The sequence below is a fragment of the Lithobates pipiens genome, unplaced genomic scaffold (assembly GCF_037356315.1).
Source record: "Lithobates pipiens isolate NorthernLeopardFrog02 unplaced genomic scaffold, aLitPip1_a1.2 Scaffold_16, whole genome shotgun sequence".
In the NCBI taxonomy this organism is placed as follows: Eukaryota; Metazoa; Chordata; class Amphibia; order Anura; family Ranidae; genus Lithobates; species Lithobates pipiens.
In genome coordinates this window covers 595,239,016-595,527,373 of record NW_027507748.1, presented here as the reverse complement: position 1 = coordinate 595,527,373, position 288,358 = coordinate 595,239,016, and the positions used below count along the sequence as shown (strand labels likewise).

General features: G+C 46.1%; 1 protein-coding gene across 1 annotated transcript; it reads left to right on the top strand.

The window, feature by feature from the left end:
• Window positions 1–61,577: 61,577 nt before the first annotated feature.
• LOC143983850 (hydroperoxide isomerase ALOXE3-like) lies at window positions 61,578–232,009 on the top strand. Its single transcript, XM_077483950.1, has 14 exons — window positions 61,578–61,766; window positions 89,157–89,355; window positions 93,795–93,876; window positions 105,659–105,787; window positions 148,179–148,282; window positions 158,043–158,215; window positions 167,699–167,842; window positions 173,006–173,209; window positions 179,886–179,972; window positions 182,740–182,909; window positions 192,528–192,649; window positions 195,055–195,155; window positions 231,308–231,478; window positions 231,671–232,009. Exons 1-14 carry the CDS (start codon window positions 61,626–61,628, stop codon window positions 231,848–231,850), a joined length of 2,007 nt encoding a protein of 668 aa, XP_077340076.1. The 5' UTR covers window positions 61,578–61,625; the 3' UTR covers window positions 231,851–232,009.
• The last annotated feature ends 56,349 nt before the right edge of the window (window positions 232,010–288,358 follow it).

Below are 288,358 nucleotides of genomic sequence, written 5' to 3'. Positions count from 1 at the left end.
CTGGCAATTAGCTGACAGCAGAGCGGCCAGCCCAGAGGAGGAGGGACTAAGCCAGCCCTGACAAAGTCAAAACCAACAGTCTCCTTTCCAACCCCTTTCAGATAACAAATGGGACCAGGTAAGGCTGTCCATTATCGCCCCTTTTACTTGCCTTGTCTCTCAAGCCATTTCTATGTAGAATTAGACTGAACCTAGACATACAGGGCTTTAAGATAGAAGATACCCACAACAAAGTCTCGGCATATGTGGACAACTTGTTATTTTCTCTAACAAACCCCTCTCCCTTCCGAGCTTCCTCTGGGAATTTGACAATTATGCGACCTAAAGATTAATTACAGCAAATCGAAGGCTATGGAGATCGCAGTGCTGACCACTCTAATGTCAACACTGCAATCCGGCTTTAACTTCAAATGGACATCTCACGCATTGAAATACTTAGGAACCTCCATTCCTGCTGATTTATCCCGCACATTTGACTTACACTTTCCTCCCCTACTAATTAAAACTCTGACCTTATTAAACACATGGCAGAACGGGCTCCACTCCTGGTTTGGTAGATGTAGCCTAATTAAAATGTGTGTACTACCTAAATATTTATATTTGCTGCAGACACTCCCGATCTCCATTCTTCAAACAGGTACATACTGAATTTACTAAATTTATCGGGGCGAATAAAAAACTGTGCTTACCCTGCAAACTTCTGTCACTCCCTAAACTTAATGGGGGACTGGCGGTCCCTGATGTGAGGAAGTACTATCAAGAAGCCCACTTAGGGAGAATTATTGATTGGTGTAGACATCAAGATCTTAAGTTATGGATACAGTTAGAACAAGGCGAAGCAAGGATTCTGTTGTCGAGCGTGCTTTGGTGCTACGACCGCCTACCAAAACACCTAACAAAACACCCATTTATAGGCACAACACTCTGCACAGGACTGCGAGCTTGCTTTGCACACTCATTATCCATGACCGATTCCCCACTGTTCCCAATTATTGGTAATCCACAGGTCCCCCCGATCTAGAGCTTCAAAGCGGGGATCTACTTTGCACGGCCAAATGCACGAGGGCACAACACTTTGTAACAAATGGCTCATGGCCCTCACTGGAGACGCTAAGATCTGATACAGGTCCCTTTAAACTGCCATTTTGGTCTGCCCTTCATCTATGACACTACCTCATGTCAATACCAAATCGGCAACGTTTTGATAAAACATTAACGACGTTTGAGGAATACTGCGCCTGAAGATAGTCTCCCACGGGTTCTCTCGTTAAAGAGGAAGAGGAGAGGGAGCGGATGCTAAGGAGTAGGGAGCTGTGATCTGAGAACCCACTGGGTAAGTATGAGGCTTCCAAAACATCTGCCAGCATAGTCAGGTTTGCAAAGGCCAGGTCAATGCGGGAGGAAGTCTTGTATGTGGTGGAGAAACAGGAGTAGGCCCAGGTCATGGGATGTTTCCATCTCCAAACCTCAGTCGCCTCCATTGCCTGGGCCCAGAAGAGCAGATATGTGGAGAAATGTTTGGAGGGGACAAGCCTGTCTAAGTCAGGGGCCAGAATGGCATGAAAGTCACCCATAATTAGCAGCCTTGCAGGACATTACGGGGTGAACCTCTCTAGGATGGTATACAGAGTAGATGGTGTAAAGGGAGGAGGGATATATACTCCGAAGACATGCAGGTAGGTTAATTGGCTTCTGTCCAAAATTGGCCCTAGTATATGAATGGGGACCTTGGATTGTGGGCTTGAGGTAGGGACCACTGTGAGTGTGCAATGTATAGGGATCTCGACAATTGTAGACACTCAGGTTGAACTGGATGGACTGGTGTCTTTATTCAACCTTACTAACTATGTAACTGTAACTATATATATACATTTACCACTATACATCGGGTGCCCCACACAGTGAACACTATTATCACATATTTGCCTTGGGGGTCAGTATGAATCTGTTCCATCACGCATGGGAGAGATTTACTGGTTAGTAATGTGACCCCTTTGGCATATGTAGAGTAGGAGGCATGGAAGGCTCTCTGGACCCACGGCTTTTTCAATGCTAGGAGTTTGTTGCCCATGAGATGTGTTTCCTGCAACAGTACCACAGGCGGGGAGTGTAGTTTGAGATATTTAAAGAGCACCGTTCTTTTAAGTTTGGAATTGAGCCCCCAAACATTCCAGGGCATTATGTTAAACTTGGTTATATCCCGTACCTCCATGGTGGGTTTGTAAGGGGAATCAAGGAAGGAGGATCAGAACCTGCTTAGGAGTACAGCTCAGGAGCAGCATGAACCCAGGTGGCCTATACCAGGTAGAGTCATTACCAGTGTGAATAACCAAACTATAAAAAAGACATGCACATAAACACATAAAACAGATAATACCCATGGTGGCAGCAAGGTGTCAATCCTGCCCTTGTCTGATGGCATCCCTAAAACTGTGATCAGATCGGGCCTATACCCAAAAAAATAATAATTTTAACCCTTTAAACTTTAACTAGCAACAGTTCAATGATATGTGTTAATACTTGCGGAAGATCTCAGGGAGGGCAAGCAGGTACAAGTCAGTAACAGCACTCTGTGTTGTACTAGTTCCCTGGAGTTTTGGGGGGGGGGGGCTGCCTGCCAGCAGCAGCTGGCACTTGTGAAATCCAGGGGGAGGTGGGCGAGCAGGAGCGGTAAGGATGCACAGGGAGATAGTGGAGCCATGGAGCCAGGAGGGAAAGACAGGAGGTGTGGGTATGGGAAATTGTTAGAAGGGTCCAGCAGGCCTCAGGAGAGTCATCTCATTTGGCCTGAGGAGTGAGGCATAGCATGGAGGGGGATAATTCAAATGTCCACAAAATTGGAACAGGCAGAAAGATGTGTGAAGTACTTAGCTGGTAGCAGTTTCTATGGCCCTCTCTTGCGATGCATGTACCTGCAGCTGTAGGGCCTGGAGGTCCCTGGAATCCGACCGGACCGCATCCTGCACGCTAGAGGCCCGGTCCTCCACCTTCAACACCCGGGCCCAGAATTTATCAAGATACTGATGGATGAGGCCGACATCTGTTGCTACATAGACAAACTTTGCTGTTAGGGAGGCTTTGCACTCAGCAATCACCGCTAGGATGGCTGCACCAGAAGGGTGAGCCGCGTCTTCTTTTACCTCCTGAGGCTGTTTGCTGGCAGACATGGTGCCGGCCGGCGCACATGGGGTTAAGATTGCTGTCGGCCTGGGAGAAGGCAGAGCGCTGGAATGTAGTTTCATGGAGTGAGTCCTAGGTAGTCCCGTCTGAGCGGAGAGGAAGCTGTGGATGTGTTCCCGGGGTGATCAGGGAGTGGCTGGCCATATTTAGGGTGAAAAATGAGGGTCGGGACTGCTGGAATAGGCTGGTATCTGGGTAGTAGGATCAGAGCTCCTGAAAGGCACGTCTGCCCTGGTTCACATGCTTACCATGCCCCGAATGCAACATTTCTATAAATTTTTTTGTAATAGAGAGGGATTAGAACCCATGTTAGATTTTTATTGCTGTCTGTACACCAATTAAGGAGATTTAAGCCTCGTACACAGGATCAGATTTTCGGATTACGTTTCGTCCATTTTTTGTTGCTTGCTAGTCTCATGTCGAAAGTGAAGAGGTTACTCATCATATGAAAATTCTTGTGTGACAGAATACAATGTTAGAAGTGACGTAATGTGTTGACTAGTTTTGTATCTATTCTTTAGTTTCTGAGCATGGTGTAGTCTTGCTCTTCTGATTTTTTTGTACGAAAACCGTACAGCAGCGAAAATTGGACGTTGAGTTCATGTACGACAAAAATTTTATAGTCTGCACATCCAGCTTTTGTCCAATGAAAAAATGCAATCGTCTGTCAAAAGCACCATAATAATGATCCGAAAATCAGAAGATCGTTCGTCAGACAAAATTTTTCTTCAAATTTATGTATCGTGTGTATAGGCCTTGACCATCTCTGCTTGTCCTGATTATTGTTATAAAAAAAAGAGTAAAAGTGAAAAAAAAAAGAGTGAAAGTGAAAGGAAATCCCACATTTTATCTTGTCTCCAGAAATAGATTAGCGGGAAAATCTTTCAAAGAAGAAACTTTCTGCAGACCTTGGTGACAGCAAGGCACGTCCTCACTTTAGAGGGAATTCCTCTCAATTTCTGTTTTGACTATGGGACAGAAAGTTAAGAGAAACCTTCCCAAAGGGGACACAGATGACAAAAAAAAAATAGTTATAACTAGGGTTGTCCCGATACCGATACTAGTATGTGTGCCGATACCGAGCATTTGCTTGAGTACTTGTGCTCACACAAATGCTCCCAATGCCTAGTCCGATACCTGGCAATGAAGAGGTAGCATTGCCTGCAATCGGAAGTTAGTGGGCAGAGAGTGTGGAGTGGAGAGCAAGTCCTCAACAGGCTTGCAGCAGTAGAAGGAAAGCTGGCCAGGGCAGGGGTGCAGGGCACAGCCACATGTTCCGTCAGAATCGGCGACCGGGGCTGTCATATTCCAAAATGGAAGTGACATTCCGTGTCTCCGTCAGAGGTTGAACATCCCGACGCTCATCTTCACATCCCAGAACATCACAACAAAGAATAAGGGGTCCCCTGGGGGTAGACTTTTAAGGCACGTACAAATTATAATAGTATACAAATTATTTTATTACATAAAACCAACAAAAGGTAATTGAATATACAGTATACATTAAAAAGTACACCAACAGGTATATATACAACCAGTATTGATGCTATGTCGTATCATTCATTTGAACAGAAACACCCTATAAAAGAAAGTAAGACATATACTGTAAACAAAGCGATAATATACGCTAAAAATCTTATTACAAAGTATTCAGTATAGTACGTGGATCTTTCAAACCCAAAAAGCGGGGAACGGTATTTGCTACCAATATGTATAAACAAGAGAGAGGGTATGACAGGGTCACGTAATATATACCTGTTGGTGTACTTTTTAATGTATACTGTATATTCAATTACCTTTGATGTTCTAGGATGTGGCAAAACAAATTTACGTGACCCTGTCATACCCTCTCTCTTGTTTATACATATTGATAGCAAATACAGTTCCCCGCTTTTTGGGTTTGACAGATCCACGTACTATACTGAATACTTTGTTATAAGATTTTTAGCGTATATTATCGCTTTGTTTATAGTATATGTCTTACTTTCTTTTATAGGGTGTTTCTGTTCAAATGAATGATACGACATAGCATCAATACTGGTTGTATATATACCTGTTGGTGTACTTTTTAATGTATACTGTATATTCAATTACCTTTTGTTGGTTTTATGTAATAAAATAATTTATATACTATTATAATTTGTACGTGCCTTAAAAGTCTACCCCCAGGAGACCCCTTCTTCTTTGTTGTGATGTTCTAGGATGTGGCACAACAAATTTACGTGACCCTGAGTGTCAGTGAGTGAGGGTCAGTTTAATCAGTAGCTGTTACTATATTAGGTCCACAAAGGTTCTTTTCAGGACTTGTATCAGTGGTATGGTAATAGGCTTGTACACGTATAATCTTCTTTCTTCCAAATATAGAAAGAATATTATACTTGACTGCTGCCCTTCTGCTGCAGTCTGCTAATCATTCACAACCTACTTGTTCCACAAAGCTCCTTATAAGGACTGGTAATAACCTGGTGTAGGGTGCTATAGTACATAGGGTTGAGTGAGGTACAGTCTGCCATTCTATAAGGACTGGTATAGGTCCACAATACATAGGGTTGAGGTGCACTACTGCTGGCCGCTGCCCTATACTGCAGCAGTCCTTCATCGGTATAGGGACTGACATACAGTCTGCTAATCACTCACACACAACCTACTTGTTCCACATCCTCTCGATCACCCTCTTCTTCACTCTCTGCTATGTGCACCCCCAAAGACACTACCACCAACAACACCACCACCACATACCTTCCGCTTGAGTCACAGGAATTATTTTCCGATCCATATCAAGACATTTCTGATGCGCAGCCACTCTTGGTATTGGATCAGGAAGAGGAGGTAGCAACAAACACTACTCAGCAGTCTGACGACAGTACCCAGATCAGCCCAAATAGGAGGTTGGTCCCCGGTGTTGCTGCCTACTCCGAGATCTCTACTTATAGCGGTGGGGAAGGTGACGTCGACGATGACGTGTCTAGTGATGTCACGTGGGTGCCCACAAGAGAGGAAGAGGAGGGGAGTTCAGAGGGAAATATGGACCAGCAGATAGGGAGGAGAAGCAGGAATAACTTTCATTGCACAGGAGGGACAAAGCAGACTGCAAATGTATCAGGAGCGAGTCATCGACCATGTACGGTCACATCTGGTGCTCCCAGGACACCGGTACATGGCTCCGCAGTGTGGGCTTTTTTTAACGTGTCCGCTGCTGACAATAGCATTGCCATCTGCAATCTTTGCAGTCAACGCATTAGTCGCGGTAAGTCCAACACTCACCTAGGGACGACCGCCTTAAGAAGGCACATGAGCAGCCATCACCGAGCCGAGTGGGAGCAACGGAACACACAAAGCCACACTCCAGGCTCTCACCGTCCAGCCTCGTCTTCTACTTCTCCTTCTCCTCTCTCCTCACAATTGTCCTCCACTCCACCTTCCATCACGCCAAGCTCACGTTTTTCTGCAAAAAGGCAGGCTTCCGTGGGCCTAATGTTCGAGCATAAAAAAATGATGACGCCGGATAACCCTCTTGCCCAACGGTTGACGGCTGGCTTGTCAGAACTCATAGCCCGCCAACTACTGCCATATAAACTGGTGGACTCTGAGGCCTTTCGCAAATTTGTGGCCATTGGAACACCACAATGGAAGGTCCCAGGAAGGAAGTATTTCTCAGAGAAGGGCATCCCAGAGCTATATGGCCATGTTCAGCGGCAAGTGAATGTATCTCTGGCACACAGTGTCGGTGCCAAGATACATCTGACCACAGACACGTGGTCTAGCAAACACGGGCAGGGAAGGTATATCACTTTTACTGCCCACTGGGTGAACCTTCTGACGACCGTCAAGCATGTAACCCGTGGCACCCGTGTAGATTTGGTTTTACCGCCACGGATTGCATGCAGGCCTGACTCTTCTTCTCCTCCTCCTCCTACTCCATCCTCCTCCCTCTCCTCCTCGTCTGACTCCTCCTTTTCCGCTGCTAGCGTCTCTTCCGCTGTGCCGCCCAAGCTCCCCAGAACCTATTCGACATGCCAGGTGAGACGTTGCCATGCCGTGCTGTGTCTGTTGTGCCTGGAAGCCAAGAGCCACACTGGCCCGGCACTCCTTTCAGATTTGCGTTCACAGGCAGATCAGTGGCTAACATCGCTCAATTTGACAGTTGGTAAAGTGGTGTGTGACAACGGTGCCAATATGCTTAGTGCATTGAAACAGGGCAAAATCACGCACGTGCCATGCATGGCATACATCTTAAATTTGGTCGTGCAGCGATTCCTTGTCAAATACCCTGGGGTCCAGGACATCTTGCGGCAGGCAAGGAAAATCTCAGCCCATTTAAGAAGATCTTACACGGCCATGGCTCGCCCTGCTGACATTCAGCGGCGACACAATCTGCCGGTCAGACGTCTTATTTGTGATTGCCCGATGCAATGGAACTCAACCTTCTATATGCTTGATAGGCTGCTCCAGCAGAAACGTGCAGTTAATGTCTACCTGTATGAACTCTGCGGCAGAACTGGTTCTGGGGAGCTGGGTTTTTTTTCACCACGCCAGTGGCTGCTCATGAGCGACGCATGCAGACTTCTGCGCCCATTTGAGGAGATCACCAAACTGGTCAGTCGCAGCCATGGTGCCATCAGTGACATGGTACCTTATGCCTTCTTTATGGAGCGTGCATTGCGTTGTGTCATTGATCAAGCTGTGGAGGAGCAGGAGCGGGAAGATGAGGAAGTCGCAATGCTGGATGAATTCCCAGGGGAGGGCTACTCTATCTGAGACAAGTGAACAACAGGAGTCTGAAGAGGAGTCAGAGGAGGATGGTGCCGGGGCAGATGAGGAGGAGCAAGAAGAGCATGCTTTAAACCTTTTTGGGATCCCTGTTGTGTGTGGATGGGGAGAGGAGAATGAAGAGGACGACATTATCCTGGATGATGAGCAGGAGCCAGGCCACCACACCGCTTCCACTTTAGTGCAAATGGAGGCCTTCATGCTCCAGTGTTTTAATAGGGACCCCCGTATAAAAAGCATAAGGGTCAAGGACCAGTACTGGGTGGCAACGTACTTAGACCCCCGGTACAAACACAAAATGGCGGAAATGTTACCGCCGTCACAGAGGGCTGGCAGAATGGAGCACTTCCAGGCCTTGCTTCGAGAAATGCTGCATTCTGCCTTTGCGTGCGCTGGCAGAGGAGCAATTCCCACTCCCAGAGAAGGAGTTGCGGGTACCAATCCAACAGCGCCTGCAAGAAGAGGTCGGTTTGAAGATGTGTTGGTGACTTTGGATATGAGGTCATTCTTTCAGCCGACCCATCGACAGGTGTCATCCGGATCCAGCATCAGGGAACGCCTAGACTGTCAGGTGTCCGACTACATCGGGTTAACGGCCGATGTGGACGCTCTGAGGAGTGATGAACCCCTGGACTACTGGGTGGGCAGGCTTGACCTCTGGCCAGAGCTTGCCCAATTTGCAATCGAACTGTTGGCTTGCCCCTTATCCAGTGTCCTGTCCGAAAGGACGTTCAGCGCAGCAGGGGGGATTTCGACCGATAAGCGTACTCGCCTAGCTCACGACAGTGTTAACTACCTCACATTTCTAAAAATGAATGAGGCATGGATCTCAGGAGAATTCAACACATGTGACCAGTAGACCATGTATATGTCTATAAACATTTTTTTTTATCGAGCACAGAGACCTTCTTTCTTCATTTGGCTCACTTCCTTGTCCAAAAAAAGCACACTGTACTATATGCCCGTACCCTCCTCTTTGAAGAGGTTGAGCGATGTCATATTTCTACTGGGGCTGCTTATTATGAGGGGCTCCCACCATCCCTGTGCTGTGCTGACATCCTCCTGGGGCTGTACCTCTGCTGTGCATATTATGAGGGGCTCCCACCATCCCTGTGCTGTGCTGACTTCCTCCTGGGGCTGTACCTCTGCTGCGCATATTTTGAGGTGCTCCCACCATCCCTGTGCTATGCTCATTATGAGGGGCTCCCACCATCCCTGTGCTGTGCTGACTTCCTCCTGGGGCTGATTATTATGAGGGGCTCCCACCATCCCTGTGCTATGCTTACATCCTCCTGGGGCTGCTTATTATGAGGGGCTCCCACCATCCCTGTGCTATGCTGACATCCTCCTGGGGCTGCTTATTATGAGGGGCTCCCACCATCCCTGTGCTATGCTGACATCCTCCTGGGGCTGCTTATTATGAGGGGCTCCCACAATCCCTGTGCTATGCTGACATCCTCCTGGGGCTGCTTATTATGAGGGGCTCCCACCATCCCTGTGCTATGCTGACATCCTCCTGGGGCTTCTTATTATGAGGGGCTCCCACCATCCCTGTGCTATACTCATTATGAGGGGCTCCCACCATCCCTGTGCTATGCTCATTATGAGGGGCTCCCACCATCCCTGTGCTATGCTCATTATGAGGGGCTCCCACCATCCCTGTGCTATGCTGACTTCCTCCTGGGGCTGCTTACGGTGCAGGTGTCAGTGCTGTATATCACGGTGCTGATGTCAGTACTCTCTATCACAGTGCTGCTGTCAGTGCTGTATATCACGGTGCTGGTGTTAGTGCTTTATGTCACGCTGCCTATGTCAGTGCTCTCTATCACGGTGCTGTTGTCAGATCAATCTATCACGGTGCAGGTGTCATTGCTGTATGTCACGCTGCTGATGTCAGTGCTCTCTATCACGATGCTGCTGTCAGTGCTGTATATCACGGTGCTGGTGTTAGTGCTTTATGTCACGCTGCTGATGTCAGTGCTCTCTATCACGGTGCTGTTTTCAGATGATTCTATCACGGTGCAGGTGTCATTGCTGTATGTCACGCTGCTGGTGATCATCTCCTGCACCCTCTTTGCCTACCCTGACCTTCCCTCTCCTCCATTGCCTTCATGCGCTCCACAGTCCTGAATTGTCACAACAATTTCCCATATAAAAAAAGAATGCTTGTAGTTGTCGATCCCAGATTCACCTCATAGATGTGTTATGTCATTGGCCATGTGGTGGGACTATGTTTGCACAGCTATTAATTATTTTGTGGCTGCAAATTTGACCTGTAGGTTTGTGAAGTTCGCCTCCCATTGAAGTCAATGGGGCCCTGCCACGAACGTTCTGGTTCGCGAACTATCGGCTGCGTTCGCGGTCCGCGTTCGCGAAACGTCCCGTCGGAAGTTGGACCATCACTGGTAGCAAATACCGTTCCCCGCTTTTTGGGTTTGACAGATCCACGTACTATACTGAATACTTTGTTATAAGATTTTTAGCGTATATTATCGCTTTGTTTATAGTATATGTCTTACTTTCTTTTATAGGGTGTTTCTGTTCAAATGAATGATACGACATAGCATCAATACTGGTTGTATATATACCTGTTGGTGTACTTTTTAATGTATACTGTATATTCAATTACCTTTTGTTGGTTTTATGTAATAAAATAATTTGTATACTATTATAATTTGTACGTGCCTTAAAAGTCTACCCCCAGGAGACCCCTTCTTCTTTGTTGTGATGTTCTAGGATGTGGCACAACAAATTTACGTGACCCTGTCACACCCTCTCTCTTGTTTATTCTTTTATAATGTCTTGAGTTAGGCCTCTTTCACACGGGGGGGATCAGTAATGATCCGCCCCGTGATGATCCGCTCGCTCAGCGGGGATCGCTCCGTTGTCCCCGCTGAGCCGGCTGCGGACAGGGCGGTCTCCGCACACTGTGCGGGGACCGCCCTGTCAGCTCTCCGCTCTCCTCTATGTGGATCGGACGAGCACGGACCGTGTGTCCGTGTTCATCCGATCCGCTCTGCAGACGGACAGAAAAATAGGATTTTCCTCCGTCTGCAGAATCGGACATTTGCGGAGGCGGACAATAGCGGGTGTCTGCGGATGCTCATCCGCAGACACCCGCTATCCCATAGGGATGAATGGATGTCCGTATTTCATCCGCAAACGGATGGATGAAATACGGACATACCATCAGCATGTGTGAAAGGGGCCTTACAGTTCATAATTCTAGAGAAGAAATCATTAGTCTGTATTGTCCTTTCAAAACTGTTGCATGACATTAAAAGAAAGTATTGGTAATCAGTATCGGCAAGTACTTGAAAAAAGTATTGGTATTTGTTTGCGGTATTAAAAAAGTGGTATGGGGACATCTCTAGTTAGAAGCATAATTTTACTCTATCCAAAATAAAAATAAAGTTTTGCCTTTAGTTCTTCTTTAAAGTGGACCCATTACTTCAAGCAGGGTCTACTTATTTATTCTATTTATTCTAAGTTCTTCTCTAGGGCACACTGTAGTAATGAAGACCCTCTGTTTATCCCACCAGAATCTTTTTAGACAATGCAAAAAATCTAGTCATTGCATAAAAAAACACATATGGTAGTGTATAGGTTTTTATTTGTATTTAAAGGCTTACACCCAGATTGAACCTGTTGACAAGATACATCATGTCTGGTAATTAGCAATGACATACATGGTCAAGGAGAGACATACATAAGTCACACTAGAATACTAGAACCGTAAGTTGTTAATTATACATATAGTAGTTACATAGTAGGTGAGGTTGAAAAAAAGACACAAGTCCATCAAGTCCAACCTATGTGTGTGATTATATGTCAGTATTACATTGTATATCTCTGTATGTTGTGATCGTTCAGGTTTTTATATAATAGTTTTTTGAAACTATAGCTGCCCCCTGCTGAAACCACCATCTCATGGGAAGAATATTCCAGCAGTCTTGTGTCCAGTGGGGAAGGGAGGGGAAAACAAATTTATACAATGAAGGGGAAGGGAGACAAGGGGAGAGGTGAAGGTGAGGGGACGACTGATTGGCACGTCCCACCCGTGCAGTAGAGTAATTTACAGTACTGTGCAAAAGATTTAGGCAAGCAAGAAATGCTGTAAAGTAAGAATGACTTCAAAAATATATATTTATTTTTATCAATTTACAAAATGCAAAATGAAAAATCTAAATCAAATCGATATTTAGTGTTACCCTCCTGTGGCTTCAAACCAGCATCTATTCTTCTAGCAGAGATAGGCGAACAGTTTGAGCCGAGCATAAGTTCGGCCTGACTTTGCCTGTTTGCCGGTTCAGCGAACATCTAAATTTGCGGGAAGCATCATAATGCATTCTAGGGCCTTAATTGGATGAAGCCTTGCATCTGTCTGCAGTGCTGTTCAGGTACAAGCCTTTGCCAATTAGCACTGTCAGAGCCCTGATTGGGCAAAGTGATGATTACTTTCCCCAATCATGTCTCAGTACTCATAGTCCCACCCAGTGGCGGTGCATCCATAAGGGTGCACGGGCGCGGCTCACTCTCTCCAGCCACCCCTCTAAGCCCTTGTACACACGGTCGGAGAATCTGTCGGAATGAGTCTTATCAGACCGTGTCGTCAGATAATCCGACTGTGTGTAATATGCATCGGACTAATTCCGTCCGAATCTCCGTCCGACCCAATTTTCCAACATGTTGGAAAGATTTCCCGACCAACTGGGCCGGACGGACCTAATCCGATCATGTGTAGAGCATTTTCATCGGACCAAGTGCCACGCATGCTCAGATCAAATTCCTACATCAAAGCTATTGGCTACTAGCCTGAATGTAGTCCCATCGTAACGAAATTACGTCATCACGTTCTGAAAGATCTGATTTTTCGCCAACTTGGCCCGACCGTGTGTATGCAACAGTTTCGGACACAATCCGTCGGACTAAATCCGACGGGCAAAATCCGACGGATTTGGTTGGCAAAATCTCCGACCGTGTGTACGTGGGCTAACACCAATAGATAGATTCATGAATTGCATGAATCTATCTATGGCCTCCGCTGCCACCCCCTATTCAGGCGCCTGGCCCCTTTCAAGCACTGGGTGCCTGAATTACAGCAGAAAGTTTTCTTTTGGAAGCACCTGATTAGAGCCATAGGCCCTAATAGGCATCAAAAAAGGTGACCTGCGAGCACCATCAGCTGTTTTAGAAAAGTGAATGAATAATTGCTTTCCTAACACTAAACCGCCACTCCGCCAATCAGGTGCTCGGATCTGTTACTCGTCACCTGATTGGCTGAAACGACTAGCGCTGTAATTTTACGCCTATCAGGCGTCCAATCATAGCAGAGGATGGGAAGAGAGGACGGGAGAAGACATCAAGGAGCTGTTCCACTGTCACCGAGACAGGGTAAGCGCAGATCACTGGCGGGGGGCACACTGACAGCATTTGATATGGCACAGTGGCTGCGTTTGATGGGGCACAGTGGGAGCATATGATAGGGGCACTGTGAGGCTGCATTTGATGGGGCACACTGAGGCTGCATTTGATGGGGCATAGTGAGGCTGCATTTGATGGGCACAGTGAGGTTGCATTTGATGGGCACAGTGAGGCTGCATTTGATGGGCAGAGTGGTTGCATTTGATGGGCACAGTGGCTGCATTTGATAGGCACAGTGGCTGCATATGATGGCCACAGTGGCTGCATTAGATGCTGCACAGTGGCAGCATTTGATGCTGCACAGTGGATGCATTGTAACACAAGTTGAAGAGCAGAATCCTGATTTTAATATAGTTAATCTTTCCTCTCACAAACTTTCTAATGACGAAATAAGAGTGCTTAAAAAAAGGTCTGAATTTTTGTCCAAATCAAGACACAGATACATTCGAAGTCTATAAAGACCTTCAATTATTTGTTCGCAAGATACTGTTGAAAAAATTGTTTCATAAACAAGGTCCCTCTACAGAGTTTACTCCCCAAGAAACCCAAGCATTAGATCAATTGGTTTCTCTTTTGGAAGAGAGCGACCCGGCTGATCTTATTGACCGGGTCGATCTCTCTCAAATTTTGGAACAAATTGAAAGTTCTAATGACACCCCTACTATGAAGAAGTTAGCACTAATGAAAAAATCCGACTTCTGTCTAGCACCTAGTACCTGTCCCAACGCAGCAGTATTCCGCAAATTGGTCTGCAGTGAGCTTGACAAATGAAAAAAAACAACAAAACTCCAGCAAATTTAAGTGAAAAAGAAAATGCAGCTCTAAAACAACTCTCCAAGAACAATAAAATTATGATTAAGCTGGCAGACAAGGGTGGGAATATTGTTGCCTTGGATAATGATCTTTATGTCAATATGTGCAACAAAATACTTAGAAATTCTGAATGGTATCGCCATATCCCGGATGATATTATAAAAAAATACAATAGAGAATTTTATATGCTCATTGACACTGCCTATATGGGGAATAAAATTACAAAACAGCTCTGGGAGTTCATTAAAAATGAGTTTCCACGCATACCAGTGTTTTATGCACTTCCAAAGATCTACAATGATGCCAATATCCCACCTGGAAAATCGATCATTTCAGGTGTGGGAGCCATTAGCGAAAATGCAAGCAAGTTAGTGGATGAATTCCTAAAACCCTTTGTTACATCTCTGCCCTCCTTTGTAAAAGACACACTCTATTTTCTACAAATCATTGACCATCTATACATTCCCGGAGAATGCTCTATTGGTTACAATAAATGTCGAATCTCTATACAGCTCAATCCCTCACGAAAAGGGCAGAGCAGCAATAACATATATCATACAAAGAAATAGAAATGTAGATCCCGTGTATGGAGAATTCGTTCTCTCACTTTTTTTTCGAACATAATGTCTTTTTCTTTTAATGGCTCCCACTACCTCCAGGTGCAGGGGGGGGGGGGGGTGGGGACTTGCTGTGCCCCATCTTATGCCAACCTGTACCTGGGGGAGTGGGAGTCTTCGTTCCTGGACAATGATGCCTTATCAATGTACACGGACCACATAGTATGTTGGTGCCGGTACATTGATGACGTGTTCATCGTCTGGGACAGACCTTCTGGCTTATTGCAAGAATGCCTCTTAAGAATGAACAAAAATGACTTTAACTTAGGATTTACTGTGTCCTTTGACAAGCATTGGGTTACCTTTCTAGATGTGGAGATTTACAGAGGAGAGGGAGGGTCTATTATGAGCAAACTTTATAGGAAGCCTACTGCTGGCAATGCGATTCTGCATGCCACCAGTTTCCATCCAAAGCCACTGATGGACTCAATCACTTACAGCCAATACCTTAGGGTAAGGCGTAATTGTACAAATGAGAACACCTATAAGGCAGAAGCAGACAAGCTTCGTGACAGGTTATTGCTACGGGGATACTCTCATACCTCTCTGAAACGGTCATTCAGAAAGGCCTCTTTACAAATGAGAGAGAATCTCCTTTATTCTAATAAATCCAAAAAAGGTGCAAATACTGTCAGAATCATTACCAGATACAGCAATCAGCAAAAGAAAATTCAAACTATTATAGAAAAATATTGGCATCTGCTTTCACTGGATCCAATACTGGGACAGTTTGTCCCTACCAAACCTCTTTTCCCCTTTAAACGCGCTACATCCATCAGAGATAGAGTGGTTAGTAGTGAATAAGGATGAGCCGAACAACCCCTGGTTCGGTTCGCACCAGAACCTGCGAACAGACCTAAACTTTGTGTGAACTTTAGAACCCTATTAAAGTCTATGGTACTCGAACGTTCAAAATCTAAAGTGCTAATTTTAAAGGCTAATATGCAAGTTATTGTCCTAAAAAGTGTTTGGGGACCTGGGTCCTGCCCCAGGAGACATGTATCAATGTAAAAATAAGTTTTAAAAATGGCAGTTTTTTCTGGAGCAATGATTTTAATAATGATTAAAGTGAAACAATAAAAGTGTAATATTCCTTTAAATTCCGTACCTGGGGGGTGTGTATAGTATGTCTGTGAAGGGCACATGTTTCCCGTGCTTAGAACTGTCCCTGCACAAAGTGTAATTTCCGCAGAAAAAAAAGTCATTTAAAATCACTTGCGACTATAATGAATTGTTGGCTCCCGTAATACAGAGAACACTCATTGAAAGTCATTGATTAAAAAACAAAAAGCGTGGGGTTCCCCCAAATTTAATTACCAGGCCCTTCAGGTCTGGTATGGATATTAAGGGGAAACCCGCGTCAATTTTTTTTAAAAAAAAATTGCCGTGGGGGTCCCCCTAAAAATCCATACGATATAGACCCTTTATCACAGCACGCAACCTGGCAGGCTGCAGGTCCCCCCAAAGCACCATGTCCCCATGTTGATTGGGACAAGGGCCTCATCCCCACAACCCTGGCCGGTGGTTGAGGGGGTCTGCGGGCTGGGGGCTTATCAGAATCTGGAAGCCCCCTTTAACAATATATGAGTTGGCCCCGCCCTCCTCATATAAGAAATGTCAGGCCACCAGGATCCCGCAGTGTCTCCAACGGTGGAGACGGAGAATGCATGGATGGGCTGCTCTGTTCTGGACTGAGAGATCATCCATCGCTGGATAAGATCAGCCATCGCTGGACCCCGGAGAGATGATCATCCGTCGCTGAATAGCAAGAGTGGATTACCACCGCTGGAATCTTTTTTTTATTTTTTTATTTTTAATAAAGGAATTTTTCAAAAGTGTGTTTGTCTTATTTAACTATTTTTTACACATTCTTTGTGAAATGGTACCCCCTTACCATTTCAAACACGGGGGGCCGGGATCTGGGGGTCCCCTTGTTAAAGGGGGCTTCCAGATTCTGATAAGCCCTCAGCCCGCAGACCCCCACAACCACCGGCCAGGGTTGTGGGAATGAGGCCCTTGTTCCCATCAACATGGGGACATGGTGCTTTGGGGGGGACCCCAAAGCATCCTCCCAATGTTGGGGGCATGTGGCGTTCTCCTGTCCCCCCCTCTTTTCCCCCTCTTTTCCTGCGGCCTGCCAGGTTGCGTGCTCGGGTTTAAAGGGTCTGGTATGGATATTTAGGGGGAGCCCCATGTCAAATTTGACGCTGAGTTCCCCTTAATATCCATACCAGACCTGAAGGGCCTGGTAATTGAATTTGGGGGAACCCCACACTTTTTTTTTTGATCAATTACTTTCAATGAGTGTTCTCTGTATTACGGGAGTTGACAATTCACAATTCATTATAGCCGCGAGTGATTTTAAATGACTTTTTTTTCTGCAGAAATGACACTTCGTGCAGGGACAGTTCTAAGCACGGGAAACATGTGCCCCTTCACAGGCATACTATAGACACCCCCCCCCCATTATTAAAATCACTGCTCCCGAAAAAACTGCCATTTTTAAAACTTTTTTTGCATTGATACATGTCCCTTGGGGCAGGACCCAGGTCCCCAAACACTTTTTAGGACAGTAACTTGCATATTAGCCTTTAAAATTAGCACTTTAGATTTCTCCCATAGACTTGTACAGGGTGTTGCGGCTTTTTGAATTTCCTGCGAACACCCCAAATTGTTCATTGTTCTCTGAACAGGCAAACAGGCAATGTTCGAGTCGAACATGAGTTTGACTCGAACTCGAAGCTCATCCCTAATAGTGAATTTCGAGGTGATACTGTAAATATAAAGGGACGTTCATCTGCGGTAAATGTCATTATTGCAAGTATATGTTGGTTCAAAAGAACCCCAGGCTACTCAATGGCCAGATTTTCCACCCCAGGCATTTTGCCAACTGCAAGACGTTTGGAGTGGTCTACTTATTACTATGTGATTGCACATGCTTTTATATTGGCAAAACGAAAGTGGAATTCTGGCGTAGAGCATATAGACATATTTTAAGTATGCAAACCTGTGACCCTGAACTTCCCTTAGGAAGACATACCAGTATACTACACAATGGGAAATTTGCCAAAATAAAATTTCTTATCCTGGACCGTGTACATCCTGACCTCGGGGGGGGGGGGGGGACTGGCTGGAATAAGACCCTTCTACAACTGGAATCCTGATGGATTCATAGACTTAAGGCCACACAACCCCCAGAATTAAATGAAACCATCTGGTTTAAACCCTTTCTTGAGGGGTTCTCCTCAGGGGGAATGGAGAAATAATCATTTCAATGGTGACCCCCTACTTATAGACCATTTAACAACATATACTAGATACATCTTCAAGACATACGTCCCCTTTGTCACTTACTAAAGGACAATTGACATTGAACAATATAAACTACTGGAAATCATGAATTGATGCATACATCTTGGCTGTTGTTTTTTTTTTGTCCTTTACATATGGGTATTGCAGTGTCTGTATATAATATGATTTTTTTTGGGGCTTTTTTTTGTATAATTACCTGTACACTATATGAATGCATATAGATATTTACCGTGTTGCTAAATACAATGTTGTATATATGTTAATATGATATGCCCACCATGTCATTAGATATAATGTTATATGTTTATGGGTATGATATGCTACTACGCTAAACGTCTCTGCATAATATAGTGAATGTACCAGAGTGTGTTTTGGATCCGAACCAGAACCGCTCGGTACCTTTGTTTCTGTTCCCCTGGCCAAATTAATCTTCAATATGAAAGTGTGCACACTTGAAGTCAAACACTGACGCAGACACGGTTCAGTATTCAGATACTTCTCTATTTTATTTCCTGAACTCCGGCTGATATACAATGAGCCGGATATCTTACTATCAAATCAAAAATTAGATGAAAGACAGCGTGTACAAGCCACAAATTATACATATTCATTATTGTGATGAAGTAAGTATAAGCTTTCTAGCTGGGTTATGTCTTAAAAAGGGAAAAGCAGACTATCGTAGCTATATAGAGTCTTGTTTTCAGCCCCTTCTTCCTCTTGGGTACAGTCTCATGGTTCCGAAAACAGGCGCAATCTTCTTCTTAACTTTGTTCTTTTTAACCCTTGCAGTTTCGTTCCACATGAAGGGAGAAGCTGGCAGACATCTTAACTGAGTATGATTAAGGTTGATAGCTGATAATGAAAGATAAGCACTTATATCTATAAGAGTACCAGAAATAGGCATTTCACTTATAACACTCATGATCACATCCATTACAAGTGCTTCTTTATTTACACGCTCCTCAGTAAAACAAAAATATGATTTCTGGCGGTTTTATGTTTTATGTCTTATGATGTATTACAGCGCTTATTTCAATTAGTATACCACAAAAGAATCTGCTTATGCTAGGTATATGATGTCCATATGTGCTAATAACATGGCTGATAGCTCTTATCTTTTTATGGTACTCCTATTCTTTTTTTCTAACCCCTATGCAGTGTTCCACTCTGGCTGGTGTCATTACTGCCTTGACCACTCCCCCCTTTTTTCTACAGGTGGGTGGCCCGGGGGAACACCCGGCACACCAAGCCGCCCAGGCTATCTAACCTGTGGCAGCATTGTGGGAGAGCACAGTCACATACATCATCTGTGACTGCTCTCCCTTGGCTACTCCCACCGGACATGCGCAGTCCGTTGGGAGAAGCCTACGGTGTCAGCGGGCGGAGTGGGCGTGGCCTCGTTCTGACATGCGTGCGCATGCGTGCCGTGGTCGGGGTGGCGTGCACATCACTCGGGGGGCAGACAGGCATTCGCTCTCCCCTCCCCATCCATCAGCTGCTGCAATTTGTTGCGCCAACTGATTGGAGAGGGGCTAATATAAAGAGACACATCCACTGTCCGTCCGACATCCACCACTAGGGATTAGCTTGATGTTCGAGTCGAACATACGTTCGACTCGAACATCGGCTGTTCGCACGTTCGGCGAATACCGAACATTATGGGCCGTTCGCGCCATATTCGTGTGGAGCTCACAGCCCGCAATGCAATGTGCCATCACAGTGCATTGTTGGCTCATGATTGGCCAAGCATGCACTGTGACCCCGCCTGCTTAGCCAATCACAGCGCCGGCAGCGTGGAGAGCCATGATTGGCCACAGGCAGGATGCCTGTGGCCAATCATAGCTCAGGCTGTGTAGTACACGCCCCACACTATATAAGACCGCCAGCGTGGCGGCCTTGTGTAGTGTGTTGGCGTCTGTAGGAGTTAGTGGGTGTTCTCTGTGTAGCTTCAACACAGTATACACTGTTTCGTTATCGGCTGATTTAGCATTCTTGCTCTTCTGTAATTGAGCTTTTAGAAATCTGCAGGAGTTTGTGGGTGTTGTCTGCGTGCCCTGACCACACTATACACCATTATATCTACCTATATAGCTAGTTATATTGCTCTTCTGTAATAGAGCTTTCAGTCAGTTGTAGGAGATTGTGCGTGTTGTCTGCGTGCCCTGACCGCAGTATACACCATTATATCCACCTATATAGCTAGCTATATTGCTCTTCTGTAATAGAGCTTTCAGTCAGTTGTAGGAGATTGTGCATGTTGTCTGTGTACCCTGAGCGCAGTATACACCATTATATCCACCTATATAGCTAGCTATGTTGCTCTTCTGTAATAGAGCTTTCAGTCAGTTGTAGGAGATTGTGCGTGTTGTCTGCGTGCCCTGACCGCACTATACACCATTATATCCACCTATATAGCTAGCTATATTGCTCTTCTGTAATAGAGCTTTCAATCAGTTGTAGGAGATTGTGTGTGTTGTCTGCGTGCCCTGACCGCACTATACACCATTATATCCACCTATATAGCTAGCTATATTGCTCTTCTGTAATAGAGCTTTCAGTCAGTTGTAGGAGATTGTGCGTGTTGTCTGCGTGCCCTGACCGCACTATACACCATTATATCCACCTATATAGCTCTTCTCTAATTGAGCCATCTGCCATCTGCAGGAGTTAGTTGGTGTTGTGTGCCTCCAGCACAGCACAGTATAAACCAGTATCTACCCTTTAATTCCTGTTCTATAATAAAGGCATCTGCCGGAGTTAGTGGGTGTTGTGTGCCTCCAGCACAATATACACTACCCAATTGCTGTTTTCCCATCTCCCTTCAGGCCATTACCATGTCTGGAAGGCCAAAAAGGAGAGGCAGACAGGCATGAGCCAATAAAATAGGGCAAGCAGGCTCTGTGTCTAGAGACAACAGTGCTGGTCGTGGACGTGGTGCATTGTCATCATCAGCACGTGGCCATGTGACACGCTTGTCCTTCTTTTCGGCAGCTGGATGTGTTGAGCCGCATCATGCCGAAGACTTGGTAGAGTGGATGACCAAGCCCTCTTCATCCTCCTCATCCTCTCTCACCCAGGCTCAGGGTACTAGCAAAGCAGCTGTCAATGCATCGTCTTCCCTCGTCTCAATGTCGTCATCAGTGACTCCTTCTCTCGACCCACCACGTCCTCCTGAGGAGTCCCCTGAACGCTTTGAGCACAGTGTTGGGTACATGCTTCAGGAGTTTGCCCAGTGTTTTGTAGGCTCTGTTGATGATACTCAGCTAGAGCAAGGCAGTAGCGTGAGCACAGAGAGAGGGGATGCTCAAGAAGGACAGCAATCTGGCAGTCATGTTCCACAAGCTGCAGCATACTGCCAGGTTTGCTCCAGCGATGAAGAGGGAGTGGATGATGAGGGCACTGACTCCACGTGGGTGCCTGGTAGGAGAGAGGAGGAGGGGGAGGAGGAGGAGGAGGAGGCACATGTCCAACGAGTCAGGATGCCCTCCGGGGGCCAGCTTAGGGGCAGCACACTGACTGAATCACACCACAGAGCTCCGCCTGTACAGGGCGCTGCCTCTGCGTGTTATTCTAAAAGTTCTTTGGTGTGGGCCTTTTTTGAGACCAGTGCATCAGATCGCACCGCTGCTATTTTCAACATATGTCTCAAGCGTATCTCACGTGGCCAAAACATCAGCCGCTTGGGCACCACATGCTTGACCAGACATATGTTGACCTGCCATGCAGCTCGTTGGCAATAGGGATGAGCTTCGTGTTCGAGTCGAACATTGGCTGTTCGTCCGTTCGGCGAAATCCGAACTCTTGGTCCGTTCGCGTCAAAATTCGTGTGGCGCGCACGGCCCACAATGCACTGCGATGGCGCAGTGCATTTCTGGCTCGTGATTGGCCAAGCATGCACTGTGACCCCGCATGCTTGGCCAATCGCAGCGCCAGCAGCGAGGAGAGCCATGATTGGCCACAGGCAGGATGCCTGTGGCCAATCATAGCTCAGGCTGTGTAGTGTACGCCCCACACTATATAAGGCCACCTTTGAGGCGGCCTCGTGTAGTGTGTTGGCATCTGAAGCAGTGGGTGTTCTGTGTACCTTCAACACAGTTACACACCAATCGTTTTTGGCTGATTTCCTATCTTGCTCTTGTGTAGTGGTTATTGTCTGTGCCCTGACCGCAGTATACACCACTATATTCACCTCACCTATATAGCTAGTGATCTAGCTTTAATAATAGAGCTTGCAGTCAGTAGTGTTAGGAGATAGTGCGTGCTGTCTGCGTGCTCTGTACCCAGTACATACCGCTATAATCCACCTACATAGCTGTTCTCTATTTGAGCCCAATTGCCATCTGCAGGAGTTATTGGAAGTTGTGTGTGCTTCCAGCACAGCACAGTATACATCTGTATATACCCCTTTATCTCTGCTGTTTTCTGGTTATTGTCTGCGTGCCCTGACCGCAGTATACACCGTGATATTCACCTCACCTATATAGCTAGTGGTCCATCTTTAATAATAGAGCTTGCAGTCAGTAGTGTCAGGAGATAGTGCGTGCTGTCTGCGTGCTCTGTACCCAGTACATACCGCTATAATCCACCTACATAGCTGTTCTCTATTTGAGCCCAATTGTCATCTGCAGGAGTTATTGGAAGTTGTGTGTGCTTCCAGCACAGCACAGTATACATCTGTATATACCCCTTTATCTCTGCTGTTCTATAAAAAAGGCATCTGCAGGAGTTAGTGGGTGTTGTGTGCCTCCAGCACAATATAAACTACCCAACTACTGTTTTACCCAACTCCCTTCAGGCCATTACCATGTCTGGAAGGCCAGCAAGGAGAGGCAGACAGGCGCGAGCCGATAAAAGAGGGCAAGCAGGCTCTGTGTCTAGAGACAACAGTGCTGGTCATGGACGCGGTGCATTGTCATCAGCACGTGGCCATGGGACATGCTTGTCCTTCTTTTCTGCAGCTGGACATGTTGAACCGCAACATGCTAACGACTTGGTAGAGTGGATGACCAAGCCCTCTTCATCCTCCTCATCCTCTCTCACCCAGTCTCAGGGTAGTAGCAAAGCAGCTGCCAACGCATCGTCTTCCCTCCTCTCAATGTCATCATCAGTGACTCCTTCCCTAGACCCACCACGTCCTCCTGAGGAGTCTCCTGAACTCTTTGAGCACAGTGTTGGGTACATGCTCCAGGAGGATGCCCAGTGTTTGGTGGGCTCTGATGATGACACTCAGCTAGAGGAAGGCAGTAGCGTGAGCGCAGAGAGAGGGGATGCTCAAGAAGGAGAGCAATCTGGCAGTCATGTTCCACAAGCTGCAGCATACTGCCAGGTTTGCTACAGCGATGAAGAGGGAGGGGATGATGAGGGCACTGACTCCACGTGGGTGCCTGGAAGGAGGGAGGAGGAGGAGGAGGAGGAGGAGGAGGAGGAGGCACATGTCCAACGAGTCAGGATGCCCTCCGGGGGCCAGCTTAGGGGCAGCACACCGACTGAATCACACCGCAGAGCTCCGCCTGCGCAGAGCGCTTCCTCTGCGCGTTATTCTAAAAGTTCTTTGGTGTGGGCCTTTTTTGAGACGAGTGCATCAGATCGCACCGCTGCTATTTGCAACATATGTCTCAAGCGTATCTCACGTGGCCAAAACATCAGCCGCTTGGGCACCACATGCTTGACCAGACATATGTTGACCTGCCATGCAGCTCGTTGGCAAGCGTACCTCAAAGACCCACACCAAAGAACAAAGCGGACCTCTCCTTGCTCCTCATCAGCTGGCATCTCCAACCCCACTAGACCTTCAGTCCTCTCTGAAACCTGCTCTGAGAGGAATGAAGGTGTAGAATTAGGTGTGTCACAGCCAAGTGCTTCCGGGAACTCTGCTAGTGGTACATCCACGTCCGATTATAGCAGGCAAATGTCCCTGCTCCAGCTGCTGGACCGGCGGAAGAAGTTTACTCCCAGCCATCCACATGCCCAGCGGTTGAATGCTAGCTTTGCTAAATTGCTAGCACTTCAACTGCTGCCTTTTCAGTTGGTAGACTCGGCCCCCTTCCGTGAGTTTGTACAATGTGCGGTTCCTCAGTGGCAGGTCCCCAAACGCCACTTTTTCTCACGGAAGGCGATTCCGGCTCTCTACCGGCATGTGGAAGGCAATGTCCTTGCCTCGCTGGACAGGGCGGTCAGCGGTAAGGTGCATATTACCGCTGACTCATGGTCCAGCAGGCATGGACAGGGACGTTACCTGTCTTTCATGGCCCATTGGGTCACTCTTCTGGCTGCTGGGAAGGATGCAGGACAAGGTGCAGTAGTGTTGGAGGTTGTTCCGCCACCACGCCTCCAAAATGCTACTATTGGTTGTGACACACCTCTCTCCTCCACCCCCTCCTCTTCTTCTTCCTCCATGGCCTCTTCCAGTGCTCTGTCCTCAGAACCAGCGGTGCTCCGTAGGCGTTCCAGGGGCTACGCAAGTACGCAGGCAAAACGATGCCATGCCGTGCTTGCGCTGGTTTGTTTGGGGGACAGGAGCCACACTGGGGCGGATGTTTTGTCAGCTCTGCAGGGGCAGGCTGAGAGGTGGTTGACGCCACGCCAGCTTAAGCCAGGAATGGTGGTTTGCGACAATGGCACCAACCTCCTCTCCGCCCTCCGACAGGGACAACTGACCCATGTGCCCTGTGTAGCTCACGTCCTTAACCTGGTGGTGCAGCGGTTCTTGGGCAGGTACCCCGGCTTACATGATGTCCTGAAGCAGGCCGGGAAAGTCTGTGTGCATTTCCGCCGATCATTTAATGCCTGTGCTCGTCTGGCTGAGCTCCAAAAGGAGTTGAACCTGCCCAAGAACCGCCTTATATGTGACATGTCCACCAGATGGAACTCAACATTGGCCATGCTGCAGCGGCTGCACACGCAGCAGAGGGCCATCAATGAGTACCTGTGCGACTACGGCACCAGGACAGGGTCAGGGGAGCTTGGTTTTTTCTCACCACGCCAGTGGGGCATGATCAGGGATGCATGCACTGTCCTGTCACCATTTGAGGAGGCCACAAGGATGGTGAGCAGTGACAGTGCATGCATCAGTGACACTGTACCTCTTGTCCACCTCTTGGAGCATACGCTGCGTGGAATAATGGACAGGGCACTTGAGGCAGAACAGAGGCAGGAAGAGGAGGACTTCCTTGCCTCTCAAGGCCCCCTTTATCCAGACAGTGTTCCTGCTGTGCCACCCATCACACAGGAAGAGGGTGAGGAGGAGGAAGAGGAGGAGGAGGATGATTGTGTCAGCATGGAGGTGGAGGCTGGCACTCAGCATCAGCAGCAGCAGCAGCAGTCTTATAGGGATGATTTACAGTCCCAAGAAACACGTGGACTTGTACGTGGCTGGGAGGAGGTAGCTGCGGATCATGTTGTCCTTAGTGACCCAGAGGACTCCGGACCGAATGCCTCAGCTAACCTACGCTGCATGGCCTCCCTGATCCTGCAAAGCCTGCGGAAGGATCCTCGTATTCTTCGGATCAAGGAGAGGGACCATTACTGGCTGGCCACTCTCCTTGATCCACGGTACAAGGGTAAGGTTGCCGACCTTATCTTGCCATCGCAGAGGGAGCAGAGGATGAGACATCTCCGGGAGGCCTTGCAGAAAGCTCTGTGCAACGCGTTCCCAGAGACTGGGAGGTTACAAATTCCTGGTCCTGGACAACGTGTTGCTGAGGCATCGGTCAGAAGGAGCGGTGGAGAAGGTGGCCGTCTGACTGATGCTTTCAGACAATTTTTTAGTCCGCAGCCCCAAGGTATGATTGGTTCCAGCACCCATCGCCAGCGTCTAATTTACATGGTGCAGGAATACCTAGGGGCAAGGTCAGACTTGGACACCTTTCCCACCGAAAATCCTCTGGCTTACTGGGTCTTGAGGATGGATCACTGGCCAGAGCTTGCACAGTATGCAATTGAGCTACTGGCCTGTCCTGCATCCAGCGTTCTTTCGGAACGCACCTTCAGTGCTGCTGGTGGCTTTGTTACCGATCACAGGGTGCGCCTGTCCACCGAATCAGTTGATCGACTGACCTTCATCAAGATGAATCAGTCTTGGATCACCCACAGCTACCAAGCACCTGAAGCTGATGTAACCGAATAATTTTTTTTGAAATACCACATCCCTTCAAGACTGCCTATGCTGATGCTGAGTGACTGTCCTGTTATGTTGATTATCTATCCTCTTCCTCCTCCGCTGATATGTTGGAAGAATATTTTTGGTTCTGGGTGATGCCAGCAGCCCAATTTTTATGCCCCTGTTTAACAGGGGCGTTTAAGTACAATTTTTGATGCAATGCTTTGCAGCAGGGCTAATTCCTGCAATAAAACTAGAGTATATGGCAGAGGTTGGAGTGTGGTGGCACCAGAACCAGTGCCTAAGGCCCAATTTTTCTGCCCCTGTTTAACAGGGGCGTTTAAGTACAATTTTTGATGCAATGCTTTGCAGCAGGGCTAATTCCTGCAATAAAACTAGAGTATATGGCAGAGGTTGCAGTGTGATGGCACCAGCACCAGTGCCTAAGGCCCAATTTTTCTGCCCCTGTTTAACAGGGGCGTTTAAGTACAATTTTTGATGCAATGCTTTGCAGCAGGGCTAATTCCTGCAATAAAACTAGAGTATATGGCAGAGGTTGGAATGTGGTGGCACCAGCACCAGTGCCTAAGGCCCAATTTTTCTGCCCCTGTTTAACAGGGGCGTTTAAGTACAATTTTTGATGCAATGCTTTGCAGCAGGGCTAATTCCTGCAATAAAACTAGAGTATATGGCAGAGGTTGCAGTGTGATGGCACCAGCACCAGTGCCTAAGGCCCAATTTTTCTGCCCCTGTTTAACAGGGGCGTTTAAGTACAATTTTTGATGCAATGCTTTGCAGCAGGGCTAATTCCTGCTATAAAACTAGAGTATATGGCAGAGGTTGGAGTGTGGTGGCACCTGCACCAGTGCCTAAGGCCCAATTTTTCTGCCCCTGTTTAACAGGGGCGTTTAAGTACAATTTTTGATGCAATGCTTTGCAGCAGGGCTAATTCCTGCAATAAAACTAGAGTATATGGCAGAGGTTGCAGTGTGATGGCACCAGCACCAGTGCCTAAGGCCCAATTTTTCTGCCCCTGTTTAACAGGGGCGTTTAAGTACAATTTTTGATGCAATGCTTTGCAGCAGGGCTAATTCCTGCTATAAAACTAGAGTATATGGCAGAGGTTGGAGTGTGGTGGCACCTGCACCAGTGCCTAAGGCCCAATTTTTCTGCCCCTGTTTAACAGGGGCGTTTAAGTACAATTTTTGATGCAATGCTTTGCAGCAGGGCTAATTCCTGCAATAAAACTAGAGTATATGGCAGAGGTTGCAGTGTGATGGCACCAGCACCAGTGCCTAAGGCCCAATTTTTCTGCCCCTGTTTAACAGGGGCGTTTAAGTACAATTTTTGATGCAATGCTTTGCAGCAGGGCTAATTCCTGCAATAAAACTAGAGTATATGGCAGAGGTTGCAGTGTGATGGCACCAGTGCCTAAGGCCCAATTTTTCTGCCCCTGTTTAACAGGGACATGTAATTACAATTCTTGATATAATATTTCACAGGAGGGCCCCTTCCTGTGCCCACCCAGAGTAACGGTGAGGACTTATAGTGTTGTGGCACCAGCACCACAACCACCAAAGGTCAATTTTTCTACCACTGTTCAACAATGGCATGTAATTACAATTCTTGATATAATCGTTCACAGCAGGGCGCTCCAGCGCCCACCAAGAGTCACTTTGAGGGCTTACAATGTTGTGGCAAAACCAACACCTTGTTCCGCCATTTCTGCAGAGCATATAGGGCAGGCCCCTACTTTCAAACATCCAACTTACAAACATCAGACAGCAGCAAGTGAGATGAAAAAAGATGGACGACAAAACAAATTATACAGGGGTGATAACCCTTCCCTATGTTTTCCAAAAAGCTTAAAAATAGTTTTTTGGACTGGAGCTACACTTTAAAAATGTACCAGTTGAAAATTACAAACAGATTCAACTTAACACAACAAACCTACACAGTCCCTGTCTTGTTTGCACCGCCTGTATACTGCTGTTCTGAGTATATAGGGCCTGGGGGCCACACGCATTTCCTTTTTTTAATATGGGTACAGGGTTCCCCTTAATATGCGTACAAGACCCAAATAGGCTGGTAATGGGCAGGGAGGGCTACCCATGCCATTTTTCTGAATGATTTTCAACCATATTGCAGGAACCAGATATAACATTAAAACCGCAAGCAGTTTTAAATGGTGTTATTTCCGTTTAATGTCATTTTGTGCAGGGACTGTTCTAAACACGGGAAACACGTGGCACTTCACAGGCATACTACAGACACCCCCCAGGCACCATATTTAAAGGAATATTTCACTTTTTTTTTTCACTTTAATCGTCATTAAAATCAGTGCTCCCGCCAAAACGGCCGTTTTTAAAACTTTTTTTTGCATTGACCCATGTCCCCTGAGGCAGGATTCAGGTCTCCAAACCCTTTTTAGGACAATATCTTGCATATTAGCCGTTAAAATTAGCACTTTCCATTTCGAACGTTCGAGTCCCATAGACTTCAATGGGGTTCTAACGTTCGTAACGAACGTGGGGTCCTTTCGAAAGTTCTGGTGCGAACCGAACCGGGGGGTGTTCGGCTCATCCCTAGTTGGCAAGCGTACCTCAAAGACCCACACCAAAGAACAAAGCGGACCTCTCCTTGCTCCTCATCAGCTGGGATCTCCAACCCCACAAGACCTTCAGTCCTCTCTGAAACCTGCTCTGAGAGGAATGAAGGTGTAGAATTAGGTGTGTCACAGCCAAGTGCTTCCGGGCACTCTGCTAGCAGTACACCCACGTCCGATTATAGCAGGCAAATTTCCCTGCCCCAGCTGCTGGAATGTCGAAAGAAGTTCACTCCCAGCCATCCACATGCCCAGTGGTTGAATGCTAGCTTGGCTAAATTGCTAGCACTTCAACTGCTGCCTTTTCAGTTGGTAGACTTGGCCCCCTTCCGTGAGTTTGTACAATGTGCGGTCCCTCAGTGGCAGGTCCCCAAACGCCACTTTTTCTCACGGAAGGCGATTCCAGCTCTCTACCGCCATGTGGAAGGCAATGTCCTTGCCTCGCTGGACAGGGCGGTCAGCGGTAAGGTGCATATTACCGCTGACTCATGGTCCAGCAGGCATGGACAGGGACGTTACCTGTCTTTCACGGCCCATTGGGTCACACCTCTCTCCTCCACCCCCTCCTCTTCTTCTTCTTCCATGGCCTCTTCCAGTGCTCTGTCCTCAGAACCAGCGGTGCTCCTTAGGCGTTCAAGGGGCTATGCAAGTATGCAGGCAAAACGATGCCATGCCGTGCTTGTGCTGGTTTGTTTGGGTGACAGGAGCCACACTGGGCCAGATATTTTGTCAGCTCTGCAGGGGCAGGCCAAGAGGTGGTTGACGCCACGCCAGCTTAAGGCAGGAATGGTAGTTTGCGACAATGGGACCAACCTCCTCTCCGCCCTCCGACAGGGACAACTGACCCATGTGCCCACTGTGGCTCACGTCCTTTACCTGGTGGTGCAGCGGTTCTTGGGCAGGTACCCGGGCTTACAGGATGTCCTGAAGCAGGCCAGGAAAGTCTGTGTGCATTCAATATTTTATATTAACATTTAATACCTGTGCTCGGCTGGCTGAACTCCAATAGGAGTTGAACCTGCCCAAGAACCGCCTTATATGTGACATGCCCACCAGGTGGAACTCAACGTTGGCCATGCTGCAGCGGCTGCACATGCAGCAGAGGGCCATCAATGAGTACCTGTGTGACTACAGCACCAGGACAGGGTCAGGGGAGCTCGGTTTTTTCTCACCACGCCAGTGGGGCATGATCAGGGATGCATGCACTGTTCTGTCACCGTTTGGGATGGCCACAAGGATGGTGAGCAGTGACAGTGCATGCATCAATGACACTGTACCTCTTTTCCACCTGTTGGAGCATAAGCTGTGTGGAATAATGGACAGGGCACTTGAGGCAGAACAGAGGCAGGAAGAGGAGGACTTCCTTGCCTCTCAAGGCCCCCTTTATCCAGACAGTTTTCCTGCTGTCTCACCCATCACACAGGAATAGGAGGAGGATGAGGAGGAGGATGATTGTGTCAGCATGAAGGTGGAGGCTGGCACTCAGCATCAACAGCAGCAGCAGTCTTGTAGGGATGATTTACAGTCCCAAGAAACCCGTGGACTTGTACGTGGCAGGGAGGAGGTAGCTGTGGATCATGTTGTCCTTAGTGACCCAGAGGACTCCAGACCGAATGCCTCAGCTAACCTACGCTGCATGGCCTCCCTGATCCTGCAAAGCCTGCAGAAGGATCCTCGTATTCTTCGGATCAAGGAGAGGGACCATTACTGGCTGGCCACTCTCCTTGATCCACGGTACAAGGGTAAGGTTGCTGACCTTATCTTGCCATCGCAGAGGGAGCAGAGGATGAGACATCTCCGGGAGGCCTTGCAGAAAGGTCTGTGCAACGCGTTCCCAGAGACTGGGAGGTTACAAACTCCTGGTCCTGGACAACGTGTTGCTGAGGCATCGGTCAGAAGGAGCGGTGGAGAAGGTGGCCGTCTGACCGATGCTTTCAGACAATTCCGCAGCCCCAAGGTATGATCGGTTCCAGCAACCATCGCCAACGTCTGATTTACATGGTGCAGGAATACCCAGGGGCAAGGTCAGACTTGGACACCTTTCCCACCGAAAATCCTCTGGCTTACTGGGTCTTGAGGATGGATCACTGGCCAGAGCTTGCACAGTATGGAATTGAGCTACTGGCCTGTCCTGCATCCAGTGTTTTTTCGGAACGCACCTTCAGAGCTACTGGTGGCTTTGTTACTGATCACAGGGTGCGCCTGTCCAGCGACTCGGTTGATCGACTGACCTTCATAAAGATGAATCAGTCTTGGATCACCCACAGCTACCAAGCACCTGAAGCTGATGTAACCGAATAATCTTTTTTTTTAAATATCACATCCTTTCAAAACTGCATATGCTGATGCTAAGTGACTGTCCTGTTATGTTGATTGTCTATCCTCTTCCTCCTCCGCTGATATGTTGGAAGAACATTTTTGGTTCTGGGTGATGCCACCAGCCCAATTTTTCAGCCCCTGTTTAACAGGGGCGTTTAATTACAATTTTTGACGCACATTCCTGCACCACAACTAGAGTATATGGGAGAGGTTGCAGTGTCGTGGCACCAGCACCAGTGCCACCAGCCCAATTTTTCAGCCCCTGTTTAACAGGGGCGTTTAATTACAATTTTTGATGCAATGCTTTGCAACAGGGCTCATTCCTGCACTACAACTAGAGTATATGGGAGAGGTTGCAGTGTCGTAGCACCAGTGCCACCAGCCCAATTTTTCAGCCCCTGTTTAACAGGGGCATTTAATTACAATTTTTGATGCAATGCTTTACAGCCGGGCTCATTCCTGCACTACAACTAGAGTATATGGGAGAGGTTGCAGTGTCGTGGCACCAGCACCAATGCCTAAGGCCCAATTTTTTCAGCCCCTGTTTAACAGGGGCATGTAATTACAATTCTTGGTATAATATTTAACAGCAGGACCCGTTCCTGTGCCCACCGAGAGTAACTGTGAGGGCTTATAGTGTTGTGGCACCAGCACCAGCACCACAACCACCAAAGGCCCAATTTTTCTACCACTGTTCAACAATGGCATGTAATTACAATTCTTGATATAATCGTTCACAGCAGGGCGCTCCAGCGCCCACCAAGAGTCACTTTGAGGGCTTACAATGTTGTGGCAACACCAACACGTTGTTCCGCCATTTCTGCAGAGCATATAGGGCAGGCCCCTACTTTCAAACATCCAACTTACAAACGTCTCCTACTTGCAAACGGAAGGAGACAACAGGAAGTGAGATGAAAAAAGACGGACGGCAAAACAAATTATACAGGGGTGATAACCCTTCTCTATGTTTTCCAAAAGCTTAAAAATAGATTTTTTGACTGGAGCTACACTTTAAAAATGTACCAGTTCAAAATTACAAACAGATTCTACTTAACACAACAAACCTACACAGTCCCTGTCTTGTTTGCACCGCCTGTATACTGCTGTTCTGAGTATATAGAGCCTGGGGGCCCCACGTCTTTCCTTTTTTTAATATGGGTACGGGGTTCCCCTTAATATCCGTACAAGACCCAAAGGGGCTGGTAATGGGCAGGAGGGGCTACCCATGCCATTTTTCTCAATGATTTTCATCCATATTGCCGGAACCAGATATTACATTAAAAACGCAAGCAGTTTTAAATGACTTTTTTTCCGTTAAATGTCATTTTGTTTCGGGACTGTTCTAAACACGGGAAACACATGGAACTTCACAGGCATACTATAGACACCCCCCAGGCATGATATTTAAAGGAATATTTCACTTTTTTTTCACTTTAATCATCATTAAAATCAGTGCTCCCGCCAAAACGACCATTTTTAAAAACATTTTAGGCATTGACCCATGTCCCCTGGGGCAGGAGCCAGGTCCTCAAACCGTTTTTTAGGACAGTATCTTGCATATTAGCCATTAAAATTAGCTCTTTTTATTTCAAACGTTTGAGTTCCATAGACTTCAATGGGGTTCTAAAGTTCGTACGAATTTGCGGTCCGTTCAAATGTTCTGATGCGAACCGAACCGGGGGGGTGTTTGGCTCATCCCTATCCACCATATTTGGATGCTGGATGCCATGACGGACGGTTGGATGGACATAGTCTAAAGGTATCTCCTCTTGGCTAATTTAAAGCAACAATCAATTTTTTTTTTCCATCTAATGAATTTACATTATTTTTATCAATGGGGTTTTCTACTGGAAATTTATGGATTAAACATTACATTATACCTAATTGATTATATTAATGAATCATATTAACTATATCAATTGATTATATTAATTACATAATCAATATAATATAATTATATATTATATTAATTACAATAAAATATCAATCAATCAAGTTTTTTTTTATTAAAAAGCTCATGGATTTGACATTATATTATATTGATCAATTATATAAAAAATATCAATTTGGTTCTTTATTAAAATATTCATGGATTTAATGTCACATAGACTTGATTTAATCCTGATATCAGGTATATTTGTTATATAGTTCGGACCTTGATGGCAAGTTTATATATATATCAGATAAAATACAAAAATACCCCAATAATAATGATATAAATATAATTTTTTAGGAGCTGCCTTTATTCGCCAGTATTACTACCGTAATAGCTACTATTTTTCAGGTATGAGATTTTCTAATTAACCACTTAACAACCGCCCATTGCCGATTAACGGCTTCAGGGCGGTTGTTTAACTCTGAGAGTTAATTAACGGCCTCCCAGAATTCTGCTCTCGCGCGCCCCCTGGGGCGCGCACACGAGATCATCCGTGACCGCCGGGTCCAGTGGACCCGTCGCATCACGGATCACGGTAAACGGCCGCTCGTCGCGGCCCTTTACCACGTGATCGCTCCGTCAAATGACGGAGTGATCACTTGTAAACAAACCGGCGTCATGTTATGACGCCGGTTCCTCCCTCCCCCTCTCTGTACCAATCGGTACAGCGGAGGGGAAAGAGATCGGTGTTAGCAGCGCTGTGGGCTGCATCTGCAGTGCCCACATCGCGGCTCACCAAATTTAGCCCCTCAATTCCCTGCCAATACTCTGCAATACCCTGCAATACTCTGCAGTACCCTGCCATTACTCTGCAGTACCCCCTATTACTCTGCAGTACCCCCTATTACTCTGCAATACCCTGCCATTACTCTGCAGTACCCCCCATTACTCTGCAGTACCCTGCCATTACTCTGTAGTACCCCCCAATACTCTGCAGTACCCCCCAATACTCTGCAGTACCCCCCCCCCATTACTCTGCAGTACCCCCCCATTACTCTTCAGTACCCCCATTACTCTGCAGTACCCCACCATTACTCTGCAGTACCCCACCATTACTCTGCAGTACCCTGCCATTACTCTGCAGTACCCCTCAATACTCTGCAGTACCCCCCAATACTCTGCAGTACCCTGCCATTACTCTGCAGTACCCCCCAATACTCTGCAGTACCCTGCCAATACCCTGCAATACCCCCCAATACTCTGCAATACCCCTAATACTCTGCAATACCCCCCAATACTCTGCAATACCCCCCAATACTCTGCAATACCCGCCAATACCCCGCCAATACCCCACCAATACTCTGAAATACCCTGCCATAAATTGCCATACCCAGCCATACTCGGAGATACCCAGCCATACTCGGTGATACCCTGCAATACCCAGCCATAGACACCCCCCCACCCCTCACCGCCCTCCGGTGCTTCTACCAACTCGCCAGTATGATCAAAGCCAGAATCTTTTTTTATTTTTTTTATTTCAGGCTTCCCAGCCTAGAGGTGAGATGTGGGGTCATATTGACCCCCAGATTTCACTGTAAAGAGGACCTGTCACCCCATATTCCTATTACAAGGGATGTTTACATTCCTTGTAATAGGAATAAAAGTGATCAAAAAATTATTTTTGGGGAAAAAAATGTCAAACTAAAATAAATAAAGTAAAATGAACAATAAAAAAAAAAAAAAAAATGTAAAGCGCCCCTGTCCCCATGTGCTCGCATGCAGAAGCGAACGCATACGTAGGCCCCGCCCACATTTGACAACGGTGTTCAAACCACACATGTGAGGTATCGCCACGAACGTTAGAGCGAGAGCAATAATTCTAGCCCTAGACCTCCTCTGCAACTCAAAACATGTAACCAGTAAAAAAAATTTAAAGTGTCGCCTATGGGGATTTTTTAAGTAGCGACGTTTGGCGCCATTCCACGGGCATGTGCAATTTTGAAGAGTGACATGTTCAATATCTATTTACTCAGCATAACTTCATCTTTCACTTTATGCAAAAATTGGGCTAACTGTTTTTTTTTGTTTTTTAAAGCACAAAACTGTTTTTTCCCCCAAAAAAACGCATTCGAAAAATTGCTGCGCAAATACCGTGTGAGATAAAAATTTGCAACGACCACCATTGTATTCTCCAGGGTCTTTTCTAAAAAAATATATATATATAATGTTTTGGGGTTCTCTCTAATTTTCTAGCAAATAAATGATGATTTTTACATGTAGGAGAGAAATGTCAGAATTGTCCTGGGTGCTCCAGAACGCCTGATGGCGCTCCCTGCATGTTGGGCCTCTGTATGTGGCCACACTGTGTAAAAGTCTCACACATGTGGTATTGCCGTACTCGGGAGTAATAGCAGAATGTGTTTTGGGGTGTAATTTGTGGTATGCATATGCTGTGTGTGAGAAATAACCTGATAATATGACAATTTTGTGGAAAAAAAAAAAGGAAAAAAATCTTGATTTTGCAAAGAATTGTGGGAAAAAATGACAACTTCAAAAAACTCATCATGCCTCTTACTAAATACATTGGAATGTCTTCTTTCCAAAAAGGGGTCATTTGGGGGGTATTTGTACTTTTATGGCATGTTAGGGTCTGAAGAATTGAAATAGGCCGTCAGTCCTTCAGGTGTGATCAATATTCAGATATTGGCACCATAGCTTGTGGACTCTATAACTTTCACAAAGACCAAATAATATCCACCAATTTGTACTTATTTTTACCAAAGATATGTAGTAGTATAAATTTTGGCCAAAATTTATGAAGAAAAAATAACTAATCTGCTAAATTTTATAACAGAAACAAAGAAAAATTCATTTTTTTGCAGAATGTTCGGCCTTTTTTCTTTTATAGCACAAAAAATAAAAAACTGAGAGGTGATTAAATACCACCAAAAGAAAGCTCTATTTGTGTGAAAAAAAGGACAAAAATTTCATATAGGTCCAGTGTTGCATGACTGAGTAATTGTCATTCAAAATGTGAGAGCACCAAAAGCTGAAGCCAACCAAAGCTTGCCCAATGGTCAAGTGGTTAATCCTATACACCTTTGTTGATAATTAAAAAAAAACATTTCTACGAAAAAATATATTTTTCATGTTCAAAATCGCATGGGGAAAGAAAAATTTCCTTTTTTTCTCAATGAGAATAAAACACGCCCTTTTCTCATCCTCTACAGGACCGGCTGCTTTGCCCTAGTGTTTTCCCGGGGTTCTTTCCTTGTCAAAAAGATCTTATTGAAGATACAATAGAGTATTTCACAATAGGTTAAAGCGGGATTCCACCCTAAAGTGGAACCTCCGCTGATCGGATCCCTCCCCCCCTCCGGTGTCACAATTGACACCTTTCAGGGGGGAGGGGGGTGGAGATACCTGTCAAAGACAGGTATTTACACCCACTTCCGGGCATAGACTCCCGTGGGAGTCTACGCCATTTCCTGCCCTGCCGCGCTGTCTGCTGGGACACACACGGGTCCCAGTGACAGCGCGGAGATTTCCTATTGCGCGACGCGACTCGCGCATGCGCAGTAGGGAACCGGGAAGTGAAGCCGATTCGCTTCACTTCCTGATTCCCTCACCTAGAATGGTGGCGGCAGCAGCCGAGAGCCGAGCGATCGATCGGCCTCGGCTGCCGGCATCGCTGGAACCCGGGACAGGTGAGTGTCCATTTATTAAAAGTCAGCAGCTGTAGTATTTATAGCTGCTGGCTTTTAATATTTTTTTTTTTGGTGGAATCCCTCTTTAAGTACATAATATACAACAGAAGTAATGAAGCTCAGAGTTATATATTCAATACAATGTAAATGATATATTCAACTATAATTACTACTATAACAATAACGCATATTAATGGTATGGTGTAAGCCCCATACACACTATCAGATTGTCTGCTGATTTTTTCCTTCAGATTTACCAAAACCATGTAGTACAAGGGCCTGCCTGATTGCATACACATTGAAACCCCTAAGGTTTGACCTCATATTATATGGTTTTGGTAAATCTGATGGAAAAAATCAGCAGAAAATCTGATAGTGTGTATGGGGCTTTATAAGAGGAATTAACTTCCAAAGTAGAAAAGAGCTTCAAAATCATAATAGCAATAGATAGAGAAGAAAGGAAAGATAGGAAGAGAAGAAACTAGGAAAAGAAGAAGAGAGGTCCACAGGGTCGAATCGAGGGCCGCTGTATCACTCAGAATCCAAATACTGTAATCACTTACTCATCGGGTCAGCTACCATGGTAATAGAACTTCTTTGTTAAAATTTGATGGTAAATAATTTTTTATCCATGGATGCCATACTTTTTCAAATTTGATAAGCGTGTCAGCTTCAAGAGCTGCGAAGCTGTGTTGTTCATCCTATTCACTAACTCATCCACAATCAATGAAGGGAATTTCCAGGCTCTTGCAAGTGTTTGTTTTGCTGCGGTGAATAAATGAACAATTAATTTAAATTGGGTGTGTGTTAGAAAGTCTGGCTTTCGATTGATGAGTGCCATTGAGGGATCTGGGGTAATGGATATTCCTAACATTTTAGATGCTATAGTAAAGATCTCATTCCAATAAATTTGAGCTTTGCGATATGACCACCAAATGTGGAAATGTGTTCCTAATTTAGCGCATCCACAGTAACATTCTGATGAGTAGTTATGCACATATTTCACTATTCTAGCTGGTACAAGGTACCATCTTATTAGTACTTTATAATTTGCCTCTACCGCTAATATATTGGGAGAGGCTGTTTTGGTTGTTAACCAGACTTGATTCCATTCTGTGGTTTCCAGTGTTTGTTCTAAGTCCACCTCCCATTTCTGGACATAAGCTGGTTTCACTGTTTCAGGTTTAGCTAACAATTGAACATATAAGGTTGAGATTATGCCCCTAGCATGAGGGTCGTTTTTACAATATTTTTCAAAGTTAGTTAAATTAGTTAGTGAACTGTATGTGGTTAAAAGAGGTATAAAGACATTTTTGATCTGGAGGTGCCTAAATAGTTCTGATTGCGGTATTCCATAATTATCACAGAGGGTTGGGAAAGGGATAAAGGACGAGGAATTCACACATTTTTGCATCTGCAGCATATCACTTCTAGCCCATGCTCTGAAAGATCTAGGAGATACCCATGCTGGGTAAAATGCAGGGTTTTTGTAAAAAGATAGTAGAGGATTATGTAATGATTGCAACTGATTTCTGAATTTGTATCTGTCCCATAGGGAAACAAAATGCTTTGTAATTGGATTACGCAACCCTCTATGATCTCTCGGTGAGAGCCAAATCAGATTTGCCATTGACAAGGGATCACATTCAGCAGCTTTGATCGATACCCATAGAGGGGATTCTTGTAGTGCATGATATTTAGTTAATGATAATATATGTGCTGCTCTATATTAAGATGCGAAATTAGGAAAACCTAGACCTCCATTTAATTTAGGGAGGTAAAGTGTGTGTTGCTGTGTACGTGGTCTAAAAGAACCACATATAAATGCATTTGCCTTTTTCTGTATAATTTTCAGGTAATAGGCAGGAATTGGAATTGGTAAGACTCTGAAAAGGTACAATAATTTGGGTAAGACTGTTATTGTGTTGATTCTTCCGAACCATGATAAAGGAAGGTGGCTCCAAGATTTCAACATATTTGTTATATTTTTTAACATTGGAGGGTAATTAGCTGAACAAAGATCCAAGAGTGATGCAGTGAGGTGTATTCCTAGTTATGGAATGGATTTATCTCCCCAGGTAAAGGGGAGACCTATCTTAGCTGAACTTAATTCTAAATTTGAAAGAGATACATTTAGTGCTACACATTTCTTGGGATTAATGAAAAGGCCAGAGAAGGTAGCAAAGTCATCAAGTATTGGCTTTAGGTTAGGGCCTGATACTTGTGGCGATGAAAGAAATAGGAGGATATCATCTGTGAATAGACAAATTTTGTGTTGAAATCCCCCTACTTCAATACCCGTTATGGTGGGATCTGATCTGATCTGGTGGGCAAGTGGTTCTATAAGAAGTGCAAATAACAGGGGGGAAAGCGGACACCCCTGCCTAGTGCCCCTTTCAATAACTAAGGTATCAGATTTATAACCTGCATATTTAACATATGCTTTAGGTTTATAATATAGTGCCCTGATCCAGTTAGTAAAATTTGGGCCAAAACCCCACTTCTGTAATGTGTAATGCAGGTAGGACCAGGATATAGAATCAAAAGCCTTTTGAATATCAAGTGCGAGAAAGCAGGAGGGAATGTGGCGTGTTTTGGTAATTTGTGCTAAAAACTGCTCGGCGTACATTATCGCCTGCTTGTCGTGTTGGCATAAAGCCAACTTGATCACGATTTATAAGTGCGCCAATGAATCTACTTAGATGGGATGCTAAGATCTTTGCAAGAATTTTGATATCAAGATTTAGCTTTGATATAGTTCTGTAGTTAGTACAAGAAGTATCATCGGAATGGGGTTTGGGGATCATACATCTGATTGCGAATAAGGATTCTTCTCTAAATGATTTATTTTCAAGTAAATCATGCCAATATAGGGGAAATAGAGTCTGAAAAGGTGGCGTTAGTATTATGCTGAATAACCATCTGGTCCTGGTCTTTTATTAATTTTCAACTCTTTGACCTTTTCTCTACCGTATTAGGTATCTCATGTTGTGTTTTTTGTGAAACAGTTAGTTCGGGTAGGTTAATTTGTGAGAAGAAGTAATCTGCTTAGTTTGAATTGAATGTATTTGATTCCGTGTATAGTGTATTTAAGTGAGAACGAAACTTGTGAACGATTTTAAGGGTTTTCTTGTATATATGTTTTTAGATAGTTTTAATCGAATTGGTTTAAATTAGTTATTTGTGATCTGAGTGCCCTCGCCAGGTATGTGCCTGGTTTGTTAGATTTCATGAAGAAAGCATGTCTGGAATGACGCAGTAATTTATCAGATGATTCTGTAAGAAAAAGATCATATTCCAGGCGTGCCTTCTCTAAATTATTTTTAGTAGTTGGATTAGGATTGCTTTGGAAAGATAAGAAAAGGGAGTTAAATTGTGTTTTTAATTTACGTGCAAGATTTCTGCGTTTTCTATTGAGTATTCCATACTGCTGCTGAAGTGTTCCTCTCAAGACCGGTTTATTTACTTCCCACAATGTTATTGGGGAAATTTCTGGGCTTTTGTTGAATGTTAAATATTCTTTCAGAGCATGTTCAATTTTGTGACACTATAAAGGGTTTTTAAGTAATATCTCTGGTAAATACCATGTTTTATCTTGTGCTTTAGGTATGGTTGATGCAATAGTTGTTAGGATTACATTATGGTCAGACCATGGGATGGGGATTATATTTGATGCGAGAATCTCAGGTATCATTCCTGTGGTTAGGAAAATGTGGTCAATACGACTGAATGTTTGGTGAGGGTGTGAAAAGTAGGTGTAATTTATTTTTCTTGGATTATTCTCTCTCCATGAATCAATTAAATTGTGTGCATTAACTACTTGTAATAGATGTGTTAGAATGAAATTGTCTGTTAGGTGCATAATAAGAAATCACAGTTACTTCTGTGTCCAAAATGTGTCCCGTAAGGATTAGATATCTTCCTTCCGGATCCTTAATTTCCGAATGAATTGTGAATGGAGTGAACCGGTGGAAAGCCAAAAGAGTTCCACATTGTTTGGTATTGGCCGAGGCAGTCAATATTTGTGGATAGGATGAACTAAAAAATGTAGGTGTTCATTTTACTGTAAAACGAGTCTCTTGCAATGTGTGCATTTTTTGCCTAGAATGACCTAAACGCTTTAGTGTGTTCCTGTGGTACATTGAGTCCCTGTATGTTCAGGGATAAAATGTTTAAGGGGGCCATGGTAGCTGAGTCAATAGGCAGCACTCACCCGTTGTTCCAACCTGAAGATTTCTCGACTCAACCCTTATGGACTTGAAAAGGGAAAAAAGAAAGAAAAGTCCAATATTATCTAGATTAGGAAAGAAGAAAAAGACAGATAAGTTTACATTACCTAAGCTTAATAATATAATATGAAGGTATTCAAAATGTACCCGTGGTGAAGGGTAAAACCCCCCAACAGGGGACAAGAGGCCCTCGTCGAGTTCCCCCTGAGGAAGCTACACCACACCCTGAGTATCGACACGCGTAGGGGAGGGGCCAGGACGGAGCGAGAGACAGTACACCTGCCTTGAGGAGATACAAACCATACCTATACTGTTTACAGTATTTTATTGAGCCTTATGAAGTACGGTGCATTGACGCACCTTACATATAATGTGTATATTGGGTACTAATGAAAATGCGGAGCGTCATAAGAATCCTCAATACATGGATCGTTTGTTCCTGATTGGCAAAGTGTTCGGTGGAGGCGAGGAGCTGTCAGTAGCTTGAGATCATAAACGCTCCTTATGCTTTACCGTCTGGTAAGCGCATTTATTTGTCAGTGGCTGGGCACAGTAGTGATAAGGAAGTGTGGAATCACTGTGGTGCGATCGCCTTTTTTACCTCAATAACACAAACTCTTCATGGACTTTTGCTTATAGTATTGGATTATTGATTTGTTTTTTATTGGTGTAGTTTTTCGTTTGGCGCAGGTCTATTCTCCTATTTTTTGTCTATTTTTATGTGTGTGTATCCCACAGTGGAGCAGCAGCCTTATATTATTTGAACATTAATTTGTCCATTCTTTCAATTATTTTTTATTTGTATTTGTTTTTTAGATTGATTTTATATTCATTTATTTAGAAAAACATTCTTTCTTATCTGATAAGTAAGGAAAAAATATATATTTTTGGGTCTCAGCGCGGTTTTATTTCTTTTGTTAGCTTATAACTGTATTTCTTAAAGAATAGCCTGTCAGTCCATTGGATCTTCTTGGCCCTGTGGAGGGGAAACATAGCGACCCCTTTCATGTGTGTTATGACCCCCATTTTTCCCGGTTGCATGGGATGAGTTAGGTAGGGAAGAGGTAGATGCTGTTCTTCTACGTGAGGTTGTAGCTGCAGATGTTCCATCGATCAATTTAAGGTCAACTAAGACTTGTTGAAGTTCGTTTGGTGATCTACAGATGTGTTTGGTACCTTTGTAGCTGAAGCGTATGGAGAATGGAAAACCCCATTGGTATGTGATGTTATGACATTGTAATTCCATCAAATGTGGTTTCATGGCACGTCTTTTAGAAATGGTTACTTGAGAGAGATCAGCGAAAATCTGAAAATTGTGACCCTGGAAGGTTAGGTTGTCTTTCTCTCTGGCTGCAATTAAGAGTTGTTCCTTTGTGCGATAAAAATAGAACTTTGCTATGATGTCACGTGGGGGTCCATCTGCTTTTTTAGGCATAAGAGCTCTGTGCACCTTGTCCATTTCCAGCCTTTCAATCGGTATTCCTGGTTGCAATTCTTGGCATAATGCTGTTATTGTGGCAGATAAGTCAGTGATCGATTCAGGTATGCCTCTGAATCGCAAATTGGACCTTCTTGCACGGTTATCATAATCTTCCAGTTTATTTTGTAGTGTAATGTTTTCTTCTTTAAGAGATCTTCCGACGGGTCGTTTTGCGAACGCAGACCGCAAAGGCGGACAAAAGTTTGCGAACCGCAAAGTTCGCGGCGGGCCCCATTGACTTTAATGGCAGGCGAACCTTAAAAACCTCCAGGTCATATTTTCAGCCACAAAATACTTACTAGCTGTGCACACATAGTCCCACAACATGGACACTGACATAACAAAAGTATTAAGTGAATCTGGGATCGACAACGACAAGCATTCTTTTTTTATCTGTGAAATTTTGACAATTCAGGAGCGTATGAAGGCCATGGAGGAGAGGCAAGGTCAGGCCAGGCTATGAAGGGGATGCAGGAGATGATCAGTGTCACAGTCAGGGCAGCGTAGTCCTGTGCCAGTGTCCCAGTGTGCCAACCTGTGCTTGAGCCCTTCCCTCTGCCTGGCCCTTACTCCCACCTATGCAGGGCTCCACTGCGGTGGTCCGGAGGTGCCAGTCCAGTGCTGATCCTCAGCCATGGTGCTGGCACTGCTTGCTGATTGGCTTCTCCGCTGCTATCTCCCTCACTGTCTGAAACCAGCACTGCGATAGAGACTGAGCACTGACACCAGCACCGTGATAGAAACTGAGCACTGACACCAGCACTGAGATAGAGACCACTGACACCAGCACCGTGATAGAGAGCACTGACACCAGCACTGAGATAGAGAGCACTGACACCAGCACCGAGATAGAGAGCACTGACACCACACCAGCACCGTGATAGAGAGCACTGACACCAGGACCAAGATAGAGAGCACTGACACCAGCAGCGAGATACAGAGCACTGACACCAGCACCGTGATATAGAGAACTGACACCAGAACCATGATAGAGAGCACTGAGACCACACCAGCACTAAGATAGAGAGCACTGACACCACACCAGCACTGAGATAGAGAGCATTGACACCACACCAGCACCAAGATAGAGAGCACTGACACCAGCACCGAGATAGAGAGAGAGCACTGACACCAGCAGCGAGATAGAGAGCACTGACAACACACCAGCACCGTGATAGAGAGCACTGACACCAGCACCATGATAGAGAGCACTGAGACCACGCCAGCACCGAGACAGAGAGCACTGAGACCACACCAGCACCGAGATAGAGAGCACTGACACCATTACCGAGATAGAGAGCACTGACAGCAGCATTGATACCAGCAACTCGCTGTGGGACCCAAAAATATGACACCGCTCAACCTCTTCAAATGTGAGGTAGTCAACACTGTCGTGAGCTAGGTGAGTGCGCTTATCGGTCACGATCCCCCCCTGCTGCGCTGAACGTCCTTTCGGACAGGACACTGGATGAGGGGCAAGCCAACAGTTCCATTGCAAATTGGGCAAGCTCTGGCCAGAGGTCAAGCCTGCCCACCCAGTAGTCCAGGGGTTCATCACTCCTCAAAGCGTCCACATAGGCCGTTAACCCGATGTAGTCGGACATGTGTTGGTCTAGGCGTTGCCTAAAGCTGGATTGAAACCTGTCGATGGGTCGGCTGAAAGAATGACCTCATATCAGAAGTCACCAACACTTCTTCAAACCGCCTTCTTCTTGCAGGCACTGTTGGATTGGTACCCGCAACTCTTTCTCTGGGAGTGGAAATTCCTCCTCTGCCAGCCCACGCAAAAGCAGAATGCAGCATTTCTCAAAGCAAAGACTGGAAGTGCTCCATTCTGACAGGCCTCTGTGACGGTGGTAACATTTCCACCATTTTGTGTTTGTACCGGGGGTCTAAGTACGTTGCCACCCAGTACTGGTCCTTGACCTTTATGCTATTTATACGGGGGGGGTCCCTGTTAAAACACTGGAGCATGAAGGCCCCCATTTGCACTAAACTGGAAGCGGTGTGGTGGTCTGGCTCCTCCTCATCATCCAGGATAATGTCATCCTCCTCGTTCTCCTCTCCCCATCCACGCACAAAAACAGGGATCCCAGAAAGGTTTAAAGCATGCTCTTCTTGCTCCTCCTCATCCGCCCCGGCACCATCCTCCTCTGACTCCTCTTCAGACTCCTGTTGTTGACTTGTCTCAGATAGAGTAGCCCCCCCCTGGGAATTCATCCAGCATTGCAACTTCCTCATCTTCCTGCTCCTGCTCCTCCACGGCTTGATCAATGACACGACACAATGCACGCTCCATAAAGAAGGCATAAGGTACAATGTCACTGATGGCACCATGGCTGTGACTGACCAGTTTGGTGATCTCATCAAATGACCGCAGAAGTCTGCATGCATCGCGCATGAGCAGCCACTGGCGCGGTGAAAAAAAACCAAGCTCCTCAGAACCTGTTCTGCCGCAGAGTTTGTACAGGTAGTCGTTAACTGCACATTTCTGCAGGAGCAGCCTATCAAGCATATAGAATGTTGAGTTCCATTGCGTCGGCAATCGCAAATAAGACGTCTGACCAGCAGATTGTGTCGCCACTGAATGTCAGCAAGGCGAGCTATGGCCGTGTAAGATCTTCTGAAATGGGCCGAGATTTTCCTTGCCTGCCGCAAAATGTCCAGGACCTCAGGGTATTGGACAACGAATCGCTGCACGACCAAGTTTAAGACGTATGCCATGTATGGCAAGTGTGTAATTTTGTCCTGTTTCAGTGCGCTAAGCAGATTGGCACCATTGTCACACACCACTTTACCAATTTTCAAATTGAGCGGTGTTAGCCACTGATCTGCCTGTGAACGCAAAGCTGAAAGGAGTGAAGGGCCAGTGTGGCTCTTGGCTTCCAGGCACAACAGATGCAGCACAGCATGGCAACGTCTCACCTGGCATGTCGAATAGGTTCTGGGGATCTTGGGCGGCGCAGCAGAAGAGACGCTAGCAGCGGAAAAGGAGGAGTCAGCCGAGGAGGAGAGGGAGGAGGATGCAGTAGGAGGAGGAGAAGAAGAGCCAGGCCTGCATGCAATCCATGGCGGTAAAACTAAATCTACACTGGTGCCACAGGTTACATGCTTGACGGCCGTCAGAAGGTTCACCCAGTGGGCAGTAAAAGTGATATACCTTCCCTTCCCGTGTTTGCTACACCACGTGTCTGTGGTCAGATGTATCTTGGCACCAACACTGTGTGCCAGAGATACATTCACTTGCCGCTGAACATGGCCATATAGCTCTGGGATGCCCTTCTGTGAGAAATACTTCCTTCCTGGGACCTTCCATTGTGGTGTTCCAATGGCCACAAATTTTCGAAAGGCCTCCGAGTCCACCAGTTTATATGGCAGTAGTTGGCGGGCTATCAGTTCTGACAAGCCAGCCGTCAACCGTTGGGCAAGAGAGTTATCCGGCGTCATCGTTTTTTTACGCTTGAACATTAGGCCCACGGAAGCCTGCCTTTTTCAGAAATACGTGAGGACGGTGTGATGGAAGGTGGAGTGGAGGACAATTGTGATGAGAGAGAAGGAGAAGTAGAAGACGAGGCTGGACGGTGAGAGCCTGGAGTGTGGCTTTGTGTGTTCCGTTGCTCCCACTGGGCTCAGTGATGGCAACTCATGTGCCTTCTTAAGGCGGTCGTCCCTAGGTGAGTGTTGGGCTTACCGCGACTTATGCGTTGACTGGAAAGATTTCAGATGGCAACACTATTGTCAGCAGCGGACACGTTAAAAAAAGCCCACACTGTGGAGCCATGTGCCGGCATCCTGGGAGCACCAGATGTGACCGCACATGGTTGATGCCTCGCTCCTGATACATTAGCAGTCTTCTTTGTCCCTCCTGTGCAATCTAAGTTTCGCCTGCTTCTCCTCCCTATCTGCTGGTCCATATCTCCTTCTGAACTCCCCTCATCTTCCTCTCTTGTGGGCACCCACGTGACATCACTAGACACGTCATTATCGACGTCACTTTCCCCACCGCTATAATTAGAGATCTCGGAGTAGGCAGCAACGGTGGGGACCAACCTCCTCCTTGGGCTGATCTGGGTACTGTCTTCAGACTGCTGAGTGGCGGTTGTTGCTATCTCCTCTTCTTGATCCAATGCCAAGCGTGGCTGCGCATCGGAAATGTCTTGATATGGATCGGAAAATAATTCCTGTGACTCAAGCGGAAGGTATATGGTGGTGGTGGTGGTGGTAGTGTCTTTGGGGGTGCACACAGCAGAGAGTGAAGAAGAGGGTGCAGATCGAGAGGATGAGGAGGGTTCAGAAGAGTAAGGCTGAGTGAGCCACTCAACCAAGTCTGGTGCGTCCTTTGACGTAATCGCACGCACCTTCTGCAATTTTCCACTTTGGCTAAAGCATGTTGCTCCTGCCCTACCCCTACCACTCCTGCGGAAGGGCCTGCCTCTTCCTCTACCTTTACCTACCTTTACCTCTACAAAAGTCTCTAGAGAAGTGCAGTATGTATGTGGAAGAAGGTATATAACACCCCGCTTCAATCTGTCGTTTTTAGGGGCCACTGGTCTATCACACCAGTTATAATACTTTTTTTAATTGCGTTTGTCACTCTTTGTAGTATCGCTGCAGAACCGCACAGCAGTCACAATGCTGCACAGTGGAAATGCACTATACCAGGCATGTCCAAAGTCCGGCCCGCGGTCCGGTTTTGAACGGCCCGCCTGCTCTTTCTCAATTTATTGTGCCATGGGAGCAGGGCTGTCAGATCAGCCGATCCCCGGCACTGTGAGAAGCTCCGTGAGCTTCAAAAGTGAAAGTAAAGTGCAGAGGATTGTGCTGTGCTCTCTGCTTCCCCCTACAGTGCAGTACCCGGCTGAATGAGGAAGCTGCAAAGGTACTGTACTAGGGTGCTAACTGTACTACAAGCTAGATTCGTGTTAAAAAGGCCTTTATTCATGTGTGTGTATGTATGTATGTGTATGCATGTGTCTGTATTTGTGTGCATGTATGTCTGTATGTGTGTGTGTATGTGCACATGTGTCTGTATGTGTGTGTGCACATGTGTCTGTATGTGTGTGAGTGCACATGTGTCTGTGTGTGTGCACATGTGTCTGTATGTGTGTGTGCACATGTGTCTGTATGTGTGTGTGTGTGCACATGTGTCTGTGTGTGTGTGTGCACATGTGTCTGTATGTGTGTGTGTGCACATGTGTCTGTATGTGTGTGTGTGCACATGTGTCTGTATGTGTGTGTGTGTGCACATGTGTCTGTATGTATGTGTGTGCGCACATGTGTCTGTATGTGTGTGCGCACATGTGTCTGTTTGTGTGTGTGTGCACATGTGTCTGTATGTGTGTGTGTGTACATGTGTCTGTGTGTGTGCACATGTGTCTGTGTCTGTGTGTGTGCACATGTGTCTGTATGTGTGTGTGTGCACATGTGTCTGTGTGTGTGCACATGTGTCTGTATGTGTGTGTGCACATGTGTCTGTATGTGTGTATGCACATGTGTCTGTATGTGTGTGTGTGCACATGTGTCTGTATGTGTGTGTGTGTGCGCACATGTGTCTGTATGTGTGTGCGCACATGTGTCTGTATGTGTGTGTGCGCACATGTGTCTGTATGTGTGTGTGCGCACATGTGTCTGTATGTGTGTGTGCGCACATGTGTCTGTATGTGTGTGTGCGCACATGTGTCTGTATGTGTGTGTGCACATGTGTCTGTATGTGTGTGTGTGAGCACATGTGTCTGTATGTGTGTGTGTGCGCACATGTGTCTGTATGTGTGTGTGTGCGCACATGTGTCTGTATGTGTGTGTGTGCACATGTGTCTGTATGTGTGCACATGTGTCTGTATGTGTGTGTGCACATGTGTCTGTATGTGTGTGTGCACATGTGTCTGTATGTGTGTGTGTGCACATGTGTCTGTATGTGTGTGTGTGTGAGCACATGTGTGTGTGTGTGTGCGTGTGTGCACATGTGTTTGTATGTGTGTGTGCGCACATGTGTCTGTGTGTGTTTTTTTTTTTTTTATTGCACTGCACCAAAAGCACCCTACATTTTCCAATGTGTGGGGTACCATTAAGAATTAACGGTGCCCCCTAAAGTGCAGAGCATTCGTCTGTGTGTTGGGAACGAGTGCGACAAAGGCAGGAGAATTCTTGTTGGGCAGTGTATTAGTGCTCGGATGGATACACTTAGACCAAATTTTCAATGGTTCAAAGAATGTCTGGCAAAATGGTCGGCCCTCAGGCATGTTCACTTCATCAAATCCGGCCCACTTTGAAAAAAGTTTGGACACCCCTGCACTATACTATGCTTTCTATATGTGCAAGTATTTTATACGTGTATTACACACCTATATACTGCACACCAAATAGTACACCTATACCAGTTTTTAAAAGGACCTTTGTGGACCTAGTAGCTAGTGATTTGCAGACTGTCCCTCAGTCCCTACACTGATAAAAGACAGCTGCAGAAACGAGCAGTAATCTGCAGCAAAGCAGTGCACCCTAACCCTTTATATTGTATACCTATATCAGTCCTTAAAAGGACCTTTGTGGACCTAGTAGCTAGTGATTTGCAGACTGTCCCTCAGTCCCTACACTGATAACAGACAGCTGCAGAATCGGGCAGCAGTCAGCAGCAGTGCACCAGCACCCTATATACTGTATACCTATACCAGTCCTTAAAATGATCTTTGTGGACCTAGTAGTAATAGCTAGCTAGTGATTAAACTGACTGTCCCTGCTCCACACAGCGTCCTGTCCCTACACTGACAAAAGGCAGCTGCAATCACCAGCACAGCAGTGCACTGACCCCTATATACTGTACTACACCTATACCAGTCATTAAAAGGACTTTTGTGGACCTAATAGCTAGTGATTTGTGTCACTACAGTCTCTCCCTGCTCCACACAGCGTCCTGTCCCTACACTGACATAAGACAGAATGTAAAATGGCCACCAGATCAGGTCTATTTATAAGGTAGGGGGTATGTCCAATTGTCCATGTGCTGAAATGTCTCAATTGGCTGTCCTCCTGTACCCCATGATGGATGTGTCATCATGAGTCAAAGTTCTTTCACACTGTAAACACATATGTCTGCCGGGCGAACAGCGCCAATAGTCCACCGGTTTGGCGAATCGTGACCACGCAAAATTCGCTGCGAACGGACCGCCGGGCGAACCGTGAGGCCATCCCTAGCAGCAATTATAGAATTCGGGCTAAATCAATTGACCTCCTGACAATTAGCCAAGGCAACTATCACTTGGCAAATACATTTAGGAGCAACCCTGTCTAAACATCAGGGTGCTATATCCTTTTAAGATATTTGTAACAAAAATTTCTGCTGAAAGGGGTGTTAGCAAGGGGTCTTATGTACTATTCATCTGTCCCTTCCCATGTATAGGGTAAATATACTCACTGTGCAGTGTTAACAATGGTTAAATAATTCCATTGGTGGTGTTTTGTGAAGGATAATACTCCAGTGGAAGCATCCCAGTTGAGGGAGCACATCTACCATGTTCTCACTGCTTAAACTCCAATTGGGAACATGAGAGGGTTCCTAGCACTGGCACGGTTTTAAGCCCTGAGCACTCTGGAGAAGGAGTTTTCTTATGACATCTTATTTTGTGATCACCCTCCCAGTGTTGTTTCAATACTATGGAGAGCCCCTGCCACTTAAATATTTTTTTTTTTCTTACAGCTACAGTACATTGAATGCTTCTTGCATTCGCCTGGTCACACATTCATTCTATTGTAAACAGGATGACTGCAACTACTGCATGCCAAACAAATGCGATCAAATGACACTTGGGCAAAAAGCAGTAAAGGATTTAGTAGCGGAATTTCACATTACATTCTTCATAAATAGGCACATGCAATCTACTAACATTCTTACCTTATTTGGTAAGTTATTTAGTTGGGGATACGGATAATAAGCACTTAAGCAGTGGCATGTCAGGGAGTAATATTTCCAAGGACATTACATTGAAAGCCACTGTATGCTGCTGAGCAAAGTATGTAGGCACAGCAACATTTCTTGGGGACCTGAGGTACTGAGCTGGGCATAGGGAACTGTATTTTTTTCCTGGGCAAGTGCTGAGCCTTGAATAAAGTTCACATAATTTCCCCAGTATAATGAGCTGCAGGGGTAGGCGTACAGGAATGTTATAATGTTGGGTTAGATATGGAAAGCATTCTGTTTTTGTTGAGATACTGTTGAGCCATGGATGGGGGCAGGGCCGTCTTTAAGGCAGGGCAAAAGGGGCAGCTGCCCTGGGCCCTGTCATTGTTGTGGGGCCCAAAGCAGCTGCCTCTTACTTGCCAACTATCCCAGTTTAAATTCCCTTGTCCTTTGAACTTTTAGTCCTGTGCTGTGTCCCTATATCTCAGTGTGATGGTACTAATGATGCCCAGCTCTGCCCTATTGTTGTGTACAGATGACTCACCTGCAGACCCTGTGTTTATATGTAAATAACCTGCATTCATATGTAAATAGTGGCGACATTCAAAAGTAATTGCTGTGGGTTGATATGTAAATAATTTTAATATGTATTGATATGTAAATAAAGGCAGCATTCATATGTATATCATGCCCCCGTGCAGTGAGGAGCTGATGTACTATATCCTCTAGCAACCAATTGGTGAGCAGTATTCCTGTACAGTAATCTCTAGCAACCAATTAACAAGCAGAAATCATTTGCTGTAACCTCTAGCAACTAATCAGTGAGCCGTAATGTGTGCTGTAACCTCTAGCAACCAGCCACTAAGCAGTAATTATAAGCTGTAACCTCTGGCAACCAATTGCAATTGCTGCCTGATCTGATACAGTATACTGATTTAAGTCTAGCTGCTATTTATTGTATGTATCACAGCAGGTGAGAGTGAAATTGCATGGGGGGAGGGGGCCCAAGAATTTTTTTGCCCAGGGTCCAATCAATATTAAAGATGGCCCTGGATGGGGGCACATCTAGAGATGCTGAGCTGGGTATGACAAGCTGTTTTTTTTTGCAGGATGTAAACATTTTCCAAGTACTGTGTGCTTCATTAATTAGGGTACAGAGATGTTTCCAGGCACAGGCTACATGGGAAAAATGCAAAAGAGAAAACATAGTGTGGAAAACTCGATTGATGATTTTCTTACACACAGGCACACTACAGTTCTCAAGTGCCAAAGCTGCATTGAGAATTGTGATTGATTATCTGTTTACAATAATTTTTTGAGGGGGATTAATACAGCAGCACACTAAGGGATTTTTTTTATATATTAACATTTATTTTGCTTTGTATATATACTGTATATATATATATATATATATATATATATATATATATATATATATATATATATATATATATATATATATATATATATATATATACACATGTACTTTAATGTGATAAATAAATAAATAATATTTAACTAACAGCACTCTTCTTCCAAGTAATCACTGTTATTGCTATAGTTTCCATACATAACACCAGATCACTTGTAGCTTTTTTATTGTGTTATCATGTTTCAATTGCACAACCCAGAACAGGGTAAAATGATGACACAAGGTGTTTTTCTTGTTTTCTGCACGGCAATTTCCTGTAACTGTCATGTTATTCAGGGCCTGGGGAAGAGGGCAAGTACAGTAATAAAAGACAATTTATTGCACAAAGTATTGCACTTATAGAATGGAAGATATTCTGATCATGTCTGTTGTCAAAACCTGGTGTACACTCCAGAGTCCAGATGAACGATCATAAAGTCCAAGGGTAAAGGAGATGTTAAAGTCTTTTGGCGTCCTTAAGAGTTCCCTGCCACTTTGCAGGCTGTGTGGATGGATGGGTAGTTTGGGTAGAGGATAGGCATCTTATTCTGGGGACCTCCCTGCAGTGCTCTTGTCAAGCTGGGAGGTAAATTACTTCATCTGTAGTTGATTGATTGACCGCATGTCTATCCTTGCTGCAATATTCCTCTGCAGCTTCAAAACTGGGGACCTGATGCTTCCTAATTTTCTCCCTGGGTTTTGTGGCTCCTTGACTTCCTTTGCTGTCTAAGAGCAAAACATTACTGTTCACTTTATGCCCTCAAGTGCCCAGTTCACCTTGTTGGGCATGGGCAAGCCTACCTGCATGTCAGTGATTTCTTGAGTGTCCTGAGTGGTCTGTAAGGGCAATTTGGCCCACTTGACCATATTTGCGTTTGTTAGCCTGCACTGACTTTGCTATGATCCCTTGTCTTACTACCAGCACCTCAGCCCACATGCCCTCCTTTGCTGAAAGATGTAAATAGGGGCTATCAAGCTCTTAGAAACAGACAGGTTAAGTTGGAAACTATTTTGACCTTGGCTGTATTGCAGAAAAAAAAGTCACTACATGGAAGGCTGGCCCCTCTAGTGACTTAGGTGAGTTCTTGGAAACCCACCTAGTTGACATGTTATTTATTTTATCATCGAATGTACAGCTGTGGCCAAAAGTTTTGAGAATGAGTTATATATTAATTTTCACAAACCTGCTGCCTCAGTTTTTATGATGGCAATTTGCATATACTCCAGAATGTTATGAAAAGTGATCAGATGAATTGCAATTAATTGCAAAGTCCCTCTTTGCCATGCAAATAAACTTAATCCCATAAACCCTGAAGAAGGCTTCAGGGCACCCAAGAAAGTCCAGCAAGCACCAGGACCGTCTCCTACAGTTGATTTAGCTGCGGGGTCAGGCACTACCAGTGCAGTGCTTGCTCAGGAATGGCAGCAGGCAGGTGTGAGTGCATCTGCATGAACAGTGAGGCAAAAACTTTTGGAGGATGGCCTGGTGTCAAGAAGGGCAGCAAAGAAGAAGCCACTTCTCTCCAGGAAAAATGTCAGGGACAGACTGATATTCTGCAAAAGGTTTAGGGATTGGACTGGTGAGGACTGGAGTAAAGTCCCTTTCTCTGATGAATCCCCTTTCCGATGTTTTGGTGAATCTGTAAAAAAACCTTGTCCAGAGAAGAAAAGATGAGCGCTACCATCAGTCCTGTGTCATGCCAACAGTAAAGCATCCTAAGACCATTCATGTGTGGGGTTGCTTCTTAGCCAAGGTATTCGGCACACTCACAATTTTGTCTAATGCTGCGTACACACGGGCGGACTGTATGGCCTACTTAGTCCGTCGAAACACATTTCAGCGGACAGTCCGCTCGTGTGTGGGCTTCAGCGGACTTTTTCAGCGTGCAGTTCGGCGTACTAAGAATTTCGGATTTTTCGAAATTCTGTCCGTCGTACTCGCATTTCGGCGGAGAATCCGGCCGTGTGTATGCCAGTCCGCCGTACTTTTGAAATGAGCTGACTTTTCCCGCCCGGAGAAAAGTCCGCTCATTTCGAGCGGCTATCCAGGTAGGCGGGGCCCGCGAAGGAGACGTCGCTGGCCCCGCCAGCCTGGTATGGACTTAAAGGGGAACCCCAACGCCGAAAAAAATCGGCGTGGGGGTCCCCCCCAAGTCCACAACAGACCCTTGTCCGAGCAGGCTACCCGGCCGGCCAGGAAAGGGGGGCGAGCGAGCGCCCCCCCCTCCTGAGCCGTACCAGGCCGCGTGCCCTCAACATGGGGGGTGTCTTGGGGAAGGGGGGGCCGCACGGCCCCCCCACCCCAAAGCACCTTGTCCCCATGTTGATGAGGACAAGGGCCTCTTCCCGACAACCCTGGCCGTTGGTTGTCGGGGTCTGCGGGCGGGGGACTTATCGGTATCCGGGAGCCCCCTTTAATAAGGGGGCCCCCCACCCTATGTGAATGAGTATGGGGTACAATGTACCCCTACCCATTCACCTGTAAAATAAAAGTACAAAAAAAACCACAACACACGAGATAAAATACTTTATTGCACAGCTCCGGGGGTCTTCCGTCTTCGGGGGTCTTCTCGCCGGACTCCTCCGCTATCTTCTTGTAGCTCTTTTGCTAGCGGAGGAGTCCGGCTTTCTTCCTCGCCGCCGGCCTCTTCTCCCGACTTCGGGGGTCTTGTCCCCTTCTTCGGTTCTTCTGCCGGGCCACCGCGCCTTCTTATAGCTCTTTTACAGGCGGTGGCCCGGTCTTCTGTCGCCGCCGCCGCCGCCTTCCGTTCTTCTTCTTCTTCTTCTCCTCCTTCTTCTCCAGGAGATGTTGACTCGACGGTCTCTCCGGCCACAATGCCAGGGCCGTGCTGCGCGGCCACTTATATAGGGACAAGGGGCGGTGTCACATGGCTTTATGTCACATGGGTTGGTCACATGGGTTGATGTCACATGGGGACTATGACATCCTAAGGGTGCGGGGTCACCATGTGACACCAACCCATGTGACATAAAGCCATGTGACACCGCCCCTTGTCCCTATATAAGTGGCCGCGCAGCACGGCCCTGGCATTGTGGCCGGAGAGACCGTCGAGTCAACATCTCCTGGAGAAGGAGAAGAAGAAGAAGAAGAAGAAGAAGAAGAAGAAGAAGAAGAAGAAGAAGAAGAAGAAGAAGAACGGAAGGCGGCGGCGGCGGCGACAGAAGACCGGGCCACCGCCTGTAAAAGAGCTATAAGAAGGCGCGGTGGCCCGGCAGAAGAACCGAAGAGGGGGACAAGACCCCCGAAGTCGGGAGAAGAGGCCGGCGGCGAGGAAGAAAGCCGGACTCCTCCGCTAGCAAAAGAGCTACAAGAAGATAGCGGAGGAGTCCGGCGAGAAGACCCCCGAAGACGGAAGACCCCCGGAGCTGTGCAATAAAGTATTTTATCTCGTGTGTTGTGTTTTTTTTTGTATTTTACAGGTGAATGGGTAGGGGTACATTGTACCCCATACTCATTCACATAGGGTGGGGGGCCGGTATCCGGGGGCCCCCTTATTAAAGGGGGCTCCCGGATTCCGATAAGCCCCCCGCCCGCAGACCCCGACAACCAACGGCCAGGGTTGTCGGGAAGAGGCCCTTGTCCTCATCAACATGGGGACAAGGTGCTTTGGGGTGGGGGGGCCGTGCGGCCCCCCCTTCCCCAAGGCACCCCCCATGTTGAGGGCATGCGGCCTGGTACGGCTCAGGAGGGGGGGGGGGGGGCGCTCGCTCGCCCCCCTTTCCTGGCCGGCCGGGTAGCGTGCTCGGACAAGGGTCTGTTGTGGACTTGGGGGGACCCCCACGCCGATTTTTTTCGGCGTTGGGGTTCCCCTTTAAGTCCATACCAGGCAGCAGGGCAAGCGACGTCTCCTTCGCGGGCCCCGCCTACCTGGAGACGCGCTCGAAATGAGCGGACTTTCCTCCGCGTGTGTGGGCGAGTCCGTTCATTTTAAAAGTAGGGCGGATAGTACGGCGGACTTAGTACGCCGTATTAGTCCGCTCAAAAAGTGCCGTGTGTGGGCAAGTAGCCCGTTCGCGGCATAAGAATACAGCCATGAACAAAGAATGGTACAAAGAAGAGCAACTTCACCCCACCATCCAAGAACAGCTTGGTGATAAACCAAACATGATGCATGATTCCAACATGATGGAACACCTTGCCATAAGGCAAAAGTGATACCCAAGTGGCTTGAGGAACAAAACATTGACATTTTGGGTCCATGGCCAGGAAACTCCCCAGACCTTAATCCCATTGAGAACTTGAGGTCAATCCAGGGCGAATTGCAGAGGTCTTGAAAAGGAAGAGTCACCACTGCAATTATTGACTCTTTGCATAAACTTAATGCAATTGTCAATACAAGCATTTGAAATGCTTTTAATTTTGCTTCAGTATACCATAGTAACATCTGACAAAACAATCCAAAAACACTGAAGCATCAGACATTGTGAAAATTAATTTCTTGATCATACATCACGGGACACAGGAGCTCATTACATAGTGGGTTATATAGGCACCTCTGGTGATTGGACACTGGTTAACCCCAATTAAGGAGAATTCCTCCCCTTTATAACCCCTCCCATATGGGAGGCACCTCAGTTTTTTCGCCAGTGTCTATGGTGGTTGGTCACGTAAAACATGTGCCATGAAGAAAGCTCTGTGCAGGTCCCTGCAGGGGCCTAAGGGATACAACAAACCGGATCCATATCTCGGGCCGATATTTGACTCCCAAGATGGTATGGTACCCGGGCCTCGTCATCCGAAGAAACGAGGTTTGGCCTGTAAGTCCTCTCCTATTGGAAGACTGGGCTCTGGGAAAACCAGACTTGGTGTACTATTTACATAGTGGCACGAAAGTTTCTGGCAGAGTCTTTTACAAGGTCCAGGTAGGAGGTTCTTCTGAGAAAGAACCCCAAAAAAACCTGAAGGTTGGCACAACTCTGCCCACAGTGATGGGTGAAGGCTGGAATCTGTCTGTTTTCAGCAATTCCTGCGGTGAGGACAGGTAAGGGAAGTTAATCCTATATATAATTATATTATGGATTTCTTCATTTGAGTTGTAGTATGTCTTACCTGGTTTCCACCACTAGAGGGAGTAAGAGCAGCCTGATGCATACTTACATGCCTTTCAGTACACACGCTCAGTGAAGCCTGATTCTCCAGAGGTCTCACGTCTCCACTGCAATCCCTGCCACAATAAAGGTAATACAGGGGTCCCACGTAGTCTGGGGGTCCCACGCAGCTCTGATGGAGATTCCCTTTCCCCCCTGGATTCTGGCGGTCCTTGTGCACGTGCGCCGAGCGCGCTCCCGGGCTAATAGAGGAGGGGGAGTGTGGTTGTGAGCCGTGCACGTTGGTGTGCACGGCGCTGTACTGCGCAGGTGCCAGGCAGCAGTTTTAAAAAGCCCAGAGCGTCAGGGGGCTGTAAGTGTGAGACACAGGAGCTGTGGGCAGTAAGCATCCCAAGGGATTGGATCCAGGCAAACCTTAGACACCTACTCAGCATCAGGTTGTGCAGTTTAAGCATATATATTTATTGTGAGACTTTAAGCACAACAGTGATTGCACTTTGTACTAGTACCTCTGCTTTGTAGCTTAGGACTATGTCTCCTCGTAAGAGGGTCTCAGGGGGAGGTAACAAGGGCACTGGTAAATCACCGCCTAGGTCCAGGGGTTCTAAAAATGCCTGTAAGTTACCATCCCCCCCTGCAAGACTGGAGCCAGCCTCACAGGATGAGTCAGTGCCCCTGTCAGGTTTTTCAGCCTCTCCTAATGTCTCAGCCCCGATATACGTCACTGAGGACTCCCTTAGGGCTACATTGGAGGGTTTTGAAGGGAGAATCATTAATTTTATTTCTGCTTCCCTGAAAGATAGCAGGAAAAGGGGTAGATCCCCCTCCCTCTGCTGAGATTCCTCTTTCAGATGATTCTTCTGACAATGAGGAGAGATCCCTATCTTGGGACAGGGATCTTGAGCAGTCGGAGGAATCAGAGGAAGAGGAGAGAGTCCCCTCCTCCCAGGTGCTCAGAAAACAGGTGCAGTATTATACTGAATTGGTGCGTACCACATTCAGAATGCCTGCTGCTGAAGTCGCTACGTCCTCTGTTTCTTCCCTGGGAGTCAGGAAAGTCCCACAGACTGCTTTTTCCTTTCCAATTTATCCCTTAATGGATAAATTGATGTATGAGGATTGGGGACATCCCGATAAACTGTTTGCTCCTCCTAAAAGGTTTTCTATGCATTATCCTCTGGAGGAAAGTTTCACCAAGAAATGGGGGGTCCCATCTGTCGATGCGGCTGTTTCTTGCGTGAATAAAAACCTGACCTGTCCGTTGGATAATGCTCAGGTATTTAAAGATCCAACTGATAAGAAGTTGGAAACATTATTAAAAGCCTCCTTTTCCATGACTGGCGCTGTAGTGCAACCTACAGTCGCAGCCGTGGGGTTGTATCAGTTCCTCAAGGAATAGGTTAAGCAGATGCTTGGCCTCCTTCCCAGTGAGGAAGTGGAGAATTATGCAGAAATACCTCAAATTCTGTGTTTCATGATTGATGCGATTTTGGATTCTGTCCAACAAGCATCTCGTTTGTCTCTCCTGTTGGTACACATGCGAAGGGCCCTATGGCTAAAGAATTGGGCAGCTGAGCTATCATGCAAGAAGCATTTGATTGGGTTCCTGTTTAAGGGGAACGTTTGTTTGGAGAAGAATTAGACAAATTCGTCCAGAAAATATCAGGGGGTAAATCTACTCTCCTTCCAGTCAAAAGGAGCAAACGTCCATCATTTAGGCGTTCTCTCTCTCCCGGAGCATCAAGCTCTAACTAAGCAGTGGCGACGGCCTTCTCAACCTTCCTCTACAGGAAAGGCTCAGGGCCGGGCCCAGGGGCAGAAAAAGACTTGGGGGCGAAAGCCTGCCAAGCAGAGCCCAAAAGCTTCCTTGTGAAGGGGCGCCCCTTCGAGACCATTCCATTCGCCCAGTTACACTCAAGGCCTCTGCAAAGAGGCATCCTTGCGGCTTGGAACAGGAAGCCCCAATCCTTGGATCTTCCTATGCGTCTGGTGGTTACAAACCGAGAATTTGCTGAAAGGCAAAACTTTTCTTCCTCTTCCATGGAAGGTTAGTTATTACGACAGATGCCAGCCTGACAGGCTGGGGAGCAGTGTTAGAGGAGACGTGCTCGCAGGAGAAATGGTCTGCGATCAAGAAGCTATTGCCCATAAATGTCTTGGAGATCCGGCCAGTTTATATGGCTCTCATAAACTGGTCTTCCAGAATACGGGGTCTCCCTGTTTGGGTTCAGTCCGACAATGCCACAGCAGTGGCCTATATCAATCACCAGGGTGGTACCAGGAGTCTGGTTGCGCAAAAAGAGGTGAATCGCATACTTGTCTGGGCAGAAAAGCATGTTCCATGCCTTTCTGCAGTCTTCACTCCAGGAGTGGAAAATTGGCAGGCGGATTTTCTGAGCCTCCAGCAGTTGTGCCCAGGAGAATGGGCTCTGCACCCCAACGTGTTTTGGGACATATGTCGCAGGTGGGGTACTCCAGACGTAGATCTGTTTGCGTCCAGGTTCAACAGAAAACTGGACAAATTTGTGTCAAGAACAAGAGATACACTTGCTCAGGGGTCAGATGCTCTGACAGTTCCCTGGGATCAGTACAATCTGATTTATGCCTTCCCCCCATGCCCGCTTCTGTCGCGGTTCCTGGGAAGAGTCAAGAGGGAGACAAAATTGGTTCTTTTGGTAGCCCCGGCTTGGCCCAGGCGACCGTGGTACGCAGAGATCATGAAGTTGGCAGTAGGCAGGCCATGGATCCTCCCTCTCCGGCCAGATCTGCTCTCACAGGGTCCAATTTACCATCCTGCTTTACACAGTCTGAATTTGACGGTTTGACTGCTGAGACCCACATTCTGAGAGACCGTGGGCTTTCGGGGCCAGTCCTTTCTACTCTGGTTAATGCCAGAAAGCCGGCCTCCAGGCTTATTTACTACAAAATCTGGAGGGCATATGTTTCCTGGTGTGAACTCAGGGAATGGCATCCTAGAAAGTATGTCATTAGCAGGATCTTGGCCTTCCTCCAGTCAGGCCTAGAAATGAATTTGGCCGTAAGCACTATCAAGGTGCAGATTTTGGCCTTGTCAGTGTTTTTTCAGAAGCCACTTGCATCGCATTCCCTGGTGCGGGCTTTCATCCAGGGGGCTATGCGGATAAGGCCGCCAGTCAAACCTCCGGTATGCCCATGGGATCTGAATTTGGTTCTCTCGGCTTTGCAGGGGCAACCTTTTGAACCTTTGCATCTGGCTTCATTAGTTCTTTTGACCAAAAAATTGGTTTTCTTGGTAGCCATATCCACGGCTAGAAGAGTGTCAGAACTAGCAGCTCTCTCCAGCAAAGAGATGTATCTAATTGTTCATAAGGACCGGGTGGTCATGCGTCCCAACAGGTCCTTTCTACCTAAGGTGGTTTCGGGATTCCATTTGAATCAAGATGTAATCCTTCCATCCTTTTTTCCGGATCCACAGTCCGCAGAAGAAGAATCTTTGCACACTTTGGATGTGGTTAGGGCAATCAGTATCTATCTTCAAGCAACTGCTCAGATAAGGAAAACCCGATTACTTATTTATTTTGCCGGAAGGCCCTAGGAAGGGCCAGGCGGCATCAAAATCCACTCTCTCAAGGTGTTAAAGGGAAAATCCCTCCTTTTCAAGTGAAAGCGCACTCTACTAGGGCTGTAAGTGCTTCTTGGGCAGTGCATCACCAGGCTTCCCTGGATCAGATCTGTAAGGCTGCAACTTGGTCATCAGTCCACACATTCACCAGATTCTATCAGGTGGATGTCAGAGGGCAAGAGGATATCGCCTTTGGGCGCAGTGTACTGCAGGCTGCAGTTTAGGTCCTCCGGTCCATGGCGGTCTATAATTATGATCTGTGTCTCCCTCCCCTCAATCTGAGCATTGCTTTGGGACATCCCACTATGTAATGAGCTCCTGTGTCCTGTGATGTATGATCAAGAAAATAGGATTTTTATATACAGCTTACCTGTAAAATCCTTTTCTTGAGAGTACATCACGGGACACAAGGCTCCCACCCCTCTTGGGTTTTACGTGGTTTCCTATTGCTTTGCTAAAAAACTGAGGTGCCTCCCATATGGGAGGGGTTATATAGGGGAGGAATTCTCCTTAATTGGGGTTAACCAGTGTCCAATCACCAGAGGTGCCTATATAACCCACTATGTAATGAGCTCCTGTGTCCCGTGATGTACTCTCAAGAAAAGGATTTTACAGGTAAGCTGTATATAAAAATCCTATTATTTGTGTCATTCTCAAAACGTTTGGCCTCGGCTGTATTTCTATCATCTACTTCAGTATTATTTTAGATGTGTTTTGCAGAACCTTAACACTTGTTTAGACAATGATGCAGAGTTGGGGATATACCTTCGGGCCCTTTAAAAAATCAAATTAAAGTGTTTTTTCCCATAATGCCCTCTACAGTGGGGGCTGTAAATGAAAAGAGTGTATCGTGCTGCTGCATGTACATCATGCCCAGAACCCCCAATCAGCTAGGACCTCAACCTACGGAATAGTAAATTAACCCATTCATGACTCCTGTCATGATTCAGGACATATAAAAAAAATCCTGGAAGTATCATACTGACTTCCTTGTCTGAGTATTTCAGTAGTGTATATTTACCAAAACAGATATAAAAAAATGTACTAATTCAATCTAAAAATATAGTCCAAACAAGATTGGTTCATGCTACTGATCTTGTAATTAGTTGTAGGTGTGAACTTGTTGTAAATTGCATAAAAGAGGAAGATATAGCTGACTGTTCAAACTGTACTTGTGTCTTGCAGAACTGCTTCCTTAAGAGTCATCTCCTGAATCCTAAAGATGTATAAGTTGAAGGTAGCGACGGGTACTGACCTGGCTGCTGGCACCTGTAATAATGTCTCTATTGTCCTTGTTGGGGTACATGGAGAAAGTGAAGTACACCAACTGCCCCATCAATGGAACAACTTCATATCTGGAGCTGTGAGTATCACTACATAGTGCTGAAAGTATTTGTAATAGGTTACAATGGCATTACAGCAGCTTTAGCAGCCAACGGAACTGCTATAGGGCCAGGGGGTGGGAGGGGGACCCATTAGGGAGGCTGGTATTGAAAACTAAACATAGAAAATCTGTGTGAATGTGTAGATACAAATCCAGTACTGTATCATTAAGAGTTTGAGAGGTTGCTGCTAACACTGACTCTGTAAACCCTATGCCATTTCCAATCAAGAGAAACAGACTGGAGGGATTTTCAGGATCGTAGTCATAGTTGCTAGTCACAGACTCCCCTTTGTAGATGGGGCAATAAGGAGAATTTGTTTAGCTGTCTAATTAAATCCCAGAAAATCTAATTAGGCAGCTGAGGTTTGTAATTCTGCAACAACCCCCCACAGTTGTAAGAAGGTTGTATTAGGGTTATAGAATTATTGTGTGCAGGAATATTAACAATTACCTAATAATATAAAATATTGCAATGGTCATTATTACTACTATATCTTGTCTATATCTTATCTTATTAACTACTAGACTACCTTTTTCAGCACTTTCTTGCTATGCCAGTGGTAATGGTGGAAGGATATAGAATTTACACTAGTGATGGGCAGAACACTCCCGAGTTTTGTTCTACATCAGAACTCCAGAACAGGGAAAAAGGAAAAAAAAATCAAAAGTCTCCATTTTTAAGGCTTATATGCAAGTTATTGAAAATGGAAAATTCCCCTAACTGGACTTTAAAGGCACTGAAATTCTAAGGTACATACAAAAGTATACATTTTATTAATGACAAAGATTTTTTGCATGAAATACAGAATAAAAAAGCTGTCGGATAAACCCAAGGAGGGGCAGTCATCCAACATGCTGAAGTCGAGAAAAGGCGTGACCCTTATGATGGAATTTATTCACAGGCAGTGATGGTATGCCATGAAACGGGTTGCCACTTGTAGATGTAAAAAGCGTTGTGAGAACACAATCTCGCAACCAGCCTGGAGACATCCACCTCCTGACTGGATGCTGGATTGTGTCCTTACATCACTTTTTACATCTACAAGTGGCAACCAGTTTCATGGCATACCATCACTGCCTGTGAATAAATAGCATCTATCTTTCCCATTTTCTCGTTGTTTTTAATATCTTCAGAATGTTTATACATATGACAGTTTCAGAAATATACACATGGTTCACTCTTTTCAGATTTCAGATTTTGGAAAACTCCATAACGCGTCGGGTGAACTAAAAAGGAATATTGCCAATTATTATATGACTGTCAGTACATACGCACTGTTGCTAATATTCCGCTTTTTTATTCTGTATATCATGCAAAAAATCTTTGTCATTAATAAAATGTATACTTGGAATTTCAGTGCCAAAGCCCAGTTAGGGGAATTTTCCTTTTTTGATTTAGATATTTGGCTGTAGCACCCCTCAGGGACCCCCTCCAATAATCAAATTTATATACAAGTTATTGCCCATAAAAAGGGTATGGGTAACATGTGGCAATTCATAAAACATTTTAAAAAAATATCACTTTGAAACGAGCAGTGATTTTAGTGATACTTAAAGTGAATCAATAAAATCCTTTAACCACTTAAGCCCCGGACCAATTGTCAGCCTAAGGACCGGAGGTCTTTTTACAATTTCGCACTGCACTGCTTTAACTGGTAATTGCGCGGTCATGCAATGTTGAACCCAAATGAAATTTGTGTCCTTTTCTTCCCACAAATAGAGCTTTCTTTTGATGGCATTTGATTGCTTCTGCGATATTTATTTTTTACGATATAAAAGGAAAAAGACCGAAAATGTAAAAAAAAAAAAAGATATTTTCTACTTTTTGTTATAAGAAAAATCGAATAAACTAAATTTTAGTCATACATTTAGGCCAAAATGTATTCAGCCACATGTCTTTCGTAAAAAAAATGTCAATAAGCGTATATTTATTGGTTAGCGCAAAAGTTATAGCGTCTACAAACTAGAGTACATTTTCTGGAATTTACATAGCTTTTAATTTATGACTGCCTATCTTATTTCTTGAGGTGCTAAAATGGCAGGGCAGTACAAAAGCCCCCCCCAAATGACCCCATTTTGGAAAGTAGACACCCCAAGGAAATTTCTGGGAGGCATGTTGAGCCCATTGAATATTTTTTTTACAGTTTACAAAAAGTTGTCACTAAATGATATATTGCTCACACATGCCATAGTTATATGTAGAATTGCACCCCAAAATATATTCTGCTGCTTCTCCTGAGTATGGGGATACCACATATGTGGGACTTTTTGGGAGTCTAGCTGCGTACGGCACCCCGAAAACCAATCACTGCCTTCAGGATTTCTAAGGGTGCAAATTTTTGATTTCACTCCTCATTACCTATCAAAGTTTGGAAGGCCATAAAATGCCAAAATATCACAAAACCCCCCCAAATGACCCCATTTTGGAAAGTAGACACCCCAAGCTATTTACTGAGAGGCATGCTGAGTCCATGAAATATTTTATATTTTGCCACAAGTTGCAGGAATATTACAATTTTTTTTTTTTTTTTTGCACAAAGTTGTCACTAAATGATATATTGCTCACACATGCTATGGGCATAAGTGAAATTACACCCCAAAATAAATTCTGCTGCTTCTCCCGAGTACAGTGATACCACATGTGGGGGACTTTTTGGGAGCCTAGCCACGTACAGGACCCCAAAAACCAAGCACTGCCTTCAGGATTTAAATATAAAACACTACCAAAAAAAACTGTAATGCCGCGTACACACGACCAGACTTATGTCCAACAGACTTTCGACGGAGTTCTGACGGAGTTCTGACAGAGTTCTGACGGACTTTCCGAATGAGCGGACTTGGCCACACACAATCACACCAAACTCAGACGGATTCGACCGTGATGACGTACGACTGGACTAGAATAAGGAAGTTCATAGCCAGTAGCCAATAGCTGCCCTAGCGTCGCTGTTTGTCCATCGGACTAGCATACAGACGAGCGGATTTTTCGATAGGAACTGGATCCGGCGGAGTTCTGGCGGAAAAATTTGAAGCATGTTCCATTTCTAAAGTCTGTCAGACTTTTGTGAATCAAAAGTCCGTTGCAGCCCACACACGATCGAATAGTCTGCCGGAATCATTCCGTCAGACTTTTGATGTTGAAAAGTCCGGTCGTGTGTACGGGACATTAGCGATCGCAGGGATCAGGCCTGACTCTGCAAACGCTGCAGTTATGTGTTTAGTGTTTTGTAAGTGACAGTGATCGATAGATACTGCACTTGGGTGGGCTGGGCGAAGGGGCAAAACGCAGGTGTTAGCAGGTATCTGGGCTGATCCCGCTAACAATGCGTTTTTTTGGAACCCTAAACTGCTGGGGATGCTAGTATAGATCTGATCAGATCAGATATTGATCTGCTCAGATACTATACCACTACGGGAGGTGTATGCTTTGCGCGTGGGTGTTAGCGGTACTGGCACTAACCTAGCGCTGCCTGGGGCGACGCAGACCCTGACCCTAAAACCTAATTGATATCACCTGCCGGGTGATCAGGGGGTTAAACCTTTATGGGTAATAAATGGTGGGTGCCCTGATGCTATAAAAAGCAAACGAACTAACCAGAGTCACCCGTAACACTTATACGGTGATCACTGGTGGGGGGTCCCTGATGCTATATAAAAACCTGACGGGGAACCTAAATAACTAACTGGCTAACCAGCGTCACCAGTGATACTTATACGGTGATCGCTGGTGAAAGGGTTAACTCTAGGGGCAATCAGGGGGTTAAAACCTTTATTGGGTAGTATATGGGGGTACCTAATGCTATAAAAACCTGGCGGTGAACATAAAAAATAACTAGCTACCTAGCGGCACCAGTGACAGTAATGCAGCGATCAGAAAAACGATCGCTTAGTGGCACTGGCAAAAGGGGGTGAAAGGGTTAACTAGGGGCAATCAGGGGGTTAAAACCTTTATTAGGTAGTATATGGGGGTCCCGGACGCTATGTAAAAACCTGACGGGGAACCTAAATAACGAAATAACTAACTGGCTATCCAGCGTCACCAGTGACACTTATACGGTGATCGCTGGTGAAAGGGTTAACTCTAGGGGCAATCAGGGGGTTAAAACCTTTATTAGGTAGTATATGGGGGTACCTAGTGCTATAAAAACCTGGAGGTGAACCTAAAAAAATAACTAGCTACCTAGCGGCACCAGTGACACTAATGCAGCGATCAGAAAAACGATCGCTTAGTGACACTGGCAAAAGGGGGTGAAAGGGTTAACTCTAGGGGAAATCAGGGGGTTAAAACCTTTATTAGGTAGTATATGGGGGTACCTAGTGCTATAAAAACCTGGCGGTGAACCTAAAAAAATAACTAGCTACCTAGCGGCACCAGTGACACTAATGCAGCGATCAGAAAAACGATCGCTTAGTGACACTGGCAAAAGGGGGTGAAAGGGTTAACTCTAGGGGAAATCAGGGGGTTAAACCCTTATTAGGGGGGGTAGGGGGCTACCCTGGACCTAACACTAACTGCCCTGACACTTTTTACTGTCACAACTGACACTAAATGCAGTGATCAGTAAATAAATGATCACTGCAATCAGTGACACTGTGACTGGGAGGGGGGGGGGGGGGGCGATCGGGGGGGTGATCGGGGGTAATTTGTGTGCCTATGTGTACCTACATGTCAGTGTAGTGTTTGGTTCACTTACTATGGGTTCTGCTCGCAGTGCGGTCAAAAAGACCGCCCCAAGGAGAATGACATCACTTCCTCCCTGCCTGTGTTTACACTACACAGGCTGGGGAAGCTTCTCATTCATCAGGAGTGATCGAGAGGGGATGGCCAGAAACCAACGACCATCCCCTCATCCCGGATCGCTCCTGAAGCGAAACGGACCGCCGCAGCCAGCGGGAGGGGGTCCGATCGGACCCCCCACCCGCTGGAAGGCAAGCACGTACATGTACGTGCTTGTGCCTGTCGGTGCCATTGTGCCGACGTACATTGACATGCGGCGGTCCTTAAGTGGTTAAATATAGTGCCTGGGGGTCCCCTTAGTCTGCCTGTAAAGTGGCCCATATGTGCTGTGTATAGAACCTGCTGCACAAAACTGACATATACTGTATAAAGAAAACAAAATGACATTTAAATTGATTTTCCCTGCAAGCTTTCTTTATTTTGTAAACAACTGCTTGGGGACCCAGTCTGTATGATGAGGCCACATTTTAGTGCACACAGACACTGCTGGGCCCCTTATACTGGCATGAAAATGTCTCTCCTTGTTGGCCTCCCAGACCTGATTGGGGTAGGGGGGGGGGGGGGGGGACTTACACAAATTTATTAGATAATAGGAAATGGGTGATTAAATGCATTTTATTTAATTAAATGTGGTGTTTGGTGCACTGTAAACTTTGTACAGTTGAGCACTGCTGCTGACACAAATTGAAAAACCACAAAAATATTAATAAAAAAGGGGGGACACCAGTGTCTCAATAAGACAAACTGACAAACTGACAACTTAAAAAAAGGGGACAGGGGAACAACAACAATAACAAAAATGTGGACACAGGGACACAAAAAAATAAATAAATGAAATGTGGCGCTTGGTGCAGTATAAACTGGGTACAATTGGGGACTGCTGCTAACACAAATTGAATAATGTTAAAAATATATATATTATTAAAAAGGGGTAAACACCAGAGTTGCAGTAAGACAAAACTGCGCTGACAATTTTAAATAAGGGGGCAGGGGAACAAAAAAAAAAGGACGCAGTGACAAAAAAAAAACTGTGGATACAGCACTAAATGTAGTGCTGTTAAACACTACACTTACACTACACTGACACAACACTATCACACCACTGACACTCTACACAGCGGTCAGGAGCATTGCTTCAGCCAATCAGGGCCCTAGAGTGCACCCCCGCAAATTTGGGTGCTTGGCGAACACCCGAATGGGTTCTGTTTGGGGTCGAACCAATGTTTGGGCCTGAACAGCTCACCTATCTCCAATTTACACTTAGGCACTGAGATCTGAGATGCTTCAAAAGTCTGGTGAGCTACTGTGGCCTAAGAGATTACTTGAAGAATTAAAGCTGAGATGTGATTAAAAACTTTATTGGGGCACTAGTTAGGTACCAATAAGGTACCTCTAATGATGTCTTTCCAGACCAATAGTTGCTGTTTCTTTCTTGGAAAATGTTACTTACATGTAGCCTCTGAAGTTCTACTGGTGACAATAACAGTTGGGGTTGAGGAACAGCGATCAGAGCGGGTCACTCGCTGTGCATCTCCTCCTTTCCGAAAAAACTCTTTTATTCTTTTTAAAGAATATAAGGTTTTTTGTGATTGTACAAGGGGACAATATGATGTTCATACGCCCCTTGTATAATCACAGAACGCTTTGTATTATTTGAAAAGAAGACATTTTATGAATGGAGCCACTGCACAGCAAACGACCTATGAGGACCATTGACCTTAAGCCCAGCCCTTCACCTCCGGAACTTCAGTAGGGACATGTCAGAGACTGCATGTCAGTAAAATTCTTCATGAAAGGAGCATCAGCTACTAGTGGGGCACACAGTATTAGACCTTACTGGTACAGGTGGTCCCCTAGTTAAATACATCCGACTTACAAATGACTCCTACTTACAAACATAGGGAGGCAACAGGAAGTGAGAGGAAATCTACCCCTAGGAAGGGAAATTCTCTCCTATAAGAGGTATCATAGGAAAATATGTCTCCACTGGAGCTTTATCACCAGTCCATGTTTGCCTAACACAAAATTTTCTAAATCCAATTGTCACAGAGACATAAAATGAGGTAAAATCTTCTGAACAGGGGCACAAACAGCAAAACAAATGTTGCAGTGGTGATAACCCTTCCTTATAGTATCCAAAAAGCTTAAAAATAGATTATTTGGCTGAAGCTACACCTAAAAAATGTACCTGTTTAGACTAAAGCCGCGTACACACGGGCGGACTGTCTGTCCAACTTAGTCCGCTGAAACACATTTCAGCGGACAGTCCGCTCGTGTGTGGGCTTCAGCGGACTTTTTCAGCGGACAGTCTGGCGGACTAAGTATTTCGGAATGTTGGAAATACTGTCCGCTGGACTCGCATTTCGGAGGACAATCCGCCCGTGTGTGTGCCAGTCCGCCCTACTTTTGAAATGAGCGGACTTTTCCCGCCTGGAGAAAAGTCCGCTCATTTCGAGCGCGTCTCCAGGTAGGCGGGGCCCGCGACGGAGACGTCGCTGGCCCCGCCGCCTGGTATGGACTTAAAGGGGAACCCCAACGCCGAAAAAAATCGGCGTGGGGGTCCCCCCCCAAGTCCACAACAGACCCTTGTCCGAGCACGCTACCCGGCCGGCCAGGAAAGGGGGGCGAGCGAGCGCCCCCCCTCCTGAGCCGTACCAGGCCGCGTGCCCTCAACATGGGGGGTGCCTTGGGGAAGGGGGGGCCGCGCGGCCCCCCCCACCCCAAAGCACCTTGTCCCCATGTTGATGAGGACAAGGGCCTCTTCCCGACAACCCTGGCCGTTGGTTGTCGGGGTCTGCGGGCGGGGGGCTTATCGGAATCCGGGAGCCCCCTTTAATAAGGGGGCCCCCGGATACCGGCCCCCCACCCTATGTGAATGAGTATGGGGTACAAAGTACCCCTACCCATTCACCTGTGAAAAAAAGTACAAAAAAAACACAACACAGGGTTAAAATATTTTATTGCACAGCTCCGGGGGTCTTCCGTCTTCAGGGGTCTTCTCGCCAGACTCCTCCGCTATCTTCTTGTAGCTCTTTTGCTAGCGGAGGAGTCCGGCTTTCTTCCACGCCGCCGGCCTCTTCTCCCAGCTTCGGGGGTCTTGTCCCCCTCTTCGGTACTTCTGCCGGGCCACCGCGCCTTCTTATAGCTCTTTTACAGGCGGTGGCCCGGTCTTCTGTCGCCGCCGTTGCAGCCGCCTTCCATTCTTCTTCTTCTTCTTCTTCTTCTTCTCCAGGAGATGTTGCCTCGACGATCTCTCCGGCCGGAATGCCAGAGCCGCGCTGCGCGGCCACTTATATAGTGACAATGGGGCGGTGTCACATGGTATATGTCACATGGGTTGGTCACATGGGTTGATGTCACATGGGGACTATGACATCGTAAGGGGGCGGGGTCACCATGTGACACCAACCCATGTGACATAAAGCCATGTGACACCGCCCCATTGTCGCTATATAAGTGGCCGCGCAGAGCGGCTCTGGCATTCCGGCCGGAGAGATCGTCGAGGCAACATCTCCTGGAGAAGAAGAAGAAGAAGAAGAAGAAGAATGGAAGGCAGCTGCGACGGCGGCGACAGAAGACCGGGCCACCGCCTGTAAAAGAGCTATAAGAAGGCGCGGTGGCCCGGCAGAAGTACCGAAGAGGGGGACAAGACCCCCGAAGCCGGGAGAAGAGGCCGGCGGCGCGGAAGAAAGCCGGACTCCTCCGCTAGCAAAAGAGCTACAAGAAGATAGCGGAGGAGTCTGGCGAGAAGACCCCTGAAGACGGAAGACCCCCGGAGCTGTGCAATAAAATATTTTAACCCTGTGTTGTGTTTTTTTTGTACTTTTTTTCACAGGTGAATGGGTAGGGGTACTTTGTACCCCATACTCATTCACATAGGGTGGGGGGCCGGTATCCGGGGGCCCCCTTATTAAAGGGGGCTCCCGGATTCCGATAAGCCCCCCGCCCGCAGACCCCGACAACCAACGGCCAGGGTTGTCGGGAAGAGGCCTTTGTCCTCATCAACATGGGGACAAGGTGCTTTGGGGTGGGGGGGGGCCGCGCGGCCCCCCTTCCCCAAGACACCCCCCATGTTGAGGGCACGTGGCCTGGTACGGCTCAGGAGGGGGGGCGCTCGCTCGCCCCCCTTTCCTGGCCGGCCGGGTAGCGTGCTCGGACAAGGGTCTGTTGTGGACTTGGGGGGGGGGGCCCCACGCCGATTTTTTTCGGCGTTGGGGTTCCCCTTTAAGTCCATACCAGGCGGCGGTGCCAGCGACGTCTCCGTCGTGGGCCCCGCCTACCTGGAGACGCGCTCGAAATGAGCGGACATTCCTCCGCGTGTGTGGGCGAGTCCGTTCATTTCAAAAGTAGGGCGGATACTATGGCGGACTTAGTCCGCCGTATTAGTCCGCTCAAAAAGTGCCGTGTGTGGGCAAGTCCGTTCATTCGAAAGTATGACGGACTGTCTGTCGGATTGTCTGACGGACTAAGTTGGCCAGACAGTCCGCCACGTGTGTACGCGGCTTTAGAAACAAATTCAACTTAAGAACAAACCTACAGTCCCTATCTTGTTTGTAACCCGGGGACCACCTGTACCTAGCTAAAGCCCAAATAAAGTTTTTGCCCACACTTCAGGTTTTACGCTAAAAGGTAATTCCTCACACTGTCTTCCAGGACAACTTATTTCTATAGCCCTGTTCCCAAGTAGTGTACTGCCTATGCTGACAGCTGCTATGTGTCCTTAGTTTTGGTATACTTTATGTAAATGATACTGTGAGCTGCCAGTTAGAGACGTAGCCATGGGGCCCCTTTAAATTTTTTCAGGCACCCCAATTCCAATTTTTTGCCTAATTTGAAACATCATCAGATAAAATTGGAGGGTGGGATTTTCAAATATGTGTTTGTAGTTATTGGTGACAGTATGGCCGCGTACACACGCGGGGACTGTTCGCTCAACTTTGTCCGCTGAACAGTGTTTCGGCGGACAGTCCGCTCGTGTGTGGGCTTTCAGCGGACAGTTTCAGCGGACAGTCTGCTGAACAAAGTTTTTCGGAAATTCCGAAAAACTGTCCGCTGAAACTTTGTTTCAGCGAACAGTCCCCTCGTGTGTAGGCTTGTTCGTCAAACTAAGTTCCGCGCATGCTCAGAAAGGATTTACACGCCGAAGTTTGCATTGCAGTGTATAGGACGTCGTTTTCTAGTCCCGTCGTACGTGCCGTTCACGTCATCGCGCACGGTTTCAGCGGACTGTTCGTTCGTCGTGTGTGGCCAAGTCCGTCCATGCTAATTTTGAGCGGACTGTCCGCTGAAACTGTTTGACGGACAAAGTTGAGCGAACAGTCCCCGCGTGTGTACGCGGCCTATGTTGGGTATCAGAGGAAACCAATTAAAATTTTCCTCAATCACATTACATTGCATGTTCTTATTTCTTCAGGATTCTAAAATTTTGACAATTATACAGTACAAAACATGTGTAACTACAGAGATCCTGTGTTTAGGCTGCTAGTATGGTGTTATTATTGAGTGTATAACAGTTATTTGTGAAAAAATGCAATTAAAGTGCTGCGCTCCCCACATATGCATAAGTACTGTGCTCATAACTAATCTTGTGAAAAACCGCTATAAATGATTAACTAATAATTTAGTGTAATAAACATACAGTGAAAGCCATAAAGTTAAAAGTAAGACTCATCAAACGTGTTATTTTCTTTAATTAAAATAAGTCTTTTGATCACTCAGGCCGCGTACACACGCGGGGACTGTTCGCACAACTTTGTCCGCTGAACAGTGTTTCAGCGGACAGTCCGCTCGTGTGTGGGCTTTCAGTGGACAGTTTCAGCGGACAGTTTGACGAACAAAGTTTTTCGGAAATCCCGAAAAACTGTCCGCTGAAACTTGGTTTGAGCGGACAGTCCGCCCGTGTGTGGGCCAGTCCGCTGTACTTTCGAAATGAGCGGACTGTTCCCGCCCGGAGAAAAGTCTGCTCATTTCGAGCGCGTCTTCAGGTAGGCGGGGCCCGCGATGGAGACGTCGCGGGCTCCGCCGCCTGGAATGAACTTAAAGGGGAACCCAACGCCGAAAAAAATCGGCGTGGGGGTCCCCCCAAAGTCCACAACAGACCCTTGTCCGAGCGCGCTACCCGGCCGGCCAGGAAAGGGGGGCGAGCGAGCGCGCCCCCCCCTCCTGAGCCGTACCAGGCCGCGTGCCCTCAACATGGGGGGTGCCTTGGGGAAGGGGGGGCCTCGCGGCCCCCCCACCCCAAAGCACCTTGTCCCCATGTTGATGAGGACAAGGGCCTCTTCCCGACAACCCTGGCCGTTGGTTGTCGGGGTCTGCGGGCGGGGGGCTTATCGGAATCCAGCAGCCCCCTTTAAAAAGGGGGCCCCCGGATACCGGCCCCCCCACCCTATGTGAATGAGTATGGGGTACAATGTACCCCTACCCATTCACCTGTAAAATAAAAGTACCCAAAAAAAAACACAACACACGAGATAAATTATTTTATTGCACAGCTCCGGGGGTCTTCCGTCTTCGGGGGTCTTCTCGCCGGACTCCTCCGCTATCTTCTTGTAGCTCTTTTGCTAGCGGAGGAGTCCGGCTTTCTTCCTCCCCGCCGCCGGCCTCTTCTGCCGAGCCACCGCGCCTTCTTATAGCTCTTTTAGAGGCGGTGGCCCGGTCTTCTGTCGCCGCTGTCGTCGCCGCCGCCTTCCGTTCTTCTTCTTCATCTTCTTCTTCTTCTTCTTCTTCTTCTCCCGGAGATTTTGACACGTCGCTCTCTCCGGCCGGAATGCCAGAGCCGCGCTGCGCGGCCACTTATATAGTGACAATGGGGCGGTGTCACATGGTATATGTCACATGGGTTGGTCACATGGGTTGATGTCACATGGGGACTATGACATCGTAAGGGGGCGGGGTCACCATGTGACCAACCCATGTGACATATACCATGTGACACCGCCCCATTGTCACTATATAAGTGGCCGCGCAGCGCGGCTCTGGCATTCCGGCCGGAGAGAGCGACGTGTCAACATCTCCGGGAGAAGAAGAAGAACGGAAGGCGGCGGCGACGACAGCGGCGACAGAAGACCGGGCCACCGCCTCTAAAAGAGCTATAAGAAGGCGCGGTGGCCCGGCAGAAGAACCGAAGAGGGGGACAAGACCCCCGAAGTCGGGAGAAGAGGCCGGCGGCGGGGAGGAAGAAAGCCGGACTCCTCCGCTAGCAAAAGACTACAAGAAGATAGCGGAGGAGTCCGGGGAGAAGACCCCCGAAGACGGAAGACCCCCGGAGCTGTGCAATAAAATATTTTATCTCGTGTGTTGTGTTTTTTTTTGGGTACTTTTATTTTACAGGTGGATGGGTAGGGGTACATTGTACCCCATACTCATTCACATAGGGTGGGAGGCCGGTATCCGGGGGCCCCCTTATTAAAGGGGGCTCCTGGATTCCGATAAGCCCCTCGCCCGCAGACCCCGACAACCAACGGCCAGGGTTGTCGGGAAGAGGCCCTTGTCCTCATCAACATGGGGACAAGGTGCTTTGGGGTGGGGGGGCCGCGCGGCCCCCCCTTCCCCAAGGCACCCCCCATGTTGAGGGCACGCGGCCTGGTACGGCTCAGGAGGGGGGGGCGCGCTCGCTCGCCCCCTTTCCTGGCCGGCCGGGTAGTGTGCTCGGACAAGGGTCTGTTGTGGACTTTGGGGGGACCCCCACACCGATTTTTTTCGGCGTTGGGGTTCCCCTTTAAGTCCATTCCAGGCGGCGGAGCCCGCGACGTCTCCGTCGCGGGCCCCGCCTACCTTGACACGCGCTCGAAATGAGCGGACTGTTGCCTCGTGTGTGGGCGAGTCCGTTCATTTCAAAAGTTGCGCGGACTTAGTACGACGAACTTAGTTTGCCGTATTTGTCCGCACAAAAAGTACCGTGTGTGGGCGTGTTTGTTCATTCAAAAGTTTGAGCGGACTGTTTGACGAACTTAGTTTCGGCAGACAGTCCCCGCGTGTGTACGCGGCCTCACTGTGTTCATTAAAAAAAAAGGGGCTAGTAAATTACATACTGCCCTTCCCCTGCTCTCCATCCTGAAGCATCCAGCTGTGTGCCCGCAGCAGCAGGCAGCACAGGAGAGGAAAGGAGCGAAGTCAGCATTGTGTGAAGGGGGGGGGGGGGGCAGGCAGAAGGGTGAATCTGCCCCGTTAAAATAAAAAACTGAAAACTTTCTATCAAATACTTAATGAAATTTTACTTTCCTAATGGACTCCATGGCAGTCTACGTGTGGGTTAACCCAGCATCCTCTCCAATGCTATAGGACCCCATTCCCATAAATGTGAGCTCTCGGCAAGAGACTGCATTCCATAACTAGCCAACTCTTGATCCATGGGTGAGAATGCCTTCTGCCATGAAGTCCATCAGGAAATGAAAATTATTGTAAGTATTTGATAGAAAATGTTCAGTTTTCCCTGACAAACTCAATGGCAGTCTACGTGTGGGAAATAAGTAGACGCCTGTCGAATGTGCCATCATCGCCTCCAAGGGGCCAAGCCCTTAGCCCTATAGGTCTGCTCCATAGTCTCAACAATCCAGGATGCAATCATTCTGGAAGAAGCACGTTTCCCCTTATTCTTTCCAGAGAATACAACAAATAAGTAATCCGATCGTCTAAGGGAGACATAGCACAAAGGTAATCTTAGCGTTTCCCCCACGTCTAGTGGATGAGCCTCTGAGGTCCCTGGAGTTTTGAAAGTGGGCAGGACAATCTCTTGATTCTCATGAAAAACCGACGTGACTTTAGGCTTTGAATTGAGCATCGGTATCAGCACCACCTGGTTTGGAAAAAAAAAATGTTGAGAAACAGTTCTTTGTGGCCAAGGGCCCCAATCTCTGAAACTCTCTTGGCCGATGTGATGGCTGCAAGGAAAGTGGCCTTCGCCGAGAGATCCTTAATGGAAGTTGGGTCAGATCCTGTGCTACTAGAAGATCCCATTTGGGGAATCTCGGTTTTCTTTGGGGCCTAAGTTTTGCTGCCCCTCTGAAGAACTGGCGGCCCAGCGGGTGAATGGCCCAAGAAATGCCAGAGAAGGCTGAAAGAGCTAAGACCTGGAGCCTTAGGGAGCTGACCGACAGAGTCAGATCTAGTCCCGACTGTAAAAATTCTAGGAGGTCCCGTATTCCCAGGTCTCTGTATGATCTGCCTAAGGAGGAGGAGAACTCCACAAACTTGGCCCATATTCTTCCATAGACTTTTTTTATGCTTGCGCTCCTGGAAGTCCTGAGGGTAGAAACAACACCTGAGGCATAGCCGAGGGCCTCCAGCCTCTCCCGCTCAAGAATCAGACCATCAGCTCTAATAGCACCGGCCATGGCTGCAGGACTGCCCCCTGGGACAAGAGGTCCAATCTGAGGGGGAGAGATACTTGGTTCCGAACGCAGAGCTGTGTCAGGAAAGGAAACCATGACCTGTTTGGCCAGTAAGGAGCAACTACCACTTTCTTTATCGTAAATCACGGGACACAGAGCCACAGTAATTACTGTATGGGTTATATGGCACCTTCAGGTGATGGACACTGGCACACCCTAGACTGGAAGTTCAATTCCCCATATAACCCCTCCCCTTACCAGGAGTACCTCAGTTTTTTCGCCGGTGTCTTAGGTGTTGGTCACGAGCAAAGATGTACTGTGTTGAGCTCCGACTGAATATTCCTTGCTGGGGCAAGCTATGCAACTGGATCCATTCAAAGTGTCTTCTCCAGGCCGAATTGAATGGTACCGAATTGAATCCGAAAAAGAGAGCTTCTCGTTACTCTCGTCGACCGTGGAAAGTATTTGGGATGCCTCCTCAGTGGAAAAGCATTTTTGGACATGGTTGCTGGTGGTGATGAGACTGCACAGGTGTGTGCTAACCCTGCACTGATGGGCACTGATGAGATGGCACTGAGGACTGATGTGCACTGATTGATGACACAGATGTGCACTGATGAGACGGTACAGATGGGCACTGATTTAACAGATGTGCACTGATGAGGCTGCACAGATGTGCACTGATGAGGCGGCACATATGTGCACTGATGAGGCGGCACATATGTGCACTGATGAGGCGGCACATATGTGCACTGATGAGGCGGCACATATGTGCACTGATGAGGCGGCACATATGTGCACTGATGAGGTGGCACATATGTGCACTGATTGATTGCACAGATGTGCACTGATGAGGCGGCACAGATGTGCAGTGATGAGGTGGCAAAGATATGCACTGATGAGGTGGCCCTGATGAGGAGACACAGATGGGCACTGATGATGCAGCTCAAATGTGCACTGATTGATTGCACAGATGTGCACTGAGACGGCACAGATGGGCACAGATATGCACTGATGAAGTGGCACTGAGTTGGCACAGATGGGCACTGCTGAGTCGGCATAGATGTGCACTGATTGATTGCACAAATGTGCACTGTTGAGGTTTGCACAAATGGGCACTGATGAGGTGGCACAGATGGGCACTGATGAGGCGGCACAGATGTGCACTGATTGATTGCACAGATGTGCACTGATGAGGCGGCACAGTTGGGCACTGATTGGTACAGATGGGCACTGAAGAGGTGGCACTGATGAAGTGGCACAGATGTGCACTGATTGTACAGATGGGCACAGACAGGCACAGATGGGCACAGGTGGGCACAGACTGGCACAGATGGGCACAGATGGGCACAGACTGGCACAGATGACACTAGCTATAGATGTTAATTGTCACTGTGGTACTGATTGGGCACTGATTGGGCACACTGTGTTTTTTTACTGAAATAGAACACACGATCCAGCACAGAAGCGCTCCCTCCTCACACTCTGTCTCTGTGTACTGTGCACTGTAAACGGCTGCTGTGATTGGCCATTTACAGAGATCTGTGATTGGCTGTGTCCAAGGGACACGGCCAACACAGATTTTCCCCGATGCACGCTCACGAGAGCACGCGGGGAGTGAGGAAAGGGGAGAACATCAATAGACGTAGTCCCAGCAATGTAGATCCGCGGTGCAGCCATCATGATCTGAACTGGTTAAGTAAATGTTGTCATGCCTATAGTCAACACCTGGGGCTGTCAAGAGCACGTGCCTGGTTCCATGCTTGTCAGTTTCGCTATGTGTCACAAGCTGCACGCTTCCTCCAGCCCAAGCCCCAGGTAAGTCTTGGGAAGGGTTTTTTTTTCTCTTTGGAATGTCCCCCACCTAGATAGCTTCAATCCAGGAGGAACAAGGAGCATGGCTCAGTTGGTGGTGTGCTGCGCCACTCCCGCCACCATTTCAGTGGTTCTCCATCGGCAGCTCAGATCGGAGCTCGTTCGCACGGGAAAAAGGTCTATTTTGAAAAAGATGAGGGGGGTGCAGTGGGTGGTCGGCGGAAGGGGGCGGGGCTTAGCAGGCCATGTCGTGCTTCAGCATCCACAATACGGCTGTGTGAAATATAAAGCGCACCTTTTTCAGGTCCATACAGCTCAAGGAGGGACACAGAGCAGACGGGTGGCATGTGAGTGTTGTTGACACAGGCATTCCCAGGGCACATTTACTTAAGCATCAGGCTGAGCTTAATAACAGTGGCAGTTGTTGGACTATTGCTCAGCAGTGGGTGCATTTTTTTGGCAGTACCTCTGCATTTGTGCTTAGCACTAATACCAGAAGGGGTGGTACAAATACCACAAAAACCAAGGGCACAAAGGGGTCGCCCTCAGGCCCTAAAGACTCTCCCTCTGCAACACCACCCCCCTGAAAGATCTAGGGAGGCTGGTCAGAGTGAGCCATCGGGGTCATCAGGGGCTGCAAATTCCGACACTTCAGCCCCTGTCTATATAACTGAGGAGGTTTTCTCCTCAACTATGAGTGGATTGGAGGAAAGGTTAGCGGCTTTAATCGTATCTTCACAGAGTGGAAGAAAACGCATTAGGTCCCCTTCTACCACCTAGGATCCTCAAACAGAGGAACAGCAGGAGGGGGAAGATGAATCCCCCTCAAGGGGCCGTGGAGATACAGATGACTCCTTTTCCAAGGGATCAAGTGGGGAAGGGCCTTCTTCAGCTTCACATGCTGAGAAGTTGCTGGCGAATTCTCTTACTGAAATGGTCCCGTCCACATTTAACCGGTTCCCGACCAGCGCACGCCGATGTACGTCGGCAGAATGGCACGGGCAGGCATATTGGCGTACAGGTACATCCAATCTTCAATGCTGCCCTGCCATCGCAAGCGCGCCGCCGGCGCCACGCTCGCGTGGCGGTCGGGACCCCCGTGAGTCCGGTCATGGGTCCCACGGACTCGATCGCCGTGGACATACCCGCGATCGTCTCACGGGACAGCTGAATGGAGGAAATGCTGTGTAAACAGCATTTCTCCATTCTGCCTAGCAACTAGTGACAATGATCTCTGCTCCATGTGATTGGAGCAGAGATCAGTGTTCACTAAATGAAAGCCCAACCCCCCCACAGTTAGTAACACACCCCTACAAACACTTAACCCCTACACTGCCACCCACTGGTTAACCCCTTCACTGCCAGTGTCATTTACACAGGAATCACTGCATTTATATAGCAGTGATTACTGTATAAATGACAATAAATAAATAAATAAATGACAATGGTCCCAAAAATGTGTCAAAAATGTCCGATGTGTCCGCCACAATGTCGCAGTCACAATAAAAATCGCTGATCGCCGCCATTACTAGTAAAAAAATAAAATAATAAAAAATTATTAATAAAAATGCCATAAAACTATCCCTATTTTGTAAACGCTATAACTTTTGCGCAAACCAATCGCTTATTGTGATTTTTTTTTACCAAAAATATGTAGAAGAATACGTATCAGCCTAAACTGAGGGGAAAAAATGTTTTTGATATATTTTTGGGGGATATTTATTATAGCAAAAAGTAAAAAATAATGCGTTTTTTTCAAAACTGTCGCTCTATTTTTGTTTATAGCGCAAAAAATAAAACCTGCAATGGTGATTAAATACCACCAAAAGAAAGCTATATTTGTTGGAAAAAAAGGACGTCAATTTTGTTTGGGAGCCACGTCGCACGACCGCGCAATTGTCAGTTAAAGCGACGCAGTGCCGAATTGCAAAAAGTGGTCTGGTCATTGACCAGCAAAATGGTCCGGTCTGTAAGTGGTTAAGCTACCCTTAACTGAGTCGGTTGAAGAGCCCACTTCTTGTTTGGGTTCACTAAAGCCTCCTCAAGCTTTGCGTGGCTTTCCTGTCCATTCATTGCTGGAAAAGCTTATGTATTCTGAGTGGGTTCACCCATTTTTTCCCTCCTAAAAAGTTTTCAACACTTTATCCTATTCAGGAAAAAAATACTAAGGAGTATACCAGCAATTGACGCTGCTATATCCTCTGTGAATAAAAGTTGGAATAAAAGTCTGGTTGACAATGCGCAAATGCTTAGGGATCCAACTGATAAAAAATTGGAATTCCTGTTAAAAAAACATTTTTTTCCTTGGCAGGTTCAGTGGCTCAACCTGCAGTGGTGGCAACTGAGGTATATCAATCCTTGAGAGACCATTTGAAACAGGTGCTCAAGGTTTTCCCTGAACAGCAGGCCCAAGAGTTAGCCGAGCTGCCATCGGCTTTGTGTTTTGCAATTGACGCAATCAGAGATTCTATTTTTCAAACCTCTCGCCTTAAGCTTGGGTTGGTACATATGCTTAGAATCTTATGGTTGAAAAGTTGGTCAGCCGAAGGGCCATGCAAAAAGCTCCTGGCTGGTTTTCCTTTCCGTGGTGAAAAGCTGTTTGGGGATGATTTGGCCAAATATATAAGTATATATCAAGTATCCTTTTGCCAGTTAAGAAAAAGAATAAATGTCCCTCATTTAAATGGGCTCTTTCTCCAATGCCAGGGGCATCAGACTTCAGGTAGTCATGATGGCCTTCACCGTCAGGTTCAAAAGGTAAACCTCAGGGTCAACCCCAGGGACAAAAGAAATCCTGGGGGAGGAAACTCGCAAGAACGCTAAAGACTTTTTATGAAGGGGCGCCCCTGCTCATTCGAGTGAGGGGAGGACTTTTGCAGGTCTAAACGTTTTGGCAGGAAGAATTTCGAGACAGATGGGTGGTCTCCACAATAGCTCTAGGTTACAAACTAGAGTCCCGAGAATTCCTGTCTCCTCGTTTCCTCAGGTCATATGTCCCCAAAGATCCAGAGAAAAAGAATTCTCTCTGTCTAGCGTTAGACCGACTTTTGTTGCAAGAGCAGGGGCTGGGGTTTTATTGAAACCTTTTCACAATGCCAAACCAAATGGAGATGTCAGACCCATTCTAGATCTCAAAGATCTAAACTGGTTCCTGAAAATTCGCTCTTTTCGTATGGAATCAATCCGATCAGTAGTCTCCATCCTACAAGGAGGAGAACTTCTGGCATCAATCGACATCAAAGATGCATACCTGCATGTACCTATTTTCCCCGCTCACCAGAAATATCTGTGTTTCGAAATAGAAAAACTTAGTTTGTAGCCTTAGCTTTCGGTCTAGCTACTGCATCTCGGGTGTTTACAAAACTTCTGGCCCTTCCTCTGGCCAGATTAAGGACTCAAGGTATAATGATAATAGCATACCTAGACGACCTGCTCTTGATAGACCTGTTGGTAGCCTGCTTGGACCAAAAGCATGGTCACCACAGTCAACTACCTGGAATAAATCTTCTTTAAAGCCAGTAAGAAGATTAGAGTACTTGGGTCTGGTTAAAGATACAGCCCAGAAGAGGGTATTTTTACCCCAGGCAAACATCAGCACCATAAAGGAGCTGGTTCATGTGGTCAGGGCAAAGAAGGGTACTTCCATTTGCCTTTGTATGAGGTTGTTGGGGAAGATGATGGCTATATTTGAAGCAGTTCCCTATGCTTAGTTTCATTCGAGACTGCAGCAAAACAGTATCCTATCGGCCTGGAACAAGAAGGTCCAAGCACTGGTGGAGGATATCCGAGAATCTGCAGAAGGGGAAATCCTTCTTACCAGTTACCTGAAAGGTGGTAACAACAGATGCCAGCCTTTCAGTTTGGGGAGCAGTCCTGGAAGAGGCGTATGTCCAGGGTAAATGGTCCAGAACCGAAAGCACCTTGCCCATCGACATTCTAGAGATTCGGGGAGCATACCTAGCCCTAAGGGCCAGGACATTCAGGTTGCGGAATTCTCCTGTCAGGATTAAATCCGACTATGCCACAGTAGTGGCTTATATCAATCACCAAGGGGGCACCAGAAGTCAGGCAGCCCAGGGAGAGGTAAACTATATCCTAACCTGAGCAGAAAACCATGTGCCGTGCATATTGACAATCTTCATTCCAGAGGTAGAGAACTGGTAGGCGGACTACTTAAGTCACCAGCAGTTGTTCCCGGGAGAATGGTCCCTTCACCCCAACATCTTCCTGGCTATATGCCAAAGATGGGGGATCCCGGACGTAGATCTGTATTCATCCAGGTTCAACAACAAAGTCGACAACTTTGTGTCAATAACAAGGGATCCACTCGCATATGGAACAGATGCGTTGGTGACCCCGTGGGATGAGCTCTCACTGCTTTATTCATTCCCTCCTATTCTCCTGCTATCTTGATTTCTTTGCAGGATCAAGCGGGAAAAGAAGTCAGTAGTTTTTATGGCCCCAGCGTGGCCCAGAAGATCTTGGTATGCAGAAATAGTAAAGATGGTGGTAGGGGCCCCATGGACCCTACCACCAAGTCCAGACCTGCTATGACAGGGACCAGTGTTCGACCCTACTTTACAAATGCTAAATTTATCGGTTTGGCTATTGAAACTCACATTATGAAGAACTGTGGGCTTTCAGGCTCAGTGATATCTACTTTGATTAATACAAGGAAGCCAGCTTCCAGAGTCATTTATTATAGAGTCTGGAAGGCATATGTTTCCTGGTGTGAATCCAGGGGTTAGCATACTAGAAAGTATGTCATAGGTAGAATTCTTGCCTTTCTAAAAATGGGGTTAGAGATGAAACTGGCCTTGAGCACTATCAACGGCCAGGTGTGGGCCTTATCATTATTGTTTCAATGTCCGCTTGCTTCGAATTCTTTGGTCCAAAGGTTTATACAGGGGGTAACGCGGCTTAATCCACCCCTGAACCCTTGGGACATGAGTTCTGTTGGTGTTAAAGAAACAGCCTTTTGAGCCAGTATGACATATTCCTTTGGTCCTTTTGACAAGGAAGCTAGTTTTTCTGGTAGCCATTTATTCTGCAAGAAGGTCAGACTTGGCGGCTCTTTCTTGTAAAGAGCCATATTTAATCATTCACAAGGATAGAGAAGTATTGCGTCCTCATCCTAGCTTTCTGCCAAAGGTGGTGTCAGATTTCCATCTAAACTAGGATATTGTTTAACCTTAATTTTTCCAGAACCCTGTTTTAAGGAAGAAAAGTCACTACACTCTTGGGATGTAGTGACAGCAGTCAAAATCTATTTGAAGGCGACTACTCAGATTCGGAAAAAGGACAGTCAGCGTCGAAAATCCACTATTGCCAAATGGATTCGGCAAGTAATTATTCAAGCTTATGGTCTGAAGAAGAAAATTCCACCTTTTCGAATCAAAGCGCACTCCACCAGGGCTGTTCGTGCTTTGTGGGCAGTGCATCACCAAGCCTCCGTGGCTCAAATCTGCAAGGTCACAACTTGATCTGCAGTCCATACATTCACCAGATTCTATCAGGTGGATGTAAGAAGACATGAGGATATCGCCTTTGGGCGCAGTGTGCTGCAGGCAGCAGTATAGGTCCTCAGGTCTGATTTCACCCTATTTTTTTGGTGTCCCCTCCCCTCAGATAGCATTGCTCTGGGACATCCCATACAGTAATTACTGTGGCTCTGTGTCCCATGATGTACGATAAAGAAAATAGGATTTTTATAACAGCTTACCTGTAAAATCCTTTTCTTGGAGTACATCATGGGACACAGAGGTTACTCCCCTCTTTCTGGTTACACATGTATTGCTTTGCTACAAAACTGAGGTACTCCCAGTAAGGGGAGGGGTTATATGGGGAATTGAACTTCCTGTCTAGGGTGTGCCAGTGTCCATCCCCTGAAGGTGTCATATTACCGATACAGTAATTATTGTGGCTCTGTGTCCCGTGATGCACTCCAAGAAAAGGATTTTACAGGTAAGCTGTTATAAAAATCCTATTTTTTCTATGGTCTCTGCGAGAAATTTTAGAATGACTGGGAATGGGGGAAAGGTCTACGCCCGGTTGAAGCACAACGGGTCTGTTAAGGCAACCACCCCAAAAGTCTGACTGCAGCGGCTCCTAGGATAATACTTATTGACTTTGAACTTGCAGGGGGATGCAAACAGATCGGCTCCCAAGGACAGGATCCATTTGAACGTCTCCGAGTGGAGTGACCACTCGTTGTTGCCTAATTGCACACGAGACAAAAAGTCTGCCTGGCCGTTCTAGGCTCCTGGAAGATAGACTGCCGAAATGTTGACCAAATACTACTGGGCCCACACCATGATTGGCTTAACTTCTTGGAGTAAGGTAGAGCTCCGTGTCCCCCCTTGTCTCTTCATATAGGAGACTGTTGCAGTGTTGTCCATTCTTTGCAATACTGATTCCCCTTTCAGAGGATGACTGAAGCCTACAGGGCGCAAGAAGCAGCTCGTAGTTCTAGGATGTTCGAGCCTGAATTGTGTAGGCAAAGATTCCATCTTCCCTGCGCCAGTTCTGATTTGCATCCAGCAGCGCTGGCATCGGTCATGACCATGGCCCATGCGATGGAGGCAATGGAGTGGCATGTGAGCAGGTTCCTGCGCTGTAGCCTCCAAGCCAAAGGTTATGTGGTGAGCTGGTTGCTGCCGCCTGAGTCCCATTGCTGGAGAAACCCTGTATTGGAAGGGGCATAACCTCCAGAGAAACCATTTGACCATGGAGACCGTAGAGCATTGTGCCAATAACTTTGAGGCATTATGAGGTCCACAGATGTGAGGAGGTTAGGGCCAAGCTCACCCTGTCTTATATGCCTGGGCTCTTCTCTGCCAGGAGAGAGATGGTATTTTCGATTGTGTCAAGCTGAGCTTCTAGGTATAACAGGTGCCCGAGGTGAGGTTGTCAGAACAAAAAGGGAGGCAGGTGAACTGTAGATGTTCTTTCCTGACCGTGAACCGGTGGTATCTGCAAAACCCTTCCGCCACAGGTAAGTGGAAGTAGGCATCTTTTGAGTCGATCCAGCTTATTACCGAATAATGAGGGCCCCTAACAGGGAATCCTACACCAGGCCTGTTTTGACGCCATGGTGTCTGGACCTAGATGAAGAATGCCATTGTTACAGCCTGACAGGGTCTCTGTTATCCCAAGGATTGACTCATTGCCGCTCATGCATGAAACAAAGCCTTGGTTTCACCCGTGGCTTGCGCATGCACGGAGGCCTCCCGCAGCCAGGAAGTACCACGGCGTTATGTAATGCAGAAGCGTTCCAGCTGCCACGAAAATGTGTAGAGGAGACTAGAGCCAGGAAAAAGAGAAACAGAGAAAAAAAACATAAACCACTACCATGGAGGAGAACCAATGTCACAAGCACCATCTTCAGACCCTGCCAGTTCAGCTGCACCACGTTGGTCATCCTGTCATGGGCATTCACAGGCCGGCCCCCCACCACCGGGGCATTATGTCTGGAGCCACTCACCCACCCATGGCTGGGCCCTGGGTTCTTACACAACTTCGTCAGTATGCCCAACTCAGGCCTGCAGGGGCTCATTCATCCAGACTGGACATCAAATAAAACATAAGTACACATGCTGTATTGGTCGAAAGAGGAGGACAAAAAAGGAATGCAGTCTCTGGTTAAGAGCTCACATTTATGAGAATGGGGTCCTATAGCATTGGAGAGGAGGCGGGGTTAACCCACACGTAGACTGCCATGAAATCTGTCAGGAAACATAGATAAAGGCTACCAATGAAATATAAAACCACTAAAAATGTTTTAGCACTTGAGAAATAAATAATGGGAAGACTTATTAAAACTTGACCTATTTCTCTAAAAGTTTTTTTGTGGCTTTTGCTATATGCTAAATTACACTGAATAATTAGTTGATCATTAACCACTTGCCGACCGCCGCACGACGATGTACGTCGACAGAATGGCGCGGGCAGGCATATGGGCGTACATGTACGTCCCTGCCTTCCCGCGGGTGGGGGGCCCGATCGGGCCCCCCCCGGTGCCAGCGGTGGTCGGTATCCGTTCAGGAGCGATCCGGGATGAGGGGGCGGCCATTCATTCATGGCCACCCCCTCGCGATCGCTCCTGACGAATGGAAGTGAAGCATGACATCACTTCCTCTCCTGTAATGTAAACACAGGCAGAGGAAGTGATGTAATCTCTCCTCCGTGTCGGTATTTTTCACAGAGGAGAGAGGATCGGTGAGTTGCACCAACACTACACTACACAGTAGAACATGCCAGGCACACTCTCACCCCCCCTTCACCCCCCGATCACCCCCCTAATCACCCCTGCCCCCCCAGTCACAGTGACACCAATTGCATTTTTTTTTTTGCATTGGTGTCATTTGTGACTGTAATAACTGTTAGGGCAGTTAGGGTTAGCCCCCTTTAGTTCTAAGGTACCCCCCTAACCCCCCCAATAAAGGTTTAACCCCGTGATCACCCCCCGTCGCCAGTGTCACTAAGGCTGGGTTCACATTGCAGCGGTTTATGAGAACGGATGTGATTCGCACCGCACTGCAGTGCAAATCACATCTGATCTCTGTGCGATTCGAGTTCAGCCATACAGATAGTATGGCTGAATTCACGTCGCACCCGCCGCACCCGCCGCAAACTCGCACGGGACCCTTTTTTTGGTCCGCAGCAAAATCGGATCGCATGGGTGTTCACACCATGCGATCCGAGTTTGCAGATCGCACTGCGATATGCGAACTGATCTGGGGGTGTCATTAACATTTCACTGACACTCCCAGCAGTTCGCATAGGGCAGTGTGAACTGCCGCCAGGAGGCATGCGATGCGGGAACCCGCCGCGGATTCGTGGCTTTCCCGCATCGCTCCAGTGTGAACCCAGCCTAATAAGCGATCTTTTTTCTGATTGCTGTATTAGTGTCACAGGTGACGCTAGTTAGGCAGGTAGGTATTTAGGTTCGCCGCAGCTTTTTATAGCGCCAGGGACCCCCATATACTACCGCATAAAGCCCCCTGATTGCCCCCTAGTTAACCCTTTCACCAGTGATCACCATATAACTGTTACAGGTGACGCTGGTTGGTTAGTTATTTTTTTTATAGTTTCAGGGCACCCGCCATTTATTACCTAATAAAGGTTTAACCCCCTGATCACCCGGCGGGTGATATAAGTTTGAGGGTCAGATAAGGTCTGCGTCGCCCCAGGCAGCATCAGGTTAGTGCCAGTACCGCTAACACCCACGCGCAAAGCATACACCTCCCTTAGTAATATCGTATCTGATCAGATCTATATTAGCGTCGCCAGCAGTTTAGGTTTCCCAAAACGATACCTGCTAGCACCTGTGTTTAGCCCCTCCGCCAAGCCCAGACCAGCCCACCCAAGTGCAGTATCGATCGATCACTGTCACTTACAAAACACAACACACATAACTGCAGCGTTCGCAGAGTCAGGCCTGATCCCTGCGATCGCTAACAGTTTTTTTGTAGCGTTTTGATACAGTCGCTGACAGCCTAGGTGCTTTTTACCTGTGAGTCTCACTAGTGTACCCCTAAATTTAGGGGTGTCTACTTTCCAAAATAGGGTCATTTGGGGGGGGGGGGGGGGGGGTTTGTGCCATCTTGGCATTTTATGGCCTTCAAAACTGCGATAGGTAGTGAGGAGTAAAATCAAAAATTTACACCCTTAGAAATCCTGAAGGCAGTGCTTGGTTTTCGGGGCCCCGTACGCGGCTAGGCTCCCAAAAAATCCCACACATGTGGTATCCCCGTACTCAGGAGAAGCAGCAGAATTTATTTTGGGGTGTCATTTCACATATGCCCATGGCATGTGTGAGCAATATATCATTTAGTGACAACTTTGTGAAAAAAAAAAAAAAAAAGTTTGTAATATTCCCGCAACTTGTGGCAAAATATAAAATATTCCATGGACTCAACCTGCCTCTCAGCAAATAGCTTGGGGTGTCTACTTTCTAAAATGGGGTCATTTGTGGGAGTTTTGTGCCATCTTGGCATTTTATGGCCTTCAAAACTGTAATAGGTAGTGAGGAGTGAAGTCAAAAATTTACGCCCTTAGAAAGCCTGAAGGCGGTTCTTGGCTTTCGGGGCCCCGTACACGGCTAGGCTCCCAAAAAATCCCACACATGTGGTATCCCCGTACTCAGGAGAAGCAGCAAAATTTATTTTGTGGTGTCATTTCACATATGCCTATAGCATGTGTGAGCAATATATCATTTAGTGACAACTTTGTGAAAGAAAAAAAAAAAGTTTGTAATTTTCCCGCAACTTGTGGCAAAATATAAAATATTCCATGGACTCAACATGCCTCTCAGCAAATAGCTTGGGGTGTCTACTTTCTAAAATGGGGTCATTTGTGGGTGTTTTGTGCCATCTTGGCATTTTATGGCCTTCAAAACTGTGATAGGTAGTGAGGAGTGAAATTACAAATGTATGCCCTTAGAAATCCTGAAGGCGGTGCTTGGCTTTCGGGGCCCCGTACGCGGCTAGGCTTCCAAAAAGTCGACCACATGTGGTATCCCCGTACTCAGGAGAAGCAGCAGAATGTATTTTGGGGTACAATTCCACATATAACCATGGCATGTGTGAGCAATATATCATTTAGTGACAACTTTGTGTAAAAAAAAAAAAAAAAAAAAAAAAAAATTTTTGGTCATTATTCAATCACTTGAGGCAAAAAAAAAAAATATTCAATGGGCTCAACATGCCTCTTATCAATTTCCTTAGGGTGTCTACTTTCCAAAATGGGGTCATTTGGGGGGGTTTTGTACTGCCCTGCCATTTTAGCACCTCAAGAAATGAGATAGGCAGTCATAAACTAAAAGCTGCGTAAATTCCAGAAAACGTACCTTAGTTTGTAGATGTGACAACTTTTGCGCAAACCAATAAATATACAGTTATTGACTTTTTTTTTACCAAAGACATGTGGCTGAATACATTTTGGCCTAAATGTATGACTAAAATTGAGTTTATTGGATTTTTCTAATAACAAAAAGTAGAAAATATAATGTTTTTCAAAATTTGCGGTCTTTTTACGTTTATATCGCAAAAAATAAAAATCGCAGAGTCAGTCAAATACCTTTAAAAGAAAGCTCTATTTGTGGGAAAAAAAGGACGCAAATTTTGTTTGTGTACAACATTGCATGACCGCGCAATTACCAGTTAAAGCAGAGCAGTGCCAAATTGTAAAAAGACCTCTGGTCATTGACCAGCAAAATGGTCCGGTCTGAAAGTAGTTAATAGCGATTTTTAACAAGATTTGTCATGTTTTTTTTTTTATATGAGCACAGTATTTATGCATATGTTGGGAGCGCAGCACTTTATTTAGTTGCATTTTTCATAGTGCGAAACGTATCACTTGATTTTTATTCTACTTTTTTGAAAAAGTATTTTTACCTCTTCCAGCACGCTCTTTGAATTATCCATGATCAGTGCTTAGATTGGTAGTGTGTGCAGATCTCTTAGATTCTACTTTTGGCTTTTATAGGTGACAGAGTTTAATATCACTGTAAATAAAGACCTTGGAGAGCTTCTGATGGTTAGGCTGTCCATGGAGCGCTACCTAAAGTTCCCTCTGGATCCCTGGTACTGCAGTTATGTCACTGTGACCTGTCCCAAAGGCCAACTCTACAAATTCCCATTGTATCAGTGGATATTAAAATCTGAGGAGATCCCAGAAGGGAAGGGTGAGATATAACTTTATCATTCTTATAATCATATTGGAATTCTATTTAACTATCTCTTCTGTGTATTTCATTTTCTATATGAGGCAGATGTGAAATATTATTACCAAACATTAATGTTATGAGTTTAATTGTGGAGATCCTTAAAGTTTAGACCCCTTTCACACCACACCGCACATTGCGTCGGCGGTAAAACGCCGCTATTTTTAGCGGCGTTTTACCGCCGGATTTGCGGCGCATTTCGGCCGCTAGCAGGGCGCTTTTACCCCCCGCTAGCGGCCGCGAAAGGGTTAAAACCGCCGGCAATACGCCGCAATAGCGGCGTTTTGCCGGCAGCATTACAGCGCTGCCCCATTGATTTCAATGGATAGCAGCGGTGGAGGAGCGGTAAACACACCGCTCCTTCACCGCTCCAAAGAAGCTGCTGGCAGGACTTATTTCTGACGTCCTGCCAGCGCACCGCTGTAGTGTGAAAGCCCTTGGGGCTTTCACACTACATACAATGGTGCAGCTTCTTTAGGGCGGATTGCAGGCGCTATTTCTAACGCTATAGCGCCTGCAAAATGCCCTGGTGTGAAAGGGGTCTAACAGCCCATAGCAGCATGTGCACACTTTTAAACATTCATACTTTATTTCTTACTTTTTGCTTTAAAAAAAAAAAAAATAGAAAGACAACCCTGTGAGCTACCAATTCCTAGATGCTAAAACGTAAATAAAATACCTAAAATAATTATAAATATATATACACTGTGCAAAAAGGTATGTATAATTTGGCTAATACACATTAATATGTTAATACACATATATCTTACTATGGCTATAGTTAAAGTGCCTAGTGCATAACTGTGTAAATACACCATTAAAAAAATAAAAATATGTTATATATATATATATATATATATATATATATATATATATATATATATATATATATATATAAAAAACAGCTCACCTTGGAGCATGCAAATTTGCGATTAAGCTAAGTCAAAACACGCATGTGAACCACCTCTGGGCTCTATGATAGTATTGGGCTGCTGGATTCCTCAGCATACACAAACCGGGATATGAAACAGGAATAACTTGGAGCATGTGACTTTGCGATTAAGCTAAGTCAAAACGCGCCTGTGAACCGCCTCTGTGCTCTATGATGGTTTTGGGCTCACAGATTAGGTGCGTCAGTGCACCGCTCTATAGTAAGCCTATACTGGTGTATATCAATTGTGGTATCGGGATGATGTGGGCATCCTCCTCAGTGCACAAGATGCCTGCCGTGCCATCCTAATCCCTCCCCAAGCGTATCGATGCAGGTATTACACATCTACTTTAAGCCCCTCTCTCTGTTCTCACTATTCTGTGCAATTTGGCCTCCTCCACCCATCGGTGTGGTTTACTATGTGTGCTTCTATTGGCTTTGTCTTCTATGTCGCACTCCCCCCCATTTGGCCCAACAATAAACATCTCTTCTATAGTCATGTTTGGAGATTCTTTTACACATGTGTAGAAAAAGCAGAGCCTGGTTTTGAGGCTTTTGGAAACTAGGATGGATGTAGGTGGAGAGAGTGGAGACTTGGGGATTTGCTGGAGGGAAGGGCGGCATTTATAAGAATGTTTTTTAGAAGAGTAGAATTATAGTTCCACCCATGACATAGTGCTACAGTTTATTAATACAACAACCAGTTCTCTTTATTTTATTAACTGCAAAATACTGGGAATATCTAATACCAAGCTGCTATTGGGTAAAGTCAAATTTAGGTATTTGAGTATCTGATTGTCAGGAAGGGCATGCCAGTAGACAACATGGTCCCTCTGGACAGACTTTACAGGCCAATTCATGCTTCCTCTTGTAGACATAGCAATTTGACTAATACATATGCGCATGCATAGGTGCGCATACATGTGCTCATTGGTCTGTTCACATGCATTTGTGAGAGATGTTGGAGCCAAAGGAGCTATTTGTGTCAGTGCTCAGAATCAGTGCTGCTCTGTCTTCAGCCTGCCTTGTATCTTGTGACCCTGTCATTCTGCATCATCATTCCAGTTGCTAGTCTGACATCTCTTGCCAAACTCTGCTTGCACTGACCCTGGCTTGTCCTTGGCCCCCACTTCTGCCTGCTCCATTTGCTTCTGTTCCACTGATTGGCTCCTGACTTGGCTTGTACCCTGACCATGCTCTTGCATGCTCCTGTGTACCTGATCCGTCCTGCCAGTGCATGACCTGGCCTGCCTGACATGACCTGGCCCGGCATGCCTGCCTGACTCTGCGAATCTTCCTTTTGTTTCCAGTACTTGCCTTACATCCTGCTGTGCCTGCTGTTCTACAGTCTGCTACTGGTGTATTCCTCACCTGTCTACTGTGGCCAGTATTGGCCTGCTTCAGTCTGCCACCCACCATCTATCTACCAGCCCGCCTGCTTCACTAAAGACTATTGATGAATTTTCCTGCCTGGGGTGGATACCTGCTCTGCTACTAGCAAGACTTACAGACACTAGTGCCACTCTGCACTCCTGTGCCTTCTGTCCACACTACTAGGTACCCAGAGTCAAGGTGTAAGAGAGGCCTTCTTCACCATTTCAAGCTCTGCTACCAGGTACTGATGCTGCAAAGCCCAAACATTAACTCAATAGCCCTATAGAGCTCAGTCTTAATTGGGATTGGCTATTTGGTACTTCCATCACAGGGGTGTCAAACTCAATTTATTTGTGGGCAGCATCAGCATTGTGGTTGCCCTCAAAAGGGGCGGTTGGATCTGGAAAACTATAAAAATGTATCCAGGTCTTTTTTTCTCAGAGAATAGGTGCTCAGCCACACCTCCACCGCCAATCTGCATTGAACTGTGGGTGTGTCCAAATTACAGTAACAGTGCGAAGATCCTAACCACTTCACCCCCGGAAGGATTTCCCCCCTTAATGACCAAGCCAATTTTTGCAAAACGGCACGGCGTCGATTTAACTGTCAATTGCGTGGTCGTGCAATGATGTATACAAACAAAATTGACGTTCTTTTTTTCCCACAAATAATAAATAAATAATACATTTTGGTGGCATTTGCTCACCTCTGCTGTTTTTTATTTTCTGCACTATAAACAAAAAAAGAGCGACAATTTTGAAAAAAAAAAATACAAAAAGAAAAAAAAAAAGAAATTTCTTCATCAGTTTAGGCCAATATATATTCTTCTACATATTTTTGGTAAAAGAAAATCGCAATAAACGTATATTGATTAGTTTACGCAAAAGTTATAGCGTCTACAAAATAGTGAATAGATTTATAACATTTTTATTATTTTTTTTACTAGTAATGGTGGCGATCTGCGATTTTTAGCCGGACCGCAACATTGCGGCGGACAGTTTGGACACTATTGACACATTTGTGGGACCATTGACATTTATACAGTGATCAGTGCTATAAAAATGCACTGATTACTGTGTAAATGTCAATGGTAGGGAAGGGGTTAACACTAGGGAGCGATCAAGGGGTTAAATGTGTTCCCTTGTGTGTGTTTCTAACTGTGGAGAGATGTTCCTGCCAGAACGAGGATTTGTGTTTTTACACATACACACATCCCCGTTCTGGCTCTTGTGCCTGTGATCGCACATGGCCGGCGGTCATTGCAACCACCGGCCACGCGCAGTGGGCACGCCTCCTATAGCTATTTAAAGGGCCGACCTACAGCTATGGCAATTTGCGGGAAAGAGCCAACCTGCAACAGGATAATGATGGCGGCTGGTTGGCTAGTGGTTATAGGGGAAATGCATACCAGAAGTGAGTTGTGTGCAGAGTTCAGGGGTGCTCTATGCATATTCAGGGATTTGCCGTTTACAGAGTGCAGGATTGAGGAGTGTGCTACATACAAAGTGCAGGGTTTAGCTCTCTTTCACAGGCTATCCACAACTCACTTTCTCCCCTGTCCTCTGCACCGCTCTTCCCTATCCCCCACCTCTGCACAAATCTCCCTCCATAGCTCTCACCCCCCCCCCCCCCAAAAAAAAGCTTCCTCCTCATCTCACCTACACCGCACAGCACTGGTAACTCGTGGCAGTGCAGGTGGCTCCGCCTCTCTCTCTCACTTGCAGGGAGATCAATGCAGCTTACCACTTGATGTCCCATCCCACACTGCACCTGCATCTGCATCTTCCTTGTCCCCGCTGTGAGTGCAGGGCAGGCAGGGATCTATGATAGTCGCTGAAAGTAAAGTTGTTGTAAACACAGAAGGCTTCTGTGTTTACAAGTGACATTGGTGAGTGAGAAGCTCTAGGTGACGGAACTGACCACTGCCACGTTCCAGGAGAAAAAAGCCCTGGATGCAAGGGTCACATGAAATGGCCTGCAGGGCCAGATTCAGCTCGCAGGTCTTGTATTTGACACATGTGCTCTATCAGATGTATGTGCTAAATGGGGGTATTGCAGTAGCAAATATGTGCATTTATAACCTGTTCTATTTCAGGTGTTGTGATAACTAAGAATACTCACCCTGTTCTCCAGCAACAAAGAAAATTAGAATTGGGGATAAAAAGAGAAACATACAAGTAAGTGATCAGCACATAATTCTATCTCTATATGGTGAGAGGGGGTTGTCCATTAGGGATGAGCCGAACACCCCCCCGGTTTGGTTTGCAGCAGAACATGCAAAAAATTCATTTGAACATGCAAACAGCGTTAAAGTCTATGGGACACGAACATGAATAATCAAAAGTGCTAATTGTAAAGGCTTATATGCAAGTTATTTTCATAAAAAGTGTTTGGGGACCTGGGTCCTGCCCCAGGGGACATGTATCAATGCAAAAAAAAGTTTTAAAAACTAACATTTTTTCAGGAGCAGTGATTTTAATATTGCTTAAAGTGAAACAATAAAAGTCAAATATTCCTTTAAATTTCGTACCTGGGGGGTGTCTATAGTATGCCCGTAGCGCATGTTTCGGGTGTTTACAACAGTCCCTGCACAAAATTACATTTCTAAAGGAAAAAAAGTAATTTAAAAGTACCCGTGGGTATAATGAATTGTCGGTCCTGGCAATACACATAAAAGTCACAAAAAAAAAACGCCATGGGATTCCCCCACAGTCCATTACCAGGCCCTTCAGGTCTGGAATGGATATTAAGGGAAACCCCGTGCCCAAAAAAATGGGGGTCACCCTCAAAATCCATACCAGACCCATTTTTTTTTAAATGGCGTAGGGATCCCCCCAAAAGTCCATACCATAACCATATCCGAGCACGCAACCTGGTAGACCATAGGAAAAGAGGGGGGACAAGAGCACGTCCCTCCTGAACCATACCAGACTACATTCCCTCAACATGGGGAGGATATTTTGGGGTAGCCCCCCAAAGCACCACCCCCATGTTGATGGGAACAAGGGCCTCATCCCCACAACCCTTGCCCGATGGTTGTGGGGGTCTGTGGGTCGGGGGCTTATCGGAATCTGGAAGCCCCCTTTAACAAGGGGACCCAAAGATCATGACCTCCCCCCATGTGGAATGGTAATGGGGTACAAATGTACCCCTACCATTTCACAAAAAGTGTGAAAATGGTAAAATTTACATGACACAGCCTGGGACAAGTCCTTTATTAAAAACAAAAAAACTAAAAATGTCCCACAAAGTCCTCTTCTACTTCTCTTGCTTCGCCGACGAATCGAAAAAGAAAAAAAAATGTGACCGACCTGCCTCCATGGGAGGCTCCTGCTGTATGATGGTCCGGCCCCCCTCTGACGCTACGGGGAGCCCATAGGGAAGTCCCTGTGCATCAGGGGGCGGGGTCACCCGTGAACATCACGTGTGGCCCCGCCCTCCGTTATACAAGAACTGTCAAAGCGAAGAGGCGTCATACAGTGGAGTCGGTCACTTTTTTTTTGGTTCCCCTTAATATTCATCCAAGACCCAAAGGGACTGGCAAAGGACTGTAATCCCATGCCGTTTTTCTCAATGACTTTTATGTGTATTGCCGGGACCAACAATTCATTATAGCCGCAAGTACTTTTAAATGATTTTTTTCCTTTTAGAAATATTATTTTGTGCAGGGACTGAAATTTAAAGGAATATTTCACTTTTATTGTTTCACTTTAAGCATTATTAAAATCACCTCTCCCAAAAAAGTCAGTTTTTAAAACTTCTTTTTGCATTGATATATGTCCCCTGGGGCAGGACCCAGGTCCCCAAACACTTTTTATGAAAATAACTTGCATATAAGCCTTTAAAATTATCACTTTTGATTTCTCCCATAGACTTTTAAAGGGTATTCTGCGGCTTTCGAATTTGCCACGTACACCCCAAATTGTTCACTATTAAGGCGAACACCCGATGTTCGAGCTCATCCCTATAGAGGATATTTTATTTGGATTGTTCTTTTTCACACTCTCATATTGCTTATGATAAAGTCGTCTTCTACTTCAGCCTTCCTGCTGATCGTGTAATCTTTATTTAAAGAAGAATTACAGGTTTGATCAATTTTATGGCTTGATGCACTCTAAACACTGGAGGTGGGCCGCTCCGCATGGGCGCTATTCAGAGAAAGCTTTGCATTTTCTAAATGAATGCAAAGCATTCTCTGATTGGGCAAGGTGCAGAGTATAATATCACTGCCAGGCCTCTCCACCTCGTCAAATCAGACAAAGCTTTGCATTCATTTCAAAGTTCCAAAGCATTTTCCCAAATCACGAGCTGATCTCCTGTGTTTACAAGAGATCAGACTGGCCACTCAGCAAGGTACCTGGAAGCAAGTGGAGATCACTGGAGTGGCAGTGTCAACTTCAGTGATTTCCAGATTCCAGGGGCATTGGCCAGGTATGGTATATACAAGCTGGACCAGTGTAACTATCTAAAAATATACAATACCTGGAATTCATCTTTTATTTAACCTTGTTATCCATTTTATTTATCTTTTTTTTTTTTAACATCAATAGCTATGCAATTGCAGATATAGTCTGGAGAAGTAATAACCAAACAGGGTTTAGTATCAGTTTATCAAATGCTTTATAACATCAGATTTACTGTGTTCTCCCAGTACAGAGACCTAAGTGAATGACATATAGCTTCTGCAGCACACTGCATCATAAACAATTGTCATAAAAAAAAATAGTTTTACGTTTTTAAAACTTTTGCTAACCTCTGTCCCTTCTTTTGTACAAGAGAAAAAATTTGTTTACTTTTTGTTAAGTTAATAATTTTGTTTTGTCATAGTAGTTATGTTAAAATGATTTGTTTTTGGAATTCTTTTTGTAAGTTTTGTGAGATTGGCTATATTCATTTTATTGTTTTAAACCTTTCATGACTAAGCACATTTCTGACATTTGGTGTTTACAAGTTAAAATCTGTATTTTTTTCTAGAAAATTACTTAGAGCCCCCAAACATTATATATATATATATATATATATATATATATATATATATATATTTATTTATTTAGCAGAGAATCTAGAGAATAAAATGGCGATTGTTGGAATATTTTATGTCACACAGTATTTGTGCAGCAGTGTTTTAAAACACAACTTTTTGGGAAAGGGGACACTTTCATGGATTTTAAAAAAACGAAACAGTAAAGTTACCCCATATTTTTTGTATAATGTGAAAGATGATATTATGCCGAGTAAATAGATACCAAACATGTCACACTTTATAATTACACGCACTTGTGGAATGGCGACAAACTACGGTACCTAACAATCTCCATAGGCGACGCTTTAATTTTTTTTTTTACGGTTACCAGGTTAGAGTTCTAGAGAGGTCTAGTACTAGAATTATTGGTCTCGCTCTGACGATCGCGGCGATACCTCACATGTGTGATTTGAACACCGTTTACATATGCGGGCACAACTTCCTTATGCGTTTTCTTTGCTGCACGAGCTCGCGGGGATGGGGGCGCTTTAAAAAAAATGTTTCTTATTTATTTTATTTATTTTTATATTATTAAGTTGTGTTTAAAAAAATTTTTTTATCACTTTTATTGCTGTCACAAGGAATGTAAACATCCCTTATGACAGTAATAGGTGGTGACAGGTACTCTTTATGGAGGGATCGAGGGTCTAAGATCCCTCCTTTGCATTTCAAAGCATTCAGATCACCATTTTCAGCAATTCTGAATACTGTATATTTTTAAAAAACCGGCTCCATTGGCAGCCGAGTAAACAGGAAGTGACGTTGTGACATTTCCAGCTTCGTTCCAGTCTGTCCCTAGCTGCCGGAAGCAGTGGATGTGCGATCGGGATGTGCGATCGGGTCTGCCGTGCTACCGGGAGGCCCGGGAAGAGTGGCGAGAGGCAGCGGGAGGGGGGGGGACGTTCCCTCCTGCTCCTTCAGGATAATAGCCGAGTGGCTTTTAGCCGCATCGGTTGTTATCCCTCGATAGCCGATTGCCCGCTCTAAACAACTGCAGCTGCGGGCATCATCCCGGTATAATCCCCGAAAGCAGAGTACACACATCTGCGTACGCTCGGCGGGAACGGGTTAATATTTTATTTCAGGAGATTATTTCTGTACGCACTTTGAGTATTCCCTGCTAGTCCAACCCACAAAGAGAAATGGAATTAGCCGTTTTTTTTTTTTATAACAATGAAAAATATATGCAAACTAAAAATAAATGGATCCGAAAGAATGAATGGAATGAAATTATTTTCAGATTCATTCATTATGTTATGATTCAGAGATGGATCCACCACACCTTATATCCAAATGAAACAATTTTATTTCATTGTTGGTTATAATTTATTTTGGATTAGTTGAAATTCATTTCTTTTGTGATTTAGAAATTTATATACAGTAAAACCTTGGATTGCGAGCATAATTTGTTCCGGAAACATACTTGTAATCCAAAGAGCTTGTATATCAAAGCGAATTTCCCTATGTAGCGACCATAACCCATTGCAGGGTGGCCTTGACTTATTGGGCTTACCAGTTACCTTCTCTTGGCCTACTCTTCCATGTCTAGGGGTTCCCATGGTTGATACCCAACGACTTGAACACTGACACAGATGAAGTCCTCTTTAAAAGGGTTTATTTTGCAGCAACAGCTTTCAATAACACAGTCTCTTAGGGAACAGAGGGCACGGGTGAAGAACTCAGGCACCTTGAACTGCAGGTCTAGAAAAGTCTCTATTTCTACCCAGAGAGTAGCCACTCGCAGCTGGGTACTTCAAGGCTGAACAGATCTCTAGCCAGAGATCATGGCATTCAGCATGTTGACTCAAAACTTGAACAATCAACTAAGGGTGAACAGAAACCTTTTTCCTCCGTACCTGGAACGTTTCCAGTTTCCTCAATGGTACTGGAAAAGTGTGAATTCGTCAATGTCCTTCCCAACTCAGTAACCAGGCACTTCTCAGGATGCCACTTGCTGGCCCTCCTCCGAAGAGTCCTCCCCCGGTCACTTCCATGAGCTGTGGTGTCTCTCCAAGCCGAGAGCACACCCGGACACTTCGAATCCTCCCTCAGTTACTGTTCCTCGGACCAGCTGGTTCCAAGACTCGGGAACAGACGGATCCCTACCCTAAGCCACGCAGGTCTATCAGGGGCCACTAACAGGAACATGTTGCAGGATGTCGAACACCCCATGACCGGGACCCCTCATGGGGCTACCCCGGTCCTGGAACCAGAACAGACCACACGATTCTCACGAACACCTCCCCTCCTCACGTGACCCACACCACTTAAGTACCTCTTCCCAGACTCCTGAGTGGGCCCCGGCACTCCCACTGATTGGCTCCGAGAAGGCTGATACCTAAACATCCAACCAGACCTGGTTCTGACCTGTCATGTGCACCTCACCGCTCACATGACCAAGCAGAACTTCCAAACACAGCCTGGCCAGACTGGTGTTAAGGCCTACCTACACAATTAACCCTCAGAACCCCTATTGTTCTGAGGCAAAAAAAACTAAATTTACATGCGTGTGACATTTCATCCAAAATGTCATCCGCTACACCTATAAGAAATAATGGAAACTCAAATGATTCGTTCCACAACAATTTATTCATAAAGCCTTCAGTTTATAGTCCATATGAAAAGATTTTAGCAATGTGATTGTGGTTGTGTAACCATAAAATGTCCATCCACAAATGTCATTCTCCACAAGGGGATAAGAAGCAAAATCCATCAGGAGCTACAGAGTATAAAAGGGAAGAGAGACGCCTCCAAGTATAGCAATATGGTTCCATTTAATGAAGGTACAACATTTAGCAACTTGCATGGTTGATGATTAAAACAGGCATATCTAAGTATGCAGGCATCTGGGGTAAAGCTGTCCACATAGAACATCCTCCGCACCGCTGGCTCTCAATGTTGTCAGTCTGCAATCGTGACCAGGAAGATTACCCTGCAGTAGAGCGATTTGAAAGCGATGTGCACAGCATGGAAGGGATGACGTCGATGGTGGTGAGGAGGATGGTCTATGTGGACAGTTTTAAACTGGATGCCTTAAGCCGCGTACACACGGGCGGACTGTCTGGCCAACTTAGTCCGTCAGACAATCCGACGGACAGTCCATCATACTTTCGAATGAACGAAATTGACCACACACACCACTTTTTGAGCGGACTAATACGGCGTACTAAGTCCGCCATACTATCCGCCCTACTTTTGAAATGAACGGACTAGCCCACACACGCGGAGGAAAGTCCGCTCATTTCAAGCGCGTCTCCAGGTAGGTGGGGCACGCGAAGGAGACGTCGCTGACCCCGCCGCCTAGAATGGACTTAAAGGGGAACCCCAACGCCGAAAAAAAATCGGCGTGGGGTCCCCCCCAAGTCCACAACAGACCCTTGTCCGAGCACGCTACCCGGCTGGCCAGGAAAGGGGGGCGAGCGAGCGCCCCCCCTCCTGAGCCGTACCAGGCCGCGTGCCCTCAACATGGGGGGGTGCCTTGGGGAAGGGGGGGCCGCGCGGCCCCCCCCACCCCAAAGCACCTTGTCCCTATGTTGATGAGGACAAGGGCCTCTTCCAGACAACCCTGGCCGTTGGTTGTCGGGGTCTGCGGGCGGGGGGCTTATGGGAATCCGGGAGCCCCCTTTAATAAGGGGGCCCCCGGATACCGGCCCCCCACCCTATGTGAATGAGTATGGGGTACAATGTACCCCTACCCATTCACCTGTAAAATAAAAGTACAAAAAAAAACAACACACGAGATAAAATACTTTATTGCACAGCTCCGTGGGTCTTCCGTCTTCGGGGGTCTTCTCGCCCGACTCCTCCGCTATCTTCTTGTAGCTCTTTTGCTAGCGGAGGAGTCCGGCTTTCTTCCTCGCCGCCGGCCTCTTCTCCCGACTTCGGGGGTCTTGTCCCCCTCTTCGGTTCTTCTGCCAGGCCACCGCGCCTTCTTATAGCTCTTTTACAGGCGGTGGCCCGGTCTTCTGTCGCCGCCGTCGCTGCCGCCTTCCGTTCTTCTTCTTCTTCTTCTTCTCCAGGAGATGTTGCCTCGACGATCTCTCCGGCCGGAATGCCAGGGACGCACTGCGCAGCCACTTATATAGGGACAAGGGGCGGTGTCACATGGCTTTATGTCACATGGGTTGGTCACATGGGTTGATGTCACATGGGGACTATGACATCGTAAGGGGGCGGGGTCACCATGTGACACCAACCCATGTGACATAAAGCCATGTGACACCGCCCCTTGTCCCTATATAAGTGGCCGCGCAGTGCGTCCCTGGCATTCCGGCCGGAGAGATCGTCGAGGCAACATCTCCTGGAGAAGAAGAAGAAGAAGAAGAACGGAAGGCGGCGGCGACGGCGGCAACAGAAGACCGGGCCACCGCCTGTAAAAGAGCTATAAGAAGGCGCGGTGACCCGGCAGAAGAACCAAAGAGGGGGACAAGACCCCCGAAGTCGGGAGAAGAGGCCGGCGGCGAGGAAGAAAGCCGGACTCCTCCGCTAGTAAAAGAGCTACAAGAAGATAGCGGAGGAGTCCGGCGAGAAGACCCCCGAAGACGGAAGACCCCCGGAGCTGTGCAATAAAGTATTTTATCTCGTGTGTTGTGTTTTTTTTGTACTTTTATTTTACAGGTGAATGGGTAGGGGTACATTGTACCCCATACTCATTCACATAGGGTGGGGGGCCGGTATCCGGGGGCCCCCTTATTAAAGGGGGCTCCCGGATTCCGATAAGCCCCCCGCCCGCAGACCCCGACAACCAACGGCCAGGGTTGTCGGGAAGAGGCCCTTGTCCTCATCAACATGGGGACAAGGTGCTTTGGGGTGGGGGGGGGGCGCGCGGCCCCCCTTTCCCAAGGCACCCCCCCATGTTGAGGGCACACGGCCTGGTACGGCTCAGGAGGGGGGGCGCTCGCTCGCCCCCCTTTCCTGGCCGGCCGGGTAGCGTGATCGGACAAGGGTCTGTTGTGGACTTGGGGGGGACCCCCATGCCGATTTTTTTTCGGCGTTGGGGGTCCCCTTTAAGTCCATACCAGGCAGGGGGGCCGGCGACGTCTCCTTCGCGGGCCCCGCCTACCTGGATACCCGCTCGAAATGAGCGGACTTTTCTCCGGGCGGGAAAAGTCCGCTCATTTCAAAAGTACGGCGGACTGGCACACACACGGGCGGATTGTCCGCCGAAATGCGAGTACGACGGACAGTATTACGGAAATTCCGAAATACTTAGTCCGCCAGACTGCACGCTGAAAAAGTCCGCTGAAGCCCACACACGAGCGGACTGTCCGCTGAAATGTGTTTCGGCGGACTAAGTAGGCCAGACAGTCCGCCCGTGTGTACGCGACATTAGATATGCCTCTTTTAATCAGAGAAAAGTTTGATTGCTATGCCCTAGGGTGGCAATCAAAACACCCTAAATACCAAAGTGCCACATCCTAATATATAGATATTGAAGGATAAGGAAGAATCGTCTTTAACGACACATATAGAAATGTATATATGTGCCGTTAAAGTCCATTTTTCCTTATCCTTCAATTTCTTTTAATCATCAACCATGTGAGTTGCTAAATGTTGTACCTTCATTAAATGTAACCATAGTGCTACACTTAGAGGTGCCTCTGTTAGTTTTTATATTCAGTTGTGACATGACGCTACTTGTATATCAAGACATCGCACATGTTTGGTGTATATGCACTCGTTCTAATGATGGCTTTATGGCACTTCTCAGGGTAACTTTCTTGATGGTACAATAGTGGACCATATCTGCATAATGTGTGTAAAAATGGCCACTTTTAGTCTCCATCAGAAGCCCTGGGGGGACAGAGTGATAATACCAGACATCCCAAATCTCCCGCGAGGTGCGGGAGCCTCCCGCATTTCAGGGGCGACTCCCGGCCACCCGCAAGTGCTGCCCAATATTGCGGCTGCGGGGCTGATCCTGGATGGTCCCCTGGTTCACAGCCGGCGATGATCAGTGCAGCAGGAGGGACAGCTGTAAACACCAATCTGCCTGTATAGCTGACAGCCACTTCTCCTTCTCTCCCTCCCGTGGCTGTCGTCTAAAAAGCTATACAGGGAGATCGGTGACTGATCATCGCTAATTGTTCACTGTAGCCTCCTCCAGCCCCCCCGTGTCCTTCACCCCCCCCCTTCTAATCCGGCTCCCTGTCCTCCACCCCCCCCTCGCCCCCTGCAGCTGGCTTCCCTCCTCTTCTCTTCCACCAGCTATGGGTATCTGCCAAGAGGGAGAGTGGAGGAAGGGACTGGTCATTTACCGCCCCCTGCCTTTTCTGAATTGGACACAGTGAGCGAGATCGCTCCTGTGTCCTGTGAAAACTGAGCAGAGTAGCCTGTGCTCAGTTCATGAATGGACAGGAGCTGTCGTCTTCTGTCCATTCATCTTCAATGCTGAGAAAGGGACTGGGGAATCAATGTCCTCAGTCTCTTTCCCTGTCTCAAAGAAGAGATGTCAGGGGTCTGTTTATATCCCTGATATCTCACCAAACCCCAACAGGGTTGATAAAAAAAAGCAAAGATGTGTAAAAAAAATTAAATTATAAAAAAAATATAAATAAAAAAACTACTGACATCACCCCCTGCCCTACCAACTCTGTCCACTGCCCCACCCCCCTCCCCCCAAAAAGCATTGTGAACAACAAAAATAAAAAACTGAATTGTAAAAAAATATATATAAAATAAAAACTACTGACACTATCCACTGCCCTACCAACACCATCACCGCCACATACTCTCCATCCCTGTGAAAAAAAATATAAAAAAAAAAATTATTTAAAGAATATAATAAACAACAAAATTGCAAAAATAGAGAAAATAATAAAAAACAAAAAAATAAAAAACACTGTTCTACTGACAGTCCACTGCCCTCCCCACCTCCAATCATTGTAAAAAAAATAAAAATTAAAAAGTAAATTGTAAAATAATTAAAAAAATACAATTGTAAAAAATAAAGAACTACTGACACTGTCCACTGCCCTACTGACACAATCCTGCACATACTACCCACTGCCATACACTTCACACGGCATATTCCCTATTTAACATTACTACATTCTGCACTATGTAAGTCATCTCAGACTCTATTAAACCACACCCCATTTAAGCCATGCCCAATATGTATCACAGTTTAAGCCACGCCCACCTTCCTGAAATGTGTTTGCCAGCTCCCTGAAATTAGTTTTTTCAGGTTGGGATGTCTGTAATACAGGAGTGCAATTGGAAGACAGGGACAGTGTGACACCATCACACCTGATCGCTGTGATAGCCTCTGATTGGCTATCATACTAATCAGTCACTGTGTAGCCTGCCTCTGTGTTTTTTTTCTCCTCTTGACAAGAGAAAAAGATACATTGTATCTTCTTCACCTTGCTGAAAGAGAAAAATGTAAACAAAGAAAACAAAGAACAGTATGTATAAATAAAAACAAAGCTAAAAAACCTTGAGCTAGATTTTACTAAAGGCACAACGTTTTTTTTAGTTTTGAATAGAGTGGAGAGGGATTAGAACACCTGTCAGTTTTTATTGCTGTCTGCGCATCTTTTAGGGAGATTCACCCTCTCTATTTGTCCTGATTACCATTATCATTGAAAGTGAGAGTAAAGAAAATCCCACAATTTGAGTTTGCCCCAGAAAAGTAATAAAGGGGAAATCTTCCAATGGGGCACTAGTTCTGATATTCTGAAAGAATATAATTAATTTGCAGGGATTTACTCTCACTTCCTGTTTGGATATGGAACAGGAAATTAAGAGAAATTTCTGCAATGGGACACAGGTCGCAGGTTTGCTCTATCCAAAATAAAAAAAAAAAGGTTTTGCCTATAGTTAACGACCAGTTGCTGTCATTATACGTTGGTACTTTGACATGGAATACCATTGTTATGGCAACAAATAGCTGCCATAACCCCGGTATCCTCTTAAACGGTGGGAAGCTGGCTTTCCGATAAAAGTGATCTCTGCAGCAGATTTGCCGCAAGATCACTTTTATTGGTGGCGGGAGTGGTGCCTCCCCTCTAAGCTCCGGTCATCTCCACCGCTTACCAGAGCCGTCGGCAGCGGCGGAGACAATCAGTTCCTCTCCCGTGCTAGACTGGATGCCTAGTGAGTGAAAGATGGTCCCCACTCGGTTCCATAACATTGGATGATGGAAACAATGTCAAACGTCACTTCAGCCCAGTGCTCTTAAAGGGGTGACATAAAGTATTGCAATTACCGCCATTTTATTCTCTAGGGTGTTAGAAAAAAAGATATAATGTTTGGGGGTTCTAAGTCATTTTCTAACAAAAAAAAATTATTTTAACTTGTAAACAACAAATCTCAAAAAGAGGCCCTAAGTGGTTAAGATTTGTTCTAAGTAAGTGTCAGAGTTATGCCTTGTACACATGATAGGATTTTCCGACAACAAATGTTGGATGTGAGCTCGTTGTCGGAAAGTCTGACCATGTGTATGCTCCATAGAACATTTGTTGTCGGAATTTCCGCCAACAAATGTTTGAGAGCAGGTTTTCAAATTTTTCACGTTTTATTGTCGGAAATTCTGATCGTGTGTACATAAGTCGGATGCACAAAAGTCCACGCATGCTCGGAATCAAGCAGAAGAACCACACTGGCTATTGCACTTAATTTTTCTCGGGTAATCGTACGTGTTGTACATCACCGTGTTCTTGATGTTCGGAAATATTGGGAGATACCGATTATCATTTAGCACCAAATTAAAGCCCAATTTGTCCTGAAAAAAACAACAAGGTATAATTCATATTGATGCACTAATAGTTGCGATGATATGTATATTTTTACATGTCAAAGTTGAAAAGTTAGATATTTAGATTTGTTTTAGCTTTGTCATGAAGGGGTTAAATCCGCTACTTTAGAATGATTGTAACTAAATACTGACTTGGTTCTAGTAACTAGACCTTTAATAATAATATTCTATTATGTAGGTGGAAAGTTTATGCAGAAGGTGTCCCTCATTGCATTGATGTAGCCAATGATGATCCACTGAATCTGCCTCCTAATGAACAGTACTCCTTCCAGAAGCAAACCAATTTCGGTTTATTATCATATTCCACGTATGTATCAAGTATTTGTTGATCTGCAAAGAAATGCCAGACAATATAAAGTAAACATTGATATCTCATTGACTTTCCTAATGTGTCAGGAAACCCACTGCCACTCAGTACAATAAAGCAAATATAACAATATAAGCTACAGTCAGTAGAAAACATGGAAATATTTTCTAGTACTTTATTTTCTATAGTATATGTATACTGTGGTCATGTGACTTTTTACGTGCTACGTATCACACTGTGAGATCACCGGTGGAGCAATCAGTAAATCTGATGCATCCAGCAGATGTTCCTTTGCTTCCCTGTGCCTGCGCAGAGCTGGTTGGCACTGTGGTAACAAGGGTTGATAGGGAAGAAAAGCATTCTAATTCAAATAATAAAGACTTAATAAAAAGCAGGTGAGCAGTGTTTTAAAATGTAAAATGACAACAAAAAAAATATGAAAAATAATAATCATACTGTATTTATAATGGGGGAGGTGCAGTTTTTGCTGATTGACAGCCTCTGTCACACTCATAAGCCACTCGCAATCCGAAACTCATTATCATGTGGACAGATACAGGGGAGAGGAAGCAGATGTCACTCAAAATGCTGGTGCCACCCCTCAAGCCCCTAAAAAGTTACTTCCAAATGACAAACCAGACATTGATCTATACAGGGAACTGGTGGAGCATGCACACTTGGAGTGGCAACGCAGAGCACAGTGGATTGGTTGTTACAGTATTGATACTAACAACAGAGAAGTGCATTGAAACAGCAAGATCAATCAGGTAATTACTAATAATGGAAATGTGCATTAATTAAAGGTTAAGCAAACAGCTACAGATCTTAAAAAAAAAAAAAAAAAATTGGGGTTTACTGACACATTCTATAGGCTGCTGCTTTTCCAATCTCCTAAAGCCGGCCATAAATGGTTCAAATCTTGGCCGGTTCAGCAGGGTCCGGCCAAGATTCAAACCATCTATGAGTAGGCTGATTGTACCAAAGTCGATCCATTGATTGATTTGGGTACAACCGCTATAACGGGAGGGATTACCCCATCAAGACTGACTGTGGTAATGTGGGAATTTTGTGATTTTCTTAAGAAAAATTGCATCATCTATGGCCTGCCTAAATCTTTTGATTAATAGAAAAAATATGCTAATTCTTCTCGAGTTCAGCTTTCATGCTCTGCAATAATTTATGTTTCAGAAATTTTTCCAGCTGATTAATATTGTCTAAATCATTGCTTTTTTTCTAACACAGAAAAAGCCTTTATTTCAGTTCCATGAATTTTATGTAAAATATTCAAATACAGTAACTTGACAGTCATTTGTTGTTTATTAATATAGCCAATTTAAAACCTCCTAAATTTAAAGTTGACAGTAATCCTGTTAGTTACTGTACAATACTGTCAAATTATAGTGACAGAAGGTAGCACAAAGAGGACTTTAAGGTCTATCAACATCAACAATCGAGGTACCGACTGCTCAAATACAGCTAAACAACGTTCAGAAAAAAATACATTTGGGATGGGTCGAATATTAGGGCGGCAAGCGGCCAATGAGCAACAGCGAAGGCATGAGATGGGGGAGGAAAGCAAGCCATCCATGGCCCGCCAATTGCCACGCATCCAGTCAAAAAAGGAGACAGAGTGAGCGGTGCTGTGTGGCCACATAGGAGGATAAGGAAGCCTCCATATCCCCACCAGGGTCACAAGGATAGGCAGAACCAACTGGACCAAGACAAAGTGACACACATTCACAAACATAACAAAAATACGGGCTTTTATAGATGAAATAAAATATTGCTTAAAACAAGTAGGTAAATATATTACAAATCCATAACCCTGAAAAACAGTAAAAAAATGTTACACTAACTTGGGTTTAGATATATTATATCACTAGGATTGTGGGATTAAATAACACAATTAATAGACCAATGTAGCAGATCTAAAGTGGAAGTTGGGCCATATCTTAGGATATTGAGCTCCAGTCATGAGTATAAACAAATAACATATTAATTAATCCAATAGGAGGTACCTATATAACTATGGAAAATATTGATATGTGTATATATATATATATATATATATATATATATATATATATATATATATATATATATATATATAGGTAACCCACAATTTCTGCCAGGGCAAGCAAAATTTTGAGCACAACTGTGTGTGTGTATATATATATATAGAAAGGCCAGTATGGTGGCCTGAAATTATGGGAGGAGCCCGGTGGAGTATATAACCAGCCCGTTCGCCTATCTTCCTCGTCGGTTCCGGTGCGCGATACCTGATACGTCAGATATCAAGGGCCGACTATCCAGACCAGACGCAGTGAGCCTGTTCGTCAGTTCCCGCATTTTTCGTCTCCGTCTTGACAACTCATCTTCTCGTTCATCAGCGTCCGTCGGTTTCGCCGTCGGAGTGTCGTCGTACCCATCGAATTTGTCGTTGCACGTCGGGCCGGCTGTCGCAGGTAGGGCTTCGGCACCCCCTTTTCAATTCATGTATTTCGATGTACCGTCAACATTCCCTGTGCTCACGAGCCGCTCGCTGCTTTCAAATCGAATGTTTTCTGTGGCCCTCGTACGCATGTCACTGTTTTCTATTTTCGATGTAGTCGTTATCACCTTTCGACACGTTCGATTACGCCACGTCAGGCGATTCATTCGCAGGTACGGCATTCGAAACCGTTCGACTGCCCGAGCATTTCTATTAGTATCGGTCGAATCGTTCGACTCACAGCCGACTGCTTGTTACGGCAAGGCAAGCAGTCCGCACGTTTCGCTTGGTCTGCTTCAATTCGAATATATCTCTTCATTCATGCAGTTATGTTATGTATTTCATTTCATCTCATTCCAAGTCATTTCAGTCCCAGTCATTTCTTCCGTTTCAAAGCATCTCTGTCACTAGTCGCGCTCCGGCGCGAATCCTGTCGCACCTCTGGTGCACCGATTCGCTTTGAAGTGCCCCAGGGTTTGGCCTCATTTCTGTACATGCTCCAGAGACTGAATCACTCGCAGGTTCACGCACGGTCCCTGATTCTTGTCTTTGTCATGGCATACCATTTCTGTCACTTATTACGCTCCAATTCGAATCCTGTCGCATTCTTCTATGCACCGATTCGTCCTGGTGTGCCCAGCTGCTACGCCTCATTTCGGTACATGCTCCAGAGACGGATTCTTTGTAACCTACAGTCCAGTCGTTGAATCCTGTCTCTGTCATGGGATATCATTTCTGTCACTTATTACACTCCAATTCGAATCCTGTCGCATTCTTTTATGCACCGATTCGTTCTGGTGTGCCCAGCTGCTACGCCTCATTTCAGTACATGCTCCAGAGACGGATTCTTTATTGTTACCATCAGTCCAGTCGTTGAATCTTGTCTCTGTCATGGGATATCATTTCTGTCACTTATTACGCTCCAATTCGAATCCTGTCGCATTCTTTTATGCACCGATTCGTTCTGGTGTGCCCAGCTGCTACGCCTCATTTTAGTACATGCTCCAGAGTCGGATTCTTTGTCGTAACCATCAGTCCAGTCGTTGAATCTTATCTCTGTCATGGCATATCATTTCGGTCACTTATTACGCTCCGATTCGAATCCTGTTGCATTTATTTATGCACCGATTCGTTCCGGTGCGCCCAGCTGTTACGCCTCATTTCAGTACATGCTCCAAGGACAGGTTTCATCTGTTTGGTTCAAGGGCTCGTCCTCTGATTCTTGTCTTTGTCATGGGTTTCATTTCATTTCACCTATCACGTTCCGGTATGAATAGTCACATCTGTGTACCAAATTCATCCCGGCGTACCCCAGGAATGGCCTCATTTCAGTACATGCTCCAAGGACAGGATTCATCTGTTTGGTTCAAGGGCTCGTCCTCTGATTCTTGTCTTTGTCATGGGTTTTCATTTCATTTCACCTATCACGTTCCGGTACGAATAGTCACATCGGTGTACCAAATTCGTCTCGGCGTGCCCCAGGAACGGCCTCATTTCACTACATGCTCCAGAATCCGTTTCGTGCTCAGTCGCAAGTTGTGGCATGGCGATCCGGATCTCTGTCATGGCAGGTTCTCTCATTTCACTGTCACATGCCGCTCCCCGGTTTGGGTCCAGTTGATTTTTTAAGGTTTGGATGCCTACCAGGGGGCCTTGCTCCTCGGCCTCATTTCATTATAAAGTTGCCTCAAAAGGGAAGAACACAGCTTCGTTTAGGCGTGTCTCGTTGTTTTTCTCCACATACAAGCGTAGACTTCGTGCAATCGTCGTGAATACACATCCAAGCGTAGACTTCTTGCAATCGTTGCAAGCACGCATCCAGATATAGACTAATCGCAATCATTGTAGACCTCTCGCACTCATTGCAAGCACGCATTCGAGCGTAGACCTCTTGCAGTCGTTGCAAGCACACATTCGAGCCTAGACCTCTTGCACTCGTTACAAGCACGCATTCGAGCATAGACCTCTTGCACTCATTACAAGCACGCGTTCGAGCATAGACCTCTTGCAGTCGTTGCAAGCACGCATTCGAGCATAAACCTCTTGCAATCATTGCAAGCACGCATTCGAGCATAGACCTCTTTCAATCGTTGCAAGCACGCATTCGAGCATAGACCTCTAGCGATCATTGCAAGCACACATTCGAGCATAGACCTCTTGCAGTCATGGCAAGCACGCATTCAAGCATAGACCTCTTGCAATCATTGCAAACTGATGTCCAGGCACAACTTATGGCAGTCATTGCTGGCATGCACTTCTGGCTGCGCAATAGATTGCTTTGGGGAAAGCCTGGATACCTTCCTAAATGTTTCGTTGTATTACAGGGTACTTATACTATATATAGAATTGGGCGTGTCGGGTGGTGTGATACCTTATTATTTTGATTTGTGGTTGGACCGGATGGACTTCTGTCTTTTCCGGCCTGGCTACCCATGAAGCCTACTGTAATTCCTTGCAATCGTTGCAGGCACGCGTCCTAGCATAACATCTTGCAATCATGGCAAGCACGCATCCTGGGTAACATCTTGCAACCATCGCAAGCACGCGTCCAAACATACATGCAAGCACAACTCCCGCAGTCTTCGCAGTGCACATGCGGTAACACGAATTGCTCACAGTCACCACGTACACATCTCCTGTGACAAACTCCCGGGCAATTGTCGCAAGCACACGTTCAAACACAACCTTTAGTCATGCCAAGGCTCGCGACTTAGCATAACTTCTTGCAATCATTCGTTGCAAGCACGTTCTCAGTGGCACGCTAACTGGCTACACGTCATTTTCAGCAGCACTTAATTGGCCACTCGTCTCCTGTGGCTTACAAACCACTCACTGTTGCCTGTCTGTCCGTCTCTTCCTTGGGACAGTTGAGTTCAACTTCCGTCCGCACCAGGATCATGTTGACACACGCGACTGGCTTCTTCCTGTAGCACGCCCAGGCTATTTCTAGCCAGCGTTCAACATTTCTTATCCTTACAATGCTCGGAGAGCCATCTGTTGTTACGGCCCATACAGCAAGATCCCCACTACGAGGCGTCCAGAGGCATCAGCCCATAGCCATCGGCCAATGCTCGCCCATTACAACTGCCATCTTTACGGGCATATAATATCCTCGCATATTCCCCAGGTTAGTCATCCAAAAGACACCTACAGTCCCTTCACGGCATGTCGAGCGTCGCTATGCACATCATCCCTCAGGGGTCGCGCCTTTGTGTCACGCCTATTGGTCTTACTGTCCCTCTCACAGGATCCAGAGCAAGTCCTCAGCCGGGTTCCCGCGGCAATAGCAGTCCTGGCTATGCGGGAGGAATTCCTATCGTCTGGGAATGACGTCTCCCTGTTCATTCCCTCCGTGTCTTCCCTTTCTCCCCAGGTGATGACCGACGCAGCGGCCTCCACGGGCTTGCGGCTGTTTTTTGGCCACCTCTGGCTCGCAGCTCCCTGGCCTCCCCAGTTACTGGCAATTCCTGGCTGCGCCAAGGCGTCCTCTCTGTTGGTTATGTCCTTCCTACGTCGACTGGTCCAGCTCTTGTTGTTGTTTCAGTTCAACATCCATTCTTCCTTTATCCCCGGTAAATTCAATCAGGCAGCGGACGCCCTCTCCCGCTTTTAACCTTGTCTCGTTTTCGTCCAGGTACCCGGAGCCGGACCAACATCAGCAGCTATCCCGGACTGATCTCAACTGACCCTGGGTTAGCCCCTCACCTCCTAGCGGCTACCCAACTCATTTGATCACTCCCTTTCCCGCAATACCCTCAAGGCCTATCAATCAGCCTGGAGGGCCTTTAACCAACTTCATCACGTATCACGGTACAGAGACGTCCCGTGTCAAGCAAGTCATAGCCTTCATTTCCTGCTGCCACTCGCAGTTGGCGTTATCCTTTAATACGATCCGGCTATACCTGACCGGTGTACAACATTTCACGTCCCTCCAGGACCCTACCGTACCCTTCCTATTTTCTTACCACGCCGTTCGGGCTGTTATGCGCGGTATCCAGAAGCGCCAGCCGATGGCCGGCACCAAAACGACTGCCTATCACAGGAGACGTTTAGAAATATGTCAGATATCCTGGCCACTTCACCTTTTCGGTCTCCACATTAGTGTCATTTACAAGCAGCCATACACCTGGCCTTCTACGGCTTCTTACGGCCAAGCGAGTTTACTTGTCGTAGCCTCACAGCACGCATGCTGTGCAAGCACCACCTGGTCCGATACGAAGACCATTTCGTCTTACACTTAGCAGTCTCCAAGACGCAGCAGCTTGGCTCGGGTTCGGACATTCACTTCTATAAGTCCAACAACCGCTGGTACCCGGTCGCCATTCTCACGCGCCTGTTGACCCTTTTGGCTGATCAACCAGGAATTAGTCCTCTTCTGCCATTTCTCACTAAACCTCTGTACGCTGCCCGGTGGAACGTGTCAGGATACTCCCGGGTATCCTTCACCTCTGTCCTACTCACATTATCAAGAAGTTGGGCAGATGGAGGTCCACCTGTTTCGCCCGCTACATACCCAATCCGCAAGCGGAGATGACCCAGGCCTTTGTCGAGCTCACCCAGTAACAAACTTGGATCAATAAAATGCAACCCCTACCTGAATGTTTTTGCCCCCTTATTTTGGTATACCGTACGTCAGACCAGGGCACACTTTCAGGTCCATTTCAAGTAAGCGAGTTTATGTTAACCTTGTTTGTCATCCTTATCCGTATCGGTCAGAGGGCTCCACACCATAAATAGAAAGGCCAGTATGGTGGCCTGAAATTATGGGAGGAGCCCGGTGGAGTATATAACCAGCCCGTTCGCCTATCTTCCTCGTCGGTTCCGGTGCGCGATACCCACCCACCCACCCCCTTTTTCAGGGCATTTCTCAAGCATCATACTCCTCATGAGAGTACTCATTTCACTCCATTCATATTCATTTCATTTATCACCCACTTCTATCTAAGGTATGCCCCCTTATTTTGGTATACCGTACGTCAGACCAGGGCACACTTTCAGGTCCATTTCAAGTAAGCAAGTTTATGTTAACCTTGTTTGTCATCCTTATCCGTATCGGTCAGAGGGCTCCACACCATAAATATATATATATATATATATATTATATAAAAGACATGTAAAAACGTTTAAATTATGTCATAGGAACCACAAGTGGTAAAGATAAATCCAATGTAGGTGCTTATAAATATCAATAAAAAATATACATTAACTAAGTATACTCCTCTGCATCATCCTGGTTTCAATTTTTAGCACATTGGAGTTAGTGATGGACGAACTTCCGAGCATTCTACAAGCATTCTTTTTTTATATGGGAAATTGTTGTGACAATTCAGGACTGTGGAGCGCATGAAGGCAATGGAGGAGAGGGAAGGTCAGGGACCAGGGTAGGCAAAGAAGAGGGTGCAGGAGATGATCACCAGCAGCGTGACATACAGCAATGACACCTGCACCGTGATAGAATCATCTGACACCAGCACCGTGATAGAGAGCACTGACATCAGCAGCGTGATATACAGCAATGACACCTGCACCGTGATAGAGTCATCTGACAACAGCACCGTGATAGAGAGCACTGACATCAGCACCGTGATATACATCACTGACATCTGCAACGTAAGCAGCCCCAGGAGGAAGTCAGCATAGCACAGGGATGGTGGGAGCCCCTCATAATGAGCATAGCACAGGGATGGTGGGAGCCCCTCATAATAAGCAGCCCCAGGAGGATGTCAGCATAGCACAGGGATGGTGGGAGCCCCTCATAATAAGCAGCCCCAGGAGGAAGTCAGCACAGCACAGGGATGGTGGGAGCCCCTCATAATGAGCATAGCACAGGGATGGTGGGAGCCCCTCATAATATGCACAGCAGAGGTACAGCCCCAGGAGGATGTCAGCACAGCACAGGGATGGTGGCAGCCCCTCATAATAAGCAGCCCCAGTAGAAATATGACACCGCTCAACCTCTTCAAAGAGGAGGGTACGGGCATATAGTACAGTGTGCTTTTTTTGGACAAGGAAGTGAGCCAAATGAAGAAAGAAGGTCTGTGTGCTCGATTAAAAAAATTGTTTATAGACATATACATGGTCTACTGGTCACATGTGTTGAATTCCTCCGAGATCCATGCCTCATTAATTTTTAGAAATGTGAGGTAGTTAACACTGTCGTGAGCTAGGCGAGTACGCTTATCGGTCACGATCCCCCCTGCTGCGCTGAACGTCCTTTCGTACAGGACACTGGATGAGGGGCAAGCCAACAGTTCCATTGCAAATTGGTCAAGCTCTGGCCAGAGGTCAAGCCTGCCCACCCAGTAGTCCAGGGGTTCATCACTCCTCAGAGCGTCCACATCGGCCGTTAACCCGATGTAGTCGGACACCTGACGGTCTAGGCGTTCCCTGATGCTGGATCCGGATGACACCTGTCGATGGGTCGGCTGAAAGAATGACCTCATATCTGAAGTCACCAACACATCTTCAAACCGGCCTTTTCTTGCAGGCGCTGTTGGATTGGTACCCGCAACTCCTTCTCTGGGAGTGGGAATTGCTCCTCTGCCAGCGCACGCAAAGGCAGAATGCAGCATTTCTCGAAGCAAGGCCTGGAAGTGCTCCATTCTGCCAGCCCTCTGACAGCGGTAACATTTCCGCCATTTTGTGTTTGTACTGGGGGTCTTAGTACGTTGCCACCCAGTACTGGTCCTTGACCCTTATGCTTTTTATACGGGGGTCCCTATTAAAACACTGGAGCATGAAGGCCCCCATTTGCACTAAACTGGAAGCGGTGTGACCTGTCTGGTGATCTACTCAAATGGGCGCAGAAGTCTGCATGCGTCGCGCATGAGCAGCCACTGGTGCGGTGAAAAAAAACCCAGCTCCCCAGAACCTGTTCTGACGCAGAGTTCATACAGGTAGACGTTAACTGCACGTTTCTGCTGGAGCAGCCTATCAAGCATATAGAAGGTTGAGTTCCATCGCGTCGGGCAATCGCAAATAAGACGTCTGACCGGCAGATTGTGTCGCCGCTGAATGTCAGCAAGGCGAGCCATGGCCGTGTAAGATCTTCTGAAATGGGCCGAGATTTTCCTTGCCTGCCGCAAGATGTCCTGGACCCCAGGGTATTTGACAAGGAATCGCTGCACGACCAAGTTTAAGACGTGTGCCATGCATGGCACGTGCGTGATTTTGCCCTGTTTCAATGCGCTAAGCAGATTGGCACCGTTGTCACACACCACTTTACCAACTGTCAAATTGAGCGGTGTTAGCCACTGATCTGCCTGTGAACGCAAAGCTGAAAGGAGTGCCGGGCCAGTGTGGCTCTTGGCTTCCAGGCACAACAGACGCAGCACGGCATGGCAACGTCTCACCTGGCATGTCGAATAGGTTCTGGGGAGCTTGGGCGGCGCAGCGGAAGAGACGCTAGCAGCGGAAAAGGAGGAGTCAGCCGAGGAGGAGAGGGAGGAGAATGGAGTAGGAGGAGGAGGAGAAGAAGAGTCAGGCCTGCATGCAATCCGTGGCAGTAAAACCAAATCTACACGGGTGTCACGGGTTACATGCTTGACGGCCGTCAGAAGGTTTACCCAGTGGGCAGTAAAAGTGATATACCTTCCCTGCCCGTGTTTGCTAGACCATGTGTCTGTGGTCAGATGTATCTTGGCACTGACACTGTGTGCCAGAGATACATTCACTTGCCGCTGAACATGGCCATATAGCTCTGGGATGCCCTTCTCTGAGAAATACTTCCTTCCTGGGACCTTCCATTGTGGTGTTCCAATGGCCACAAATTTTCGAAAGGCCTCCGAGTCCACCAGTTTATATAGCAGTAGTTGGCGGGCTATGAGTTCTGACAAGCCAGCCGTCAACCGTTGGGCAAGAGGGTTATCCGGCGTCATCATTTTTTTACGCTCGAACATTAGGCCCACGGAAGCCTGCCTTTTTGCAGAAAAACGTGAGCTTGGCATGATGGAAGGGGGAGTGGAGGACAATTGTGAGGAGAGAGGAGAAGGAGAAGTAGAAGACGAGGCTGGACGGTGAGAGCCTGGAGTGTGGCTTTGTGTGTTCCGTTGCTCCCAATCGGCTCGGTGATGGCTGCTCATGTGCCTTCTTAAGGTGGTCGTCCCTAGGTGAGTATTGGGCTTACCGCGACTAATGCGTTGACTGCAAAGATTACAGATGGCAACGCTATTGTCAGCAGCGGACACGTTAAAAAAAGCCCACACTGCGGAGCCATGTGCCGGTGTCCTGGGAGCGCCAGATGTGACCGTACATGGTCGATGACTCATTCCTGATACATTTGCAGTCTGCTTTGTCCCTCCTGTGCAATGTAAGTTATTCCTGCTTCTCCTCCCTATCTGCTGGTCCATATCTCCCTCTGAACTCCCCTCCTCTTCCTCTCTTGTGGGCACCCACGTGACATCACTAGACACGTCATCATCAACGTCACCTTCCCCACCGCTATAAGTAGAGATCTCGGAGTAGGCAGCAACACCGGGGACCAACCTTCTCCTTGGGCTGATCTGGGTACTGTCGTCAGACTGCTGAGTAGCGGTTGTTGCTACCTCCTCTTCCTGATCCAATACCAAGAGTGGCTGCGCATCAGAAAGGTCTTCTTGATATGGATCGGAAAATAATTCCTGTGACTCAAGTGGAAGGTACGTGGTGGGGGTGGTGGTGGTGATGTTGTTGGTGGTAGTGTCTTTGGGGGTGCACATAGCAGAGAGTGAAGAAGAGGGTGCAGATCAAGAGGATGAGGAGGGTGCAGAAGAGTAAGGCTGAGCGAGCCACTCAACCAAGTCTGGTGCATCCTTTAAAGTAATTGAACGCACCTTCTGCAACTTCCCACTTTGGCTCAAGCCTGTTGCTCCTGCCCTACCCCTACCACCCCTGCGGAAGGGCCTGCCTCTTCCTCTGCCTGTCATTTTTTAAATGACCCTGTGACAAAACTTTCAGTCCCTATACCGATGAAGGACTGCTGCAGTATAGGGCAGCGGTCAGCAGTAGTGCACCTCAACCCTATGTATTGTGGACCTATACCAGTCCTTATAGAATGGCAGACTGTACCTCACTCAACCCTATGTACTGTAGAACCCTAGACAGACCAAGTTACCAGTCCTTATAAGAACCTTTGTGGAACAAGTAGGTTGTGACTGATTAGCAGACTGTACGTCAGTCCCTATACCGATGAAGGACTGCTGCAGTATAGGGCAGCGGTCAGCAGTAGTGCACCTCAACCCTATGTATTGTGGACCTATACCAGTCCTTATAGAATGGCAGACTGTACCTCACTCAACCCTATGTACTGTAGTAACCTATACCTTACCAGTCCTTATAAGGACCTTTGTGGAACAAGTAGGTTGTGACTGATTAGCAGACTGTACGTCAGTCCCTATACCGATGAAGGACTGCTGCAGTATAGAACCCTAGACAGACCAAGTTAACAAGTAGGTTGTGACTGATTAGCAGACTGTACGTCAGTCCCTGTACCGATGAAGGACTGCTGCAGTATAGGGCAGCGGTCAGCAGTAGTGCACCTCAACCCTATGTATTGTGGACCTATACCAGTCCTTATAGAATAGCAGACTGTACCTCACTCAACCCTATGTACTATAGCACCCTACACCAGGTTATTACAAGTCCTTATAAAGGACTTTTGTGGAACAAGTAGGTTGTGAATGATTAGCAGACTGCAACAGAAAGGCAGCAGTCAAGTATAATATTCTTTCTATATTTGGAAGAAAGAATATTATACGTGTACAAGCCTATTACCATACCACTGATACCAGTCCTGAAAAGAACCTTTGTGGACCTAATATAGTAACAGCTACTGATTAAACTGACCCTCACTGCCTCACACACTGCTTCCTGCCTGTCCCTATATAAACTGACAAAACAGAGGCTACTGGAACAATAACTGGAATAGCACTTTTGTGGACCTGATAGTAACAGCTAATGACTAAACTGACTGTCCCTACAGCAGACACACCGTCCTGTCCCTTTCTCTAAACTGACAAAAGACACTCAGGCTGCTGCAACAATCAGTAGCACAGCAAACCTATATACACCTAACACCTATACCAGTCCTGAAAATAACTTTTGTGTACCAAATAGCTAGCGATTTGGGTCACTGCAATCTCTCCCTGCTCCACACAGCAACCTCTCCCTATAGTGACAGAAGAAAGAATGTAAAATGGCTGCCGGATCGGGTGTATTTATAAGTTAGGGGGAATGTCCAAGTGTCCATATGCTGTAATGTCTCAATTGGCTGCCCTGTACCCCCTGACGGATGTGTCATCATAGGTCAAAGTTCTTTTACACAGTAAACACGGAAGTCCGCCAGGCGAACGGCGGCAATAGTCTGCCGATCGGGCAAATCGCGAACAGCCGAAATTCGCTGCGAAACGACCGCCGGGCGAACCGTTCGGCCATCACTAATTGGAGTCATCTAGTGGACAAAACTATATCTTGCATTTCAAATTATTTAGAGCTAAACTCCAGGAAAACTTTAAAAAATACATACGTTACAACTGTTTTACATGACAGCGATTTTGTATATCTGCCAATTCAGTCCAGAGATTTACAATGCTCTGCCACAAAGCACAGCCATGTCAGGTAGCATATGAGACCTGATTTTTATGTGCTGCTGTTCAGTAATGCTTAAAGATTACTCCCAACAGCCGTTGACTGGATAGTACAAGGAGAAGCAGCACAATGGCAAGCTCAAATTCTGCTGTCTGCTCCAATCAGTATGTTCTTTGCACTGCAATACAACTAAATTTCTTCATATGCTGCTTCTCCTTCTCCCCTTCTTAGTACTGTAGTACAATGGACTGCAGCACAATGATATCAAGGCAGATTTAGGTACTTATACTTTTTGCATTAAAAATACATTTAAGGATGTGTTGATAAATTCAGAGCTAATTTCTGCATTTTTTATTTCCATGGAGCTCAGATTTAATTGTTTACACAGAAGCCTAGCAAGAAAGCAGAAACACATAAAAAAAAAAAAAAATTTTTTCTTTTGAATAATATATTTTTAAAATCTATCCCATTTGGACATAATATTGCTGTGATGCCTCCTGTTTGGGCAGTCTTTCCCAATTTTCTTACCGTGTAGCAGAGGCCACAACTAAGAATGATTATACCTATACTATCTTGATTAGTAAAGTAAGGGCGCGTACACACGGGCGGACTGTTCGCCCAACTTTGTTCGTCAAACAATCCGACAAACAGTCCGCTCAAAATTTGCATGAACGGACTTGACCACACACGATGAACGAACAGTCCGCTGAAAGCGTGCGCGATGACGTGAACGGCACGTACGACGGGATGAGAAATTCGACGTCCAATACACTGCAATGCAACCTTCGCCGTGTAAATCCTTTCTGAGCATGCGCGAAACTTAGTTTGTCGAACAAGCCTACACACGAGCGGACTGTCCGCTGAAACCAAGTTTCAGCGGACTGACTTACGGAAATTCCGAAAAACTTTGTTCCACAGACTGTCCGCTGAAACTGTCCGCTGAAGCCCACACACGAGCGGACTGTCCGCTGAAACACTGTTCAGCGGACAAAGTTGGGCGAACAGACCGCCCGTGTGTATGCGGCCTCAGATTTAATAGATAAAAAATGAAGAATATGGTATACTTCGAGTATGTTACACCCAGAGCAGATATATTTTCAACATCCTCCTGCTCTATACAACAAAATATCAATAACAAACATAAAATGATTATGTTGAAGTGGTCAATGTAGTTCTCTTTTACATTGGACTGAAGAAAAGTCTCATATTGGTGGATAGTAGGAGAAAGGCCCCCTTGCATTGGAGAAAGTACTGTGCCTAGCACAAAACATGTAGACTAGAACTCGTTTCTGCTTTCCATTTTAATAAATATGATTATTTTGCATCTTAGTTTGCAACATTTCTGTTGCTGATATAATTGTCCTTACACTGGTAGCTAGTGAAAAAAGAAACTATTACAATGAAGGTTAATGAGAAGAATACCCCTTACAATGGTGGTCAGTGTAGTGCCTCCTTAAACTGATGATTAGTGGGAAGTGTGCCATTGAGGGTCATTTGACTGACCCTCAACCATTGGTGATCAATTAGAAGAATGGCCTCTTTATACACAGCTACAAATACCACTGCTGTCAGTGTTTTGTTTTTCTTTGCCTAAAGGAGAGTAGAAGCCGTTTATTACCGGAACTATGCAGGCACCAGTGGCATATCATCCATGTGTGCAATGTGTGTGATACACATGGGCCTTGAGGAGGTTGGGGCTAACCCACACTCTGACCCACACTGCACCCATGGACAAATAAAGTCTATGTTGCTGCAGCCAAAATGTAAAAGCAGAAAAAATCAGCGCAGTACAACCCCTTTACAGAAAGCTGCTGAACACCAAGGGTCAATCACCAAATCCCAAAATACAATATATGAAACAGATAGTGCAGCGCTCTAACTAAAATAATTTCTAACATATTAAAATTAATATAATTAAAAGTCCAAAATAGCTTATATATCTAAAAATCCATGTGAGAAATCTTCAGTGGTATACAGTCAGATCATGCATAAAGTGACTCAGTGCCAGTGGGGGCCACCACCATTGGTAGAATTGGCTGCTCACCTCATCGTGTGGACCCTTTAAATTACAGAGGGTCACATGCACTTAGTATCAGCGAATGCTTATCAACTCGTCCAATTGCTGTATTCCTCCTCACAGATAATATCTGACCGGTTCACAATCGAAGATACAGCTTTCTCCCACTCAGAGTCAAATCAACTGACAAATTCGTGGAGTATCCACATTGGATAGTTGTATGGCAGTAGCATGGGCGTCAGCAGCAGGGGGCAAGGGGGGTCAAGTGCCCCCCCCTGGAATCCCCAAGGTGTTGCAGCTGCCGTCATGCTGCATTTTTTTTACTGAGTCCGCTGGCGGCTGCATCCTCCGCTCTCTCCTCTGGATCACAGCGCTAGCTGGCTCTGTGTTCGGCGGCCGCTCTGTAACATGGCCCCGCCCCCCCAGACCTGTTCGTGTGATAGTAGAGATAATCAACGTTCCGCCTATCACATGAACCGGTCTGGGGGGGGGGGGGCAGGACTGTGTTACAGAGCGGCCGCCGAACACAGAGCCAGCCAGCGCTGTGATTCAGAGGAGTAGATGCCCATCCATACAGCTCGCCATGCGTGCCACAGTGCCTGGAGAGGAGAATCGAGGGGGGGCTGCAGTGCTCTCCTCCACCACCACACTCTCCTGCCCCCCCAGTGCTCTCCTCCACCACCACACTCTCCTGCCCCCCCCCAGTGCTCTCCTCCACCACCACACTCTCCTGCCCCCCCCCCAGTGCTCTCCTTCACCACCACACTCTCCTGCCCCCCCGCTCTCCTCCACCTCCACACTCTCCGCCCCCCCCCAGTGCTCTCCTCCACCACCACACTCTCCTGCCCCCCCCCAGTGCTCTCTTTCACCACACTCTCCTGCCCCCCCCAGTGCTCTCCTCCACCACCACCCTCTCCTGCCGCCCCCTGCTCTCCTCCACCACCACACTCTCCTCCCCCCCCAGTGCTCTCCTCCACCACCACCCTCTCCTGCCCCCCCCCCAGTGCTCTCCTCCACCACCACCCTCTCCTGCCCCCCCCCAGTGCTCTCCTCCACCACCACCCTCTCCTGCCCCCTGCTCTCCTCCACCACCACACTCTCCTGCCCCTCCCCAGTGCTCTCCTCCACCACCACACTCTCTCCTGCCCCCCCAGTGCTCTCCTCCACCACCACACACTCCTGCCTCCCCCCAGTGCTCTCCTCCACCACCACACTCTCCTGCCCCCCGTGCTCTCCTCCACCAACACACTCTCCTGCCCCCTGTGCTCTCCTCCACCACCACACTCTCCTGCCCCCCCCCAGTGCTCTCCTCCACCACCACACTCTCCTGCCCCCCCGTGCTCTCCTCCACCACCACACTCTCCTGCCCCCCCCAGTGCTCTCCTCCACCACCACACTCTCCTGCCCCCGCGTGCTCTCCTCCACCACCACACTCTCCTGCCCCCCCTGCTCTCCAGCTCTCCCCATCCTTCTCTAGCCACCATTCCAGTGCTCTCCACTCCCCCCGTTCACCCCCCAGTGCTCTCTACTCCCCCCAGTGCTCTCCCCCCTGCTCTCCACCCCCCCAGTGCTCTCCTCTCCCCCCAGTGCTCCCCCCCTTGTCCCCCCCAGTGCTCTCCTCCACCACACTCTCCTCCCTCCCCCCACAGTTTTCTCCTCCCCTGTTCTTGCTGCCCCCCTGCTCTCCAGCTCTCCCCATCCTTCTCTAGCCACCATCCCAGTGCCCCCCCCAGTGCTCTCCCCCCCTGTTCCCCCCAGTGCTCTCCACTCCCCCCAGTCCTCTCCCCTCCGTGCTCTCCTCCCTGTTCTCCCCCCAGTGCTTTCCCCCCTGTTCTTCCCCCCAGTGCTCTCCACTCCCTCCAGTGCTATCCCCCCTGTTCTTCCCCCCAGTGCTCTCCACTCCCTCCAGTGCTATCCCCCCTGTTCTCCCCCCCCCAGTGCCCTCCACTCCCCCAGTGCTCTCCCCCCGTTCTTTCTCCCCCCAGTGCTCTCCCCCTGTTCTCCCCCCCCCAGTGCTCTCCCCTCCCCCCAGTGCTCTCCCCCCTGTTCTTTCTCCCCCCAAGTGCTCTTCAGCTCTCCCCATCACTCTCCAGCCCCTACCCTAGTGCTCTCCAGCCCCCCATTCTCCCCACCCCTGTTCTTTCTGCCCCCTGGTGCTCTCCAGCCCCCCCAGTGCTCTCTACCCTCCGTGCTCTCCACCCCTGTTCTTTTTGGCTCCCCCCCAGGACTGTCCACTCCCCACCCCTGTACTCTCCACTCCCCCTGCATTTTGCCCCCACCCATGTGCTCTCCACCCCCCATAGTGCTCTCCAGTCCCCCGTGCTTTCCACCCCTGTTCTTTCTGGCCCCCACTGGTGCTCTCAAGCTCCCCCCCATTGCTCTCCACTCCCCCCTACTCTTTGTACCCCCCCAGTACTCTCCAGCCCCCGTGCTCTCTTCACCCCTGTTTTTCTGCCCCCCCCAGTGCTCTTCACCACCCCAAACTCTTAGCCCCCCCCAGTGCTCTCAGCCCACCGTGCTCTCTACCCCTGTTCTTATTGGCTCCCCCAGTGCTCTCAAGTTCCCCCCCAGCGCTCTCCACCCCCCCTCGTTATTTGCCCCCACCCATGTGTTCTCCAATCCCGCCAGTACTCTTTGCTCCCCCTTCTCTCCAACTCCCACCCAGTGCTCTCCACTTCCCCAGGACCAGAGGGCAGGCTGACTGGGGCCGGAAAATGAGGACGGCAAAAGGTGCAGGTGGCCAGGGACCACTCCATCTCACAGCAAACAGATCCTCTGGAAGGAGCAGCGTCCCCATCCAAAACGAGAACAAACCCTGCCTGCTGCTGGCCGTCATGGATATCCTGCTGGCATGCAAAGTATCGTACCGAGCATCGACAACACACCTTCCCACAGACAGGGACTGTAGACTGGGACATGGGACACAGGAGGGGCTGCAATGGAGGGCACAGTGAGACTGCATTCACGGCACAGTAAAGCTGCATTTGATGGACACAGTAAGGCTGCATTTGATGGGCACAGTGAGGCTGCATTTGATGGGCACAGTGAGGCTGCATTTGGTGGGCACAGTGAGGCTGCATTTGGTGGGCACATTGAGGCTGCATTTGGTGGGCACAGTGAGGCTGCATTTGGTGGGCACAGTGTGGCTGCATTTGATGGGCACTGTTGAAGCTGAATTTGATGGGCACTGTTGAGGCTGCATTGAGCTCTTGCATCAAGTCTGCAGTCTCTGACCATCTCCTGTAGCATGTCTGCAGTCTGAGGTAGTCTGGAGAGGAGTCAAGAGTGGGAGCACCGCTGGAATGGGGGTCATGGGAGAAGTCAGACTTGTGTGGACTGTGGACAGGAGACTATAGGATAAAACCAGAGCCACCAAGCTGGAGCCTACTGACTGAGCCCTGCACATTGCACCTGAGAGGAGGTCAGTGAAAGCACTGCCAGGCCAGTCGGGAGGGGGGGGTGGTCACTGATGTAAGGGGGGAGGGAATACGATAATGTAAGGGGCACTGATATAAAGGGTTTCCTCCTTATATTAGTAACCCCCCCCCCCTTACCCTAGAGTATTCTTTCTGCAGAAAGTGGTCCCCCCCCCACGTTCTGAGTTTCTGGGGTCCCCCTTGATGATTGATCACTTACCACTATTAACTGTAATTTGAATATATATATATGTATATATACTGTATATGTATATATATATATATATATATATATATATATATATATATATATATATATATGTATATATATATATATATATATATATATATATATATATATATATATATATATATATATATATATATATATATATATATATATATATATATAAAGCCCTATGTGATTTCATATCTTTATCTAATACTCTCTTCATCAAATGTGCTTTAAAATGTATGGTTTTCCCTTTCATGAACAAGAAAATAATGACGTTATGCTGTTGGGCTGGTATAATAATGCTGTGAGGCTGGTATGAAATTTTTTCCAGGGCTGGTTTTTGAAAGCATGGGCGTCCGCAAGGTTACTCAGGTGGCTGCGTACCATGCCCATATAGCCTAGAGAATGTACATCTTTTTACATTGCAATACATATTTTTATCTTGATAAAAACAGCCTATACAGTGACAGTATGAGATCAAAATATGGCCACAACAGATGTATTGCAATGTAAAAAGATGTACATTCTCTAGGCTATATGGGCATGGAACACAGCCGCCAGAGTAACTTCCAATACAAAGTGAAGATGAATTATCTGTTATATAACACATATGTATTACCAGTGGAAAGATTTTCATGAGATTGTCGAAAAGGGGCAGAGCATGAGTGGCCTTAAAACGATGCCCCCCCTTGGAAAAAGTTCTGCGGACGCCCATGGGCAGTAGTCACATTTCCGGTGGCCGGGCAGAGGTAGCAGACAAGGTCACAGAAATGTGAATACTGCCATACAACTATTTAATGTGGGTACTCCACGAATTTGTCAGTTGATTTGACTCTGAGTGGGAGAACGCTGTATCTTCGATTGTGAACCGGTCGGATATTATCTGTGAGGAGCAATACAGCAATTGGACGAGTTTATAAGCATTCGCTGATACTAAGTGCATGTGACCCTCTGTAATTTAAAGGGTCCACACGATGAGGTGAGCAGCCAATTCTACCAATGGTGGCGGTCCCTCCTGGCACTAAGTCACTTTATGCATGATCTGACTGTATGCCACTGAAGATTTCTCACATGGATTTTTAGATATATAAGCTATTTTGGACTTTTAATTATATTAATTTGAATACGTTAGAAATTATTTTAGTTAGAGCGCTGCACTATCTGTTTGATATGATGCTGCAGCCATGCCTGTCACTGACTGCTGCCTGGCCCTTGTCACAGGTTTCTTGTGTTTGACTCATAGTAATACGTTTCTTTAGCTGTCCAGGAGCTGCAGGTAGCTGTCTGGGGACAAGTTTGGCATCACTGGGGGGCAGGGCAATGATGTCATCCTAATCACGGGGAAATATTCCATACCGCTGTGGTCCATCTAAGGTCTCTGAATTTTTTTTTTTTTATTCTTTATTTTGCAAGTTTTCAGTATTGTACTCATTTACAAAAAATACAATAAATATAACATAATTTCTACAATACCTCCCCCCCCCCTTACCCTACCTCCCCCTCCCTATCCCCACTCTCTTAGTCGATCCTTCCAATAATATTTCTTACTAACATTCAAGCAGCTTCATATATCTTTCAGTTTTTCCAAATTGCAACCATTGCCGCCACTTATTATGGTACCTCCCCACTAAACACTCTGATTTGTATATTAACTCTTCGATATACCTTGTCTTCTCTAATCTTTCTACCCACTCCTTCATTAAGGGAGGTTCCTGTTTTTTCCATCTTCGCGGTATCAGTCCCTTAGCTAAGTTCAGTAGGCAAGGAGTGAGAGAATGGCTATACTCTCTCTCTCTCTCCTTTTTCAGAGTTATGGAATAGGCACGTCCATGGGTCTCTCCTGATCCTTTTGCCTGTTATATCATAAATAGCTTCTATTATTTTTCCCCAAAATATCTGTATCTTGGGGCACTCCCACCACATATGTGCAAAGGTTTCCAATACCGAACAACCTCTCCAACACATTGGAGGGGTCGCTATACTCATTTTATTTCCTTGCTGTGGAGTTATATACCACCTCGTTAACAGTTTATATGACATCTCTCTTGTTTGTGAGTCTATAGCAACCAAATAAGTTTGTCTCATAATCCTGTCTCTCTGATGGTCGTTACTTAAGGGCCCGATTTCTCTTTCCCACTTCTCTATATAACCAGGATAATTGAGATCTGCTGCCTCAATTAAGATTTTATATATTTTTGAGGTCCTTTTTTCCAAGCATTGGCGGCTCTCTAATAACTTTTCCAGGGGTCTAAATTGCTCCTTACTCCGCAATGGCTGTGATAAAGACTGGGCGAAACAAAATAATTGTGAATATCTCCATTTATCTAGTGTCTTGTGACCCCACTTCCTTATAATTTCCTCGTATGTGCAAAATCTATTTCCCTCCATAACATCCTGCAATCTAATGTCATCTTTCTTAGCCCACCTACTGAAATATATGTATTCCTCTTGCCCTGGTAAAAAAAAATTGGTATCCAGTAACGGAATTAGTGGTGAATTGTGCTCCCATTTGTGTTTCTTATTTATTATATCCCAAACCCGAAGTGAATTTTTTGTTAATATACTTGTATTAGGGCCTAGTTCTCTACATCGTGCCGGTATCCATATTAGCTCACCTATTTTCTTTTTACTTAACTTGATTTCTAATTCCACCCAATCTTTCCCCCATCCCCGTGGATCCAGTCTGCAATTCGTGACATCACTATCGCCTCATAATACTTTTTAAAGTCTGGTACTGCTAGACCACCTCTATCTTTGCTCCTAGTCAAAGTATTAAAGGCCACCCCCGCCACTTTTTGTTTCCAGATAAATCTTATAATCATGGTTTTCAGTTTGTTTAAATATGCTTGGGGTAATAATATTGGGACCATTTGACATGTATATGTAAATATTGGTAAAATGAACATCTTAACTACATTTATTCTCCCTATCCATGAGAGACCTTTATATTGAATCCTTCCCAAATGCTGTTTAATTTTGTTCAGGAGGGGGATAAAATTGATCTCAAACAGGTCTCCCAACCTTGCTGTCAATTTTATTCCCAAGTATCCTAGTTCCTTCGGGCACCACCTAAAAGGTAATTTGGTTTGGAGTGCAATCTGTTCTTCTACCGACATATTTAAACTTAATATTTTGGATTTGGACATATTCACTTTAAAATTAGCCACTTTCCCAAATTCTAACAATTCCTCCATAATCACTGGGATAGAGGTCCTAGGGTAGCAATATAGAGCAGGAGGTCATCTGCGAAGGCCGCGATATTATACTCCCTCCTATCCACCCATATTCCCTGAATGTCTTGATTTTTCCTGATGGCTGCCAGGAGGGATTCCAACGACAGGATAAACAGTAGTGGGGAAAGCGGGCATCCCTATCTTGTCCCATTGAACAATTCAAGGGGACAAGACAGGGCCCCATTAATTGTTATTTTGGCTTTAGGGTGACAGTACAAAGCTTTTATCCAGCTCCTCATCCTCTCACCTAATCCGTAACCATCTAATGTCTCGAAGAGGAACCCCCAGCTAACCCTATCGAATGCTTTTTCCGCATTTATAGACATGAGTACCGTAGGGGCCCCCCGCCTGATTGCTTCTTGGATTACCATAGTAGTCTTCAAGACATTATCCCACCCCTCCCTCCCTTGGACAAATCCCACCTGATCCTTCTGTATCCAATCTGGCACATAGCGCCCTAATCGCTCCACGATAATTTTGGCGAACAATTTAATATCTGAATTTAATAAAGAAATTGGCCTATAGCTTTCAACTGCCAAAGGATCCTTTGCTTCTTTCAGGATCAGAACCACATGTGCCAGGAGTGTCTCTTCAAGAAATCTCTCGCCCTTCCCCACTGCGTTAAAATAATAGCATAATTTTGGAGCTAGCTGTTTTTTAAATATCTTATAGTAAGAGATCGGGAACCCATCGGGTCCAGGGCATCCTCCCGTAGCTGTGTTTTTAATTGCTCTCTCAACCTCCTCGATTGCAATTGGAGCTTCTAATGCATCTAATGCTTTCTTCTTGTTTAAGCCTGTGTAAATCTAAACCCTTCAGGTATTCCTTTATCTCATCTGACCATCTACTCTCAGCATTATCCAGATGTCCAATATTATAGAGGGACCTATAATATGCATAAAATGTGTTCATTATACCATCCGGCATATTTTGTACTTCCCCCTCCCTATCTCTCACCTTTGAGATAAAAGTTCTGCTCTTCCTTTCCTTCACCCTCTTGGCCAACCATCTACTTGATTTATTTCCCCATTGGTACCTGTCTCTTTCGAGGATGTAATAAGCAGCCCTCCTGTCCTGCTCTAAACAGTCTTCTAACTCCTTCTTTTTCATCATTAAGTCCTGCCTATCTTGGATCCCCCTTGGTCTCGTACTCTGCTCAAGTCTCTGAATTTCCTCGTACAGTAGGGTTTTCCTCCTCTCTATATCCCTCTTTTTCCCCGCTCTGATCCCTATTAATACCCCTCTTATTACTACTTTGTGTGTCTCCCATAGTATTGAACTAGAGATTTCCGGGCTGTCAATCTAAAAAATTGTTCCAACTCCTGCTCGATCCTATTTACTGAGTCCTCATCCTCCAGCAATGATACATTCAACCTCCAGTTTGTCCATCTGTTTATCTCCAGCTGTATCTTTACAGGTGCATGATCCAAAACCGTTCTTGTTTTAATTTCCGCTTTCTTAAGTGCCGACAAGAACTGATGTTCCAAAAAAATTTAGTCTATTCTAGAGAAGGACCCATGGAGTGGGGAGAAACATGTGTAGTCCCTATCTTTTGAGTGCAGTACCCTCCAGGTGTCTTGTAACTGATAAATAGCCAGAGCCTTTGAAAACATTCTCTGTTTCTGTTCCAATGTCCTATTCCCTCCACCTGTAGTATCTATTTTGGGGTCTATACTCCAATTGAAATCGCCTGCTAGTATCAATTTGCCCTGCTTAAACCCTTCTATTTTATTTAATACTTTATTTAGGAATTTGTCCGCATTCTCATTCGGTGCGTAAACATTTACAATTGTGCATTTAATATTGAACAGCATCCCTTTTAAGCACAGGTACCGTCCCTCTGGGTCCACTAGACGCTCCTCCAGACTAAACCTGATTGTTCTACTAAAGCCTATCGCTATTCATCTAGAATAAGAGGAAGGGGAATCCCCCTGAAACCATACCGGGAAATTTACCGAATTCAATCTAATACCTGAGGTATGTGTTAAGTGCGTCTCTTGGAGACAAACTATATTTGCATCCATATAGTACAGTTCATCATTTATCCTATATCTTTTCTTTTTTGTGTTTAAGCCCCTTACCATATAGGTGACTACATTGATTACTACCATACCTTTCTTCTAGTGGTGATTCCCTCTATTTTTTGGTGCGTCCAGTGGACCCAGCTGTACCTGCCCTTCCTAAACCTATGGAAGGATCGAGTGAGAGCCCCAAAAGAAAATTAAAAAACCCAAGAGGGAACCTGAGAATTCCCCCCTAAAACCCTTCCTTTCCCCCCTCCCCCCTCCCCCTTGTCCTATAACGGAACATCTCGCAAGACTGGGTTGGACTTTCTCATTCCCGTTAGAACTATGGGTCCAATTGACCAATATTTGTGGTCGTATCTCCCCCATAGCCTCCCTGGGGCTTACGCCTATGACCGTCTGAGACCGCCCCCCCTCCTTCCCTCCCCCCAACCCCCCCATCCCCCCCACTCCCGACACTGGGTTCAGTTGCCTTCAGGGATTCAGGATCTTCCCTCTCTCCCTCCGAATGCCCCATTCATCCTGCCTCTCGCTCCTTTGGGTTCTGTGTGCTAATCCCCCCACCTTTTCCTCATTTTCCCATTCTATCTGTGGGATGGGTCTTATTCCTTATTATTGCTCACAGAATTCTTGGAGGTCTTCTGGGAAGCGCAGGACCGCAGATCGCCCCTCTTTCTTTCCTATGAGACATGCCGGAAATCCCCATTGATATGGGATATCGGCAACCCTCATCAATTCCGTAAGCGGTTTTAAACGTCTCGTTCTTGAAAGTGTCTCAACTGCTAAATCGGAGTAGATCTGCCATTCTGCACCCCCGTAGACCACCCCGGTGATATTCTGACTTTTCTCATTACCTGCATTTTTTCTTCAACATAATGAAATCTTACTATCACATCTCGTGGGGCTTCTGATCTTAATCCGGAGGATCGTGACACTCTATGTATTCTATCTATTTTCAATGGGGCTGCGGCTTCTTTATCCAGGAGGGGGTTAAATATTTGCTGAGCTATTTCCCTTAGCGCTAAACTGCTATGTGACTCGGGGAGGCCTTTTATTCTCAGGTTCTTTCTTCTACCTCTGTTCTCCTGATCTTCTAACCTATACCTAATTGTTCTATTTCCCTTCCGGAGAGCTGTTACCTGCTCAAATATATCCTCTATTCTTTGCTCCTGGGCCTCTACTCTATTTTCTATTTCCTCCACCCTCCCCAGGACCTGGGCAATATCTGCTCTTAATGTCGCAATATCTGCTTTTAGAGAGGTTTCCATTCTCGAGAACATCTCCGTAAGCATCTCTCTAATTTGTAAACCTTGTTCTGGGTGAGTGTCAGGTCACCTTGAGGCGAGGTGACAGGTGCACACCGTAGGGATCCGGAGTGCACCACAAGGTTGTGGACCCTACGGCTGACTGCTGCAGACGGGGGACAGATCCCACTGGGGATAGAGCGTGAGATTCCCTGGGGCGTGGAGTCTAAGAGCCAGCAGGTGTTCACCAGAGCCTCCAGTGGTGAGGATGGACTTGGCTGCAACTGGCTCCAGGTCGCGACCCCCAGGGTCCCACAGCTCACACCCACAGTAGGCAACAGGAGGATAGGGATGGTGAGGGACAAAGCCAAGGTTGGGGCCACAAGCAGACAAGGATAGTCGGGTACACGCCAAAAGGTCAGGGTCACAGGCAAGCAGGGATAGTCAAGACACGCCAAAGTCGGTAACGGAAACCAGTAGCAGAGCACACGGCAGGAAACAGGAAGCTGATACACAATGGATACACAATGGTTGATCAGCCCTGAGGATTGCAGTGCACAGGTTAATATAGGGCTCCCTGATAGGGCTTGGGATGGAGCCATGCTTAGAGGAGAGGTTATAAAAACCCCCAGGTGGAAGTGGCTGGCTACTTAGTCTGAAGACATGGGGGAAGGTAAGCAAACACAGGAAGATCACTGCATAACCATGACAGTACCCTCCCTCTTACGAGGCCTCCCCCTCCCCCGCCTGGGTCCAGGCTTAAAGGGAAACTCCAGATGGAACCTCCTAAACAGACCGGGAGCAAAGACCTCAGATGCAGTGATCCAAGACTTCTCCTCAGGACCCAACCCTTTCCAAAGTACGAGGTATTGAAGAATGCCTTTACGGAGCCGGGAATCCAAAACTTGACTAACCTCGTATTTTAGATTATCCTCAGAAACCAAAGCAGAGGTAGGGAGAGGACGAGAGGACTTGAGGACTAAAGGCTTTTTAGGAATGGGTAAGGGCATGAGAAGATCAGGAGTCTGAGCAGGGACCCCCACACCCTTAAAGTTGAGTTGGGCATCCATAACAGGACCACCAGACTGGGCAGAGGTCAGTAGATCCCTGAGGTCAGGTTGGTTAGAGGGTGACATGTCGCAAGAGTCAAGCTGGATAGCTAAAACACAAACAGAACCCTGAGAAAAAGATTGAAAACCCCTCCTGGCCGAATGAGGTATTCTATCCAAAGGATGGATTGAGCCTCTTAAATGGGTTTGAACGGACATAGTAGTAGTAGGGTGAGGCTGGGTCACAGAAGGTCCTGAACAAGAAGCAGGAAGCTCATTGGGCATGGGCTGGACTGGCATAAGTGGTGTGGAGGCCGACTGAATAGTATTGTCAGATGTAGCGACCATCTCAATCGCATCACAAGGCATAGCGACTCTGAAACTTGCAGACAAGTTAGCCTGGCTGTGTGTCCAAGGGAGATTAGGGACAGGAAGAGGTAAATGGTTATGCGAACTGGAGCGAATGATCGACTCAGGTTCATAGGTGGGCTCCTCATCCAGAGTACCACATGACCTAGAGAGTGCACCACTCTTGCAGGACGCGTCCCAGAGATCGCCATATACAGCAGGAAAAGCAGAAGATACTGGGATGGTGGTAATGGGAAATCTCTCCTTTGGGGTACCCTTGAGTAGGCAGGAAGAGGAACAGGAGGAACCCCAAGCCAGGATCTGTCCAGCAGACCAGTCAACGTGTGGAGAATGGAGCCGAAACCAAGGAAGACCTAATATGATAGGAGATGAAGCCTTAGGTAAGACAAGGAAGGATATCCACTCCTGGTGGAGTGTCCCTACTGACATCTTAACAGGAATAGTCTGGAAGCGGATAGGACCCCCTGGGAGAACCGTGCCATCAATCGCCAAGACCACCAATGGTGTTGTAAGGGGCAAAAGGGTAAGTCTCATGGAGGATGCAGTTTCCCAATCCATGAAATTGGCAGCGGCTTCGGAATCCAGATGTGCTGAGACCGAACGAGAGGAAGCACCGACATGAAGCAACACAGAAAGGAGAAGACGAGAAGGTGAAGGTGATATTTCAGGGTCTAATACTCCACCTTCCAGATGTATTAGCCCTGAGCGTTTTTCCGGACGAAGAGAACAAGTGTCACGGAAATTACCTTTGGCCCCACAATAGAGGCATAGGCCCAGAGTTCTGCGCCTAGCGCGTTCTTCGGGAGATAATTTAGTCCAGCCCAACTGCATAGGTTCCTCGGTAGGCAGGGGGTGCTCCTCGGATCGAGGAGAAGGGACTAGGGACTCAGGCTGCCTAAAGAACGGGGAGTGCTGGCGTCTTTTTTCCAGGGCCCTCTCCTGAAAGCGAATATCGATCTGGTTACACAAGGTGATGACACTGTCCAGATCAGCAGGAAGGGATCTTCCTGCTAATTCATCCTTCACTCTATCAGAGAGGCCATGTAAAAAGGTTGCAACTAGGGCCTCATTATTCCAGCTCAATTCAGCTGTGAGGATACGGAACTGAAGAGCATACTGTCCCACAGAAGCGGACTCTTGGCGGAGACGTAAAAGAGCGCTAGCCGCTGAGGAGACACGACCCGGTTCCTCGAAGATATTCCGAAAAAGTTTCAAGAAATCAGACAGGCTAGAAACCACTGGATCATTCAGTTCCCACAGAGGGGCGGCCCAAGCTAACGCCTCGCCGGACAGGAGGGATATGATATATGCGACTTTTGCCCGATCGGACAGGAAGTTTTGGGGCTGAAGTTCAAAATGAATTGTGCACTGGCTAAGGAACCCCCTGCAAGCCTTGGAGTCCCCAGAGAAACGGACCGGAGCTGGTAGTTGTAATGAATGTGTGGCTGCGACTGATGCGATAGGTGCAGTGGCAGATAGCGGTTGAGGTTGTTGAACCGGGGGTCCTAATGAGGCCTGAACCTGTTCAAAACGGGACGCCAAATCCTGAAGGAATTGCATCACCTGGGTCTGATGCGATTCTTGGGTCTCAAGTCGCCGAACTAAGCTCTGCAATGGATCATCTGCAGGAAGCGGCACGTCAGCCGGGTCCATGGCTGATCAAACTGTCAGGTCACCTTGAGGCGAGGTGACAGGTGCACACCGTAGGGATCCGGAGTGCACCGCAAGGTTGTGGCCCCTACGGCTGACTGCTGCAGACGGGGGACAGAACCCACTGGGGATAGAGCGTGAGATTCCCTGGGGCGCGGAGTCTAAGAGCCAGTAGGTGTTCACCAGAGCCTCCAGTGGTGAGGATGGACTTGGCTGCAACTGGCTCCAGGTCGCGACCCCCAGGGTCCCCCAGCTCACACCCACAGTAGGCAACAGGAGGATAGGGATGGTGAGGGACAAAGCCAAGGTTGGGGCCACAAGCAGACAAGGATAGTCAGGTACACGCCAAAAGGTCAGGGTCACAGGCAAGCAGGGATAGTCAAGACACGCCAAAGTCGGTAACGGAAACCAGTAGCAGAGCACACGGCAGGAAACAGGAAGCTGATACACAATGGATACACAATAGTTGATCAGCCCTGAGGCTTGCAGTGCACAGGTTAATATAGGGCTCCCTGATAGGGCTTGGGGTGGAGCCATGCTTAGAGGAGAGGTTATAAAAAACCCCAGGTGGAAGTGGCTGGCTACTTAGTCTGAAGACATGGGGGAAGGTAAGCAAACACAGTAAGATCACTGCATAACCATGACAGTGAGGGGTTTCCACCTGCCCTTCCAGAGTAAGTTCTCCTTCCTCCATATTTACTTTTCCCCCCCGTTTCCTTGAGGACCCTTATGTCCCTGACTTGTGAATTGACCCCGTTTTTTTGGACTCAGTTGACTTTGTGGCAGGGTTCTTGTTCCCCCTGCTCTCCTCCCCCCTTTGTCTACTTGGGCCCGACCGGAGTGATTTTTCCCCCCTGGGGCTCCCAGCCTCTTCTTCCCTTATACTTGAGTTTTGCGGCCATATACCTTTGAATTACGACCAGGCTTGCAACTGGGGTAGGTGGTTTATTTGCCTTACCTGCTTTCCCCCTCATCTTTAAAGAGGAAGGGAAAAAAAAAGGGAGACAAACAATACCTCCCTTGCTTTACCAAATTACTCCTAGCTTATATTCTACAGCTTTAACTCTTAACTTATGCCCTTCTAACCCTGCCCCAGTCTGTTATAATACACCTCCTTTCCCTTACCTTTTAAACCGCCCTCCCCTCAGGTGCCCCCACAATATTATGCAATATTATTCAATCTGAATGCAATACCTAGTACACTACCACCAAAATTTCACTGGCAATCATTTTCCATTCGGGGGGGCAAAGGAGGGACAAGAGGGTGGAGAGAAAAAAAAAGGGAGAGGGGGGGGGAGATGGGGGGGTCTAATATGTCCCTTGGGGACAGCCCCTCCTATTTTTCCTTCTCAAGCAGAGTCCAGGCTCATATATCCCCAGTTGCTATTACTTAGCACCGGAGCAAGAGTTTTTATACAAGTCTCGTTAAATCGATCTCTCTGTAATAGTACACACTACTGGCCAAAGAAGCAAATATAGAGATACATAAGCACACGTTTTAAGCAGTGATTGATTCAAAAATTGTCACAGGAAATATCAGGTAGCAACCATCATCCATCCTCCGATAGCAGCTTTTGCGTCCACATCAAAATATCAAGGCCGTCTCCAATGGACATTAAACAGTGTAAGCATCCCTCTCGCTGCCCCTTGTATTAGTGACCCGTACAGACAATGCAGTCTCTAGTCCATCTCAGGGGCCACAGGGCAGACCAGACTTCCGTCACCAGATTTCCCCCTTTCTTCCCTTTTATATTTCTTTGGGGAGGACCTATATATATATAACAGCGGTTGTGGGGATCCTTCACCAGGGGAATGAAGTCTTTTTAAGCTTTCCTGTATTTTTGCGTCGATTCCAGATATTTCTCCAATAACCGCTATACACTATGCACTCCCCTCCCCCTACAATTTTACTTCCGTATGTTACTGTCTCTATTCATTTGAGGGGGTCCCCAGGTGAGTCATAGTGTATCCTCAATGTTACAGCGTCAGGGATTATTTCAGCAGCGATTATAGGCAACACTCACCCAGTCCAATGACAGAGGGTGAGACCCTCCATTTTATGCCCTCACTCGATTCCACTCAATTCCTTTTGCTTGTTCCCGACAGGGGGGGGGGGGGGGGGGGGGGGAGTTGGGGGGACACTACGCCCAAATTGCCTGAGGTCTTTTCCCCCTGTGTGATTTAAAGTTCTTGCATACCTCTTATCTGGGGAAGGCGGTAGCGTAGCAGAGGGAGGGCTCAGACAGCCAGACCGCTAGCTTATGCTGGGGCTGAGGCAGATGCAACAGCGGCGTCTTGCTCACAGAGAGCCGGTCAGCTGGCAAACAGCGCTGCTTTGCCTCAGAGCGGGAGAGAGCGGAGGGGGGGGTCATCGGGAGGTCCGGGATGCGAGGACGCCTCCTACGTCATGGCGCTCCGCCCCCCCCCCCCCCCCCAGAAGGTCTCTGAATTTAAGGAGGGGGGGATTGTACACATTGTGACAGACTGACCTTGGGAAGGTGTAATGATTGTGACAGCCTAACCTTGGAAGATTGTACTAGGTGACTGACTTGGGGGAAAATTGTACTGGGGGACTTATCTGGGGGGGTTTTAATGATTTTGCTGGGGGACAGACTGACCGCAGGGGATAGGGGATTGTATTGGGGACAGAGTCTATCTCACAGTACAATTTCCCCCCTGTTCTACTTCAGGTGCCCAAAAGTGCCCCAGGACCTTTACAATCCTAGTGCAATGAAAACCTTGCCCACTCTTGACCACTTTTTTTTTATCAAGCCCATCCTATCTTACACCATGAGTCTGCCATTGCTTACTGATCAAGGAATATCCAGGAATCTGAGGAGGAGCAGGGTATCATGGAACCCTGGTTGAGAAAAGATGGTCTAAATTATACCTCTGAATGCACATGACAAAAAAAAAAAAAAAACTTAATTTGTAGCAGTGAATCATAAATGTAAGAATATTGTACTGTGCATGAGCAAATCTTTGCACACAGCCACCAGTCAGCACATGGGAGTCCTTACATGGGTATTTAGAATACAGATTACAGGGGGTGCATGGTGCGGAACAGGATGGAAGTCTGATCGCTTAGCTCTGTCTAGCGCAGTTTGCTAAATCGCGCTTGAGGGCCATGCACATCGCTCCAACATGGATTATTTATACCTCTCAAGGCATACAAGCATGGTGTATGTCTTCTGCCAAGAAAACACACCGGAGTTCTCCTAAATAAAGTTGCTGACACACTACCTCCTGAGGACAAGGGAGAAGTACAGCATGGCTCAAGATGGCGCCAGCAACCCCTCTGCCTCCCTTAAGAGAACTCCAAACAACTCCACAACAGATCTCTACTCCTGTAGTCTCTTCTAACAGTAAATACAGTACACCACTCATAAAATCTGATCTGGAAATCAGCCTGAAAGCCATGTACACACAACTGGCTACTAAATTCCAGTCAGAATCACATAAAACAGCAAATACTCTTGCATAGAAGTTGTCTGCCCTGGGCAGCAGAACTGAGAAATTGGAAACTAAACATGATGAGTTAAGCCTGGCTTAACAAGAACTCAGCAGGGAACATGAGGCATTGGGAACTGCTTTCACCCAGCTTCAATCACAAGTTGAGGATCTTGATAACAGAAATAGGCGGAACAATTTATGGCTTAGAGAGATTCCAGAATCTTACACAGATTTAATACCCACAGTAACTCGTCTGTTTAAATCTCTACTACCTGAGTGTGACTAATCAGCATTTATTTGTGACTGTATTCACCAAGCCCTTAGGCCAAAACTGCCTTCTGATAAACCACCTAGAGACATTGTTCTCTGTATGAAAGACTTCCCTATAAAGGAATAATTACTAAGGGCAGCCAGGAATACCCTGAATATCCTACTCATACCTCCCAACATTTTGAGATGGGAATGAAGGGCACCTACTACCAAACGTATGTAGGCATAGGACATGCCCCCTGCCACACCCCCTTAAAGGAGAATTAACCAAAAAAAAGGTTAATTAAAACCACAAGTTTTTTGTTCCTTTATATTGGCTTTTAAATGTACAAATGTAGCAATTTAGAATTTGGATGAAAGGTTTAGCACTGGGAAACACTTTTTGAAAGATAAAAAGTAATTTCTTTTTACAACTATATAGATCAGACCAAAATGAGGGACAAATGAGGAGAAATGAGGGACAGAGGGACATTGCTCCAAATCAAGGACAGTCCCTTGAAATCCGGGGCAGTTGGGAGCTATGATTCTACTTGATGCCCATGGATTGCAGCTTTATCCTGATATATCCCAAGCAACATTGGGGATTCCTCTTCAAACGTATAATTCCACATAATGGATTAACATACGTTGCTACCAACATTCCTTGAAGTGCAAGACATACTAATCAAACTTGGCCTCTTGGACCCTGAAGCAATCCCTCGCCCTCCTTCTACCCCAAGATTGTCACCACTGGCAAACACCTGCCTCAAGAAGAGGCTGATGCAGGATCTATACCAAAGTTGGATAATCTCCCTTATGTTTATTATATAATACAAAAGTTATCCAGTTGTTGAACAATATTCTTCTTTCCTTAGGAAATACGTTGTTTTCCTTTATAGTTCATATTATCCAGATATTGAACAGAGTCTTACTTCCATTTTATCCAATCTTAAACCATTGGATTGGATTCATGTGTTCTCTTCCTTTTTTGTTCAACATGAGAGTTTGGAAGATACTCACTTCAATTTTGTTCTGATGTCCTGGCTCTGTAGTTATAATTTCAGTGGACACCCTTTATTCTAACTTCAAACTGATAATAGACAGATACTGTTAGAACATTAAGATTCTTAATACAACAGCAACATCTTGTATCGGTTTTTGAAAATGCATCTGCTTTTACCATTTAATTTCCTCTTGGACCCTGAAACAATTCCTTATCCTCCTCCCATCCCAAGATTGTCACCACTTTGGCAAATACCTGCCTCTGGAAGGGGCCGACATTGGATCTGTAACAAAGTTGGATAACTTCCTTTATGTTTACCATGTACTACAAAAGTTCTCCAGTTGTTGAACAATATTCTTCTTTACTTAGGAAACAAGTTTGCTCCGTTATAGTTCATTCCATTTTGATACTGGACAGACTCTCAATCTTGTTAAGTCTTAACCTAAATCAGTTGAGCGGAATCATATTTTTTTTCCCTTTTTGTTCAGATATGAAGATCTGGAAGATACTCCCTTCCATTTAGTTCCTGATGACTTGGTCTGTTGTTATCATTTCAGTGGATAATCTTTATTCTACCTACAAGCAGATAATAGTGTCAGACTCTGTTGGAACTTCATACAACAGTGACATCCTGTGTCGAATTTTGGAACTACATCTGCTTCTTGTTACACCATCTGTTTTAAGTTTGGATATAGATCAGCAGACAGCAGTCTATCTCATATATCATACATACCTCCCAACTTTTTGAGATGGGAATAAGGGACACCTATCAGGAAAAGTATGCAGGCATAGGACACACCCCTTGCCATGCCCCCTTAAAGGAGAATTGTACAAAAAAACAAGATTGGTTAAACCCGCAAGTTTTTTTTATCACTAATATTCCTTTATATTGGCTTTTGAAATTTACAAATGCAGCAATTCAGGAATCAGATGAAAGATTTAATACTGGAAAACACATTTTGATAGATAAAAAGTGCATTTTTTATACATATATATAGATCAGACCAAAAGGGACAAATGAGGAATGAGGGACAGAGGGGCATTGCTCCAAATCAGGGACAGCCCCTCAAAATCAGGGACAATTGGGAGCTATGTATCATATATAATAGCTTTAACCACTTCCTTACCAGACCATAGTAAAATGATGGCGGCAGAAACATTGTCTCCCTCCGGGCAGGCGTCATATGACATCCGCCCCTTCTCACTGCTCCTGAGGGCACACAGCATAGCGATCGGGGATGAGACATGTTCCTCAGGATCAGTGTAAAGAGCCAATAAAAAATGTCTGTAAAGAGCCAATGAAACTGGATCTTTACCACTTGACAGGCTATGTCCAATCACAGCCGACCGGTCACAGAATGTAAACAAGCCACAGTAACTAGCTGTTCCCGGGTTCTCCAGCTCATACACCGATCATGTGTGAGCAGGAGAACCTGGTAACAGCTAATTATCGATTACAGTACACACCAATATACACGGATTGCCCCCAGTAATAAAGGGAACCTGTCAGCAGCCCATCAGAGTACCTGTCACCAGCCCACCTGAGTATCCGAGTACCTGTCACAACCCCTCAGACTACCCAAATACCTCTCACCAGCCCATCAGAGTATCCGAGTACCTACCTGTAGCCCACCAGAGTACCTGAGTACCTGTCCCCAGCCCAGATTACCCGAGTACCTATCTCCAGCCCATCAGAGTACTCGAGTACCTGTCTCCAGCTCATCAGAGTACCCAAGTACCTGTCTCCATCCAAGAGTACCCAAGTACCTATGTCCAGCCCAGAGCACCTGAGTACTGGTTCTTTACCACTTGACCGGCTGTGTCCAATCACAGCCAACCGGTCACAGAATGTAAACAAGCCACAGTAACTAGCTGTTACCGGGTTCTCCTCCTCACACACCGATCGTGTGTGAGGAGGAGGTTGTGGTAACAGCTAATTATTGATTAGAGTACACACCAATATACACGGATTGCCCCCAGTAATAAAGGGAACCTGTCAGCAGCCCATCAGAGTACCTGTCACCAGTCCATCTAAGTACCCGAGTACCTGTGACAACCCCTCAGACTATCCAAGTATTTGTCACCAGCCCATCAGAGTACTCGAGTAACTATCTGTAGCCCACCAGAGTACCCAAGTACCTGTCTTCAGCCTATTAGCGTACCCAAGTACCTACCTGTAGCCCACCAGAGTACCTGAGTAACTGTCCCCAGCACAGATTACCCGAGTACCTATCTCCAGCCCATCAGAGTAATCGAGTACCTATCTGCAGCCCATCAGAGTACCCAAGTACCTGTCTCTAGCTCATCAGAGTACACTAATACCTGTCTCCAGCCAAGAGTACCCAAGTACCTATTTCCAGCCCAGAGTACCTGAGTAACTATCTGCAGTGCATCAGAGTACCTGAGTACCTGTCTCCAGTCCATTAGAGTGCCCGAGTACCTATCTGGAGCCCATCAGAGTACCTGAGTACCTATCTGCAGCCCATCAGCGTACCTCAGCACCTATCTGCAGCCCATCAGATTACCCGAGTACCTAGCTGCAGCCCATGCCTCATAGAATATACGTTGGGGTGTTTGCTTTCCAAAATTGGGTAATTTTGTGGGTAATTCCACTGTCCTGGTGCTCCAGGACCTTTAAAAGTATAATAGGTAGGAATGAAATTAGATGTGTAATTTATGCTCCTAGAACACCTGATGTTGTTCCCTGCATGTTGGGCCTCTCTATGTGGCTAGGCTGTGTAAAACTCTCACACATGTTGTATCACCATACTCAGAATGAGCAGCAGAATGTATTTTTGGGTGTAATTTTTGATATGTACATGCTGTGTGCTAGAATTATCTTATGAATTGACAACTTTGTGTAAAAAAATTATAGTTTGTTTTCTTTCCACATTTTCCAAAAATTTGTGGAAACAAATGACATGTTCAAAAAGCTCATAATACCTCATAGAATATACGTTTCCAAAAGGGTCATTTGGGGCGTATTGTACTGTCCTGACATTTCAGGACAGGTGTGATCAATTTTCAATGATTGGCACCATAGCTTATAGACTCTATAACTTTCAAACAGACTAAATAATATCCAGTAATTTGGGTTATTTTTACCAAAAATATGTAGCAGCATACATTTTGGCCCAAATTTATGTTTTTGAACAAAAATTACTTATTTGCAAAATTTTATAATAGAAACTAAAAATAAATAGTTTTTTTCCCATATTTTTGCTCTTTTTTTCACTTATATCGCAAAAAAAAAATTAAAATAGGGGTGATTAAATACCACCAAAAGAAAGCTCTACTTTTAGGAAAAAAAATGATAAAAATGTTGTTTTGGTACAGTGCTGCATGACTGAGTAATTGTAATTCAAATCGTGAGAGAACTGAAAGCTGAAAATTGCTCTGGGCAGGAAGAGCATATAAGTGTTCCTCTCAAGACATTAACATAAATTGAGAGTAGTCAGAGAAGAAGAGAACCATTGAGTGCCTTTCATTCTATGCTCCTCTGCTTACAGTTTACACGTCAATGCTTTAACCACTTGCCGACCGGACGCCGTAGTTATACTGCGGCAGGGCATCTCTATTGTGCAAATTGCCATACCGGTATGGCAATTTGTGTAATAGATTCAGCAAGGCAGAACGGGGATCTGCTAATGTAAACAAAGCAGATCCCCATTCTGTCAGGGGAGTACAGTGTGATTGTCTATTCCTAGTGATTAGGAACAACGATCTCTCTGTACTCCCAGTCAGTCCACTCACCCCCACAGTTAGAAAGCACCTCCCTAGGACACACTTAACCTTTTGATCGCCCCTGGTGTTAACTCCTTCCCTGCCAGTGTCATTTATACAGTAAGTAGTGCCTTTTTATAGCACTGAACGCTGTATAAATGTCAGTTGTCCCAAAAAAGTGTCAAAAGTGTCCGATCTGTCCGCCACAATGTCGCAGTCCCGCTAAAAATCGCTGATCACCGCCATTACTAGTAAAAAAATCTAATAAAAATTCCTAAATGTATCCCCTATTTTATAGACGCTATAAATTTTGCACAAACCAATCAATACACGCTTATTGGGATTTTCTTTTATCAAAAATATGTAGAAGAATACATATTGGTCTAAACTGATGAAGAAATTTGTTTTTTTTTTTACATTTTTTGGGGGATATTTATTATAGCAAAAAGTAAAATATATTGTTTTTTTTTTTCACAATTTTTGTTTATAGCGCAAAAAATAAAAACTGCAGAGATGATCAAATACCACCAAAGAAAGCTCTATTTTTGAAGAAAAAGGGACATAAATTTTATTTGGGTAAAACGTTGCACGACCGTGCAATTGTCAGTTAAAGCGACGCAGTGCTGTATTGCAAAAAATGGCCTGGTGGTTAATAACAATTCAGGTCAACTATTTCTTCTGTGCTAGTGCATAGCATCCCCACTCACCTCACTTGATGATATTTAGATTCTACTCAATAGACAAACCCATGTGGTTAGTTTTTCTATTTTATTTTATTTTTTTTATATGATTTCTGGGCTGTCTACATCAAATGAGCTATTTAAGAGATATTTCTTTTTCGTTGGAAATATTTTAGTTTCAGTTACCTACAGGTATACTGTTCCAGATGTTTCTTTGACAATTTCTTCTGTTCGATGTTTTAAGTTTTTTTTTATATTTTCTTCTTACTGAATGTTATTTTTTTTAATGGGTACGTTTTTAGCTCTCATTACGAAACTTTGCAAATTTTCTATCAGTATCTTACATTATATCATATTCACATCTTCGTTATTGCTAGGCTCCTTATGACTCCCTCTCGGGTTGACAGTTATATAAATGAATAAAAGATGTATCGCACACAATGTTCAGGGCCTTAATTCACCTAACAAAAGGAAGAAGACTTTTCATCACTATAAATGGTTAGGTGATAAAATTATTATAATCCAAGAAACCCACTTTACTGACTCAGGACATCTCAAATACTTCCACAAGGCATAAAACCAATCATATTATACAATTGTCTCCTCCAAATATAGAGGGGTTGCTATCTTCATACACAACTTGTTTACATTTGAGGTCCAAGATGTATATCGTGAAAGTGAGAGCAGATTGTTAATACTTAAAGGCCGAATTCTAGGCCAAGTGCCTACAATAGCACATATTTATGCTCCAAATGAAGCTTCCTCTTTCTTTCATGCATTCCTTGACATTCTGGAAAAATATCATTCCCCTCACATTATACTAGGAGGGGAATTCAAAATGGTTGCTCAGTCACTATTAGACATAAGCAACCCTTCCTCCTTATCTAAGACATTCCCTAATTTTCTTTCTAAAAAAAATACAGGATCTGCAATTAACAGACACTTGGAGAGCCCTGAACATTGGCACTAGAGAATATACCTTTTACTCCAATCCTCATAATACTTCAGCCAGGTTTGGTTATATTTTTTGCTCTCAATTTATTTGGCCAATTCTATATCCTCAGATATCTACAGTTGTGTTTGGTCAGATCCCCATATCATGTCTTATGTTTAAAAAATTCAAAGGTTTATCTCCTACACCGGGGATTTCCTAACTATGGCCCTCCAGCTGTTGAGGAACTACAGATCCCATGAGGCATTGTAAAACTCTGGCATTCATAGACATGACTATGACATAGACATGATGGGAATTGTAGTTCCTGAGCAACTGGAGGACCGTAGTTTGAAGACCCCTGCCCTACACGATATTTAAGGAGATTGAATGAATCTCTACTTTCGGATCCCATTGTAGAGCGAGAAATCTCAAAAACACTTGAACAATACTTTTTCTTAAACCCAATTCAGGATACCTCGATTTCAACAACATGGGTAGCGCACAAAGCTTACAGGAGAGGAAAACTAATAGGTTTAAATCCATCCAGAAACAAAGAGTGCACTAAAAGGATCAAATCTCTCACAAGAGACCTAGATACACTTTACAAAATCCCACAGAATGTTAATAATCATGAAACCAGACTCATTATTGATCAAAAAAGGACAGAATTGAATATTATTCTTTCTGCTAATACAGAAAAAAGCATTATTATACTCTAAGGCAAAATTTCTACTTTATGGTAACACAGCTTCCACAATGTAAAAAAAAATAATATAAACAAATCAGTGTTATACATTTTTTTGACAACTAAACCTTAATACCACTCATATTTTATAGTAATGAGTAAATATACATCCCAACCAATTTATTATATTGTAGCTAATATCTTTCAACTAAAAATTATAAATTATATATCACATACATTTACATATAGCTACTCCATCCGACAGCCCCTATAAGGCGGAGCAAATACATGCAAATATTTTTACTATAAACTAGTCAATCATTTAATAAAAACTGTTGAAAAAGAGACATAGCTTCATATTGAAAAAAGCTACCTAATAATCTTTAACTGTTAATAATATAACAATTAATGTCCCATTCAACGTTAAGTTCTAAAGGACTATAAGATTGGAGGGTAAATATCCATCGGGTTTCCCTCCATGAGATATGTCTCTTAAGATCACTTCCCCTCCAATTTAGAGAGTATTATTCTATGGTAATAACTTTTATTAGGGAAGGATTCCTTCTATGACATTCCCGAAAGTGTCTAGATACACTATGACCAATAAATCCTTTCCGGATTTTAGCCAATTGTTTACCAATTCTGACATTTAGTGCCTGTGTGGTTCTTCCAACATATTGGAGACCACACGGGCAAATCAGAAGATAAATAACCCCCACCGTCCTGGGGGTGATAAAGTCTCAGATTCCCAAACATACCAATCCTAAGAAGAGTGTGATTATTAGCAGTTGGTGCTAAAGAGTATTACACTTATAGATATTGTAGCACCAAGTGAGGGTTTTTTCCCCATGTAAAAAGTGTAAACTATGTAGAACATCTAAAACCATTAGGACTTCTACTTTCTCTTTGAACGCAACGTCGAATGTGTCCGAGATTGAAGACGTTATCACCTGCAGGACAGTGGGGGTTATTTATCTTTTGATTCGGCAATTTGTATGACACCAGGAGAACCTATATAAATTTATACTTCTGGTGTCCCTCCTGCCTAATTTAGCATAAAGTACGTGGTGAGTAACGTCTCAGGACTATCTCCGTTCCCAGTCGATGCTTCTTACAGGGAAACGCGTCAGGTGGAGAGACTGTCAGTGATATCACCACACACCAGCCTGCAGTGTGTATTCCGCGACTGGATTTATATGGATTTCTTTGTTTTTTCATGAATGTGCTATAAATGGGAATAAACAACCACGTTTTACTGCACCATGAAGTTTGTTATTCTTTGAACCTTACAATGTTGGAGAGTCGGTGAGCAGATTTATTGAATGAATGCTTGGAATATCATTATTTGATTCTGCCTTTGGTGGGAGGAAAGTCTAACATTGGAGCTGACAGAGTGGAAATACCGCAGGCGGTGCCTTGATAATCAAGCGTGTTTGATCCCAATAATTTGGGATCCATGGTGTCTGGTAAGAGGCCAATTGGTTTTACTTTTTCCATGTGATTTAAAGAATATGCTGAATATGGTGAATATCCATGCTCTGCACTGGAATTATATATGGACACTCCAATTAAATTCATGCTAATTTTTCATGTGGACTTTGATTGAATTTTATTCACTGGGTATTTTAATTATATTTTTTCACTGACTTGTAGTTTTATATGTAGTCAGGATTGCGCAATTTCTATATTCTTCAAAGTCATACATATGATCTATATTTCTTACAATGGTTGCTTCATATGTTTCATGTAAAACAACAATGCATTTTCAATAAAAAGTTTGTAATGAAAAAATATTACATATTACAGTGCTAACTGCTTGCACATAAGTTTACTTTTTTGATACAACAAGATAGCACACAGTTTTTTTAGTTTTTTTCATATGGCATGCTCATTTTATGGCTTATAGAGCTGGTCAAATTTTTTCAGCCTAATTAAAAAAAAAAATGGCAGTCTTTTTTTTTATTATTTTTTTTATTATGTTTTATACAATACATATTATAACAAGCCACACAATGTGGCTGGTGGGCCACAAACTTGCCAGTACACTACAGAAAAACAATACAACATAAAAGTTATCACAGAAACTTGTGGCACGCCCCCCCCCCCCCCCCTTAACTTTGCCCTTTTGCAGTCTTTTTAAACAATGGGCGTGAAAAGATGCAAGTTTCTTTAAAAACACTTAGAGGTCTGTTTATAAATGTCTTCACCCAAGATTCACACAGTTTTACCTGATGTACATTTGGATGCTAGAGCATAAATTCTTTAGCAAATCACCCTTGATAAATTCTCCACATATTCACTATAGTCTGAGTGAAAATGTGTTAAGAACCCTTGTATATTATATTTGTTGAGAGATTGGCATTCATCATAATGAATTAGATTTGAATAATTGATTAATTTCATCCACTCCTCCAATGCTTATATAGTTAGTAAGGTTGAATAAAGACCCCAGCCCAACCAGTTCAACCTAAGTGAGTGTCTACAATTGTCCGTATCCCTGTACATTGTACATCACACACTCACATTGGTCCCTACCCTCAAGGAGCCCACAATCCAAGGTCCCCATTCATATACTAGGGCTAATTTTGGACAGAAGCCAATTAACCTACCTGCATGTCTTTGGAGTGTGGGAGGAAACCCACACAGGCACAGGACGAACATGCAAACTCCAGACAGGTAGTGTCATGGTTGGGATTTGAACCAGTGACACTTTTTACTGCTAGGTGAGAGTGCTAACCACTAACCACTACACCACTGTGCTGCCCTTATGAATGACTTTATGCAACACTAACACTACTAACACTACTAACACCACACCAACCACCACACCAACCTTACCAGTGATTAAATCCTACCTATCAACAGCAGAAGCTGTGGGAGTACTGCCCGCACCCACCAATGCATGGTTAGGAGGACTAGCAAGAGATAGGCGGATTTCCATTGTGTAATAACTGGTACCATGACTGGTAGTCCCAGGGAATTTTATATATATAATGTCTTCATAGTAATCAACAATAGTTAACATATTTTACAAAATAGTTATTTTGGAGTGCACGTGTGTCAAAAAATATGTTTACTATACCATCTAGTGTTCTTCGCTGAGAAATTTTAGGGTCATAACCAGACAATCTTTTTGCCCAAGACAAGGTTTCATCTGAACTTTCCTGGTGTCTAAGCCTCAGTATGGCTGTTACCTGGCATGTCTGGTTTATTAGCTGTAGTCCATGGTCTAGTAGTTCTGATCCTTCAAATAAAAGATCTGCAGGGAGAGGCTGGGCATTGTGTGGAATTTACTGGGTACATACTTCTGTGTACCAGCATTATCCACCCATAACAGGCATTAATAGTCATTGTTTATGTTCTCTTCTCTTAGTGGCTTAGAAGCAAAGCTGAATGGATTTTCCTTCAACACTGATTCATGGCATATCCTGGAAGACATCAAATTAGTGTCCTCCCTACGAAAATCACAATATTCAGGTGTGTAAAATTTGCTTCTGAATCTCTGGTATACTCTTCGAAAGTGAACTCAGTAATTCAAACGTAGTCTGTAAAAACATATCCCTGAACTAAACTTTAATTTTTCTTGTTGGGGGCAAAGCAACAAGTTCACTCATCCTCCCCTACAAATTTACATTCGCTCCCTCTAACAACCCTTTTTAGCAAACAGGAGCAAAGAGAGTTAGCCCTGCAGAAAGCTTGCTATTGATAGCAGGAGGAATCCTCCCCAACCAGGACATTTTATTCCGACAGGAGGACTCTCTGCTGTCAGAATACACTGATCAGCAACTGCAGCTGCTGATTGACAAAAGTTTTCCAACATTCACATTCAACAGAAGTCAATCCAACAATTAACAGCCTGTCCTTGCTGAACTGACCATTTGGGGCAAGGGGAATGAGTTATATGCTACCGCATTCTCAGGCCGCGTACACACGCACGGACTGTTCGCCCAACCTTGTTCGTCAAACAGTTTCGGCAAACAGTCCGCTCAAAATTAGCATGGACGGACATGGCCACACACGACGAACGAACAGTTTGCTGAAACCGTGCGCGATGACGTGAACGGCACGTACGACGGGACGAAAAATACGACGTCCTATACACTGCATTATAACTTTCGGCGTGAAAATCCTTTCTGAGCATGCGCGCAACTTTGTTTGACGAACAAGCCTACACACGAGCGGACTGTTCGCTGAAACAAGGTTTCAGCGGACAGTTTTTCGGAAATTCCGTAAAACCTTGTTCGTCAAACTGTCCGCTGAAACTGTCCGCTGAAAGCCCACACACGAGCGGACTGTCCGCCCAAACACTGTTCAGCGGACAAAGTTGGGCGAACAGTCCGCCCGTGTGTACGCGGCCTCAGAGTTGACAGATATTTACACCTGGGGCAGATTCACTTAGGGCATATCTAAACCCAAAAACCAAAAAGTAATATATTGCATCGTCTCTGTTTTTAGATATGGTGGTTGAATGCGTTTTCTTTTTTCAAGCTTTTGCCTATTTGCTTGCAAGCTAATCAAAGCAGCCTACAGCCTACAAGAGAACAAAATACAATGTTTTTCTAATGGATCTGTAGGTAGGTGCCTACAGGAGGGTTAACATGAGAGTTTACATGTCTTCCCGTGTCTTCCCGTCTCGTCTTTCCTGTCTGGGCTCATACCCTCATGTTAATTGAATCAGCCAGATACAAAATGTTACAATATCTCGATGTTGCATCATGTTCTCAGGTTGACCTGTTAGCTGGAGGTAGCCAGGATGTAAGGTTTTCCTGACATTTTCAGCTAGGTTTCCCCCCCTACAAGTCAAATAGTGTAAAGGGGGCTGACTCCAAGCCCCTAGGAGAATGTAATATGTTACTCTGCTGGGGTGATCACCCCCTTTGGGAGGGTGATGGGAACCCAATCAAGGTACCTGATGAGGGTCCTGAGTCTGGAGACCCTCATGGACTTTTGCTGTTAATCATGGCCAATCATCACCTCTAAGGGACTTGCACTACCTCTTGTGGATTATTGCCTAAATGGACTCTTCCCTTTAAAGGGATTGCTTTGTGGACACTCTCCTGCCGAAGGCACACACAGTTTATGGAGCTCTAGACGAGCTTTATTTAGGAACTATGTTGAGAATGACTTTTGAGAACTGTACTCTCTCAGTAAAGGATACCATTTGTTTATTTGCTTTGCCTTGTCTGTCTGAAGTCTCTTAAAGCATGCACAGCATATCAGAAGAACAGCAGTTGCTACACACAAGGGGACTGAGTTATAGGAAGATACAGTACATGGGTCTAACATACCCATACATGGCCTCAGCAACATTGGGAGGCGAATATATGCACCGAAACAATGGGGGTGCTCCTGTGCCATCATTAGAGGGTGCAACCCTAAATTCTGTCAAAATGTCCTGCCTTTGAAGTAGGCTTTGTAATAGATCCTGGCCTGAGGCACCGGACACACTGCCAGATAGATGGTCAGGATGCCCTTTGGGCTGTATGTGGTACCTACAACTGTCATTCCACTTTTTGCCATGGGCTTGTTGTCTAGCATGCTATACTTCCTTGTTTCAGATGTCACTATTTGTTGGAGATCCTTGCCATCTGGGTGCCAATTGCTTCCCTATAGTTGCTCTTATGGATTGTAGCTGCCAAATAATGACTATCAAGGATGTCATTGCTGCGTCCCCTAAAGAGGCTGGTGTGGTCTTTGATTCACTGAGGGCGGTTTGGGTAGAGTCAGCTCCATGTGGAGCCTCCCAAAAGCTTCTACCTCCACGATGGATCATTTGGTGCTTTCCCTGGAGCAGCTGAATAGTCCTTTCCCTGCCCTCACCGAGGAGGAAATGGATCCATCCCACGGGTGCTTAACTTCTTCATATTCTGGAAATATCAGATGAGTTGTCCCCTCTTCAGGAAGATAAGTCAGGTGGTGCTGTTACTACTGGTGTGCCTTGTCTTACCACTCGTCTTCCTCTGTGGAGAGTGCTTAAGGCAGAGATCACCTCCATCCATTCTCCGCTTGCCACACATCAGATGCCTGACCTATGGTGTAGCCAGGTTTGTATATGTCTTGTAGGAAACCCAGTATTATGGTGTCTGTATGTGAGCCCTGGATGCCTCTGGAGATCGGTACAGCCTCAGTGGTACTGGTCTCTAAATGCTGCACACCTATGAGTGGTGTCCTTTAATAGAAAGAAGAGTCAAGTGTAAAAGCAACAGAGCAAGAAAGTTACAGTAATTGGGCAAGTGCAACCTGCTTCTAAGTTGGAGTGCTGCCTTAATATTGATTTCACAAGAAAGTGTCTCTGGGCCTGTGCTACAGGCATTAGCGGGTGCAGTTCTGCAGTGTCCCCACTAGGGTGCCTTAAGCCCCGCCAACAGACCTGTTATATAATTCAAGTCAACAGTAGAAGCTGACTGCATTACTACAAGCCATTCTGATTTCTGCTTATGATACCCATAGCTCCAACTGTCCCTAATATCAAGGGACTTGTCCCTCTTTCCTCCTCATTTGTCCCTCACTTTGGGCTGATCTATATAGTTGTATATAAAATGCTGTACTTATCTATCAAAAAGTGTTTCCCAGTGCTAAACCTTTCATCCAATTTCTAAATTGCTGCATTTGTAAATTCCAAAAGCCAATATAAAAGAATAGTAGTGGTAAAAAAAGCACTTGTGGGCTTAACCAATAATTTTTTTGTACAATTCTCCTTTTACCACTTCAGTACAGGGCACTGCCCAGACCAATTTTCAGCTTTTGGTGCTTTCACACTTTGAATGACAATTATTCAGTCATGCTACACTATAGCCAAACACAATTTTTAAATTTTTTCTCACAAATAGAGCTTTCTTTTGGTGGTATTTAATCACCGCTGGGATTTTTTTTTTTTGCGATATAACCAAAAAATGAGCAAACATTTTGAAAAAAAAAACACTTTTTTAACATTTCTATTGCAAATAAGTAATTTTTCTTTAAAAATCTGGGACAAAATGTATGCCGCTATATATCTTTGGCAAAAATAACCCAAATTAGTGGATATTAGTCTGTGCAAAAGTTATATAGTCTACAAGCTATGGTGCCAAAAATTGATTACACCTGATGTACTGACAGCCTCATCTCATTTCTTGAGACACTAACATGCCAGGTCAGTACAAATACCCCCCAAATTACCCCCTTTTTTTTACACAAAATTGTCATATTAACAAATTATTTCTCTCACACAGCACATGCATACTTACAATTACTTCCCAAAATACATTCTACTACTCCTCCTGAGTATAGTGATACCACAGGTGTGAGACTTTTACACAGCCTGGCCACATATAGAGGCCCAACTTCAAAGTAGCACCTCCAGGCGTTCTAGGAGCATAAATTACACATCTAATTTCATGACAACCTATCACACTTTTGAAGGGCCCTGGAGCACCAAGACAATGGAAACGCCCATAAAATGACCCCATTTTGGAAAGCAAACATCCCAACGTATATATTCTATGAGGCATTGTGAGTCTTTTGAACTGGTTATTTTTTTTCCACACGTTTTCGGAAAACATCGAAAGAAAATTAAAACTTTTACACAAAGCTGTTCATTTTTTAAGACATTTCTAACGCACAGCATGTATATACCAAAAATGATACCACAAAATACATTCTGCTACTCCTCCTGAGTATGGTAATACCACATGTATGAGACTTTTACACAGCCTGGCCACATACAGAGGCCCAACATTCAAGTAGCACCTCCCAGGCATTCTAGGAGCATAAATTACACATATAATTTCATTCCTACCTATCACAATTTTGAAGGCCCTGGAGCACCAGGACAGTAGACTTACCCAAAACATTACCCAATTTTGGAAAGCAAACACCTCAAGGTATATTCTATGAGGCATTATGAGGCTTCTGAACATGTAATTTTTTCCACAAGTTTTTGGAAAATGTGTAAAAAAAAATGAAATTGTATTTTTTTTTTTACACAAAAGTTGTCAATTTATAAGATATTTCTAACACATAGCATGTATATAGCAAAAATGACACCCCAAAATACATTCTGCTACCCCTCCTGAGTATGGCAATTCTATATGTGTGGGACTTTTACATAGCCAAGCTACATAGATAGGCTCAACATCCACACACAAAGCTGAGGAACTGATACATTTCTCATCAGTGGCAACTCTAGGAATAATATATAGGGGGCACATACGATACCACAGTCAAAATGGGGGGGGGGGGCACTAATAATTTTTACCACTAAAATCATACAATTGAAAAACACAAAATAAGTATATATAAATAAGATTATAAAATATGAGAGTAATGCAGTATGCAATAGTACCTATTGTAGTAACCTAACACTTAAAAGACAAGTTTTCAAGAGTTTCTCTTTCTTCCTCAGGTATCGCTTCAGCAGTGAGAAAGAGGAAAACTCTCAAAAGCTTTTCTTTATAGTTTAACTACCTCCCAACCGCCGTATAGTAAAATGACGGCGGGCGGGATCTCCTCACGTTCTGGGGCATATGATGTCCCCAAGTGTCACTGCTCTTGCGTGCCCGCTGGGGTGTGCAGCTCGACAAACGCTGTCGTGCTGTGTCCCTAGGACACAAAGTGACCCCAGTCTTGGAAAAGAGCTGATGACGTGGCTCTTTACTCATGTGATTGGCTGTGTCATTTAGTGTCCATATTATTCATTACTCAGTAGCTACTGTGCAATAGATCTCAAAGACACCAATGTGATATATCAACATAAATGTCCAAAAACAAATAAAAAAAAAAGTTTACAAACAGTTTCTCAAAAAAGACAAACAGATGAGTAAAAGTGCACCGTTCCCAGTTTTCCTTAATAATGACATCCAATAAAGTGCTTCTGTGTTCCATCAGTGCTCAAAAATAGAAATAGTGGCCTCTTACTATCTCCAGATTATAAGAGATCATGAACAGCCTGAGTTACAGAGCTTCCTTCAACCTCCCAGGTTCAGCTGTACATTGGGACTGTGTGGAAGTGGATCATATGTTCACGAATAGATGCCTCAATCTCCACACCAGATCTCGTTGTGAGCCTCGAGACAGCTATTCTTAGTATTGAGCCCTATAAAAAGAAGGAAGACTAATCGTGCATTATGTTAAAAAAAATGTATTTAATAAAATATATGCACTTACAGCAATTAGATAAAAAATGAGCAGTAGAAAGAGGGGTCCGACTGCGGCTTACACCGCCAAGTACGGAACACAGTATTGTCTCAGCTTCTATCTCCTTCCGATGCATTTCCCCATATAAAGCTACAACTGGGATTGGTGAGCTTCAGAAAGGAATGCAAAGAGCATTTAATTAAACTTGGAGTTTGCTTCAAATGCTGTGCTTCCACAGAACACCATTGTGTATACCTCAAGGGTCAACCTGAAAAATATGTAAGACTGTATATTATTCTAGATGATAAGAGTAAAAGATCTCTTGCAAGATCAAAGCTGTTTGACCTGGTAAACATAATAGGAGATGCCTTACCACATACCCTGGGTATCTGTGGTATCACAGAAGTTTCAGGCAGGAGAGCCACTGGTCTTTTAGTAGCTCCTCTGAATAACAGTATATAAATACCATTGGCCACTCTCATTGAGTGCCGTCGGATTCCAGCCAAGAGAGAGGAGACCCTATTCCAGCAGCCACCTCTCATCACTCTCACTTAAGAGGCATAGGTGACAACATACCAGCTCTTGACAAAAATGCTGAAATGCTGTCCTCTTTATCATCCTATTGTACATGTTCTACGTCACCGCATTTTGAATGATCGGATTATCCGACAACTTTGTGCGACCGTGTGTATGTAACACAAGTTTTGGCCAAAATCCATCAGAAAAAATCAGACTGTCCGACCGTGTGTTTAGGGCATAAGGGTACACAAGCCTCGGCAACAAATCGGTGGGCCACATGACGTACCATATGACCTATGCCTGGACCAAGGCTGGGTCATCATAGGCAACATCTGTCTGGGTAATGTCAGGATGTCTTCAACTGACTCTATACAGAATTAATTTTCAAAAGATCATTCTAAACCTATACAAACTTATGGGGAAGAAGAAGAATGTTGGTACCTCCCATGGTTTGGTGTGTACCATCCTCGCAGGCCAGATCGGATCATGGTGGTCTTCGAATCTAGGTCTCAATATGAAAGGTTTCCCTCAATGATGTCCTTCTTACCGGATCTAATCTGAAAAACAATCTTATAGGAGTTTTGCTCTGCTTCAGACAAGAACCAATTGCTATTATTACTGACATTCTGCAAATGTTCCACAGTTTCATTATTCGAGAAGACAACAGAAACATCCTCAGATTTTTATGGTATCTCAACAATGAGTTCACACCGATTCTGCATTTGAACTGGTTAATCTTGAGTCAGATAGGAAATCAGAGCTAATATCGTGAAACAACACCTCTGTGAGGTCAAAGATGAGACGAGTTCTCACCATTTTAAATGCTTTTTGAAGTGGTATTTTGTAGTACAAGCTATTCCATGACTTACTGTATCTATGTTGCTGACTTCCCCTCTGAAGAACTTGATTCAAATGGAGGTATGAAGGACTGGTGCATTTTGCTGCCTTCCCCTCTGAAAATACACTCAAACTGTCTTCTGTGCCATCTTTCAGACACCTGTAATGACTTTACAAGTTTTACAGTATGTAAATGTTTGCTTTATTCTTCTATGTTTCCCCTTTTCATCTCTTTTAGGTGTTCCTGGAAAAGAGTTTTCACTTGCAGTGCTTGAATTTTACTCTCAATTGTTTATTATTTGAAACCTTAGATTTTTATGGGCAGTGTCAATTTACATATGCATTGTCTGTTTGCCTTTAATAATTTTGTCCCTACACCACTCTGTATCTGATGCTCATCTTTGAAGATCTGCACAAGTTTTCAATTAAAGCTTTCTATTATTTGCAAGATCAGTTATTATGGATCAGTTATAGAGGTCACACGTTCAGTCCTTAGGTTGTGGAAACAGAACAGATATCTAATACGTCTGGGTGTGTTAGCCAACTTTAAAGTGGATCTAATAGTTAAATATATAATACTGCGAACAGGCAGGCCTTTTATTTTCGGAAGAGACATGCAATATCTCTTCAGTGATAAAATACATTAACTACCTGTTTACAATCCTCTGTAGAATTTACACTAAGCTGCAAATGCGTAGCTCAGTTTGAATTCCTGCACAGTATCTGTGTGCCAGGATAATTGCATTTCTGTGCATGCACAGGAGTGACATCAGCTCGCAACAGCCAATCAAGATGGTTGTAGACTGGCATTTAGCAGAAGCCAGGGAGAAGATGTCTGCGCCAACGAGAGACCTCACAGGTGTAGGACCACTAGTGAGAATTCTACTTTTAGGCCGCGTACACACGCGCGGACTGTTTGCCCAACCTTGTTCGTCAAACAGTTTCGGCAAACAGTCCGCTCAAAATTTGCATGAGCGGACTTGCCCACACACGAGCGGACTGTTTCAACGAACTGTTTGCCAAACAGTCCGCTCAACTTTTGAAATGAACGGACTCGCCCACGTAAGGCGGAGGCAAATCCGCCCATTTCGAGCGCGTGTACAGGTAGGCGGGGCCCGCGAAGGAGACGTCGCGGGCTCCGCCGCCTGGAATGGGCTTAAAGGGGAACCCCAACGCCGAAAAAAATCGGCGTGGGGGTTCCCCCAAAGTCCACACCAGACCCTTGTCCGAGCACGCTACCCGTCCGGCCAGGAAAGGGGGGCGAGCGAGCGCGCCCCCCCTTCTGAGCCGTACCAGGCCGCGTGCCCTCAACATGGGGGGTGCCTTGGGGAAGGGGCGGCCGCGCGGCCCCCCCACCCCAAAGCACCTTGTCCCCATGTTGATGAGGACAAGGGCCTCTTCCCGACAACCCTGGCCGTTGGTTGTCGGGGTCTGCGGGCGGGGGGCTTATCGGAATCCGGGAGCCCCCTTTAAGAAGGGGGCCCCCGGATACCGGCCCCCCACCCTATGTGAATGAGTATGGGGTACAATGTACCCCTACCCATTCACCTGTGAAATAAAGTACAAAAAAAAACACAACACAGGGGAAAAAATATTTTATTGCACAGCTCCGGGGGTCTTCCGTCTTCGGGGGTCTTCTCGCCGGACTCCTCCGCTATGTGTGTGTAGCTCTTTTACTAGCGGAGGAGTCCGGCTTTCTTCCTCCCCGCCGCCGGCCTCTTCTCCCGACTTCGGGGGTCTTGTCCCCCTCTTCGGTTCTTCTGCCGGGCCACCGCGCCTTCTTGTAGCTCTTTTACAGGCGGTGGCCCGGTCTTCTGTCGCCGCTGCCTTCCGTTCTTCTGTCGCCGCCTTCGGTTCTTCTGCCGGGCCACCGCGCCTTCTTGTAGCTCTTTTACAGGCGGTGGCCCGGTCTTCTGTCGCCGCTGTCGTCGCCGCCGCCGCCGCCGCCTTCCGTTCTTGTTCTTCTTCTTGTTCTTCTGCTTCTTCTCCTGGAGATGTTGACTCGACGAGCTCTCCGGCCGGAATGCCAGAGCCGCGCTGTGCGGTCACTTATATAGTGACAATGGGGCGGTGTCACATGGTATATGTCACATGGGTTGGTCAACGGCCAGGGTTGTCGGGAAGAGGCCCTTGTCCTCATCAACATGGGGACAAGGTGCTTTGGGGTGGGGGGGCCGCGCGGCCCCCCCTTCCCCAAGGCACCCCCCCATGTTGAGGGCACGCGGCCTGGTACGGCTCAGGAGGGGGGGCGCGCTCGCTCGCCCCCCTTTCCTGGCCGGCCGGGTAGCGTGCTCGGACAAGGGTCTGGTGTGGACTTTGGGGGAACCCCCACGCCGATTTTTTTCGGCGTTGGGGTTCCCCTTTAAGCCCATTCCAGGCGGCGGAGCCCGCGACGTCTCCTTCGCGGGCCCCGCCTACCTGTACACGCGCTCGAAATGGGCGGACTTTCCGAGCGGGAACAGTCCGCTCATTTCGAAAGTACAGCGGACAGGCCCACACACGGGCGGACTGTTCGCTCAAACACAGTTTCAGCGGACAGTTTTTCGGAATTTCCGAAAGACTTTGTCCGTCCAACTGTCCGCTGAAACTGTCCGCTGAAAGCCCACACACGAGCGGACTGTCCGCCCAAACACTGTTCAGCGGACAAGGTTGGGCGAACAGTCCGCCCGTGTGTACGCGGCCTAAGCCCCTTGTATACTTGATCATCCCCTCTGTAGCTACTTCTTTAATAAAGCATATCTTCATTTTTTAAATTCTTGTATTTCAGATATAGTGAGTAAGATATGGAAGGAGGATACTTTCTTTGGAAGCCAATATCTGAATGGAATTAACCCCACACTGATCAAGAAATGTGTTAAAGTTCCAGGGAACTTCCCAGTTACTGACCACATGGTGGCTCCATCCCTGGGGGCTTACACAAATCTACAGAAAGAACTCCAGGTGAAGTTATTATCTGTTGTGGAGATATGGATCTTTATTGTACAATCCAACTCCAAAAAAGTTGGGAAGCCTTGTAACATCTACATAAAAACAGATTGCAATGATTTTCAAATCTCATAAACCCATATTTTAATCACAATAGAAAATATAAAATGCATCAAAAGTTTAAACTGAGAAAATGTAAAATTTTAAGTAAAAAATAAGGTAATTTTGAAGTTGATGGCAGCAAAACATCTCAAAAAAGTTAGAACAGGGCATCAAAAAGGGATACTAAGAAGGAAGAGCTGGAAGAACATGTTGCAACTAATTACTGTATTTTTCTCTCTCGCTCTGTAAAACGCACTTTTTCCCCCCAAAAAATGGGGGAAAATGTCTCTGCGTCTTATGGAGCGAATACTGACCAGGCCAAATACCCCCCCCCCGCCGCCACTGCCACCATGTCCGAATATCGGGCCAGCCATCTCCCGTGAGTGCCGGTGATCTCCTGGCTGAACTTCTCATTCACAGAAGACAGAGCATTGAGTACGGCCACGTGACAGGCAGATGTGATGACATCCTCGCCAGTCACCAAGCACAGATAAGGCTGCATTACATGGGACAGATCTTGCTGCAGTACATGGGACAGGTCTGGCTGCAGTATATGAGACAGGTCTGGCTGCATTACATGAAACAGGTCTGGCTGCATTACATGGGACAGGTCTGGCTGCAGTACATGGGACAGGTCTGGCTGCAGTACATGGGACAGGTCTGGCTGCAGTACATGGGACAGGTCTGGCTGCAGTACATGGGATAGGTCTGACTGAATTTCATGGAACTGGTAAGGCTTCATTTAATGGCACTGGTAAGGCTGCATTTCATGGGCACTGGTAAATATTTTAGTACACAATTTGGTTCAGAATAGTTGTTTTTCTTGTTTTCCTCCTCTAAAACATAGGTGCATCTTATGGTCAGGTGTGTCTTATGGAGCAAAGAATATGGTAGGTTAATTGGCAATAGGTCAGTAACATGATTGGTTATAAAAAGAGCATCTTAGAGAGTCAGAGTGTCTCAGAAATAAAGATGGGCAGAGGTTCACCAATCTGTGAAAAGCTGCACCTAAAAATTGTCAAACAATTTCAGAATAATGTTCCTCAACTTCATCGTTAGGGCAGATAATGGTGTCAGTCAGTAGAGCAGTAGACAGTGCCAGTAGGGGAGGTGGACTTTGTTAGTTGGGCAGAGGACAGTGTCAGTAGAGCAGAGGTTGGTGTCTGTAGAGCAGTGGACAGTGTCAGTATTGTATAGTGATTTTTTATTTTATTTTTTTATTACAATTGTATTTTAGCTTTTTTACAATTGTATTGTATTATTTTTTACAATTTTATTTTTTTATTATTTTTGTATAATTTTTTTTTTAACAGCCTTGTTGGGCTGATTGAGGACACGGTCCTCAACATCCACCTCTGCAGCCTAAGCTATACAGAATGAATGAACAGGAAGAGCTCTGCACTGCACTCTCCCTGGTCATTCACAAACATACATAGTAAAAACAAATTACTATGCTTCAGTTATGAAAGAACACAGTGAGTGATCGGTACCGATTACCTACGGTGTTCATTCAGTAAAGGAAGGGGCTGAAAGGGGATAACTATGATGTTACCTGCCCTCTTCCTGATGTCAGACATAGGCGATAACTATGGTCTTACCCTCCTCTTCCTGATGGCAAATATAGAGGATAACTATAGTGTCATGCAGAGACAGATCTGAGGCGGGGGTGTGCGTAATGTCACTCATTCTTGCTCCTTTCATTTCCAGGTGGAGGTGAATTACTAGGACAGTCAGAGAATTTTATTGTCTGAGTGCAGCCACCTGATGAATTCAGCAAAATGTATTGGAACTGATCCCCAGTATTTCAGCTGCTGCAGGAGGATTGTATCTAGTAAATGATACTAGATACTCCTCCTGTCTAGGTCCCGGGGGTCAGCAAGGAAGGGACAAGAGCTACATGTCACTTGTCCATGATTGACGATCTGCTGACTCCTGCTTTACAGGCTCCTAAGAAAAAATCAAAATAAAAGCATATTCTTTTACCTGCAAAAAAATGTGCATTTGTTTTTTTGTTTTTTTAAAGTGAACTTATTCTTATTCAATAGATGCAGACAGCTGGGCTCGGGAGCAAGCATGCACGAGTGCCCCCATAGAAAGTATCTTTCTATGGGGCACTTGGCGCAGGGCAGGAGCCAGGAACACTGGTAGAAGACCTGAGAAGAAGAGGTTCAGGGCTGCTCTGAGCAATTCCACTGTACATTGCAATAGTCTGTTGCAAAGTGGAAACTGTTGGGGCGTGGCTTAGCGGCGGATGTAGGAAGACATGCTTACCTTGAGCTCCGCCGGCCATCCGTGATTCCATCCTTCCAGTCTGCCCTGAAACGCCGTTTTCGGGGCCCCTACCTCCTGCCAAGCTAGGTGAAGCAGCCCGGACCACCGCGGTACATCCCGGGACCCTCGCTGTGATGTCCAGACGCCATACCGGAGGGAAGGGGCTGACGGACCCCCCAGGCCAAGATGGCGCCGGCGCGCGGCGCGCAGCCAAAGACCAATACAAGGAAGCAGCACAGAAGCTCCTCTATGGCGGTAAATCATACAAGGATGCCCTGGCGGGCCAGCCCTCTCCTCAAGCTACCCCTGGAGGCTCTCCCGAGGCAGATGACACAGTTCCCTTGGAGGATGAGGATGGATTGTCTGCAGCATGGCAAACAGTGAGTACACCCAGGGACAGTGTTAGGCCTGAAACACAGACCATCCCCTCCCCAGCGCTGGAAAATGAGCCTACACTAAGGGACATATTCACTGCTGTCACCTCCTGTAATCACTCTATTGCAGCCCTCTCTGAGGACATTAAAGGGGTTAAAGCTGAAATAACGTTTGTCCGCCATGACATGCAAAAGCTCAGGGAGAGAACGGCTGCATTGGAAGGCAGACTGAGCACAGTAGAGGATAACCTGGCCCCCATGCAAAGGGATCTAAAATATAATTGCCATCTTACTGAACAGCACGCTATGCGACTTGATGAGATGGAAAATCGCATGAGACGCAATAATATTTGCGCTGTGGGGATTCCGGAACGTGTTGAGGGTAAAAACCCGGTAGACTTTATTGAAAATTGGTTGCTTGCCACCTTTGGTAAAGAAGCCTTGTCACCGCTTTTTGCAGTGGAACGTGCCCACCGGGTGCCGTCTCGCCCCCTACCTCCGGGCAATCGTCCCAGGCTCTTCTTGTTTAAACTCCTCAACTATAAAGACAGAGACACCATTCTTTCTAAAGCGCGGGGGTTGTCGGACAAGATGGAGATTGAGAATTCCAGGATTTCACCATTTCCGGATTTTTCAGCAGAGCTCCAGAAAAAGCGTGCAACATTTCTTGAAGTTAAGAGACGCCTTCGGGACCTTAACGTTCAATATGGAATGCTATATCCAGCCAGGCTCAGAGTTACGGCCCTGGGTTCAACGCACTTTTTTGATCGCCCCGCGGAGGCAGCACAGTGGCTTGACCAGGAGTACAACGCACTCAAAGCCGCCAAACTTCAAAGATCTCCTCCACGCTAACGGCACTTTCAAACAGGCTGACTGGACTTCCACTTTTACAAGACCGGCAGAAGGCTGAGGTTTGTGGTTCCACTGTAACCCTACTAGAACTACAACATGCCTGCATATGTGAAACCCCGCTTGTCATCTGGGAGAGTCCTCTCTGGGTGTTTCCATGGCCTTCCCCCAGCCCCCAAGTTTCGGATGGGGCCTATTATTCTGCTATCTTTCCCGTGTGTGAGCCCCATGGGCTTTAATACAGAAGATGCTACGGTTTTTTGCTGTTTAACTGTTTTTCTTTTCTTTTTCTTTTTGATTCATTTTTTCTCTCTCAGGATCGCAACGGACGAGGACTATTTTCCGGCCTGTCTGCACCCCTCTGGGCGCCTCTTCCTAGCTGCGACAGCTCCTGTCGGACTTTTTTCTCTCCAGTCTTGGGACATCTCAGGTGATGCGACTTCCCAGTCGCTAGCCGCTGATAAATGTGTGTTAATTGCCTTTTTCCTCCCTGGTGGTCTACGACTGTTATTATGGTTACTCCTACTTGCACTAATGTTTTGTATTTCTGATGGCTAAGATTAGATTTCTTTCTTGGAATGTTAGGGGGCTGGGCAGTCCGGTGAAGAGGCTGGCGGTGCTTAGGCACCTTAAAGATATGAAAGCTGACATTGTGTGTCTGCAGGAGACACATTTTGCTCCTGCTGGTACTCCTAGCCTGGGTTCTAGACAGTATATCCACCAATACCATTCCACATACTCTGCCTATGCAAGAGGAGTGAGTATCCTAATTAGACAGCATGCACGTTTCTCTTGCTCCCAACAGCTTATTGACCCGGGGGGAGGTACATTTTTCTGCTGTGTAAGCTTGCTACTATACAATGCATTATTGCCAATGTTTATATCCCGCCGCCGTATTCGGCAGAGATTCTTAGGCGCCTAGCTGGGTTCATGGCACAGTTCCCTGGCATACCCCTGTTGGCGATGGGTGATTTTAACAACTATGTCAACGGCCTGTGGGATAAGATTCCAACTCCTCCGGTGGTCCCCTCACGCCCTAATGGCGATACTCCATTTGCAGCTCTGTTAGCTGAACTTGGGTTGGTGGATGTCTGGCGGAAAGCCCACCCCCACTCCCGTTTATATTCCTGTTGCTCTCCAGCGTTTGGGAGCTTGTCCAGAATAGACCTGGGACTGGGAAACTCCGCCCTCCTCCCCCTAATTAGAGATTCGGGTTATGGGGTTAGACATGTATCCGACCACTCCTCTTTGTGGATTGAGATGTCCCTACCTACTGACCTCGCACCTAGGAGTTGGAAGCTTAACCCCTTTTGGCTTGCATTATTCCCGCAGCCTGACCCCATTACAAGTGCCCTTAAACTTTTCCTGCAGGACAATTTAGGCTCGGCATCTATAGATGTAGTCTGGGATGCAGCTAAGGCCTTCCTTAGGGGACAATTTATCACTACTATAACTGACATAAAACGGAACACTAAAGCTTGGGAAATGGAGGTCGGTAGAGCACTTAGAGAGTCGGAGCAGGCCTATGTTGACAACCCCTCGGAGGACACTAAGAGGGCTTGGTTGGGGGCGCAATCTATGTCTAGACAAGTAACTTTACAACTGGCAGAAAATAAAAGGTTTTTCCTACAACAAACACACTTTGAGGAGGGTGAATCGACAGGCCATATGCTGGCTCTGCTGGCGAGGGCCCAGGGCTCCGCGCCTATGACTCACTCACTGTGCGATTCGCAGGGAGTGACCCATTCGGACACCCCTGGGATCTTGCGGGTATTTCGATCCTTCTATGCAGACCTGTACTCCTCTAAGGTGCAGCCCGGTGATGGGGAGATTGTGGACTTTTTAAATGGTTGTGATATTCCATGCCTGTCTGCGTCGGACGGAGAGCTGTTGAACGCCCCCTTAACGGAGGAGGAATTGGCTTCTGCACTGGAACACTCTCATAATAACAAAGCTCCGGGGGCGGATGGTCTCCCATCCGAGGTATACAAGCGTTATGCCGGGGTTCTTTTGCCAACCCTTTTGAAAGTGTTTAACAACGCCTTAGAGACGGGGGTCCTACCTGCTTCTATGAATGAAGCAATCATAATTGTACTTCTGAAACCGGGTAAGGTAGCAACATCACCGGACGCATATAGGCCCATCTCCTTGCTCACGACAGACGTTAAACTATTAGCTCGGGTCTTGGCAACGAGATTATCTCTGGAAATACACAAACTGATCCATAGGGATCAATCAGGATTTATTCCCTCACGTTCCACTGCCCTAAATATTCGCCGTTTATTCTTAAACCTACAGGTCCCTGTGGATAACCCCGGTAATCAGGCCATCCTCTCGCTGGACGCGGCTAAGGCCTTTGATAGTGTTGAGTGGCCTTATCTGTGGAAAGTGATGGAGCGGATGGGGCTGGGCAGCACATTTATTAGCTGGGTCCGACTGTTATATGCCAAGCCTACGGCTAGAATCAGGGCTAACGCGGAGCTCTCCGATCCATTCGTGCTGTACAGAGGCACGAGACAGGGGTGCCCTCTGTCGCCCCTGCTCTTTGCCATGGCGCTTGAACCACTTGCAGCCAGAATAAGATCGGCTCAGGATATTGTGGGTTTCTGCAGGCCCACTGGAATGGATGTGGTATCGCTCTACGCTGATGACACGCTTATATACCTGGGGGACACCCAGGGCTCCCTTACGGCCACCATGAACCTGATTACCCTATTTGGTACATTGTCAGGTTTTAAGATTAACTGGGACAAATCTGTACTGATGCCCTTGTCCCCTCTAACGGCTCCCTTACCCCCTTGTGCAAACATGATCCAGACGGTTACATCCTTTAAGTATCTGGGGGTGCAGATATCCCCCGAGGTGACGGAATATGCCAAACTGAATCTTATGCCATTGTTACTTAAGTTCAGGGATAAATGTAAGATCTGGTGTAAACTACCGTTATCGGTGGTGGGCAGGGTAAACCTCATTAAAATGGTGTGGGCCCCGCAGTTGCTCTATATTTGTCATAACTCCCCGACCTGGATCCCGAAACGTTGGTTCGATAAAATTGACTCTCAGTTTAGGGAATTAATATGGTGTAGAAAGACGGCCAGACTTAGTTTACTTACCTTGCAATATAATAAGGACGAAGGGGGGTTGGCACTTCCACACGCTAGGATGTATTTTTTTGCTTCGCAGCTCCAGCACCTGGGTGGGTGGGGGTTGGATGACCCATTGGACCCGATCCGAAGGATACTGGCTGACACGGTCGCCTCGGACATAGCATTGTCTAGATTGGAGGCAGGCTTCCCTCATATGGACAGGGGTTCCCCGACTATTATACTGCTGAATACCCTGTGGTCTCATGTTAAAAAACTGCTACGAATACGTGGCTTCCTTGCCCTCACCCCTATTTGGCGGAACGCTAATTATGGTGAACTTTTTAAGCTCAAGGGATTTGGTAACTGGAGTAGGAGTGGTCTTCAGTATCTTTCGCAACTGTATAGTGGACGGGTACTGAAGTCCTTTATGGAAATACAAGCGGAGTTTGACATCCCTCGTAGGGATTTTTTTAAATATTTACAGTTACGTCATGCGCTGCAGACACAGGCACGGAGTGTGCAGCTCTCCCTAACAGACCATCCTGTGGTGCAGGGGATATTTATGCAGATTGACCGTAAAGGCATGATCTCTAGGGGGTATGCTATGCTTCTTGACGCGGTGCAGGACCCGACACGTCTTCCATGTCGGCAGAGATGGGAGGCGGACCTGGGGCCCGTGGACGCGGAGACCTGGAACCTTTGCTTGTCCTCCGCTCCGTTGGTGTCGGTATCGGCCTCCCATAGGCTCTCCCACCTATATTTACTACATAGGACCTATAGAACTCCAGTTAAACTGCACAGTTGGGGTGTTAGAGGGTCTCCCCTTTGCCCTAAATGTATGCGGGACCATGGGGATCTTATGCACATGTTCTGGAGGTGCCCGAAACTAAAACGATATTGGGCGGGAATTTTTGACACTATATCCTCAGTGTTCTCTGTTGGTATTCCGCGGTGTCCGTTGGTCTGCCTGTTGGGTGCCCTCGATGAGGAATCATTGACGCCCTCGGCCCATACAGCCATTATCAGGTTACTATATGTAGCTAGGAAATTGATAGCGAGATTATGGATGACCCACAGGGTTCCCACCAGGCAGCAATGGATAGAACAGGTGAACCAGATGCTGATCAGAGAAAAGATAACATACCAACACAGAAACGCACCGCACAAATTTAATGCCATGTGGGGGGGGTGGCTTGAGGTCCCGGGACTAGCTCCCCACCAACTTATACAGGACAGACTTTTACAGGGTTAACTGAAGGTCCTAGGACCGGTATATGGAGGTACATAAATGGTCATGTTTCCAGGATGGGTCTAACTCTATGTCTCTCCCTTATCCGGTAATTGTACGGGGTGTAGGGAGACACCAGTGGGACTGTGTGATGGGCTGTGGGCCGTAGTATATATGTAAGGTACCTATGCGGCTGTTTCCTGGTGCGGAGTGGTCTATGAGAGAACGTTACTTTTGTTTTTACTTTTGGTTCCTTCTTCTTACCTCCTTTCTTCTTTATTTTTTGGTTTTATTGATATTTTCCATGTCTCAACAGTTTTCAAACCGAACCTATTTGTATTTTTATATTTCCTGTATACTTTTGGATGTAAAAACCAATGCTATTGTAAGACTGTACTTTACTCCTATGTTTGGTTTGTACCATAAGTGTTTTACAATAAAAACTTATTTGATTTAAAAAAAAAAAAGTGGAAACTGTTCTGTGGTCAGATGTATCGAATTTTGACATTTATTTTGGTAACCATGGGTGCTGCGTCTAGCAGACTAAAGAGGAGAGGGACCTTTCAGTTTGTTATCGGCACTATGTTCAAAACCTGCATCCCTGATGGTATGGGGTTTCATTAGTGCGTATGGAATGGACAGCTTGCACATCTGGAAAGGCACCATCAATGCTGAAAGATATATCTAGGTTTTAGAGCAGCATATGCTCCCATCTAGATTATGTCTTTATCAGGGAAGACCTTGCATATTCCAGCAGGACAATGCTAATCTGCATAATGCATCTATGACAGCAGCATTACTTCATAATAGAAGAGTCTTCTCTCAACTCTCTCTTAATTGGCCTGCCTGCAGCCCAGACCTTTCACTAATTGAAAATAGTTGACGCATCTTAAAGGGAAAAATTTGACAAAGAAGACCGAGGACTGTTGGCCAGTTAGAATCCTATATCATATTATCAGGCAAGAATGGGACAATATTCCTCTTGCAAAACTGAGTGTTGTTATAAGAAGAGGGTGTGTTACTCTGTGGTAAGCATGGCCCTGTCACAACTTTTTTAAAACATGTTGCTGCCATCAATTTTAAAATTGCCTTATTTTTTTCTTAAAATGGTACATTTTCTCAGGTTAAACATTTGATATGCTTTCTATTTTCTATTGTGAATAAAATATGGGTTTATGAGATTTGCAAACTATTGCATTCTGTTTTTATGTAGATTTTACACAGCATTAAAAAAACTTTTTTGGAATTGGGGTTGTAAAACGATCTAGTATAGTGTATGTGCGGCCAACACTTACGTTTTGGATACAGTAGAGTTGAAACCCTTGTCTGTTTACTTTTTGCTGCATCCCAATAGGATGATTTCCTCAGACACAAGAAGTGAAAGGAAATCTGAAACTTCATAGAGGTTCTAATCCATGTGTATACTTCTATCCAAAATAACCATAATGTTTTGTCTTTACATAGACTTTAAGTTAGCTCAGTGGTTTGGTCCTATGCAACAAAATAAACATTTGCTTATGTGCACACATAGACTAAATGAATTAATTTATTTCATTGCTGATCAGATTTTGTAATTGTTACCTTTCAGAATGGTCACATTTTCCTGGCAGATTATGAGGTTTTCCAGGGTGTTCCTGCTAATACTATCAATGGAAAGCCTCAATACTGTGCAGCCCCTATGTGTCTACTGTGGAAGAATCCTCAGGATCAGCTTGTCCCAATTGCCATCCAGGTATTTTCACTTATGTATTTATGGTTGTAGCACCCTTCTACGTAGACTGTGAGGTCAATTTAGTATGAGGCTTCTGCTGTAGCCATGGGGGGCAGATTTTAGTTTGGTCCGCTCAATACAATACAGGCTTGAAGTTTGATTACCTCCCCATGTGTCTAGGAGAAGCTTCTGAGGATTAGGGCAGGAGGATGCAAATACCTTGCCTAAATATTTAGTAGGGCCTATCCAAACCCTGGGGAGCTATATCCAGATGGTGGATAGGTTCCTGTTAAGTAGGCTGAAGTCCAGAGGAAAGGGTTCTTTCCCCTGTGAGGAAATAGATCCGTTTGCCCTGGAGCACTCCTGGGCTGGATGCTGGACTTCTCATTTGGGTAGTCATGCCCATGGACTGTGTACGCTTTGGGACCCTGTGAGTAAAACCTCCTCACTAGAGCTAGAGTTTTCTTGGCCTCAGGCACTGGAACTTGGACTACCTCAGTCTTCCACTATTTGTGCTACTTTTTTGGTGTCTGGTTCTCAGCTGTGCACATATAGACTGCCTTATGTGATAATCATTGCCATGAGAATTACTAGTGCTACTATCAAGATAGAAGTCTCCTCCATTAGAAATCTGCTTCGTTTTGGGGTATCTTGCATTACTTCCAGACTGGTGCTGATGGGGGGGGTTCATCAGAAGGACTGAGGAGCTAGATGGTCTCCTGGAGGAAGTCCAAAGGAAGCGGGTCACCAAAAACATGCTACCAAGAACCTTGAGAGCAGTAAGAGACTGCACCTTAACGTGGCCTACAGTGAGCGCAGGTTGGATCTGTTCCCCTTCGTGCACTCGTCCACATGTGTGGCACAAAATGAGGCCCATAACGAATTGAACTCGAGAGCCCCTGATACTTGTGCCTTTGCCCAACTCTCCAGATTTCAGAGAGCCTGCAAAAGAAGTTAGATGGGTTGGAATACCCTTATGTGCCTAAGGCTATCGTGGAGGACATAGAGAGAAAGAGAACAAAGTAGTATCGGGAGGACCTCTAAAATGACCTCTGTGTTCCCAAACCTTTTAGGAACTACAGTTACCCTGCCTATTGGATAAGGTCCCTGAACATTAAGGCTAGCAGGAGTTTAGGCTGTCTTATTCGGAAAAATAGCGAATTCAAAAGTGCACAAGTACCGCATGTAGCAGTACCCTCATGAGGGCTGCTAAGTATAGTAGTCCATCTGTCACCCTGCCCAGCCCGGCACACACTTTTTACACTCCTCAGAGACAATAAAGCAGTTCAGGAAAGTGATCAGAACATTGCAATTTGCATACATCCGGTATATACATCACTCCATTTCTCCTCCTGCACATCGCTTCCTCTTTTCTATCACTCCATACACCTCTTGCACATTGCTTCCTCTCTACCGAGTATCACTCCATACTCCTCCTGCACATTGATTCTTCTCTTCTCCTTTTCAGGACCAGATAGCACTGATTTGGTAGGCCTGACACTGGCTCAGTCAGGCCCAAAGTAGAAGCCCTTTGCAGACAAGGCCTGCAGGCCCCTTTTAGTGTAACAACAAAAATAAGATAGTTCTTTAGTGCTAGTTGGCCACATGGCTACTGAGTCCAGTACCACATCTTCAGGCCCTGCCAGCCCTCCTTGCTGCCGATGCCTCTCTCCACTTCCCATGTTTCCACAGTTTTCTCACCTAGTTCTGCACCCATCTCAGACTGCAATCTCTCAGTCATCTCAGGCGGGCCTCCCCAGTCCACTCTTCTGGTTCTACACTCATCTCAGACTGCTCTCTAGCAGTCCTCTCAGGCATGTCTCCTCAGTCCTCTCAACTGTGATTCACTCACCAGCCCTCTTGGCTGCGACCTGTTGTTCCTCCTTGAAAACTTGCCTGGCAGTGCCTTCTCTCCCTGTCCTCTCCTTGCTCCTCTTGGCCAGGACACCTCTGTGTGTTGTAGGAGGGTCCCGTTCGTACCCATACCCAGGCCCAAGGTCAACCCCCCCCCCCGACTGGGGAGCTCCTTCCAAGGCCACCAGCAGCCTAGCCCTCCATCTCCAACTTTCTCTCGAACAACTCCACCCCAGCTGGGCTGACCCTGGGTATTTAAGGAGGCCTGCCCCCTGCCAATCCAAGTTGGGGATTGGTCAGGGCTCCTTAGAACACCCCCAGGTGGTCTCACCTCCCTTCCAGCCCCGCTTTCTAGAAAACACTGGAACCTTTTAGAAAGAAGTAGGAGGTCCTAGTGATACCATCTGTGAATCACCCAGCACTACCCTGGGGCACTCCCAGTCCAGGTCAACTTGGTGCTGTATGTGGTTTGTTTTCAAATTCTACATTGTTCGAGTAACCCTTTACTATGGTGGAATGCCACATATAAAAATGGTCATACTGTTGTTACCTTCTCTCACCCTTGTTCATCGCTAGATACTTTGCTCTTGTTTAAGAGCTCTTTTTCATGTTACAGCCTATGTAAATTGAGCACAGGGCTTCTGCTGTAGCCAAAGGAGCGAGAATTGTTTAGTTTGGTCTGCTCAAGACTCCACAGGCTGAGAGTTTGATTACCTACCCCTGACTCTAGAAGAAGCTTCTGAACATTAGGACAGGAGGATGCAAATGCAGTGCCTGAATATTTAGGAGGGGCTAGTCAATCCCTGGGGAGGTGTGCCCATATAGTGGAGGGGTTCCTGTTAAATAGGATTACAGCCTTGCGTTAAAACCGTTTTTTCAGTATACTTGACATTGTGTTGCACATTGTGTTGACAAATGTTGCACACTGCATACATTTCTCCTATGCAAATGGTTTTGTGGGAATCTGTTGCATAGCTTTTTTTAAGTAGCTGCCAATAATAATTCATTGACTTTTAATTAGCAGCAGCATTGTCAGCCTGTTGTGTACATTCCTTCAATTGGCAACTGAAATACCTATTTGCTAGACCTGATAGGCAGCCCAATGGCCAACTGCAGGAGTGCACACTGCAGGCTGACAACGCTACTGCTGATTATGAAACAGTGGCTAAGCCTTTACCAGCCTACAATATAAAGTGCTGTTACTAACTTGATCTCAATGTAGGGGTGTCTGCAACAAATTCACAAAAAAAAGAATACTTTGTATAGTGAAACTCGAAGCCAAACATATTAAAATAGATTTTGGGCTTACATAAAATTTAATACATCCTTTTTTCACATGTCTTTTTTAATGAAACTCAGCCTCTCCCAGTCTCTCTACAGCGTAGTTCATTGAAGGGTGGCAGAGCCTGCTCAAGGAGCCAATAAGTTGTGGGGTAGTGAAAGGAGCATGCTGATAGGAGGAAAGAAGTGTGGGACAGAGAGATGAGCTCAAAAGTGTGCTGCTACTCCTTCCACTGTCCAGTCACAAGGTGGGGTAGGGAGGAAACCTGTAAGTGAAAGATCAGATCCTTTTCCCATCCTTTCCAGAAAGGACTTCAACTGCTAAGAGCTTAATCATGTAGCAATTTAGCCCTTTGCAGGTGAAACGCATTAGAGGGGTGTGCCTGATGGGTGGGAGACTGAGCCGAAACATTATGATGGATTCCTATCAGTTTGGCTTACATCGGCTTTGTGCAGTATTTGCTATTCATTTTGGGGTCAAGTCCTTTTCCTATTTTGCTTTACAGGGTTACTGAGTCCAGGCATTTGGGATTGACAGAAGTATGATGGTGTTAAAGAGGAAGTAAACCCAGATGAGTTTACTTCCTCTTTCATTACCTGCAAAGGTAAAGCATAATGGACTACTATGCATCGCATAGTAGCCCATTATGTGTCACTTACCTGACACAGGAGCCAGCGAAGTCACCGCTGTCCCCTGTAGTCCGCCGCATCTATCTTCTCGGTGGGTCTCGCAGCTCCGCCGCTGTCATTCGGCGAAGCCGCGATGACGTCACTCCCGCTCATGCGCACGGGAGCCGAGACGCGCGGCATTGCGTGGCATCTTCGTTATCGAGGATGCCACGCTCAGTGCGCCTGCGCGCCGCTGTCTACGGCGCATGCGCCGTAGACAGCGGTGCCCGTCTTCGGGCAAATATCTCCTAAACCGCATAGGTTTGGGAGATATTTCTTGGACCTACAGGTAAGCCTTAATCTAGGCTTACCTGTAGGTCAAAGTGGTTTGTAAGGGTTTACAACCACTTTAATAATGGTGAGGATTCTTTTTAGGGATCCTGTGCACATTTGTCCACATCTAAATCTGTGTAGGGGTTTCTGACCTGTGTTGTTGGATAGCTCTGTTCTGGAGTCCTCCATTCCCAAGGGTGCTCTATTCCAGGCCCCTGCTTTACAGAGTCTGATGTGTTCCAGGCTCCCCTTTTCCCAGGCTGCTCTCTTCCACTCCCCCCTTAACCAAGGCTGTTCTGTTCTGGGCTGCTCTTTTTCTCAGTCTGCTCTGCTCTAGACTCATGGCTTATCTACCTTTTACCCAAGTTACTCTGTTTCAAGATTCCACTCTCCTCACATTTTTTTGTTCCATACTTCCCTTCTTCCTAGGCCAGACTGCGCATTAAAAGGAAGTAAACCCTGATGAGTTTACTTTCTCTTTGATTCCCTGCAAAGGTAAAGCATAATGGACTACTATGCATTGCATAGTAGTCCATTATGTATCACTTACCTGACACAGGAGCCACTGATGTCACCGCTGTCCCCTGTAGTCCGGAGCGTCCATCTTCTTGGTGAGTCTTGCTGCTCCGCCGCTGTCATTTAGCGAAGCCGTCACTCCCGCGCATTCGCACGGGAGCCGCCACTCGCGGCATATCGCCGTTGACAGCGGCGCGCTCAGTGCGCCTGCGCGCCGCTGTCTACGGCGCATGCACCGTAGACAGCAGTGCCTGTCTTTCGGCAAATATCTCCTAAACCATGTAGGTTTAGGAGATATTTCTTGGGCCTACAGGTAAGCCTTAATCTTGGCTTACCTGTAGGTCAAAGTTGGTTGTAAGGGTTTACAACCACTTTAAATTACACTAGCATGCTTTGCAAGCACTTAAGGAAAAGCAGTATGAATGAACTTTGTTAAATAAAACAAGTTTTCAGTTTGTGATGCTTGGACCATTATATGACATTAAATGCAATATAATGGTAAATAAAACAAGATCAAAACAATAAAATACAATACTTTTGGTTAAATGTCATGGCCAATAAATAAATCCCATGATCTTTTTTGTATTCCAGATATCTCAGATCCCCGGAAAAATGTTTCCAATATTCCTGCCCAGTGACTCGGAATATGATTGGTTATTGGCCAAGATCTGGGTGCGTAGTGCTGACTTTCAGTTACATGAAGTTGACACTCACCTTCTCCGTACACATCTCCTAGCCGAGGTCTTCTCAATTGCAACTACCAGGCAACTTCCAATGGGGCACCCAGTGTATAAGGTGAGTAAAGAGTCTGAAATTATTATATTATATGGAGACTGACTGGATATTTTGCTGTTCCCTAGGAGAATTGCCAGCAAATGAGTAATTTCTATTAAAATTACATGAGGCAGATCATCTCAATGGGTGCAGACATTTTGGTAAAGGTTTATAGGTTCCAATAATTTTTTGAATTGTGCATAGGTAAAACAGATTTGTTTAGGTTTAGGTCAATAGCACTATTTGCAGTGATTACAAATATACAGTATATTCATCACCGTGTTTTGCTAAAGTTTAAGGTCAATGTTAAGGTTTAAAGTAATACTACAGTGATTGTAGTGCTGAACCCCTGAAGGAGCCCCTGGATCCATTTGGTCCCGTTTCTCAGTCCACAACTCTGTGAACAACACCACACACTCTGACACACCTGGGTGGGCAGGGAATGCAGGGCCATCTTTAATATTGAATGAACCCTGGGCAAAAAAAAATGTGGTCCCCCCCATCCCGCTTCGCTCTCCACCTGCTTTGAGACATACAATAAAAAGCAGCTAGACTCAAAATCAGTTTACTGAATCAGATCAGACAGTGATTGTGATTGGTTGGCAGAGGTTACAGTGTATCATTACCACTCATTGACTGGTTGCTAGAGGTTACAGCACATAATTTCTGCTTGTTGATTGGTTGCTAGAGATTACTGTACATCCATACTACATTATTGATTGGTTGCTAGAGGTTACAGCACATTATCTCCTCACTGCCTGCACACCATGGACTGGGGGGGGGGGGGGGTGAGGGGGCCTATTAATAGACAGAACACTCCTAGGGATCCTAGGACTTCTGCACTCTCTGGGCACAACTCAGTGTTGTGGGAGGGAAGGGTGTGATCAATGGCAATGCTGATATTTTTTTTACTGACTACCAATATAAAGAGGAGTTTCAACACTGGCCACCAATGTAATAGGGGTTTACACTGACCACTAATGTAATAGAAGAATTCACAGTAACCACCAATGTAAGGAGGGATTTACACTGACCATCAATGAAGAGGGACATTCACACTGACCACTAGCGTGAATGAAAGGATTCTACACAAGCAACAATGTAATGAGAAGATTTACACTGACCACCAATGTAACTGAGACATTTAGTCTGCATTCACATTTGTGTGTGTCGGGAATGCTTTGAAAATCACTTTCCTGACACCACAGAAATGTTCTTCCCTTTAGCAGATACACAGCAGTGGCATTAATTATTAATGACACCCTCACGCATCTACTGACATGTGCCTTGGCATTGTGTGATTTTGGAAAACGGTTTTCTAGTTGGTAGCCTTACACATGACCTACATCTTTATCCAGCCTGTCAGTACACCTTTGCATCCTAAAACCCCTGCTAACCTCTGCACCCCAAACCTCCCCCATCTTCTCCATTCCTCCTCCCCTTTAACTCTACCTGCCTCCTCTGCTCATCTTTGCACCCACATTACTTACCTCTATACATCCCTTCCTTGCTCATCTATGCACGCCAAACTGTAATTCCTTCTCTGCCTACCTCTGCACATACCAGAATACCCTCCCCCCCCCCCCACACTAATTTGCTTACCTTTGCAGAACAGGCTGATAATAGGCTTAATGACCACAGTTGTAGGCAGGGCTTTCAAGCTTTCCCCTTTACCTCCCCAGTGGGCAGCATTCAGTATAGGTGATGGTGGATATGACCTCAGGGGAGCATGATATACATATGAATACCACCTCTATTTACATATGAATCCTGCCAGTCTGTCGCTATTTACATACGAATGTTGTCACTATTTACATATCAATGTCGGTATTTACATATAAACACAGGGTCTGCAGATGAGTCATCTGTACACAACAATAGGGCATAGCTGGGCAGTATTAGTAACAGAACTTCACACTGAGATATCAAGACACAGCATGGGACTAAAACCTCAAGGGACAAGGGAATTTAAGCTGGGATAGTTGCCAAATATGAGGCAGCTGCTTTGGGCCCCACAACAATGACAGGGCCCAGGAGAGCTGCCTCTTTTGCCTTGCCTTAAAAACGGCCCTGGGCATGCACTAAGGATTCATTATATTGCTCAGTTGTATAGTCAACATGTCTAAAAAACATTGCAAGACCTACAGATGACTTATTTACTGCCCTCTCCCAGATTCTTCCAATATTTACAACTGCGATGCGCCCTACAGGCCCAGTTCAATGATATTAAGCCAGAGGTGCAGACTGTGCTACTTATATAGATTTCATATACATTTCTTCAGAGTGCAAATGATAATCTGGCGAGTGATATTAGATGGTGTGATGAGAGTCACTTTGGACGGGGGCTTGTGGAACCCAGCTTACCTTTGAAAGGCCTGGAAATGCCTTGTCCAGCTCCCCCGGCCCTCCTATGTGTAAATAACCATGTGTCTATTAGGGACATAGAGTGACCGAGAACCTCAGTGGGGTCTGCACCAACCAGACTTACCGTTCAACCACACCGGACTCAGCATTTCCTTTTACCCCTGTTATTTTGGGTTCTATATGAGTGGTTTGTGTTTAAAGAATGAAGGGGCTCTTTCACTTGGGACAGTAATATTTCTGAACAATATCCCTCAAGAAATATATGCAGATAAATTCCACCTTTCCTCTCAGACCATTGCTAGATAGTTTGAGGTGGGGTGGGGGTGGTTATGTGTTTAAGTGCCTGCATCCCATTGTTATATTGTTTCTGTCTGACTTGGGAGCAAAGTATTATGGGATACATTTGTATATGTGGATTAGATGCTAGACAGGGCGGGGGGATTTCTCCCGCAGCCCCTCCTAAAAACGGTCTACTGTTGGAAAGTTGAATACATCTTTGTGTCATGTTGCTGGCGAAGGTACAGTTTAAACTGCCCTCTGTCCTTATTCAAAGAGAGGGGGTTGTCCCCTGTGTATATATCTCTTTGTACCTGTGTTTGAATAAACAGTCTTCCGCTTCTTACCATCCTACACTGATGCCTCAACAAGTGACTGGGTGGGCTAAGGGATCTTGGATCATGCTGGTACCGGACAAGGAAAGCTTATACGGCGGACATACTCTTCTTGAATAGGGGGGTCCGTCACAGATGGTATAAGCATATTTACTGTTTGCCTGTTTAGTACGACAGATCACTATTCAGACTAAAGTGATTTAATACTATATCTGTTATAAACTACTAGAGACACAGCCTTTACAGGTTTTAAAATTAATAGTAGACATGAGCGATATTAACAGGGAATGTCTTGAGACCTGGTATTGACACGATTAGTTGTAATAATAAGGCCGCGTACACACGCGGGGACTGTTCGCCCAACTTTGTCCGCTCGTGTGTGGGCTTTCAGCGGACAGTTTCAGCGAACAGTCCGCTGAACAAGGTTTTTCGGAAATTCCGAAAAACTGTCCGCTGAAACTTTGTTTCAGCGAACAGTCCCCTCGTGTGTAGGCTTGTTCGTCAAACTAAGTTCCGCGCATGCTCAGAAAGGATTTACACGCCGAAAGTTATAATGCAGTGTATAGGACGTCGTATTTTTCGTCCCGTCGTACGTGCCGTTCACGTCATCGCGCACGGTTTCAGCAAACTGTTCGTTCGTCGTGTGTGGCCATGTCCGTCCATGCTAATTTTGAGCGGACTGTTTGCTGAAACTGTTTGACGGACAAAGTTGGGCGAACAGTCCCCGCGTGTGTACGCGGCCTAAATGTCGATTTTCACATATGCAAACTTGTGAACCTAATAGGAGGACATAAAGCTGGAAGTTGTCAAATAGTTTCTACTGAACCATTATGCTATAATGCTCACTTTTTTAGTTTTTATTTGTTTTATGCGTGTGCGTGTTGTTTTCTTAACCTGTAATTGAAAAAATCTTTAATTAAAAAAATAAATTAAAAATCAAAATAAGGACTGGGAATTTATACCTAATGCTAGTGAAACCAGGTTAGATAAACTATATCACAAAAGTGAGTACACCCCTTACATTTTTGTAAATATTTTATTATATCTTTTCATGTGAAAACACTGAAGAAAATACGCTTTGCTACAATGTAAAGTAGTAAGTGTACAGCTTGTATAAAAGTGTAGATTATTGTCTAAATTATTGTCTAATGTCTAAACCGCTGGCCATTTTCCCTCCCCGGTGTCATGTGACTCGTTAGTGTTACAAGGTCTCAGGTGTGAATGGGGAGCAGGTGTGTTAAATTTGGTGTTATCACTCCCACTCTCTCATACTGGTCACTGGAAGTTCAACGTGGCACCTCATGGCAAAGAACTCTCTGAGGATCTTAAAAAAAGAAGTGTTGCTCTACATAAAAATGGCCTTGGCTATAAGAAGATTGCCCAGACTCTGAAACTGAGCTACAGTATGGTGGCCAAGACCATACAGCGGTTTAACAAGACAGGTTCCACTCAGAACAGGCCTTGCCATGGTCAAGCAAAGAAGTTGAGTGCACATGCTCAGCATCATATCCAGAGGTTGTCTTTGGGAAATAGAAGTATGAGTGCTGCCAGCATTGCTGCTGAGGTTGAAGGGGTGGGGCGGTCAGCCTGTCAGTGCTCAGACCATATGCCCCACACTGTATCAAATTGGTCTGCATAGCATTCGTCCCAGAAGGAAGCCTCTTCTGAAGAAGATGCACAAGAAAGCCCGAAAATAGTTTGCTGCAGACTAAGGACATGGATTACTGGAACCATGTCCTGTGGTCTGATGAGACCAAGATAAACTTATTTGGTTTAGATGGTGTCAAGCGTGTGGTGACAACCAAATGGTGAGTCCAAAGACAAGTGTGATTTGCCTACAGTAAAGCATAGTGGTGCGATTGCCATGGTCTGGGGCTGCATGAGTCCTGCCGGTAGTGGGGAGCTACAGTTCATTGAGGGAACCCTGAATGCCTACATGTACTGTAACATACTGAAGCAGAGCATGATCCCCTCCCTTTGGAAACTGGGCTGCAGGGCAGTATTCCAACAGATAACGACCCCAAACACACCTACAAGACTACTACTGCCTTGCTAAAGTAGCTGAGGGTAAAGCTGATGGACTGGCCAAGCATGTCTCCAGACCTAAACTCTATTGTGTGTAGCGCCGGCTCCTGAAGAGCATGCCCTAATTTTTTTTTTTTTTTACTATTTAGATTTCCTGAAGCCATAGTTGGGTTTTAGGTTTAATTATACCAAATTATGGTTTCAGTACCAGTCTAGCTGGAGTGCACTGGGTTCTGCTTGGCCACAGGTGTCGCTGTGAACGCAGTTTAGCTGGGCATATTGAGTGCCATTCTTTTTTTGGAGTCAGCCCATTAGGAGTGTCATCTTGCTGTGCATTCTGGGAGAGGGTACTTAAGGTACTGACATCACGTGCTTCTGGGTTCCGGTCCAGAAGATTTTTCTGTCTGCTTGGTCCTGGTCCTTCTGGGGTGCGGATCCATTCAATTTCAAGTCTCGGGGCTGGCTATCCCAAGGCAAAGTAACTGGGAGGAGGATTCAAAGGTGGTCCTGTGCCGTCTCATCTGTGGAGAGGCCCAGCAACTGGAGAAGCAACCAGGGGAGGACTCTTCGGGAGAAGGCCACGCATAAGGCTGGCTTCTCAGAAGGAGCCTGGAGGCTCAGTTGAAGGACACCAAGTGAATCTACACTCATACGGTATTGCTAGACCAGCTGTAAGATACTGGTACCATATGATAGCTCTCTAAATTTATCTACGTCCCTCAGTTACGTTCAATTCTGTGGCAGAGACTTTATTTACAAGCGTTCTACATTCAAGTCTGTGGCAGAGACTTTGCTTTACTTAAACACTCTATCGGCTGCTAGGCGTAGTGATAGGAGGTCTATCTGATAGCTGTGAGAATCCAGTTGTGAGTGGTAATTCTCTGGATTTCTATAGTGAGAGACTTCCTATCTCTTGCAGTTCCAAGAGTACCAGAACTTCCTACCCAACCCTCTACTTTCCTTTGAGAGACTGTTTTGTCTACTTGTTTTCAAATAAATATCCCAAAAAGTGGATCCAGTGTCAGTTTCTGCAATTCTTTGGGCCATCTACTTGGAGAAACCCCTAGACGCACGCAAGGTCAGGAAGGTAGTGGTAAGCCCAATAAAACCAGCCGCTCCTTCGGGGGCAGTGCTACATGTGCATCTTTGGGGTATCCTCAAACAGAAGGTGGAGGAGCACAAGGTCTCCAACATCCATCAGCTACTTGATGTCCTCATGGAAAAGTGGAAGAGGACTCCAGTGACAACCTGTGAAGCTCTGGTGAACTCCATGCCTAAGAGGCAGTGTTGGAAAATAATGGTGGCCACATAAAATATTTACACTTTTGGCCCAATTTGGACATTTTCTCTTAGGGGTGTACTCACTTTTGTTGCCAGCGGTTTAAACAATAATGGCTGTGTGTTGAGTTTAGCGGGGGCAGCAAATTTACAATGTTATACAAGCTGTACACTCAATATTTTACATTGTAGCAAAGTGTAATTTCTTCAGTGTTGTCACGTGAAAAGATATAATAAAATATTTACAAAAATGTGAGGGGTGTACTCACACTTGTGAGATACTGTAGATAAATTTATCATGGTGGTTAAAGTTCAGCTATAAATTGATGGAAGGCAATAATAAGGTAACCTATAATGATATTTTAACTGTCCAACCTACAGAAAATGTCATTTCATAAACTAATATTTTTTTTTCCTAGCTGATAATTCCACACCTTCGCTACACTCTAGAAATAAATGCCTTTGCAAGGACGAAACTCATTGGACCAAATGGAGTCTTTGATCTAGTAAGAACCAAAATAACTTTATTATTATGGAAATTATTTGTATTTCTAAAACTGTAAAAATGGTGTTGGTTGGGGATGGGGTGGGGTACAGAAGGATTTGTGGATGGAGACTGAAAATCCTTGCTCTTTGCGCTAATGTCTACCCACAACTATTTTTTTTAATGAATGTACAGTATGTTTAGGGCTTTATTTTCAGTCCATCCTTCCTAGGCACATGTGAAAGATAATGCTCTACCCCTTTTGTTTTCATCAGTTGTACACAATTGTTACTGACCAGAACTAAGATAAAATGATTGCAATCACTGTCACATAACATACTTCCAATCAAGTTTCTGGAGTCTTATTTTTAGCTCCCCTCCAATTAAAATGGTAATAAACACAAAACCAAAGATATAATATATTACAGCTTACCAATCATTAGATGTTGTGGCTGTATTTTTTTTTTTTTTGGCTTTTTTTTCTCTATGTTTTTACCTGTTGATCTGGCCAGAAACACACCTCTATTAGGGCTCTTTCTCACTGCATCTAAAAAAATCAAAAGCTGATTTTACAGGCATTTAAGCTTTAATTCTCTTCCTCGGATTTGGGGTTTTAGAGTGTCTACACTCTGGATGAAGGGGCACATTTGGACAGCAGTATTGTCAGTCTGGGGAGAGGGGAATGCTAAATGTACTGGCAGATTTAGATACACTAACAAACTGAAGCTAAACTCCAGCTAACACTTTATAAGAATATTTTTTCCCTTTCTTTCCCTTTTGGGATAAAGATTTTACATGCATAAATAAAAACTGACCATTGTAAGCACCCCTGTCTGTAAATGATTTGCCTCAACCCTCGAACTGCTAAATCTGCTGGGCAAATTGTTCTGTTAAAAAACAAAACAAAAAAAACAGACTTACTGACCAGATCACAAGGTGAAAATAAAGAAAACTAGTGCAAGAATCACATCTAATAACTGGTAATCTGCAATATCATAAATGTTTGCTTTTGGATTTTATACTGCTTTAAAGTGTTAAATGTCAGTGCTAAAAAATTCATTCAATCGGCGTTCCACCCAACTTCCACTTTAAGGACTCCTCACCCCCTTACATGCCACATTTGACCCCCCCCCCCCACACACACTTGGTTTCTCCTCCTCACCTTCCTACCAGCTTTCATCTGCTGCAGGTGGAGCCACAGGGGGATCAGTTTCAGTAATTGTGCCATCAGCTCCCTTCTCACAGCTCTGATCTCCCTGTGTGCCCCCTTCCCCCGTAGTGCTGCTGGCTTCTCCTCCTCTTCCTCCTGCCAGCTGCTGCAGGGAGAGCCACAGGGGGATCAGTTCCAATAATTGTGCCACCCACACCCTCCTTCCTTGCAAGCTTTATCGCCGCTTTTACTTTCTGATATCTCCCCCTTCCTGCAGTTTAGATCCCCCTGTGTGCCCACGTTCCCCCCCCCCCCCCCCCCACCTGCTGATGGCTTCTACTTTAAAGGTTCTTACCTACCTGTCTGCCCGCACTTGCAGCTCAGTGTGCAATTTCACCAATGCTGAGATGACTGAACTCACACATGCAAGGGGGTAATGTCATCTCAGCCCGGTGAATGAAATTGCCCAGGGATTGATACCCAGAGGTTGCTGGTTTCAAGATATCAGTGGCCATCTGGGAGATCTGGAACATTGCAGCACTGGAGAAAAGGTGAGTATGGTTCCACTTTAAGGGCTCATTCACTGTCTGTTTTATTGAAGATTTGAACAATAGGATAACAGTACAGTTGTAGGCCATTGATGGCAGATTCAAGCAAAGGCAAGATGTAATTAAGAGATGTATGTAATAGATGCGGACAGGATGGGTACAATAAACATCTACAGGTTGAAATATACTGTCAGAAAACAAGCAAAAATAAGCAAATCGAAAGCGAAGAAGCAGGTGTTCTAGGTCCATGAATAAGAATTAAGTGAATCAAAACCAGGTGCCCATTAAGGGCTCATTCTGACAGATACTCTGGCCACATGAATGAGTGGTTTGTTCATGCGGCTGGAGCCACCTGTTAGGGTTGGTTTACACATACAGGTGAGACAAAGAGCAGGCGTGTTTCTGGGTGTTCTCTACATGTTCCCTTTATTTCAAAGGGAAGCCCTAGGAGTGAGAAACATGTAAATAAAGTTTCTGACTCTTTTCCAAAAATGTGCTGCACCGAACCGCATGGTGCTGTGGTAAATAAACAGATCGTGTAAACACAAAAAGAAATCTGAGTCTGAATTTATTTGCAAATGTCCAGTGATTCCTACAAAGTAAACCCCAAAGAGACAAACTGGGAAAACAAATGGCATATGTTGTGTTTTAGTGCTGCTCTTGGTACTGGTCCATAAGTTCCTTAAAGCAAAGCTATACTCATCTATACTCCAGCACTGTTATCTCCCAGAGCTCCATGCTGGACATGGACATCTTAAGACCGATGGCCTCTGGGTATCGATCCTGGCTGTTAATTGGCCAGGCCGAGATGATGTTATGCCAATGCATGCGTGGGAGTGCAGTCAGCTTGGCACTGCCTACATTCTATGCACCTCAGCTTACAGTGATTGAAAGGTAGGTAATCTACTTTACTGCAGAAGACATATGTTGCCTATTTGCCAATTCTTTTTTTTTTTGTCATTAAAATTCTTAATGAACTCCTATAGCACTGATAGTAGTGGACCTTATCTCCTTTTCATCACACTCTTGTTAGATTTCATTACATGACAATATTTTTACACATATTTTGTTTTTCTATATTTTCTCTCAAGGCTTTGGTGACTGGGAATGGAGGGGTCCAAGTACTTTTGAAGAAAGCAATGGCGGAGGTGACCTATAGCAGCCTTTGTCTTCCTGATAATATAAAGAGAAGAGGAATGGAACATATTCCCAACTACTTGTACAGAGATGATGGCATGAAGGTCTGGGCAGCTATCGAAAGGTAAAGATCTTTGAGGTTCAAAAACAAATCAACTTATTCTAGAATGCTTAGTCTACAACCTTCTGAGGTCCTACCTCACTGAAAACAACCGTATTGATCCCTTACAGTCTGGCTTTTGCTCACAACACTCCAAAGAAAATGCCCTACTAAAACTCAATTATAATTTACTTCTAAAACCAAAGGCCACTACTCCATACTCTTACTACTTACGAAAAAACAACAGAAACGCATCAAAATAGATGAGGAGATCTGTGCTCTCAAGGAAAAACTGAATCCCTATAAAGGGAAAGATGATTATAATAAAACATCTGAACTATTAAGGTTATACCTTGAGAAGGAGGAATTAGAACAGAGAAACAAAAAGAAGAAAAAATTCCTTAGAGACGTCTCTGACTATAAAAATAAAGAGGTTTTTAAGTGGCAAATAAAGAACAAATCAAGTGTGGTGGGTTGAGCCATGAAAGATGTGACGACCACTGCTGGATTAGGTCTTAACTCTTCGCAGGCACCCCCCAAACACTTAGCTTCCAATCAAACTCAGCTTCCCAGGCCATTTTCTAAAGGTGGCCCTAAGGGGAGGGGTGGGGGTAGAAAGAGAGGGGGTCAAAATACACACCATGCTCTTTTCCTAACCACCGCTCAGAATGGTTTTGAATCTTTGAATAGGGATAGTCCACTTAGGGATGATAGATGCATCACAAATTACCATGATGATTGGAGCCATCAATATCAATCACATGATGACCATTTCCCCCGAACTCCCTTGCGAAGTAATTGGTGGCAACAACAGAACTGCCTTTCTGACTATGAATTTGCCAGAAGAAGCGGTCTTGTTGACAGTGGTCCTAATGGAATTTTTTTTTACTGAGGTCATAAACAGCGAAAGGGGCATAGACCTAAAAGGGGTACCAGAGGGAGGAGGAGGATCCACTCAAAAAAGGAGGCAGGTCTGAAGGACTCCAGTCTCTTTAATTTGAGCCAGACCGTTTTATCTAATGAAGAAAAACAAGTCCTCAAGTTTGCCCCTTCAAATTTGAACAAATTTGAAACGTTCATTGATATGCAAATATATGATAACATATATGGATATAATATATGGAACCCTTATCATTCTAATGTGGTGGTCTCGGGTGATATGCAAAATTCTAGATGGTATAATGCAGCCTTTCTCAACCTTTTTACCCCAGGAGAACCCTTAAAATAATTTTCCTGTCTCGGGAACCCCTGATAAAACCCATTGGGGGTCAGTGGGAACAATGCCCCTTACTTTGGTGTTCAGTGAGAAGAATGCCCTTTTTTACAGTGGTGGTAAGAATGGCCCCCTTACCGGGAGTTATAAAGATCATTGGTGTCATACCACTGGCTCCTTCATGTGGCATTTGCTCAGATCTATGTAGGCATCATCACACAGGAGGTAAATCGGCCACAGCTCAAGGAACCCCTAGCCACCTCTAAAGGAACCCTGGTTGAGAATGGCTGGTCTAATGCATCCCTGTTTAACCCTCCGGTTCATTTGGCACCTGCTATTTCTGTTTTTAGGGACTTGGTGAACAAAGGCTTACATTCACTACACATTAAGAAAAATAGAGAATACACCTTTATAAAGGGTTTGGAGGCGCTTAAAGATTGGAATGACATCATTGTATACCCCGCAAAGAGGGGGATGTTGTCATTCTCGATAAAAATGCCTACAACACTGAGATGCTTAGGTTGCTATCTGATCAGGAGACCTATGTCCCCTTAAAGGGGAACCCCACCCTCAAGTACAAGAAGGAATTAATCATGCTGGTGGAGGATGGATTCCAAAATAAGATCATATCCAAGAAAGAAAAGGCTTTTTTAGTCCCTACAGCACCCCGTGTCCCGGTAATCTATTACCTGCCGAAGATGCATAAGGATTCTGTTTGCCCCCTTGGAAGGCCGATTGTTAGTGGCATTGATTCGGTTACCTCCAGGGTGGGCAAATATGTGGATCACTTTTTGCAATCTCTGGTGATAAAAACTCCCTCATATTCGAGGAACTTAACACAAGTGATTAATGCACTTAAAGGGGTGGAATGGAAGGAAACCTATATTTTTGACACCGCTGACATTTCCTCTTTGTATATAGTGATTTCTCACCAACATGGGAGAGAAGCAGTGGAGCATTTTTTGAGAACCGATACTCTCCATGACAGTTAGAGAGCATTCATTTTGAAGCTCCTTGACTATGCCATGGAGCACAACCATTTTTGGCATGATGGTTTGTATTATGTCCAGAATAGAGATGAGGCCATGTGGGTGAAGTTCGCCCCCAGTAGGGCAAACCTCTTCATGGCAAAATGGGAGGAGAATGTCTTCTATTAGGAACCCAGATCGGAGCTGGTGTTATGGAAAAGATATATAGACAAAATCCTCCTCCTATGGGATGGCGACCATGAATCCCTTAATACTTTTATTGCCAGACTGAATATTAATGACAGGGGAATTTTTTTAACTCATGAAGCTAGCAGCTCTGATATTTATTTTTTGGATCCTAGGATCAGAGTTGTGGAAGGCAAGGTCATTACATCTACCATTTTTAAGGCGACAGACCACAACGGTTTTATAGATTCCAAAAGTTGCCACCATAGAGCCTGGCTACAATCAGTACCAAAGAGCCAGTTCCTAAAGTTGAGGAGGAATTGTATGAATGAAGCTGATTTTGTGAGTGAGGCCTCAATACTTAGGAAGCGCTTCTGGGAAAAGGGATATAAGATCACTGAGCTGAACGATGCTTTTAGACAAGCATCCCAGAGAAATAGAGATGACCTATTAGTCTCCAAACCAAAAATTCAGGATGAATCCTTTAAATTCTCTTTTATAACCCGTTATTCTAATCAGCATTAGGACAGTAAAAAAAATCATGCTGAAGCACTGGAAGATTCTGCAATGCGATAGAGTGCTTTGTTCCAAATTACTTGATAAACCACGCATAGTCTATAGGGGTGTACCCCCATTAAGGCTTCAGGTTGCCCCCAATGTGGTGGATCCACCGAAACAGCTTTATTTTTTTTCAAAATATGGGGAGGGGGTTTTTCTTGCAGAAAATGCAAACCAAATGTGAATAGGAGTAGGAGGACCAATTATTTTCAGTCCACTTCCACACAAGATTTTTCCCATAAAACCATTTATTACTTGCTCCCCCAAACATGTGGTGTACATTATTCAATGCCCATGTGGGCTTCAATATATAGAGCGTACTATACGTATGTTTCACATCAGATTGAGTGAGCGTGTTGCTAACATCAAGAGAGGCTATCCTAAACATAGTTCCTCTAAGCACTATGCCCTTAAGCACGATTGCAAGCCAGATGGTACTATCTTCTTAGGGATTGATAGGTTCTCTGGTCACTGGAGGCTGAGCAATATGATTAGGGAGGTCTCCTGTCTAGAGACCAGATAGATTTACCAAGCACAGACATATAATTCCTTTGGCATGAACATCGAATGGGATGTCAACTCCTTTATCAACAATTTAGTTGATGAGTTGCTAGTTTTCTTTTTTTTTCTTTTTCTTTTTTATTATTTTCTAGTTATGTTATGTTTCTGCTAAATTTTGATTGGCTTGTATTTTAGATATAACATATAGTTTTTTTTTTCTTTTTCTGTATTATAGTTATAATATGATAGTTTTACCGCAAAATGCTGCCACCTCTCATTTATCGATTTAATGTGTATTTGATTTTACACGGTCTGTTCACTTCGTTCCTTTCTTACTCTATGATTCGATTTTGGCTCTTTGTGATTATTTTTAATCATTCAAACGAATTATTGAACTATTGGATGTGTATTTTTTAACTATGATGCAGACATCGATTATTTCTGGTCCGTGGAAAGCATATTATACCATGAGTACTTCCAGGTTGTATTGAGTACTTTCGAGTTGTATTGAGCACTTCCGGGTTGTATTGAGTTTCACATTACCTTCCTGGTATTTTGCTCGTTTTACGTTTCCGCCCCTTTCACCTCCCCATACTGTATAAATAGAAGTCTTACACGTCGTAACCACGCCCCTAATGATTGGGACTTTGGGTGGAGCTTGCAGATTGTGGGCGGTGAAGTGGCGGCCATCTTAGTGGTTTGAAATGCTGGACAGTTCTAATGTGTCTGTTTTACCTACATTAAATGTGAGTGGATCCATTTTTATTTTATTTTCAATAAATAGTTTTGTATCGATCATTGCGCAATGAGCGTTCCTTTCTATTTTTACATATATGTGGATGCTGGAGCTTGCCTGTAGTAGGTATTTTCTGGATGTGGAGTGATTTCCTTACCCTAATGATCTTACATGCGGTGGAGGAGCTTTAACTGCATGTGGAGTGGAAAAGTGTTTGCGGGAAGGATCGATTGTGACGCTATTTAGTACACTTAAAAGTGTATACCCTATACACTGATGGTAAGAGTCATTACTATTGGGTGATTGTGATTAGGGATGAGCCAAACAACTCCCCCCCCCCCCCCCCCGGTTCAGTTCACACCAGGACTTTCAACCGGACCGAAAATTCGTACAAGCTTTTGAACCCCATTTAAGTCTATGGGACTCGAACGTTCGAAAAATAAAAAGTGTTAATTTTAATGGCTAATATGCTCCTGCCCCAGAGGACATGGATCAATGCCAATTTTTTTTTTTTTTTAATGGCTGTTTTTTTCGGAAGCACTGATTTCAATAACGATTAAAGTGAACAAAAAAAGTGAAATATTCCTTTAAATATCGTGCCTGGGGGTGTCTATAGTATGCCTGTGAAGTGGCACGTTTCCCGTGTTTAGAACAGTCCCTGCACAAAATGACATTTAATGGAAAAAAAATCATTTAAAACTACTTGCGGTTTTAATGTAATGTCTGGTTCCAGCAATACGGATGAAAATCATTGAGAAAAAAATGGCATGGGTAGCCCCCCCTGCCCATTAGGGTCTTGAACGGATATTAAGGGGTTCCTCGTACCCAAATAAAAAAAAGGAAAGGCATGGAGCCCCCAGGCCCTATATACTCAGAACAGCAGTATACAGGCGGTGCAAACAAGACAGTGGCATCACCCAGAACCAAAAATGTTCTTCCAAGCTATCAGCAGGATCATTGAGGAGGAAGAGGATAGTCAGTCAACATAACAGGACAGTCACTCAGCATCGGCATAGGCAGTCTTGAAGGGATGTGACATTTAAAAAAAAAATATTCGGTTACATCAGCTTCAGGTGCTTGGTAGCTGGTGGTGATCCAAGACTGATTCATCTTTATGAAGGTCAGTCGATTAAACGAGTCGGTGGACAGGTGCACCCTGTGATTGGTTACAAAGCCTCCAGCAGCATTGAAGGTGCGTTCCAAAAGAACGATGGATGCAGGACAGGCCAGTAGCTCAATTGCATACTGTGCAAGCTCTGGCCAGTGATCCATCCTCAAGGCCCAGTAAGCCAGAGGATTTTCAGTGTGGGAAAGGTGTCCAAGTCTGACCTTGCCCCTAGGTATTCCTGCACCATGTAAATCAGATGCTGGCCATGGTTGCTGGAACCGATCATACCGCTTTGCACAGACCTTTCTGCAAGGCCTCCCGGAGATGTCTCATCCTTTGCTCCCTCTGCGACGGTAAGATAAGGTCCGCAACCTTACCCTTGTACCGTGGATCAAGGAGAGTGGCCAGCCAGTAATGGTCCCTCTCCTTGATCCGAAGAAGGATCCTTCTGCAGGCTTTGCAGGATCAGGGAGGCCATGTAGCGTAGGTTAGCTGAGGCATTCGGTCCAGAGTCCTCTGGGTCACTTAGGACAACATGATCCGCAGCCACCTCCTCCCAGCCACGTACAAGTCCACGGGTTTCTTGGGACTGTAAATCATCCCTAAAAGACTGCTGCTGCTGAGTGCCAGGCTCCACCTCCATGCTGACACAAGCCGCCTCCTCCTCCTCCTCGTCCTCTTCCTGTGTGATGGGTGGGACAGCAGGAACACTGTCTGGATAAACGGGGCCTTGAGAGGCAAGGAAGTCCTCCTCTTCCTGCCTCTGTTCTGCCTCAAGTGCCCTGTCCATTATTCCACGCAGCGTATGCTCCAACAGGTAGACAAGAGGTATAGTGCCACTAATGCATGCACTGTCACTGCTCACCATCCTCGTGGCCTCCTCAAATAGTGACAGGACAGTGCATGCATCCCTGATCATGCCCCACTGGCGTGGTGAAAAAAAACTAGCTCCGCTGACCCTGTCATGATGCCGTAGTCGCACAGGTACTAATTTATGGCCCTCTGCTGCATGTGCAGCCGCTGCAGCATGGCCAACGTTGAGTTCCACCTGGTGGGCATGTCACATATAAGGTGGTTCTTGGGCCGGTTCAACTCCTTTTGGAGCTCAGCCACCCAAGCACTGGCACTAAATAATCAGCGGAAATACACACAGACTTTCCTGGCCAGCCTCAGGACATCCTGTAAGCCCGGGTACCTGCCCAAGAACCACTGAACCACCAGGTTAAGGACATGAGCCACACAGGGCACATGGATCAGTTGTCCCTGTCGGAGGGCTGAGAGGAGGTTGGTGCCATTGTCACAAACCACCATTCCTGGCTTAAGCTGGCATGGCATCAACCACCTCTTGGCCTGCCCCTGCAGAGCTGACAAAATATCTGCCCCAGTGTGGCTCCTGTCCCCCAAACAAACAAGCGCAAGCACGGCATGGTATCTTTTGGCCTGCATACATGCGTAGCCCCTTGAATGCCTATGGAGCACCGCTGGTTCCGAGGACAAAGCACTGGAAGAGGCCGTGGAGGAAGAAGAAGAGGAGGTAGTGGAGGAGAGAGGTGTGTCACAACCAGCAGTAGCATTTTGGAGGCGTGGTGGCGGAACAACGTCCAACACTACTGCACCTTGTCCTGCATACTTCCCAGCTACCAGAAGAGTGACCCAATGGGCCGTGAAAGGTAGGTAACGTCCCTGTCCATGCCTGCTGGACCATGAGTCAGCGGTAATATGCACCTTACCGCTGACCGCCCTGTCCAGCAAAGCATGGACATTGCCTTCCACATGCCGGTAGAGAGCCAGAATCGCCTTCCGTGAGAACGTGGCGTTTGGGGACCTGCCAGTAAGGAACTGCACATTGCACAAACTCATGGAAGGGGGCCGAGACTACCAACTGAAAAGGCAGCAGCTGAAGTGCTAGCAATTTAGCCAAGCTAGCATTCAACTGCTAGGCATGTGGATGGCTGGGAGTGAACGTCTTTCCACAGTCCAGCAGCTGGGGCAGGGAAATTTGCCTGGTACAATCGGACGTCAGTGTACTGCTAGCAGAGTGCCCGCAAGTACTTGGCTGTGACACACCTAATTCTACACCGTCATTCCTCTCAGTGTAGGTTTCAGAGAGGACTGAATGTCTAGTGGGGTGGTTGGAGATCCCAGCTGATGAGGAGCAAGAAGAGGTCCGCTTTGTTCTTTGGTATGGGTCTTTAAGGTACGCTTGCCAACGAGCTGCATGGCAGGTCAACATACGTCTGGTCAAGCATGTGGTGCCCAAGTGGCTGATGTTTTGGCCACGCGAGAGACATATGGTGCAGATAGCAGCGGTGCGATCTGAAGCACTCGTCTCAAAAAAGGCCCACACCAAAGAGCTTTTGGAATAATGCGCAGAGGCAGCGCCATACACAGGCGGTGTGATTCAGTCGGTGTTCTGCCCCTAAGCTGGCTCCCGGAGGGCATCCTGCCTTGTTGATGTGCCTCCTCCTCCTCTCTTCTATCAGGCACTCACGTGGAGTCAGTGACCTCATTCTTTCCCTCTTCATCACTGGAGCAAACCTGGCAGTATGCTACAGCTGATGGAACATGACTGCCAGATTGCAGTCCTTCTTGAGCATCCCCTCTCTCTGCGCTCACGCTGCTGCCTTCCTCTAGCTGGGTATCATCATCAGAGCCTTCAAAATGCTGGGCATCCAGGGTCTAGGGAAGGAGTGACTGATGACATTGAGGCGAGGGAAGAGGACGCGTTGGCAGCTGCTTTGCTAATACCCTGAGCCTGGGTGAGAGAGGATGAGGAGGATGAGGAGGGCTTGGTCATCTACTCTACCAAGTCTTCGGCATGATGCTGCTCAACACGTCCAGCTGCTGAAAATAAGGACAAGCGTGTCCCATGGGCATGTGCTGATGACGATGCACAGCGTCCATGACCAGCACTGTTGTCTCTAGACACAGAACCTGCTTGCCCTCTTTTATGGGCTCGTGACTGTCTGCCTCTCCTTGTTGGCCTTCCAGACATAGTAATGGCCTGCAGGGAGATGGGAAAACCAGCAATTGAGTAGCTTTAGGTGCACACTGAGCAGATGACACAGTACACTGACTGTAATTACTGCAGCTGCCTGCCTGTGTTACAGAAACAGAACAACACCGGCAACAAGCAATTGGGTAGCTTCAGGTGTATACTGTGCAGGAGGCACACAACACCCACTGTAAATGCTGCAGATGCCTGTATTACAGAACACCAGTAATAAAGGGTAGCTTAAGGTGTATACTATGCTGGAGGCACACAACACCCACTTTAACTGCTGCAGATGCCTGTATTACAGAACACCAGTAATAAAGGGTAGCTTCAGGTGCATATTGTGCTGGAGGCACACAACACCCACTTTAACTGCTGCAGATCCCTATATTACAGAACACCAGTAATAAAGGGCAGCTTCAGATGTATACTGTGTTGGAGGCACACAACACCCACTTTAACTGCTGCAGATGCCTGTATTACAGAACACCAGTAATAAAGGGTAGCTTCAGTTGTATACGGTGCTGGAGGCACACAACACTAGGGATGGCCGAACTGTTCGCCCGGCGGTCGTTTCACTGCAAATTTTGTGTGTTTGTGATTCGACCGATCGTCGGACTATTACCGCTGTTCGCCCAGCGGACATATGTGTTTACAGTGTAAAAGAACTTTGACCAATGATGACAAAGCATGATAAAGCAGTCCTTTATCAGTGTAGGGACTGAGGTACAGTCTGCAAATCACTAGCTACTAGGTTCACAAAGGTCCTTGTAAGGACTGATATAGGGGTACTATTTGGTTTGCAGTATATAGGTGTGTAATACACGTATAAAATACTTGCACATATAGAAAGCATAGTATAGTGCATTTCCACTGTGCAGCATTGTGACTGCTGAGCGGTTCTGCAGCGATACTACAAAGAGTGACAAACGCAATAAAAAAAAAGTATTATAACTGGTGTGATAGACCAGTGGCCCCCAAAAACAACAGATTGAAGTGGGGTGTTATATACCTTCTTCCACATACATACTGCACTTCTCTAGAGACTTTTGTCACAGGGTCATTTAAAAAATGACAGGTAGAGGAAGAGGAAGGCCCTTCCGCAGGGGTGGTAGGGGTAGGGCAGGAGCAACAGACTTGAGCCAAATAAAAGGTAGCTTTGGGTGTATATTGTATGATTATGCTGCCTCACTCCCTCCCCAGTGTGAGCTCTGTTGTACAATGACAAACAAGTGGCTAATACCAGTTCAAAAGCTTACACTGCTTGTATTTGAAAAAAAGATGTAAAAATGTATTCTACATTCATCTGTATCTGTTGGACTTAAGTTTTGTTGTGCATCCATGAGAGTAGCCTTTTCTTTTTTTTTCCTTTTTCAGTTTCGTGGCCAACATAATTAATTACTATTATACAAGTGATGAGATGGTCAAGGAAGACCCTGAACTTCAGGCCTGGGTAGCTGAGATTTTCAAGGAAGGATTCCTGCAAAATAAGTCTTCAGGTATATTTTCACTCCGGTGTTCTTCAGTCAACGTTGATAGCTAAAAAAGTGAAATAAATCTAATAAAATCTAAATCAAAAGTGTTTTCTCAAACATGAGTTCTGTGTTGTGTCCATGTAAAGATGTGATGCACACAACCATTCAGGCACCTATGTGAGTATGGTTATTGGTTAAAATAAAGGTTAAAGCTGGGTCTCTTTTGCTAGCTGAAATGACAGAGTACTGGGGAAGATTTTGTTCTTTTTAGCAAATTTCCCCTCGCACTCGAGCTATTTTGATTATTATAAACCGATGAGCTGCTTGCTTTTGCCTCTTGCAATACATGACATATCTGCTGGTGAAGAAAAGTTTCGCAGGCAGGCACACATGCCACCACTGTGTTTTTGAATTTACATTGCATTTAGGTAGCAACTTAATATTTCTAAAGCACATCTTTACCTGCGTTGTGCATGGAAGCAAATATGTAATGTTTAATTGTGTTGTTTTGTGGTAAATGCATGTTAACTGATATTAAAGCGATCCTGTGACCAGCCTACTCAGATATTAATTTATTATTAACAAGCAGCAATTGGACATTAAAAATGACGTGTAGCTGCACTATGGAGAAATTAATCTTTAAATTTCTCAGGAGAATGCAGAAGTACCGCAATTGATCAAGTGGTTCTCTCAGCAGCTCAGTTCACCATGCTACCCCTTTGAGCCCTCGTTCACACTGAACGCGGGTTTGAAATCATGCAAGCTCAGCAGAACTCGGACGATTACAAACCCGCATTTCAGTACGAGTTCGGGGGCAATTTGAAATCCATCTGCGCGGGTTCACCCCTAAAGTTGCCAAAAGTAGTACAGAAACTACTTTTGGAAATCGCTGTGGCGCCGAAAAGTTGGCCTCACACCGATTGGGACAGTGCCATTTCCGGAAATAGGCTGCAATTCGGCATGCGATTTAAAGCGTCAAATCGCGCCGATGTGAACGGGGGCTTATAAAGTGACTCATTAACAACTTCCCACCCTATTCTCTCTCCCACCTGTGTATTAGCAGCCCTCCAGGTTTTCCATATAATGTAAACACAGAGCAAGAAGTATCTTTTTGTTATCCATGTGAGTTTTCTCAATGTGTTTCACCCACAAATGTTTGGAAAAATGAGCAAACTTTCTTAGAACATTCTTTTCGTTAGAATTTTCTTTTGAAATTCTACCCATCCATGGCCCGATTTAGCATTTCAACAGGTTAGAAAACCTTTATTATACGTGCTATTGTTTCCCCTGAGATAAGTTGGTGCTCCTTGTTAGGCCCCATTCACACATACGGACCTTTCAGATCCACATGTCAGTTTTTCAGGCAGACCTAAACGGATGCTTCATGTACCCCTATGGAGCAGCGGTGACATCCAATCCACTAAATGCAGATGGATGGAAACCCTATTTTCCATCCGTCTGGCGGATCGGACAAAAAACGGACAGGCAATCAGTTTTTATCCGATCCCCCATAGAGAGCAGGGCTCTGACAGGTCCATCCCTGCACAGTGAGTGGAGATGGACCTGTCATCCACCGGCTCAGTTGGGATCAACAGAGCAATCCCTGCTGAGCAATGTGTGAAAGGGGCCTTAAACTGTTCACTATTCCTTGTGCCATTGCCTAAACAGGAAGATTCATGTCTCTACAGCAGGGGTCAGCAAACTACCGGGGTTGACATAACTTCCGTTTTACAGAAGGCTTAAAGGCACCAAATAAAAAAAAAAAAAATGACAGCATTCAAAACAGCCAAACTGCGTTTTGAATGCTTTTAAGTGAAAAGGAGGGATTTGGGGTCTTATAGACCCCAGATCCCTCCATAAAGCATACCCGTCACTGCCTATTATTGTCACAATGGATGTTTACATTCCTTCTGATAGCAATTAAAGTGATCACACTTTTTTTTTTAAAGGGACAGTGTAAAAAAAAAAATATTTTTTTAAAGCACCCCATCCCTCCATGCTTGCGCACAGAAGCCAACGCAAACGTAAGTCGCGACCGCAAATGTAAAGACTGTACAAACCACAAATGTGAGGTATCACCGCGATCGTTAGAGCGAGAGCAATAATTCTAGCACAAGATCTCCACTGTAACTATAAACTGGTAACCTAACCTGTAAAAAGGTTTAAATCATCACCTATAGAGATTTTTAAGTAACGTAGTTTGTCGCTATTCCATGAGTGCACGCAATTTTAAAGCATAACATGAGGGGCTGTGGGTAGAGGGGGCTGTGTGATGTGCAGCGGGGCTGTGTAATGTAAAAGGGTCCAGAGGTACAGTGGCTGTGTATTTTAAAAGGGTCTAGAAGTGTGGGGGCTGTGTAATGTAAAGAGGTCTAAATAAGCAGAGGAAATCTCTTTCTACTAAAACTTGGTTCTCTATTTCATGACAGGAGTCCCATATTCCTTGGGAACCAGACCTTCTCTGATAAAATACCTGACAATGGTGATCTTCAGATGTTCTGCTCAGCATGCAGCTGTCAATAGTGGTCAGGTAAGCATAATATTACTGGTACTGTCCTTACTGTGTAGGCAAGTGAATTAGCAACCCAAAATCTGAATTGCATAAGTTTAGCCAGTTACAAGCATTAAAAGTGTGCAGCGCTGTTTTTTTTGGGGTTTCTTTAGTGGCGGTGGTGGTGGGATGGGGTGTGTCTGGAGTTTGAGAAATAGCCCTTCCCAAACAGGATATTGTGCTAAACCTGTGGGTAAAAGCCTTTGCTAGGTGGAAGAGTGGGTTTGATAATAAAGTTGGCAGTGCCTCCAGCCAGGACAGGACCTCTATGAACAGGAGATTCCCTTCCTGAGTAATTAATCAGTAATCTAACCAAAGTAAATAGGAGCAGAAACACCACTGCAATCAGCATATAACATTAACCATAAGCAAAAAGATGTACACCAGTATAGAAAAACCGCAAGCTTTACATAAGAAGAGATTAATAACTGTAAATACATCCAATTTATAAACAAGCATTATCAGCAAAGGCCCTGATAGGGGTCCTGGTGGAATTGTGTACATACAGTGCCTTGCGAAAGTATTCGGCCCCCTTGAACTTTTCAACCTTTTGCCACATTTCAGGCTTCAAACATAAAGATCACCAACAAGTGGGACACAATTGTGAAGTGGAACGAAATCTATTGGATATTTTAAACTTTTTTAGCAAATAAAAAAATGAAAAGTGGTGCGTTCAAAATTATTGAGCCCCTTTACTTTCAGTGCAGCAAACTCACTCCAGAAGTTCAGCAAGGATCTCTGAATGATCCAATGTTGTCCTAAATGACTGATGGTGACAGTGGCGTAACTAGAACCTTCAGGGCCCCGATGCAAGAAACCATGGAGGGCCCCCTGACCTCCAGCCAGGGATCTTCTGACTGATTCCGGGGGCAGCAGGACCTGGATAGGAGGGGGAACAAATCCTCTCCATTTTGCTCCTGCAGTTACTTAATTCCTATCAGAGAGGAGGAGAAGCAGACTTTTAGTGGCTACAGGAGAAAAATTGAGGGGATGTGTTCCTCTAAATGCCCCCCTCCCCCATCTAGGTGTTCAGGGGCAACATGTGCGCTATCACAATTGTGAACCCTGTAGTTACGCCCCTGGGATGAGTGCCAGTGGTGGTGGTGGGGGATGGGATTAGTGGCAGCAGTGGTGTTTGAGGAGGGATAGGATCAGTGACATCGGTGGTGGGGGATGGGATGAGTGGCAGTGGTGAGGGAGAGATGGGATGAGTGGCAGCGGTGAGGGAGAGATGGGATGAGTGGCAGCGGTGGGGAGGATGGGAAGAGTGGCAGCGGTGGGGAGGATGGGATCAGTGGCAGCAGTGTTGGTTGGGTGGGGATGGGATCAGTAGTAGCGGTGGTGGGGAATGGGATGAGTGGCAGCATGAGTGGCAGTGGTGAAGGTGATGGGATCAGTGGCAAGGGTTTTGGTTAGGGTGTGGGATCAGTGATGGGGGGTTGAATGGGATGAGTGGCAGATGTGGTGGTGGGAATGGGATCAGTGGCAAGGGTGATGGTTGGAGGGGGATGGGATGGGAGGAGTGGCAGTGGTGGTGGGAAGATGGGATCCGTGGTGAGGGTGATGGTTGGGGGGGTGGGATGGGATGAGTGGTGGGGAGGGGAATGGTATCAGTGGCAAGGATGGTCGTTGCTGGATGGTCATGGTGGGGTGGATCAGTGGCAGCAGTGGTTGTGGTGGTGTGGGGGGTATAAATGGTGGTGGTGTGGGGTAGGGGGAATCAGTGGCAGTAGTGGTGGTGTGGGGGGTATCAGAGGCAGTAGTGGTTGTATGGTGGGTATCAGTGGCAGTAGTGGTGGTGTGGGGGGTATCAGTGGCAGTAATGGGGGTGTGTGGGGGTATCAGTGGCAGTAATGGTGGTGCGTGGGTGGTATCAGTGGCAGTTGTGATGGTGTGTGGGTGGCATCAGTGGCAGTTGTGGTGTGTGGGTGGTATCAGTGGCAGTTGTGGTGGTGTGGGGGGTATCAGTGGCAGTTGTGGTGGTGTGCGGGGGTATCAGTGGCAGTTGTGGTGGTGTGGGGGTATCAGTGGCAGTTGTGGTGGTGTGGGGGGTATCAGTGGCAGTTGTGGTGGTGTGCGGGGGTATCAGTGGCAGTTGTGGTGGTGTGCGGGGATATCAGTGGCAGTTGTGGTGGTGTGCGGGGGTATCAGTGGCAGTTGTGGTGGTGTGCGGGGTATCAGTGGCAGTTGTGGTGGTGTGCGGGGGTATCAGTGGCAGTTGTGGTGGTGTGCGGGGGTATCAGTGGCAGTTGTGGTGGTGTGGGGGTATTAGTGACAGTAGTGCTGGTGTGGGGGGTATCAGTGGCAGTGTGCGGGGTATCAGCGGCAGTTGTGGTGGTGTGTGGGGGTATCAGTGGCAGTTGTGGTGGTGTGCGGGGGTATCAGTGGCAGTTGTGGTGGTGTGCAGGGGTATCAGTGGCAGTTGTGGTGGTGTGGGGGTATTAGTGACAGTAGTGCTGGTGTGGGGGGTATCAGTGGCAGTTGTGGTGGTGTGGGGGGTATCAGTGGCAGTTGTGGTGGTGTGGGGGGTATCAGTGGCAGTTGTGGTGGTGTGGGGGGTATCAGTGGCAGTTGTGGTGGTGTGCGGGGGTATCAGTGGCAGTTGTGGTGGTGTGCGGGGGTATCAGTGGCAGTTGTGGTGGTGTGCGGGGGTATCAGTGGCAGTTGTGGTGGTGTGCGGGGGTATTAGTGGCAGTTGTGGTGGTGTGCGGGGGTATCAGTGGCAGTTGTGGTGGTGTGCGGGGGTATCAGTGGCAGTTGTGGTGGTGTGGGGGTATTAGTGACAGTAGTGCTGGTGTGGGGGGTATAAGTGGCAGTTGTGGTGGTGTGGGGGTATCAGTGGCAGTTGTGGTGGTGTGGGGGGTAACAGTGACAGTTGTGGTGGTGTGGGGGGTATCAGTGGTGTGGAGGGGGGGATCAAGAGATGTGTGCCACTCACTTGTAGATCACTTGGTTCCCCCTCCTTGCTCGGTCTTGCTTGGGTGAGCAGGGAGGCTGGGCTGGGGCCTGTGATTGAAGGTGTGGACGGAGACGATGGGCGGAGCAAGCAGGGACAGAGAATTTGGGCGGAGACTGTGCGGGCAGAGGGAATGGGCGGAGAGGATGGGCGAAGCGGACGGGGACTGTCCCCGATGAGTGCGGGAGCAGAGGATGGGCGGGGAGGATGGGCGGAGCAGTCGGAAAGGATGGGCGGAGCTTACCGGGACTCCGCGTAAATGACTATCTCCCGGGCGGCGGCGGGCCCCCTTACAGTGGCGGAGCTCAAGGGCCCAGTCGCAAATGCGACTGGTGCGACCCTGATAATTCCGCCACTGGATGGTGATAAATAGAATCCACCTGTGTGTAATCAAGTCTCTGTATAAATGCACCTGCTCTGTGATAGTCTCAGGGTTCTGTTGAAAGTGCAGAGAGCATCATGAAGACCAAGGAACACACCAGGCAGGTCCGTAATACTGTTGTGGAGAAGTTTAAAGCCGGATTTGGATACAAAAAGATTTCCCAAGCTTTAAACATCCCAAGGAGCACTGTGCAAGCGATCATTTTGAAATGGAAGGAGTATCAGACCACTGCAAATCTACCAAGACCTGGCCGTCCCTCTAAACTTTCAGCTCAGACAAGGAGAAGACTGCTCAGAGATGCAGCCAAGAGGCCCATGATCACTCTGGATGAACTGCAGAGAACTACAGCTGAGGTGGGAGAGTCTGTCCATAGGACAACAATCAGTCGTACACTGCACAAATCTGGCCTTTATGGAAGAGTGGCAAGAAGAAAGCCATTTCTCAAAGATATCCATAAAAAGTCTCGTCTAAAGTTTGCCACAAGCCACCTGGGAGACACACCAAACATGTGGAAGAAGGTGCTCTGGTCAGATGAAACCAAAATCCAACTTTTTGCCCACAATGCAAAACGATATGTTTGGCGTAAAAGCAACACAGCTCATCACCCTCAACACACCATCCCCACTGTCAAACATGGTGGTGGCAGCATCATGGTTTGGGCCTGCTTTTCTTCAGCAGGGACAGGAAAGATGGTTAAAATTGAGGGGAAGATGGATGCAGCCAAATACAGGACCATTCTGGATGAAAACCTGTTGGAGTCTGCAAAAGACCTGAAACTGGGACGAAGATTTATCTTCCAACAAGACAATGATCCCAAACATACAGCAAAATCTACAAAGGAATGGTTCACAAATAAATGTATCCAGACCTGAATCCAATCGAAAATCCGTGGAAAGAGCTGAAAACTGCTGTTCACAAACGCTCTCCATCTAACCTCACTGAGCTCGAGCTGTTTTGCAAGGAAGAATGGGCAAGAATTTCAGTCTCTCGATGTGCAAAACTGATAGAGACATACCCCAAGCGACTTGCAGCTGTAATCGCAGTAAAAGGTGGCTCTACAAAGTATTAACGCAAGGGGGCCGAATAATTTTGCACGCCCCACTTTTCATTTTTTTATTAGTTAAAAAAAGTTTCAAAAATCCAATAGATATCGTTCCACTTCCCAATTGTGTCCCACTTGTTGGTGATTCTTCACAAAAAATTAAAATTTTATATCTTTATGTTTGAAGCCTGAAATGTGGCAAAAGGTTGAAAAGTTCAAGGGGGCCGAATACTTTCGCAAGGCACTGTAAAGTCAGATATATATAGGTATTAATAGAGATGTGTCCTGATAATTTTTGCAGCAAAGTCCAGATGCAGCAGCCCTTGAGCATAATGCAGCTTCTGCGTTTGTGTCAGAGACTTGAAGACAGCATATGTAGCGCTGAGATCCTGCAGCTGTTGTCCAACCAGTCTGGAATGCCGACCTAGCTATCTGGCACTAATAGTCTCTCCTTTTGATCTGGGTGGAAATATAGCAGCACAGTACCTGTAATTGCTCACTTCACAATAGTATAGTCTCTGGCAGGTGCAGAATGGTGGCTCTCCTTGAGCAGCACAAAAACAGCAACACAGGGTTTGGTAGGCTCAGCACAATAGCCTTGTACTCACAGCTATCAGTAGCAGATTCTCTGCCCACAGGTCCCTCGCAGCAGTACTCTGCATGTTTCCTTAGCAACAGTACAACACTCCTGCACATGCTGGGAGATGTAGTCGCTCACGTCACTGCAGATCAGTAGATCACACAGCAGCACAGTCCCTCATTAGTAGTGTATAATAGTCTCTTCTGGTCCAGGATTTAGTAGCATGGACAGAGCATGTGGCTGAGTCTCTCTTTCTTGTGTTACTTCCTCCTTCCTGGTTTCTTAATCCAGACCACAGGGGCATAAAGTGATGTACATAATTATACATAAAACTGTGATATTAGCAGCTAACAGTAGAGGGCAGTAGACCGCCTACAAGTGTCACCACATTAAACAAAAAAAAAATTAAAAAGAACACTCAATATTAAAAGAAGAGCACTAAAACGTATCTCCCTCACCACCCCTCCCACTGATCTTTATCTGAAAAAAATTGAAGATGGAAGTGATAAAGGTCATTTTGAAGCCATGAGGTGGACATGATTTTCTCTCTGAGGACATTATAAAACACCTATAAGCAAGCCAAGGTATAATCAACATAGTTTTTCTCTTTTACTGTAAATAAGTGCTCTTGCTCCTCTACTGAGGTTTAAAATGTAGAAGTCCTTTCAAATAGCAGCGGTATGTTGCTGCCATATTGCAGTTTAAAAAAAAAATCAATGGAATGTAATCAAAATGAACGAGGAAAAAAAAAAGTCCAAAGGAAACCTGTCAAAATCACATGACCAACTCACTTCAATTACAGAGTTCTTTCTACGTTAAGCATTTTATGAATGGGCTACAAAACACAGACTATGATATTAAGAAATGCTACGGAGTATAAACTACAGTGGATAGCGTTATTTGCTCTTTGTTATATACTGTCCTTTTAGTTTCAGGCAGTTGATTTGTTTGTCACAGGCATACAGACCTTCGGAACTATAATATAAAAGATATATGGACAATGATATAGCGCTCTATCTAAAACAAACATAATATATAAAAAAGTTCATAAACAAAAATATAATGAATGGCTTCAAAATGCGATATCCTCAGATATGGTGATCACATCCAAAGGCAGAAGAAGGAATAGTCATGATCCATATCATACGCAGAGGAGGAGGGGAACCGTCACCAACACCCAAAAACACTGACTCTTACCATAAATGTGCAGATAAAAACGCATGTAGTACATTTTGAAGCCATTCATTATATTTTTGTTTATGAACTTTTTTATATATTATGTTTGTTTTAGATAGAGCGCTATATCATTGTCCATATATCTTTATATATTGTTTCCAGCAATATTTGTGTTAGCAGCTATTTTTGTTTTATATAGATTTACACTTTTTATAATATAAAAGAAATATGTTATTCGTCAGCTTTAATGAAAGCAGCTAAAACAAAATTCAGACGGGGGTAATACGTTTTCCTAATGTATAAATATTGAATTTGTTTTTTTATTTAAATTACATCTGTTATGTAGGCTACCATTGCTGGTTGCTTAAAGTGGTTGTAAACCCTTACAACACACTTTGACCTACAGGTAAGCCTAGATTAAGGCTTACCTATAGGTCCAAGAAATATTTCCTAAACCTATATGGTTTTGGAGATATTTGCCCGAAGACAGGCGCCGCTGTCTACGGCGCATGCGCCGTAGATAGCGGCGAGCAGGCGCACTGAGCGTGGCATTTTCAACGACGGAGCTGCCGCGTGTGTCGGCTCCCACGCGCATGCGCGGGAGTGACGTCATTGTGGCTTCGCCAAATGACAGCGCGCGGAGCTGCGAGACCCCACCGAGAAGATGGATGCGCCGGACTACAGGGGACAGCGGTGACTTCGCTGGCTCCTGTGTCAGGTAAGTGACACATAATGGATTACTATGCGATGCATAGTAGTCCATTATGCTTTGCCTTTGCAGGGAATGAAAGAGGAAGTAAACTCATCAGGGTTTACTTCCTCTTTAAATGTCATACTGATCCTTTAGGTTAAATAGGCAATAATAATCATTCACATTGAAATGGACGTATCCTGTAATGCTGAAGATGTTTTGTAGCTTATCCAAGCCATTTCTTCAGTTCTAATGAGCAACAGGAAACAGTCACAGTATGTACACATGACCAATGCATTAGGGACATACCTCTCCATACTTTCTACCCCCTGGTAATTAACCTTCTTTTACTTTATATAATCCTAATACCGTTATTCTATAAATTTTTCCCCTTATCCCAATAAACATGCCACACAGGAGTTTGGAGTATAACTGGCCATAGCAGCCTTTTATTAACACTCTTCAAACCAATAACTTAAATAACTTTATTAAATATATATATATATATAACACTTTTTGGTAACGGCAATTTTAACGAACTCCCAGTCAGTTGGTCTTTGACGGTACCACGCTCCACCTTTTAAACATAACCTTTTTACCATTACACTGCGGGACCACCTTTTAACCATACTAGGCCTCCGGCCGTTTATAAGCCTGGAGACAACCACCTTCCCGCAATGCCACCAAATCCCGTATCCAGCCTACCCTTCCGCTGTGATACACCAAAAAGGGGAGGGGCCATATCCCTATGAGCTCCCCCCCACATTTCCATCATCTGTTTCCTTTTTTGCCCCATCAAAGACCAAGAGACACCGCCGCTACAGCTGCTATGACGACCTTCAGCACCGAACCTGCAAGAAAGAAAAACACAAACAACAGAACGACCACAACACCAATGACACCTCATCACCTTCTTTTTTTTTTTTTTATATAAATTATGGGACGGGTGGGTGGGCAACTCTTTTTTTCTCTGAGCCACGCTGCCTTGTCCGCTCCTCCCCTTCCTTTAAATAAAGCTCCGCCCCCTTCCATTCTTCCTCTCTAGACCCACCCCATTACCTCCCCTCCTCACCTTAACCCCTTCCGCTCTTCCCCTCAGCCTTTGTCATGTCCGGCCCTCCTCCCAGCCTCCGGCTTAGTTCCGTGCCTCTCTTGACCAATGCATTAGGGACATACCTCTCCATACTTTCTACCCCCTGGTAATTAACCTTCTTTTACTTTATATAATCCTAATACCGTTATTCTATAAATTTTTCCCCTTATCCCAATAAACATGCCACACAGGAGTTTGGAGTATAACTGGCCATAGCAGCCTTTTATTAACACTCTTCAAACCAATAACTTAAATAACTTTATTAAATATATATATATATATATAACACTTTTTGGTAACAGCAATTTTAACGAACTCCCAGTCAGTTGGTCTTTGACGGTACCACGCTCCACCTTTTAAACATAAGCTTTTTACCATTACACTGCGGGACCACCTTTTATCCATACTAGGCCTCCGGCCGTTTATAAGCCTGGAGACAACCACCTTCCCGCAATGCCACCAAATCCCGTATCCAGCCTACCCTTCCGCTGTGATACACCAAAAAGGGGAGGGGCCATATCCCTATGAGCTCCCCCCCACATTTCCATCATCTGTTTCCTTTTTTGCCCCATCAAAGACCAAGAGACACCGCCACAGCCCGCAAGGATGACCCCCCTTATCCTTAAGGGCACCTCCACACCCGCAGGGCCCGTTCAATCCCATCTTGCAATCCCAACGCCCATAGATCAATGCCCACCGCCGTCAAATGGACCCCATCCCCACGAAGGTACATCCCAACATTAACCTCCAACTCCATGTGGCGCGCCACTAAACCCCCATTCCGTTTTACAAACCTCCCCAAAACCTTGTTAACTTTAATTCTGGCTTTATTGAGTCTGACTACAGACCGTGCCATCCGCCATGCCGTACGTGCTACAATGTCCGACCAGACTATGACCATATCAGGGAAATCCCTCCGAAGCGTCAAAAAATCGCACTTTACATCCGCAATGATATCCCGAGTAGACCTAAGACCCAAATCATTCCCCCCAGCATGGATTACTAGGACATCCGGGGGCCTATCAAGCCTGGCGTACCGATGAACTTCAGGAATGACCCTACCCCACTTCATCCCCGGGATACCCAACCACCTGATGCAAGCCTCTCTACGTGGGATCCCCAGCTGTCTTCCTTCCGGTCTGACATCTGCGCGCCGAGCCCCCCAAAAAACATATGAGTGTCCGAGAATCCAGACGAGGCGTGGTAAACCTCCATCTGAAAAGACACAGACAAAAATCAACACCCCATCACACCAGCCCGAAGCACCCCCCGACCCAGAAGAAACAGCCTACACCAAGTGCGGCCGCACATAGGACCTAAAACGTTTGGACTCCCATCTCCCTATCCGTTTTACCGCAGTCTCGTCCAACCCGCATCTGGCAGCCTCCGTGGCTGCCCCGATGCGGAAGGAGTGCGAAGCAAACTGCGCCCCGTCAAACCCCCCCGCCTTCAAACATTTTCGAAACACCGTAATAAGTTGAAATTTGGACAGAAAACTCCCATCCCGATGCACCAGCAGCGGGCCCTCCCCCTGTGGTCGTATTTTCACGAACTCCGTCACCGCCTTCACCGGACAGATCTCCGAACCCGGCAATGCATATAACCAAACGTCCACCCCCTTACCCGTCTGATCCGTTTTAGACCGGCGCAGTTTTAAACACAGGTAACCATCCCCCACTGTAACATCCTGTCCCAACAAACCCCCCCCAACGGTCTTTGCCGGGCTGACTAACTCACCCACCCGGAAGGCCCCGAAAAAGGCCAAGGAAAAAGCCGTACGAAACAGGTGCGCTTCATAACCTGACTTACACAGACCCCCCAACTGCCGGCTAATCACACCCAAAATCGCAAAAGTCACCGGCCGCCTCCCGTCCTTCTTCTGATTACCCTTCCGGTATCCCTTCAGCGCCTGACGCACCCAAAAACCTTTTGTCGCATCCATTTCGCCCCGCAACTTAAACCAGAAAGCCAGAGCCGCCAGCTTCCGTTCAATCCCAGAAACTGACCCCAACCCTTCCATCTGCCTGACCACAAAGTACAAAACTAACAAACCATTGTCCGCCCCCACGTCCCCCAGCTCGGCATCCGCCAGCCGTAAAAATTCCAGCCACTCACCCCAAACTCGACTATATGCTGACCAAGTCGATTCGCTCACCGACCTCCTGATCCATCCCGCGGCGATCCCGAAGCAATGGCCCAAAGCCGCTCCGGGCAGGGGACCCCCTCTTCTGCCGCTCCTGGCGCCAAGTCTCGAAACCTCTGCCACTGAAAGCGAGACAAGGCATCGGCCAGGTTATTGTCCACCCCAGGAACGTGCACGGCATACAAAAATATGTTCATCTGCAGGCACCGCAGCACCAGATGACGCAGCAACCTAATCACCGGAGGAGAAGAACCCGACATCCGGTTAACCACCTGCACGACTCCCATATTGTCGCAATTCAACCGAATCTTAAGATCCCGGCAGGACCCACCCCATAATTCCAATGCCACTACCACCGGAAACAGTTCCAGCAGCACCAGGTTCTTAGTCAACCCTTCCTCAACCCAAGTCTGTGGCCAGGCCGCAGCACTCCACTGACCCTGAAAATACGCCCCATAGCCCGTCGACCCCGCCGCATCCGTCACCAGCTCCAGGTCGAAATTACTCACCGGCCCATCCATCCACACGGAACGTCCATTGTAGTCCTCCAAAAACGTGTGCCAGACCCGTAAATCTTCCCTATGTTCCCCCGTCAACCGCACGAAATGAGTCGGAACTGAGACTCCCGCCGTGGCCGCCGACAGCCGTCGGCAAAAAACCTTCCCCATGGGGATGATGCGGCAAGCAAAATTTAGCTTACCCAAAACCGACTGCAGCCTCCTGAGCTGCACTTTTCGCACCCCCAGCAGCTCCCTAATCTCCAGTCGGAGTCCCTCCACCTTGTCCCTTGGTAGCCGGCACTCCATGGCGACCGTATCCAGCTCGATGCCCAAAAAACTCAACACAGTCACCGGCCCTTCCGTCTTGTCCGGTGCTAGAGGGACCCCGAACTTCTCCGCAACGTGCTGCAACGTGGCCAAAAGGATCGCACACACATTGGAAGCCGGAGGACCCACCACCAGGAAGTCATCCAAATAATGGATAACTGAACCCCAGCCGGATAAGTCGCGCACTACCCATTCCAGGAAAGAGCTAAAAAGCTCAAACAGGGCGCAGGAAATGGAGCAGCCCATGGGCAGGCATCTATCCACGTAAAAACGATCCTGCCAACAGCACCCCAGCAAACGGAAACAGTCCGGATGCACCGGCAGCAACCGAAAGGCTGACTCAATGTCCGATTTGGCCATGAGCGCCCCCCTCCCAAAATGACGCACCCAACCCACCGCCGCATCAAAGGAAGTATAGGACACCGTGCAAGCCTCCGGGTCAATTGCGTCATTCACGGAGCCGCCTCTCGGGAACGAAAGGTGGTGAATAAGCCGAAACTTGTTGGGTTCCTTCTTAGGCACCACCCCCAACGGGGACACCACCAGATCCGCCAACGGGCGATCCAAGAAAGGGCCACTCATCCTCCCCAGCGCAACCTCCTTGGCCAATTTTGCGGAAACTACCCCCGGATGCAACAGCGCGGAACGCAAGTTCCGAGCCATCGGCGGCACCCCAGCCATGGAACACGGAATTTGGAAACCCCCAGAAAAACCCTCCCCCAACACTCTCGCCGCCTCCCTATTCGGGTACCTATTTAGGAAAGGTTGCATCCTTTCCACCCTCACCGGCATTGTCCCTCTTAAATGCAGCGTCAGCCCCTCGCTTACCCCGTTTGAAGCACCGGGACAGGGCGTGGCTCCCCCCACAGCCGGAACACTCATGCCGGAAACGACAGGACCCGCCAAACTTGCAAGACCCTTCGTTAAATTGCCAGCACACCCCAAACTTCTTACCGGCCTGCTGTCCTGAGGCGGGGGTTCCCCCGCCCCCCCCCCCTGAAAAAACTGTGACGGAGCCCGCGCCGACGACATCAACCGCATCCACAGGCTGATATCCTTGTGATCCCACCTGATATCCGGCCGAACCGCCCTCCTCTGCCTAAATTGCTCGTCGTACCGCAGCCACGCCGAGCCCCCGTATACCCTATGTGCCTCCCCAATGGCGTCCATGTAGCAAAAGAGAGCCGAGCAGTGTTCCGGAGATTTTTCCCCTATCACGCTGGCCATGATGGCGAACGCCTGCAGCCAGTTTGCGAACGTCCGCGGTATAAACCTATACCGCCTCTTCTCCTCGTCGTCCTTCTTAGAGTCGTCCGGCTTAACCCTATCCAGATTAAACTTTTCGAGGGGCAGCAAGGAAAATATCTCCACATACTCACCCTTGGCGATCTTATCCCGCACTTCCTGCTTCAGATGCGCGCCCAGTGGCCCTTCATAGCACACATACACCTCGCACTTCGCAGCGTCCGCTATCCTGACCACATCAACCCTGGGCGCCGCTGCCGCCTCCCCCTTCTTTTCTACCCCTGCCGTACTCACCGCAGCGTCCCCCGTCGTCGAAACCGCCACCGGCACTACCACCGGCGGGGCCGTTGCAACAGGCGTGGAGCCCTCCTCCAGCGGAGTTCCCACTGATCGCGGCGCCTCCTGCCGCGCACTCGTCCCCCCCGGTGCCTCCAGTACCCCTGGAGTCCCCAGCACCCCACTCAGCCCGGGACTACCAAAACCGCCCCCCGGCGTCAGTGACCCCAGCCCCAAGTGCCCCCCCGGGCCACCAACCCACGGAGCCGCCCCCGGGTGAACCCCCGCGGCCCCGGCCGCAAACCGTTGAAGCAGCACCTGTAGCCCCCCCAATAAGGAGTGTAGTGGAGCCTGTGACCCGCCGGCGGCGGGCCTACAGCCCGCCCCCAACGGGCCCACTGTGTCCTGCACAATGCCACCCCCAGAAGCCCGCACATCTCCCCCAGCAATCCCACACAAATCAGCATTAACAGTAATAGGAGAGAGATTGAAAGCCTTACCTGGCTGCCTGGGTCTGCTCCCGTCAGCCGCCGCCCCGGATGCTCCAGCCGCCGCAACGCCGTCCCGGATCTCCTCCTCCGAGCCCGACAGCTCACCTTCGGATCGCTCACCTGCCGTAGGTAGCAGAGGCACAGTCAGCCCACTGGGCGGCTCCACCCCAGCGGCCGCAGATCGACCACTGCTCGTAGTAGCCCGCTCGCCGTCGTCGGTCCTCCCCCTGGCTCCGCTCCGCGTGGCCGCCGCCGCCATCGGTCTCCTCACCGGTCCGCCAGCTCTCCCCCGCTCTTCCGCCGCCACTCTTCTCCCAGCCGACCGTCCGGACCTGCCCGCAGCGTCTGGTAGCTGGCGCACAGGTGTTACACTGCTCCTCCTATGCCGAGTCCCCCCATGTGGCGAAGACGCCACGCTTCCTTGGGAGACCGCCGTCCCCTCCTGCACTGCCCTCACTGGCGGGGAGCTGGCCACTTCCGAACCTCCAGCCCGACTCCCCGAGCCCCGCCAATGAGGAGGATTCCGCCCGGACCCCCCTGGCACTGAGGTGCCCAAACGTTTGGCCGGGGGGGCCGGCGGGTCCGTCACCGGGCTCCTAGGGTGGCGCTGGGCTCTAGTAGAGGGGCCAGGGGAAAAACGTTCCGGCGGCCGAGACCGCCGAGCGAGTGGAGTAGTCTCCCCCCCTGCTACCGGCCCCCCCACCGCCGAATCCGTAATGGCCGCCACCTGACTCTGCAGCCAGTCCGTCCCTCGTGACGCTGCCGCGGCCCGCAGCCGGTCGAACAGAGCGTCCAGACCCTCCATCAAGAAAAAAGGATTCCTCGCCGAGCCTCGCAGCAAAAAACCCACCCGCCGTACCGGAGCCCCCCCCACCGAATACCGGACAGTCCACCACGTGTACCCTCCCCCCTAGCCACTCCGCGCCTACCGCCAATAGCACACGAGCACGGAGCAGGTACTCACGCTGGCAACTCTTTTTTTCTCTGAGCCACGCTGCCTTGTCCGCTCCTCCCCTTCCTTTAAATAAAGCTCCGCCCCCCTTCCATTCTTCCTCTCTAGACCCACCCCATTACCTCCCCTCCTCACCTTAACCCCTTCCGCTCTTCCCCTCAGCCTTTGTCATGTCCGGCCCTCCTCCCAGCCTCCGGCTTAGTTCCGTGCCTCTCTTAAGTGGCACAGACACCTTAATCCAATCACAATGCCATGTGCAAAATTGATGCAAAATCGACACTGCAAATGTTGATTGTTCAAAGAACAGGAAGCAAAGTGGAAAATTGTGGAATCAACCTGTTCTAGTTACATCCCATTCAGGGTCATGTTATGAAATCAGTGGGCCTGTGTGCAAGATTACATGTTGGGCCCCTTTACTTGATAAAAGAATAGAAAAATGTGGTATGGGTAAGTACACTATGGCAAAAAGTGGGCATGCTTTTCATTGTGTCAGTGATATTCCTAGGATTGTTAAAAGACTGGAGGTATCTTTGGCTATTTAATGCAAGTAGCAATGCAGCATGCGCAGCGTGCCTCTGCAAACAGTGGGTGTGGTCAAGTTGTGTTAACAGTGGATGGGGCGTAAATGAGCATGGTTAAATAAAACAGAAACCTTCTTGTATTTATACAATATGCTTAGGTTATTTTATAGTGAATAGAGTGCAGAAGGCTGTAATCTACACTATAGTACGGTGTTTTTCATCCTTCTAACCTTGGAGGAAAGCTTGGCAAAAATTGAGATCTCAGAAAATCCCTGAAATAATGTTTACATTGTACAGCTCATAGAACATGACTGCTGAGGCACAATGGGCTTAGGTCTCACTTAACGTAACACCAAGGGATCAAATCCCCCCATCACCCTTGCCCTTTACCCCATTTAATAAAACACTTAAAACTATTAGGTTGGAAAGGGCAAGGCCACAGCTTTATTAAATTCCAACACATAACATGTGAACATATTTAACCAGTGCCAGTCACATTTGTACTATGAGCACTTAACCAAAATAGTGAAGTGGGGCCTGTCCTTATCATAAGTGCTGGGCAGACAGCCTACTTCCAATTTCCCACCAAGGGCATAGCCCATTACAGCAACTTTAACTGCTGGCAAGATCAAGAAAACTGCAGCAAGCTGTGACATACCAAACATAGGAGAAAAGCGGCGGGAGGGTGGGCAGCTTTTCAAACAGACCCTTCCGAAAGACCCAGAATTCCCTGGGGCACACGATTTCCTGAACTCAGGCCCATCCTACATAGTTGCCAATATTGTAAAAAAAAAAATTCGGGACAGTTTATTGACAGTAGGCGGAGTCGTGGTATAATTAGGGTGCGGGGCATGCGTTTATTGGTGTGGCATAGGAAGAGGTAAAAACGCGTCGCGCAAAGCATGCCGCTGAGAAATATGGGCGTGGTTTACGTAAAATGGTGGGCGTGGCTTACATAGGGGAATGGCTCAAAGGGATGTGGTTAGAGTCTGAGATGAATGCGGGATGAAGAGACAAAGGAGGGGGATGGAGAGGCAAAGGAGGGGGATGGAGAGAGGGAAAGGAGGGACAGCAGCCCCCCGATCCTACACCACAATAGCAATATGTGTTTTCCAGAGTTTGACAATCAGCAGATAAAGATACTCCAAATACCTGGTGTTGGCGCTTCAATCATCCCGGCACCATGATTGTTATGGTGTCAGGATGATTGAAGCGCATTATTTCTATTATTACATTGTAATATGAAATGAAATCATTCAACTCACCATAATGCAGAATCAGTGGGAGCCATGAGCGCGTCACTAGCCACGTTGCCTGCCACCAGATGCCATCAGGTGTCCCAAGCGGAGTCTGTCCTTACATCAGGTTCCCCATCAGAGGTACCTTCCTCACATCTGTGTCCATCAGCGGAGCCCCTCCTTACATCTGGTGCCCCTCTGACATACACAGACCGCCCCCCCACATACTCCACAGCCCTGCCCCCCCCACATACTCCACAGCCCTGCCCCCCCCCACATACTCCACAGACCTGCCCCCCGACATCCCCATCCCTCCCCCCCGACAGCCACAGACTGGCCCCCCCCGACATACACAGACTGGCCCCCGACATACACAGACTGGCCCCCGACATACACAGACTGGCCCCCGACATACACAGACTGGCCCCCGACATCATCATACTAACCATGACTGGCCCCCGACATCCGACTGGCCCCCGCCCTGACATCCACTGTGATAGACTGGCCCCTGACATACCGCCGTTGCCGGAGACATTGTGGCGCCGCCCACTCCACTTTACACACACTAGCAGCAGGGGTGGGCGGCGCCACAGGTACTCAATTGTAGACCAACTTCTGGTCTTCTTAAAAATAGTGGCCGGCGGAGACATTGTCTCCGCCGGCCGCGGACCCCTAGCGGCCGGCGGCAAAAAAACGGGAAATTTTATTTCCCAGGACAAACCGAATTTCCTGGGACATTTCCCGAGACAAAATTAATTTGGGACAAATGACCTAATCCCAGGAATGTCCCGGGAAATTCGGGACAGTTGGCAAATATGATCCCATCCCACATGTCCCAACCAATTCTTCCCCTTGTCATGCACCTAGCCATGCCCACATCAGTCAAGGCTCTCTTTCCCTAGGGAGGGGCTCAAGAGGTCTTCATTGGTGTGATCAATGAGCTGTTGATTTGTTAGCAACAATTATTCTTAGAAACAGCATTAAATAATAGAATAAGGGCCGGTTCACACTGCAGGCGATGCGAGGCGACACCGACTTGCCTCGCCGCGACCTGCCGCGACCTCAGCGGCAACTTGCAGATGACTTCTGTATAGAAGTCAATGCAAGTCGCCCCGAGGTCGCCCAGAAGTAGTACAGGAACCTTTTTTCTGAGTCGGAGCGACTCGAGTCGCTCCTCTCAGAACGGTTCCATTGTACAGAACGGGGGCGACTTGCCAGAGCGCGGCGAGTCGTGTCGCCTCGCCCGCAGTGTGAACCGGCTCTTAGGCTTCATGTACACTACAGCTCCTAACTTTCATTTTAGGAGCTTTTGTCATTATTTTTGCCTAAACTCAACTCCATAAAATCCTACGGGGTTTATTTACGAAAGGCAAATCCACTTTGCACTTGAAATTGCACTGAAAGTGCACTTGGAAGTGCAGTCGCTGTAGATCCGAGGGGGACATGCAAGGAAAATAAATAAACAGCATATGATTGGATGATAAAATCAGCAGAGCTTCCCCTCATTTCAGATCTAACCCTCAGATTTACAGCGACTGCACTTCCAAGTGCACTTTCAGTGCAATTTCAAGTGCATTTTGCACTTGTAGTGCAAAGTGGATTTGCCTTTCGTAAATAACCCCCATAGGCTTTTATCAGAGTTTAGGAGCTGCTGCGGTTACGGGAGCTTCAACCTCCTTCAACCTCCCTCTCCTGAACATGGAAGGGTCGTGTTCAGGATAGGAAAGTTTTTACCGCTGCCTGACAGAATATGCAAACAGCGGCTGTCAGAAAGTGCAAACCACCGTGCATTAAAAAAAAAAAAAAAACAATCAGACAGAGGCGACTCTAGACTTTCTGAGGCCTTAGGCAAAACTTAGACATGAGGCCCCACTCACGCCCAAAATGGGAAAAATATTATAAAAATGATAAAAATTAACTGTATGAATGCATATATTAACTTAAATCCTATGAACTATGAATTCACAGTTTCTATAAATTTCTCTAGCCAATTATTCTTTAATCAAATATCATTAAACATAGGGTGGGTATATATGTTACACGCACACAGATATAGATCAAATTGGGCAGCTGCCTACTAATTATCCTTTGTGCTGTCTCATAAATGTGAAATTAATTTGTCAACAAAGTATAAAACAAAAAAAAGTAATTTTACAACATATTCTAAAACATAACCTGTTTAATGCAACAAGTGATTTTTTTACAAAAATGTAAAACATAAAAACATATAAATATGTAACTTTGAATATTTGCTCAGTAGTGCATGGAACATAATAGGTATAAAGTGCAATATTTTTCAAGTAACAAAATAACTCAGTTTCCTGTATTCTTTAGCAAAACATCAATAATAATAAAAAAAAAATAACTTAAATTGGAACTTTAGTCAGAAAATTAAGTCCTGCTATCCTGTGCAGCCAAAGAAGCTGCTTCTGTTTGATCTGCAACTACCATGGTGCTGCTCCAACAAATGACTGTCAATTCTGAACAGATGTCTGTTTAGGGTGCCTGCAGGAAAACAGCCTGGTGTAAGAGTGCCCTATTAGATTAGACTTATACCAGGGTCCTTTCTCAGGTACTTGCTGAAAGCCAATCAAAACAAAAACAAAAAAAAAAAACCTTTGTTTCAATATACAATACCACAATATATGTGCTAACTATAGTTGGGGCTCATACACAAACCCCCTGGGAAGTTTTAACAGTAGTACATTTTTTTAATGTTTCAATATCAGAAGTTTCAAAACAGTCGCCTACATTTGGCAGTTGTAAATTCATCTATCACAGATGAATAATTTAATTTTGAAGCCAGATCAAGTTCAATGGACAAAACTGCTAAGGCAGATAATCCTTTTGCCACACCTTGCTGATAAGGTTGATTTTTACTAAAATCTCATACCATACAATTAATGACAGAACAAACTCATATGACAAAATTTCCTCTTTTAGTGAAGACAGTCCAAACCAGCTAAGGGACAGTCCCATATAAGGGACAGTCCGACCCAGCTAAGGGACAGTCCAATCCAGCTGAGGGACAGTCCAATCAGATGAGGGACAGGCCAATCCAGCTATGGGACTGTGACATTCCAATCCACCTAAGAGACAGTCCGACCCAGCTAAGGGACGGCCCAATCCAGCTGAGGGACAGCCTAATACAGCTGAGAGACAGCCCAATCCAGCTATAGGAGTGTGACAGTCCAATTCAGCTATGGGACTGCGACAATCCAATCCACCTAAGGGACAGTCCAATCCAGCTAAGGAGCAGTCCCAGCTGAGGGATATAGTCATAGTCCAACCCAGCTGAGGGACATAGTCCGACCCATCCAATCCAGCTAAGGGACAGTCCTAGATAAGAGACAGCCCAGCTAAGGGACAGTCCAACCCAGCTAAAGGACAGTCACCGACCTTCACATCCATGATACAAGAGATGGTCAGAGACTGTGTACGGACAATAATACAGGAGATGGTCAGAGACTGTGTGTGGACAATGATACAGGAGATGGTCAGAGACTGTGTGTGGACAATGATACAGGAGACGGTCAGAGTCTATGCAGACAATTATACAGGAGATGGTCAGAGACTGTGCAGACAATGATACAGGAGATGGTTTTATTATGGTAATGACAAGCAAACTCTTACCTGGCTAACATGGTATCAAACGTTGGAGCCACTGACAGGGTGCTGACAGACAATCATGCAGGAGATGGTCATAGACTGCGGAAAATGATACAGGAGATGGCCAGAGACTGTGTGTGTGTGGACAATGAATCAGGAGATGGCCAGAGACTGTGTGTGTGTGGACAATGAATCAGGAGATGGCCAGAGACTGTGTACGGACAATAATACAGGAGATGGTCAGAGACTGTGTGTGGACAATGATACAGGAGATGGTCAGAGACTGTGTGTGGACAATGATACAGGAGACGGTCAGAGTCTATGCAGACAATTATACAGGAGATGGTCAGAGACTGTGTGGACAATGATACAGGAGATGGTTTTATTATGGTAATGACAAGCAAACTCTTACCTGGCTAACATGGTATCAAACGTTGGAGCCACTGACAGGGTGCTGACAGACAATCATGCAGGAGATGGTCATAGACTGCGGAAAATGATACAGGAGATGGCCAGAGACTGTGTGTGTGTGGACAATGAATCAGGAGATGGCCAGAGACTGTGTGTGTGTGGACAATGAATCAGGAGATGGCCAGAGACTGTGTGTGGACAATGATACAGGAGATGGTCAGAGACTGTGTGTGGACAATGATACAGGAGATGGTCAGAGACTGTGTGTGGACAATGAATCAGGAGATGGTCAGAGACTGTGTGTGGACAATGATACAGGAGATGGTCAGAGACTGTACGGACAATAATACAGGAGATGGTCAGAGACTGTGTGTGGACAATGAATCAGGAGATGGTCAGAGACTGTGTGTGGACAATGAATCAGGAGATGGTCAGAGACTGTGTGTGGACAATGAATCAGGAGATGGTCAGAGACTGTGTGTGGACAATGATACAGGAGATGGTCAGAGACTGTACGGACAATAATACAGGAGATGGTCAGAGACTGTGTGTGGACAATGAATCAGGAGATGGTCAGAGACTGTGTGTGGACAATGAATCAGGAGATGGTCAGAGACTGTGTGTGGACAATGAATCAGGAGATGGTCAGAGACTGTGTGTGGACAATGAATCAGGAGATGGTCAGAGACTGTGTGGACAATGATACAGGAGCCACTGTGCCATCAAAAGCAGCCACCGTGCCATTAATCGCAGCCACTGTGCCCATCAAACGCAGCCACTGTGTCCATCAAACGCAGCCACTGTGCCCATCAAACGCAGCCACTGTGCCCATCAAACGCAGCCACTGCGACATCAAACGCAGCCACTGCGACATCAAACGCAGCCACTGCGACATCAAACGCAGCCACTGCGACCATCAAAAGCAGCCACTGTGCCCATCAAACGCAGCCACTGTGCCCATCAAACGCAGCCACTGTGCCCATCAATTGCAGCCACTGTGCTCATCAATTGCAGCCACTGTGCTCATCAATTGCAGCCACTGTGCTCATCAATTGCAGCCACTGTGCCATCAATTGCAGCCACTGTGCCATCAATTGCAGCCACTGTGCCATCAAACGCAGCCACTGTGCCATCAAACGCAGCCACTGTGCCATCAAACGCAGCCACTGTGCCATCAAACGCAGCCACTGTAAAGCATCCTCAGTAAAGCAGATGAAAAGTTATTTTTAGAATGTGTGAAAATAAAACTGTCTTGTCAATGCAGAGTTAATATGGCCTTTGGACTCTTAGGCCGCGTACACACGCGCGGACTGTTCGCCCAACCTTGTCCGCTGAACAGTGTTTGGGCGGACAGTCCGCTCGTGTGTGGGCTTTCAGCGGACAGTTTCAGCGGACAGTTGGACGGACAAAGTCTTTCGGAAATTCCGAAAAACTGTCCGCTGAAACTGTGTTTGAGCGAACAGTCCGCCCGTGTGTGGGCCTGTCCGCTGTACTTTCGAAATGAGCGGACTGTTCCCGCTCGGAAAGTCCGCCCATTTAGAGCGCGTGTACAGGTAGGCGGGGCCCGTGAAGGAGACGTCGCGGGCTCCGCCGCCTGGAATGGGCTTAAAGGGGAACCCCAACGCCGAAAAAAAATCGGCGTGGGGGTTCCCCCCAAGTCCACACCAGACCCTTGTCCGAGCACGCTACCCGGCCGGCCAGGAAAGGGGGGCGAGCGAGCGCGCCCCCCCTCCTGAGCCGTACCAGGCCGCGTGCCCTCAACATGGGGGGTGCCTTGGGGAAGGGGGGGCCGCGCGGCCCCCCCACCCCAAAGCACCTTGTCCCCATGTTGATGAGGACAAGGGCCTCTTCCCGACAACCCTGGCCGTTGGTTGTCGGGGTCTGCGGGCGGGGGGCTTATGGGAATCCGGGAGCCCCCTTTAAGAAGGGGGCCCCCGGATACCGGCCCCCCACCCTATGTGAATGAGTATGGGGTACAATGTACCCCTACCCATTCACCTGTGAAATAAAGTACAAAAAACACAACACAGGGGAAAAAATATTTTATTGCACAGCTCCGGGGGTCTTCCGTCTTCGGGGGAAGAACGGAAGGCAGCGGCGACAGAAGACCGGGCCACCGCCTGTAAAAGAGCTACAAGAAGGCGCGGTGGCCCGGCAGAAGAACCGAAGAGGGGGACAAGACCCCCGAAGTCGGGAGAAGAGGCCGGCGGCGGGGAGGAAGAAAGCCGGACTCCTCCGCTAGCAAAAGAGCTACACACACATAGCGGAGGAGTCCGGCGAGAAGACCCCCGAAGACGGAAGACCCCCGGAGCTGTGCAATAAAATACTTTTTCCATGTGTTGTGTTTTTTTTTGTACTTTATTTCACAGGTGAATGGGTAGGGGTACATTGTACCCCATACTCATTCACATAGGGTGGGGGGCCGGTATCCGGGGGCCCCCTTCTTAAAGGGGGCTCCCGGATTCCCATAAGCCCCCCGCCCGCAGACCCCGACAACCAACGGCCAGGGTTGTCGGGAAGAGGCCCTTGTCCTCATCAACATGGGGACAAGGTGCTTTGGGGTGGGGGGGCCGCGCGGCCCCCCCTTCCCCAAGGCACCCCCCATGTTGAGGGCACGCGGCCTGGTACGGCTCAGGAGGGGGGGCGCGCTCGCTCGCCCCCCTTTCCTGGCCGGCCGGGTAGCGTGCTCGGACAAGGGTCTGGTGTGGACTTGGGGGGAACCCCCACGCCGATTTTTTTCGGCGTTGGGGTTCCCCTTTAAGCCCATTCCAGGCGGCGGAGCCCGCGACGTCTCCTTCGCGGGCCCCGCCTACCTGTACACGCGCTCGAAATGGGCGGACTTGCCTCCGCCTTACGTGGGCGAGTCCGTTCATTTCAAAAGTTGAGCGGACTGTTTGGCAAACAGTTCGTTGAAACAGTCCGCCCGTGTGTGGGCAAGTCCGCTCATGCAAATTTTGAGCGGACTGTTTGCCGAAACTGTTTGCCAAACAAGGTTGGGCGAACAGTCCGCGCTTGTGTACGCGGCCTTAGATTTGGTGGGGGTGCATTGTTGTTAGGTTTATTATATATATATATATATATATATATATATATATATATATATATATATATATATATATATATATAATAGTTATAAACTGTAGCTGCTCCTGCTCCTCGCCTTGGTGACAAATTGGTAAAGGCAGCAGGACTCGGTTGGAGAAGCAACACATGATGTTCTAGCTCTGCCCTGCAGTGCAATCTGGGAGTTGTAGTCTCTGCAGAGCACAGGCACCAGACGGCCATGTTGAAGTCTATGTGCCTGTGCTCTGTGGGAGAACTACAATTCCCGGCATGCAATGGGGCCGCCGTTAGGGGAAGGAAGGGCTTGGACTCGGAGGACGGCGCTGCTGCTATTGGACACGCAGGCAGCCTAAGCCATGCATATTACACAGACATACTCTTATCACCCCCCTCGTCCACCGCCGCGGAACTCACTCTGTCTGCAGCTGTGTGCAGCGCGGCCACCGCCCACTCACCCCGCCGTTTGAGAGACTGTCCCACACTCCACACAGCAGCAGACAGTGCAGCAAAACACCTCAGAGGCAAATTAGGCAATCGCTCGAGGCCCTTTCTGTGGGCGAGGCCTAAGGCAATCGCCTAATTTGCCTAATTAAAGAGCTGCCTCTGCAAGCAGAAGTCTCACATTAAATAGGCACATTTTAATATTAAGGCTTCATATACATACAGCTGCAATTTTTCCATATTTTGCATTTTCCCATGACATGCAGTCAAAGTATGTGAGACTTCTTCTTGCTTTGTTTCTGCACAGATCACCCATCATTTTCCTTCCACTTCACAATTATGTGTCACTTTGTGTTGGTGTATCACATAAAATCCCAATAAAATACATTTACGTTTTTGGTTGTAACATGACAAAATGCGGAACATTTCCAGGGATATGAATACTTTTTCAAGGCACTGTTTACACCGTGGGGGTTATTTACGAAAGGCAAATCCACTTTGCACTACAAGTGTAAACCACAAGTGCACAGTGCACTTGAAATTGCACTGAAAGTGCACTTGGAAATGCAGTTGCTGTAAATCTGGGGGGTAGATCTGAAATGAGGGGAAGCTCTGCAGATTTTATTATCCTACCATGTGAAAGCTAAAATGCTGTTTTTTATTTTCCTTGCATGTCCTCTTCAGATCTACAGCGACTGCACTTCCAAGTGCACTTTCAGCGCAATTTTAAGTGCACTTTGCACTTGTAGTTTGTGGTGCAAAGTGGAGTTGCCTTTAGTAAATAAAGCCCTATATATGCTGGCTCCTGTACTATACATACACTGAATACTCATTAATGTCCTAGTGTCCTCTCTTGTCTGTGGATGAACAATGATTTCAGCGATCATGGGAAGCCAGGCTCCGCCCCGCAACCACACTCATCGATTAGTGGACATCTTTCCTGATCTCCTATTCCTATTGGCCAACGCTGTTGCTCAGTCCTGTGACTGATTTGATTGGTCAGGAGAGATAGAGTGGTACTGTGTAGCAGTGCTGCTCAACGGGGGGCACTGTGACCCAGAGCGGCTTTGTGTACTATGTGTTTGGGGAAGATATAATATCAAACCGCCTCAGCAGCCAGCAGTGGACAGTCATAGGTGCAGCTGCAGTGGCTATGATTTGTCACAGACAACTCTATGTTCGCAGTGGGGCCCAGTGCACAGTGGGCCGCCCTTACCTCACACACACTTTACACATAGATGATACGCCACTGATCTCATTTCTTATTTTAGGCAGTCTGCATAGGTGTTAATCTTATAAGTCACAGGGCTGAAGATATGAATGGATGTCAAATATTTGGGATAAACATGTTGAAGACAGAGGGTGTTATTAGGGATGGGCTGGATGATCGCTTGTTCCTTGAACTAACAGACATATGGGGGACTTGCGACAAGTTCACACGCTGCGTAATCGTGGCGCAAGTCAATGCCCCACACTCTATATGGCTGCTAACACGGCGGCCGTATGTAGTGTGTTGGAGTGGTGATAGCGTAGGCAGGTTAGTTAGTGGATAGAGCGTGTAGTATTATATATGGAGTGCATGCAGTGTAGAATATATACTACAGTGCAGTCAGTGTAGAATATTTATTACAGTGCATTTATACTGTATTACAGTGCAGTCAGTGTGTATATACAGTATCTCACAAGAGTGAGTACACCCAACAATCTTTTGTAAAGATTTTATTATATCTTTTCATGTGAAAACACTGAAGAAATTAAACTTTGCTACAATGTAAGGTAGTGAGTGTACAGCTTGTATAACAGTGTAAATTTGCTGTCCTCTCAAAATAACTCAACACACAGCCATTAATGTCTAAACCACTGGCAACAAAAGTGAGTACACCCCTAAGTGAAAATGTCCAAATTGGGCCCAATTAGCCATTTTCCCTCCCCGGTGTCATGTGACTCATTAGTGTTACAAGGTCTCAGGTGTGAATGGAGAGCAGGTGTGTTATATTTGTTTTTTATTGCTCTCACTCTCTCATACTGAGTTATTTTACACATTTATACAAGTTGTACACTCACTACTTTACATTTTAGCAAACTGTCATTTCTTCAGTGTTGTCACATGAAAAGATATAATAAAATATTTTCAAAAATGTGAGGGGTGTACTCACTTTTATGAGATAATGTATATTTCATTGCAGTCAGTGTGAATATATATTAAAGTGCAGTCAGTGTAATATATATATCATAGGTGTGCACAGTCTATTGCATTAGGGTGTGCACCCCAAAGCTCATACAGATGTGTGTGTGCATGTGTATATATACTCAAGGTGTCAGAAAAGCAGTGGACAGTGACATTAGGGAAGAGATTGGTGTCAATAGGGCAGTGGACAGTGTTACAATTGTATTTTTTTTAAACAATCTTTTTTTGGAGGGCTTTGGTGAAATATCAGGGGTCTAAAAAGCTGGATTCTGCGCCACACAGGGTGATTAGGGTGTGCCCAGGCACACCTGGCACACTCTGCGTGCACACCTATGATATACATTTGTAGTGCCGGCTCCTGAAGAGCATGTGCTATGTTTTTTTCTCAATTTAAGGTTACACCTGAGCTGCAGTTTGGTTTGGGTAAAATTGTTAAATTTGGACCTCAGCATCAGTCTGACTGGACTATGGGATGTTCCGTCTGGCCACAGGGGGCACGGTCTCTTCTGGCAGGCATGGAACTACAGTCTGGTTGGGTGCTTTAAGATTACGCTCTCTGAGCCCGCCCAGTGGGAGTGGCGCTCTTGCTGTGCTTTCTGGGAGAGGGTGCTTAAGATGCAGATGTCACGTGGTTCGGGGTTCTGGTCCAGAGGGATGTGCTGACTTCATGGTTCTGGTCCTCCTGACCAGCCCCCAGGAAGGCTATGGCCTGGGGTGCCGATCCACCTGACTTGTTGTCTCGGGGCTGGCTAGCCCGAGGCAAGGAAACTAAAGGAGGATTCTGAGGTGTTTGGGTGCTGTCTCTGGTTTGGGAGAGACCCAATGACTTCATAGCTATCCAGGGGAGGACTCTTCAGAAGAAGGTCATGTACGAGTTGGTTTCTTAGCAAGAGCCTGGAGAAGCTGAAGTACCTAAGAGAATCCGGTCTCGTGGATATTGCCAAGCTGGCTAAAAGATCCAGGTATCACACGAGTGTCTAAAGTTTAGTTTTCCTACGTGTTCTACAATAACGTCTGTGGCAGAGACTTATTCTTGTATGTTCTACAACAACGTCTGTGGCAGAGACTTGTTCCTGAGTTAAGCATCTTGTTGGCTGCTAGACCTTGTGAGAGAGGGACTATCCAACATGAGTGAACATCCAGTTGTGAATGGCTATTCTCTGGATTCATTCAAAGTAAGCAAGTTCTTCATTATTGACTTTGACGCTAAGAGTACCTGAACTTTCTTCCTGATCCCAATTTAAGAGACTGTTCGTTGTCTACGTTTTTGCAAATAAAATCCCTTTATGCGGATCTCAAGTTACTGGGCCATATACCACGGGACACCCCTAGACGTGAATTGAGGAAAAGAAGGTAACGGTAAGCCCAATCAAACCAGCAGCTCCTTAGGGGGTTAGTGCTACATGTGGGGGCTCGCAGTCCAGGTGTCAGGAAGGGCATGCCAGCACCCAAGATGGCTGCAGAAGAAGATGATCTATTACCTCTGCCCCTGTCAGGATGCCATTGGTGTGCATGCACCATGTGACAGCTTTTGCCGCCCAAACAGGCTATTTAAACTCAGTCAGTTTCCATGCTCAGTGCTGTCTGCTCTACAGCGTTCCCTGTGTAACCTGCAATTAGCTACCTGACTTCTGTTCCCGTTGTGACCCGGCTTGCTTCCTGATGTTCCTGTTTCCTGCCTGCATCCGACCCTGGCTTGTCCCCCACTCCGCACCTGCCTGCTCCTTCTGCTACTCCGCTGCCAGCCTCTTGACGACCCGGCCTGTAATCCGATTATGCTTCAGCCGTTGTTCCTGATGTGCCCGTTGTGTATGACCCGGCCTGCCTGTACTTGCCTTCTCTTCAGCCTTGAGGGTGCCACCATCCCTTCTGCTGCATCTGCACTCCTGCCTGTGGAGACCAGTTGTCTACTTGTTCCAGCTACCTGCCTAGCACTGCTCTGGGATTTCTACAGACACCTCTACAGCCCGGCCGAGTGCTCCGAGCCAGCTCCAGGTTCAGCGATCCCGCCAGGCACTCGTGCGACTCTGCATCTCGGTGCTTCCTGTCAGCTCTATCAGGGGCTCCAAGTCAGAGTTGTAAGAGAGGCCGTCCTCTGCATATCAGGCTCCATCACCAGGTACGTGACACCGGGATTTACCATTACCCCTCAAAAGAACTGTACACGTGGTAAAGTATAGGACAGAGGGTTGTGTTTTTGAACTGCGCCATCAGCGCCATCTTTAGTCGGTGCCCTGCTCACAGACACGGGTATTCGCCTGCTGCCGCAGGGGCAGTTTGTGCTATATACCGCAGGAGACATTGAGGCCCTCGGCATGTTATGTGGGAAGTGTGATGGCCTGATTGCCAGCCTCCGGCCGTTTGCAAGGTGCAGAAGGTGTGGGGAATATGTCTTCAAGGTGGAGCAGCCCACTGAACTGCCTCGGGTCTACCATATGAAGTAGGCCACTGGCATAGTAACTGAGGAGTCAATTGTATATGCTCCAGCATCATCCATCGGAGCCCGTACTGCAAGAAGGGATGTTACCTCTACGAAGTTCAGGAGACTACCCCGGAAGTCGTGGACATGACCCTAGCTGTGAGTGCTGCCGCTGAAGTGCTTGTCTGTAAAGAGGGAGAGCAACCCAGCGCTCCCTGTCGTCGCAGAGGTAGACCATCCCCATGCCTCCCTGGGCTGAACATATGGAAGAAGGTACCCATGGATAAGCACCAGAAAACTGCGGGTGTTACCACTGTGAACTGTCGGCCTGCAGGGGAGTTGTCACAGGATTCAGGGACTAGTTCCGGCTCCGACGAAGGAGATGACTGGCACTTTGAGCCTCGATTGCCGTGAATACATTTAAACTTTTGAAAGGGTTTTAAGCTTTTAAGCTACTCTGTTGCTTTGGAAAATAAAAAAAAACATTGCCCCAATCATGACGAGATCGACCCCAGTCTCAGAGACTTTTGCATAAGCGGGTGGCAACAGAATACGGGCTGGAATTCCCCTAGGTCCTGAGGGACATTATGGATGTCATTGAGGAGAACCGCGAGGCATGGTACGAGGACGATGTCTGGAACTACTTAAAAGTACCAAAGCCACTTCGCAAAAAGGCCTTTTCACCGGAGCTGTATGAACGGTTTGTCGGATGTCTGCAGCACTGGAGTCTTGGTCGGCACATTTATGGGGACAAAATTGTGATTTGCAGACCGGACAAAGACAGTGCTGTTTCTTTCATCACTACCGTGGATGCACATGGGAAAGACTTAACTTTCTCTGATCCCCGAAGTACGTAAGAGAATCCGGTCTTGTGGATATCGCAAAGCTGGCTGAAAGATCTAGGTATCACACGGTGTTCTACAAGTTTAGCTTTCCTACGTGTTCTACAACAACGTCTGTGGCAGAGACTTGTTCCTGAGTTAAGCATCTTGTTGGCTGCTAGACCTTGTGAGAGAGGGACTATCCAACTTGACTGAACATCCAGTTGTGAATGGCTATTCTCTGGATTCAGTCAAAGTAAGCAAGTTCTTCATTATTGACTTTGACGCTAAGAGTACCTGAACTTTCTTCCTGACCCTCTGATCCCAATTTAAGAGACTGTTTGTTGTCTGCGTTTTTGCAAATAAAATCCCTTTATGCGGATCTGTTGTCAGTCTCTCAAGTTACTGGGCCATATACCACGGGACACCCCTAGACGTGAATTGAAGAAAAGAAGGTAACGGTAAGCCCAATCAAACTAGCAGCTCCTTAGATTATATATATTTATATATATTACAGTGCAGGCGGTGTAGAATACATAATACAGAGCAGTCAGTATAGGGTATATAACACAGTGCAGTGCAGTGCAGAATGCATATACTACAGTACAGTGCATATTATATACTAGGGCTCAAAATTTCAAGTCCTAATCTACTAGCCATGCCTTAAAGGGTTACTAAACCTTTGTTTTCTTTTTTTAACAACAAACATATCATACTTACCTCCACTGTGCAGTTGGTTTTGCACTGAGTGGCCCCAATCCTCCTCTTTTGGGGTCCCTCAGCGGTGCTAGTAGCTCCTCCTCTTCTCAAGTGCGCCATCAGAGAAGCGCTCTCCTTCGGGATGACCATGTAGGTGTGCTCCATAGTCCTGCTTCTTGCTACCAGGTGCCCCACCCAACCCCTACCCTGCTACACCCAGGGGCAGTAGAAGGTGTGGGCAGAATGGGCGGATGCCCTGGATGGAGCAATTAATTGTAGGAAGGGGGGCGAAGTCAGTGGCGTTGTTAGGGGGGTGCGGTCCACACCCGGGTGACACCTGCGGATGACACCATCCTGTCTCTCCTGTGGGTGAAGAGAGCCCTGGCATTTATTTTTTTGCAGCTGACCCGCTGGAACAATACCTCCAGTGCCGCGGCCGCGCCTGGTGTGTGTGTCCTTCGTTCTCTAAGTTCTTCCTCCTACTTCCCTGCTGAGCCAGTGAGCCTGTCACATCTCACAGACAATGATGTCACACACTATCTCCGCTCCTCTCCAGCTACTGCCCAGCGCCCAAAGTGCCTGTACAGTATAGTACAGGCACCCTGATAGCATGCGAGGGGGTGTCCACCGCTGCCCCGAGCCTGAGGATAGGTGTGATAGGTGTGGGGGTTGCTATGGTGCCAGAACGTCACCTGAGAGCTGGTGTGGGGCAGTGGGAGGATTCGGTGGCTGGCGCCCTCTGTGCTGTGCTAGTCTGATAACGAAGGGGGGGGGGGGTACAGGGTGGTCTGCTAGACACAGCTTTATAATATATATATAATTATACACAGTGTGGATTCATCAATGTCCTTCCCAACTCAGTAACCAGGCACTTCTCAGGATGCCAGCTTGTTGGCCCTCCTTCGAAGAGTCCTCCCCCAGTCACTTGCACGAGCTGCGATGCCCCTCCAAGCCGAGAGCACACCTGGACACCTTGAATCCTCCCTCAGTTACTGTGCCTCGGACCAGCCGGTTCCGAGACTCGGGAACAGACGGGTCCCTACCCCAGACCAGGCGGGGTCTATTAGGGTTTCTCAACCAAAGCATGTTGCGGAGCATCGAACGCTTCCATGACGGGACCCCTCGTGCGGCTACCCCGGTCCAGAATCAGGAACAGACCACTAGGGCCTCACAAACAAACAACCATAACACGTGACCTCAACATCTTAAGTACCCTTCCCCAGACTCCTCAGCGGGGCCTGGCACACTCACTGATTGGCTCACAGGAAGCTGATACCCAAAACGTCCAACCATGCCTGGTTCTGGCCTGTCATGTGCACCTCACTGTGCACATGAATTAGGGCAGTAATTTGAAATTAACCATAGGTTAGAACAGGTATATTATTGTAGATATGTATGTGATATATATACACCACTATTAATATAAAGTGACAAGACAATCCAATATTGATAACGGAAAATAAAGTCCAATAAAATCCAAAAATTGTGAATAGAAACTGTAGTTAAACAGACACTACCACCAGCTTAATTAAAGCCTGTATGTATCCAACCATCAACTTGATACTAGTACTTCCACAGACCACCTGGATAATATTCGTGCAGTGGGAGAGACTTTCAGATTCACATCGCTGTCATCACCCTTCCTTATAAGTATAACGTAAATGATGGACAAGAGAAGGCAACAACCGATCAAGTTGATGGTTGGATACATACAGGCTTTAATTAAGCTTGCCTCTGGTAAGCGTGCAATTCATATGCTGGTGTATCACGTGTTGGTGGTGTCTGTTTAACTACAGTTTCTATTCACAATTTTTGGATTTTATTGGACTTTATTTTCCATTATCAATATTAGATTGTCTTGTCACTTTATATTAATAGTGGTGTATATATATCACATACATATCAGCAAGCGCAGCTTTTTTCTTATTTCTACGTTTACATTTGTGCATATCTCACAATTTAGAGCTGCTGCTGTAGGTGGGATTGGGTTTGTTTTATTTTTTGTACCATTTATTATTTTTTAGCGCGGAATTTTCTTGTTTCCATTTTTTATATTATTGTAGATTAAAGAAAATGTCAAAGGACCAATGGTTCGCGTACCCAACTGTAATATGCAAGAGTCTATGGACTCAAACAGGTGTCCTTCATATCTTCAATTAGGATTTGTAACAAAAACATAGCTGTCAGTGTGGAGAGATTATTATAATCCACAGTTAGTATCCAGTCCAGAGACACAGAAATAGTTTCCCAGAGTGGAAATGCATGTATTCACAGGGTCTAACTGTTGGAAAAACAATAGCTCAATGACGCTGTTATGAAGCTGACTAATACTGGCTGAGACGTACCTAACAGCAGCAGGAGGCAAAATAAAAGGAGGCAATTCTAGAACCTATGGTCTGCTCACCCAAACATTCACAGAGCGATATAATCACAGTCCTGTATTATCTTTCTCCGGTCCGGGGGGCTGTATGTGCCATCCTAAATACTCAGTTTGTTGAACGGGGTCCGTGGGGCTCCATTGAGCAGTTTTCTGTCAGCAACAGTGGCAGAATTATAGGGGTCGCCAAGATCGCCATGGCGACCGGGCCCCTTGCTGCAGGGGGCCCTTGAGGGCTTCCTGTACTCTTCCTTAGAAGGGGAGGCTGAGAGGAGCTACCCAATCATCAGCCGAATTGTAATTGGCACTGTGTGGGGAGCTATTCACATTAGGGTAAAGTGAAAGCACAGTGTGTGCTCTTTGTCTCCCCCTACAGTGCAGTACCCGGCAGGAAGAGCCAAGGTAAATATCTGCCGTTTTTTTTTATAAGACTAGCTACTGTATTTGTGTTTATATATGTGTGTGTGTGAGCATGCTTGTATGTGTGTGTGTGTGTGAGAGCATGCTTGTGTGTGTGTGTGTGTGTGAGCATGCTTGTGTGTGTGTGAGCATGCTTGTATGTGTGAGAGCATGCTTGTATGTGTATGTGTGAGCATGCTTGGGTGTGTGTGTGTGTGTGTGTGAGCATGCTTGTATGTGTATGTGTGAGCATGCTTGTGTGTGTGTGTGTGTGTGTGTGTGTGTGTGAGCATGCGCGCGCGCGTGTGTGTGTGTGAGCATGCGTGTATGCGTGTGTGAGCATTCTTGTATGCGTGTGTGTGAGCGTGTGCGTGTGTAAGCATGCGTGTATGTGAGTATTTGTGTATGTGTGTGTGAGCATGCGTGTATGTGTGTGTGTGAGCATGCTTGTGTGTGTGTGTGAGCATGCTTGTATGTGTGTGTGTGTGAGCATGCTTGTATGTGTGTGTGTGTGTGTGTGCATGCTTGTATGTGTGTGTGTGTGTGTGTGTGTGTGTGTGTGTGAGCATGCTTGTATGTGTGTGTGTGAGCATGCGTGAGCATGCTTGTATGTGTGTGTGTGAGCATGCTTGTATGTGTGTGTGTGAGCATGAGTGTATGTGTGTGTGAGCATGCTTGTATGTGTGTGTGTGAGCATGCTTGTATGTGTGAGCATGCTTGTGTGTGTGTGTGTGTGTGTGTGTGTGTGTGTGTGTATGTGTGTGTGAGCATGCACGTGTGTGTGTAAGCATGCTTGTATGTGTATGTGTGAGCATGCTTGTATGTGTGAGCATGCTTGTGTGTGTGTGTGTGTGTGTGTGAGCATGCGTGTGTGTGTGTGTGAGCATGCGTGTATGCGTGTGTGAGCATGCTTGTATGCGTGTGTGAGCATGCGTGTATGCGTGTGTGAGCATGCGTGTATGCGTGTGTGAGCATGCTTGTATGTGTGTGTGTGAGCGTGTGTATGAGCATGCTTGTATGTGAGCATTTGTGTATGAGCATGCGTGTATGTGTGTGAGCATGCTTGTATGTGTGTGTGTGAGCATGCTTGTGTGTGTGTGTGTGTGTGAGTGTGTATGTGTGTGTGAGCATGCGCGTGTGTGTGTGAGCATGCTTGTATGTGTATGTGTGAGCATGCTTGTATGTGTGAGCATGCTTGTGTGTGTGTGTGTGTGTGTGCTTGTATGTGTGTGTGAGCATGCGTGTATGCGTGTGTGAGCATGCTTGTATGCGTGTGTGAGCATGCTTGTATGCGTGTGTGAGCATGCGTGTGTGTGAGCATGCTTGTATGTGAGCATGCGTGTATGTGAGTATTTGTGTATGAGCATGCATGTATGTGTGTGTGTGTATGTGTGTGAGCATGCTTGTGTGTGTGTCTGAGCATGCTTGTATGTGTGTGTGTGTGTGTGTGTGTGTGTGTGTGTGTGAGCATGCTTGTATGTGTGTGTGTGTGTGTGTGTGTGTGTGTGTGAGCATGCTTATGTGTGTGTGTGAGCATGCTTGTATGTGTGTGTGTGAGCATGCTTGTATGTATGTGTGTGTGTGTGTGTGTGTGTGTGTGTATACTTGTAGGTGTGCGTATGTGTGAGCATGCGTGTATGTGTGCGTGTGAGCATGCGTGTATGTGTGCGTGTGAGCATGCGTGTATGTGTGCGTGTGAGCATGCTTGTATGTGTGCGTGTGAGCATGCTTGTATGTGTGCGTGTGAGCATGCTTGTATGTGTGCGTGTGAGCATGCTTGTATGTATGTGTGAGCATACATGTGTGTGTGTGAGCATGCATGTGTGTGTGTGAGCATGCATGTGTGCATGCTTGTATGTGTGTGTGTGTGTGTGAGCATGCTTTTATGTGTGTGAGCATGCTTGTATGTGTGTGTGTGAGAGCATGCATGCATGTGTGTGTGTATGAGCATGCTTGTATGTGTGTGTGTGTGTGTGTGTGAGCATGCATTTATGTGTGTGTGTGTGTTTGTGAGCATGTATGTGTGTGAGCATGCTTGTATGTATGCATGTGTGTGCGCACATTTATGTGAGTGTGCATGTATGCATATGTATGTATGTGAATTTGCATGTGTTTATCAGTGGCGGTACATCCAAAAGGGTGCACAGGTGCCGCCCCCTCTCTCCAGCCACCCCCTCTATGACCAATGGATAGATTCATGCATAGCATAGCATGAATCTATCCATGGCCACCGCTGCCACCCCCATATTTAGGTGTCTGGTCCCTTTTGGGTTGCCGGGCGCCTGAATTACAGCGGCAGGGGGTGTTTTTGTAGCACCTGATTAGAGCCATGGGCTCTAATAGGCTTCAAAATAGGTGGACTGCGAAACGCCATGCTTGACGCTCACAGTCTACCCAGGTGTGTTAGAAAAGTGAATTAATATTCACTTTCCTAACACTGAACCGCCTCTCCACCAATCAGGTGTGCGGGTCTGTTACCCATCACCTGATTGGCTGAAACGATAGGCGCAGCTATTGGATTCCCATCAGGAGGAGAGGATGGGAGATGAGGATGGCAGGAGATGCATGGAGGACCCCGCTCATGGCTGTTACCCGCTGTCCCACCAAAACAGGGTAAGTGGTGGGCAGACAGCGAGCGGGCGGGGGGGATTCACAGTGGAGGCATTTGATGGGCACAGCAGTGGCATTTAATGGGCACAGCGGCAGAGTTTGATGGGCACAGTGGTGACGTTTGATGGGCACAGTAGCTGTAATTGATGTTTTTTAAATCGGTTCCTTTATACCAGGGATATGCAATTAGTGGACCTCCAGCTGTTGCAGAACTACAACTCCCATGAGGCATAGCAAGACTCTGACAGCCACAAGCATGATACCCAGAGGCAGAGGCATGATGGGACTTGTAGTTTTGCAACAGCTGGAGGTCCGCTAATTGCATATCCCTGCTTTATACCTTTATATGCAGCCATCCACTTGGGACTGGGCCCTGGTGTTCCACCATCGGGCTCGGCGAAAAGAGCCCTGTCCGGAGATCGGGGAGGGGGGGCCCACCATGGTTTCCTGCATCGGGGCCCTGAAGGTTCTAGTTACGCCACTGGCTGCAAGCACCATCTTGCTTGTCTGAGCGAGTGATTTCTTTCAGGAGAGCAGGAGCTGCTGGTAAGTTGTAGGATAGTCAGATGCTAAAGGCAGCAAGCGGAGCTCTCTTCAGACGTGTACAGCCATCTTGGCAGTAGCCAAGCCCCCCTCAGAGTTGAATGTTATTTGAGTCACATGCTCAAAGAAATTATGCATAAAAGTATTCTGTCTTTATGCAATGCATACTTTGAGGTCAGTGATTTAGACTAGTATTAAAGGAGTCTGGCAAAAAAAATTTAAAAAGTCAGCAGCTACAAATACTGCAGCTGCTGACTTTTAATAAATGGGCACTTACCTTTCCTGGAGTCCAGCGATGTCGGCAGCCGAGGCCAAGCAATCGCTCAGCTCTTGGCTGCTGCCGGTGCCATTCTCGGTGAGGGAATCAGGAAGTGAAGAGTTGTGGCTTCACGTCCCGGTTCCCTACTGCGGATGCGTGAGCTACGCAGCACAATTGGAATGGTCCGCGCTGTCTCTGGGACCCGTGTGTGTCCCAGCAGTCAGTGCGCGGGGACAGGAAGAGGCATAGACTCCTGTGGAGTCTTAGGTATCTGCACCCCCCTCCCCCCCTGAAAGGTGCCAAATGTGACACTGGAGGGGGAGGGGGGGTTCTAAATTTTTGTGTGAACCTCCTCTTTAAGGAAACCTTTCCTGAGTGAAACACTGCTACCAATGATGTTTAATTCTGGAAATGTTAGTTTCCTGGCTGTCATGCTTTGTTTTAACACTGCGAGTCACTTTCTTAGAGCAAGTGTGCAGATGGGGACTCACAAGTGTGTAGATATGAACTACTGACTATCCTTATTAGTTTATTATGAGCTATAGGGTCAATGAAACAGTCTGGCAACATTTACTGTATAAGGAAGTCAGCAATGGCAGTTCCCATATGTATTTGGTGTATACTTTGTGGAATCTTAATCTACGATATGTTCTTTCATTTGTGTTTGCCTCCTTTGCAGTTTGACTTCTATTCTTGGATGCCCAATGGCCCCACCACCATGAAAAGCCCCCCACCCAGCACCAAAGGTGTCACGACAATGGAGACTATTTTGGAAGCATTGCCGGATGTAAGCAGTACAACTGGTGGTATAGGTACTGTGTGGGTTCTCAGCAATGAGCCCATGGATAGGGTGAGTGTTTGGAAGTAGTGAGAAGTAATACATAAGTATGCCTTGGGCCTGAAAACAGTATAACACAAGATCTATGTCAAATGGAACCTGACAATCGAATGCATTTCAGGGTCTGCTATAGCATGTAGTGATTATTTAATACTGAATGGATGTATTGTAAAGAAAATTACAAGAAGCTCTCCTCCTTTACAGAGGCGTCTAGGAGAGTACCCTGATGAACGTTTTACAGAGAAGACCCCACAACAGTTCATTAAGAAGTTCCAACAGCAACTGTCTGAGATCTCCAAATGCATCCAGGAGAGGAACAAGACCATGCGTCTGCCCTATCCCTACCTGGACCCGAGCCAGACAGAAAATGGTGTCTCCATTTAATAGTGATAGTTCTGCTTTCTGACCGTTTTTTTTTTTTTTTTTTGTGTTTGCATCTCTACTTTCTGCTTGTGATGGTATCCGTACAGACTATAATAAGATTTAAGGATAAATGTGGATGAAATAATCTCTTCTATCAGGAATAAAGGCTTTCTCAGTAAATATCTTTTTATGTAAAAATATTTACCATATCTTCACTGTTGTGTTCCTGGTGATCTCCTGGGTCGTATACCAACGTTTGTCGCAAATGAACATGACAACAGTTAGGAAAACATAAATACCCCAAAGGGCCAAATGCAGAGTATCATGTTACACATGCATTGTTTGTTTGCCTTTCAATTCCTTTGTTCCTTCTTCACTCCGCGGCTAGAAGATGCTCTGTATTTCTAGTCCCACCTTCTTTTCTGTGTGTCTTTAGCACATGTAATTGCTGGAGCTAGACATACTATGCTTTTCTGACCTATCTGATGTTCATCTGTTAAGATCTGCACAAGGTTTGGTTTAAAACATTCTGCTATCTGCAAGATGTCATCTGGATCGAGTCACTGTCTGCTATTTTACAGAAACTATAAGTTACAGCTATCTTGCCACAATTGGTTCAGTAATAGAGATCACACTTCAGTACTTAGATTGGAGAAGTGCATACATACATACTGTATAATAACTAGGGACACAAAACAAAGGAAAGAAAAGCTGTTTGGAAACTGGAAGATGATACATTGGGGGTTATTTACGAAAGGCAAATCTACTTTGCACTACAAGTGCAAACTACAAGTCCAAATGCACTTGAAATTGCACTGCAAGTGCATTTGGAAGTGCAGTCGCTGTAAATCTGAGGGGTAGATCTGAAATGGGGGAAGCTCTGCTGATTTTATCATCCAGTCATGTAAAAGCTAAAATGCTGTTTTTTATTTTCCTTGCATGCCCCCCTCGGATCCACAGCGCTTGCACTTCCAAGTGCACTTTCAGTGCAAATTCAAGTGGCAGCATCATGCTATGGGGTGTTTTTCAGCTGCAGGGACAGGATGACTGGTTGCAATTGAGGGAAAGATGAATGCGGCCAAGTACAAGGATATCCTGGACGAAAACCTTCTTAAGAGTGCTCAGGACCTCAGACTGGGCTGAAGGTTTACCTTCCAACAAGACAATGATCTTAAGCACACAGCTAAAATAACGAAGGAGTGGCTTGACAACAACTCCACGACTGTTCTTGAATGGCCCAGCCAGAGCCCTGACTTAAATCCAATTGAGCATCTCTGGAGAGACCTAAAAATGGCTTTCCACCAATATTTACCATCCAGCCTGACAGAACTGGAGAGGATCTGCAAGGAGGAATGGCAGAGGATCCCCCAAATCCAGGTGTGAATAACTTGTTGCATCTTTCCCAAAAAGACTCATGGCTGTATTAGATCAAAAGGGTGCTTCTACTAAATACTGAACAAAGGTTCTGAATACTTAAGACCATGTGATAATTCAGTTTTTCTTTTTTAACCACTTGCCGACTGCCGCACGACGATATACGTCGACAGAATGGCACGGGCAGGCATATGGGCGTACCTGTACGTCCCTGCCTTCCCGCGGGTGGGGGGCCCGATCGGTCCCCCCCCCCGGTGCCAGCGGCGGTCGGTTTTCGTTCAGAAGCGATCCGGGATGAGGGGGCGGCCATTCATTCATGGCCACCCCCTCTCGATCGCTCCTGACGAATGGAAGTGAGGCGTGACATCACTTCCTCTCCTGTAATGTAAACACAGGACAGGAAGTGATGTAATCTCTCCTCCGTGTCGGTATTTTTTGTTCCGGCACCGAGGAGAGAGGATTGGTGAGTTGCACCAACACGACACTTCACAGTAGAACATGCCAGGCACACTCACACCCCCCTTCACCCCCCGATCACCCCCCCAGTCACAGTGACACCAATAGCATTTTTTTTTTTTTTTTTTTTTGCATTGGTGTCATTTGTGACTGTAATAACTGTTAGGGAAGTTAGGGTTAGCCCCCTTTAGCTCTAGGGTACCCCCCTAACCCCCCCAATAAAGGTTTAACCCCGTGATCACCCCCCGTCGCCAGTGTCACTAAGGCTGGGTTCACATTGCAGCGGTTTATGAGAACGGATGTGATTCGCACCGCACTGCAGTGAAAATCACATCCGATCTCTGTGCGATTCGAGTTCAGCCATACAGATAGTATGGCTGAATTCGCACCGCACCCGCCGCAAATTCGCACGGGACCCTTTTTTTGGTCCGCAGCAGAATCGGATCGCATGGGTGTTCACACCATGCGATCCGAGTTTGCAGATCGCACTGCGATATGCGAACTGATCTGGGGGTGTCATTAACATTTCACTGACACTCCCAGCAGTTCGCATAGGGCAGTGTGAACTGCCGCCGGGAGGCATGCGATGCGGGAACCCGCCGCGGATTTGTGGCGTTCCCGCATCGCTCCAGTGTGAACCCAGCCTAATAAGCGATCGTTTTTCTGATCGCTGTATTAGTGTCACAGGTGATGCTAGTTAGGCAGGTAGGTATTTAGGTTCGCCGCAGCTTTTTATAGCGCCAGGGACCCCCATATACTACCGCATAAAGCCCCTTGATTGCCCCCTAGTTAACCCTTTCACCAGTGATCACCATATAACTGTTACAGGTGACGCTGGTTGGTTAGTTATTTTTTTATAGTTTCAGGGCACCCGCCATTTATTACCTAGTCTCACTAGTGTACCCCTAAATTTAGGGGTGTCTACTTTCCAAAATGGGGTCATTTGGGGGGGTTTGTGCCATCTTGGCATTTTATGGCCTTCAAAACTGTAACGCCCTTAGAAAGCCTGAAGGCGGTGTTTGTTTTTCGGGGCCCCGTACGCGGCTAGGCTCCCAAAAAGTCCCACATATGTGGTATCCCCGTACTCAGGAGAAGCAGCAGAATTTATTTTGGGGTGTCATTTCACATATGCCCATGGCATGCGTGAGCAATATATCATTTAGTGACAACTTTGTGAAAAAATAAAATAAAATAAAAAAGTTTGTAATTTTCCCGCAACTTGTGGCAAAATATAAAATATTCCATGGACTCAAAATGCCTCTCAGCAAATAGCTTGGGGTGTCTACTTTCTAAAATGGGGTCATCTGTGGGGGTTTTGTGCCATCTTGGCATTTAATGGCCTTCAAAACTGTAATGGGTAGTGAGGAGTGAAGTCAAATATTTACGCCCTAAGGCCGCGTACACACGGGCGGACTGTTCGCTCAACTTTGTCCGCTGAACAGTGTTTCAGCGGACAGTCCGCTCGTGTGTGGGGCTTCAGCGGACAGTTTCAGCAGACAGTTTGACGAACAAAGTTTTTCGGAAATTCCGAAAAACTGTCCGCTGAAACTTGGTTTGAGCGGACAGTCCGCCCGTGTGTAGGCCACTTTCGAAATGAGCAAACTGTTCCCGCTCGGAGGAAAGTCTGCTCATTTCAAGCGCGTCTCCAGGTAGGCGGGGCCCGCGAAGGAGACGTCGCGGGCCCCGCCGCCTGGTATGGACTTAAAGGGGAACCCCAACGCCGAAAAAAATCGGCGTGGGGGTCCCCCCAAAGTCCACAACAGACCCTTGTCCGAGCACGCTACCCGGCCGGCCAGGAAAGGGGGGCGAGCGAGCGCACCCCCCCTCCCGAGCCGTACCAGGCCGCGTGCCCTCAACATGGGGGGGTGCCTTGGGGAAGGGGGGGGCCGCACGGCCCCCCCACCCCAAAGCACCTTGTCCCCATGTTGATGAGGACAAGGGCCTCTTCCCGACAACCCTGGCCGTTGGTTGTCGGGGTCTGCGGGCGGGGGGCTTATCGGAATCCGGGAGCCCCCTTTAATAAGGGGGCCCCCGGATACCGGCCCCCCACCCTATGTGAATGAGTATGGGGTACAATGTACCCCTACCCATTCACCTGTAAAATAAAAGTACCCAAAAAAAAACACAACACACGAGATAAAATATTTTATTGCACAGCTCCGGGGGTCTTCCGTCTTCGGGGGTCTTCTCGCCAGACTCCTCCGCTATCTTCTTGTAGCTCTTTTGCTAGCGGAGGAGTCCGGCTTTCTTCCTCCCCGCCGCCGGCCTCTTCTCCCGACTTCGGGGGTCTTGTCCCCCTCTTCGGTTCTTCTGCCGGGCCACCGCGCCTTCTTATAGCTCTTTTACAGGCGGTGGCCCGGTCTTCTGTCGCCGCTGTTGCCTTCCGGTCGCCTTCCGTTCTTCTTCTTGTTCTTCTTCTTCTTCTCCAGGAGATGTTGACACGTCGCTCTCTCCGGCCGGAATGCCAGAGCCGCGCTGCGCGGCCACTTATATAGTGACAATGGGGCGGTGTCACATGGTATATGTCACATGGGTTGGTCACATGGGTTGATGTCACATGGGGACTATGACATCACAAGGGGGCGGGGTCACCATGTGACCAACCCATGTGACATATACCATGTGACGTGTAAAATGGACCCTCGCGCCACTATGTGCTAGACGTGAAATAAATCTACGTGCATAACAAAGTATAATGTAACAATCTGTGGAATAACAAAAGTGCAAGTGCTACTAAATGAAACAGAAAATGCAGCGGGACAAAATAGTAAACACAAACTATCACTTGAATAATTAAAAAAGAGTCCTGCGCAAATAATGCCACAAAAAATAAATAATGTATAAAAATGTGAAGAAAAACAAGAGTCAATGTAAATATTTCAAAAATAAACACACCAATAGTGTAAGTGTGTAGTAAAAAAGTACTGGAGAAAGAACAGGACCAAATGTTCCAAAAGATCAGGCTCCCAGAACTCTCACCTCAGAGATGGAATAATAAGGCAAAAGAAAGTAATTCCAGTGGACTTCTCCTTCACTTCTCTGTGCACAATCATCAAATGGTATAAACTTCTACCACTAGAGGGCCGATTCAATCTCTTATGAGTAATGCTGCAGCATAAGTATCCTCGTGGTATGAAACTTAAAGAAAACACAGAGGGGAAGGGGGAAGGGAGAGAGAAAGGGGACTCCAATAGTGTAGTGGTTTCCAAAACTGAATAAATTTATTTAAGAGAAAGCAGATGGACTCTCACATTTATCCCCTCTGTGTTTTTACATTATACTTTGTTATGCACGTAGATTTATTTCACGTCTAGCACATAGTGGCGCGAGGGTCCATTTTACACATTTTATATTTCAACACATTTTTCCTTTGCTGCCATTATGGAAGTGTTCACGTTTTTAGAAAATAGAAATATTAATTTGGATGAAATCTTTTCACATACTAAAGCACGCAATTCTGATCTTGATAGTCTGATGAGAAAGTTAGGACATCATATGGAGAAAAAGATCAGTCTTTGGTGGGATACTATCACTTTTGACCAATACATTAGAGAAAACATTGCTCCAAGACGCATCAGGTGGGAGTTACCACCTAATGACGGTCTGATTGACAAAGAATCTATGGAGGAGTGGTTTGAATTTTTCAATAGTAAAAGTGTAGAATGTGTTAAATTTTTACTGAAAAGAAAGCAAAGAAAGGCTCACTTAATTGAAAAACAGATTGAGGAAATTAGGAGCAAATTAGAATCACATAAGGAATCGCCAGAATTTAATAAAATGGCTACACAACTTAATAAAGACCTGATTGCTAAAGATCTAGAGGTCCAACAACGAAAAATGAAAAAATATCACCGTGATACTACAGATTATAAAGCCAATAAAATATTTAAATGGCAAAGTAAACTGGAACCAATTATTCCGGAGTCTACACAATCTACTCCAGAAAGAGAAGTAAGAATACAAGATCCCACATCTTCTCATGTTGCCAATGATCTTATATGGGAAAAACATAATGGTAGATTTGGAACAGAGAAACCACCTGTTACACATTATAACAGGGGTTATCCTGAGACGCCGAGAAGACATGATTCATCGTATAATAACCAATATGCCACCCCAGTCCCATATGACAACCATGCATATGGGGGAAATTACACACAACAGACCCCTAAAAAAGGGTGGAAAAAACCTTTTAAAAAATTTAAGAAACCTTATAATAACTGGCACCAAAGAAATAATGGAAGGCCTTCATATCAAAATGACCATCAGGGAAGACGGGATAGAAGCCCCATACCAACGTCTAACCTATATGAACCCATTAGAAATTACCCGGAACAAAACTACTATGAGCACTCGTATCATCAGTATCCTCGAGACACACAAGATCATCATCATTTTTTAGATCGGGACAGGAGAGACTACTCCCCAAGGAGACCTCAGGAGACACATTGGAGGAGGGATTCGCCGGGAAGAAGACCGCCACAGGAACCGTATCACTCCCCCATAAGAAGAACAGAAAACGAAAGAATACGGAACAGCCCAGAACGAAGAGAGGCTGCAGAGCGGGAAAGAGAATCCAAACGAAAAAGAGAATGATTGGAGAAGGAGTTGTCAATTTGAGCGATACTCCCATTTCCCCAGAAGAATTAGCCGTTCTTGATAAAGGTCTCAAATTTGCCCCCACAAAAAATTTGAACAAATTTGACACGTACATTGGCATCCAAAAATACATTAGAAAAATCAACATCAAAAAGTACATTATGAATAATCCTATTAAATCCAATACTATTACAGCAAATGAACCTAATCCTGCACAATTTAGCACTTTACGCAATAATTCAGTTTTTAATCCACAAGTCAGAGGTAATCAACATGTCGAAGTTTTCAAAAAACTTGTGTTGGATGATATATATACCATGAAGATCAAAAAAGTTTCCGATCCAGGATACATTAAAAAAGGTATTAAAACATTGACACAAAGAAAAGATATTGTTGTTCGGCCGGCTGACAAGGGAGGCGCAGTCGTTATACAATCAAAAAAATCCTACTTAGATGAGATGGATCGGCAATTACAAGACAGCAATACATATACCAAACTTTTGGGTAATCCTACCACGAAATATAAAAAGGAATTGGAACAGGTAATTCATTTAGGAAGTAAGAAAGCTATTTTAAGTAAAAGAGAAAGCAAATATCTTCTTCCTGAATCATGCAGAGTACCTATTATATATATGATTCCAAAGATACATAAAAATAGAGATAACCCACCCGGCAGACCGATCGTGAATAGCATCGATTCTCTCACTTCCAGATTGGGAGAATATCTAGATTTTTTTATTCAACCAGCCATACAGAAGACTAAAGCATACCTTAAAGATACAAAACACACACTTCAATTACTAGAAACTGTATCTGTTTTAGAAGGAAGAACTTTGCTTGCCACCGCAGATGTCTCTTCCTTATATACTATTGTTGCACATCATGAAGCATGTTCTGCTATTAAATGGCTTTTGAGAACCTTCACTACATTAAGCTGCCAACAACGGAAGTTCCTGATCAAATGTTTGGATTTTTGCCTAAAACACAATTTTTTCTGGCATAATCAAACTTATTATAGACAGGTTATAGGGATAGCTATGGGCGCTAAATTTGCGCCCAGTGTTGCAAATGCATTTATGGCCTATTGGGAAGAAGATGCCATATACAAAAACACACCAGCAGAGCTAACTTTTTATCAAAGGTATATTGATGACATCATCATAGTATGGAATGGTAACCAAGATGCTCTAGAGAAATATTTAACAAAACTAAATGTGAATGACAAAAACATCCATTTAGAATGGAAAATACACAATAATAGAATTAATTTTCTAGACTTAGATATTTCCCTGGATAAAAATAAGATTATCACGAAAACGCATTTTAAAAACGTTGATGCTAATAGTTATATTTCCATCAACAGCTGCCACTTTAAGCCATGGTTGTTTAATATACCCAAAGGACAATTGGTTCGAATTAGAAGAAACTGTAGCAAAATTGATGATTATCTAGAACAAGCTGATTTAATTGCTACCAGATTCAAAGAAAAAGGATATGATGACGCCTTTATAAGAAAAGAAATTGAACATGTTAAAAGTATGGATAGGTTCAAGATGCTTGAAAACAACAGTAAGAACAAAAGTAAAAGTAATCCAGAAGTACCTTCGATTATATTGGATTATAATGTACAACACAAAGAAATCTCCCGTTTGTTAAGTCGACATTGGCACATATTGAAGAAAGATAAAGATCTGGGCAAACTCTTGCCGCAAAAACCTACCGTATATACTCGAGTATAGGCCGACCCGAATATAAGCCGAGGCCCCCAATTTACCCCCAAAAAAACTGTGTCCGTCCATCCCTGTGTGTCCGTCCATCCATCCCTGTGTGTGTGTGTGTCCATCCATCCATCCATCCCTGTGTGTGTGTGTCTCCATCCATCCATCCATCCATCCCTGTGTGTGTGTGTCTCCATCCATCCATCCATCCCTGTGTGTGTGTGTCTCCATCCATCCCTGTGTGTGTGTGTGTCTCCATCCATCCATCCATCCGTGTGTGTGTGTCTCCATCCGTGTGTGTGTGTGTGTGTGTGTGTGTGTGTGTGTGTGTGTGTGTGTGTGTGTGTGTGTGTGTGTCCAGCCTACCTGTGTCCCGAGCCTTTGTCCCGAGCCTCCGTCCCGTGTCGTGCCTTGCCTTCGTCCCGTCCCGTCCCGTCCCGTCCCGTCCCGTGCCGTGCCGTGCCTTGCCTTGCCTCCGTCCCGTGCCCTCTTCGTCGGCGGCCATTGTAAAATTCAAAAGCCGCGCCTCCTCCTTCGCCTGTGATAGGCGGAACACTGAATTTCCCAGCAGCCTGTGTTCCGCCTATCACGGACGTCGTATCATCCTCGTCCGTAGTACGAGGATGAGACGATGCCCGTGATAGGCGGAACACAGGCTGCTGGGAAATTCAGTGTTCCGCCTATCACAGGCGAAGGCGGAGCCGGAGGCGCGGCTTTTGAATCATAGAATGGCCGCTGTCTGTCTGCTCGACACGCTGATCGAGCGGGCAGACAGCGATGACTCGAGTATAAGCCGAGGGGGGCACTTTCAGCCTCAAAAAAGAGGCTGAAAATCTCGGCTTATACTCGAGTATATACGGTAATATTATTTTTAAAAGGGCTCCCACGTTGAGAGATATTATAGCCAAATCCGTGGTTGATCCACCCCCTAAAAGAGATTTTACTTTTTTTACTGGAAAAGGCTTTTATCCTTGCAAGAATTGCTTCACATGTCGACATGCCAAGAAATTTCAGAATAAAAGATCTGATTTTACTAGTACTATTACCGGAGAAACACATAAGATACGTGATTTTATTGGATGCCATACAGAAGGCGTGGTATATTGTTTACAATGTAGTTGTAAATTACAATACATTGGAAGAACAAAAAGAGCACTTAAAGTAAGACTAAAAGAACATATACAGAATATCATAAAGGGCTTTCCACAACACAGTGTCTCCAGACATTTCGATCAAGTTCACAATAGGGACCCTTCCCATTTAGAATTCTGGGGTATTGAAAGATTTAATCCTTCATGGAGGGGTAGCCATAAAATTAGAACCATCAGTCAGAAGGAATCTAGGTGGATTTTTACTATGAGATCTTTTTATCCTGATGGTTTAAATGTTGATTTTGATCTTAACTGTTTTTTAAATAATTTTTAAATATTTTTTATGCATTATACTGTATACATTTTTATTATGATGGGATATTTCATGTAAAGTCTTGCTCTATTTCCGGTATGCCATTATTTTTTTGGCACTTTAATTGGTGAACAGTCTGAGTTATATTTGACTATATCTACTATTTTTACATATATTTTTTATATTTTTTAAATATTTTTAAATATTTTATCTATTGCCGCTATTTATATTATATATATATATTTTCTATACAGTGACGGAATATTTTAAATCCCTAGGATATTTTATTCCTTATACACATGGTTTATATATTCCTATTTTGTATATTATGTTATTTATACATTCATGTCTATTGCGGTTTTTATATATAATTTTTTGATGATCTTAATATAAATTACTGGATATATATTATTTTTCAATTATTTTTTAATTTTATTACTTTTCGATTTTTAGGCTTTATATTTTGTAGTATTTATATTTCGTTCGGATTTTATATTGTGTTCGGATCCTTTTTGCTCTTTAAAGGGAGAATGCATATTTTTTTGTACACCATATTGTATTAAAATGGCCGAAGAATCATTTCCGGTCTAAAATGGTGGTGTACATACACTTCCCTTTCATCATTTTGGAGGAGCAAGATGGCGGAGTTTCTACATCCGGCCAACATGTCTGTTTTTACCTCTTCCAAAATGGTCGTTCGGACGTTTTTTACCTCTTTCAAAATGGTCGTTCGGACGTTTCCGGTCCGATCGTTTCCGGTTTTCTCGTATATAAGTACGTTACGAACGGTCTAGCGTCATCCCCATGAAGAAGTCACGTGGTGACGTAACGTGTAGGGAGTGGCCGTAGGAATACCGGAACGAGCGTAAGACTGGCTGTACACGCCAGATCTCTTTCTGTTTGATATTTTCTTTTTAAATGTGAGAGTCCATCTGCTTTCTCTTAAATAAATTTATTCAGTTTTGGAAACCACTACACTATTGGAGTCCCCTTTCTCTCTCCCTTCCCCCTTCCCCTCTGTGTTTTCTTTAAGTTTCATACCACGAGGATACTTATGCTGCAGCATTACTCATAAGAGATTGAATCGGCCCTCTAGTGGTAGAAGTTTATACCATTTGATGATTGTGCACAGAGAAGTGAAGGAGAAGTCCACTGGAATTACTTTCTTTTGCCTTATTATTCCATCTCTGAGGTGAGAGTTCTGGGAGCCTGATCTTTTGGAACATTTGGTCCTGTTCTTTCTCCAGTACTTTTTTACTACACACTTACACTATTGGTGTGTTTATTTTTGAAATATTTACATTGACTCTTGTTTTTCTTCACATTTTTATACATTATTTATTTTTTGTGGCATTATTTGCGCAGGACTCTTTTTTAATTATATACCATGTGACACCGCCCCATTGTCACTATATAAGTGGCCGCACAGCGCGGCTCTGGCATTCCGGCCGGAGAGAGCGACGTGTCAACATCTCCTGGAGAAGAAGAAGAAGAAGAAGAAGAAGAAGAACGGAAGGCGACCGGAAGGTGACAGCGGCGACAGAAGACCGGGCCACCGCCTGCAAAAGAGCTATAATAAGGCGCGGTGGCCCGGCAGAAGAACCGAAGAGGGGGACAAGACCCCCGAAGTCGGGAGAAGAGGCCGGCGGCGGGGAGGAAGAAAGCCGGACTCCTCCGCTAGCAAAAGAACTACAAGAAGATAGCGGAGGAGTCCGGCGAGAAGACCCCCGAAGACGGAAGACCCCCGGAGCTGTGCAATAAAATATTTTATCTCGTGTGTTGTGTTTTTTTTTTGGGTACTTTTATTTTACAGGTGAATGGGTAGGGGTACATTGTACCCCATACTCATTCACATAGGGTGGGGGGCCGGTATCCGGGGGCCCCCTTATTAAAGGGGGCTCCCGGATTCCGATAAGCCCCCGCCCGCAGACCCCGACAACCAACGGCCAGGGTTGTCGGGAAGAGGCCCTTGTCCTCATCAACATGGGGACAAGGTGCTTTGGGGTGGGGGGGCCGCGCGGCCCCCCCCTTCCCCAAGGCACCCCCCCATGTTGAGGGCACGCGGCCTGGTACGGCTCGGGAGGGGAGGCGCGCTCGCTCGCCCCCCTTTCCTGGCCGGCCGGGTAGCGTGCTCAGACAAGGGTCTGTTGTGGACTTTGGGGGAACCCCCACGGCGATTTTTTTCGGCGTTGGGGTTCCCCTTTAAGTACATTCCAGGCGGCGGAGCCCGCGACGTCTCCGTCGCGGGCCCCGCCTACCTGCTCACGCGCTCGAAATGAGCGGACTGTTGCCTCGTGTGTGGGCGAGTCCGTTCATTTCAAAAGTTGCGCGGACTTAGTACGACGAACAAAGTTTGCCGTATTTGTCCGCTCAAAAAGTGCCGTGTGTGGGCGTGTTCGTTCATTCAAAAGTTTGAGCGGACTGTTTGACGAACTTAGTTTCGGCAGACAGTCCCCGCGTGTGTACGCGGCCTTAGAAAACCTGAAGGCGGTTCTTGGCTTTCGGGGCCACGTACGCGGCTAGGCTCCCAAAAAGTCCCACATATGTGGTATCCCCGTACTCAGGAGAAGCAGCAGAATTTATTTTGGGGTGTCATTTCACATATGCCCATGGCATGCGTGAGCAATATATCATTTAGTGACAACTTTGTGAAAAAAATAAATAAAAAAAAAAGCTTGTAATTTTCCCGCAACTTGTGGCAAAATATAAAATATTCCATGGACTCAACATGCCTCTCAGCAAATAGCTTGGGGTGTCTACTTTCTAAAATGGGGTCATTTGTGGGGGTTTTGTGCCATCTTGGCATTTTATGGCCTTCAAAACTGTAATAGGTAGTGAGGAGTGAAGTCAAATATTTACGCCCTTAGAAAACCTGAAGGCGGTTCTTGGCTTTCGGGGCCCCGTACGCGGCTAGGCTCCCAAAAAATCCCACACATGTGGTATCCCCGTACTCAGGAGAAGCAGCAGAATTTATTTTGGGGTGTCATCATACATATGGCCATAGCATGTGTGAGCAATATATCATTTAGTGACAACTTTGTGTAAAAATAAAAAAAAAATTTTTTTTGTCATTATTCAATCGGTTGAGGCAAAAAAATAAAATATTCAATGGGCTCAACATGCCACTTATCAATTTCCTTAGGGGGTCTACTTTCCAAAATGGAGTCATTTGGGGGGGTTTTGTACTGCCCTGCCATTTTAGCACCTCAAGAAATGAGATAGGCAGTCGTAAACTAAAAGCTGCGTAAATTCCAGAAAACGTACCTTAGTTTGTAGATGTGACAACTTTTGCGCAAACCAATAAATATACAGTTATTGACTTTTTTTTTACCAAAGACATGTGGCTGAATACATTTTGGCCTAAATGTATGACTAAAATTGAGTTTATTGGATTTTTCTAATAACAAAAAGTAGAAAATATCATTTTTTTTCAAAATTTGCGGTCTTTTTACGTTTATATCGCAAAAAATAAAAATCGCAGAGGCAATCAAATACCATCAAAAGAAAGCTCTATTTGTGGGAAGAAAAGGACGCAAATTTTGTTTGGGTACAACATTGCATGACCGCGCAATTACCAGTTAAAGCAGCGCAGTGCCAAATTGTAAAAAGACCTCTGACATTGACCAGCAAAATGGTCCGGTCTGAAAGTGGTTAATAAATCTGCAAAAATGTCAACAATTCTGTGTTTTTCTGTCAATATGGGGTGCTGTGTGTACATGAACTTAAATGATTTTAGCAAATGGCTGCAATATAACAAATAGTGAAAAATTTAAGGGGGTCTGAATACTTTCCATCCCCAATGTAAATGAACATGAATGCAATGCAAGTTTATTAAAAAAGAAAAAAAAAAAAAACTTTTCATTATTTTGTCCTTACAATGACCCATAACAATTTACTATGCATAAAAATGTGTGTCAAAGCATTGTGTTAAAGCATTGTGCCCCCCCCCCCCCCACCATGGAACCACCCCATCTTGTGCAGGATCGCCTTCCCTCCGCTGCCTGGGCCCCCTTGTCTACACCCCCCTAGTCTGAATCTCTGCCAGTTTCCCCTCCTGGGGGGGGGGGGGGGTCTAAACATGTCATATTTACCAGCCCCTTTCTTTTCTGGATGATCACTCACTGTGTTCATTCATAACTGAAGCATAGTAAAGTGTGTCTACTATGCTTTCATTTGTGAATGAACAGGAAGACTGTGCAGAGCTCTTCCTGTTCATTCATTCTGTGTAGCTGATGCTTCAGCAATGGAGATTAAGGACTCAATCACTTTCTCTGTCCAAATGTGAGACATCAGGGGTCTGTTCACCAGGGATGTGGAAAAAATAATAATAATAATTAAACAATTGTAAAAAGTAATGTAAAAATGTATTTTACAAAAAAAAAAAAAGAAGGCCTCATTCACATGGGTTCAATGTGATTTGTTCATGCATCTGGGGCCTCCTGTTTCTCTATGGGGAATGTATGTATGAACACAGCCACAGGTCCTAATTGGACAGGTGGGCAGGTGCGGGGTGAATGGCACCTGCACCCACACGCCTGTGAAATTAACACCTGTGACTGTGTCCACTGTCTATTAACAAAGAATCCCATGCTACTGAAAAATGCTCAAAGAGAATCCTGTGCAATTGATGTAATTTGAATCAAAGTAGCATACAAACCGTTAAGTGCCCAGGGAACATACAAACACAAGAGCCGCTTTCCTTCTTAAAGTTTTGTATTCGTATCCATCTAGTTCCGAGATTTACACAGCAATGCCAGATAACAGTCCTGCATGTCTGGTGAAGGGGGAGACCTGAATCTTCTGATGCACCTTCTACAGGTTTCTTTCCCATCCTATGATTAGACCATGATAGGAGGAGAAGCAGAGTAATGAGCTCATCTGTGTCAGCCTTTCCTCCTATCAGGATACTTCTTATGCCGCGTACACACGGTCGGAGAAAAGTCGGAATGCGTCTTATAGGACCGTGTCGTCAGATAATCCGACTGTGTGTGGTATGCATCGGACTGATTCCGTCCGAATCTCCGTCAGACCCAATTTTCCAACATGTTGGAAAGATTTCCCGACCAAGTAGGCCGGTCAGACGTAATCCAATCATGTGTAGAGAATTTTGATCGGACCAAGTGCCACGCATGCTCAGATCAAATTCCTACATCAAAGCTATTGGCTACTAGCCTGAATCTAGTCCCATCGTAACGAAATTACGTCATCACGTTCTGAAAGATCGGATTTTTCGACAACTTAGTCTGACCGTGTGTATGCAACAGTTTCGGACACAATCCGTCAGACTAAATCTGACAGACAAAATCCGACGGATTTGGTTGGCAGAATCTCCGACCGTGTGTACAGGGGCTTACACTGCAACACCTGTTGTGGCTCCTTCTTGCTCTGCTGTGCAGGGACTGCAAGATTTAGATACCTGTTGAAATGTAGGTATTTGCACAAATACACACTTGATACTACAAAGAAAAAAATGGTGCCCAGAGTTTAATTTTTAGTCTCTTTAAAATAGTAGACAGGTCATACTTACCTGCTCTGTGTATTGGTTTTGCACAGAGAGCAGGCCTGATCCTCCTCTTCTTGGGTACCCCACCAGTACTACTGGCTCCTGCCCCTTCCCAGTTCCCCCATAGGAAGATGCTTCCTATGGGGCACTCTTGTTTGCTCAATCCTGAGCTGGGCTGTTGGCATGTATTCAGACAGACGATCTTGGCCCTGCTGCTTTTAACCAAGCCTGTGTGACAAGAGAGAGGGAAGAGGTGCTGCCGATGTGCACAGTGCTGGATCGAGATCAGGCTCAAGTGAGTATTTAGGGAGAGAAATGATTTTTAAACGTTTTTTTTTTACCTAAAGTATAAGTAAAATATTTTTTTTTAGTTTTGGATAGAGTGGAGAGGGATCAGAACACCTGTGAATGATGTATACACTATATATATATATATATATATATATATATATATATATATATATATATATATATATATATGTATATCAATAGAGTATGCTTAATAATACTTATATTCACTAAATAATCACTGTGCCCCCATATTATCCAAAATATATACAGAAGACATTAATTTATAATTGCAAAAAATATAGCGTCCTTATTGTGCGATATTTTAATTCGATTGCTCCAACTGTGCCATCTTAATCACCGATCATCTTCTAATCAAAAGTCCACTTGTGTCAACTAAAATAACCAAAACTGTGCCACCATCACCAAGCAGAATGGCCACTCACCAGATGTCCCCAATCAGTAAGCCTTCGGTTCATTCAACGGATAACCAATCCACAAGGCATTCCTCCCGTTAGCAATTCCTCAACGTCCATATATTCATACAAAATTAAATGGAACCAATATAGTGTAAAACGGTTTTGACTTTAATGGAAAAATCAATAAAAAAAAAACGTATTGCACTCACATTTCAATGTGTCTATTGGCCGACACCAAGCCTTTCCAGCAATGAGAAAACCGTTCTAAAATCGGGCAAGCCATTGATGTTCCGCAGGTGGTGTTAGTCTCCCTCCACTGGGCCGACCTGTTCCTGGCTTGTGTTCAAGGACCGTATGTCTCCCACAACTCCTACGCGTATCGCATTTGAGCATAGTCAGGGATGTACCCCTTACTCATTCACATAGGGTGGGGGGCTCCCCGATTCCAATAAGCCCCCTGCCCGCAGACCCCGACAACCAATGGCCAGGGTTGTCGGGAAGAGGCCCTTGTCCTCATCAACATGGGGACAAGGTGCTTTGGGGTGGGGGGGCCGCGCGGCCCCCCCCTTCCCCAAGGCACCCCCCATGTTGAGGGCACACGGCCTGGTATGGCTCAGAAGGGGGGGCGCTCACTCGTCCCCACCCCCTTTCCTGGCCGGCCGGGCTGCGTGCTCGGATAGGGGTCTGGTATGGATTGTGGGGGAACCCCACGCCATTTTTTTCGGCGAAGGGGATTCCCCTTAAAATCCCTACTGGACTTAAGGGCCTGGTATGCCTCCCAAGGGGGAACCCACGCCATTTTTTTTTTTTTTACATTTGACGTGGAGTTCTCCCTTAGGATTCATACCAAACACAGTGCCTGGTATTGGCGGGAATCCAATTTGGATCCCCGCACCAGTGTCAACCCGGCCAGCGATGCTTGTCGCTTATCGGGAAAGGAAAAGAAACATTTTTCCTTTCCCGATGCGAGCCAGCTCGGCGCTGGCTCCCGCGACGGAGCTCGTAGGGTGTCAATCTCGCCGCTAGAAGTGGCGAGGTTGACACAATATCGGCGGCACCTACTGTATGTACCCAGGGTTGGAAGATCTACTAAAGCAGGCCAGAAGAATCTGTAGCCATTTTAGGCAATCAGACAGCCAGTGCTCAGTTGGCTGTAATTCAGTGGGAATTCCACCTGCCCATAAATTTGTGAACATAAGCACCAAGTGGAACTCGACATTGGCAATGCTGCAACTGCTGCACATGCAGCAGAGGGCCATCAATGAGTACCTGTGTGAGTATGACACGACAGGCTCGGCTTTTTTTTTCCCCCACACCAATGGCTGCTCATAAAGAATTCCCTGTACTGTCACCATTTGAGGTGGTCACAAGGATGGTGAGTCTTGACAATGCATGCATCAGTGACACAATCCCTGTTGTGTTCCTGCTGGAGCAGACTCTGTGTGGCATTATGGACAGGGCACTCCAGGCAGAGCAGCGGGGCGAAGAGGAGGGCTTCCTTTCCTCCATCATTGTTCTTTTGCCACAGAACACACAAGAGGGGAGAGAAGAGGAGGAGGAAAATAAAGAGAAGAAGGAGGAGGATTCTGGCAGTTTTGGAGGCATTGAAGCAGAGGAAGACATATGTCAAACAGTAAGAGATGGTTTTCCATCCACCAGAACGATTGGGAGTAGTACGTGGCTGAAAGGAGGCAGTTTCAGATATTGTAATCCTCAGTGACCTTGTATCTGTTTTTCATGCCTCCACAAATTTGCGGTGCATGGGCTCCCTTATGCTTCAAAGCCTGAGAAAGGACGCAAGAATACATGGCGTAAAGGAAAAGGAAAACAATTGGCTGGCAACCCTCCTTGACCACCGTTATAAGGGGAACGTTTCAGAACTCAACCTGTCCCAACAGAGAGTGCAGAAGATGAAACCTCTTGAGTATACCTTAAAGAGGAGTTTATCGAACATTTTCCCTGACTCTGGTAGGTTACAGTGTTGTGGAAAAAGTAATTTCAAGGCGTCTGTTGGTCAAGAGAGGAGCGGTGGATAAGGAGTCCACCTAAGTGATGTATTTCTCGATTTTTTTAGTCCTAGCTGCCAAGGGCTGTCAGCTTCCACATCCCATTGGCAGCGTCTGCATCACATGGTGGCCGATTATCTAGGGGTGAAAACAGAGATGGAGAGCTTTTCAGTCTACGATCCACTGACTTAATGGGTCATGAGAATAGACCACTGGGCAGAACTTGCCTAGTATGCTATTGAGCTGCTGGGCTGCCCTGCTGTCAGGCTAGGAGCAGATAACAAGTAACAGTTCAGGTGTGCTGATTATACAAGAGTTCAAAGCACATACCATGAGCAGGTCTAAGCAGAGCAGGTCAGCTGGGACTTGTAGTACACCGCTGCAGACGAAGGTAGATGATTGCTGCACCTTGTAGTTCACTGCTGTAGATGAGGATAGATGATTGCTGGACCTTGTAATTCACTGCTGTAGATGAGGATATAGGATTGCTGGACCTTGTGGTTCACTGCTGCAGATGAGGGTTCTAGTAGAATCAGGCAAAGCGTAGTCTAGGCAAGCTGGGTCATACACAGGTAGATCAGAATCCAAACGGTACCGAATCAGAAGCAAGCACGGAGGGTCAAACAAGCCGAGTCAAACGCGAAAGACACAGAGCAACTCTCAGCTGGATCAAACACAAGTGAACTCTAACACGAGCACTGACTGAATGCTGATACAGGTGATTTAAACATGAGCTGGCCAATCACTGTTGTTTCCCAGACACAGGCTGTGTCAGGTGAGTTGTGCTGGGTCCTAAATGGATTCTAGTACTGACACCTGCATCCAGCATGCTTTCCAAACAGGACTTCACTGCTGCTGAAGGTTTTGTTACTGATCATAGAACGCGTCTGTCCATAGACTCCATGGTTAGTCTGACTTTTATGAAAATAAATCGGCCCTGAATTAACAGCAGCTATGATGCCCCTGATGTCGATCTCACCAATGAAGTGTTTTTGGGATGTGGAATCTCTGCATGACTTCTAGGCTGCCTAGTGTTGTGGGTGTTGATTTAATCTGGAAGAATGCTTTTGGTGTAGCCTTTATGGGCACAATTAACACCCAAAGACCAATTTTTCTGCACCCATTTGACAGGTGCATATCATTGCAATTTTTGACAGCAAGGCCAATTCTTGCTTTCATTAAAAGTACCTCTATAGGGGTACAGTGTGAGGGTACCACCGACACCCAAAGACCAATTTTTCCACACATCTTTGACAGGTGCATATGATTCCAATTTTAGACAGCAAGGCCAATTCTTGCTTTCATCAAAAGTACCTCGGTACGGTTATGGTGTGAAGGCGCCACCGACACTCAAAGACCAATTTTTCCACACTTGTTTGACAGGTTCATATTATTGCAATTTTTGACAGCAAGGCCAATTCTTGCTTTCGCCAAGTTGAGTAGAGGAAAGCATCGTAGGAACTGTAGTCTCTTGAGCAGCCATTGCTGAACTGTTGAATTATCTATGAACTACACTTCCTAGCAAGCCATTCTCTCCAGGGGAGAATTATGAGTGAGGCTTTAAAGGGATCTGCCACCCAGGCCCACGCTCTCTTGCCCCTGGGATCCATCAAGTGAGCACCGCTCAGCTGCTTTGTTGGGGGGATTGCTGCCTACCACGCTATCCACAGCATATGCGGTTCCAGCCCAGGTGCAACAGACACTGCTCGCTACTCCAAGGGTACCCTTGCAGCATTGCTGACAGCGAAGGTGTCAATCAGCAGACTGAACAGCCATCTCTTCTTGCTTGCTAGAAGGACAGACTTGTATCATTTAGTGCTTAACCACTGTGGTCATCAGGATTGGTGAGCGGGCACATGCCCAAAAATCCAGTTACCAGCCATTAGCACACCAATTTGAACACTATATAAAGACACCTTAGTCTCAGATTTAGGAATTCTTTGCATTCTCTGAGCTCCAACTGCAGGTGAAGATAATTGCAAGGCCTTGTATTTGGAAAAAAACTGTCTTTTCATTGCTCTTAAAGGGGACAAGCTACTAGAATCTATACTACTCGATCTCTCATTAAGATAAAGGGTATTCTAGGCCGGCCCGGTTCACCCTTTAGCAGTAGTTGAACTAACAACATCTAAATACCCTTTAAGAAATCTGTTGCTTATTGTCTGTTACTTTGTACACTAGTGTCATTTACTTGTTATTGCCATTTTGGTCTAACTGTTATGAGAGTTACCTCAGCTGGCTCTTGGTTGTTCTTCCAGTATTCTTACAGGATTTGGCCAAGACTCAGCTATCCCTCTATTAAAACAAAAACAAAACAAAGTTTACTGACTGCTTTATGTCTTGGTGCCTAAGAGTGAATGCAGGGCTGGGCAGGGTGGCAGACAAACCACAGTCCTCAGCAGCCCCTACGGGAGTACCGCTACATATACTTCTAGTATTGGAGCCAGTGTGTCTATGAGTGTGAATATTTATAGATAACTTTCCTCAGAAACAGATTAATATCCTTAAATACCTCAAATTTGTTCAAAGAAGAAGTTGGGAAGAATGAAAGACTTTTTTTGTAGTAAAGTGATATAGTGTTCATGAAGTGTGAATTCAGATAGGTTCACTACCTTTAGGTCCTTAGTCAGTTCCTTCTTCATCCCCTGCTCGGCTCCAAATTCCCTTTTTTATCGTACATCACAGAACAAAGAGCGATAGTAGTTACTATGTGGGTTATAGGCCACCTTCAGGCGATGGACACTGGCATGCCCTAAGAAAAAAAGTGCACTTCCTATATAACCCCTCCCACTGTTGGAAATTCCTAAATTTTTTATCCAGTGTCTAAGGTGTTCGTCACGAGTAAAGAAGTGCTGCGCTGAGCTCCACTGGAGCAATCCTTGCTGGGGCTAGCTCTGCAGCCGGATCCATTCAAAGTTTCTTTTTGGCTGAATTGAATGGTACCCGGGCTTCATATCCAAAGAAACAAGGTCTTGCCTGTAATGCTTCTCTTTTAGAGAGATAGACCCTGGGATCCAGTACTTTTTGGTATTAAGGCCATAAAGTTTTACTGGCGTTGGTGCTTTTACAGGTCCACGATTGTAGGTTTCCCCAGCTCTTGAAGGTTTAATGGAACCCACAGTGAAGGGTGAAGTTGCAGGGGCATCAGCTTCCAGGCAGTCACGATGGCCTCCACCATCAGGTTGAAGAGGTAAACCTCAGGGTCAGTCCCAGAGTCAAAATAGGACCTGGGGAGGAAACCAACAAAACAAAATACTAAAGCCTCCTTATGACGGGGCACCCCCGCTCACTCGAGTGCGGAGAAGGCTTCTACAGTTTTCAAGGGACTGGCAGGAACAATGTCAAGACAGATGGGTGGCTTCCTCAAATTCTCTAGGTTAAAAACTAGAGTTCCGAGAGTTCCTGTCTCCTTGTTTTCTCAGATCAAACATTCCTGAGATCCAGTGAAAAAGAGGTTCTCTTTCTAGTAGACTTGTGCACAATGAAAAATTTCATTTAGTTTCGGTTTGTTGTTATTCGTAAAATACATAATTTCGTTCTGTTATATTCGTTATGTTACTTTAAGACGTTTTCGGATAATTTGTTATTATTCGTAGAGTGTCGAACTCATTCGTTCGTATTCGTTGAAATTCGCTATTTATGTATGTATAGACATTTGCGATAATGATTCGTAGTATGGAAAGTCGTTTGTTTATTGAGTCTTTTAACACACACAATGACAACGTCTCTTCTCCTCGGCTCAAATACAATACAACACCCTTCTAACTCAGTTCTCAAGAATGCACTTTGCCAGTAATCCATCCTCCGGCACAAAATTAATTAGCTGATTGAACTATAAGATTTACTTTGAGCTGACCTTTTGTTTCATTAGATCTTTAAAGAATTACCGAATCCTGTCTAATTCATTCGAATTAATTCGTTATATTTCTTTCGTATTCTTGTTATTCGTTATTTTTTTATTCAGACATTCAGATGCATTTGAATGTCCAAAAGATGCAAAATTCGTCCGAATTTCGATTCGTTACAAATCGAATTGCGCAAGCCTACTTTCTAGCTTTGGATAATCCATTGTCTTAAAGAGTGATATTGGTGGTCCCCTTGGAAGAGCAAGGATTAGGGTTTTATTCAAACCTTTTCACAGTTCCAAAACCAAACGGGGATGTCAGACCGATTTTAGATCTCAAAGATCTAAACCAATTTTTGAATATCCGTTCCTTTCGCATGGAGTCAATCCGATCAGTAGTCTCCATCCCACAAGGGGGAGAATTTCTGGTGTCAATCGACATCAAGGATGTTTATGTCCATGTGCCGATTTTCCCCACTCACCAGAAACTTCTACGCTTCAAGGTAGAAAATCTTCATCATCAGTTTGTAGCTCTGCCTTTCGGTCTAGCTACTGCATCTCGAGTGTTTACGAAGGTCCTAGCTCCTCCTTTAGCCAAGTTAAGGGCTCAAGGTATAATGATACTAGCTTACCTTGGTGATCTACTCTTGATAGATCTGTCCGTGGCCCGCTTAAACCAAAGTTTGGTCACCACAGTCCGCTACCGGGAATACCTAGGTTGGATTCTCAACCTAGAAAAATCCTCCTTACAACCACCAAGGAGATTGCAGTACTTGGGGTTGATCATAGATACAGTTCAGAAGAAGGTGTTTTTGCCCCAGGACAGGATCGGTTCCATAAAGGAACTGATTCAGCTGGTCAAAACAAAGAAGAACCCTTCTATTCGACTTTGCATGAAGTTGGTGGCTTCTTTCAAGGCCATTCCTGTTAGGTTCCTGGTGATGAGCCTGACTTGATGGAAGGATACTTCTCTTACAGCTCTGGTTCAGGAACCACTGGAATGGAGACAGTGGCCCCGTGAGCGCAGCGGGGTAGGAGTGTCTGACTGGAAGCAGCGGCTGGTTACTTCTGGATGCTGGAACTGCAGAGAAGTTGGTAGACAGGCAGGCAGCGATCAGCAGGCAAGGCAGTGGCAGCAAGGACCGAGTGCAGCACACTTGAACAGCAGAAGAGTAGTCAGGTGGGCCGGGTCACAATGGATAAGCAGACAGGTAAGTACAGCAGGCAGAGAGTAGTGCAGGCAGGCAGAGGTTCAGCAACAGAGGTACAGTCCAAAGCAAGGTCAGGCAGGCCGGGGTCAGAGCAGGAGAGGTCAGCGAGGTCAGACGGTAGCCAGGTCAGATATCACAACAGCAGGCAGATAGCAGGTAGTTCGGGTACAGAGCTGCAGACAAACAGCCCCGAGTAGATGCAGCAGCCTCCTTGAACCACTTCAGCCCCGGACCAATAAACAGCCTAAGGACCAGAGGTCTTTTTACAATTGCGCACTGCACTGCTTTAACTGGTAATTGCGCGGTCATGCAATGTTGTACCAAAACGAAATTTGCGTCCTTTTCTTCCCACAAATAGAGATTTCTTTTGATGGTATTTGATTGCCTCTGCGATTTTTATTTTTTGCGATATAAATGGAAAAAACCAAAAATTTTGAGAAAAAATGATATTTTCTACTTTTTGTTATAAGAAAAATCGAATAAACTCAATTTTAGTCATACATTTAGGGCAAAATTTATTCAGCCACATGTCTTTAGTAAAAAAAAATGTTAATAAGCATATATTTATTGGTTTTCGCAAAAGTTATAGCGTCTACAAACTAGAGTACATTTTCTGGAATTTACACAGCTTTTAATTTACGACTGCCTATCTCATTTCTTGAGGTGCTAAAATGGCAGGGCAGTACAAACCCACCCCCAAATGACCCCATTTTGGAAAGTAGACACCCCAAGGAAGTTGTGGAGAGGCATATTGAGCCCATTGAATTTTTTTTTTTGTCCCAAGTGATTGAATAATGACACAAAAAAAAAAAAAAGTTTACAAAAAGTTGTCACTAAATGATATATTGCTCACACATGCCATAGTTATATGTGGAATTGCACCCCAAAATATATTCTGCTGCTTCTCCTGAGTACGGGGATACCACATATGTGGGACTTTTTGGGAGTCTAGCCGCGTACGGCACCCCGAAATCCAATCACTGCCTTCAGGATTTCTAAAGCCGCGTACACACGGGGCGGACTGTCTGGCCAACTTAGTCCGTCAGACAATCCGACGGACAGTCCCTCATACTTTCGAATGAACGGACTTGCCCACACACGGCACTTTTTGAGCGGACTAATACGGCGTACTAAGTCCGCCATACTATCCGCCCTACTTTTAAAGGGGAACCCCAACGCCGAAAAAAATCGGCGTGGGGGTTCCCCCCAAGTCCACAATAGACCCTTGTCCGAGCACGCTACCCGGCCGGCCAGGAAAGGGGGGCGAGCGAGCGCCCCCCTCCTAAACCGTACCAGGCCGCGTGCCCTCAACATGGGGGGGTGCCTTGGGGAAGGGGGGGCCGCGCGGCCCCCCCACCCCAAAGCACCTTGTCCCCATGTTGATGAGGACAAGGGCCTCTTCCCGACAACCCTGGCCGTTGGTTGTCGGGGTCTGCGGGCGGGGGGCTTATCGGAATCCGGGAGCCCCCTTTAATAAGGGGGCCCCCGGATACCGGCCCCCCCACAATGTACCCCAACCCATTCACCTGTGGAAAAAAGTACAAAAAAAAACACAACACAGGGTTAAAATATTTTATTGCACAGCTCCGGGGGTCTTCCGTCTTCGGGGGTCTTCTCGCCGGACTTCTCCGCTATCTTCTTGTAGCTCTTTTGCTAGCGGAGGAGTCCGGCTTTCTTCCTCGCCGCCGGCCTCTCCTCCCGACTTCGGGGGTCTTGTCCCCCTCTTCGGTTCTTCTGCCGGGCCACCGCGCCTTCTTATAGCTCTTTTACAGGCGGTGGCCCGGTCTTCTGTCGCCGCCGTCGCTGCCGCCTTCCGTTCTTCTTCTTCTTCTTCTTCTCCAGGAGATGTTGCCTCGACGATCTCTCCGGCCGGAATGCCAGGGACGCACTGCGCGGCCACTTATAGAGGGACAATGGGGCGGTGTCACATGGCTTTATGTCACATGGGTTGGTCACATGGGTTGATGTCACATGGGGACTATGACATCGTAAGGGGCGGGGTCACCATGTGACCAACCCATGTGACATAAAGCCATGTGACACCGCCCCATTGTCCCTATATAAGTGGCCGCGCAGTGCGTCCCTGGCATTCCGGCCGGAGAGATCGTCCAGGCAACATCTCCTGGAGAAGAAGAAGAAGAAGAAGAAGAACAGAAGGCGGCGGCGACGGCGGCGACAGAAGACCGGGCCACCGCCTGTAAAAGAGCTATAAGAAGGCGCGGTGGCCCGGCAGAAGAACCGAAGAGGGGGACAAGACCCCCGAAGTCGGGAGAAGAGGCCGGCTGCGAGGAAGAAAGCCGGACTCCTCCGCTAGCAAAAGAGCTACAAGAAGACGGAAGACCCCCGGAGCTGTGCAATAAAATATTTTAACCCTGTGTTGTGTTTTTTTTGTACTTTTTTCCACAGGTGAATGGGTAGGGGTACATTGTACCCCATACTCATTCACATATCCGGGGGCCCCCTTATTAAAGGGGGCTCCCGGATTCCGATAAGCCCCCCGGCCGCAGACCCCGACAACCAACGGCCAGGGCTGTCGGGAAGAGGCCCTTGTCCTCATCAACATGGGGACAAGGTGCTTTGGGGTGGGGGGGCCGCGCGGCCCCCCCTTCCCCAAGGCACCCCCCCATGTTGAGGGCACGCGGCCTGGTACGGTTTAGGAGGGGGGGCGCTCGCTCGCCCCCCTTTCCTGGCCGGCCGGGTAGCGTGCGTGACATTAATCTTTTCCACAGACTACGGAATTGTCCTGTTAAGATCCAATCCGACAATGACACAGCAGTGGCCTATATCTATCATCAAGAGGGCACGAGAAGTCGTGTGGCCCAGAGAGAGGTGAATCATACTCTATCTTGGTCAGAAAACAACATTCCTTGCCTATCAGAAATGTTCAATCCAAGGATAGCAAATTGGCAGACAGACAACTTGAGTCACCAACAATTGTTCCCGGGAGAATGGTCCCTTCACCCTGACATCTTTCTGTCAATATGTCAAAGATGGGGAGTTCCAGACATGGATCTGTTTGCGTCCAGGTTCAACAATACGATCGACAACTTGTGTCAAGGACAAGGGACCCGATGGCATACGGAATAGATGCCTTGGTTTTTTCCATGGGATCAGTTTTCACTGATCTGTTCTGCTGCTTCCGTGCCTTCTTCACTGGATCAAGCAAGAAGGGAAGGAGGTGATTCCTGTGGCCCCAGTGTGGCCCAGGAGATCTTGGTTTGCCGAGATCATAAACATGGCGGTAGGGGACCCTTGGACACTACCTCTGTGGCCAGACCTTCTCTCGCAAGGTCCAGTATTCCATCCTACCTTACAAACGCTAAATTTAACGATTTGGCTATTGAGACCCACATTCTGAAAGACCGTGGGCTGTCAGCTTCAGTAGTTTCTACTTTAGTTAATTTTAGGAAGCCAGCCTCCAGAGTCATATACTATAGAGTCTGGAAGGCATATGTCTCCTGGTGTGAATCCAGGAGTTGGCACCCCAGGAAATATGTCATAGGTAGGATCCTTGAATTCCTACAGATAGGATTAGAATTGAAGCTGGCCTTGAGTACTATCAAAGGCCAGGTGTCAGCCTTTTCTGTATTTTTTCAACAATCACTTGCTTCACACTCTCTGGCTCGTAACTTTATTCAGGGATAACGCGGATTAATCCTCTAGTTCAGTCAACCCTGTACTCTTGGGACTTAAATTTAGTCCTGTTAGCATTACTAAAACAGCCTTTAGAGCCAATACGAGATATTCCCTTAGGCTGAATTCACACCTATGCATTTTTAGTACTTTTTGCATTTTGCAGATTTGCACTACAGAACTTGTTCCATAGGAAACCATATTAAATGGACTGTAGTGCAAATCTGAAATATGCAAAAAGCACTAAAACTGCAAAGGTGTGACTCCAGCCTTAGGTCCTCTTGACGAGGAAAACATTTTTCTTGCTCGCCATATCTTCTGCAAGAAGATTATCAGAGTTGGCTGCTCTCTTTCTTATGCCATGTACACACGACCAGACTTTTTGACAGCAAAGGTCCAAAGGAACGAATCGTCGGAAAATTCTATCGCGTGTGGGCTCTATCGGACGTTTGCTATCCAAAAACCTGACGGACTTTAGAAATAGAACATGTTTTAAAAGTTCTCGCCGGAAATCCGCCGGACCCAGTTCCTAGCGAGAAACCCATTAATCTGTATACTGGTCCGACGGACCAAATACGATCCAAGGGCAGCTATAGCACCTGCTTGTGAGAAAGATCCTCCGCTCTCTCTGGCCTCTTCTCCCACTCTCCAGCCTTCTCTCCCGGTCTCCAGTTCTTCTCCCGGGCTCCTTTGCTATCTTCTGCTCTTTTGCCGCTCTTTTGCTAGCGGTGGCCTTATTTTCTCCTTCGTCGTCTTCTTCTTCCTTCTTCTGTTCTTCCAATGTTGATACGACGCTCTCTCCTGCTGTAATGCTGTGGACACGGCGCGCAATGACTTATATATGCATGGGGCGGGGTCACCGGGTGATGTCACCCGGTGACCCCACCCCTTATGATGGCACAGTCCCAGCATGCCCGGGCGGTGATGTCATAAGCGGCGGGGTCCCAGGGCATGCTGGGACTGTATCATCATAAGGGGCGGGGTCACTGGGTGACATCACCCCATACCTATATAAGTCTTTGCGCACTGTGTCCACAGCACTACAGTGGGAGAGAGCGTCATGTCAACTTCGGAAGAACCGTAGAAGGAAGAAGAAGGTGACAAAGGAGAAAACCGGGCCACCGATAGCAAAGGAGTGGCAAAAGAGCAGAAGGTAGCGGAGGAGCCCGGGAGAAGAACCGGAGAGCGGGAGAAGAACCAGAGACCGGGAGAGAAGGCCAGAGACCGGGAGAGAAGGCCAGAGAGCGGGAGAAGAGGTCAGAGAGAGCGGAGGAGTTGGAAGAGACCCCCAAAGACAGAAAAGACCCTCGCAGCTGTCTAATAAGCTACTTTAAAAACCTGTCTAGTGTGTTTTTTTATTAACTTTCTTTCCTCCAGGTTAATGGGTAGGGGTACGATGTACCCCATACTTATTCACATAGGGTGAGGGGCCCTCTTATTAAAGGGGGCTCCCGGATTCCAATAAGCCCCCTGTCCTCAGACCCCGACAACTAACAGCCAGGGTTGTCAGGAAGAGGCCCTTGTCCTCATCAACATAGGGCCTGGTATGGACCTTGCGGGGACCGCCATGCAGGTTTTCAGCATATGGGGGTTCCTCTTAAAATCCATACCAGTCGACGGGATCACAAGGTGTCAAGATCGCCGATAAAATCGGCGAGATTGACTTCCTTTTCTAGTCCCGTCGTAACTCATCACGTTCAAAATCAATGGACTTTAGTCCTTGTGTGGGCAAGACCTTTCATTTGGAAGTCCATCGTAACTCCGTCGAAATTCCGTCGGGAAGACCGGTGGATCTAGTCCGCCGGAAAGTCCGGTCATGTGTGGGCAAGTCCGCTTATTTGGAAAGTCCATTGGAACTCTACCAGAAGTCCGTCGGAAAGTCCGTCTGACCTAGTCTTGCTGGAAAGTCCGATCGTGTGTACGCATCATTAAGAGCCATATTTGATTATTCACAAGGATAAGTTTGTATTGCGGCCTCATCCTAAATTTCTCCTGAAGGTAGTGCCAGGTTTTCATTTAAACCAGGATATTGTTCTGCCTTAATTTTTTCCAGAACCTTGTTCTGTGGAAGAGAGAACACTATATTCTCTTGATGTGGTGAGAGCCGTCAGGGTCTATTTGAAAGTGACCGCTCAGATTTGTAAAACATGTTTTGTTTGTGTTGCCAGACGGTCCTAAATGAGGACAGGCTGAATCGAAATCTACTATTTCTAAATGGATTGTTCAAGTTTATGGTTTAAAGAGGAAAATTATTTTTCATAATAAAGCGCACTCCACCAGGACTGTTAGTGCTTCTTGGGCAGTGCGTCACCAAGCCTCCATGGCTCAGATCTGAAAGGCCGGTTTTCAGTCCATACATTTACCAGATTCTACCAAGTAGATGTAAAAGGAGGATATCGCCTTTGGGCGCAGTGTACTGCAGGCTGCAGTATGAGTCCTCTAGTCTCTTGGTGCTTTACTTTTGTTGTGTCTCCCTCCCTTCAGTTGGCATTGCTATGGGACATCCCACATAGTAACTACTATGGCTCTGTGTTCCGTGATGTACGATGAAAAAATAGTATTTTTATAACAGCTTACCTGTAAAATCCCTTTCTTTGAAGTACCGTATTTATTGGTGTATAACACATGCCGGCATATAACACGCACCCCAAGTTTAGGAGGGAAATTTAAGGAAAAAAAACCTTACATTTAAATGCCCATCAATGCAGCCTTATCAGTGTCCATCTGCAGCCTTGTCCAACATTGCACCCTTGCCCAGTGTCCATCTGGAGCCTTGCCCAGTGCCTTTGCAGCCTTGCCCAGTCTCTTTGCAGCATTATCAGTCTCTTTTCAGGGTTGCCCCGATTTAAATTTGGCGTCGATCTCCGCCGACTGAGTGGAGAGGAGCGAGCGGAGCCGAGATACACAAAGCCGAAAGTAGACTCGGCTTTACTCGGCTCCTCTCGCAGTCCTGCCTTCCTCCACTGATTGCAAGAGGAACAAGCGCCGCTGACATACAGAAAGCAGAGTGTACTTTGGCTAGGCTCAGCTCTGCTCACAATCAGGGGCGGGACTGCGAGAGGATCCGAGTCTAGCCAAAGTACACTCGGCTTTCTGTATGTCAGCGGCGCTTGCTCCTCTCACAATCAGTGGAGGTGTGTGGGACTGTGAGAGGAGCTGAGTAGGGTTGAGCGGACACCTGGATGTTCAGGTTCAACGAGTTCGGCCGAACTTCGCAAAAAAATGTTTCCGTACTTGACCCCGAACCCCATTGAAGTCAATGGGGACCCGAACTTTTGAGGACTAAAATGGCTCTAAAAAAGTAATAGAAAGGGCTAGAGGGCTGCAAATGGCAGCAAAATGTTGTTAAGAACATGACGACGACAAGTGCTCTGAAAAAAATGTGGATAGGGAAATACATAAAAATAAAAAATAATATGCTGGAGGCTCCCTTCTCAGAAGAAGAGGTACAGGAAGTCATTAAGAACCTCAAATCAGGTTCTGCTCCAGGCCCCGATGGTCTCCCTAACCCCTATTACAAGACATTTACCACCACCCTGACTCCACATTTGACACAATTTTTTAACGCAAAGACACAGAGAACCCCACTTGATCCTCACCTAAACACAGCCTACATTGCAGTAATACCAAAACCGGATAAAAACCCGGAAGAAGTCAGTAATTATAGACCCATCTCCCTCATCAATAGCGACTTAAAAATCCTTACCAAACTCCTTGCAAATCATCTAGCTTCCTTCATTAAACGATATGTTCATAAGGATCAAGTGGGGTTCATCCCAGGCAGACAGGGCCCTGATCAGATTAGAAGAGCCATAGTCATAGTCTGCATTCTCCAGACAAACTGGCCAGGAGGTCCAAAACAATCAGGCATGCTTTTATTACTGGACCTTCAAAAGGCCTTCGATTCGGTCTCCTGGCCATACATCTTTACAATCCTTGAACGTTGGGGCTTTGGCGACAAGTTTATGGGCCTGATCCGAGCTCTTTATTTAAATCCTAAAGCCTATATTAGGCTTCAAGGCCAATACTCCTAACCAATACATATAGCCAAAGACACCAGACAAGGCTGTCCTTTATCTCCGCTAATCTTTGCAATAGCAATTGAGACACTCGCCATCTCCATTCTCCGGGACCCCAACATAAAAGGCATTCAATGTGGCTCTCAGGTTCCCAAATGTGGCCTGTTTGAAGACGACAAACACTGATGCCTAGTAACGGATTCCTATCTTAGGGAAAAAGACACATGGTCATTTCCGTCCCTCTCCTTACATTCACACCTAGGGGTCGGTGGTTAAGTTCCTCCCCTCGGGCACAGCTAGCTCCCATTGGGGGTGTCCAGGGAGGAGGTACACCTCCAACCATTAACAGGAATACCAACCCTTCACTCTAACACTACCATGTCTGTCTAAAATGATTTTACATTTTATATCTGACGTGTTACACTCGAATCATCTTGTTGCGCTGCCTGTAACCTTTCTATGTTTTGTCTTAATCGATATTCTGAATGTCACTTTCAAATGTATTATTCTTGTTGTGATACAAAATAAAATACTTTGAAATAAAAAAAATAATCTTGACCTAGTAGGACAAGGTCCATATGGAGTAGGAGGTTGAGATGACGGTAGATGTGGTGGTGTAGGAGGAAGCAGCGGTGGAGGAGGATGAGGTAGCCAACACTGGTTTTTGTTTTTATATATTTATTTTTTTAACCACTTGCAGACTGCCGCACGACGATGTACGTCCTATTTTTGAAGAGGGATATCTCGGTAACGGCAGCAGCTGCTGCCACAACCGAGATATCCATCTCTTCAGGCGGCGGTCGGCTGTACGATAACGGTGGTCTCCGCTGCAGATTCCCCGTGAGATCACTGCTATCGGCGGCGGGAGAGGTGCCACCCCCCCTCCCGCCGCCCTCCCGCACCTTCCGCCGCTTACCGGAGCCGTCGGTAGCGGCGGAGGTGATCGGGTCCTTTCATCTGCTGGGCATAGAGACAAGTGATGCTAAGATGGCCCCCACTCGTCTCTATACCATAGGAGCGTGGAAGCGACGTCAAAACGTCACTTCCGCCCATACCTCTTAAAGGTATATTTTTTTTAAATGTCAGATCTTCTTTTTTTTTTTTTTTTGCATTTTAGCCCAAATATGAGATCTGAGGACTTTTTGACCCCAGATCTCATATTTAAGAGGACCTGTCATGCTTTTTTCTATTACAAGGGATGTTTACATTCCTTGTAATAGGAATAAAAGTGATCCATTTTTATTTTTTTTTAAAACAGTGTAAAAATAAAATAAATAAGAAAAAAAAAAAAAATGTAAAAACACCCCGTCACGACAAGCTTGTGCACAGAAGCGAGCGCATACGTGAGTAGCGCCCGCATATGAAAACGGTGGTCAAACCACACATGTGAGGTATCGCCGCGATCGGTAGAGCGAGAGCAATAATTCTAGCCCTAGACCTCCTCTGTAACGCAAAAAATGCAACCTATAGAATTTTTTAAATGTCGCTTATGGAGATTTTTGAGGCTAAAAGTTGGACGCCATTCCACGAGCGGGCGCAATTTTGAAGCGTCACATGTTGGGTATCAATTTACTCGGCGTACCATTATCTTTCACAATATAAAAAAAATTGGGCTAATTTTACTGTTGTCTTATTTTTTTATTCAAAAAAGTGAATTTTTTCCAAAAAAAGTGCGCTTGTAAGACCGCTGCGCAAATACGGTGTGAAAAAAAGTATTTCAATGAACGCCATTTTATTCTCTAGGGTGTTAGAAAAAAAACAATATAAAATGTTTGGGGGTTCTAAGTAATTTTCTAGCAAAAAAAACTGTTTTAAACATGTAAACACCAAGTCTGAAAAAGAGGCCTGGTCCTTAAGTGGTTAAATTACGGTACACCCCAAAAGAGTGAGAAAGATCAAAAATACAACAATGGCTGGGTAAGGCCAGTATACATGTCTATTCTGCACAAGGTACGGACAAGTCCTGTGGGATCTATGCCTGGTTCACTTTAACCACTTGACCACTGGGCACTTAAACACCCTTAATAACCAGACCAATTTTCAGCTTTCGGTGCTCTCACATTTTGAATGACAATTACTCAGTCATGCAACACTGGACCTATATGAAATTTTTGTCCTTTTTTTCACACAAATGGAGCTTTCTTTTGGTGGTATTTAATCACCGCTGGGTTTTTTATTTTTTGTGCTATAAAAGAAAAAATACAGAAAATTCTGTAAAAAAATGAATTTTTCTTAATTTCTGTTATAAAATTTAGCAGATTAGTAATTTTTTCTTCATAAATTTTGGCCAAAATTTATACCACTACATATCTTTGGTAAAAATAAGTACAAATTGGTGGATATTATTTGGTCTTTGTGAAAGTTATAGAGTCCACAAGCTGTGGTGCCAATATCTGAAAATTGATCACACCTGAAGTACTGACGGCCTATTTCAATACTTGAGAACCTAACATGCCAGAAAAGTACAAATACCCCCCAAATGACCCCTTTTTGGAAAGAAGACATTCCAATGTATTTAGTAAGAGGCATGATGAGTTTTTTGAAGTTGTCATTTTTTCCCACAATTCTTTGCAAAATCAAGATTTTTTTTACTTTTTTTTTTTTTCACAAAATTGTCATATTATCAGTTTATTTCTCACACAGCATATGCATACCACAAATTACACCCCAAAACACATTCTGCTATTACTCCCGAGTATGGCGATACCACATGTGTGAGACTTTTACACAGTGCGGCCACATACAGAGGCCCAACATGCAGGGAGCGCCATCAGGCATTCTGGAGCACCCAGGACAATTCTGACATTTCTCTCCTACATGTAAAAATCATCATTTATTTGCTAGAAAATTACATCGAATCCCAAAACATTATATATGTTTTTTTAGCAAACACCCTGGAGAATACAATGGTGGTCGTTGCAACTTTTTATCTCGCACGGTATTTGCGCAGCAATTTTTCGAATGCTTTTTTTTGGAAAAAAAACAGTTTTGTGCTTAAAAAAAAAAAAAAACACAGTACAGTTAGCCCAATTTTTGCATAATGTGAAAGATGAAGTTACACAGAGTAAATCGATACCTAACATGTCACTCTTCAAAATTGCACAGGCTCGTGGAATGGCGCCAAACGTCGCTACTTAAAAATCCCCATAGGCGACGATTTAATTTTTTTTTTACTGGTTATATGTTTTGAGTTACAGAGGAGGTCTAGGGCTAGAATTATTGCTCTCGCTCTAACGTTCGCAGCGATACCTCACATGTGTGGTTTGAACACCGTTTTCTTCTGCATGCGAGCACATGGGGACAGGGGCGCTTTAAAAAAAAAAAAATTTATTGTTCATTTTACTTTATTTATTTTAGTTTGACATTTTTTTCCCCAAAAATAAATGTTTTGATCACTTTTATTCCTATTACAAGGAATGTAAACATCCCTTGTAATAGGAATATGGCATGACAGGTCCTCTTTACAATGAGATATGGGGTCAATAAGACCCCGCATCTCACCTCTAAGCTGGGAAGCCTGAAAAAAAAAAAAAAAGATTCTGGATTTGATCGTATTGGCGAGTCGGTAGAAGCACCGGAGGGCGGCGGGAGGGGGGGTGTCTATGGCTGGGTATTGCAGGGTATCACCGACTATGGCTGGGTATGGCTGGGTATATCAGAGTATGGCTGGGTATCTCAGAGTATGGCGTTGCAGAGTATTGCGTTGCAGAGCATTGCAGGATATTGGAGGGTGTTGCAGAGCATTGCAGAGTGTTGCACGGTATTGGCGGGTGTTGCAGAGCATTGCAGAGTGTTGCAGGGTATTGGTGGGTGTTGCAGAGCATTGCAGAGTGTTGCAGAGTATTGGCAGGTGTTGCAGAGCGTTGCAGGGTATTGCAGAGTGTTGCAGGGTATTGCAGAGTATTGCAGAGTATTGCAGAGTATTGCAGGGTATTGCAGTGTAATGCAGAGTATTGCAGTGTAATGCAGAGTATTGCAGAGTATTGCAGAGTATTGCAGGGTATTGCAGGGTATTGTAGAGTATTGCAGAGTAATGCAGAGTAATGCAGAGTAATGGCAGGGTATTGCAGAGTAATGGCAGGGTAATGCAGAGTATTGCAGTGTAATGCAGAGTATTGCAGTGTAATGCAGGGTATTGCAGAGTAATGCAGAGTAATGCAGAGTAATGCAGAGTATTGCAGGGTATTGCAGGGTATTGCAGAGTAATGGCAGGGTATTGCAGAGTATTTTGCAGGGAATTGAGGGGTTAATTTTCGGTGAGCAGCGATGTGGGCACTGCAGATGCAGCCCACATCGCTGCTGACACCGATCTCTTCCCCCTCCGCTGTTCCGATTGGTACAGAGAGGGGGAGGGAGGAACCGGCGTCATAACATGACGCCGGTTTGTTTACAAGTGATCACTCCGTCATTTGACGGAGCGATCACGTGGTAAACGGCCGCTATGAGCGGCCGTTTACCGTGATTCGTGATGCGGACCCGGCGGTCACGGATGCTCTCGAGTGCGCGCCCCAGGGGGCGCGCGAGAGTGGACGTCATATGACGGCCTCCCAGAGTTAAGAAACCGCCCTGAAGCCGTCATTCGGCTATAGGGCGGTTATTAAGTGGTTAATGAACCTGAGCTTGTCCATGTTGGTTCTGGACAGGCGGCTGCGCTTGTCTGTGATAGCGCCCCCTGCCGTGCTAAATACATGTTCAGATAATACACTGGCTGCAGGGCAGGCCAGCACCTCCAAGGCGTAAAGGGCAAGCTCAGGCCATGTGCCCAATTTGGAGACCCAGAAGTTGAAGGGGGCAGATCTGTCATTCAGTACGTGTAGGCGTGTGCACACATACTGCCCCACCATGTTGGTGAAATGCTGCCTCCTTTTAACACGTTCCATATTAGCTGGTGGTGCTGGTTCTTGTGGCGTGCTGACAAAGCTTTTCCACATTTCGGCCATGTTAACCCTGCCTTCTGAGGTGCTGGCGGTACCCCAGCTGCATTGGCGACCTCTTCTTCCTCCTCTGCCTTCTCCTTGTGCTTTCACTGTGCCCCCACTGTCAGGTGGGAATACCACCAGCAGCGCGTCTACCAGCGTGCGCTTGTACTTGCGCATCTTATGATCACTCTTCAGTGAGCGAATTAAGGATGGTATGTTGTCCTTGTAACGAGGATCCAGCAGCATGGCCACCCAGTAATCAGCACCAGTTAGAATGTGGGCAACTCGGCGGTCGTTGCGGAAACACAGCAGCATGTAATCGCTCATGTGCGCTAGGCTGCCCAGAGGCAATGAAAAGCTGTCCTCTGTGGGAGGTGTATCGTCTGTGTCCTCTGTACCCCCCCAGCCATGCACCAGTGATGTCCATGAGCTTGTCTGGGTGCCACCCTGCTGTGAACATGGTTCCTCCTCCTCCATCTCCTCCTCATCCTCCACCTCGTCATCCTCCAGAACTGTGCCCTTCTTGGACAATGGGTGTATCCGGCATTTGTTGGTATAGGAACCCACCCTGGAGCCACTTGTGAATGACCTGAAAGCCTTTGAAATTATCCCCCTTCCTTCTCCTCCTGTGCCACATCCTCTTCCATCATCACCCAAAACATTTTTTTCAAGGAGGCATAGAACTGGGATAGTAACGCTGAGAACAGCGTCATTGGCACTGGCCATGTTGGTGTAGTACTCAAAACAGCGCAACAAGGCACACAGGTCTTGCATGGAGGCCCAGTTATTGGTGGTGAAGTGGTGCTGTTCCGCAGAGCGGCTCACGCGTGCATGCTGCAGCTGAAACTCCACTATCACCTGCTTCTGCTCGCACAGTCTGGGCAGCATGTGCAAGGTGGAGTTCCACCTTGTGGGCACGTCACATACGAGTCGTTGAGTGGGAAGGACGAAGTTATGCTGCAGCACTGACAGGTGGGCAGCAGAGTGAGAACGCCAAAACTGCGCACAGACGGCCCACACTTTCTGCGGCAGCTCTGGCATATGGGGTAATTTTTAAGGAACCTCTGGACCACCAAGTTCAGCACATGCGCCAGGCAAGGGATGTGCGTCAAACCGGATAGGCCCAGAGCTGCTATGAGATTTCGCCCATTATCGCATACCACCAGGCCGGGCTTTAGGCTCACTACCACCAACCACTCATCGGTCTGTTGTTCCATGTCCCTCCACAACTCCTGCGCAGTGTGGGGTTTTTCCCCAAACAGGAAAGATTTAAAACTGCCTCTTGTCGTTTACCCCTGGCTGTGCTGAAGTTTGTGGTGAAGGTGTTACGCTGACCGGATGAGGAGGCGGTAGAGGATGAGGAAGCGGAGTAACAACAGGAGGCAAACTGAAGCACCCTGCAAAACTCGGTGGTGGAAGGACATGCGCCAAACTGCTATCCGCCTCAGGCCCAGCCGCCACTGCATCTACCCAGTGTGCTGTTAGGGAAATGTAACATCCCTGACCATGCTTACTGGTCCACGTATCCGTAGTTAGGTGGACCTTGCCACAGATGGCGTTGCGCAGTGCACACCTTATTTTGTCCCCCACTTGGTTGTGCAGGGAAGGGATGGCTCGCCTGGAAAAGTAGTGGCAGCTGGACACGACATACTGTGGGACAGCCAATGCCATCAGGCTTTTAAAACTCTGCATCTCCACCAGACGGAATGACAGCATTTCAAAGGCCAGGAATTTTGAAATGCTGTCCTTCAGGGCCAGGGATCGCAGGTGGGTAGGGGGGGGCTTCCTCTTCTGCTCCAGTGTTTGGGAGATAGAGAGCTGAATGCTTCTATGGGACATTGTGGAGATGGTTGGTGACCCAGGTGGTAGTGTTGCTGGCAGATCCTTTGTTTGCGGGTTAACAGGTGCCACTGTCACTACAGAGGTGGATGAAGAGGCCAAGACTGCAGCAGAAGAGGAAGCAGGCAGAGCCAGAGACCTTTCTTGGTTTTTGAGGTGTCTACTCCACTGCAGCTCGTGCTTTACACTTAGATGCCTGGTCATGCAGGTTGTGCTCAGGTTGAGAAGGTTTATGCCTTGCTTCAGGCTTTGATTGCATAGCGTGCAAACCACTCATGTCTTGTCATCAGCACATTGTCTGAAGAACTGCCAAGCTATGGAACTCCTTGGACCTGGCTTTGGTGTGCTCGGTCCCTTGCTGCATTGGGCAGTAGCAGGCGTACTGTATAGGGGACAGACACTCCACTTTTGCACCCTGCTCCCTCTTCTGCTGTGCTGATGGCGCTGTGCGACCACCGCCTCTTCCTCCGAACTACACAGGTCACCTGCATGAGGTTGATTCCATGTGGGGTTGAGGACCTCATCGTCCTGCACATCATCTTCCACCCAGTCTTCACCCCTACCCTCCTTGTCAGTCCACACAATTGTGAAAGCAGCAGCAGTTGGCAGCTGTGTTTCTTCATCATCCAAGACGTGCTGCAATGGTCCTCCCATGTACTCATCTTCAAACATAAGTGGTTGGGCATCAGTGCACTCAATCTCTTCCACTTCTGGGGCAGGGCTAGGTGGATGGCCCTGGGAAACCCTGCTAACAGAGTCATCAAAAAGCAGAAGAGACTGCTGCCTGATTTGGGGCTCAGACTGCTTGACTGATTTGCAAGGGGGTGAGGTGAAAGACTGATGGACATCGACTGCAGGTGCCAACGCTGATCTTTCAGCAGTGGACTGGGTGGGAGACAATGTGAAGGAACTGGAGACACTGTCAGCAACCCAATCTACTATCACCTGTACTTGTCCTGGCCTCAACATTCATAGAGCCGCATTAGGCCCGACCAAATACCACTGCAGGCTCTGTCGCCTACTCGCACCTGAGGAAGGTGTTTCACTTGTGCGTGTAGCTGGCACAGATCGACCACATCCTCGCCCTGCAACAGTAGCTCCTCCAGCAGCACCACGACTGGGGCCATGTCCCTTATTTGACATTCTCCTGATATTTCTCAAATTTAGGATCTTGCTCTAAATGGGTGTTTTTTGAATAGCAGAATAGAAGAACAGTATCTAAAGGGTGTATCTCACACTTACAGATATGAAGAAAATTCTATTAAAAAAAAATAATTTTACCCTAAATTATTTTTTTTGGAATAGCAGAATAAAACACCAGTATCTAAAGTGTGTATCTCACACATACAGATATGCAAGAAACACTGCAAAATATCTGTTTTTGCCCTAAATGTTTTTTTTTTAGAATAGCAGAATAGAGCAACAGTATATCTCACATGTACAGCTATGAAGAAAACGCACCAAAAAATAAAAATAAAAATGTCCCTGAATAATTTTTTTGGGGAATAGCAGAATAGAAAAAAACAGTATCTAAAGTGTGTATCTCACACGTACAGATATGCAGGAAACACTGCAAAATATCTGTTTTTGCCCTAAATGGGTGTTTTTAGAATAGCAGAATAGAGCAACGGTATATCTCAAGCCGCGTACACACGTAGCCGTCTGTCCGACGTACTTAGTCTGGCGGACGTCCGCCAGACTGTCCGTCGGAATTTTCGAATGGGCTACTCGCCCACACACGGCACTTTTTCAGCGGACTAATACGGCGTAATAAGTCCGCCGTACTAAGTCCGCCGTACTTTCGAAATGAACGGACTCGCCCACACACGCGGAGGAAAGTCCGCTCATTTCGAGCGCGTCTCCAAGTAGGCGGGGCCCGAAGGAGACGTCGCTGGCCCCGCCGCCTGGTATGGACTTAAAGGGGAACCCCCAACGCCGGCGTGGGGGTCCCCCTCAAGTCCACAACAGACCCTTTTCCGAGCACGCTACCCGGCCGGCCAGGAAAGGGGGGCGAGCAAGCGCCCCCCTCCTGAGCCGTACCAGGCCGCGTGCCCTCAACATGGGGGGTGCCTTGGGGAAGGGGGGGCCGCACGGCCCCCCCACCCCAAAGCACCTTGTCCCCATGTTGATGAGGACAAGGGCCTCTTCCCGACAACCCTGGCCGTTGGTTGTCGGGGTCTGCGGGCGGGGGGCTTATCAGAATAATCCGGGAGCCCCCTTTAATAAGGGGGTCCCCGGATACCGGCCCCCCCACCCTATGTGAATGAGTATGGGGTACAATGTACCCCTACCCATTCACCTGTAAAATAAAAGTACAAAAAAAAACACAACACACGAGATAAAATACTTTATTGCACAGCTCCGGGGGTCTTCCGTCTTCGGGGGTCTTCTCGCCGGACTCCTCCGCTATCTTCTTGTAGCTCTTTTGCTAGCGGAGGAGTCCGGCTTTCTTCCTCGCCGCCGGCCTCTTCTCCCAACTTCGGGGGTCTTGTCCCCCTCTTCGGTTCTTCTGCCGGGCCACCGCGCCTTCTTATAGCTCTTTTACAGGCGGTGGCCTGGTCTTCTGTCGCCGCCGCCTTCCGTTCTTCTTCTTCTTCTTCTTCTTCTTCTTCTCCTTCTTCTCCTGGAGATGTTGACTCCACGCTCTCTCCGGCCACAATGCCAGGGACGCGCTGCGCGGCCACTTATATAGGGACAAGGGGCGGTGTCACATGGCTTTATGTCACATGGGTTGGTGTCACATGGGTGGGAAAAGTCCGCTCATTTCAAAAGTACGGCGGACTGGCATACACACGGCCGGATTGTCCGCCGAAATGCGAGTACGGTGGGCAGATTGATGTGCAACACGGCATTCTAAGTCCGCCGTACTTTCGGGTCAAAAAAGAATGCCGGAGGCACACTTGAGTTTGCCGGACTTTTCCACCGGATTGTTTGATCGTGTGTACGCGGCATCACACGTACAGATATAAAGTAAATGCTATTCAAAAAAATAATTTTGCCCTAAATTTTTTTTTTCGAATAGCAGAATAAAACAACAGTGTCTAAAGTGTGTATCTCACATGTACAGATATGCAGGAAACAATGTCAAATATTTATTTTGGCCCTAAATGGGTGTTTTTAGAATAGCAGAATTGAAGAACAGTATCTAAAGTGTGTATCTCACACGTACAGATATGCAGAAAATGCTATTGAAAAAAAAAAATTGGTGTTTTTTTGGAATAGTACAATAGAAGAACAGTATCTAAAGTGTGTATTTTTACACATACAGATATGCAGAAAACACTGTAAAATATTTTGTTTGCCCTAAATGGGTGTTTTTAGAATAGCAGAATATAGCAACAGTATCTAAAGGGTGTATCTCACAGGTGCACTGAGCTGGCATAAAATGCCTGCCAATGCCAACCTAAATAACAGATGGATAAAAGTTATATTTTCTTTGGCACTGGGCTCAGCGCAGTGTAAAAAGATTGTGCACTGCACCCACACAACTAAATCAAGGTAGATTGTTGAGTAATGTAAAAAAGGGAGTGCATAAGGAATACTGATTTTGAGCTGGCTGCACACCCCAAATAGAATTTTACAAAAATACAATAGATTCCCCTTGGGGTTTTTAACCACTTCAGACCCAGGCCAATTCTGACATTTCTCTCCTACATGTAAAATTCCTAATTTTTTTGCTAGAAAATTACATAGAACCCCCAAACATTATATATGTTTTTTTAGCAAAAACCCTAGAGAATACAATGGCGGTCATCGGTCAACGCGTTTTTTCCAGAAAATGCTTAAAAAAAAAAAACAGTAAAGTTAGCCCAATTTTTTTGCATAATGTGAAAGAGGAGGATACGCCGAGTAAATAGATACCCAACATGTCACGCTTCAAAATTGCATGCGCTTGTGGAATGGCGCCAAACTTTGGTATTTAAAAATCCCCATAGGCGACGCTTTAAATTTTTTTACTGGTTACATGTTTTGGGTTACAGAGGAGGTCTAGGGATAGAATTATTGCTCTCGCTCTAACGTTCACGGCGATACCTCACATGTGTGGTTTGAACACCGTTTTCATATGTGGGCGGGACTTACGTATGCGTTCGCTTCTGTGTGCGAGCTCACGGGGATCTATCCGCACATCTGTCAGGAATCCCATTCAAAAAATATAAAAATACTCGATCACTTGGCTCATCTGGAACATCTTTATCTACTCAGATGAGGGAAAATCCCTACTGAACCCATAGCTGACAGATAGATGTTGTTAGGTGTGACCTCAACAAGTCACCTATTTGTCAGGTTATGTTACCGTTTCCCAATTGTTAGTTAGAGTTCTTATCTAAGCAAAGAGACACGGAGGTATTCAGTATTTCTGCTCAGAAGTCCGTGCTTAACTCTGACTCTGGCTCTTTATTACTTCTCTTTTATAGACAGAAAAGGGCAAACATCAGCAATGTAAAAAAACAACATTTTTGCAAAGAAAAAGCAATTCTCCGGGTGTTATCAGCTGATAAGACAATCTTCTGGGCGTAGACTGCTTTTTAGGGCTGATGCGGCCTCTTATGCGTACGTGACTAAAGATGACGAGTCCTTATTTTACTGAGAAGGATAAAGAAATACAAGTATTTAGTAAGACATACTGTCAACCATTTTGTTTAGACATACCTTAATCCTTACATTTCCCCCTTTGACATCACCCCTCCCTCTTGCCCTGGGTCCACCTGAACAAGTTCTAGTCGGCCTATATCCAGAGTACTCTCCCTGACCGCGAGTTGTCAGAGGGGTATACACCCATCCCCCTGGACAGTACCAACATCTAAAATTCAGGAAGAGTGGCTTTTCTGACAGATGGGTGATGTCAAGGATCTAAATCCACCTATCTTCACAAAAGTTCCATCTTTTCCGCATCATTTACCTTGGCTTTCTTGCAAAAGCACATGAGCAGTTTAAAGCATGCATAAAAGAAAAATACGAATAAGAGCACCACTATAATCGTCATTGCTGCCTTCTTAACCCAAGAGAATAACCCTGAGAAACTAAAAGTTCCACCAAACGGATCCCAGTCGCGACCAATTCCTAGAACTAGATTGGGGTATATTTTCACACACTTACCCTCGCTCTGGTTGCCCCCCCCCCCCCCGGTTCTTGCCCTCCCCTCCTCTTCCTCCCTCCCCTACCTTGATATCCTTGTTTCCTTCTTTTCTACCTCTTAACTCTTTTGACCCCCTCCTCCCTCCTTAACTCTCAATTTCGGCTCATATGGAAGAAATGGTGAAAAAGTAGTGGTGAGATCCTGTCTTTAGCAGACACGGGTGGCTTCTGTATTATATTAAGGAACTGTGCTGAACTACCTTTTGTAAGATCGTTACACCTTTCTCAGACAATGCTGGGTCCACTGATGGTATTTGTAACCTTTTGGAATGAATACAGTGTCTGTATATGTATATTGTTTATCCAGTTTGATTGTATTGTTGGGATCTCTCCCTCACTTGATGTTTAATAAACTTAATATTTGAAAAAAAAAAAAATCACTGTGTCATCACCTCCACTGGAGATATAGAGGAGAGTATCCTATAAGGAATCAGATACCTCAAACTCTATCTCATGCACCAACGCCCCATACACAGTCAGATCGTCCCCAGACAATTATAACAGGGAGCGTATGGTAGTGTGATCCTCTAGATATATAAGCATATATTTAAGGAGGACTAAAGCCTCATACACACAATCGGATTTTCCAACGGGAAATGTGTGATGACAGGCTGTCATCCAACTGTTTGTATGCTCCATTGGACAATTGTCAGATTTTCCAGACAAATGTTGGATGGCAGGCTTTAAAATTTTCCACGGACAAATGTCTGTTGGATTTTCTAGGCGTGTGTTCACAAGTCCATCGTACAAAAGTCCAAAGTACAAACAAGCATGCTCGGAGGCAAGGATGAGCCGGAAGCTGTAAACTAGCGTCCTTAATGGAGAATTAACATTTGTGACACAGCAAATTCTGAAATCTCGAAATGCAGCGCACATTCTCTTCTTCTTTAATGGGATAATAATGAAGCTGCTTTGTTGGTGATAATGATGGAGTTATTGCAAACACATTTTCAAAGGCTTTTTTTTTCTAGTGGTATCAAGAATATTATTATTATGTTTGTAATTTTTTTTTGGTGCAAGTTACCACAACACCATTATCCTGTAGTTTTTAAGATCAAAGATTGTCAATTTTACTTTGTAATCTTTAAAATGTAACTGTCTACTCCCAAACTGTCATTTGAAGTAAAACACATAGCCAAGTATTATTCTCCACGTTTTTTTATTGTGCATTAAAAAAAGAAAACAAATAAAATTAGACATGCTATCTGCCAATAGAACTTAATAAAACTTAACCAAAAGGTGCATTCTATGCATCCAAAAATTTAACAAATATAGAAAATATAACAAATCAAATCATTATTCAACCAAAAAATGAAATAAAAGCCTCATGCACGTGTCCTGCTTCTTAACCACTTGCTGACCGGGAAAGAGCCGAAAGACGGCTACACCGCAGTCAACTTATTAGGGGAGGGCATCCATGGACGTCCTCCCACAATCTTGCTCTTACGCGCCACCTGAGGTGCGCTCCTGGAAAAATCCATGACACAGTGCATCGCGGATCACGGTAAATGGCCGCTGGTAGTGGCTGTTTACCACGTGATCGCTCCGTCAAATGAAAGAGCGATCACTTCTAAACAAACCGGTGTCATGTCATGATGCCGGTTCCTCCCTCCCCTCTCTGTACTAATCTGTACAGTGCGAGGGAAGAGATCGTTTGCAGCAGCTCTGTGGACTGGATCTGTAGTGCTCACAGTACTGCTCAGTGTCCATACTCTTCAAATACTCTGCAGTACTCTGCCAATACTCTGCCACTAATCTGCAATACTCTGCCAATACTCTGCAATACCCTCCAATACTCTGCCAATACTCTGTAATATTCTGCAATATTCTACCAGAACGCTGCAATACTCTGCCAATACTCGCCAATTAATTTTAACAGAAACAAAGAAGCAGGGGTTCGTCATCCAGAGATAATTCCTAAAATCATCCGGATTATTCTCCTGGAGCTCCAGCAGAAAAGGCATATGACATAATTGGTCACGATTAATAAAGCAACCAATTTTTGGTCCAAAAAAATCCTCCTGTTCCTGGACTGGACTTGGGTCAAAGCAATAACTCCAAGGCCAATATAAAATTACATGTTATCTTCTCAGATTCAGCAACATGGCTGGTTGATGAACGGCTGTTCAGAAACTAACTGAAAAGCGCAAAATGAAAAGCGTGAAAATGAAAAGCGCTAAATGAAAAGAGCGAACTGAAGAGTGCTAAATGAAAAGCGAGAAATGAAAAGCACAAATAAACACTCACCAAACTTCTACTGAGCCCTTGTACACACAGTTGGACATTCCGACGGAAAATATCCGATCGGACCATGTTGTCGGATAATCCGACCGTGTGTGGGCTTCATCGGACTGTTTCCTTCAGAGTTTTAAAGCTGGGCTATAAAATTTTCCGACAACATGGTCCAATGGGACTTTGTCCTATCGTTTGTAGAGAATTCCGATCGGACAAAGTGCCACGCATGCTCAGATCAAATTCCTAGACCAAAGCTATTGGCTACTAGCCTGAACGTAGTCCCGTCATAACTAAATAACGTCACCATGTTCTGAACGATGGTATTTTCCGACAACTTTGTCCGACAAAATCCAAAACACGAAATTAGCAGAAGGAGCCCAAAGGGTGGGGCTTAAGAGCTGAAAAACCACATAGTACGTCACTACGTTTATGTTTGTTGGGCGACAATTCCTTGCCGTTTGTATGCAAGACAAGTTTGGGTCAAAGCCCTTCCAACAAAAGTCCATGGTTTTGTTGGCGGAAAATCCGATCGTGTGTTCGAGTCTTTAGGGTCCAAGAAGAAATCATAAAAGAGGATCAGTCAATTATAAACAGCTTTATTAGAGAATATTTAGTAAAAGTAGAACATGAAGAATGGCAAAAAAAAATCCCCGACATAACAAAAAAGTTAAAATGACAACGTTGTCGAAACCAGGCAAGAAAGCAGCGGCAGATACCCACACAAATCACACATCCACCACACACTCATCCAATCCGATGGTTGAATCAAAGAGGCACTAGTGCAAGTGACTGCAGATAGAGTATAATGTGGTTTAACCACAGTTGGCCTGTCTATGACTTCAATGGTAGTACAGGGCCAGACGTGATGTGGAATATATGAGAGATGGATGGCTGAGTCCGCTGAAACAGAGACAATCAGTTGTGCATTTGCATAGTACAGCCATGGGTACAGGTAAAGGCTGAATGGAGTTTGCACACCAATACACTCAATGGTAGCCAAACAGCTAACCTGGCTGTGTAAAGCTGGACTGGTCATCTTAAGCTCCCTGTTACATTTCAGTACCATTAGCGGTAACCCCGAGCCACCAGTGGCAGCTGGTGAAGTTTTAGGATGGGGGGCGCCAGACCCTGCCCTTCTTTTTGACCCCTCACACTTTGTGGAAATGGGCGTGTTTTCAGTGAAATAGTGGGTGTGGCTCTAAGGTGGTGTGGTTAGTGTCTTAGATGAACGAGGGACGGAGGGAGAGGGAGAGAGGGATGGAGGGACAGCAGGCCCATATCCTACACAACAATAGAAATATGTGTATTCTAGAAAGTTTAACAATTGTCAGAAACCATGAATCAGACTGAGACAGAAGTACAATTAAATCACACTTGTTTATTAATAAAAATAAAAAGGTAAATAAAAAAAGCATAGTCAAGCATAGCCAGAGTCCAGTAACCAGATCGGGTAGTCAGCCAGGCCAGAAGTCAGGGATCCAAGTAGAGCAACAGTAAGCAGGATAAGGAGCAAGAAGGGATGTCAGCAAGCCAGTCTTTAAACAAACCGCAGGAGATGGTTTCTAGTGATGTGACCAAGGCGAAGGCAGAGGTGAAGTGGGCTGGAAGGTTTTAAGGAGGCAGGTCAGACAAGCATCATCAGGAACAGCTGGTAACTGTGGAGAGAGAAGAGAGCTGGAAATTAGCCGACAGCTGAGCAGCCAGCCCAGAGAAGGAAGGGCTAAGTCAGCCCTGACAGTACCCCCTCCTCAATGACCCCTCTCCCTCGGCGGGCCACTGGGCTTGAGGAGAAACTGTCTATGAAACTCGCGGAGGAGGACAGGGGCATGTACGTCAGAGGATGAAACCCAGGAGCGTTCCTCTGGACCATAAATCTTCCAATGCACCAGGTACTGTATGCGCCCACGGAACCTACGGGAGTCAACAATGGATTGTACCTCATACTCCTCATGGTTCTCAACCTGAATAGGATGAGGACGTGGCACCGAGGTGGTAAATCGGTTACAGACCAACGGTTTCAATAAGGAGATATGAAACACATTTGAGATGCACATACTAGGAGGAAGGTCCAACGCGTAAGCCACTGGGTAAATCCTGCGAAGGATACGGAAAGGCCCAATAAACCGAGGTGCAAACTTCAGTGAGGGAACATGAAGCTTGAGGTTGCAAGATGACAGCCAGACCCTGTCCCCAACCTGGTAGGAAGGCGCAGGCAGGCGTCTGCGGTCAGCATGGAGTCTGTACCTATCATTAGCATGACGCAAAGCCTCCTGGACTTGTACCCAAGTGGAACAAAGACCACAGAGATGCTCCTCTAATGCAGGAATACTCTGCGGAACAAACAAGTCAGGCAGCATGGAAGGTTGGTGTCATGGATCTGCCAACTAGGGGTTAAAATAGTGCAGACTAATTTCAGTGATTGGTAACAGGCTGCCTTATTTAAACACCTCAGCAGCACTGTGTCTTTGCTGTCTGGTCTGCAGCTCATACCTGCTAACATGACTTCCTGTGATCCGATCTGTTTGCTGTGTTTGACCTGGCTTGTTTGACTAAGATTGATCTCTGCTATCCTGACCCTGGCCTGTCTTGTAACCATGCTCTACTCTAGAATGCTTGATATCCTGTTGCCGAACCTTGCCTGTATCCTGACCATTCTCTACCTGTCATCTATATCTACATCTGATCATCTGTTACCAAATCCGGCTTGTCTGACTATGTATTCAGTGTCTTCCCAGCTTACCAACCTGCTTCCTGTTTCCTGCTGCACCAGCTGAACTGACAAGACCAAAGACGAACCAGGCACCCATACACCGCCAGGCTCTTGCGGCCACTGTTGCAACATCGGTGGCCCTTGAGCCGGGGTTGTACGAGACAGCCTTCCCACTGCACGTCAGGCTCATCCAGCAGGTACGTAACAGTACAGACAGCCATGTCTGAGCCTGCAAGTGGGAAGTCGGCCATGGATGACATCTGTCAGCATCTTGCAGCCCTTACCAAAGCAGTCAAATCTCTACAGGAGGGTTATACACAACTGGAACAACGTGTACAGACTATAGCTACACCAGCAAGCACTGCTGCGCCTTCTGCTTCAGGGACTGCCACTTCACAACCTCAGTGGTGAGGTTGCCCCCTGAACCCAGAGTTCCAGCACCAGAGAGATTTTCAGGTGACCGGGGAAAATTTTGATCCTTCCGTAAAGCATGTGAACTATACTTCGCCTTGCAACCTCAAACCTTCTCCCTTGAAGCCACCAAAGTAGGATTCATCATATCACTGCTTCAGGGTGAAATGGATATTTTGAGGATAGGCAACTCCTATCCTCATATTGATTAGTGGTTCCAAATTAATAACTACTGCAGTAGGGAACAGACACAAAAGATACTCTCAGCATCTTTCCAAATAACCGTTCTCCTTTATTATGACGCATTTGAAGGCTTTTATACACATGATTACGTAGGTATCACATTTATATTACAAATTGTACGTTTATGGTAACAAGGGGCATTACATAGGCAGGCTAATTCTAATCATGACTTGAAAGAATGCAAAACATGTACTGAAAACATTATTAGTGTCTTGTGCACAGTGAGGGCATTGTGCAATACATATAAAATAGAATACAATTATATACAGAACCTACAAATTTCCATTACAGTCTCCTCTCTTTTGATCAATATTTTGATCACTAACCATACCTGCTATCCCCTTTAACCTGGAACCTCCACACGCTTAAGTGGAGGTAGTCCTGGCCAAAGAAGCAAAAACTCCATTGTGGAGAAAATAATAGCTGAGCAGCTTTTTTCATTACAAAATGACTTTTCACTGTGAAAAACAAATGATTGATAAGACATATTTACAGAGTACTGGCTGCACACTCCTGTGGCCAGAATGCCCTTCTAGTTTAATTGCTGGTATGCTGACTTATCAGCATATGTAAACACAGACGATTCTACATAAAATGGGAGGTACAAAAGACAAATATGACTTCAACATGGCTAAACTACTTTTCAAATATATATATATATATCCCTTACAATTAAAGTAATTGAATCAAAAATTGCCCTAGACTGTGATCGCAAGAAGGAAACAAATCATACACAGAGATTTCTTTCATTTAGTCATTTTTGCAGTGTCTGGTGGATCCAGGTCACTTTTCCTTCAAGTTTTGCAAAACTGTACATGAAATAGATGCTGTATTGAGTCTCCAAACATCTCCTTATATATAAATGTCTCTTAACAATCCACATGTCACCTGGCTTTAGTTTTGGATCCTTCCAAACTTTTGGATCTGGAATTGGGGAGAAAACACATAAATAAGTTTGTCAAAAACCTTAAAAAATCAGCACCATTCTGTGTGAGATCCGAATGGAGGACTTCAGCTGGTGAGACAAAATATAAGAAAGTGAGTAACACACTCCCAACCCAAATCCCAAAGGGAGAGAGTCCAACATCCCCTTACGGGCTTGATAAAATATAATAAAACATTCAGGCAAAAGTTTTCAAGTGCCTTACTCTACTTTGTCCCCTACATTGTAGACAGCAGGGGGTGTAAAAAATAAAACCTCAAAACTTCTAGTAAGGACTCTCCTATAAAAATGATTTCCTCTGTTACTCTCTGTAGATTCTGCACTCTGTACTTACAAACTACTTCTGATAACACTTTTTTACTGTGGCCTTTGCAGTAGCATTTGCCACTGGACATCCAGAAATGTCCATACAAACAAAAGACATACTCGTAACATCCTGACTTGGGCATTTGGATATATCTTTTTGTTATCTCTGGAAGGGATGTTCAGCTTTTGGTAACACCTTTGGTAACAGGTAAAACAAGAAGTGGTATGTTATAAAAACAACTGTGGAGAACTCTGGCTCTATCCCATGCTCATTTACTAAGGCAGCCATAACTACTTGTGACTGATGACACGGTCCATGTGTCAAGCTGAAGGGAAAAGAGTGTCTGGCAAACATAAATGATCACCTTTTCCAAAGTCTTGTTTCGCAAGAAGTTGCCCTCTGTGGACCACTTGTGCTTCTCATTCTGGGGTCCTTAAAGTTAAATTATTAATCCCAGCTATACTGGGCCAGAACTAGGGTGGAATCTGTGAGTTGCACAGACCCAGCAAGTGTCCGGGGCTGTAAATGCAGCATCCTTAGAGTCGCCTGGTCTGTTTTCATATGTGAGTTTTACTGTTAGTATGGCTACCTCAGCAAGAACCTGGAAGGCTGAAAACAGCCGATCAAATTAACTTGGCGTGCTTGATTGGTTTACCTGCCGAAGTAAAAACAAACTTCTGGCCCTTCAAATGGAACCAAAAGCTCTCTATATCTTGACTATCTATATAAATATATACTTAAGGATCCAATGACTCTGAATACAGGGAATCCTTCTGGGTGATAAACTTCATCCTCGGTATAAAACCAGGAATAACACTACAAAAAAGTAAATACTCGGGTCTTCTGGGAGTGTGTCCTGCACTGGGCTCACAGCAGCTGATTTCCACGTCATCAATTTAACACATGTGTTTTTTCTTTGTTTCCAGCCTCCTCCAATAGAGGCAATAAGGTGGCTGGATTCAAATGTACACATTTTTCATTGTTAGATTTGTACATAAACACACAAAACAAATTCATATTTTGAACCTTTCATTAGACAAACACTTAGCTATATATTTGCTGTGCAGAATGTCGGACTATTAAAAATTAAATATTCAACCAAAATAATATCTGTAACTTTGTCTAATAGCAACTTTGCATAAAGCTACAGCTCTGATACATCGGAGTGAACCCTTCATTACTGGGTCCAGCTTGCATAAATATAACAATGGCTTGTTTTCTATCATGCTGTTTGTGTAAGACAACTTTTTCCTGGCAATATTATAATAAATGATAAGAATACCCTGCAGTCATGCAGAGATTTCCATAAACCCTAAGTATTCTTCTACTTATACCCACTGCATTATAAGGAAAAGGGACACATCATTTCACAATCCACACATTCTGCTTTGGATTTCAAAAATAAAAATACATAAAAACAAAAGGACCAACAATCTGTATGACGGACCAGAAAGCACTTGGCCATCAAAAACTATAAACCAACTGGCTGCAGGCAGCAACTATCTTAACAGGGTGTGTGGACTTGATGTGATGGGTCTGTTATATTTACATTTTATTTATACTCTCACATCATGGACCGCACATTAAGTTATTATCAGACTTTAAGATTTCATTTCTGTAGAAAAACTTCCTATGTATCCCATCCATCTTGGCTTTGTTAAACATTATTGCAGCTGTATTCAAATTAACATCCTCATCTTAATCTTTTTTTTCTTTCCACTCAATAAATGTAAAATTACAAAATTGTTATCTTAATCTAAACTAATTCCATTTTTACCAATTTCCCCATTAACCTGGATTTTATTTCCAACCAAAGGTTGTCTAAACCAGTTTTAATATATCTATATTTATTAATAAAATTGTTAAACTCATATTAGAAATTAATACTCATATGATAATTTCAATATCACACACTAATATATATGCACAGATAAATGTCCTTAAAGGGGGACATATTACTTAATTTTACTCAATTTCTCTCTTTTTTTTTTAATGCACTGTTTCCACTATCACAGGATATTAAATTTGTGTAAGACACGGTTAATTTGTAACCTTCATTTTACCATGTTTGGAAAACAGATTCAAAAATAAATGTGATCATATTGTTTATCATTAGATTCGTTAACCCGTCACATTTTGTTATAAATGTTTTGTCTAAAAAAACTGAAATTGGCATGGTGTCCTTCCAACTTATCACCAAACCTCTCATCCCAGCTACAATCTTTGAGGAGAGCACAAAGGAGGGGGTCACATCTGCGTACATGACACAAGCGATAGAACTAAAGGTTCCAGCATTCACAAACATACTCAAATATATCTCTAAAATTGCTTACATTATTCCCATTTGTACACAACACATGCATATCATTCTCTTACTTTCTTTTAACGCTTTTTTAATACTTCCTTGCTTAAACTTCTGCTTTCTTTATTTTGTTCTGATATCCTTTGCATCCAATGTATTGTAATACCATACTGTACCTTCTATGATCAGACGAGCAGCCATAGTGCTCATCCCATCTTCCCTCTCTGACAACATATTGTAGCTGGGATGAGAGGTTTTGAGCCCCAGTCCTGGGCTCATCGGATGTTGGGAAAGAACGATGTCTTGTTACAGTCCATGTCTGCCTTCTTCGGCGCGATGGCCGAATTATACGACAACCCGCAACGAACCACCACAGCAGAGGCTGCCCTTCATGCACTCCAGCAATGCCGCAGAACGGCCGAAGATTATGTTACAGACTTTAGACGCTGGAGTGCAGACACACAGTGGAATGACGCAGCCCTGCGACCCCAGTTCCGCTTGGGGTTATCAGAAGGTCTGAAAGACGAATTAGCCCGTGTCAGAGTCCCAAATACCCTGGAGGCCCTTATCACACTGACCATTCAAATTGACCGTCAGCTCCGTGAGTGACGATCCGAAAGATCAGCCCAGCAGCCACACCCAGTCTGGATGATGCCCCGGATCCCAGCTTCTACTCACCCTGCACCTGTTAGCTTCACTCCAGTTCAACCAGCTCCTGTTACTATTGCCGCCGAAGCACCAGAGCCTATGCAAGTTGGCCTAATATGCCCCTCTCTGTCTCCGGAGGAACGCCTGCACCGACAACAGAACAACCTCTGCCTATACTGTGGGGAAGCTGGCCACTATGTACGTTCCTGTCCAACCAAGACATGTAAGTGGCGGATGTTTTCTTCCATTAATAACTTTTCTTCATCTACCAACGCCACCAACCTAACCCTTTCCATCTCTTTCCAGCTGCTAGAAAGGGAAGTGCCAGTTACAGCAATCATTGATAACGGGGCCTGCAGTTGCTTCATCGATCTAACCTTTGCAACACAATAACGTATCCCCTTAAGACCTAAAGCACAAGGACTTTCTGTTTTTCTAGCTGACGGGTCATGTATCAAGTCCGGACCTGTGACCCAAGAGACATTTCCCTTACCCGTGTTGGCCTCCTCCCAACATAAGGAAATTCTAAGCCTCAATGTCATCTCTTCACCACTATTCCCTGTTATTCTGGGCCTACCCTGGCTGCAGGCGCATAATCCAAGAGTTAACTGGGCCACAGGGAGAATTGACTTCCACTCAGCCTATTGCCAGGAACACTGCCTTCCAAAAGCCCCAGCTTCTACTACAACACTACTTTGTGTGGACTCTGAGTCTGAGGTGCGCCAAGTCATACCTGAACCATACCATGAGTTCCTGGATGTCTTTAGTAAGCGAGGGGCTGACACTCTTCCCCCGCATCGGCCATACGACTGCCCAATTGAACTGCTTCCAGGGTCTGAAATCCCTTTTGGTAGAATCTTCCCCCTCGCTGAACGAGAACAGGAGGCACTAAAAGAATATATCCAAGAAAACTTGAAAAAGGGGTTCATCCGACCCTCTACCTCCCTAGCAGGAGCAGGAATATTTTTCGTTGAGAAAAAGGACCACTCCCTACGACCGGGAGCTCAACAAAATTACAGTTAAAAACCGGTATCCTCTCCCTCTAGTACCCAAACTATTTCAGAGATTAAGGTCGGCAACCATTTTCATCAAACTAGATCTACGGGGGGCATACAATTTAGTCCACATCCGTCAAGGGGGGTGAGTGGAAGACAGCTTTTCGCACCCGATTCGGCCACTATGAATACCTGGTGATGCCCTTTGGACTATGCAATGCCCTGGCTACCTTCCAACACTTTGTCAATGACATTTTCCAAGACTTCCTGGAAATATTTTTGATTGTTTACCTAGATGACATTTAGATTTTTTCCCATTTCCCCAGACTCTCACCGAGATCATGTCAGAAGGGTGCTGAGCCGGCTCCACCAACACGGACTCTATGCTAAAGGTGAAAATGCGAGTTTGAACGAAGCAGCATCCAATTCCTGGGACTGATAATCTCACCTGAAGGCAATAAGATGGACTCTGAAAAAGTCTCTGCTATCTTAGACTGGCTGCACCTACCGACAAGAAGGGGTGCAGCGCTTCGTAGGATTTGGCAACTTTTACAGGAGGTTCATTAGGGGCTTCTCCGCTATCATAACCCCTATCACACAGCTGACTAAACAGAACCTCCACTTCCATTGGACACCTGAGGCACATGCCGTATTTGATACCTTGAAGGGACTGTTTACTTTAGCACCTGTTCTTGGTCACCCAGACCCGTCTCTGCCACAAACACTAGAAGTAGACGCACCTGAAGTCGCTATTGGAGCAGTCATCTCCCAACGCCAAGGCCCTAAGGATCTGATGCATCCAGTAGCCTTTTTCTCCTGCAGGCTGTCTCCAGCAGAGAGAAACTATGATGTTGGGGACCGAGAATTGCTGGCCATAAAGGCGGCTTTTGAAGAATGGTTGTACCATCTGGAGGTAGCAGCGCATCCCATATTGATCTATACTGACCACAAAAATCTTGAGTACCTGAGGACTGCTAAACGTCTTAAGCCACGTCAAGCACGTTGGGCCCTGTTCTTTTCCCGCTTTGTTTTCCACATTACCTACCAGCCGGGTTCGAAGAATGTCAAACCAGATGCACTGTCTCATATGTTTGATGACCCCAAGGAACCACCAGTGGCAGATACCATCTTGTCTGAAAATAACTTCTTACTTTTACAGGGCAACCTTCTCAACTGAATGAAGCAGGTTTCGACAGATGTTCCTAGCCTTCCAGGGGTTACTCTGACACTCCGGGAAGGATTTCTGTTTAACAGAAGCAAGGCATTTGTGCCTGAATGTCTAACCATTTTGGGTCTGTGTCATGATCATCCCCTAGCAGGTCATTTCAGTGTGCACAAGACACTTGATCTCCTAAAAAAGCACGTTCTGGTGGCCAGACCTGGAAGAAACCTGTAAGAGATATGTAAATTCCTGTGCGATCTGCAACCGGAGCAAGGGTACAAAGAACCGAGCCTGGGGTCTACTTCGGCCACTGCCAGTCCCTGACAGACCATGGAGAATGATAGCCATGGATTTCATTGTGGAACTTCCCCCATCAGAAGGATGCACAGCCATTTTCGTGGTAGTGGACCGATTGTCCAAAATGGCCCATTTCTTGCCTCTGAATAGTACTCCCTCTGCCATGGAGATGGCTAAAGTGTTTATTAGGGAGATTGTTAGGCTTCATGGAGTCCCTATGAACATTGTCTCTGATCGGGGGGGTTCAGTTCACTCCCTGATTCTGGAAAACTCTGTGTGAAGCCCTCACAATTGAAAGATCCTTGTCCTCCGCCTACCATCCCCAGACCAATGGACAGACAGAGAGGACCAATCAGAAGTTGGAGCAGTATATCCGATGCTTCACCACTTTTGTCCAGGATGACTGTGTATCGCTGCTACCACTAGCGGAGTTCGCCTACAACAATGCCGCTCACTCAGCCACAGGTCAGTCACCCTTCTTTGCAAATTATGGTTTTCACCCATCCTTCTTGCCTGACTTTATTCCAGAGACCACAGTCCCTGCTGCCCAAGACACAGTGGATTTCCTCAACCGCAACAATAAGTTACTTCAAGAAGTGGTTACCAAGGCACAAGCAAGAGGGCTTTTCACAAGAAAGGAAGGGGTGAACTGATTCTCCCCCCGGGAGACCAGGTATGGCTGTCTACTATGAATCTCAGGTTGGCATGTCCCTCAAAGAAACTGGCACCTATATTTGTGGGACCATTCCCAGTCAAGAAGAAACTTAATGAGGTTGCTTATGCATTATCTTTACCTGATTCACTTAAGATACATCCTGTCTTCCATGTTTCTCTCTTGAAACCCACAGTCCCTGACTCTTTCCCAGATAGAGTATCCAGCCCACCAGAACCTGTGATCATCAATGGCGAAGAGGAGTACGAGGTAGAGGTCATCATAGACTGTAGGAAAAGAAGGAATCAGGTACAGTACCTAGTTAATTGGAAAGGTTATGGCCCAGAGGATAACTCTTGGGAGGCTGAACAGGATGTGCACGCCAGAGACTTGGTTAATGCCTTTTTTCGCAGTCATCCACAGAAGAGAGACCTATTGGGCACCCGGAGGTTGCCTGTAAGAGGGGGGCAATGTCATGGATCTGCTAGCTAGGGGTTAAAATAGTGCAGACTAATTTCAGTGATTGGTAAGAGGCTGCCTTATTTAAACACCTCAGCAGCACTGTGTCTTTGCTGTCTGGTCTGCAGCTCATACCTGTTCCCGTGACTTCCTGTTCCTGTGATCCGATATGTTTCCTGTGTTTGACCCGGCTTGTTTGACTACGATTGATCTCTGCTATCCTAACCCTGGCCTGCCTTGTAACCATGCTCTAGTCTACACTGCTTGATATCCTGTTGCCGAACCTTGCCTGTATCCTGACCATTCTCTGCCTGTCATCTATATCTACATCTGATCATCTGTTACCAAACCCTGCTTGTCTGACTACGTATTCAGTGTCTTCCCAGCTTACCACCCTGCTTCCTGTTTCCTGCTGCACCAGCTGAACTGACAAGACCAAAGACGAACCAGGCACCCATACACCGCCAGGCTCTTGCGGCCACTGTTGCAACATCAGTGGCCCTTGAGCCGGGGTTGTAGACAGCCTTCCCACTGCACGTCAGGCTCATCCAGCAGGTACGTAACAGTTGGAAACCATAAGTCGCCATAAATGGAGACAATCGGGAGGCAGAATTCAAGGCACTGTTGTGAGCAAACTCTGCCCAAGGTAATAGGTCAGACCAATTGTTATGATGGTGAGGAATATAGCAACGCAGGATTTGCTCCAAGGACTGATTGGCTCATTCTGCGTCCCCATTAGACTGCGGGTGATACGCAGAAGAGAACGCAAGCTGGATTCCCAACTGTGCACAAAAGGC

What these genes read in the sequence shown, in the direction of transcription:
- LOC143983850 (XM_077483950.1), top strand. Translation starts at nt 61,626, where the DNA reads ATGTATAAGTTGAAGGTAGCGACGGGTACTGACCTGGCTGCTGGCACC. An exon ending in TGGGGCACCCAGTGTATAAG is followed by an intron (nt 173,210 to 179,885) that starts GTGAGTAAAGAG and finishes TTTTTTTCCTAG; the next exon opens with CTGATAATTCCACACCTTCG. An exon ending in GTCTGGGCAGCTATCGAAAG is followed by an intron (nt 182,910 to 192,527) that starts GTAAAGATCTTT and finishes TTCCTTTTTCAG; the next exon opens with TTTCGTGGCCAACATAATTA.